We start from the raw sequence: 277,481 nt of genomic DNA on the forward strand, positions 1-277,481 counted from the left end.
TGGCGTGTTTACCCCCAGCTCAGATCTGGGGGTAAACACGAAGAGAAAATGCCAATTTGTGCCACAATTAACCCAGCGGGATTACCACACGGTAACTGTGCCAGAAATTCCCCATTGGGTCCAACTGACCCAATGGGGACTTACAGTTAGCGCCCAACCCGTGATCCGGCAGTAATATCACCGGACGGGTGGGCGCTAATACTAATAAAGTTGGGCGGTATCCAAGGCGGGATACCACCCAACCCGTGATCAGGCCCTTAATGTAGGTGAAATTAATGTGTATGAGAGTGAATTATGCATGGAATTAGTTGAATGAATTAAAGTGTGAGTATTTTTATATAGACATGCTATGTCAAAATTTTGATGTTTTTGTAAAGTGCTAAATTAACAATTGTATTCCAAATAATAAATGAACAAGCGATTAAAATTGATTTGCTTACCTGCAACACTAATTTAAGGGTGTGGTCTTCTGTCCTCTACAACTGGTCTTGATCAACAATCTGTATAAAAACATTATGGGAGCCGGCAAGATCAAGACCCAATCAGGTGCCTCTACTTATAATTTTTGGTAATATATACGGGGCATAAGCCACCATTCCCAATTTCCGACAGGGGGCAGTAGTGTGAAGCAGGTCAAATACCATAGGAATTGTTGTCAATGCTTATAGGCATTCTGAAAGTCCACATTAATGTCTTTAAAACATTTATGCATAATCTCTGTCCATTCATAGTTGACTTCCTTTAAGTAGGTATCTTCTGGACTGCGTCTTATATACACAGGGTTCTACAAACCTCAAATAAAACTCATGCAGCCCTAAAAAAGATGTCAGCTGGTGAACGTCCATTGACCAGGGTGCTTTGTCAATAGATTTTAGAAGTTTAATCTTCAGCTTGGTTCCCTCCATAGAAATGGGTTATCCCAGGTACTCAATCTCAGGCGCACCAAACCTCAATTTCTCCCGTTTTAGGATGATCTCACTCATGTAAAGAATCATCCTAACTCAGTCTAGGATGGCATCATGCTCAAATTTGTCCTTGTCATGTAAAGGTATATCATTTTGGAATGCAACAGTTCCCTCCATCCCTTAGCAGCTTGAACATTATTCAGGGAAACTCTGATGTAGCACCAAAAGATAGCTGCTTGAATCGGAAGAGACTATCAAGTGTAATAAAGGCAGTTAAACTCATAGACGTGCCATGTAGTCACACCTGGTTTTAGGCAGTGGTCTTATTCAACATTGTGTAGGCTATGACATCGCACACAAGCACAGCACTTCTTGTAAATAGGAAAGTGGATGGCAGTTAGTCCCCGGAAACCTCATTTACTCATCTGAGGTCAACACACAACCTCAACCTGCCATTCGATTTGTTCATGATTTCAATTGCCAAGACCCATTCTGAGCTTTCCATTGGAGAAATGATATCCTTCTCAACCATGTCTTCTGGCATGCTGCTTAGTTGTTTCCTTATTGTAATGGGCATGTACCTGGCGAAGGCCGCAGTCGGCACCCCTGTATGGAGGCAACAAAGGCAAGCTGATTGATGTCCAAAGGGGCACGATGGTCCAGTCCCTTTCTACCACCCCACGAGGGGCTGTCTGTCCTGGGGATGGTGGGCGGGTTGGACATGGCAGCCATGGTGGTGGGCCAGAAATTTTTAAAAAGAAAGAGGGGTCCAATGAAGGGTGAGCAGCTGGTGCATAAAATGAAGCATACCATGGCCAGGAGACAATTGCTTTTACCTGCTACGGTGCTGTGGGCATCAATCGCCACTGTCTTTTTACCCTCCTGTTACTTTGCGCAGGAGACAGTTTGGTGGTTAAACAAGCAACCAGACTGATTGATGTTATATGCAACATGCACATGGAAAAACAGGGGTAAGGGAGTTAATTACCCTTCCACAAATGGACAAGCACCCTTTGGATGCTGAATGGCAGGGTGTACTTTGGTTATAAAAATACAGGCCACTTCCCCTTTCATTAGCCCAGATCAGTGTTTACCCGAACAGACCTGCATGCGGCTGAGGGGAATGTAGCCTGAGCTAAGGCAAAGTAATGGAAGGGGAAACTGATCCAAAATAAAGATGATGGAGGAGCCACCCCACCCCATTTGGGGCTTGGAAGGGAAATTCTCAACAGCTGGTCGCTTGTGCATTCCTTTCCATAAAAAATGTAATAATTGGATGTTGATGTAATATTGTTGATTTGATATTATAATAAATCTTGCAGCCTTTTTAATTCCACAAATTAAAAAGTGGAGTCAATTTGTGTGTATGTAATTATGTGTAGAAGGAAATAGTCAAATGTCTGCATTACAATTGTATAAGGCACTGGGGTGGATGTGTGCTCAGGTTATAACTTTATGTTTAATGTGACGAATCATTAGATGTCATCACTTCTCCCCGAGTGCAAACCCCTTCCCATGTGGCCATGGAGGTGAGGCTGCTACCCGATAGTCCCCCTGTGGGTAGTACACAGCAGGGGGATCTCATGGGCAGAGACTCCCCCTCTGGGGACAAGGATGACCATCTAGGGAGAACACGGTATAACACCCCTCACCCAACACCCTACACACCTCCCTACTCTGTAGACCCCAATCCCTTTCCCAACACTTCCATGTGTCTCTGTGAATCTGAAGACTTAACAACTACTGAGATGAGGAAGAATATGGACTACCTAAGGGAGAACTATTATACAGGTACTGAGACGAGGAGGAGAAGTGGAACAATGAAGAGCACCAACAAGAACTTAAATGAGCAGTCTAGTCTTCTGTGCTCATTCACAACAACAAGGAACAAAGGACTTAAAATACTGTTGAACCCTCGCAGGAGGAACCAGAAGTTCAGCTGTCCCAAGAGGAGCAGAGAGCAGTGTGGCAAGTCAGCGCGGGAACAGAAAGCGGCCGTATACCAGGATGCTGTCAGGAGAATAAGGGCGTCCTTAGAAGGTCCAATGATAAAGGATCTAGCCAAAGGTGGGTGAAGTAGCAGAACGACCGGCGGCAAAGTGGAGACAGCGTGGTGCGAGGCAGATGCGGGGAGGGAACAGTGTCTGAAGCCACATAGCAGCCCAAAAGAGAGAACCAGACGCAGAAGCAAACAGGGCAAACTGAAACCCCAGAGCAGACCGGAGCCTGCCGACAAGATCCCGAAAGGGTCAGGGATATATGGGCCGGCTGATGGGGACTCAAGAGGGTCTTAGGACTCAGGTGGCAGTAACCCAATACCCTATATAAGTATCAGGGGCAGGACAAAAACCCCTGAGTGGAGATGAGAAAGAGGGGATACACGAGGGAAGGGTTTCCCGAAGTGGGACAGTAACATATACCCCAATCTTAAAAAGGAAATACAAGAAAGAGTTATCACTTACCTTACTTGGCAGTACTTGTCAGGCGAGTAAACCAAGTCTACCTGATGAGCCAAATAGAGAAATACGGGCCTGGGACCCGCACCCACGATAAAAAAATAATACAAGCCATCTTCTACGTGGCAGTACCTGGCAGGAGAGTGAACCAGGTATGCCAGATCTCAACAGTAGAGGAATACTGGTCTGGGGCCCGCACCCACATGAAAAGGCTAATACAAGTCATCTTCCTCGTGGCAGTGCTTGATAGGAGAGTGAATAAAGTCTACCCAAGTCTGGAGACAGGGAAGCCTGTGTCGGGGACTCTCAAAGTGAAAGACTGAAAGGGTTAAGTTGTGAACCCATGTGTGAAGTAAAGCCTGAGAAAGGCCAGGGGAAGGGAGACAGCCCTCAGGTGTTGTGAACTGTGAAATAAAGCCTGAGAAAGGGCGACATTCCCCTTGGTGTTGTGAATTGTGAAATAAAGCCTGAGAAAAGCCAGGGAGAATGCATACATTCCCCCAGGTGTTGTGAACTGTAAAATAAAGCCTGGAAAGGCCAGTGGAAGGGAGACATTCCCCCTGGTGTTGTGAACTGCGAAATAAAGCCTGAGAAAGGCCAGAGGAAGGGTGACATTCCCCCTGGTGTTGTGAATTGTGAAATAAAGCCTGAGAAAGGCCATAGGAAGGGTGACATTCCCCCTGGTGTTGTGAATTGTGAAATGAAGCCTGAGAAAGGCCAGAGGAAGGGTGATATTCCCCCTGGTATTGTGAATTGGGAAATAAAGCCTGAGAAAGGCCAGTGGAAGGGAGATATTGCCCCTGGTGTTGTGAACTGTTAAATAAAGCCTGAGAAAGGCCAGAGGAAGGGTGACATTCCCCCTGGTGTTGTGAATTGTGAAATAAAGCCTGCAAAAGGCCAGTGGAAGGGAGATATTCCCCCTGGTGTTGTGAACTGTGAAATAAAGTTTCAGAAAGGCCAGAAGAAGGGAGACATTCCCCCTGGTGTTGGGAACTGTGAGAGTTGAGCCAATGAAAGCAGGGAGAAGGTAGTCATGCTCCTAGTAGTTGAGCTCAAAGGAGGATCAAACCAGCAATCCAGAGGAAGGGAGTCATTCCACCTGGGGTAAAGAAATATTGAACTTTCTGACGCAAAGTATTAGAGGAACCAGAATCCTTCTTTTGTTTGTGAAGTACTAAAACCAGGGAAGGGAGTCATTCTACCCTGGTGAGGAACTTGCACCCAGAACTGTGCTACCCAGTCCAGGAGACGCGAGTCATTCTCCTGGACCAAGAACATTGATGCAACCTTCTGGTTTAGTTATAACTGTAAGGGAGAGAAATACAGTTTTGACACATGACGGTGGACTTTTCAGTTTTCAAAGACATTCTGACAGACCCATTAGAACTTTAGTTGAGGCATGGAATCCCCTCTTAGAGATAGGGAAAGTTAGGTTTTCTCTTTATTTTCTTGGCTAATAAAAGTCTATAGCAATCACCATGCCACTTGTGTGCCAGTCTCTTCCTTCTGCACCCTTAAACTAGATTTAATGGCCCAGTGCTGCAGGACTATCTTGTTCTCAAAACCCTTGAGTGTGCCCAGTTCTTGCTGGACAACTAGTGGATACTTTGCCAGAATGCTCTCTGATACAGTCTTAGCTACACTTTGCACTTCATCCTTTTCACCGGGGTGAAGCTTTTATTTTTACCAATTTCCCTTGGTGGATCCACACTAAAATTGGCACTCCCTTTACAGATGCATAGGTTTTGGCTAACATGGTGCACCCCTTGTACTCAAGGGTACATTCTATATACCCAATGATCTCTATTCTACTGCCACAATACACTCCTGGGGTTATGTCTGTATACTTCAACTTTTGATTCCCTATTACTTCACAGAAATCCCCAATACCTAAAATGGTGTACTTGGAGCCATTACTCTCTTGGGAATTCTATCAAATATGATCTCATGCCATGGCTTCTCGTGGTCTTCATTGCTCGCCCTTGTCCGATGTCTCCAAGACAAAATTGTCAGCTTCAATGGCATCTACTGCATCAATATTCACTAAACTAATCCTGCTCCTTTCCTTAACAGCCACTCGCTTGTTGTGCATTTTAACACTCCAAAAACCTGAAAGATCTTCTAGTTCACTCTCAGTTCAAACAGGAAGATGCAAGCTCACAAATGTGGGACCTACGCCCTGATGAAGGTCACTTTCCATGTTGCAGCTCCGCTTTATTCAAATTTACCAACAAAATGATAGTCTTTACGATAGACAATAAACAATGCGAGCTCCATAGCCTGACAAACTGTAAAACAAACAATGTTGTGTATTGCATAGAATGCCTGTGCGGCCTTGGATGTGTTTGCCAAACCATAAATTCTGTTCATACCCACATTTTAGAACATCGTTCACGCATCCAGTGCAAAAACATCACAGCACCACTTGTTTTGCACTACATGGAACTCAAACATAACCCTGATGATCTGCTAGGGTGGGTCCTGGAGTTAGTGAAGAATGTCCCCAACGGCCAATGCACCCTCTTAAATAAAACAACATAAGTTAACTAGACATGATTCACATTTAATATTTTTCTATTGTTGTTATAGGGCTATCTTAGTCAAAGCCTTTTTCAGTTTGATCTGCTCCCTAACCCATGCCAAGTAACCAACGCTGCCATCATTTTTGGTAAGCAATAGTTCACTAACTTCAATCTATAGATTATTGGCAACCCTTAATAGTGTGCTCAAGAAATATATATTTTCACTTTTAATGTAGGGTCTCAAGGTTTCCAGCCAAAATGTAAACCTCAAAAGCAGAGTCAGATCATGTTTCATACTATAAAAACGTCGACCACCAGATGACCCATCTGTTATCTATGAATGTTAGATGCCTTTAAACACGACCCTCTTGATTATTTGATTACCTCAAAAACCTGTTAAATCATCAGGTGTTTCTGAGGAAAATGCTTTTTGGACTAATGAACAATATGGGCAATATAGGTTTAGATTGAATGCTCCTAACTTGAACAAATGGTCATGGGTCTGTTAAATGTACCCTATTGAGGGTGTCTGAGTTTAACATTGTTGTTCCTATGTTATACTAGGTTTTATGAACTCAGGTCTCTCTATATGTATCCGTCCTCACTTTGGGCTCATTTCCTGTCCTTTTTCTCACCTCTGACTGTATTTAAAATGAACTTTAGAATTTTTGCACTTCTGAAATGGGATCAGTCATTTTGAGTTGCCTTGTGAATAATTTGATTTATATTGTGCATGACATACAACAAATCAACTTGGTGAAATAATTGTTTTTTTTCCAGTGGGAACTCTCTGTGTGTTTTCCTTTCCTTAACAGGGCAAACTTTTGGAAAGTGGCCACTTTTTCTGCAACACGAACAAACTTTATCTAAGGCCAGATACTGCTTGTAGTTTGCTAAGTGATTCCGGACAGCTGAAACAACCCTTCATAACCCTGTGAGTTGACTTCACCCTGCCATCTTGCACAGTGCAGAGCAAGTCCTTCCCATTGCATTCCAACATCTTAATATTGGCTTGAGAGGCCTTCATGCCCCATGCTATGTCAAGGCAGATCTTCATTGGCTATGGTCTGGTCTCTTTCCCAGATCGTATTGTTTCGCATGCAATGCAACAGTATCGGGTCACAACATGAAATCCTCCAAGATAATGCGAATCATTAGGAGTGTGGCGGTCCGGAAACAAGGGTGCTGGTAAGCTCAACAGCACCCTTGTTACCAGACCGCCACACTACAAGTTCGCCTGCCGGGGCCACTGCGCCAACAGGTCTGACTCTGCCAGGTGCTGCGGCCCCAGTAGCTAGACTCCTCACGGAAGCATCAGCACCTTTATGGGATTCCACGAGAACGGGGACTAACATTTTCCGGCAGCCAGCTTCCCGGTCCGCCATGTCCCAGTGGCACCATGAAACTAGGTGCTGGTATAATGTTACGAGTCCGGCAGCAACCCGCCGGAAGCACCTGCATGGTTACCGCCAGACTCGTAATGAGGCACAAGGAGTTACCTTCTGCCTATTTCCAGCAACAACCTAATACCATCTATATTATTTACAACATTTTTGTAAGCATGTGTCTTGCTATGGTTGTGTGCTGCTTTCACGGCTTTAAAGAGGAAGTTGCACCACAGCAGGAGAGAGTCTTCAGTCTGCAGATCCACTGTAGCAGTAAAAGGGCAAAGTAAAATGTAAATTTTCTCTTACCGTACACATATACATTTATTCACCAACTAATCCTCCTGCCAATTTTGCCCCAAAATAAGAAGAAGGTAAAACATTAACAGTTTGTGTATCATCAGGGCAGCTGGGAAATGTAGTCATGGGGAGGGCGGGCCTTCGAGAGCCGGGTGAGAATTGACGTGGAAGGAAACACAGTGAAAGTTCAGTTAGTGGAATGCTATGGTTAAAGGAGGTTGACCGGCATCCGCGTTTTCTATTTAAGGAAATGCTGTGAGGGTCAGCGAGTTACGGGCAGCCCCTGTGAACTTTACATTGGTGACAGAGGGGCAGCCTAGGCTGCAGATGATCGCAGATGATTGTGTCGCTGCTCTTTGTTCTGCTTGCCTGGGTACATCAGTGAGTGAGTGCGGCCTGCATGTAGCAGGCGTGCACAAATGGAACACGCCACAGAAGCGGACCGACAGCCCTGGTGCCGCAGCGGTGTGTTTCCTTGAATGAGAGCCCGGTGCTGCGGCAGTCATCCTATTTGAAAATAAATAAATAATAATGCTTTTAGCACAAAGGTACCATAAGAAAGTGTCTAGGAACGCAAGGTTACAACAGACCCAGCTATATGTGACCCATAGGGCGTACATGACCCCCCAAAAGATAGCCCGATTTAGGAGCACCACGATACAAACATGCCCCAAATGTGGAGAAGTGAATGCGGGGATGATACACATGTTTTGGGCATGTCCAGATGTTCGCAGATTCTGGGGAGAGGTCACCCACCGACTCGCTGAGAAAGGTATCACGCTAGATGTGGAATCAGTATGGGCGTGCATGGTGGGAGGATTCTCTAGACCACGTAAAATGAAACACGTGGGCAAACTTAAGGACTTGGCTTATATCTTGGCCAAACGCAGAATTGGTATGGGGTGGAAATCGAGTCAAAGACCCAAGATAGAGGTGTGGTGGCAGGACCTTCTGAAATGGGTAGAAGCGGAAACAGCAATATGGTATGAGACAGTCTACAGGGGGGAGGATGATGAAGTGGGAACACTAACGGCTTGGAGACAGCTAGTGACCACACTAAGCGAACGCACCCAAATAGATCCAAGTGACCATGAAACCTCTGAGGGTACGGAAGGATAGGCATCCCTGGAAGGGATCATGTAGAAGGCGAAGGAGTAAGCTCGAGATTTAAGGGGGTGGAGAGTATGGGAGGGAAGTGGTATACACACATTAATGCAAATGATGTTGAATATTGTAATGATCACTGTCGGGTGTGCTGTGGAGTTTGTAACAAAGAAAACAATAAAAAAGTTTTAAAAAAATAAAACAAATAATAATGCTTTTGTACTGTACAGACTGGCGGTGCTCGTGCCTACAAGGCAGCCACCATATTGGAAGGGGAGAAGGCTCCCTGGACAATCAGGTGAGCGTGGGGGACAAGGTACTGTTCTGCATATTGATTTATTGGCCCAGAGGAACTGGATATTACTTCATTAAGGGCCCAGCTTCATTGACATTCATAAACCTCAATTTTTTTCACAAAAGCACCAGCTTCATAGCAATCTCTTTGCTTTTCAACCCTGCGACCTCTACCCAGGGTGATATATTCCCTTCTAACATGTCTGATCAGGACATTCTGGCCACTGTCCCTGTCACACCGCGTTTGCAAGTGCAGCAGAGGGTCCAAGAATCCCTGGCAGTGCAGTTGCCTGGGGGTGCTCTCTCCAATCCTTTCCTTGTCCGTCATATCCTGAATCCTGTTCTCGTCGCCCCCCTACTCATGTTTTCTGTGTATTTGGGCCGCAATCTGGGATGACTCTGAGGCTGTGGTTGACGCCTTCTCTTTGTGCCTGGTCACGCTGCCACCTTCATATAACCTTTTCCCAGACCTCTAGACATCCGACACCGATTTGAAGTGGTCCCCCCCCACACGCTGACCATCTCTGTCCTATCGCTGGACACGTGCCGTCATGGGGAAATTCGTATCCACATCTGTAGCAAAACGGCTCACCTTGAGTCCTTTGTGCCCCCATCAGCTTTTGTATCATATTCAGGTGCACGTGCAAGCTCTTCAGGTTGCCCATTACTTCCACTTGTGACTCAACTGCCAGTTCTGCCCTTGCCAACATCAGTATCCTCCTCTAGTGTCCTGGACTTCTGCAGTAGCTTCCTCCTGAGGTTTTGTGATTCACACCCTGCAATTATGTGAGATCGCAAGGCCTCTGTATTAGAATCATTAATAAAGTCACAGGGCCTCATACCGGGTTCCAGCTCCTGGTTCTGTGAATGAGGAATTACCGGGTCATTCCAACCTTGGAGGACCCGGTATTTCCTCATTCACAAAACCAATCCCCATTCCCATTTGAGCCCACATAGGGCTCAATGGGAATGGGGAGGGAGCTAATAACGGGCCCGTTGATAACGGGCCCGTTATTAGCTCCCTCGTCCCCTTGCGGGACCCGCTAAGGACGCCTGGTTTTACCAGGCGTCCTTACCGGGCCCTGCAAGGGAACCTCGTAATAGGGTGTCCCGTAATGGACTGTGCCGGTCCCGTACCGGCAACCTTCATTACGGGAGCGCCTGCCTCGTAATGAGGCCCACAGTGTTTTCATTTGATGCAATGTCTCATCACAAAGATGTCCATAGTTTCACCCTTTTGTTGTTTGGTAGTGTGAAACATGTGTCTCTCATAGTCAACAATAGTATGTGGAGTGTATTATTTTCCAGCTTCCCCCTTCCTTGACTCTGGCAAATTAATTTAATGTCTTTTTTACAGGTAAAATTTATCAGATTAGGACACAAATCGATTCCCAGACTTCTATCCAGTAAGGCATTACGTCAAACAATAACAATTGTGAAGGAAGATTTGACCCAACCAACGTTTGTATTTACGCTTGTGGATCTGGAAACAGTTTCCGATCTAATGCTTAAATTAAAACCCACCAATCATAACTATGATTCTTGCAGTGGCCATAAGCAGGCCTTTTTTACCCATTATAAACGCCTCCTTAACACAAGGATATTTTCCAATGGATTGGGAAAAACATACCTTACGCCTGTTTTGAAGAAAAATACTTTGTATCACAAGGTTTCTCAAACTATCGTCCGATTGCAGGCCTGCCCTGGCCATCTAAAATCCTAGAAAAGATTGTTACAGTGCAATAGAAGAACTTTCTGGAAAATCAGGGGATACTGGACATGTATCAATCAGGATTCAGGCCAGGACATAGCACTGAGATGGCACTTGTGTCAGTTTGGGACAAAATTTTGAAGGCTGATGTTAGCAGGCTAGTCATGCTGAACCTATCGGCAGCCTTTTTTACGCAGTCAACTTTGAGATCCTCCTCTCAAGACTTTCCACGGAGGCTCGGGTGTACAAAGAATCTCTGACATGGTTTACTTCTTTTCTAACCATTCGAACACAGCAAGTCAAACTGGGCCCACATACCTCTGACTCTTTACCGGTTAAATGTGGAGAGCCTCAGGGGTCTTCCCTGTTTCCCTGTACCCTCTTCTATTTAATGTTTATATCCGCCCTTTGTTGGATATTTTCTCAGAATTTGCTCTGCATTACCATTCATATGCCGACGATACACAAATCTACGTCCGGCTAAAAGAACCTGCGGAAACAATGGACAGAGTGCTATCTTGTGCCAGTAAAATAAAAAGTTGGATGCTGGATAACAAACTCCAATTAAATCCATAATGAAATCAGATCATAATATTTGGTTCTATGAACAAACTGGCTAACATCTCACAGTGTGTCTCCTGTCCAGCATTTTTGAAGGTCCCAACATCGTTTTCATCTAAGGTAAAAAAAAACTGGATGTATTTGGCAGGCAAATTTAAACTGCAATTTGCAGGTAAGCAAAATTGTCAAAGCTGTCTATTTTCATCTTAAATTGTTCAAACCTTTGCTACCACTTATCTCAAATAAAGATCGCTCAATGGCAGTCGGTACATTAGTCAACTCTAGGTTAGCCAATTGCAACACTTTGATCAGGGGAATTCCAAAGGGCCAAATACAGCCGTTTGCAGGCTGCTCAAAACACAGCCGTTAGGCTTGTCTATTCACTGCCTAGATGCTCGGCTATCTCTCTGTTTCGGAGGAATCTCCACTGGCTACTGATACAGCACAGGGTCCTGTTTAAGACACTGTGCCTAAAATTCAAATGTATTCAAGGGTCTGCGCCTACATATCGCTCCTCAAAGATTGGCTTCTACCATCCAGACCATTGTCTTTGATCCCCTGGACAACATATTTTGGTGGTTCCAACCTCAAGATGTGTCTCATGGGGTGATAGACACTTTTCTTGTGCAGGGCCTCGAGCTTGGAACTCGTTGCCACATGATCTTAGGAAAATCGAATCCCTCTGTGAATTTAGAAAAAAGCTGAAGACCTTTCTCTTGGAGTAGTTGTTTGTCTGACTATCTGTTTTTTTTCTATTCGCATTACTATGCCACCTGCGCTCAGATGCAATTCTTTGCTTGGTTTTTATGGATCTGTGCGGGACAAATATAAAAATCAAATCAAAATCAAAGCAAGTAAGTGGCCAGAGCAGCCTTTAAGCCTTGAATAGTATCTAAAGAGGCAGCTGGCAGTTCATCAATGAGGTCCCTGGTGGCTGGGGTTGCTGCAAGCTTCAATAGTCACTGTTGTCTGTTGTCCTCCATGGGTCCCATAGTACCCACATAAAGGTCGAAATCCCTAATCCACCTGGCCACCTGGGCCCCATGTTGCTGGTGTCAGTAACATTGACCAGCTGTTTCCAACACTCTTCAAGGGCATAGGCAAGTTAAGCAACAGACAAATCAAGCTTCACATCAATAAGGACGTTCAGCCAGTGACACAACACTACAGAGGCATCCCTGTAAATATACAACGTGAAGTGGAGGAAGAACTCCATAAACTGCTGGAACAAGACATCATAGAACCAGCGATGGGCCCCACGCCTTGGGTGTCCCCTATTGGGCCCATTCTAAAGAACGGCTCTGAAGCCATTAGGCTGTGCGTGGACATGAGACAGGCTTATCAGGCCATCAAGAGACAACGGCATCTGTCCCCTCGCACCACAGACATGGTACACCTCCTGAATGGTGCCAAAGTATTTTCCAAGTTGGAGCTGAACAAGGGCCATCAGCAGCTGATCCTGAGTCCGGAGAGCCACCACATCACCACTTTTGTAATGCATCTTTGGTAATACAGGTACAAATGCCTGAGTTTTGGGGTCTCGTCGTCGGAGGAAATATTCCAAGCTGAGATACACAATGTAATAAAGCACATTCCGAATTGCATCAATTACAGTGATGACATTCGGATGTTTGGTATGGATGTGGAAAAACATGATGATACACTATCAAGAGTGTGCATGGCATTAGAAGCAGCCAATTTCACTTTGAATCGAGATAAGTGTGAGCTCTGGAAAGGAACCCTTCGGCTCTTCTGGCACATTTTCTCAGAGAAAGGGTTGACCCAAGATCCTGAGAAGGTTGGCGCACTCAGTAAGACGCCACCTCCAACAAATGTCTCAGAGCTTTGCTCTTTTCTGGGGCTTTGAGTTTTACGTGAGCTGTGCCTATCCTCTTTTTAGGGGCTGAGTGGGTGAGGATAATGAAACACCAATTACAAGAAATCCCACTTTTCTTTTCTGGGGCTGGCAAGTTATTGCACGAGATACATTAAAGATTTTGCCACAACCAATGAACCATGGAGGGCCCTCACAAAGCAGCAAATACCATTTCAGTGGTTGACAGCGTGACAAAGGGCATTTACAAGGAATCGTACAAAAATGTCACCCTCATTTGTGCGCCCCCACAGTTACTGCGACTTTGGGGGTGCACAAAATGAGGGTGACAATTACTGCGCCCAAGCACAGCGGGGGTGTCCCCCACTCTGCTTGGGTGCCATAACGGGAGTCGCGGGTGGCGAGGGTGTCCCCCACTTACCATTTTGGTAAGCGGGGACACGAAAGAAAAAAAAGAAAAGCACCCTGCGGCGTCAGCTCTGACCCACGCGGCAGTGATAGCAGGGTGCAGGTGGCACACACAGAAGTGTGCCGCCGTAAAAGGTAAATTGGGGTGAAGGAAAAAGCAGGCCAGAGAAGCAGGCACAGTGATCTATATGATCACTGCGCCACGCCGTAACTGGCGTCGGCATTTCAGCCGTCGCAGTTATGTGCGGCGCAGTGATCACATAGATCCATTTACAACCATTCGCAATGGGAAAGCTGAGGCTGAGAACATGGCATACTTTTACGCAGAGAGAGAAAATGAGCTGACCGTAGACGCAAGCCCTGTAGGACTGGGTCCCATTTTGGCCCAAAAGGCACCTGGACAATTCCCAACAGAGACATATTGTCTCATATGCCAGCAGAAGTCTGTAGAAATCAGAACAGGAATATTCAAAGGCTGAAAAAGAAAGTTTGGCTGTCGTCTGGGCCAGTGAACATTTTCATTTATTTTTCTACGAGAAGCCGTTTACAATAATCACACAACACCAGGCCCTATTGTTCCTCTATGGAAACCCCAGGCGAAAATCCCTCCTCACATTGCTCCTTGGGGTCTGCGGTTGCAAGACTATGCATTTAACTTCATTCATCGGCCAAGGAAGGAAGAAAATCTGGCCGATTTTCTATCCTGTCATCCAAGATCAGAGCATGTGCCTGAACTGTCAGTGGCTGATCGATAGATACCTAGTACGACAAGCAGTTCCGCAAGGAGTGGATCCGGTGAGGCTGACACAAGAAGCGCAAAGCGACGCAGTCATTCAAATCGTCATAGAATGTCTAAGATCGGGGAGGTGGATGCAGCCCAAGCAGAGGGGTCAGCTCGAGTTGGCAGAAGTGCAGAAAGATGTGGATAGCCTTCTGCAGGTGGAAGAAGAACTGGTTGTGTCTGATGAAGGATTACTGGTGAAAGGCAATAAGATGGTGGTGCCCACACAGCTGAAGAAGCAAGTGGTGGACTTGGCACATGAAGGACACCGGAGAATCGTTTCAATGAAACAGATGTTGAGGCAGAAGGTATGGTTCCCATGAATAGACTCAATGGTAGAAGATCTACTAAAAGAGTGGCCCACATGTTGTATGATCACATCCACAAGACACCCTGAACCCCTGAGGATGACTGACCTTTCCGAAAGGGGTATGTGAGGTAGTGGCCACCGACTTCTTCTGACCCATTGAAGGGGGGAAATATGTGCTAGTGGTTGTGGATGAATATTCACGGTTCCCTGAAGCACTGATGGTATCTTCCACGGCGGCCCATCATATCATTCCAGTACTGGACTGAATATTAATGGCGTATGGCATTCCTAGACAAATTAAGTCAGACAATGCTCCCCCATTTACAAGCCAAGACTTCAAGACGTTCACAGAGTGTATGGGGTTCAGCCACAGTAAGATAACGCCTCCATGGACTCAGACCAATGGGATGGTTAGCGTTTTATGGCCAATTTGAATAGAGCAGTACAGATATCCCACCTGACAGGACGGCCGTATGAACAGGTATTACATCAACTGCTGCAAGACTAGCGAAGCACACACCACAGCTCTACAGGAAAATGCGTTCCAAGTCACTGGCATCTGCAGCTTTATTTAACGAGACCCTCTGAGGTCAGCGAGTCACGGGCAGCCACCGTGAACTTTACAGTTTGGAACAGTATATTGTTAAGAATAAATGGTACAGGAGATGAGGGTGGTTAGAATGGATAGCAAAATAGGCTTTGGAAGCTGCCTTACCGATCCCCGACTAGGTGCCCTCTTTTTCTATCTCGATGACTTTACTTTTTGTTGCTTAGCCTGCAACCTTCTCTTTGGTCGATCTGCTCTGTTTTGATACTTGGACCGCGAGCGTTTCGCGAGCCAGTTCTGTTGTGGTGGCCAGTTCACACTATTCCATCGCTGTGTTGTTGGTTCTTGCATGGTCATGCAGTTCCTGTCCTGAATACTGTGTGTCTCTGTTGGATATTCTCTCAAACATGGCCACTCTTTCCATGTTCCATTTTTGACCATCTTGTGTGCACACATGGTTGGTACCTCTTTGGACTACCTTGATGGGTTGACTGAACTTGGACCCTGTTACTTGGTCTTTGTGCAGCAACCAGATTTTGACCCCATCACTTTCTTTGACTTCTTGGCTCTGGGTTGTTCTCCGTCCGTCATTCCATACCGTCATCTGATTCTTGCCATTTTTGATTCTCCACACTACATCCTCCATGTCTACATCATCATCCTCCCTTACCCTTGACATCCATGGAGGTACTAATGCAGACACTGCTCTTCATCCCCTTAATATATGGAACAGCAACACATTTGTGATGCCATTGGGGGTCAAGCAGCTTGCGGCAATGACGTCCTTGACAATCTTAAACGGGTCCATACCAGATGCTGTGGCCAGTTGTAGTGGCCCTTTGATAAACCAGTTAATACTTTCCACTAGCCCATTGGCCTGTGGGTGACACAACGCTGCTTTGATCTGTTGAATGTTGTTGCTTTTCATAAAGCTCTCCATTTCACGGGACACCAACTGAACTATGTGGTCAGTGACTATTTCTTTGGGCAACCCCTCTCTTTGTAACACAGCCGTTAGAACTTCAATTACTGTTGCTGTGGTGATATTCTGTACAAGCTCGGCCTCCACCCACTTTGATAGATAATCAACTATTACCACTCCTTACCAATGCTTCCGGTGGCATTGCTTCCAGCGGGCCTATAAAGTTCAAGCCTACTTTGTGCCACACTCCCTCCGGGACTTCTGGGAGTACAAGTGGTGCTTTCCTCGTTTTCAATCTTTTGACGCTGCGCATGCATTTGTGGCATATTTCTATCATCATGTGGATATCCTGGTCCATTGCAGGCCACCAGTATACTTCTCTCACACAACACCTTGTCATGGTGCCTCCTAGATGCCCCGAATGGGCCCTACACAATATTATACACAATATTATTTTTCTCATGCCTAGCAGTGGAATTACATGATTGCCCTTGATTAATAGGCCTCCTGCTTCAAAAATGTCCCCTGCCACCTTCCATTACGGCCTCATGCCTTCGGGATGGACCTTTCCTCCGACCACCCTTTCCTGACCCACTCGGTGAGCCTCACCAATGTGGGATCCTTGCTTGATTCTTCGTTCCAGTGGCCCTCACTCATTTCTAAGAAGTCCTTGCTCTTTAGATCCTGTAATGACGCCACCCCACACTCTTCCTTGAGGAAAGTGGTAGCCTTCTCTTTGTCCTCGGGTAGTCTTGACATGCAGTCCGCTTTGGCATTTTTCCACCCTGCTATGTGTGAAATCTTGTACAAATACTCTTGTAATTTAGCTGCGATGCGTGCCAGCCGGGCCGTTGAGGTTTTCGTCCCTCCAGGGCTCAAAATGCGGATCAATGGTTTGTGATCCATAACCGACTGAAAATTGGTACCCCATACATACGTTCTAAAGTATTACACTGCCCATGCACAGGGCAACATCTCTTTTTCCACTGTAGAGTAATTCTTCTCCGCATTGGACAATGCTTTGGATGCAAATGCCACTATATGTTTGTGACAATATACCCGTTGAGAGATAGTATTTGCGCTCAAACATCTGAAATCATTAACAGATTCTTTTAAGTACAATTGCAAATGACTTGTGACACAAATATTTGTGATATATGGTTTCTTGATCTCCAATATCAAAATCCGGTTTATTCTGTATAATTTCAAGAAGCAAAAGCCAGCCGACACGTGTTTCGACCAATTTGGTCGTTCTCAAGGCTGATAAATTAGTCTTGCCGTAAAGGCATTAAATTGAATGCTACTGTGCATTACTTTCACCTGTTTTTTTGTTTTTGTTGAATTCTGCACACTAGTGCGTCAACGAAAAATCAATCCAACCCTGTGCGTATATGAGTGCTCCCAAAATGGCATGAAAAAGTGACTTTTTAGGGGCACTCATATACGCACAGGGTTGGATTGATTTTTCGTTGACGCACTGGTGTGCAGAATTCAACAAAAATAAATAAAACGGGTGAAAGTAATGCACAGTAGCATTCAATTTAATGCCTTTACGGCAAGACTCCATAAGAATTTTTTGGCTAACCTTGATACATGACAAAATGTTAATATAACATTCTAAACACATGTAATTTGATTTCACCTATTGAAAATCTTTTGTTCCACGATGCAGGTCTCCTCCGTATGTAACACCTTATGTGGTATGTGAAAATAATTTTTCATTACATTATTTTTCATTTCTTTTGTGTATCATATTTAAAAAATGTGGGTTTTGTTCTGTCATTTTCAACCATATGCATTTTAATTCATTGCATTCTTCAAACTAATTTATCAGCCTTGAGAACGACCAAATTGGTCAAAACACGTGTCGACTGGCTTTTGCTTCTTGAAATTATACAGAATAAACCAGATTTTGATATTGGAGATCAAGAAACCATGTATCACAAAAATGTGTGTCACAAGTCATTTGCAATTGTACTTAAAAGAATCTATTAATGATTTCAGATGTTTGAGCGCGAATACTATCTCTCAACAGGTATATTGTCACATTCATGGTATATGAACTTTTTGGGTGGGTTCATTGTTTTGAGATTTTTCGCTGCCAGCATAGATTAATTTTGGACAATGGAGAATAGCGCACAGTAATTCAGTATCTCACCCCTTGTCTACAGTTTGCTGCCACTATATGTTTGGTATACCCTTTCTTTTGTGTCAACACAGCACCTAAGCCGTAGGCACTGGCATCCATGGTGATGACCGTGTTCCATAGCAGGTTGAATGGTTGCAGGCATGGGGCTCTCACAATTCTTTCCTTTGTGGACTCAAATGCTAGTTTCTGATCCATACGAACTCGACTCCGTTCTTGAGCAACTCTCAGCGTTGCTGTGGTTTCCAAGACGTTGGGCACAAATTCGGCATAATATTAAGCGGGCCCCAGGATTGATTGCAGTTCGTCCCTGTTGGAGGGTGCCAGAGCCTTTACAATGGCTTACAACAGGCTTGTTTTGGGACTAATCCCCTTGCTGGATATCTTGTACCCTAGATATTCTACTTCCTTGGCTCTCAGCACACATTTGTCATACCTACGCCACTTCTCTTTCTCTGAACTCGTGTGTCAGTTTCACTTTCCTACCTGTGAACATCATGGCCTGTGAGGCTATCGAAATTCTTGCAAACTCCTTGCATCTTCCCGCTGTTTCTTTGACTGCTCTCGTTATCTGAATAGCTTTGTCCTGTTGCAGCTCTTTCTCAAAGTAAACTTGTCCTGTAATTTCCTGCTGTTAGTGTGCACTGTAAACATTTGGCAGATCATGTTCTCTGCGTTGTCTCTGAAACCACATAGCGCCACCATTTCCCACTTTTTTGTCACATAGTCATCTATAGGTTCAGTAGGCTCCTGTTTCCGTTCATAGAACCTGATCCTGTGCAGTACTGTGTGATCCACAGAACCAGTTCCTGTGCAGCAGTGTGTGCTCCTTGTTGGAGAATCTCTTGACAATTCTCCTCACTGCTTCTTTATACACGTTTTCTGTGTCATCTGCAATCACTTCTGACATCAGGGTGGGGAATACCCCCTGGCTTTCTACCACCAATGCGTTGAGGAGCATAGCCCTCTTCCTCGCAGCTGTGAAGTCCACGCCGCCCACCGCCGCTACATACGTGATGAAAAGGGGCTACCACTGAGGCCATGGTACGTGGGCCTACCTGGAGATTGCAGGAACGGCGGGGTGGGATCACGCCTTGCATTGTGTCTGAGGTGGGTCCTTGTATACTTCTTTGTTGCCTTTTAGGTTATGAATAAATTGTATCAGGTAATAATATCGCCATATATATGGTCGCCGTAAATAATATCACCTGGAAAAAGTCGTGGCGATATTATTTGGCTGACCATATATATGGGGACAGGGGCAAAAAAAAAATTCAAAAAATTAAAATGGTGTCCCCCGCATGTTCCATGCAATAATGTCGCCACAAAAAACGGCCATTTTTCAGCGATATTTTTGCATGGCGAGATTTTTGTGGCGACATTATTACATGGAACCGAATAAATGCCACACTTCTTATGGGTAACCACTATCTTTTATTCTCAGCACAATGAAACTTTATACACTGGGCAGTGGGTACACTGCTGCTTCCAATTAAGGTGTCTCTTGATAAGAAACACAAGGTCTATTGTGCTGGCAGGCCTACGTTCTGTCTTTTAGGAGAAGCGCCGGGAGATGACTGCTTTCTTCGGTGCACGCTTTCATCTCCTTGTCGGCGCGTTCCTCTGATCACGGCGGCCTTGTGCCCTCGTGAGAGCTCGCCACTCGCGGTTATTGTGAGCTGTGGCTCTACACATATTTTATATTGTTAAAAACGATATGTTGCCTTTAAGAATTAATATGCATTTGGTACATAAATCCTTGCTTTATCAAGGTGTCTTACACCTGCCTGGGCGCTAAAACAGACAGAAGTATCACCAGAAAGATGCAATGAGCATAAGCCACTTTTTCAAAACAAGGAAGTGTTCCCTTTCACTTAAACCTACCATCACGCCCTGCAGTTGCATTGAGAGGGGCCTTTTTATGGGGCCTGCTATGGGCATCCAGCAGGCCACGGGGTGCTATGGGTCATTGGCACCCTAGAGGCCCAGTGCCTCTGGAGGTTGTTGGGGGACCCCCGGTCTTAAGTGTGGGCAGGGCGGGCCATACTCTTGACCATGCGGACCCTTGCCACCTTGCTGGCACGAGGGTCCCACAGTATCATGGCCTGTAGGCCCGTGCTCACACAGTGTGGGCCTGCAGGCCTAAATGAGAGACGGACCAAGTCATTCCTCTTTGGGAGTCTGCAGCCGTTCTGTTGTGTGTGCCTGCAGGGGCTCCTTTTGTTAGCTTTGGCCATGATAGAGTCATGGCCCATCTTAAAAGGGCAATACATGTGGGAGGGACACACATTGTTAAAGGGGCAATACACATGGGAGTGTCACACACCACACTCCTCCTTTTTCATAACAAACAAACAAATGTTACTGAAATAAAAACTGAATCCCCCGTTACAGAACAACACCACTTTGGAATTGTAGGATCGACAACAAATGGGATATGCTACTGCTACACACATGAGGCTTACATAGTTATGGACATACAACACACTCTAAACATAACCAGCGGGTGACAGTCGTGGTTGGCGAACCGCCGGTGGAATGTTGGCAGTTCGACCACATGTAAAAAAAACATTATTAACTTAGCGTCAGTGGTCGAAGTGAGCGGGAGCGGTGCTCCTCTACTTTTTTTATTAAGTTTTACTGTTCCTACACTTTTATTTTTAAAAGAAACATTTCCGGAAATGGTTTCTTTTTAAAATAAAAGTGTAGGAAGAAGTTGAAACTTGCACTTTCAGTGCACTGCACTGACTGTTCCCTTAAACAGCAGGTGCATGTGTTTGGAGGTTGGTATTGTGTGTTGGAGTGTGTGTGGTGATGGGGTTTGTGGGGAGTGGATGCAGGCCAGCAAGAAACATAGTTCCACTACTTCTTTTCATACACTTCGACCACTGCCTAGCGTAAGTGGAACTTCCAGCACTGACTGATGACATTGCTAACTGCTGGCACCATTTGGAGCATGCCTACAAACGTAGGGGAACACAGCTTCACATCCATTTAACGGGGACCAATTTAAGCACATGATCTACATGCGGCCCCCAGCATCTAAACACATGTACACATGTCCACTAAGTCCGAGCATTCGCAGGACTGCAGGAGACCAGTTCACTTGGTTTCAGTGTCCTTTCAGGATGGTCATTTCCACAGGTCCAGGTGGTTGATGTTACAGTTCAAAGGCTGGTAAAGCACAATGGACCACATCTGCTTATGTTGAGGCGGACAACAAGACGTGAGCCACGCGCTTTCATCTCCTCATCGGTGCGCTCCTCTGATCACGTCTACCCCATGCTCTCGCGAGTGCTCGGCGCACGCTGTTATCGCGAGCTTTTCTACGCATATTTTATATTGTTAAAAACGATATGTTACCTTTAAGGATTAATATGCATTTGGCACATAAATACTTATCAAGGTTAACCCTGCCTCTGCGCTAAAACAGACAGAAGTATCACCAGAAAGAGGCGATGAGCATAAACCACTTTGTCAATACAGGGAAGTGTTCCCTTTCACTTAAACCTATCATCCCGCCCTGCACAGAGAGGGGCCCAACACATCGGAAAGCCATAGACCCTCTCCAAGGTGCTGCTTGCTTGAGGGGGTTAGAATGGATAAGAAAATAGGCTTTGGGAGCGGCCTTACCGATTCCCGACTAGTCGCCCTCTTTATTCTGTCTCGATGACTTTACTTTTTGCTGCTTAGCCTGAAACCTCCTCTTCGCCTTCTCCTTCGCCTAAGACTGCTATTCAAATATGTCACGGCACACGTTCAGTAACGTGTAAAACTCTGTTTCGTTGAAGAAGAATGGGCTAAAGTGGCATAAAGAGTTCACGATGATACACATAGCATGGTACAAGACGCAGCCTGCCAGTCACTAGCACGGCCCTGCTTTTCGTATATCTTAGATAAACACGTGAAGTTGGATTTCCTTTTGAAAAATCCCACTAATTATAATGACATAAAAACAAGGCAGTTGACAGTTGAGACAGGGCTCGTCATTACGACGCTTACGAAAGTCAACCACACTTAGGTGTTGTCTGCGCATGTGCTCACGGGTAGTAGTGTTCATTTTTTTGAACATGCGCAGAATAGCACAAATGTTGTTGCCCTGTCTTCCCTGCTCTACTTCTTCAACGACTTTCTAGACGATTTTTTAGGGAGACGGTGTTTGAGTTTTGGTGGTTAATATTTAGCCTCTATTCCATTCTGTTTCAGGCCCTGGCCTTTCACCCGCAACATTCATCCTAATTCGGGAGGGACATGTATCAGCAGGATCTACTTAAGGTGAGTAATGAACCTGAGTGCATGTAGGTCAGGATGATTTTAAGAGACAGTGGGAGGACCGAATTTGCCCATTGACTTGCATTGAGGTTAGTGATGTTTTAGGAGGGAGAGAAAAACAGCCCCACTTTTGGGACACTTGCAGACCTGCAATGTCTTCTACTTGCCATGACACACAATAACTAGGGTAGGATCTGCACTATTTAGTAGGAGAGGGTAAAACGTATGCATTCGCGACTATTTACCATGACGCCATAGACATAGCCTTGAGAGAGTCTTAGAGGGATACCAGTTAGAAATTCTCATTTTCTTGGTGAATAGCAGTTTTCAATTTTCCGGAATAATGGGTACATCGTACTATTTGCAAATACTTCATGGAAGCAACAGGGAGAGAGAGAGTCGCAGGAGAGAGCTAGTCATCCTATCTATCGACCTGTTAAAATAGCGAAGCTTTGCTACAATTTGCCAGGAAGAAGAGTAGATGGTGTGTGTTGTCTATTATTTACCTGGATGCCAAAGCTGCAACCCAGGAAGAGTTGTAGAGAATATCCAGCCAGCAGTACACATTATCCGAGTAGAAAGTGAAATGTTGCTACCATTTACAAGAGTAAATAGTGCACCCTCTCTATTTACCCGCTACCAATGGAAGCTTTCTCAGGGGGACGGGGGGGAAGGGGTATTGTAAGGGGGAATCTAGTCAGGAGTGCAACTTACCGAGATGAAGGGTAAGTAGTGCATATTCTCTACTATTTACAAGGACACATTGGAAGCAGCACTGTGAAAGACCAGAATGGGACTCATTGTTCATGGGGATGGGCACTTTGGCACGCTCCCTGGCTAAATTGTATTTTACAAATACACCAAGTAACAACCACAGGAATCAGAATTAAGATTCGAGGAGCTGGAGCTTCACCCAGTAAGCAGAAGCTACTGTTGGAGAACTACTCACTGCAATTCCAACTTCTGCAGGAGATACAAACGTGAACGTTTTGCACATTATGGATGATCCATTGTTTAAATGTGCACTAGATGTGTCCCAATTCTTCTTTATAACCATTCTCAAATTCTACTGGTGCCGTACAAACATTACATATGTATGTTTGTAAGGCACCAGCTGTCCTGGGAGCCAGAAGTATCTCCTGGTAGCTGTTGGTTTCAACCTAACCGGCCTTTCTTAAACCAGAAGCAGGAGCTAAAGAGCTCCCAGCATTTTCAAACCCTGCAACTATGTTGGTAAGGGCATTTATTATCAGGCTTGTTTTACTTTTAATAGCATACCATCATTATTACGGTGGGTTTGAAGAAAAAGTGAGAAAAAAACCTTTCTAACCGTAAATGTGAGTAGAATAGGCCATTTCAGCTAATAAGACACACTAAACACAACACACCACTAAGTAACCATCATGGGAAGTTCGTCTTTAGATGAGATGCATTGCTGTGTGACTCTGTTATAGAGGTGAACTTTCAGTGATTGTTACTTGGTCGCACTGTTCTCTCCCTCTCACTGGCACTTTTCACCGGGACTTCTACAATTTTCGTAGAAACGTAGAATGTTTATTTTATTTTTCAATGACAGTGCCGGCACTTCTCAGCAGATCTCATTTACTGTATATGGGACAGCAGCCGCACTTTTCAGAGAGTGGGTATGGCTTACTAGCTCCCCTCTAAGACGACCCCTGGACTGCGTCCATGGCATTGCTGCAAATTTACAATGTGCATTATTTACTCTTCATCCTGGCAAATAGTAGAGACTATGAACTATCTAGCCTGCAACCTGTTCACATTAGAGGTTCTGCGCTATTTCCCCTTAATCCTATGAGTCAATAATACAAGACAGCATACAACAGTTATATAAAAGCCTGGAAATAATGTTCGTATTACAGGCTACTGACATCACAACTGATATGTAATAAGAAAAAGACATCACAACTGCTCTATAATCAGTTATTAAGCTTCAGTCGTGACATCACAATGCCTCCGGCTTGAGACAGCAGAGAGAATATCAGCTGCCACTGCAGCACTTAATTAAAGCTGTGAGTAGTTTTCTGTGACACATTGCAGCAGGAAATTGACAAGGAACTGTTTATGGTCAAATGTTTAATTTGTGCACTGCTTGAGTTGAACTCATGTGAGCAAGAATCTGCATGTTATTACTTATTTTAAAGTACAAAATGAAAGACTTTTTTTTCATTACATTTTATTAAACTGCTTGAACTATTTTTCTTCAATGCATTTTAAAACACAAGTTAACAATAATAACCAAAATGCAATCACCAACATTCCAATGGTAGCATTATTATACACCACAGTAAGTCAAAGCACCGTAGCAACTGCGGTTTGTGGGTCAGGTGCTCCATGCAATGCATTTCTAAATCCAAACAGATTCTCTCTATATATATATATATTTGTCAAAGTGTGTTTCGGGAGATTGACGATTCTGCGATTGTTCAAAAATAGGAAGTTATAACATAATAAAATATACACAAGGCTATAGTAGACCCCACCGTGCTTGTCAGCTACAGACCCGTGCAACGATGGGTGCTTCTGCTAGCATTGAATATATGGAACAGGAAAATGGAAGATCTCTTACATGATATTAAGGAAACAGGGTATTAAAGGGAATGACAGTGTGTGGCCTTGTATTATAAGGAATACCAATAATATTTTAATTTGGTCTTGTTCCTCTATTTGGTCACAAAGCTCCTCTGTGACTTACAATATCCTTGTAATGTATGGTAGAGAGTACATTACCCTATATGTATTGCCAAATATTATTCTATCCTACCAGCATGGAAGACTTCTGGCAAAGTAAGGTGCTTTTTAGTTAGTCAAAATGCCTGAAATGTTGCCAGCCTGAAGACAAAGGCCCTCATTAGAAGTATGGTGGTAGTTCGGCGGTAATTCTGCCAAACTACCACCAAAAAGAATTACCTTTACCGCCACTTGGTCTTGCGGATATACAGTGGGATTACAAGTGGTGGTAGGCAGTGTAAGTCCTCATTTTGTGGAGTTCATAGGACTCCATGGGGATTTCAGCGGAATTACTATCATCTGTAATTCTGCCAGTGGTAATTCTGCCGATTTTCCGGCGGTAAAGGGGAGGACTTACCTCCGGCATGGTACTGGAGATAAATTCTCCACTTCAAGGTTAAGCTTGGTATTTGGCAGAGTGGTGAAAGTGGTGTTAATTCTGTTACCACCACTTTTTTGCCACTCTGCAAAACTCAGAATGAGGCCCAAAAAGGGAATTTGGGGACCAGTGGTTCCGCCATGGTGTCCTGAAACAAGGCGGCGGGAGAGAGAATGCTTCAGTGCCAGCAACTCAAAAAAGGGTTAATTAATGCTGAGGCAAGGGAGGTGTCTGTGAAACCTTTCTCGATTCTGATAAAGCTTGGTGGTCGGGACAGCTCTGTGAAACGTTTGTTGATGCCAGGTCTACAGATTACATTTTGAAGTGGGAGTGCTTCACTGCATGTTTTTGGAATTTGTATGTAAAATGATACTTCAGGATTAAAAAAGTAACTCCCATTCCCAATGTTGTTTTGGGGATGGGGCAAGTAAAAATCTATTTTAACTCTTAAACCGTTTTTTGTGTAAGTTATTTAAGCACAGAAATGCAATTTGTACCATGTGCTTCCACTTCAAATTAACCAGTACTAGCACCCTGGTGGGGGGAGCCAGCCAATCAGGTGGCTAGGAATGCGTGCTTGAACTGCCAATGAATGCCCACATTCCATGCCGCCTGCATCTACCGACCACGCTGCGTCCCTTTTTTTCACCCTCCCCCACCCACTTACCTTATTTCTGCAGCAGCGAGTGCCACCGCCACACCCACTCTTCCTCCCTGGCTCCTGCTGGCTGCCATGCAAAGGAAAGAGGGTATCCGTATAGAGCCCCGTTTTCCGTTTCCATAGTGGCCATCTTGGAAAAGTATTTTCCTACGTTCGTGGCGTCCCGTTGAACAAAAGAAAATACTTTCTTTTTAGCACCCCGGTTTACCGCTTTTGCAACGCAGGGTGCTAATAGCTTAGCTCAGCCAGATAACCCGGCCTGTTGGGACTTTACACCCCGTTCCAGCCCTCGGAACAGGGGATTAACACCATAATATGTAAGAGCACCTTTGCAGGGCATTGCTTAGCTGGTAAGGCTGATCTGAAAAGATCAGAGTATCTGTGTGGCTGAAGGAGGCTCCTATATTTCTGAACTCCCAGGTTTTGTTGTTGGCAGTATTTGCTTCTTTTAATGGAGTAAATGCAGCTGGCACACTGCTTATCTTTAGGGCAGGTTGATGCTTATAAAGCCAAGAAGTGAGGATTGCCGAGTGGCGAAACACCAGTCCATGCTGATAAAGTTAGGAGGTGAAGGGAGAACCAGGAAAAGGTCTGCTGGTCCTGATAAAGAAAGGGTAGATTCTGTGAAACATTTGATGATGCAGAGAAAGCCCAAAAGCAAGGCAAGCATTTTGTATTATTTCAGTAGGCGGGTATTCTATATTTTATTTCTTCAATTATTTAAAATACTCGACAGAATTACAAAAGTGGCTCGCAATAAAGAAAAACATGATGGGTATATTCCAACTGTATTTATTTCACTGATTACCTACGTATGCTTTCTGCTTTATTATACCCGACTTCAATATATCATCAGATTCATTTCTGTGCTATGAGGTGGGCAGGTGTACTCTCCCATCCACACGTGAGTTGACCAGGGTAAAATCATTTGGGGAAGCTGAGATTTGAAATCCCAGCTTTTCTGATTCCACATTTTGCAATTTGTTAACAGATTACACATCTTCCCATCCCATCTTTAGTGAAACCAATGTACAAACAAGTGCTTTCTGCATGGTTGTCTTTCAAGGATTTACACAACACATGGTGAATCAACCTGGCAACATACAAGAAAGCTTTATGAAAGATTTTCAAAACAAAAAGTATGCATGTACTTTTGGAAGAGGAAAGAGCAAACCAGGGAATGCACATATGCAAAGTATAGTCCTCATACGTATCGTGCAGTACCACATAACCAAAGTTGCTGCCATCATATACCAAGCATAGACTCAGACGACCCAGTAATGCCATCCATTGCCAGTTTGTATTTACATTTATTTCAAGAACAGGAATGTCAATTTCGAACAGAAACGGCCTATTATAAGTTAATGTCTTATTTGCATGTACAAGCCTCCCTCCCTACATAATGTTCAATCCCACATGTCCAGTTGCCGCCATCATATGACGTCAACAGCTTCAACTGCCCCAGTATTGCCATCTAATGCCCGTTAATGCAAGACTCAGCTCGGCAAGACCACCATGGTAGTGGTTGGCACAGTGCACATTGTTATTAACATAACCAAACATATGGAGTGTATAGCCCAGGATGTCTAGCTGCTGCCATCATATGCAAATTCCATCCCCAGGTGCCCCGGCAATGCCACCAAATGCCTCATTTGCATGTTAGAAGTTATCATATGTGAAGTGCTATGTTAGGTGTGTCATGTGTAAGGCTGCAGAAGGAGGAGAATGACACAAAGTTGGCATGGTTGTTGGCATGAACCTTTAGTAGTAATGAAAATAAAGAGAAAACCTACCTATCCCTAACTCTAAGAGGGGTTTCACAACCTCAACTAAAAATGCTAAGGGAATTGTCAAGATGTCATGTAAATCAATAGTCCACCGTTCTGTGTCAAAAACCTACTTCTGTCCCTCACACTTATGACTAAACTAAAGAGGTAGTGGGTCTTCTTGGTTCAGAAAAATGGCTCCCTGAAGCACTGTTAAATTTCCCAGAGGGAGTCAGGAGTCAATAATTTCCAAGGCAAACATTATAAAAACAATTGTGGGAGATCTAATTAGCAACTAAGATGTGCGACAACAGAGTACATAGTACACATAATCACAGCAAAACTGGGCTATGTCTGGGTCCGTGGGTTACATTCGCTGACAATAGAATACATTTTCTGCGGCCATACAATAGTCATTTGCATCCAGATTAACTGCTGAGAAGGAAATGCTGAAGCTAGTTGTGTAACTGGACACACTACTGCCTGCCTTTCTCACCTTAAGTCATTCCTTGATGATTACCATTGATTTTGAAATAAAATGTAGAGCTCACAACCTGGCTCTTAATTCATGTCATTTTGAATACTCGTTACATGTAGTATTATTTTCCTGTTATAAATGCTACTGTTGTAAATGTTGAGCTACACGTATGACCCTGCACAGCCGTGTGAGCATTACAGCCAGGGTGGCTTCACAAGTTACACCTGACAAGGGACAATTTGTGACCTCTGTAAACTCTCCGACTACTTTTAAAGTTTTGAAGACACACTCGGAGGAAGCCTGTGCCATAGCCCCTGCTTTTAGTCCTTCTTTGTTACAGTTATGGAGCTTGCTGTTATGCATCATTATATGAAATCTGCACTTCAACAAAACAAAATATAGAGTGCTTTGAATGCAGGAAAATATTAAGCAGCCATTTTGGGAAATGTGAGGTTTTGCCCCTGAGATGCATGTACAGATAATAAAAACAAGCAGAGATAAGGTGGTTGCAGCATAGCACGAGACTCAGCTGGGTTGCTCTTCCCCACTGGTTCATCCCTAAAAGGGACACTGTCCCCTACTCCGTGAGCTTGCCAAAGAATTTAGGGCCTCATTACATGTACAGCGGTGCGGTAAAAAACAGTGGTAATGAAGTGGTAAAATGCTGGAGATTATTCTGTAACCTTGTCGCCAAAAAAGGGCCGAAATCCCCATGGAGTCCTCTGGACTACATAAATGGGGACTAACACTGCCTTACCAACACTTGTAATCCAGTGGTAGTTCCACTGGACAAAGAACCGGTAACGGAAATTCCGTTTGGCAGTAGTTACTGCTGGAATACCACCAAAATTGTAATGAGGCCTTTAGTTCTCCCTCCAAAAATAGTGGGTGGTCTCCATCCACCCATGTGTACCCTCGACTTCTCTTCCAAATACTCAGTGTAGGAGCAGTGGCTAACCAAAGTGAACGAGGGGCACATTGTGTGCTGGGAATTGTCGCTTCCTCAGTCATAGGATATAGTATATGTCTGCTGACCAGAGCAAGTGAATTAGAGGAAAATTGGGAACTGTAATTCTCCCATTACTTTAATTAGGCTTGGCATAGAAATGCTGACTGAATTTAGTGAACCCTACTAACATTATACATTTTGAATTGTGTGCTGATAAAAAAAATAATAATACAAAAATTAGGGAAACAGGCTCTGTTGAGAATTTTGATTCAATCACTCCAGAGGTCTAGGGTCACGATGGTGGCCAAGTTCAATGAAAATGAGGCAAAAAGAAGCATTCTACACCCTAATCCTAAAACCAGAAAGAATGTGTACAATTCTTTTAAATGTGTAAAACAATAAAACCTTTATTTTTTGGATCTCATCCTATGTAAAATGTTATGTATTTTTTATTTTTCAGGCCACGTTAAAGGCATGCATAGTAAAAATGTTTATTGTCCCTACAGGTCGGCCATGTTTTATTAAGCCTAAGTGGCTCGATTTTAGAAAACTTTCCTATGGACCTTACCCGAGTTTTCGTCCATTGAACGCACGCGAAAACAAGCACCCCGATCGCCCTGGCTGACCTGCTTTTGCGGTACTAAATCAATTCCCCCGCCCCTGAGCCTGACATTATCAAAACATTCATATTCCCCGCCTCTCCCCGTGACGTTACTGTGCTGCGTAGGCAAACGCGCCCAGTCGTCTTCTGCGCGACTCCACACAGAACCCGGAAACCAACACAGAACCAACTCACAACACAGCGCGCCACAATTCGGAATATGAAACTGTACTTTAAAATGAAACAGCAACACAGTACTTTTGGTAAAGTACATTTAATTGACATTAAATGTATAGAGAATATTCAGCAATTGACATATGAACTCCGGAAGCCATTTATTTTCTTTTATCTGTATCCGCAATAACTGTTCCGTTTCATCTTGAGTCACGCGCTGTTCCTTTATGGTACACAGGATGTTCATTTTCGTAAAAAGAATCACTTTGGAAGCACGGTGAACCGCAAGGCTGTTCCATCAATTAGGCACTAGGCCAGCGTAAAGGTTGATATGTTGCTTCTAGCCACTAGTACAACGTAAGGGCATGTGGGCCCTTGGCGATCGTCCCATAATATGGTGATCGTGCTCCAGTTGTTGACACGAAGCTGCAGGTGTCTGCTGAAGAATCCATCCGCCGGTGTCTCAAACAGGTGGCAGTGGCAGAAAGGGATCAAATACCTGTTATGAAAACAAAAAAATGATAATTAGTCTCGCTAGCCGAACTTCATTAATATTACTCATTTTATTCATTAGGGTCGATCAGAAACTATTTGCTTGCAAGGATAGTTCAATGGAGTATGTTCGGCTCTAAAATCAATGCGAAAAGTAACGAGATAAATCAAGGCAAACACACAATGATAAACGACAGTTAGTCTACATGCCTGAGGAATGATATGATATATGATATGGCATTTGTAACGTGCCTATACTCAAGTGTTTCTAGGCGTGACGAGGCAGGTGGGGAACAAGGGCAGACAGACAACGATCCTACTAGGCCAGGTGTCTTTTTGATCGCGCATGGGGAAGGGCTGTACATGGTACATGGTTAGTTGAATACAAATTAAATAATAGGGCCAGCTGGTGGCAAGTGCAAGGTAAATGCCGGGAGAAGGGGCTGAAGGACTCAGAGACAGTCCCATAGTGCAGGTAGGCAGTGCAGGGAAAAGTGGCTGGGCCAAGGACCGAGATCGGTGAGACCAGTGGACCTGCATGCCCATGTGCCCACTACGAACAGTTTTACTTGCTTTTCCTAGCTCTTCATTCATTCATTTATTCATGCATCCATTCATTAAATCTTCATTCCGGTATAAAAGCGTGTAAAGATTTACTTACATTATATTTGAAATTTCCATTGTGTCTCTTCGTAATGCAGTCTGTAAAACGGACCGTGCTCTTGACAATGATTTTGTGTATACTGAACTAAAATGAAACTCGGTCTAGTTTCTGAATTTTCTGCCTTATCGTCTCTTACGTTATTGCGCACTCCCTTCAAATGTAGTTCTTTCGGCATGGTCCCTGTCTCAAGGTCAAAAAACAATAGACCCTTATACTTCCAGTGCGACTTGTGGGCCTCATCTGGGCGCTGTCCTTCGCATTCTTTATTTGCAACATCACGTAGTATAGGCATCTGTGAGAACTTGAAGTTTAGAATCCGTCTATGTAGTGCGCCTCAATGTGCAAATGCGAACTGGCTTCTCTCCCAAATGCCACGGGCCGCTTGGCTGGCGCGTTCTAAGTGCCCCAATTTTGTCCCCGTTGTCTGCGAGCTTTGCAGCCCAAATTGAGACATTTAATTTTTGGCGGAAGGTCAGGGAAAGTATAAAGTACCACAGGAGTTGAGTTAAAAGTGAGATTTATTGTTTGTTTGTTTGTTTTATTATTTGCAATACGCAAGCCTCCACTCCGTTAACAGTGCGCAGCATTTACATTTATATGAGATGAGACATGAGAAAAATTCATACATACATATATATGAGGTGAATAGAAAGAATTCAAAGATGACACCCAGCTTGTTCGCCACCCATGATGGTGAAGGTAGGGGTTAGGGTTACAGGTACACTGTACAATAACATTTATTTACAAAAAGACAATCATATTGCAATTATTTAAACCGGGATTTGTACTTCACAATCAGCTGTGCTTCGGGTGGGCATGGCACAGTCGCAATGTTCGGTGGCAATGGATCACTGCTCTGCACAGAAACGTCCAAAATTCCATATCTGTGCTTCTCTAACACAGCAACAATAAAGCCTTTCACAAAGTCGAACTGCATTTCATCATAGACTGGTTTGATCACCCATTGCTTACTTCGTTTTGAAAACACCTTAGTGTAGCGAGGCATCCTTACTTTACCCCTAGTCCTAGATTGTTCACGTCCGACATTGCTGTTATGGGCCAAGACCGCTAGTAGAGTGCGATGTTTCATGCCCCGAAAGCTAAAATGCAAGCGCTTTGGCCTGTACTTTAGGCACATATTGTGGAACACCTCCAAATCTCCTGTGTGACAGAATTCTGTCAGTCCTCTCAAACCCCTTGATAGAGTTTTGTCGAAAACAATCTTCTCAATGGCTTTGTGTGTCGGTGAAGATGGAATCAACCACTTCTTCTTCCGTGCCTCCTCTGGGGATAAAGGGCCATGTTCACATTGGTGGAAATGTTCATTTGCTGTCCAGCAGTGAACGTTGGTACAGTGGTGCATCAGTGACCGCCATTTTTCAAGTAGTATTTCCACTGACCCCTCACAAGTTTTTGAGCTCAACCAAAGATGGTTGGTGATAGAATGTGACCACTGCAAAATACTTTCAAAACCTTTTTTTTACCTGCAGCCGAGATTTTCTTATTGATTGATTTAGCAAGATGCCATACGTCAAATTGATGTTTAATATGTGGGAACTGCTCTCTCATTGTCTTGGCGATTGAAACGTGTCTATCCGTGGCTATGAGGTCGATGTGCATTCCCCTCGATTGTAGATATTCCACTGATTTTATAAAACCTAGTTTCTCCATGGCCACTGAGGATGTACATTGTGTTACCTGCACGACCACCAAACTCACAATTTTCTTACTATCCATGTCCTGAAAGTGGTAGGTGCAGTACTTGGCAGAAAATCCAGGGCTGTCGCACTGTCCATCGCCGGCTAGCCTGAATCGTTTGCCTTCGAATATACTTGCTAGAGACAATTGTTCAATTTTCCAAGCATCACTAATGGCCGGAAACAGATAATCACGTTGGTATGTTTAGTACAGCGCTTTAGAAATGAAATGGAGTCCCACAAACTGAAAGAAAGCCTCTAACTTTCTAAAACTGGAGCCACTAAAAAGTGATGCAGCTGCACACAGTAGATTGCCTGCTGGCAGTTTCCCCAGCATCGGTTGTGCAGACCATGAGAACCTATGATTTAATCTACAGGCGGCATTTATTTTGACGTTACTGCCTTTTATTTGACGAGTCACATTAATCAATGGCTTCCCACATACTTTCCCTCTAATGGAATGCACACATTTCAGCATACTTATAATTTCCATCAAACAACTGTCGAATACAATGTATTTGCTCTCTTTCATTAGACTGTCATCCTGCGTCAACGTTGTTTCGGCCTTTGACGTTGTGGAGATTTCAACACATTGGTAAGTAATATCGCTGATATCAAGTTCTGATGCATCTATGGATGCTGCGGCTGGTTCATTCTCTGTCATTTCAACATCTATTACTTCGACATTGATGGGAGAACACAACAATGTCGACAGGTTTTTTGGTGGCAAATTTCTGGCGGGTGTAGATTGTGTAAATTGATCTGCAACTACTTCAGAGCTATCTTCAATACATTCAATAACATCTTCTTGTGGTGGTGCGGTCGCACTGTAGCTATGGTCCAATGCAACTTTGCTGTAGTCTCCAAACACAATTAATTCATGTTCTGGCCATTGGACATGAGCATCTCGAGCCTGAACACGCCTCGCCTCAATTAATAGTTCCTCCATAGTGTACACGGTCTGGCAAGCCACATCTCTCATTCGCTTCACTGTCTGTGTGTGTATAGTTCTGACACCCACGGGTAACTGGAGGAGAGATTGGAAAAGGGATGTTCAGTTTAAACACAAGATGGAGTGTAGTAGAATTGACTGGAAAAAAACATAAAATAGTCCCCAGCACAAACATTTTTTTTAAAGTTATGAACTGTTTGTAACTAACCTTTTTTTGTTTTTTTTTCTTTGCAACTTTTTTGACCGGACCTTCAACATCTGCATGCTGTAGCTCCAATTTGTTTCCGCATGTCCTCCCTTCCTCTTGCGCTGCAACGACTATATTTTCTGTATCCGCATAGACAGCAAGGACTGAGGCTCCATCGTCTCCCTGAAACATAGTACTTTCATTACTATGTATCAAAATATTGTTAGCATAAAACACACGTGAGGACGAACACACAGGTACATTTCAATAGCCAAATACGATTTAAACATTGTGTGCAACAATCAAACGACAAGTATTTGACCAGTGATGATCTATTTCGATGGAACTGTCAGTATCCATACCTCTGGCTCTGCATGGACTGCCATGAATGGTTGTATTGGAGAGGAGGCATCCGCATCTCCCTGAAACACAGTACTTGCATTAGTATGCTTTTCAATATTGGAAACACAACACACACTTGGGGTCGACGGCACAGGAACATATAAAGAGATAACCGCAAATTATGCATTGTCCAAAAGAATCAAGGAAAATCCAAATATGATCACATTTCATCGACTTATTTCAACGATTCCTTTACATCTGCATCATCTAAGTGAGATGTTCTGATTGTGGTGGAAACTCCGTCGTCTCCCTAAAACACAGTACTTGGATTAGTATGGTTTTCAATATTGGAAACATAACACACACTTGGGGTCGAACGCACAGGTACATATAAAGAGATAACCGCGAAAGATGCATTGTCCAAAAGAATCAAGGAAAATCCAAATATGATCACATGTCATCGACTTATTTCAACGATTCCTTTACATCTGCATAATCTAAATGAGATGTTGTGATTGTGGTGGAAGCTTTGTCGTCTCCCTGAAACACAGCACTTGCGTTAATAGGGAAGAAAGTATAGCAAATGGAATCACGTTATATGATCACGCATGATGGAGCTGTCATTATTCATACCTCGTGGTGCTGAAGAATATCTATGGATGTTGCAAATGTAGTGCGCACTTCCGAAAGCTGTTGCGCCGATTCGTATACTTGAATGTCAGGCTCTGCATCAAGTGCAGGGGTTGACCTCCATCAACTGCCTGAAACATAGTACTTGCATTAGTGAGGTTTACAATTGTGAAAACATAACACACAACTGGGGTCGACAGCACAGGTACATATCAACGGCTAACCATGAATGAAACATTGTGTAGAACAATCAAACGACAAGAATTCCAGCTCTGATGATGACGCTCGATGGAGCTGTCAGTATCCATACCCTCCTGATGTTGAAAAACATCTAGAAATGTTGTAGATGTGGCGGACGCTTCAGCATCTCCCTGAAAGACAGTACTTGCATTAGTATGGATAACACTAATTATAACTGAAAAAAAACACCAGTGGACGATAACTAAGGTGTATATCAATTGGAAAGCAGTAACCAAACATTCGGTAAAATAATTTCACGATAGAATAAAACTATTACTTGACATGCATAAAACAAGTATGTAGCGGATTAGCTTAGTAAGATTACCTGATACGCGCAAGAAGTGGTTGATAACTGCGACCACGTCAAGGATGTAGAAAGTTCTTGCTTCAGATTCAAGGTATAGTCAAGAAGTTGTAAAGGTCAATTAATGATTGATAATGAAATGCCAATATTAAAAATAGCCATGTAAGCCGACAGAATACTTGAAAAATGCTCAATACAGCACAGTTCCCTGTCCCCATATATATATATATATATACATTGCGTTTGTGGGTTATGAAATCGAAAAAGAATATATTGATAAATGTCATTATTCAAAAAACTATACACTCATATCAATATCGAAATTATTACAAGGGATAGAACACCTACAATATCTATTAATCCATTCGGCTACACACTACCGCAAGGCCGAAAGCTAAATCCGGACACTTGACTCACCGGTGGCGGAATGTGGACGAATAGAGTGGGAATAGCGTTTTAGCGCAATTTCCGTGTCGTTCGCCGTTTATTCTTCTTTGTTACCCAAGAAGTTGTGTACATGTCCAAGGAAAAGTGCCGGCTGCAGATGCGGTATCGATCACCCCTCTTGTCCTTTAAGACTTGTTGGACTCTACTTTCCAGCTCATCCAGTGGATATCCGCAATGTCTGACCCATTCTCTTATTCGATCAACAGTTTTCGGGAATACATGCATTGTAGTTCCTTCAGATTTCGCATGGGTCTTTGAAGGGCAACCGCTAATCGAACAGGCAGGCATTGTTGATAAATCTGAAAAGTAAATATCGACATTATTATACAATCTTCAAGAGTAAAGATTTGATACAAAAGTAAATGAATCATACAATGATCAATGCAAGGTTTGTTTTGGTCGCAGGAACTATACCAGTTCATTATGTGCTGCTTAGTATTTGCATACATTGCAGAAATGTATAATTGATGTGACTGAAATCTGAACATGTTACTCGTCCCTTGGATGTTCTGTCTTGCATGAGAAGGAAACATGCTAACATTATTGACTGGACCCCTGAAGGATGCAATTCAATCACAATAGTCACAGATGAAAATAAATAGATCTATTGATAGCATAGCAATGGAAACTCAAGTCAATACCAAAGAGACCAATGAACATAGCACTATTGTGTACTCTACTCGAAAATAGATAGACATTTAAAAATCTGCGAAATATGACCAGGATACATGGCCTTACCTTGACCAACAAACAGTTGGATTCAGCAAGCAGAGCAGTATGTTGCGGGAGAATAGGTGGATGGCCACAGGTAGCGCACTGATGGGTATGCTCGAAGCGGTCACAGAAGTTCACGGATAGCACGACGACGAGCATATTAGCATAGATCTCAGTGGTTCCCAGGTAGCACGTTCAAGAGTTGACTTGCAAAGCACAAAGATGTTCTCATGAGACATATCGAGTGGTTTTTAAAGTATTAAAAACTGGGGTGTGTTTGTGAATGAATGACGTATCTATGTCGTGGTATTAGAGGGGCGGTCTGCCTCAGGGGAGGCCTGCCTGGAGACACGGGGTCTGAGGAGGCCATGTGACCGATGGCCCCTTGGCGTGGGACACCTTTTGAAGTGTACATGTAGTTTGGCACCTTGGCCTTTCGCGCCCCTGACAGCGCGCATCCACTGGCGCAAACCGCCTTTGATACAGGGGGGTGGGATGGATGGGCCTGGGGCATGCAGATAAGGCACAGGAAGACTGCTGAATGGAGACACACTTATGTGGATTGCAGGGGGGTGGCCTGCCTCAGGGGAGGCCTGCCTGGAGACACGGGGTCTGAGGAAGCCATGTGACCGATGGCCCCTCGGCTTGGGACACCTTTTGAAGTGTACATGTAGTTTGGCACCTTGGCCTTTCGCGCCCCTGACAGCGCGCATCCACTGGCGCGAACCGCCTTTGATACAGGGGGGTGGGATGGATGGGCCTGGGGCGTGCAGATAAGGCACAGGAAGACTGCTGAATGGAGACACACTTATGTGGATTGCAGGGGGGTGGCCTACCTCAGGGGAGGCCTGCCTGGAGACACGGGTCTGAGGAGGCCATGTGACCGATGGCCCCTTGGCGTGGGACACCTTTTGAAGTGTACATGTAGTTTGGCACCTTGGCCTTTCGCGCCCCTGACAGCGCGCATCCACTGGCGCGAACCGCCTTTGATACAGGGGGGTGGGATGGATGGGCCTGGGGCGTGCAGATAAGGCACAGGAAGACTGCTGAATGGAGACACACTTATGTGGATTGCAGGGGGGCGGCCTGCCTCGGGGGAGGCCTGCCTGGAGACACGGGGTCTGAGGAGGCCATGTGACCGATGGCCCCTTGGCGTGGGACACCTTTTGAAGTGTACATGCAGTTTGGCACCTTGGCCTTTCGCGCCCCTGACAGCCCCCCATGCCAGCGCGCATCAGTATATTGTTGCTTATCATTAACAAATGCCACATAGCGGAGATTCTTGTGAGCACAGACCCACACTTCAACCGGTGTATTATAGTGGTCAAGACCGTATAATCCAATGGTAAATGTTAGTATAGATATATGTGTGTCTTTTATAGAGACATAACCTACTGAAAGACTTTGAACAAGTGTGTTTTAGTGCATGCATTATCGAGAATATGTTATGTTAGCTTAGATAGATAGTGATCACCCTGCTTCACAGCAACCAGACCTTCACCCATTCGGAGCACAGATGTCTGACGTCCATCCTTGAATGGAGACACACTTGATTCATTTAAAAAATCGAGACAACCGTTGTTAAAATATATGTGGTGTTTTATTTTGTATCTTATTTTCATGACACAAAAATACAAGACCTTAAAGATTATACAGGTCAGGTTGCAGCACAGCGAGAGAAAATCCCCTGTACTGACCGCTGTCACTCGGGAACGTTTCTCTAATGGCACGAACGGCACAGGCGGGTATCACTCTTCGAACGCGGTGTCCAAGCCTCCCGTGAAGCCACCATGTAAAGGAACGATAGGCCACCAGCCTGTACCACCTGTGAAAAGGAATGAAACAAACTGTTTTTAAATGACCAAGATAAGTTTAATAAACGTTTGTTGTCAATGACAATTCTTGTAACTAATGGCATTTTACACGGACAAATGCTATCTAGACAATGCACACTATTCAACGACTTACATGCGTTACAATGAAATGTAGATATAATTTTGGACATAGTAGAAAACCATGAAATAGGAGTGGCATGACAAGCAGAGTATACTTACTCGTTACTTGGATTACGAGGACGAACAGTTGCTCGAAGTTCGTGCATAAGCACCATCATTATTCTCAACACGGCCCGTGTGAGGCAGGCTGCCCTGAAGTCTGGCAGCTCGGTGATGCATTGCGGTCGTGGCTCGACCGAAATGTAGGCCAGGCATCCCGAGTTTTCTCGGCAGCAGCAGTTCTCGTCTTCGGTTGGCATTAGCTCGCACCGATTGCATGTGCACCAGGTGGAGACGCCGTCCATTCGACTAGGCCCAGGCTCTTCATCTGTTGATTCGTCCTGCCAACTGCCGTCCGAATCCCCATCGTTTTCGCGTGCTTCCCTTTCCAGAAGTTCCTCCTCGGTATACTCGGGCTCGTACATGTAGGGCATTATTGTAGCCATTGTGTGTTAAACAAACTAAAATAATTTATAGCGGTGGTACTGGTAGTACTGGTATCTGTTCACACGGGCTACAAGCGGCGAAGGTAGCTGACCAGAGCACTGAAACGAGTCACAGAATACTCAAAGTAACACACAGAGAGGAATGGAATTGAAAATCGGCTGCTGTGTGTTGTGAAACGGTCTGTTTATACTTATTGAGGAGAGAGGCGTCCTGCCATTTCCATGGCGACACGTCATTAGCTGAAGCGCAGCGAATGTTGACACAAGACGTGCTTTGGCGTTGGGAAATGGGCGGTACGAGTCTGCTGATGACAGGCTCAGGGGCGGGGGAATTGATTTAGTGCCGCAAAAGCAGGTCAGCCAGGGCGATCGGGGAAAAGATAGGATTATCAGAAAACGGCGGCTCCCTGGTGCTTGTTTTCGCGTGCGTTCAATGGACGAAAAACCCGGGTAAGGTCCATAGGAAAGTTTTCTAAAATCGAGCCACTTAGGCTTAAAAAAACATGGCCGACCCGTAGGGACAATAAAAACTTTTACTAGACCATGCCTTTAATCCCCGGCCACCAAAATGTCTCAAAATGTACACAGTTCTAACAGTAACACCAGAGCACAGATACAAATATTAGCCAGTAAAAGGATGAAATCTAATGTTTGAAACATTAAACCAAAATCATTGCCATCTTGAATGTAAAAAATGCAACCTCCTGTACTTATGCTCCTTAACAAAATGCAAGCAAATGAGACTGTTTTGGTCAAGATTTGGGCGGGAATGCAGATCATGGTATGGAATTGGAGCGTACTCGGTCAGGTTGCCAAAGGATGCCTGCTTGCCGTCTCCCCTTAACACACACGTTGATGCCAATAGTTTTGCCTCACTACACCTATAAGCAACATCTAACAAGCATTGGCAATACCAGCAGTTTGGGTAGGAATGGGAAAAGCACTTGCCGTGCACCACTACCATAGTGGTAATAACTGGCCATTGATGGTAGCAGGCGCAAAATGGTGCGAGTATCTGGGCATCTAATAGCAGTGCCTGGAAAATGCCTAAAACCTATACACTAGCCAAAACTGTTGGCTTTGGCAATGCTTGTTATTAATAGGACTTCAGTAAATGACACACATTGTGCTTAAAAAATGAAGTAGCTAAAGGCAGACCTGATTAAGAATTTACATTTTTTACAAAGTGGTGTGTTTACAACTCCAATTAAGTCACTAACTCTCAGAAGACTGCTTTGAGAAAACACTGGCAGGCACTTTGAGTGCACCATTTGATGGTAAGGCTTGATTAAAGCGAGCTCAAAGAGTTCCCATGAGGTGTTTTGGACGGGGAGTGGCAGGAACTGGGTCGGAATTGCCATATAGATTAGGATGGCTGTGGGCAATCAATGGGTGGGCAAATGACCAAACAACACCTACACACTTTGGGTCCCTTGTCATATGCCATTTTTCCCTACCTGAACTTTCAACGTATAGGTGGCACTTTAGCGCCACCCAATAGCCCAAACTAGAAACGACTCTTAATCAGGCAGTACAGGAATTGTCAATCGTGCCCAGTTGCAGTAGTGGTGTCAGGGTTTAATGAGCCACCTGAGCTGGTTTCCTTCACAGAGATGTCAATTGTGAGGAAGTTTGCACTTTTGCGATCTCTGGACAAAATAAAGCTAAATAAGTTTGGTTAAGCCCAGATTGTGTGTAACTAATGCTTAGACGCAACTGTTCTGTTAGAAGCATTTACAGTGCCATCTATGTAGGGGGCTATGCTATGGCTTCCAAGACTATGCTTCAAACGCAAGCAGCCTGGGCTAGGTGCCTGTGGCAACCTGGGTCCCGGGTTTGGGTCATCGTACTGCATATTTCATTTCATGGGAAATGTCTTAGCCTCCTAATTCCCTTCTCCTTCTGCCTTCAGCACTCTGCACAAATACGGCCCTGCTTGCATTGGGCCTCATTACGACCCTGACGCTAAGTGTTTAATGGCGCCGTAAAAGTGTGCGGCTCCGTTAAACACTTAGCGCCTTACTACGAGATCCCTTTGCGGGACCCGACCTTAACGGCTGGTCTACACCAGCCGTTAAAGTAGGGACCCGCAAAGGGACCTTGGTGCTAAGTACAGTACCGCAATTTGCGGTACCGTACTTGGCGCCTTCCCCATTCCGATAGAGCCATATGGGGCGAAAATGGGAATGGGAAAGGGCCATGGAGGAAGGGGGGAATTACCGCCCGCCAATCTTGGAATGGGGTGGTAATTCCCCATTGAACCATGGCGGACCTGTTACAACACCGGCACCAACCATGGTGCTAATAGTGCCATAGTTTAGCGCCGGTGTTGTAATGAGGGCCATTGTATTTTTGTTTTCTGTGTTATTAAGGATATGACACTACAGCTGGGCGGGGATGCACAAGGAGTCTGATACAAGGTTGAATTACAGTAACAGAAATTGATTTATTTTACAAGAAGAACTAACTTTGTTCAGGAAGCCAACAGAAAGTCTCTCAGAACTGTTCCAGGTGTGGTGTCCTTCCATCAGTACTGGTCCAGAACTGGTCAGTCCGCGTGATTGTCCTTGTTCTTCAGGTTTCCCAGACCCTGTCAGTTGAGTGTGTGGGCATGAGCCTTCTGTTGTCGGTGTTCCCTGGGCTTGGGCAAGTTTGCAGGTCTACTGCAGCAGGCCTTGAAATGACCAAGTTTCTTTTGAAGTACCTCATTTGCGCAGGTTTTGGGAATGTGGGCTGGGGTGCTCTCTGCCGGTTGACCACCTCCCTTTTTGAGCCTCTCTCACATATGCTCCAGTCAAGTTCTGCCCTGGACCGAATTGTACCACTAAAAAAAGATGCCTGATCTCCCTTCCTCTGGAAGCCTGGGCTTCTCCTCTCTTCTCTAGTCCACTGGTCGGTTGGTCGGTCTCTCTCTCTCTCTCTCTCTCTCTCTCTCGCTCTCTCACCTTCTCTTATTGACAACTTTCTTCTTCTCTGACTTCCTCCACTCCTCAAAATGTATTGCCTCCTCCAACGCTCTCCTGCTGCTTTCCTGAGTACTACTCTCTCTTGTCACTCTCCACCAAACTCTTTCCTCCAGCTCCTAGTAGAACTCTCCACATGACCAGACGGAGCTCACTGTATTATATGGTAATGTCATCCCACCACCTGGCATGCTGCTTTCTGTCATTGAGGATACCTGTGTACTGTATGCTGTGTGTGACTGTGATTGGGCCCTGGGTTAAGGGTCATGTGTTTTGGAAGAGTCTGGTCTGAAGTTGACACGAAGGCTTGCCACCATCCTTGTTTTCAGAAGAACTATGCGCAGTTCTGGAGTCCCCTTCCTTCCGTTCCCCTAGACACCCTGGTGTTATTGCCTTTAAGTGTCTGGTTCCATCTACTCTGCTAGTATGTATTGCCTGTAGAGCCGACTCGAGGCATGGGCACAGGGCCCTGCTGTCAGAAGCTGTCAGAGGGGCGCCCGCTCGGCACCAGTGTCTACCTCAAATGTTGTGCAGCTTCCATGTACGAAGCTCGCGTGAGGCCACCCTCCCAACCTTCTGTGACTCTTTAGAGAGAGACACCGGTTCCCAGCAGCCTATCAGATGCAGCAGGCCCTTTAATGACTGCTTATCACTGGGCCTCAGTAGAAGTTTAGCGGTAGCCTTGCCAGTAAAACCGGTAGGCTGCTGCCAAACTTCTGAAAATTTCCAGCGCCCGTGAATGGGCAATTATCGGGTCATTACGGCCCTGCCGGACCCGGTAATTGCCCATTCGCAGGCACCGGAACAGAATGCCCCCCATTCCCAATTGAGCCCTATGGGAATGGAGAGGTCGGATGCACCGGCACCGTTACAAACGGTGCCGGTGCATCCGACATGCTGTGCTCGCGGGTGCCGCTCTGCTAGCCAGGTCAGGCAAGCTTACCAGTACCGTAGTTCCCGGACCGGCAAACTTATAATGAGGCCCACCGTCTTTCTTCAAGCAGCGCATTAAAGTGGGGGCGGTTTACAAATGATAGCCCTTTTCGGAGACCATTGTTTTGGAGGAGATGTTGGTAACGTTTCTGTGTTAAGAAATGCAAATAGGCACTTTCATTCTGAAAGTACAAGTTAGATGCCTAAATCCCCCAGATCAGTTACAATATATGAAACAAAACAGTTTTAAATTAGTGACATTATTTTCAGATATTCATATTTAACGCAAAAAAGAGTTTCTTTTTGGTAGAATGTGATATTTTCATCACATAATATATGAACCCTTCATTTGTTAAAAACTGAAACACAATGAGCTAACCTTTTCACACTACATGTTGTACGTGTTGAAAGTACATTTTCAAAACCCAAAGGCCATTTCTTTTGCATTTTGCAGAATTACATTCTGGCATTTGTAGTCTCCCAGTCAAGATGGGGAAATAATGCCACAATTGTACACTTTTTGCTTATCATATTTCTGTAATGATTTTTATATTTGAGTGGGTACCTTACTATGGTATGTGTACTTTTCAACTCATCTTTATGAAGCATAGTATTGTTGAAAGCCAGACGTGGGGGTCGAGAGGGGGAATCATGTGGGGGCAAGCAAGTCCTGTATATTTGCCCAGGATGTGGCAAGAGAGGTTGCAATCCTGGAGACTGGCGCCGTTATTTTTCTCTGATTGTGGCCATGTGCTGCTTTTCAGGGCACAAGTAAAGGATACATGTGGGTGGACAGTATAACTTTCTTCAGTGTTTTTGAGGTCGGCAAGCTTGCTCAAGCATTTGCCTACCAGGTTGGCATGTTTTCAGTGCAGACACTTACCCACAAGGCACATCAAATGATCATCAAAGCACATGATCGTATTGTGATTTTGTTTTCAAGGGAATTTTTCACTACATATTTCTTTGTTAAAAAGGTAAGCACTTTTTATACTTGGCCACCTTATTTAATGAAAAATGTCCTCTCTCAGGTTATTTTTCAGTTGTATTATTTTTCAAAGGGCAATGCTCTTTTGTCTGGTGCACTCTCTTCTAAGAGGAAAGATCAAGTGAACTGAATTTGTATCTTTCACTTTAAGATATGTTCAATTACTGTGCCTACATTCTTGGGGGCCAGCTTTTGATTTTCGCTATGGGGGCCACATTTCCCACACAGAGTGAAGCGTGGGAGGCATACTCATCCCCAGGTAAAAACACCACATTTACAGCACGTTTATTTATTTTTACATTTGTAGAAAGCGCACAAAGCCCTGGGACATCTAGGCACTGTTGCTGCAGGAATAGGAAAGAAGACATATGATTTACAGGAAGGTCTAAACGTATAAAATCTTAGCAACAGTCTCCCAACCTGCTCATTTGTCTTTGCAACTTTCTGCTATATGATCCCCTGCTATTCTACACCCTGTGAACAGTTTTGGCCTGCTCACCCACCCCCGGCCTCCCATTCAAACCTAAGGGGTCACATTAATAAGGCTACCCTCTCATTTTGTAGCAAGAAGCAATTGAAAAAGGCGCAGGGCTGCAGAGTGTGTCTTGGTGAGGGGGGCACGTTACACAGACCAGAGTCTGTTTTCCATGTTCACTGGAGGCCGGGCTTGAAAACCCTTTCCATGAGGCGGAGCCGCTGGCGGAGTGCTGCAGAGTGTGTCTTGGTGCGGGAGACACGTTACACAGACCAGAGTCTGTTTTCCATGTTCACTGGAGGCTAGGCTTGAAAAACCTTTCCCCGAGGTGGAGCCGCAGGCGGAGTGCTGCAGAGTGTGTCTTGGTGTCTGGGTGCAATGGCGGACCGACGCAGAGAAAGCTTGCCTTTGGAAACAGGATTTCCCCACACCCTGCCTGGGAAGCTAAGGACCAGGAGGAGCGTGGGACTCGGAATTCTCCTGATCGTACTCTTCCCCTCTATACGATGGGTTTGAGTCATTTGCAAACCTTGGTCTGAGGCTGCAGCTAGAGGGACCGGATTGAGATTCTGATTGACTCCCTCCAGGTTGTTACATGTGTTACCCGGTTCTCCTGACCTGCTGTTTTTGAGGGAATGCAGCCTCTCCAACGCCTAAATCACTTCGTTTGATAAAGTAAAATGTAACTATGTGTGTCGAGGTTGGGTACTCGCCTGATTTGCTGAGAATGGCTGCTATTACTGACATTTGGACAACACCATGAAACTCAAGCTTGATCAGAGGTCGGGTCTACGTAGTGATACTCAGCTGAAAGGGAAGCAGACACGTAGCCAGGCCCAAGCTAAGAAAGCCCATAGAGAGGCTCCACGAAGAAAGATGGGGAAGAAGGACCGGGGATGTAACGAGGCAAACTCCTCTACTTGCCAACCCAGGATTTCTGGATTCATTTCTGGTGCCAGGTATATCTCTTCCCGGATTGGATGGCCCCCACAACATTGATTCAGAATCTGGGATTTTTACCCTCTCAAGTCCAAGGCCTGATTAAGACCCCTCTGGTTCCTGCACAGAGGCGCGAGAGTGAAACATGTGCCTTGCTCTCTTGCTCCCTGCAGTCGTTAGATAACAATGGGTCATTGCTTAATCTGTGTAGAACTTTACAGGGTAACATGAAGAGCAAACCTTGCACAGATAAGTCTGGAAACTCTACAAACCTGTCTGCTAGCCCCAATCTGGCTGACTTAGTTACAGAAATGAAGGAGGCAGAGGCTTCAAATTAAGAGCCTGCACTGTCAGGTTCAAGGCTGGAAAAGGCTTAGATGGCGAAAGTGCATAGAGTTTTACCAATTCTTAATGACCTATCTGCTAAACTAGACACTTTACTGGCCCTCTGTATTGTAATTGCCTCGGACCAATGTGAGGTGACAGCAAAAATGATGAACTTTTGGGACTTAAATTCAGCCCTTAAGTCTCCTAGCCTGCCAGCTCCACAGATAGATCTCTGTAGGGGGCTAACACCGAGGACACTGAGGAAAGAGCAACTAGCTGTACGAACTAGCCCTACTCTGCACGGGGCTGAGGGTGCACAGGGGATGTCGACGATAATCTCAGATTCCCCAGAGGCATCGGACATGTCTTGGATCTCCCAGAATTCAGTGAACATCGCGGCAGTGAACCAGGAGGACACACTGGAAGCTCTATGTGCGGAAATATCCATGATGGAGAAATCTATACCCTCCTCAGATAATTTGCCCACACTGGCCGAACCAAGGTTGGATACGCCGGCTAATTCTATCAGGCTACCCTCCTACCTGTTCTGCTCAGGCCCAACCGGACCTGTGGATGAGGACAATAGCAGGAACACATCAGTCAAAGGACGGACAGTGACCAGAAACCAGATGGATGGGACTAAGTGCACAGTGACATTTAAGGGTCCTTTGGACCGATGGACTACTCAGCTGCCCCTTTACACCTACCGCATGTATACACTAAATCTGTCTTGGGAAATGAAAACGTAAAGAAAACAGTCAAAGAAGTGGTGGGCTGTAAACTGGCCTTCTACCCCATCTCGGGTTGGCCCCGAATACCCATAGTCATATAAGGGATGTCAACGTGGTTCATGTACAAAACCCTCCAGGGGGCTACGTCCTTCTAGATAGTGGAAGTTCGGGGGGTGTCAAGCCCACTAATAACTTGAAGTCCTGGGGGTTGAGCACATCTTTAAGATGCAGGCCTTATAGTACGCCTACGGGAAACAGGGTGACTTGTCCCATTAGACTGGGAAATTCCGTAAAATCGGAAGAAATGAAGCCCACACATAGAAGCCCCTTCTTGAATAGATCACATCTTCGCCTTTGGGCTAGCACTTCATTGTTATCATCAATCCCTTCCTCGGATATGGTCCAGTTGGAACTACTTAAATGGGGGATTTTGATGAACTGGGTCCTGATACGATTTGTTTCTTCAATTATTGTGACATTGCTGTGTGCAAACACTGGGGTTCTACTGTGTATGGGGCTGAAATCGACCATTTGTAACAAATTAAGTACTTCCCCTAGGTATGTTGAACCCCTTAGGGAGGTATCCATACTGTAGGGAAAGTCAGTGATCAAAATGGCAGGCAAAAAAAATGATTTGGCAAAGGTTTGCTGCCGGGACATTTGTCTGCAGGTTTCAAAGCTGTTTAATGGGTTATGCTTCCACAAAAAACAGCTGGCAAGGGGGCAAACCAAATTGAGCCTCACTGACCCCTGAAGATTGCTAATTGGAACACTAGGGGGTTCAGTCACTTACTGGGTAAAGATGGGTCGGTTAAGATTCTGGCGGAGTACGACATCTTTATGTTGCAGGAAACCTGGTTAGACTGTGCCTTATTTGTGGATGGTTTCTCTATTTACCAAGTTCCTGCAAACAAAGGGCCTCGGGAAGACCATTCAAGGGGCTTATAATTGGAGTGAGACACAATATCTGCTCACATAGGGTAACTCTGTGGACCATATGGGCCAATGTGTTGGCTGTCGAACCATGGTCGGATATTCCGGACGGCAAATGTAAGATGCTCCACATAAACGTCTATGCCCCACCAGGTTTGGGTTCTATGAGCACGCTGTTTGAGCAGCTTGAGGACGCTTTCTCTGTGAATAAAAGAGTCTGTGGGGACTATTATGTACTCTTGGGAGAAGACCTTAATGCGAAATGCAAGGATGAAATATCTTGCGTCCCAAATGAAAATATGGTTAAGCAGAGTATAATGCTACAAGATGGGGGAAATGCCAGGGGCAATATGTGTGTGGTGTAAGTATGGTGGGCCCAATCACGTGAGCAAGGGGAAACCCGGGTCATGTGATGTGGGTGAAAAATAAAGAGCGGCCGGATGTTCGTCATTCCAGGACCGAGAACCAAGCAAGTGAATCCTGTGTTTCTGTGAGCGCTGAATGTGAGTGGCCTGAGTGGGCTTGCAAACGTGTCCTGACCGCCCCCCTCATAACGCGGGGTCAGGCTCTTTAACATAACAAGGTGGATTAAGTTCCTGAGATTATGGGATTTGATAATGTTGAATGGGCGGACAAAAAGTGATATCCCGAAGAAGTATACGTGGCAAGAGAACCACGGTCAATCGACAGTAGCCTACTACTTTGGAAATAATCAGTGTCTAACTGCTACCACAGAGTCAAGTTGATCTATAATGAACAAAGTGACCACAATATTTTGGCCATTACCCTTAATATCGAGAACCCCCATGTGAAGTGCCAGAAAGCTGGTGGTAAAACAACTAATCATAGTGGTAACCACATCGACTGGGCTACCAGACAAATCCAGAGTGTCGGTGAATACATTAAGGATCTCACGGATGAAACAATCGAAGGTTTATGCTCACGTGGTCATAATGAAATTGAGACATGGTTAAAGGACATAGCAGAAAAAACTGGCTCTTGAGATAGGGCACCAAACTCCAGCTGTACTTAACATGCACATAAGTTCGACAGAGCTATAAAAGAAGCAAAATGTGAGAGGCGGTGTAAGATTAGGTTGACTTGCTACGCTGAGATTTCTCCTAACGACCAACCAATTTAAAAGGACTATACTTGCTGGCTACGTAATTGTAAATGCTCAACTGTAAATTCACATTGGCAACACATGTTTTTGGTGCTCTGTAGGGGTGAACCTAGAAGTATATGGGCGGAATTATCTAAGGCCAGAGGTGGCCCTAGAGTTAAAATTCTGAATCCCATCTAAGAAGACAATTGGATGGATTACATGAAGGAGAGAGCAGGGGCACACATAGATGATGGCCCTCTTAGTCACCAACTGAAGGGGTGGCGCCTGGATATCGGGGACCAAGACATTGAAAAGGTAACACAGAGCCTTAAAGACTCAAGAGCACCCGGGCCAAATGGGCTTGGTAACGTGGTTCTGAAAGAAAACCCAGTTAGATGGGCACGCATGCTCAAACTTCTATTTGATAAAGTTTGTAGTTCACAAACTATCCCTCACTCATGGCAGCAGTCGATACTGGTCCCAGTCTACAAGAAAGGGGATTGACTTATGCCAGATAACTACTGCCTGCTGTCGATCATTGACGTTACCGGGAACATTTTTGCTATATTCACTCTGAGGGCTCTTGAAAGTTGGGCGGCAAGTATTGACCTCTTGCACTTTACCCAAACAGGGTTTCGGCCCGGTTGCAGTACAGTGCATAACTTCAGGGTCTTAGATGTGCTTATTCAGGAGCTTTGGTGGTTGGCGGGGATACCCTTTATGTCACTTTTGTAGATTTACGTGCTGCTTTTGACAGAGTCAACTGTGGGAAGCTATGGGCTAAAATGAGAACCGGGGGGTGCCCGGAATGGCTCCTTAACCTTCTCAGGGGCTTGCACCTACATACCCAAGCCTGAATTCGATTGGATGATCAGGGCAGTACGTCACATCTGGTGCAGATATGCAGAGGACTTAAGCAGGTGTGCCCCTTGGCCCCTTTTTTGTATAACTTATATATGGCAGATTTACCGAAGCATTTTGGGCTGGAACCTGGGTGCTTCCCAATGATTGGGAATTGCCCTATCCCGTGTATGTTGTACGCAGACGATTTGATCATGTTTAATTATACCCTACTGGGAGCGCGGGCTATGTTTGAAATCTTAGTAGGGTTTTCCAGAGATAATCATTTAACAATTAACCATGGGAAGGTCAAGGTCATGACCATTTCATCCAAAAGAATAAAGCATATGAGCTTTGATACCAGTATGGGTAGGATTGATTATGTGGACTCATACCCAGACCTGGGGCTTGAGGTGAGCGCCAATAGGGTCTACAAGGAAATCAAAGAGGCTAAGTGTATAAAGGCCTGGCAACTGACGGCTTTAATAAGATCCTTTTCGGCCAAAACTGAGGGAACCCTTGATGGAATTATAGCACTCTACTCGCAATGTTTTTGCCCAACTATATTGTACAGGTTGGAGTTGCTTTGAATGGGCGACTATAGGTGGCAGTTTTGAAAGGTGGATTCACAAAACCAGACAAATAAAAAAAAAAAAAAATAGGTGGCTGGACGTTCTAGAAGGCCACTTTTGGAAATGATTACTAAAATGTAGCCCCTCTATCCTGATGGAGTATCCCCGATTAGAGCTGGGGCTGTTATCCCTGAAAGGGCAATTGATTACGAGACAGGCTTTATTGCACATTAAACCCAACTCGCGCCCACAATGAAAATTACTTGCCACTCTTAGTGAGATAGAAGGTTGCTGGATGTTGCCCAGACTTCAAACGAGGGACGAGGATACAGTCTTTGAACCAATTGTTCAAAAATAAAGTGAGGAAGTGGGAATGGATAAATAATTACTTGCATTTGTCCACCTTTAAGAATTACAAGCATGCTGTAAATGTGACTCACACTTACTTTCAAACTCAAAGATACCTGAGGCAATGTCCGTGCCCAGCAATGCAGTCCTTTTATCTAAAATGACACATAAATCAACTATCGTTGTTTATGTTTTCTGGAGCCAGGCACAAAATCCCAGAAGTGGATAGGATATGCCGTATTTGCAAGGTTCCTGGGGCGCTTGAAAATGTTCTCACCCAGTGCAAAAAAAACCCTGTTACCATTAAACAGCAAACATAGCAACCTTGTCCAGCTCGGTCAATCAAGTTTTAGCCTTATGCTCCAGGGACCACCAGTCCCGGCCAGTCGCTGCCTGACTCTGATGTCCCCCCTTCTGTTTTTCACTATCCTGAGCTCCGGTTCCCGGGTGTCTGATACCCAGAATTTCCATCCCTTCTTCCATGATGGATAGGACCTTCTCCTCATTCCTCGATTTGACTTGTAATTTGGTTGGGAAGAGCCACCAGTATTTCACATTCCTCTTAGTGAGTTCCTCCTTGGCAGACTTAAAGGCCCTCCTTTAGCAAGAGTCCCCTGGGCCAAATCATCAAACAGCTGGACCTCACTGCCTCTATGCTGCACTTTCCCCTTTCTTCTGGCACCAACCATGATCTTCGTTTTATCCTTAAAATTGTGCATCTTCACTAATATGTCACTTGGGGAAGTGCCCCTGGGTCTGGTCTCTGTTTGCCCATGCAGTGCACCCTCTCTGTCTTTAGTTTTGTATCTTGTGCATTCTTTATCAGTCCAGCAAAGAGCTTGCTCATACACTCTTCTATGTCCGTCCCTTCCACTCCTTCTTTCAAGTCCTTTTATACTGATGTTATCTCTCCGTGATCGGTTTTCCAAATCCTCACATTTTTCTTCTAGCATGGTTATCCTCTCCTCCGTCCCGTATGCCTGCTGCGAGAGTTCAGGGACCTTCTCCACTACCTCTCTGAGCTTCCCTTCCATGTCAGCCATTCTGTTTCCCAAGTCATCTATATCTCTCTTGTTGGCCGCTATGGCTTGAGAGAGCTCCTCCTTAATGATCGTTGCCTCCACCTTCACTGTTTCTTTGATTTCCCCCTTAAACTTACTCAGCGCTGCGTCCAGATCCTCTTGTGAGCAACATTGTTGATTCTCCTCTACCAATGGGCACCCGGAATCGGATCGTCGGCTGCTTTGTGCCACTGTTCTGCTCCACCGGCTTATGTGCCTTCCCTTCAGTGACATGCCCTTTTCTCTTCTGTCCCATCTAGATCTGTCCTCCTCCTGTGGCCCCAATGAGTAAACCAAGTGGATCCCAATGCGCTCCCTGCCAATGCTGTGTTCTTCCCAAGGTGCCCCCTCCTCTCTTTTACAGCCCTGCGGCAAACTCCACTTCTGCCTCTGCAAGAGATGCCCCCCATGCCTCCTCAAGCACCTGGTTAGCACACTCACTCTTTCTCAATTTGCACTCCGGCGTGTATGCTGACCTTCCAGGAGGTCTCTCCCGTCTTGCTGCCAACCTGCAGTGATGCTCTTCTTATCTGGTGCCTTCTCCCTCCTCTTACCGTGCCCCACTCCGTTCCACGTGCCCCCTGCACATTTGCTATCACTCCCTCCGGCCACCTTTAGAAGTGCCTTCTGGTCTTCCCTCAACTCCTGCCTTGCCCGCTCACGGACTCACTGTGCTCCCAGCTCTCGGCTTTTCGCACCACAGCCACAGCTCCACACACCTGTCAGCTCAGCCCTCTCCATCATTACCACTCACCCAGCCTCCAGTTCAGCGCACCCTATCGTATGCTCCGCTCCGGAGTACAGCTCGCCAAGTTGGTCCTTCTTCCTCACCAATTCACTTGCCGGTTCCCTCACTGCATGATCGAGATGCCTTTACCTTCTTCCCTGCCACGCCATTAGTGGGCCACCATAACTGCCTCTCTGCTCCTCCTATGACAGTTGCTTGCCACCTTCTTGCCGAGCCTGCACTCACAAAATTAGTTTCCACTGCTCCGCTCACACTTCCTTGACTTGCGCTCCTCTCCTCCACCGATTTTCAGCTCCTGCATGGGGTTATTACATTAGTTTCACCAATTTAGGGTCGGGAGCCTTTGCCAAGCCTGTCTGCTCAGCCCGCTATCTTGGCCACGCCACCATGCAAGCATTTCTAAGCTGGTAACGCACCACAACAGTGACCACCAGCCTCAAAACGGAAACATCTGGCTCAGCTACCTGACAGACTTGCTTCTGACTGTATTTGCATAGCTGGAGCGGATGGGAAGATATCACTTCTGTTTCAAGTCCCCAGATTGTTCAACTACTGCCAAATATCTTCCATTGAATCATCTGAAAGCTGGACCGAGTCCTAGTATGCTAGCCCTCTTCGTAGAGCTTCTGTATTTAATCTTTGAAGGGACCTGTAATGTAATGAGGAACGAAAAAGCTGCTTTGATTGTGGATGACAGAAGTCCTATGATTCGGGCAAAATATGTAATGGACATAACCGGAAAACAAAGGGCCTTATTCAATTTGTGCCTTAATCAGAGCAATCTTTGATCTGGGGAGAATTAAAGTCATAAATTCCCTTGAATCTTCCCTATGATCCTCTCTACCCTCCCTTTTCCCCTTTTCCTCCCTCTTTTTCGCCCTTTTACCCCTTCCGCTTCCCTCCTCCTTCCATTCCTCACCCCTTTCCTATTCCCCCACAGATTAATTGCTCTACCTACTGTTTTATTGGTTCGATTCATGATTGTTTATTGCTTCTACTGTTATAATGTTCTATGTATTCTGTTGTTATAATGTTGAGCACTTTGGATGAAAGCGCTATATAAACAAATAAATACAAATACAAATAAAGTGGACAATTAGTAGACATCACAAATCCCAGAAATTCCAGTCTCTGGCATGGAAGAATCTCTGATTTCTTGCAGGTGAGCCCCCGTTACTAAAGCTGGGTGATTGTAAAACACAGATGGTGCATTACCAACTATTTTGAGGATGCCATTTAAAGGATAATGTCCAGATGGTGGTCGGTCAAAAGACCGAAAAAAAAATCTCGAAATACAATAATCTCGAATCCAAAATCCCGAAAAAAAAAAGTCGAATTTTTTATTTATTTAATTATATGCTTTTTTGGGGTCAGGTAAGTAAAAAAAATGGGTTAAAATAAAAAAAAAAATAGAAAAAAGGGGGGTTGGGGGGGGAACCCCCCCATTTCGAACAAAAAACGTCATTAAAAAAAAATTCGACTTTTTTTTTTTCGAGATTTTGGATTCGAGATTATTGTATTCGGGATTTTTGTTTTCGGTTTTATGACTATAAACCTGTCCAGATATATCACCTTCCGAACCCCTGGGCCTCGGGTAAGCTACCACTGGCCTCAATAATTGTAATGAAGAGCTATGGTGATGAAAGGGAGCTGTAAGAGAGGAATAAGACCTGGTACAGCCAGCCTTTGAAACTGCAAAAATCTCCTGTGAGGAGGAAAAACTGGAACCATTAGATATGCATATTTAAATCCAACATGACCAACCAACCCCATGGCCTCAATATGTCTTGTAACACTGAGATAATCTCCATCTTGAAATGTCTGTAAATCAGAAACCTCTTGAGGTTGATAACTGGCCAATAACCCATGTCCTCCTTCGGAACTGGAAAAAGATTACTGACAAACCCATGAAGTAACCTGAGAGCCAAATATATTGCTTTCTTTTTCAGCATTCCATTAATTTCCTGGTCTAGAAGAATACTCTTGTCTTCGCTGGACAAGATAGGTTTCTTTGGAATTTTCTGTACAAGTTAGGAAACAAAATTGACCTTGAAACCCTCTCCTGTCTTGAGAAACACAGGTCTTGAGAAAAGTGTAAATGCAGAACAGGCAGCTGGCATGCGGCAAGGACCCACAGGTAAGTAAGAATTAGGAGGAAAAAAGGATCTGTTTCAAGGAAGCACCGGTAAGGAGCAGCTGGAGTGGGTCTGTAGCATGGTGAAGAGCTCTGTAGACTGGAGCCAGCGCATCTTGTAAAAAGTGAAAAAAGTGAGTGCTCTCTCTTGCAGGCCCTATGAGTCCACCTGGACAGAAGAATGTAAGTGGCACTACGGTCTTGGCGTCGCTCTTTGGCCTGCTCACCAGAGTGTGCGCATGACACACACCTCACACATTGTTCAATTAAAATCCTTGACTCTACTTTTGTGCTCAGCAAACCAAACTACTGCACAAGCCTACTTCTTGGTCTACCCCCCTAGTTTTTGCTCCTCTCAACAAAGTCCCCAACTTTACAACATACACCCTCTTCAACATCCCCAGGTCCTCCCCAACCTCTACTACTGTCACCATGCTGGATGTCTCTGCATGCAAAATCAATCTTTGAATTCCTGCTACTCATCTATAAATCCATCAATGGTCTTGGTCCCTACTACTTCACTGAAGGCATCTCACTGTACTCTTCGTCTCAAATGCTCTGCTCCTCGACTATCCCCCACCCCTTGTGCCTTCTCCCGATTTCTCTTCTTTTGCCTACTTGCCTCACGCCACTTGAATCTCCCCTACTCCGGCCACAGAGCTATTCAATCTCCTCCAACCTTCTATACAAACGAACCGCCCGATACATCTTTCCTGAATTCTGTCCTCCGGTTACTCTATGTAATTTGTAAATACTGCCCTCATAGTTTTCATGTTAAAAATATTGTAATGCTCTCCAGTCCTTGTCACTGTTTTATGTTCATATTTCTACCCCTTCACCACCCGGTATACGTCAATCAGTACAACAGTGCTGTAGGTAAAGGCACCCTACCCTAGTATTGCTTTTGCTCTATGCTATTTCCGACTCTGTAAGTAATTTCTGTTCGAAATGACAACCTGTTCTTAAATAAATACACATTCAACATAGTGACCAAGATCCTTGACAAGGTGTCTCCAAATAAGAACGCCCCCAAGACACCCTTGATCTCGGGCTATGCCAGACCAGACAACCTGGGACTTATCTTGTGCAAAACTCCCTTGCGTCACTCATGTGCAATGGATACACTGACATCAGCTGAAAAAACAAATGGCTATCTGCCCAGTTACTGATACTCTTTACCCAATTACTTGGCCTCTTGTGTGAGGTCTAAAATTTGACTGGGGCCTTGAAACATTAAGGGGTCTGTCCTGAAATGAGGTCCAATACATGTTCATCCATTTAGAGAGATCCCTACCATATAGATTAACAGGTATTTATTTTAGGAACCAAAATCTATTTGCTGTCGCTTTCAAGGTAATGTTGTTGTGAGGACATTCGGTCTTCAACTTTCTATGACCCGTTGGATCTAACATTTGCTTCAAAAAGGTATTTGCATACTTAGCTACCTTCCCCAAAGGCCCCCATTCTTTAGAGTTAGGGTGAGAGATGGGCGACAGATAAGACATAGAATTTCCTCTGAAATACTGGAGAGCCTATTGTCCTGACGCTTCCACTTTTAAAGCCCTATGATGAATCTGGACAAATTCGTTCCTTCAACCCAGACGGGAGCCACCCCCTTTGAGGTTAGGGAGGTGAGCCTGCTAAGCAAGACCTTCCCTCTGGGTCTGGGGTAATGGGACTTCACTGGGAGTGACTGCCCTCATGGGGACAAGGACTCTCATTCAAATAAGGAACTCCCAGTCCATACCACATTATCTGGAAAAGACTTTGGTATCTCCTGTTGTGACTATAATCAACAAAGTTCCTTCTTTCACTCTATTGGCTTCAGGTAATGCTGAATGCCGCCTGAATGCCATGATCAAGGAAGACGGACACAATTATATTTATTCACATGACGTGCATAAGAAGAGAGACTCCTGCAAAGAGAGGAGAGTAACCGCGACGCAGAGGCGAGCCTTTGAAGCAACGACGTCCTGGAGGGGTGGAGCCACATTGAGCCGTGAAATGAGATTTTGCTTGAGTGAGGTGAGACCCGCTAGCTAGTGTCTAAACAGCGGGTGCGTTGACCGAGCAAGAAGCTCTGATCAGGGGAAGACATATGGCGTGAAGACAACCGTTTTCAGTGGTGTGGCGACCACTGAATAGCAATGGTGGGCTTGGTGACCATCAACCAACGGCGAGACCAGAGACAGGAAATGGAACTGGGTCAGCGAGCTCCACCAGGCAATCACCTTTTCCGTCGAGAGAAGTACCAATGGGGAAGCAAGGCCAATGGTTGTGCTGAAAACAACGCCTGTACAAGAAAAGGAGAGACTGGAACGGGCCCACGGACCAGCTGAGGCACCGTGGGAGAGATCCAAATGATGAATATGAAGGCTGGAATAGCTGCCAAGAGCATGAGAAATTAAGAGAAGTTAACAGGGAGGCGGCCCCCCTGAAACAGAGTGAAAGAGATGTGGGTGCTGTATGCCAAGACTGGGAAAGCCAACAAAGCTACTAAAGACGGACGGAAATACTGTGATTGAAAACCAAGACACCTAGCAAAGAGACACAGGACTTTGGGGAGCCCCAGTACCATGGAGGTGGGAGAAAGAGAAAAGGCCTCATGGCAAGTTTGCCGGTCCGAAAATAAGGGTGCGGAAAGCGCGCTGGCACCTTTGTTTCTGGACCGGAAAACTATGGGTTTGCTTTCTGAAGTAGCTGTGTCCGACAGGTCTGACCGTGCCGGGCGCAGCGGTCACTGTAAGCAAAGCTGGCATGGAAGTACCGGCCCGTTAACAAGGGTGCCGGTGCTTCACTGTCCCCATTCCTATTGAGTCCTTTGATTTACAAATTTACCGGTGCATGAGTTCCCCGCCACCCGACTCGTAATGAGCCGGTGGCACTGAGAAGTCAGGCACCAGTAAATAATTACCGGTACGGCAGCAACACGCCGGTAGCACCGGCAGGGTCACCGCCAGGCCCGTAATGAGGCCCCAAGTGTCTTTTAAGTAATCTTGGAGGAAATTGGACATTTGAAGGAAAACCTGAGAAAAGAAAAGTAAGAAACAATTTTCTTTGTCAAGTGGAAAGCGAAGCACATACAGCAGATTATTGTAATTTTAACCAAGAAACTCTGTACGAAGATTGTGAAGACTATACCATTATATTCTAAAGGAACTTTTACACTGAGAACAAGTCAATTACGAGCTGGGACAGGCAGACGTCCATGCTGAGGCTAAGGTGTAAGCCTCCCCTTTTCCTTTTATTTAGGTGTTTCATTAAGTGGTAGGGCCAGTTAGTTGGTTAGGATTCGGACAGAAGACTTTTCACATTGCACCTACACCCTTAGCTTTAGTCTTGCTACGTATGGATTTTCCCTCATAGCGATAATGCTAGTTAGGTATTATTATTTTTATTTAAATAAACATTTTTAACCATAACCCATTGTAGTCTGAGTCCTTCTTCTGGTTCACTATAGCCCCTTAACCCAAACCTGCCAAAGCAGTCTCTATATCATTGTGCTCATGAATATCCTTGCCATCATTATCTGGAAAAAGTGTCAAGAAAGAAAAAAGGTCCTTGTCATCATAATCATCATTAGTATTACAAGTTAACTCTCCGGGTGGTGAAAGTATGGCCATGTATCTAGCCTTCTTGGCCTTTTTCTGATCCTCCCCCTGGCAAGAGGGTCAGATTAGTGTATGTTGCACATCACCTTATGTCTGTCTTGGCACCTTCATGGTTCAAGGGTGTTAGGATCTAGGAACGGCAAAAAAGACGCCTATTTGCGTAAGTTGCTTCCTTTATCATGGAGGTTTTTAGTTATAGGAGCAGAGCCCACGCTGCCTTTACAACACTTTCTACTCTCTGAGTAACAGTCTGGTCTCTAGGAGGAATATGCCTTCTGGTCTAAGCTCTCTTTATGGTAGAAACCACAGCTTTAATTAACAAGGTTATGGCAGATGAAAGATATTTGTTCATAGACTGAACATCAGAGGAATCCATAAAGGTCAAGAGCTTTCTCTTGTTGGCCCTCTTGAACCTCCCCATCCTCCACGGTAGGGTTGTTGTTCTGGTGGAGCCTGCATTTTTAAAGGTTCTCTTCTCTAATGCATGCGTTGTCCATGTTGTGCATCAGAAGGTGTTTACAATTCATGGAAAGCCTACTCCCCAATGCTGCACTGTACTCTCAATGTAACAATAAGAGATTTGAAGAAAATCAATTGCCCAATGTCTTCTGCACTTCGGCTATTCAAGTTCCTCCAATAAGTGACTAAAAGCACCACCATCAATCCTTGATTAAGAGATTGTTCAATAAAGCTAATATTCAAATATAAATCCAAATCTTTTCAAATGAAACCAAGAGGCTAAAATAATGAACTAATGATCTGGAGAAGCCAGTAGTAAGAAAGGAGGAAGTAGACTGTGTGAAAATCAACTTAAGGAGGAAAGACTTAATTATGGGGAGAGTCATGTCGTGCAACAGGGAATTATGAGATGGTGATTTATAAAGCCACTCAAGGAATTCTTAATCATATTTTTATTGCTGTTTAAAAATAATAGAAGAGCTTTGTGCATAATAGGAAGCCTCCATGCGATGACCTAGAAAATACAGTTTTTGCTGTCTGGTTGCCATGTACTAATGTTATATTTGCCATGTACACCTTTCTGTTCCAGGGACCAGTTACGTTTCTTGATGTTGCGGCTTCTTTCTCTGAAGAGGAGTGGAAGCTTTTACATGAGTGGCAGAAGGAACTTTATGAGAATGTGATGAAGGCAATTCACCAAGCCTTGGCCTCGCTGGGTAAGATTATGTTGCACATAATTTCGAATTGTTGAATGTTTAGCATGTTATCATTCCAAGGCTAACATAATATGCATATAATTAATTAGGTTGTAGCACAGGCCATAGCCGTCTCTACTGGGAAGGAGAGACCCACCGTCTGAGTTAATAGATAGGAACGAAACCGAGGCCTGTAACAAGGGCAAGTGGAGCCTTTACCACCAGGTACAGCACATCAATGCAGGCGTTATTGGCATTAGCACCTGTGTGCTTGTTAGGTAGATTTTTCATTTTTTATGCCAAATCTCCTTCACCTGTGAGACCCACAGCAGACTGGTGTTTTTTATGTCTATGTTCCTGGGTGAGTCTGAACCTTTTCCCCCCACTATCCCCCTTCTTTTACTCTGACTATGGGAGTCATTTTTGTGTCTCTCCATACTTTATTGTGTGGAGTCATGCTTTCCTCCAACTCTTAGGGAATCTAGGGCATCTGCAAAACACTATTGCAGTGCACCGAAGGTGCAGTGTTGCTGGGGAGCCCCTTGGGCTTCCCTTTTTATTTTATTTGTATTTCCCTTTTAAGAACATATGTTCCCAAGGGTAGGGGGATACTTTTCATCCTTTCAATATTTTCTATTGTGAGATCAGCCCATGCCACCTCATGTAAAGTGCTGAGGGGTTACAATGTATCCCCTTTCTCGCAGCTTCTGTAACATTTCTATACAGTGACAAGCATGCCTGAATGACTGGTGGCAGTGGACATGTCCTACCGACTTTTGTGTAATTTTTACTCGCAGCTGCGGTCACAGCTGCGGTAATGCACAGAAGGGTCGCCATTGGCCCAAAATGGTGACTTATCTTTATTTGCCATTTCTTAGTGGCTTGTCCTTTCTTTGTCCTTCGTCAGCCTTGCAAGGTGGGGGAGGTCCCTCTCATACTTGTGTCTTCGGTGGGAATCCTTAGGAAAGCCTGTGAAGTTGCCAGTGTGTCTTTGAGTGAAGTATAATCTGGGTGCTTCGCATTTTTTTGTTACCAGGGGCCCTGTCTCTTAAGGGAAGAGACAATCCAACTAATATACAGTGGAGAGGGGCTACCCCGCCCTTCCTCAGGTAAGTAGATGGACTCAAGCTACGGAAATTACTGATATTTACCACTTATCAGCACACATGGGCAGAAAAAGAAAAACTATTTATTAATACAAAACAATGTTTCTCCATATCAAAACATGTATACATAATTCATCACAAAAAATTAATCACAAAAAAAGACATGCACATCAATCAATGTTTGTACATAAACAGCCACTGGAGACGGCTGTATAAAACATTCACCTATTACATGAGCAAACCAATTACTGCACATGATTCCCACATCTAAGTGAGGTCTATACAAGTGTGACACATATTCCACCATCAATGTTGATATGTTGTGTTTCTGGCTAGAGGCAGGGCTGTGTCTTTCATCAGCTCACAAATTTATTGATCCCGACAAGCCTTCCTCAGGACACCCAACTCAAAATCGATGCAGATAGGATTCCCCACTTTTGAAGAACACCTCCAGTTAATTACTGAAACATAAACATAACCCATTGTTTTAAAACCCTGACCATAGGAGGTTAAACTATATTTGAAACCCACTCCCATAACTGTAGCTAGCCAACAACCTTCTATTTCTTCTATCTGTCTTGGGCAAGTCACTTCTTAACACAACACCAATTTTGTGTATTCATTCGTTCCTTTCTAAAAATGAAAAATGAGCTATTATTCTCTCACTAATATGGTTATTACTAAACCAGCAGCGTGGTGTAAATTCTGAATAATGACCTTGCTATTGGTGGTATCTAGTAGCGAGATCCACTACTATCCAGATTCTTTCCAACCGGCAATAGAACTGTTCCATTGAAACCTAACCGAAGAGCCCACCCCAAGGCAGCCAAAACATTGGGGTCAGGCAGAATGCTAACAAATGGTGATGGTGAGTCGGGCTCTCCTAATTTCCAAATCGGTTACATTAATTCTATTGATGTGATGTTGTAAACTTGGGGTGCAAACCCACTGAAAAAGGTGCCTCCGCGATGCGGCGCCTAAAAAACCATACAAAAACAGACCTTGGCCGGGTGGCCAGCGGTGTGGGCTGCACACCCTTAACCCACTATACAGTGGTATAATTCAAAAATAATGGTAAAGAATATTCTCGAATTGCGTCTTTCTTTCCGAATGCTCTTTAATTCATCAACCTTCATACGTTTTCTTCAAATCAAATTTTCATGACAGAATTCATCACATAAATGGCCTATGCATTTCGGGTATGAACCCTTCCTCAGGGCCTGTGATTACACCTTTTCCTAAGGTATTAAATTTCAACTATCATAGCATAATTAACATTGCATCACAAAATCAAACAGAAAAATCATCAGTTCCCAAAACATCAATGAAACATTCACATATCAATGTATTCATACATATATTGACCAGATCGTCAAAAGAAATAAATTAAAACACAATAGCGTTAGTACATTACCCCATTTTCATATTGGTGATGTAGGTTCCATGAATCATGTCGAGATTACCTAGATTGAGACACCATAAAAAACAAATAATGAAAACTAACAAAAGAACAATAATCAGTGTGATGGTCATGGTGTAAACCTCCTTATCCATAACAAAACCTTCCTTTCAGACAGGTTTGCCACGCCGAATCCACTAACCTTAAAAAAATGCGAGTGTTCAAAAATGACTTGCACGTCACCCGCGGATTCGTCCGTGGGGGGGATATCTATTCTGCAGTGGTCTCTGTAACGAGATCGACCGCATATTTATGAGTAAATCCACACTCCCAACTTAATTCAGAAAAACAAGCATCTGGTTGCATAAATATAAACTTACATCAGTCATAGCAACGCTATATTTCACTAGACCAGAAACGGTCTGACTGTGTGCCTTCCACTTCCACCAGCGGTCATATCCGCGGGATACCAACACGTACAACAACGGTCTCTGCAAAGAGATCGAACGTGTGTCACTAGGTACAATTCACTCTATCTTTCAAAAGCCTTAATTACTAATAGCATGCGCTTACTTACTGGAAATCAAAAATCGCCATTATCCGCCGGAGCTCTACGCTCGCACACGCTCACTCTGCATTATCTTGTGAGAAAATGTTGTGGCTGCAACCTGTCGCCTAGGCAACCGTTGCTTTATATGTAGCGGCCATCTTGGAATGGGATTACTCACTAGCTCAATTCATGCCTGTTTAGCAACCATATTGAAATGGTGCATTGCTAAATAGAACCTTATACTTTCACAAACAGAAATCCTCTGTGATGTTTACATCAATCGTTACCAATTACTTCAAATTATGCCTAATCATAACCAGAAAAAGTAATGATCAGTATAAAAAATAGAAATGATAATAATAATAAAAAAATTAAAAAATTAAAAAAGTGTGAAAATGTAAAAAAGTAATAAAAAAATAAAACAAACATAACATTGTGAAAATTAGAGAGGCAACATCAAACAACAAATTCAAAGTAAATGAAACGTAATAAATAAATAAATAAATAAACTAAAAAACCTGACAAAATTGGTTAAAAGTAAAAAAATAGATGCAAATCAAATTCAATATGCATCTAATACGCATCAGATCAAAATATATGTGTTTCACATTATCATGTCATTCCATATTAAAGCACAAATTCACAGAAAACAACTCAGATCCAACTCCTCGTTCATTCCATCTGGAGTAATAGACCCCATTTTTTTCTATCCATTGTGCCTCTTTTTGGGCTCTCAGTTTCTTCATGTTCATGTTTTGGCCTTTGGTTGGTATCACTTCCAAAACTGAAAATTTCAGTTGAGCGACAGTGTGTCCATTATCATGAAAATGTCTCGCTACTGATGATGTTCTGTTATTGAGTCTAATACATGATTTGTGTTCATTAATACAAACTCGTACTTTGCGTGCGGTCTCCCCCACATAATACTGGGCACAAGGACACTTAATAGCATATATGACATTCTCCGACAAGCATGTTGCATGACTTCTCAACTTGATCTGCTCTCCTGTTCGAGGGTGGGATAAAAATGGTCCTTTCATTACGTTGTTGCAGTTCCCACAACTCATGCAAGGGTAGGTACCCGGATGCTTATCCGGCGTTCTCTGTTTATCTCTTTGCTTCCCATGTGTGTCTACTAGCAGATTCCTTAGGTTATTGCTTTTCTGGTATGCGAAAACAGGAGGATTCACAAACAACTCTTTGGTTCTATTGTCATTGTGTAACACACTCCATCTTTTAAGGATGCTATCCTTAATTTGTCTACTCTGTGTAGAATACTTCGTGACAAATACCAAGCCTGGACCCTCCATTTTATGTTTGGTAATTAACAATTGTGCTCGGTCACGTATGTCTGTTTTTTCTTTCGCTCTTTGAAGATCCTCATCTGGATACCCTCTTTCCTTAAGTTTCTTATGTAACTTATTCAGCTCAATTTCACATTCCACTGGATCACTTACGATTCTTTTAATGCGCAACATTTGCCCTAAGGGTAAATTCTGCAGGATGCTCGGTGGGTGGAAACTCATCCTGTGAAGCAAATTATTTCTGTCTGTGGGTTTGGTGTATACTGTCGTAGAAATCTTCAAATCTGTGATGATGATCTGTACGTCCAAATAATGGACATTCGGATTGCCTACTTCCATTGTAAACTGCAATCGATTGTCAATGTTGTTAAAAAATATTAGAAAAAGATCAAGCTCTTCCCTGCTCCCTGACCATACTCCAAAAACGTCATCTATGTAACGTATCCACTTCTTCAGTTTGTTACTCCATTGTGGGTTACTGATGATGTGAGTAGTTTTGAAATCAAACATAAAGCTATTAGCATACACTGGTGCCATGGTAGCTCCCATGGCAGTGCCAGAGAATTGATTGTAATATGTCCATATACAATATTACAGTGCCAGAGAATTGATTGTAATATGTCCATATACAATATGGAATAGCTGTCTGCTTACTCTCAAAGTCATTCTTCTGCATCGTACCACACAATGTCCATCGGTTCTTCTTGTTAATTCTTTGGGCATACCTAGGCAAATTCCCCCTTTTCTCCACAAGAAAAACAGGTTGGTGGGGCGGATGAAAGGGTCTTTCCTCGACTGCCGCTAGCTTCACCTATCCCAGAAGGTATTACACTGGGAAATAGGTTTTCTGAGTGCCTCTTCTCTCAGCTTCATCAGTACGGTGGGTGGGGTCTCTAGCTTTGAATGGAAGGACCACATGAACTAGCGATTCAGTCTCCCTGCTATGGTCTTGAGCCTTCAGCGCGTGGTGTTTAAGGGACTGAGAGGCTTTAGAGGGCACTTGGCAACCTGGCTAGAGCCTGGGTGCCCCTATAGGAACACACGTCTGTGCTTTGTAAATAAAAAGAATCTTTCTGGAGGGTTCTTGTACATTCTCATTTTGTACTAGCATTGCCCTATTCAGAAGTGGCATAACTATAGTGTTAGAAATACAACAGCCTTACTGAAATGCTCTAGTACAACCAATTAGAAATATAGCATTGTATTTATTTTTTATTATATTTGTTTATAAAATGTGCCCATACTTTCTATGTACATATCAGAACTGCCTTCTTAAAAGTATAGCATCCCTATTGAAAGGTGCCCATACTGTGTAATTGAAAGTATCACGATCCTAATGAGATGTCCAGGTACTTACACATGGCAAGTATGACAGCTGCATCGTGAAAGCACACACAATCCCATCTATTCCGTGCCCTGTAAGCCGCAACTACAAAAATGTCTACTTACTGTGTTTACAGCACCGCAACATATCATTCTCAGTTTCACACTACATCAGCGTGAAATCTGTTAGTAGGTGTGCTTGGGGGTATGCTAGATATCCCTGGCCACATGTTGTCAAGACCTTCCATGTGGTTATGGTACTCACGTATATGGTGAAACCTGGTTACATGGTGGCATGTGGTGGGAGCACCTGAATATAACAAGCGGTCACTGAGCCTGTACTGGCCCTAGCTGATCTCTGAGCCAGTGCCAGGACATGCCATTTCTCATCCTGCACCTGTGTCCACACTTCTGTTCTCAAGGCCGCAGTGCCATTTATGATGTATCCTACAGACTACTCACTAATTCTCTGCCTAAACTCTCCTCCCCGGTGGCCAGGGATAGGCATACGCTTTCTGATCCTGACCTTGTAGGTGGTGTTCTTTGGGAGGATCACCTGGGATGAAATAAGGCCCTGGGGAATGAGATGATTCCCTGGGATGAGACACAGTATTTGTCTTCCTCTAGGGAAGATGACTCTGCAATGCCAGAGTATGGGCCTCATTACGACCCTGGCGCTAATCGCCCGTCATTACCGCCATGGCGTAATGAGCGTTTACGCCGTGAGTCGATGGCGTAAAGAGCGCCACATTACGACCCATCGCGCACGAGCATTACGCCATGGCGGTAATGCAATTAACGCCATGGCGTAAAAGGCCCCTACCGCCATCGTTGAGTGAGCAAGGTGCCCTTCCGCCAGCGTAAGTAGCGTCCACCGCAGTTTGCGGCCACCGTAATCAGCGGCGGCCGTAAATTACGTTGGCCGTAAAAGGCCAAACCGGAAATAGCGTCATCGCGCCGGAACGGGAAGCATCCCGTCGGCCATCTTTAAAAACACAATCCATTGCCATCCTACCAAACAACACCAGACCCAACCCTGACACCTGTCCCAACCAAACAACCACCCATCCAACTCCCTGAAAATGCCGAAATGCGTCAAAAAAGCATGTGACCGCCAGCGCCAGGAGCGATTCAGCCGGGAGGAACTCTGCATGCTTGCAGAGACCCTGCAGGACAACGCAGGTGTTGTGTTCTCCCCTGAAATGACCAGGACAGCAATCGGGAGGAAGAAGGCCATCTGGGCCCTGGTGGCTGAGCGCGTCAGCGCGGTGGGGACCGTACCCCGCACCCCACAGCAGTGCCGGAAGCGCTGGGATGACCTGCGCATACGGGTCAGAGCGGTCATCTCAGCAAACCGCAACCTTGCCCAGGGAACCGGTGGAGGGTCGGAATCCCCCCTGAAACTCCAACCGTGGGAGGAGATCTGTGCTACCACCATCGGCATGGAGTCCATCGAAGGTGTTGGAGGGATGGAAAGGGGAGCCCCGACATCAGGCGATGAAGGTAGGTGCCTCTGACAAGACATGCCACAGTCACAGCAGTCCAATCATGTGTAGCACAAGGTTGCCCTAGAGTGTAAATGCAACACATATCAATACTGGCCATAGCCACATGCGAGCACCACCCTGCATACACTGCTGGCACCCGCATACCTGCGTCCACACACCACACTAGAAGGAGACACCCTGCATGGCACTGCCTGTAATCTGCCTCATCCACTGGCCAAAATAATGTCAACCATTGTCATTCCAAAGTCCGTAGACCCATCATTAACGGCCTCCCACCTTTGCTCCACCACAGGCACTGAATCACACCCAGAGGACCAGGACACCCCTGCGCCGAAGAGGGCGAAGTCCAACATCAACGTCCCTGCACCCTCAACCTCAGCTGCAGTGAGGCAGACCCCACGACAAGCAGGTCCCACTGCAGGCATACTGGAGGTCCCACCGGCAAGCACCCCTGTCGGCAGCAGGCCAGCAGCAGCTGCTCCACCTCCACCGACATTGCCTGCCACAGAAGGCAGGGGGTCAGCGGCCAGCAGCAACATCGGGGAGACAGCTGCAACAGCTGCATGTTCTGACTCGGACATGGAGCAGGAGGTCAGAAGCCCCACTGACCAACTACATTCCCCCTGTTTCTCTGACGCCAGCCCCCATGAGGGTGACACACAGGGGCACACTGAGGCAGAGGAGTGGCCTTCCACCCCATGCCCTGTCCACACTCCACAGGAGGGGAGCAGCCCCTCCATCACTCCACCTGCACTGGCCATGGGCCAGCACGGCCAGCACTCCCTAGAGGAGATCACTCAACGGCAGCATCAGCTGTCGGCAAAGCTGGATGTGCATGCCGCAGAATGTGTGGGGGCTGGGCCCAGCATTGAACAGGCCACGGAGACCCTAAGGGCCGAAGTGGCGCAGAGCACTGCCACCCTGAGAGATGCCATGCAGGCCATGTCAAGGGACATCTGTGCCGAACTTGCGGGCTTGCGTCGTGCGGTCACTGACCTCAACCACACACTACAGGAGCAGCATGCACAGGGGCAGCCAGGGACATCCTCCACTGCCAGTTCTGTGCAGAGCAGCCCCGTGCGACGGTCCGGACGCAACCTGCGCTCCACAGCCAGGGGTGCCCCGGGGGCCGGGAGAGGGGCCTTGTGAGGGACTGTGGACACTGTCACAGGCATCTGTAGACACCTACATGGGGTGTGTTGGGGTGTGCAGGGGGGAGGTGGGAGGGGGTGTGTTGGGGTGTGCAGGGGGGAGGTGGGAGGGGGTGTGTTGGGGTGTGCAGGGGGGAGGTGGGAGGGGGTGTGTTGGGGTGTGCAGGGGGGAGGTGGGAGGGGGAGTGACACGACAGTTTGTTTTACCAATACACTTTTTTCTTTCCTAAAAATAAATGTGTGGACATTTTCATTGCATATGTGTGCTTTATTGGTGTACAGTCCACAGTGTCCATGTACCAGAGTGCCCCAAGTGCAGTCTCCATGCGATGAACACCAGCCGTGTGTGCTAGAAGCAGTGGTCGATGATACTTTGGCGCATGGCACGCCCCTCCTGTGCATCGCCTCCTCCATGTGGTGGCGCCCCATCTGCACCCTCCTCATCCTCATCGTCAGGTGGTTGCAGTTCTGCGTCAGGGGGCAGGGGCACATTCCGTCTGACGCACATGTTGTGCAGCATGACACATGCCATGACGATCTTTGCCACCTTCTCATGGCCATACAGGAGTGCCCCACCAGACCTGCTGAGGCTTCGGAACCGTGCCTTCAGGAGGCCGAATGTCTGCTCTATGGCCACACGAGTACGTGTATGTGCATGTTTGGAGTCCTCCTCGTGCTGGTTCTGCGGGTTCCGGACTGGTGTGAGGAGCCACCTCTTCAGGGGATAGGCTGCATCACCTGTATGTAGGCGAGAATGATTGTGTCAGTCATGTTGTCTGATCAGGAACATGGTGTTCAACCCTGGCTGGCATCGAACTGTTACCTTGGCTAACTTCTACATGCACTAATTGATTCACACAATGCAACCAGTATATGCTCATTGCTGCCATGGCCTGTTTTGCATGCCATCACCCTATGCATGCAGTGGGGTTGTGTGCATTGTGGGTGCCCTTCCTCTGTCTCCGTTCTCTGTGTTACTCACAGCCAGGTGGAGTATGCATCATCCCCCCCCCCCTTTCTGCCAGGTGGAGTATGCACTGGTACGTCATTCCCATGCCCACTTCCATGACATTGCACTCACCGAGTAGCCAGGATCTTGGGCCTGCATGTCGCTCCATGTAGCGTGGTATTGTGGAGTTCCTCAGGACCATAGAATCATGGGTTGATCCGGGGAATCTGGCACAACAATGTGTGATGATCATGTTGGAGTCACAGACCATTTGCACGTTGATTGAGTGGAACTGTTTCCGGTTGCGGTACGGTACCTCCATGGCACGTGGAACCACCAATTCCACATGGGTGCAGTCGATGGCACCAATGCATCCAGGTATGCCGGCTAGTGCATGGAAACCCACTTTGGTGTTTGCTATCTCCTGGGCAGTCCGTGGTTATGAGATGTGGTCGCCTGTGTGCTTGAGGAGGGCATCGAGCGCTTGGATGAGTGTTCGTGAGAATAATGGTTGTGAAATGCCATGCAGGTGCCCCACTGTGTGCTGGTAGGTGCCTGTGGCCAGGAAGTGGAGTACAGCCACTACCTTCAGTAGGGGGGGGATGGCGGTTGGACTTGCTATCATGCTGACGGTGTCGTCGTGCGTCATGTCTACGATGGCAGTGATGGTGTCCCGGTCCAAACGGTACAGGGTGTGGATCTGCTCAGCAGTGAGGTTGTTTGGATTGGCTCTGATGCGTGGGATTGGGGGCTGCCTGCGTGGTGGCACTGGCTGTGCTGGTGGGGCTTGCTGGGCCTGCCTTGCCCTCCTTCTCCTCCTGCGTCTCCTCTGTGCTGCCTGTTGTTGTTGTTGCTGTTGTAGTAGCACATGCATTGCTACCAGGTCCTCCAGCCCCAACATTGCTAGTCGTATTGGCATCATTGTGGAGTGTGACTGGGTGTGGTTAGGGGTGGGGTGTGCTCTTTTTGTACTCCCCTGAGTCTGTATTGCCTTCACCTGTGCTGTTTCTGTGCACCTGTGGCAGCTGCATACACTTGACATGGCCCTTTACGGTTGGTTCGCGATGGCGTTATTTGCACCATGGCGGTAAGGTACTTAGCGGCCTCGGTGATGGCGCTAGGTGCATGTCCGCTTGGGTCGGCATTCGCGTTCCTTTCCGCCATGGCGCTAAGTACGGTGTGGGCGGTCGCGTGCGCGCACCCTTGGCGCAGTTAGCGGCAGCGTTAACTACGATGCCGCTATTGGCATCGTAGTTTACGGTCACGAGTCATGATCGGACCTGGCGGAAAACGATGGCGGTAACCAGTTACCGCCATCGTTTTTCACTTAGCGCCAGGGTCGTAATGAGGCCCTATGTCATGGCTTGTTATAATAACCATCTTGCTGTTCCTCAAAATACACATATAAATAGATTAAATAGATGTGAAAACAATCACAAACTCCTAGGCCTTGGGAGAAATCAAAACCCTTCTAAAATGCGGGAGATCTGTAAAGTTGAAGACCTCCCTAGCACCCAAAGGTACAATGAAAGGAAATTTGTGAATAACACTTGCTTAAAATAATTGCCTTTCCCTTCTCAATCAAGGATAATGACATATTCTTATGCTGTTCCTTTAAAGAATGTTATAAAGAACAAACTAGGGTTTGAAAGTAAAACATCAGAAATAAGAAAACCTAATTTTGCCATTAAGGACTTCAAGTCCCATAATTCCTTAAGTACCGGGACAAAGAAGAGGGCTGAAAAGGTACAATGTTGCAGGAGTAGTCAGCTCATTAATGCAGATGACCCACACCTGAGGGAGACAGAGAGGCTTAAAAAGCCCCCACAGGGGCAGGCCATAGAGTTGGCATTGTTGGTGAAGAGCAGAGGAAGCCAGAAGCAGCGTGGCTCGTGCTGGCAGCCCAGGCAGAAGCTGGAGGAGAGAGAAGACACCAGAACCACTGCTTGGCAGAATCAGCTGCCGGTCCTTAGAGGGTCTGTGTCTCCAGAAGTCTGAAGTGCAAAGGTTGTGTAGCGGGAATCATGCAGGAGGAAAGCTTACCTCCTGGTCTGCAGAGGCTGCGCCGCTGGAAGCGTGCAGGAGGCCGTCTCAGGTGGCTGGCGTGCACCTGAGTGCCTTGAGGCTGTCTCCGGTGGCTGGCATACACCTCAGTGCCTTGAGGCTGTCTCTGGTGGCTGGCGTACACCAGAGAACCTCAGGAGCAAGAGGAGCTCTAATTGTAAGTGTTGTGGGCAAAGGCGGACTAACAGAAGCAGTTTGCTGGGTTGCAAGGACCCTCAGCAGCAGAAGTCCTATGAGCGGCAAGGGAAAGGGAGGCGCACATCTTACCTGGTGAGTTCACAAGCTGTCAGTGACCCCCGAGCACTCTTTCCCCGCTCGCGTGTAGAAAGCGGGCATTCGGCAAGTGAGCAACGCTTGCGTAGAAGTAAACATAGTTCACAGAATGGTTTTGAATATCAAACTATTGCAAAGCAGCAGAAGCAGCACTCGCGTCTGAGTGAAAGTGATTCCCAAGTTAATTTTGAATACCGAACTAGGGACAATGCAGCAAAAACATATTACAACAAAGCCACATGACTGTAACCTTGAGTCTGTGGAAAACACAGCAACCCAAGGGGGCGACTGTGTTACAAGTTAATGTCTTTAAGAATTACCCAAGCCAGGAGAGACTGGAACCAAAGCAAATACAATCTAGCCAATATCGCCAACAGCTGAAGGGGGCTAATGCAAGGCCTATATGCCTGGAAACATGTTGCCCATACTGGGTACAACATATGGTACACGCTGGGATAAACCCACAATGCCAAAACCAAGGAAGAAGCAGGAAGAGACACTATTCCTATCAGCAGCCCTCCAGATAAGGTGTGTATCTGGCCTTTTTACACACTTAATTACTGTGAATACAGCACCATTCTTTTTCCTATTCTTATCCATTACAAGGCTATTTTTGGCAGCACCCCATAAATCACAGAGTTCACTGCTGACATCCAACTGGTTTGAGTCATGATCTGTTTATTTAAAACTTTCCTGTGTTGGTTATTTCATGTAGCGAATACAGAGTCTGTAAAGTGTAACACTTAGAAATAAATTAGTGTGTGTTTTTCACTTTGTTCAAATGCTTTGATTTTCTGTGTAACTATTTAAGAATTTTGCATCACTAATTGCAAATTGTTTTGACACTTTAGGAAGTTCCATTAGAATTGGCATTCTTATTGAGTCTGATTTTGAAGATTGGTGTAGCACAGTGTAAAAGTGTGTTCTAGCATGGGCTGCATTTTTGTGGTGTTTATCACTGCTGTTTTCATTTGTTTTAATAGAGGCCACTGTGCTGAAGTATAAGTTTGTCAAGTTTACTAGTGATTTGCATAGGCATTTCATACCAGGTTTTCTCTTTATCTCCCAAGCACATCAATGGCATTTAATACTTGCAATTCAGTGCATGTAAAGCATTTGCTGTCATGTCGCCGTCTTTTGATGGTCGCTGGCCGTTATGGAAGGCTTGGCGTTGGCGGCGCCATTAGATTGTTCTGTGTTTTTTCCTTTCACTTCCTGGTTTGACGGTCTAGTCTTTTTCTCTTGTTTCTGTATTTAACCACGCCCTCCCCTGGGTTCTGTGCGTTGCAACTTTGTTTCCTTTTCCTGGTTGCTGTGCTACTTTGTTTTCCGTGCCTTTTCCTGTTGTCATTTTCCGCGGAGTATATCGCGGTTTCCTTTCACTCAGCTTCGCCCCCTTCCTTCCCTTTTTCTGCCTTTCCGTTCCCTCGGTCCTCTTACCTTTCGGGGTTTCTCCTCTCCTTCCTTTCACCCGGATCTCCTTCCTGGTTCCTGGCGGTACTTCCATTCCAGTCCCTCGCACTGCTCCTAGTTCAGTATCAGCATCTCCGGACTTTCCAGCCTACGGCCGCACCGAGAGACTTACCTTGATTCGCCTGCTCCGGTATTTTCCTGCATTTCCGGGCTCTCCAGTCATCGCTTCCTGCACAGCATCCGGACCAACTACATCGTAGAGAGGTTTTTTTTAGCTGCTGCTTTTTTCCTCTCGCTTTGGTTTCTGCGGTACGGGGGCCGGTTGCTTCCCTGTTTATCAGGGGATCAGGGTGGCTTCTTCCCGCGGACGGCCGTACCTCTTCTCAAAGAAGAAGAAGCCCAAGAACAAAGCCTCCAGACGAGAAACCGTTTCGAAAGAGACAGGTAAGGAGAAAGGGGAGTTGGACGTTGAATTATCAGATTTGGAGGATAATCCGCTGGTTCCCATCATTCGTGACAGTTTGCAACGCCAGAAAGAGATTACAATGTCTATTCCGGAACAGGTCCAAGAGCTGCTCACCGCAATGCAGAATGTAACATTAGAATTACAGGCTGTGAAGGCCGAAAACGCTGCTTTGAGACAGCGAGTCGACCACTTCGAACAGTCCCGGAGTGATCTGCCTCCCATGCCCTTAGCCTGCGGTAAATATGATGGCTCACCTACTAGATTTAAGGAATTCATGGAGGCTTGCATTATCTATTTCACCTTCAGACCTCAGACATATGCCTCGGATACAGCCCGCATAGGGTTTCTGATTTCTAACCTTACGGGTAACGCTCTTTCCTGGGCTACTCCGCTTGTGACCGGTGTCAGCCCGTTGCTACACGATTACGCCGGTTTCACCGCCCAGTTCAAATTGGCCTTCAAGAGGCAAGAGACAGCGGTAGTCGCCAGTGAACAGTTACTGGACATTCGACAGGGAAGCTCAGATCTTCTGTCCTACATCTCCCGCTTTAAAAGGCTGGCTGCAGACGCAGGCTGGCAAGAGAACGCTCAGTATACCATTTTTCGCCGAGGATTAAGGGAAGACCTTAAAGATGAATTAGCAAGGGTAACCAGACCAGCCACTTTAACCGACTTGTGGTCTACAGTGGTTCAGCTGGATTTCCGTCTCTCAGAACGGCGGTCTGAACGTCGAAGACAGCGTGGATTTCCTGCTACGCCTGATCCTGGGATTACCTCTCCTTCTCCTACCTGTATGTGGAAAGAAGAGCCAATGCAAATCGGAACTACTCGAGGGCCACTCACCTCGGAAGAAAGAAGAAGACGCAGAGAGAACAACCTGTGTATGTATTGTGGGTCTAACCAGCATATTCTTAGAGACTGCCCTAATGTACCACCAAGACGTTCGGGAAACGCCAGTCCTCGGAGATAGTAGGGACAAGTTACCGAGGGGGATTTCCTGGTCCCTTCGTTTCTTTATCAGTCACACCCATGCCTACTACAGAAGACAACCGTCTTATGGTAGTCGGAGTAGAGTTATGCATCTCTCAGCAGTCCTATGAGGTTCTGGCTCTACTGGATTGCGGTGCTGCTGGCTGCTTTATGGACTTGGTTTGGGCGGAAAAGGTCGGTATTCGCCGTTTGCAGAAAGACGAGGACCAAAAGGTGGAAGGTGTGGATGGTAGACCACTCAGCTCGGGTCTTATCACCCATACCACTTCTCCTATGCAGATGAAGATCCTACATCACAACGAAACCATTCAATTCGACCTTATCCGAGCAGCACATTTTCCAGTAATCCTGGGAATCTCTTGGCTTCGGAAGCATAACCCGACCATTGACTGGACAAAGAATCAACTGTCATTTACTTCAACATTTTGTCGTCGGTCATGTTCTTCGCAGACCACGCATACCTCTGTCCACATTTTTCCAGATATAACCTCCAGTTCAGATATATTGAAGGTAAACAGCATCCCTAAAGAATATCTCCGCTATCAGGAGGTGTTTACAGACGATGGCCCACAGGAGTTACCTCCTCATAGACCAGAGGATTGTCAGATTATTCTCCAGCCCAATGCTGTTGTTCCTTTTGGACGAATGTTTTCTCTTTCTCTCAAGGAAAAGAAGGCTCTCAAGGAATATCTGGATTCTAATTCACATCATGGCCTGATCCGACCTTCATTCTCTCCCGCTGGGGCTTCACTTTTTTTTGTTCCAAAGAAAGGTTCCAGTGAACTTCGTCCTTGCATTGATTATAGGGGCCTAAACCAAGTCACGCTTAGGGATAGGTATCCCATGCCACTTATCGGAGACATTCTGGAAGCAGTCCAAGGGGCGACCGTTTTTTCCAAAATCGATTTAAGAAGAGCCTACCACCTTTTGCGGATACGAGCAGGTGATGAATGGAAGACGGCCTTTCGCACTCCCTTCGGACACTACGAATATTGTGTCATGCCCTTTGGCCTGGTCAACGCTCCATCGATATTCCAAAGATTCATGGATCGCATCTTTTCTGATCTACTTTTCCATTGTACCGTCGTTTATCTTGACGACATTCTGGTTTATTCTAAAGACGCCCAGCTCCATTCTGATCACCTCCACCAAGTTCTTCAAAGACTGCGAGACAATCTACTTAAGGCCAATGCTGATAAATGCATTTTTCAAGCCTCGGAGGTCAACTATCTTGGCTTTATCCTGTCTTCGGAAGGAATCCGCAAGGACCCCACTAAGATTGACGCCATATTGCAATGGCCTACACCCCATTCCATCAAAGACGTCCAAAGGTTTCTAGGGCTAGCCAATTTTTATCGCAAATTCATCCAAGGTTTCTCGGATCGTGTTCTTCCCATTACGAGGCTGTTAAAAAAGTCTTCAATGCCCTTTATCTGGTCATCTGAGGCAAACCGAGCTTTCCAACGACTTAAGGAGGAATTCTGTTCTGCCCCGGTACTTCGTCAACCAGATCAGAATCTAAGATTCATTGTGGAGACTGACGCCTCCTCTGCGGCGATTGGTGCAGCTCTTCTACAGGAACATGAAGGTTTGGAGTATCCTGTTGCCTACATGTCCAAGACACTGAATGACAGCCAGACACACTATTCGGTGATAGAAAAAGAACTCCTGGCCATGAAATCCGCATGCGAAGAATGGAGACATCTCCTACAAAGAGCAAACCATCCCTTTGAGATAAGAACTTACCACAAGAATCTTAAAATCCTACAAAAGATGGAATGTGTCAACTCCCGTCAGGCTCGCTGGGCGCATTTTTTCTCCCAATATGATTTCACATTGACTTACTTACCAGGTTCCAAGAACATACTAGCCGATGCCCTTTCTAGAAAGCCGTATCCAGATGTGTCTCAGAAGGAATCTCCCGGTCTCATGCTTCCTGAGGTCAAGGTAATCTGTTCGGTGGAGTCTTTCTTAGAAAGGGTCCGCAAGGCCACGCGGTCCACCTCTCCTCTCTCAAAGGACCTATCCATTCAAGATGGTTTATGTTTCAAGCAACAGCGATTGTTTCTGCCTGACAGATTCAACCGTCAGTCGGTTTTAAAGTGGTGCCACGACGATCCAGCGGCAGGACACAGAGGTGTTAAGAACACTTTGGAATTGCTTCATCGCAGGTTCTGGTGGCCCGGTATGGCCAAAGATGTCTCAACCTACGTCAAATCATGTCCGGTATGCTGTCGATCCAAACATTGCACTCAAAAGTCGATTGGTTTTCTCCAACAACAGGACCTTCCCAAGAGACCCTGGAGCCTTATATCCACAGATTTTATTGTGGATCTGCCACCCTCGGAAGGTTGTTCATGCATCATGGTAACAGTCGACTGCTTCACTAAGATGGCACATTTCACTCCCTTGGCTGGTCTTCCCACTGCCGCAGAGATGGCGGCTGTATTTGCCAGAGAAATATTTCGCCTACATGGTACTCCAGACAAGATTATTTCTGACAGAGGTTCTCAGTATACTTCAAAGTTCTGGAAGGAGCTTTGTGTGAGACTGGGAATGGAACGAGCTTTGTCATCTGGTTTTCACCCACTGACTAACAGGCAGACTGAAAGAACCAATGCTACGCTGGAGCAGTATCTTCGATGCTTCACGAATGCCCAACAGGATAATTGGGTTAGTCTGTTGGTCACGGCGGAATTTGCCTATAACAATGCCAAACACAGTGCCACTGGTCTCAGTCCTTTCTTTTGTTCCTATGGTTTCCATCCCAGCTTTATTCCTTCTCTCTCCTTTCCTCCTTCTACCACTCCGTCTGTGGATGCCCTGCTTACCAGTATCTCGGAGGCTCACAAGTCTGCTACAGGATGTTTGCGGGCAAGCAGTCTTCGGTATCGATCATACTGCAATCTTAAGCGCCAGCCTGTTCCGGCATGGCGGAGGGGCACCAAGGTCTGGTTATCTACTAGGTTTCTGCCTCGCTGGCTTCACCCCTCTAAACTGTCTCCCCGGTACCTGGGTCCTTTCCCTATCCTTCGCTAGATTAACCCCGTGGCTTTCCGCCTCCGGTTGCCCAAACACATGCACCGTCTCCATCCTGTGTTTCATTCCTCTCTCCTGAGGGAATGTAGGGGTGATCCCTACCATCGTCCTTTGCCACGGGACCCGGTCCCCAAGGTGGTTCCTTCCGATGAGTATGAGGTGGCCTCCGTTCGTGACTCCTGCTATCGGCGGGGTCGCTTGGAGTATCTCATCCACTGGAAAGGGTACCCCCGCTCGGAGGATTCCTGGGAACCGGTGTCTCATGTGCACGCTCCGGCGTTAATTCAGCGGTTTCACCGTCTGTTCCCGGGTAAACCGGGGGGGGTGCCCCTTGGGGGGGGCATACTGTCATGCCGCCGTCTTTTGGTGGTCGCTGGCGGTTATGGAAGGCTTGGCGTTGGCGGCGCCATTAGATTGTTCTGTGTTTTTTCCTTTCACTTCCTGGTTTGACGGTCTAGTCTTTTTCTCTTGTTTCTGTATTTAACCACGCCCTCCCCTGGGTTCTGTGCGTTGCAACTTTGTTTCCTTTTCCTGGTTGCTGTGCTACTTTGTTTTCCGTGCCTTTTCCTGTTGTCATTTTCCGCGGAGTATATCGCGGTTTCCTTTCACTCAGCTTCGCCCCCTTCCTTCCCTTTTTCTGCCTTTCCGTTCCCTCGGTCCTCTTACCTTTCAGGGTTTCTCCTCTCCTTCCTTTCACCCGGATCTCCTTCCTGGTTCCTGGCGGTACTTCCATTCCAGTCCCTCGCACTGCTCCTAGTTCAGTATCAGCATCTCCGGACTTTCCAGCCTACGGCCGCACCGAGAGACTTACCTTGATTCACCTGCTCTGGTATTTTCCTGCATTTCCGGGCTCTCCAGTCATCGCTTCCTGCACAGCATCCGGACCAACTACATCGTAGAGAGGTTTTCTTTAGCTGCTGCTTTTTTCCTCTCGCTTTGGTTTCTGCGGGACGGGGGCCGGTTGCTTCCCTGTTTATCAGGGGATCAGGGTGGCTTCTTCCCGCGGACGGCCGTACCTCTTCTCAAAGAAGAAGAAGCCCAAGAACAAAGCCTCCGGACGAGAAACCGTTTCGAAAGAGACAGGTAAGGAGAAAGGGGAGGTGGACGTTGAATTATCAGATTTGGAGGATAATCCGCTGGTTCCCATCATTCGTGACATTTGCATTGAAACACATTCAGCACCTGCTCATAGGAAACCCTAAATCTGCACTTTCCACCCTATCTTCCAAAATCAGGTTTGCATACATTTAAAAGGAACCATACCCTCATTTTTAAACTAAACTATATTTATTGATGGAAAATGTATTTCCAGCCTGTATCGCTTATTATTGATATGACAAATTCCAAATAAAAAGGAGAGGAAGAGCAGTTACGAACCTAGGAGACACAGGATAACAAAGGGCTGAAGTTGGGGCAGACAGAACATAGAACGCAATGGAAAGGAGGCAGAGCCAGAGTAATACAATGTGAGAGAAAACAGAGGAATTAATACGAGCGAGACGCCTTGGAGTTACAGCAATGGAGACAGCCAGACAGAGAAGAGAAACAGCAATAATAGTATTCCAAGACAGGATATGCAGAGCGATACAAAGCAAGAGACCACAACATCAAGCATGGAAACACACAATAGTGAGAGGTAGAGCAACCAAGTGGGAGACAGGGAAAAAAAGTAGCAACAGGAAGGGTACAGCCAAAACATGAGGAAGAAGCCATGAAACATAGGTAAAGAGGCAGCAACAGTCAGAGGGGAAAGACATAGTAGTGATGATGGTAGAGAAAGGGACTTTATTTATGAATACTCGACTAGTTGCTATATGGTTCTGTAGCTATAATACATTCTTAAGATGTCCTGTGTCCTAATGTCATGAAGATGCATCTGGATAGCACACCCCTACAAGTTATTGCGTGAGAGCATTTTCAACAAGTGTAATACATTATTTGAAGCCAGATAACTTGAAATACGACTTTATGCACACATTGGATGGATGTCCAACACCTTTTAATCTCTTGCAATGGTGAATACTCATTTTTACTCTCTTGAATACCCAGAAGGAGAGGAGCATCATTTGCAGAAGAGTGTTGAAAAGCACCAATGTGAATCTTGTTTTCCCTGAAAAGTTGTTGAAAGTTTTGAAGCTGCAATTTGTTGAATGCAGTGAAGCTGTTGCAAATCTTTTGTCTGTTGTTCTTAACCCCAAAAACTCTAGTTGTGAAACACTGTTCGGGTGGGGGAGTATACCTGTATGGCAAACCTTTGGAGATTGTAGGCCTGGCATGGAAGTAGGCCAGGTGGTCCTTACAGAGTCATTTTACGTTGTTGGTGGTGCTAAAGGAGCAGCCGTGCACGGCTGTTGCAGAGAAGTTGTTTTTCTTTGAGTTATCAGAGTGGCAAATCATCCTGACCACAACAATCGGTGTTGCTATTGAGTAACTGAGAAACTGTTTAAGGAAGAAGAAGAGCTGTATATCTTCTGTGTTGGAACTTTCTGTTGACAAGTTGAAGTTGCATCGACTGCATCGAACTGTACAGCACCAAATGAAACATCACATCACCTACTACTGCAACGCGAAGCGCTTAAAGACCAACGCTTAATATTTTATAAGAAATACATATGGTAGCAACACAGGCCCGAGAGTCTGGAATATGTGCTGGTCTAGAATTCCTTACCACTTAAGTAAATGCCTGTTTCAGTTTTTTATGTTAATTGGGCTGAAGGAACAGAAAGAATGGTAGGAATAGCTAGCAAACTGATGTAATGGTATTTTTAATATATTTAACATAATATAGTTAACTTGTGATTTAGAGCGAAAAATAACTTTTCTCTTTTGCAAGAACTGTAAAAAATGATAATGTCTATTTTGTATCCATGTACTGTTAAATTTTATTTTATTTGTGAATTTTACTGTGAATTAATGAGTTAATGAATTTGTGTAAAGCTTTAACGGATTTAAAAGCGGAAAGCACAATAAAAGTATTTAAAAAAATTGAACTTTATTCTTTGTTGCAAACTAGGATTTCCTTGTGTTCCTTTCTTAGAATGCGAAGCAGAATTACGTTTAAACTTGGGCAAGGGGAGCTTGCCAAGGTTGTGAAGAGAGACTGTGATTACATTGTGAATTCAATCATTATTGTTTTGAACTGCTATGCATTTCCTTATTTGTTATATGTATAAGTGAGAGGGACAGATATCCTTTGTTAAAGTGTTTCCTTCATTTTATTTTAGGCAGGGAAATCCTTGTCCGGATAGGGATAGTGAGGCGTTCATCGAACCTTTGAATATAATAAAATGGCATTTGTTGAGAGATCTTCAGAACGTGGTCTGCCTCACATTTCAGACCCCTCATACATTGATTTGCACTTGGTATTTCTTGAAACTGGGAAGTAGAATATGCCCCTTTCACACCTGGGCTTCGACTATTGCTCTCCTTCGGCACCTGCCTCTCCTTCTCTCTGTGCATCTAGCACTGGAGGTCCACTGTCCTCTCACATCTGCTTCTCCCTTCTTCTTGCTTTATCTGGGGTTGCCTTGCTCCACTCCTTCCTCACAACTTCCCCCTGCATCCGACTTTGCAAAAGCACACTACCCTCTACCCAGGGTTAACCTTCTTGACTCACTGCCCCCTCATTACTTTGTACCCCATATTTCCTCTGCACCTTCTGGCTCCTCTCTCTGCATGCCCGCTACTTCACTTATGAGTCCCTGGTGGAATGCTTGTTATTATGAAACCTTGTTCTTCAGGGGACTTTATTGCAGTCTTTCATAATTTCGCATTATTAACAACTTGTTTCCTTCTCAAACAAGGCCCTGCTGTTGCCACGTCTGTCTTTTCATTAAAATCCAAAGAAAATGATAATCCAAGTGTAGTGAAAAAGAAAGACTCTGATGGAAAAAAGAGTGTTAATCATCCTACAGGTGAGTGAAAAGCAAAGGCATGTTTGTGTTTCCAAAGCTCTTGCACTGTGTGTGCACTAGTTCATGCATTAACAGGAAAGCAGGAAAGATGGCATATACCACATACATATACCTACTCCAGCTACTTTCGGAGCAGTATGCAATACATCTTGATTGAATACTCCTTTTCTCTCCAGACTAGCAAGGTTTGACCTAAAACATTATTACCACACAAGCAAACATTTTGGCTAATTTGCATACCCTTGATGAATTTTTATATGGTTGAATTGATTGATTTGGTTTGATTGATTGATTTTGGTTATTTGTAATGCGCATGAGACAGACTTAACCGTATAAAGGCACAGGTGTTAAACTGGTTAGCAACTAGAGCAGGTGCACAAACATCAGCACTCCCCTCAGCTCCTCACAGGCCACTCCACGACCCCTAGCATCTTTATCTAAAAAGAAAAGTCTTAAGGGCCTTTCGGAATTGGTAGAGCGTTTTAGAGTCTCAGATCTCTTTAGGGATGCTATTACACAGCCGAGGGCCAAAGACTGCAAACCTTCTGTCTCCCCTGGAGACACAGGCTGATGGAGGGACAGTCAACAACAGCTTGTCTTTGGATCGTAACGTACTGGTTGGCTGGTAGTAGGAGATTCTATTTCTCAAATACTCCGGGGCCAATCCATTTAAGCATTTGAAAATCAGGCATGTTACATTAAACTTAATATGGTGTTCCACCGTCAACCAATGAAGTGATTGGCACAGGTGGGACACATGGGCGTAACGACCTAAGCGGCCAAACAGATTCTTTGGACGCCGTAATGAGGTGTTTGGGCCCAAACAAGGCCAGCTCTGTTTTGGATGCGTTCAATTGTAGTTGGTTTTTGGACATCCATTGACTAATATCCTCCAGACACTGCTTGACATTATAGAAGGTGTCCTCTATGTCATCGATTTTAATAAAGATCTGCGTATCGTCAGCATAGGAATGCTAATTGACACTGTGCCTCTTCAAAATCTCTATCAGTGGTCGCAGGTACAAATTAAAAAGAATGGGTGACAGCGAAGACGCTTGTTGGACTCCGCACCCCATCCCAGTGGGCTCTGAAATATATTGCCCAAATTTTACCTTTGACGATTGGCCAAAAATGAGTCAAACCACATAATGGTGTGTTCTGAAACCTTACCTATTAGGCGGTTAAGCAGGATGTGGTGATTGACCGCGGACAGGTCCAACATCATCAACAGTGAAAGTCCTCCCTGATGCCTCTGATCTGCAAAAGAACTTCCAGTGATTAAACTTTTTTGTGTGTCGTATTAGCTGAAATGTCCTATTCCTATGGATTGTTTCCTCCCACAGATTCCTCATTTTAGATATATATATATCCATATCCTGCTTTGCAGTCTCTGACATTTCTTCCACAGAAGAGGCCACTCTGTGGCATCGAGTCGATGTCCCTCGTTGGTTAAGCTTCCGGTGTTCGGACGTGGCATCAATGATAGTATAAATAGCGTGCACTGCGCCCATTGCCTCATTTCCTTTTTTCATGCACAGCACACTTTCGAAGCGGTTCATCTCGCCTCAGGAAATCTCTTGATTAACATCTTTACCCTTTTTTGAGTAAAATCTTCATCATGCCTATGGCAAATATGGCCTTCAAGAGATGTGCAGACTGTGACTGGTCCACCAGGATTTGTCTATGGTGCCTCAGCGAAGAACATGAAGTCATTGAGTGCGGCTTCTGCCGATCGATGACCAGCAAGGCCTTGAAGAGGGAAGACATTGGAAACGGTCAAGATCCACGAGCGATTCTGTCATTCTTCGTCATCATGGAAGAAGTCGAAGAAACCACTGTTCCTTGTCCTCTGACCCATCACCTGACAAGCGTCAGGTACATTTTCCTGATAAGACCATTTCTGCAGCTGAGTGTGAAAAGTTCATAGAAAAGTTGATGGACGTGGCCCCTCCTGGTCCCTCGGAAGAGCTGAAAAAGACCATTGAACTCACCACCTCTTCCAAGACCAGCAGGGAATCCAGCAAAGCTTTGACCCGTGCTCCAAAAAGCCACAGTGAACACCTCAGGGATGTCGTCTCCTGTAGCATCAACCACAGAGACTTACTCGAAGCAAAATGCATCTGTGAGTACCTCCTCAAAGGAGTCAAGGTCGACCTTCGACGTCGACCTTGGAGACAAGTTTTAAACCCAAATCTAACACAGATTTCTTCAGATCTTTTGCGTCCATTTTCGAGGAAGATGAGGAGGAAGATGACATCGTACCCTTCGGGTATGGACATTTTGGAACTCCGAGTGTTCCATAAGAGTTGGTCTCGGACCGATCCCGGCTTGATGACCTAGCCACTCTTCTGAGAGAAGCCAGTGGTCTGGATACCTCTGCGGAGGTGGAATTTGACAATCAAGACATACACTCTCACCCTAATGTGGCCCATAGAGCAGTCATGAATAGGGTGATTGAGTATTTTGGTCTAGGGCGTACGGCACTAAAAAAAGATCCAGAAAACTGGCAAAAACCAGAACCACTCCTGCTGTAAACAAGGAGTTGGTGAAGAAGCACAGGCCTTTGTCTGTTTACCCGACTTCCTCTTCAGGCACCATTCACCAGAGAGTTTGGTGGTGCAGGCGGCTACTTCCACCTCCAGGACCGCAGTTTATCTGACCATCTCCTGGATAGCGAAGATAAGAAATACGATGCATTCGCTAAGAGGGTATTCTCTGCTGGAAGCATGGCACTCAAAGCCATTAATGCACCGTTGCTCTGGCCAAATACACTTATACATTATGGAATGGAATTTCCCAGGCAGCAGAGAACATTCCCCTAGGGGAGATAAGAGATGGCTTCAACAACCTCATCAATGATGGTAAGGAAGCTTCTTGCCAGTCCCTTCAGTCACGCCTTTATGCGTCAGACTGCATCAGCCGGTGTATGGGCTCAAGTGCAGTTATCAGGAGATTTTAGTGGTTACGCAATTCTGGGTTTGCCACCAAAATCCAATCAAGGCTCCTGGACATGCCATTCGTTGGGTCCAACCTTTTTTAACCAAAGGCTGATGACAGCCTAGAAAAGCTGCAAGCTTCTAAAGCTGCTGTAAAATCATTAGGAGCAACCATTCGTCACTCGCAACGACAACACCAGCCGCTTACGCAGGCTTGGAGAGGATGTCCTTTTCGCTACTACTCCTCTTTAAGCCAAAGGGTAAGAGATCAGACTACCCTGAGAGGACAACGGAGGTTCTCATGTGTCCTCAGAGGCCATGGAGTAAAAACTGCTCAGGCAGTCACTGCCTTATTGCCCTGCGCCACAGCCCCAAAACCTCTCTAAGCACTTTGCTCACAGGACCCCGGTGAGAGGCAGGTTGACCAAACATTTGCAAGAATGGTATTTCATTAATTTGGATACATGAGAACTACAGACTGTGGCCCAAGGGTACTGTCTCCTATTTTTACAAAGAGCCCCAGATTGTGCCCCGAGCATGCAGTCTCTTCAGGAACCAGATAAACTCCTACAGGAGATGATTTCCCTGTTGGAGAAAGGTGCAGTGGAGAAGGTACCTGTAGTGGAACAATACCATGGTTGGTACTCAATCCTTTTTTCTGGTTCTCAAAAATGACAGAGGACTGCTACCCATCTTGGACCTGAGACACTTATTTCAAGATGGTCACTCTTTCGAAGCACCTCATCCCAAGCACAGAAGATTCCAGATGTTCGCCATTGGCAGCTCCCAATATCAGTTTTGAGTACTGCCATACAGGCTCGCCTCCACCCGAGTGCTTTCACCACGTTGATGGCAATGTTGGCAGTGAATCTAAGGAAGGGAGGGATTCACATCTTTCCCTAACCAGATGATTGGCTGATCAGAGCTCATTGTCCCGAACAGGCTCTGGAACATTTCAACAGTACCTGCCACTCACTCCATAAACTGGGCTTCCCCCTCAATTTCAAGAAGTCCCAGGTGACAGCTTCTCAAAAGCTGCAATTCATTGCAGTGGCCCTGGACATTTCCCAAGGAAGGCTTCCCCTCCCGAGTTGAGGGTTCCACATATCTTGCAGATGCTAGCAGAATTTCAAAATGCAGATATTGGTTGCTGGGCCTCATGGCATCCTGTATTTCCCTGCTGCCAGAAGCCCACCTAAGGATGAGGTCCCTCCAGTGGGCCCTCACATCCCAGTGGTCATAATTCTCCTGTGGTGGGCCTGCGAGGAGAATGTGAAGATGAGGGAATCTTTTTGGCAGCCCTGGCTGGAGATAACTGGAGTCACGGATCCTTCCCTCATGGGATGGGGAGCTCCCATGAGAGATCTCATGATCAGCCGGCTTTGGTCCCCATCAGAATCAAGACTGCACATAAACCGATTAGAGCTGAGTGCGATCAGACTGCTGCTGATGGCCTTTTTGCTGTCCGTACAGGGGAAGAATGTCCTGATAATGATGGATAACACAGTGGCCATGCATTACCTCAATAAAAGAGGAAGTGTAGGGTCACTACTACTGTGCATGGAGGCAATGCAGCTATGGTTTTGGACACAAAAAATCAGGGTCTTTCTGTTGGCTGTTTACCAAGCCGGAGAACAGAATACGATGGCAGAGGTTCACGGCAGGCAGAGCACGATCTTCCATGCGTGGGAGTTGGCTCGGGAAGTCCTTGTAGAGATCTTGACCCTTTGAGGAACCCCTCAAGTAGATCTGTTCGCGTCTAGTATCAACAGGAAATGTGACCCATTTTGCTCCAGGGAATTTCCTCAGAGAGGAACTCTGGGGGATGCGTTCGTAGTAGATTGGGAATTTCCAATCCTGTACGTGTTCCTATCGGTCCCCATAATTCCTCGTGTCATCAGGAAGTTTGGGAAATACATGATCCTAATTGCCCTGGATTCATGTAGGAGGATGTGGTACCCGAACCTTCTAGACTTGTCCATCTGCTCTCCATTCCATCTTCCCCAGAGAGTGGACGTCTTCTTCACCCTGGAACTCTGAACCTTCACGTCTGGTTTCTGAGAGGTTAAGATCTAAAGATTGGGACCTCCCGGAAGATGTGATGGAGGTGTTTCTCTTGGCCAGAGGACCAGCAACAAAAGCACTATACCACTGCCGTTGGAACAAGTTTTGCAGCTGGTGTAGGGCTAAAATATTGATCCTTTTACTTGCAATACACATGCAGTGCTTTCTCTTTTGCTGCACCTAACCATCAGGGGCTGCAGGTGGCTACCGTCAAAGGATACCTGGTGGCGTTCTCTTTTTTTAAATGCCCACCAGAACAAGGCTCTTACTTTAAGATGCCTATTGTCATACAATTCCTCAAAGTACTGACAAATACGTTCCCAATAGTCCCTTTTCTGGTTCCGTCCTGGGATTTAAAGCTTGTTGGAGCTCCATTCATGTCCTCTCAGGTTATTAACCCTGAAAACCAGCTTTTTGGTAGCCATCACTTCTGCTCACTGAGTGAGTGAGCTACAAGCTTTGTCATGCAAACCACCATTTACTATACTCTCCAAGGAGAATTTAGTTTTGAGGGTTTGTCCCTCCTTCCTTCCCAAGGTGGCGTCTGAATTACATCTGACACAGAAAATAACTTTACCAGCTTTCTATCCACCTCCTCACAATTCTAAGGATAAAGAGAGGTTACATAGGCTTGACCGAAAAATTAGCATTTGTCAAGCATAGCTGTGCTAAGTATTATGCAACAGTGGAGCTATCAGCGTTCGCGACAGTATATTCATAACAACAATATACACCAAAAAAGAAAACAACTTTCTTCGCTTAGCAAGTCTTGAGTCTACTTCAGTTCTCAGGTGTGCATACCACAGGGCCTGGATTTTCCCTTTTTACTATCATTGCCAATAGCTTCAGGGTGGTCAGGGAGGTTTTGTTTTGGCTGTAAAATAATATAGTACAAATATTGGGTAATGCAGTGTTACATCTCAGGGGGTGTTTATCGTCCGACGGGTAGAAAATAGCGCTGACTAATGCATGCATCACATTTATCACTCCCATCTGGACCTGCTCTGCTCACTCCTTCCATCCATACTGTTGTCTCTGCTGCAGTCCAGCGCTTGAACTCATTATGCCATTTTATGTATTGTGGGCCCCCAGCCGATTTCCAGGCCATTGCTATACCCCTCTTGGCCAGTATGCATGCCATGTCCATGAACTTGAGTACATGTTTTTATTTGCCAATTCTGGGGTATGCACCTAGTAGATATTCCTAGGGTGACCACTCATACCTGGCGATATCGGCTTTTCTACAAGATTGTTCAATTCTCATTCAAAACCTCTGCACATGACCACACTTCCAAAACATATGGATTAAGTCAGCTTCCCCATCCCGAACCACAGGCACAATGATTGCATACTCTTGTTGAACGCGGCTATGCTGCATGGGGTCATATAGGTGCGGTATCGCACATTCAGTTATATCAGCTTAAAGCAGGGATTCCTGGATACTTCTCTAGGTTACTGCAGTATTCTTCCCCATTCTTTTTCTTATATGGGCGCGCCCAGGTCTTTTTCCCATAGTTCTTTTAACGCTGTGCTCTTGGGGTTTGGGATATCTATGAGTGTACCTTATAACCTGGAGATCGGGTGCCACCCATCACTCAGATTATACATTAAGGTTAACAAAGGGTTTGTTTCCGGTTCCTCAGGCCAGCTCACCCATTTCACCTTGGCTATTTGTCGCGTATTTTGATACCAGAGGAACTGCCCACCCGGCACCCCATCCTTCTCCTGCAGCGAACTAAGCTCCCGGAAGGCCTCTTCTTCGTATATATCAACCCAAGTGTATATTCCTCAATCTTCCCATCGTCTCACTGTTGCAAGGTCCACCTTGATCTTGCACACATCCGTCGCTATTGTCAACTCAGGTGAGTAGGGGTTACTGAGCTTCAGTATCGATGCTACTCTTCTCCATACCTTTCTCCCCAGCGTCACCACCATGAGGATGTGTTTCAAGCAATCTAGCAGTATCCATAGAATTTCTTTCAGTTTTGCAGGGGCCACTAGCTGTTGTATTAAGTCTGTCTCAGAGGTGGGTTTGTCCACTAGCCATTTCACTACATGACTAAGCTGGGCTGCCAGATAGTATTTCTCTATATTGGGCACTTGTACCACGCCCACTATATAAGGAAGGCATAGTGTGGCAAGTGAAAACCTATGGCGAGCCACCCCCCACAGGAAGTCAGAGTAGTTTTTCCAGCAGGCGGAAGAACGACGCCATGATGAAGCAGTGTGCATTGTTAAAGTAATGCAAAAATATCGGGAGTAAAATCATTTTAGTGATAGCCACCCTACCCATCAGAGACAGTGGGAGTTTGGACCAGAATTTCATGGAGCCCCTCAGACCCTTCACAACTGTTGCAGTGTTGCTTTCATCATTTGCTCCGGTGTGTGTCGTATATTTACTCCCAGGTATCTAAACGACTTCCGCTCCCATGGAATCCCAACTTCCGGGAGCTCCTCCACTTCCTTCCCTCTTAACCCAGCAATCGGGAACATACAAGATTTGGTTTTGCTAAAGCTAATCCCAGATACTCTTGCGTCCAATATGTCCAAGACGACTGGGACGTTCAAGTGTGGGTCCTTCAAGTGCAATAGCACATCGTCTGCATATTAAATGCCCTGCCCCACCTATCCAAATGCCCTTTTACGGGTGCTGTGTTCTGAAATAGATTGCTATTGGTTCGAGTCCCAGCACATAGAGCATCGGGGACGGCGGACAACCTTGTCTGGTACCCCTCTGTATTTCCCCGATTGGTGACACCAGCCAACCCGTCTTCACTCTAGCCGCTGGGATGTATATAGTATTTGCACCCATTTTATGAATTGCTCCCTGAAACCAAACTCCCTCAGTGTAGCCACCAGCCATTCCCAGTATATCGAATCGAATGCTTTAATCGCATCTATGGAGAGTATAGCATATTTTGCCTGGGAATTTGCTGTTTGTGCCAGCACATGCTGCAGTCTGCATAGATTCAACGCAGTGCTGCTCCCCAGAACTAAGCCATTTTGGTCGTTGTGGATCAATCCCCCTTTTACTTTGCTTAGCCGCTTAGCTAATATCGTGGCCAGGATCTTGATGTCATAATTCAACATCGCCAATTGGCGGTACGAGTCGCACTCATCCGTTGGTTTCCCTTGCTTGGGGATCAGAATCACCAGGGTCTCCCTCATAGACTTGGGTAATATCCCTCTGTCGTTTGCCTCTTTGAAGACTTCCAACAGTATCAGGGTCAAGATAGTCTCATATGTTTTGTAAAATCCGGGTGAGAACCCGTCGCTCCCGGGTGTCTTACTCGTGGCAAGTGATCTTATTACTTCAGTTATGTCCTCGGCTGATATTTGCAGTTCCAATGCTTCCCTTTGTGTTGTTCCCAGTGTGGGGAGACCTATTTCCTCTAGTGTGCCTAGCAGGTCTTCCCCAGGTACCTGGCGATTGTGCCTGTATAGTTGGGAATAGAATTCCCCAAAAGTGTCATTGATCGCCTGTTAGGACCTGTGGGTTGTGCCCATTTCGTCTTTGAGCTCAGTTTTTGGATGTTTTGGGAACAACACAAAGGGAAATATTGTGCTGCCTCTACTTGCGCTAAATGTGTTTTGGCCATAAATATATAATCAATTCTAGTGTATAGGTGGTGTGGTGAGGAGTAGTATGAGTAATTCCTGTCAGCCGAATGTAGCTCTCTACACACATCCACCAAATCTAGAGCCCCCAGCAGTGCATTTAACACCCCTGTAGATGCCTCGTTCCGGGTAACCGGTTAGCTAGATCGGTCAAGCTCCCAGTCCCGCACACAATTAAAGTCGCCTCCCCATATGAAAAAACATTCCCTATATGAGGCTATCGTGGCGCTTTGCATGTTTGGGTGCGACGGAATCCTATGATTGGGCAGGGAGGAGTTTACTATACATACATCTCTCTGTTCTATACAGCCTCTCAGTATCAGGTACCTACCCTCCAGGTCCGTCACCTTCTCCGTTAGTTTGAAGGGGAGTGGCGGGTTTATCCAAGTGAATACACCCTGGGCATATTGGGAGTAAGCAGCCCCGTAACATTGCCCCCCCCAGTGTTTCGTGATCGTGTCCACTGCAGTTTGTGTTAGATGTGTCTCTTGCAGTAATGCAATACACACTTTTTTCCTATTAAGAAAGGACTTTACCCGGTTCCTGCGCATATATGTACTCAGTCCCCTGACCTTCCACATCAGTACCTTGATGTCTTTCGCCATAGCAGTATTGCACCTTCCCTCCAATGCGCCGCTCGTCCATACATTCGGCCACCAACACTCTCACACCCAGTTCCATCTATGTGTCTGACAACCACTACCCCTGTCCACCCATCCCGCATCCCTGTTGCGCACCTACTTGTGCAGGTTATTTTGAGTGAAGAAAGTAGAACTTTAATAACAACAGCGTGGCTACAGGGCCATGTGAACGGATGTGTCTCCAGAGGAGCTCCTGCTAATCCTTAATTGATCCGGACAGAAGATATGCACGCAACTGCTTAGAAGGAGAAAAAATAACGTGTGCAGACTAATGAAGCTAGACGGCATAAATGGAGTGCTTTTTCAACCCTGCTAACATCAGGATTAGTCTATATTGAGCCTACGGAGGACCGCCGTTGTCCGTCCGTGAAGAAATAAAAATGGCGGGCCGCCACGAACAAAGAGGTGAAATATGGAGATGAGCATCTGCCAGCTGACTGCTGTGCGAGGGCAAGTTCGGATCGCACTGGAACCGACAAGAGCGCTCAACACATTGAGAAACATTGGGGGCTCTCCGTCACTACAGGAAGGGGGTCTAACACGAGCCTGAGTGAATAAAAGAACGAACCGACGGGCCAGGCAGCTGCTGAAAAGCGCTCACAAAGAGCTATGAGGGGCGGACCTGTGTGGCGAATAACCTGCTCGACCTGAACAGAGGGAGCCTTGGAACACATTCCCCGCCCCGTGGAGCTGGAGGGATAATAAAGCTGAGCATCAGAAGAAGTAATCGCACCGTCAACGGCATGCTGGAGCACCAGGGGCGATGCGGATACAATGTAACACCAGCATACTGAGATGCACAGGACACGCACCCGATACTGACGCCGGAATGAGCCCTGACGGTGTGCTCGGAGACTAACAACAGTGTAACAAGGTCTTACTCCTGTTAGATCGGAGATACAGTAGCACAAGGACACCTATGGTACACATGGAACAAAGAGGCGTTTAAACACTGCCTGCATGTAGGCGAACTCCGTGCAGTGCAAACAAACAACAAAAGGAACGGAAAACAAATGGATGGGCAGAGGGGCAGCCCAGCATAGTGTGCAGCTTCATGAATGGCGACTAGCCTCACAACAGGGCTGCAGAGACCCGAAATATACGGCAGCATACTGAAGGAGCTGCAACACTGAACTGTGATAGGACAGGTCCCGGTGGGGCCCCTGGTGCACAGACCCATGATAGTGCACTGCATGGCCTGAGTGGACTTTAATTGAGACAGGGCTGTGACCCGCGTGTTGCAAGCCCGGGGAGATAACTGTGACTCTCAGACAGAGGAATCAAGATGGCTGTCCGCCGAGAAGAACACAGAGATGCGGAGCAAAGCTGAGCATCAGGGTAAGCGTGGCGGAGTTCGGATGTGCTGGGACCCCAAGTGAAAGACACACCCAAGAACCCCACTAGAAGAAAGGCAGTGTTCCCCACGAGCACAAAAGCGTGCATTAATGTGGTTGTGGAAAGGCGCAATTAAATCACGAGCAGGGCACTGAAGCGAATAGCTGGAGAGACTCCCTGGGTGTGGATGCAGGTGCCAGGCCTGCAACAAAGCGTGAGAGACTCACATCAGGCAAGGCCTGGTGGCAAAGGACCGGAAGCACGCCAACCACAGTGGACAAAACCCGCACAGCAGAACCCGATTCAGGGTAGTGAAACTAAGGTGCGAACGGCGGAGGAGCATACATCTGGCAGTCGGGAGGACACGTAATAGCCCCCAACAAAGAGCAGGCACCCCACGGACTGCAGCAGAGAAGGAGGATAGAGAATATAGCCCGGGGACGGCGAGCAGAACTGGAGAGGCACCAAGGTGACGCCCAAAGCACTCAAGACAACGAGCGGAGAGACAAGCGCACGTCTGGTTTGCTGAGGGTGGCTCGTGACCACGCAGACATTTGTGTGGGGGGAAGGACGACAGGCTTCCGCCCAGTCGACATAGCAGGATGTCCTCCAAAGTGGTTAGACCTAGGATCAAGGTTGGACGATCGCGGAGCGCACTGGGGCCTTGGAGAAGGAGATGGCCCCGACCACGGAGGCGTGCGCCGCGCATGCAAAGGAGCTCCACGCCCTCGTGAAACGGGTGGGCAATCTGGAGGACAGAGCAAGCAGAAGGTCGTGCCAGGCGCAATAACATCCGTATAGTGTGTCTACCGGAAGGAATGGAAGGGTCAAACCCCACAGAATACGTGGAAATCTTGCTCCTACAGGAGATAACAGGCGGGGTGCTGACCCAGGGGTTCGCGGTTGAAAGAGCGCACAGGGCCCTGACAAGGAGACCGGCCCCAGGAGTCCCCCCGCGGCCGATGATCGCAAAGATCCTAAACTATCGGGATCGGGAGAAGATTCTCAAATTTTTCCAGAGGGGAGGAACGATTGAGAGGGGGTCAGCAAAGATCACGGCGTACCCGGACTATACGCTGCTTGTACAGCGTAGCAGAATGAACTTTGGGTCGGTAAAAAGAAGGCTAAGAGAAGCAGGCCTTCACTACATGTTGCTTTATCCTGCCAACTTGAAAGTGTTTTATAAGAACAGATCCCTTTTCTTCGAGACGCCGTCAGAGGCGATGGACTGGCTGGACATGCAGGGCCGACCTCAGGAACCGGATGTCCAGATGGAAGCTGCGGGAGATAAGTAGCATGTTGCTGCGGCACCCGGGGTGACATAGCTAGGACACTGGGACTTGAATATAGAGTTGTACTATGCTTGTGGGGAGTGAGTCATGGTGTCAGCCGGTTGGATCAGTTGGATGCACTTCTCCTAAAACCGATAATAGGGAGCTCCTGAGAGGCACCCCTTGATCCCAATAGTTGTATATTTAGTTAGGTCACTGTTAGATTGGTGACGCCCTGCGGGGTCCTATTTATTTATTTATTTATTTATTCGCATTTGTTAAGCGCACAGAATCAGCCCTGAGGCATCGTGGCGCTGGTTACAGAATAGCGCTGGTTACAGGGAAAGCGCGTCTTAGTTACAGCATACAGAGGCATACATGCATACAGTTTGGGCAGTAGCAATAGTTAGCAGTGTGTGCCTGAATGGCAGTAGGTAGAGGAATTTTAGTTAAAGAGAGAGGTTTTGAGTTTTTTTCTAAACGCTGTGAGGGAGCCTTCTGCTCTTAGAGCGTGGGGGAGATTATTCCAAAGTTTTGGTGCTATGTAGGGGAAACCCAGCCCCCCGGCTGTAATCTTGTGGATGCGTGGTACAGTGAGTTGGTTAGTGTAGCAGAGTCTGGTAGGTCTGGATGAGGTCTGTCTGAGAATGGTGTCTGAGAGATATGATGGTGCAGTGTGGTGGATACATTTGTGGGTAGTAGTCAGTACCTTGAAGGTGATGCGTTCTTTGACAGGGAGCCAGTGAACTGATTGCCTTGCCAGTGAGATGTGGTCCCTTTTGGAGATGTTTAATGCTGCTCTTAGAGCGTTATTTTGGGTGACCTGGAGTTTGTTTAGGTTTTTTTCAGAGGTGCCGGCTAGAAGTGCATTGCAATAGTCAAGTTTAGCGCCTATGGTAGCTCTTGCTATTGAAAGGCAGTTTTCTTTGGAAAGGAATGGTTATTTCCTAGTCCTCGGATACGAGACAGGACCAGACGCGGGTGGGCCTGAGATCCAGGGATGGAGCTGGGCATTTGTTGGTGTAGGGTAGGATGGGGGGAGGGGTTGGTTGTGTGCTGTGGTGTGTAGTTGGGGAACAGGGAGGGGGGGAATTGTTGAAAGAGGGAAGGGGGAGAGTCGGTAAACAAACTAACGAAGCGAGCATTAAAGGGAGTGGTGGGTTGGGAACTGACCTAGTAGATGGCATCGGGTAATCTCCGAATTGTGACCTGGAATGTACGGGGCCTCAATAGTTATCTGAAACGAAATAAAGTGATGCTGTATCTAAAGAGGATGCGCATTGACATAGCCCTGCTGCAGGAGACTCATCTCACTCGGGAAAAGCTGGACGTGGTCAGGAGAAAATGGAGGGGTAATGTTGTGGGGGCTACGTATTCAGTGTACGCTACAGGAGTTATCACCTGGGTGGCGCCGCATGTGCCGTTTCAGGTGCTTAGCTCAACGACAGACCCTCCTGGAAAACAGGCAAGTGCATATCATAAATCTGTACGCCCCCAACCATGACACGGCGGCTTATTTTAGGTGCCTTTAGGGTAAACTTGGCCCCCCGGCTGGGGGAGCGATGGTGTGGGGAGGGGACTTTAATTGCACCTTGAATCCAAAAATGGACAGGTCAGTTGACAAGGCGGGGAAAATGGCGCTGGCAGCCAAAGCGCTCGGGACATTGTTGGATGACCTAGGCCTGGAGGATGTGTGGAGAAGGCTGCATCCTACGGACAGGCAGTACTCGCGCTATGCAGCGCCACATGACTTGTACATGAGGCTAGATTATGTGTTCGTAGCGGCTGAGATAGCGGGAGAAATGGTAGGAGCGGAATACAAGGCCTGGGTATTATCTGACCGCTCGCCTTTGGTGGTAGAGTGGCGACACCAGCCCCCCAGATCGCGGATCCCAACATGGAGACTTAGGGCAGAGGCACTGCAAGATGAGGGGTTCCGGGAGGATCTGAGGGATGCCATCGAGGAATATTTTGATATAAACACGGGCAGCGTACGCTCTGTGGGGACGCTGTGGGAGGCGTTTCAGGTGGTGGTGCAAGGAGTAGCCATTTCCAAATCTAAAGGGCTCCAAGGGGGTATCGAAAGGGAACTTCAGGAAACGGAGAGGGAGCTGGACGGCCTCACACGACATGAGGATACTGCCTGTGATAATAGAACAAAGATAAAGGATCTACAGTTAACCTGCAGTGCACTCTGGGACAGGCTGTGTAGATTAAATTACAAGAAATACACGGCGAGGCTACACGCAGGGGGCGACAAGCCTGGTAGATTGCTGGCCTGGCTGTATAAAAGTGAGACCCCCTGCTCAGTGATCAGGGAGATTAGGGATGAGGGAGGTCGCATCTGCAACACCCAAGAGGGAGTAAACGAGGAGTTCCTCAAGTTTTATAGACATTTGTATGAGGATACAGGGGAGGATATGGATCAAGACATACTGGACACATTAGAGGACATAAAGCTGCCCACCCTGGATGACCTAAAACGCGCAGAGTTAGACGCTCCTGTCACCTCGGATGAGCTGGAGGTGGTGATTCAGAGTCTGCCCACGTGCAAGGCGCCCGGGTCGGATGGGTTGCCTAGCGAGTTTTACAAGACATACAAGCAGGAGCTGCTTCAGCCACTGCTTGCCATGTTCAACGAGGCCTATGAGCAGGGGGAACTTCCATTGTCCCTTCGCGAGGCTGTGATCATCCCACTCCTGAAACCGGGAAAGCGGGCCGTGGAGTGCGGGTCCTACAGACCTTTGTCCATGCTCAATCAGGACAGCAAAATACTTACGGCAGTGCTGGCTAATAGGTTTAAGAGGGTGATCGGCAAGCTGATACACCCAGATCAGACGGGCTACGTCCCAGGCAGGAACATCACTGATAACTATAGGAGGCTACATCACATCATTGACCAAACTGAGGAAGATACGGGCGAGCTGGCTATTGTGTCGCTAGACGCGGTCAAAGCCTTTGATTCGGTACGGTGGCCTTGGCTGAAAGCGGCCCTGAGGGAAAACGGAATGGGACCTGGATACATTAGGTGGGTCCAGTTGTTGTACAGCACCCCGATGGCGAGAGTCAAGACAGGATCCATAGTCTCAGATATTTGGCAACTTAGCAGGGGGGCCAGGCAGGGATGCCCCTGGTCACCCATGCTATACATACTAGCACTAGAGCCGCTGGCAATATGCCTGCGGCAAAAATATGGGGAGGTGGGTATTAGCACAGTAAGTGGTAGACACCTGGTATCACTGTATGCGGATGACATGCTCCTCTATCTGCGTTATCCGGAAGAGAACCTGCAGTATGTGCTGGAGGTGATGGACCGTTACGCCACCCTCTCGGGCATATCAGTGAACCCGAGAAAGTCTAGTCTGTTTCCCTTGGGCAGATACAGGGACGTCCCGTTACAGAGGCTGCCTATCCTGCCAATACCATGGCAGACTGAGACATTTAGGTATTCGGGAGTAAATATTTACCACAAGATTGAGGCGGAGCACAGATATAATACAGAGAAAGCAATAGAGGGCGTCAAGAACAGCATGGTGTTTTGGTCTAGATTGCCCCTGACTATGATGGGTAGGGCAGCCTTGCTCAAGATGGTGGTCCTGCCTAGGCTCTTGCATTTTTTTGTGAATGTCCTGTTTTTGATTCCCAGGAGCCTATTTGTCAGACTTCACAGTGTGTGTAGGGGTTTCTTGTGGGGCAACTCCAGAAACAGGGTGGCCCTGTGGAATCTCCAGAACCCGTGCGATATGGGGGGCATAGGCCTGCCGAATTTTGAATTCTATTATCTGGCGGGGCAGCTGCTGTATGTGGCCAGGTGGCTGTCGGCTGAAGATTCGGCGGAAGACAGGCTTTTGCGGGGAGACTCAGACCCATACTTTTTGAGGGAAGTGGTGTGGTTGCGAAAGGACAAACTGGTGGGAAGGGGGCGGCTATTGAGGCTGGGCTGGGAGGTCTGGCACAGAACATGGAGAATGATGGGTGATTCGGAGCCGCTCTCCCATCAGGCCCCACTGGTGGCGCTGTGCGGGAACGACTCTCAACTATTTGAGCCGGTCCGTAGATACTGGGAACCGGTAGGCTTGGCCACCCTTGGAGACATATGGCAGGAAGGGGAGACATTGGACTTTCAGAGGTTGCAAGAAGAGACAGGGGTGCATAGAGCCCAATATATAACCTACGCTAGGCTTATGAAACGGGTTAGAGAGAGATGGCCCGAGACGGTGCTAGCTGGTGACCCTGATGCCTCCCTGGAAACTATGTATGATATTTCAGAGGGTGGGCACGAAATATCAAGGATATACGAGCTCCTGAGAGCGAAGGCTGGGAAGGAGCAGCTCCAATTGAGACAGGATTGGAAAGAAGAGGTAGGTGAACCCATGACGGACAGGCAATGGGAGAGAGCCCAGAGGTACCATAAAAAGGTGTCCCAGAACGCGAGACTCCAACAACTTCAACTGTATGTTACCCATAGGGCTTATCTGACTCCTGGGAAAATTGCAAGGTTTGGAGGCTCGGTTACGCAGAAATGCCCCAGGTGTGGGGAGGTGGAAGCGGGGCTGCTACACATGTTTTGGGCTTGCCCGGAGGTGCACAGATTTTGGGATGAGGTTAAAACTAAACTGGCTGGCGGGGGTGTGGTGTTGGACGTGGGATCAGCTTGGTCATGCATGCTCGGGATTTTTTCCAGACCCCGGGACTTAAAGCACATAAGCAAAATGAAGGATTTAGCCTATGTCCTGGCCAAGCACAGGATTGCTATGGGCTATAAAGAGGCCCACAGAACCAGGGTGGAGCTATGGTGGGCGGACCTCCTAAAATGGGCGGAAGCGGAATCCGTAGTTTGGTTTGAAGCGGTCACTAGGGGGGGTGAGGAGGAAGTAGGGCCTCGGCTGGCCTGGCGGCAATTGGTGACCTCCAAGGCAAACCCTCACCAGGGTAATAACGAATCAGAGGATGATGAGCGCATAGGCACTGCGCTACCCGATAATGCTCCTGCAGATGACACGAGAGAGCCGGCTCTAGTTTGAGGGGGGAAGGGGGAGGTTGGGGAATTACACTGTGAAATGTGATGGTTTAATGATGCTTCTATGTACTGAAACAGTTGTATTGTGTGGTGTTTTTGTTGGTTTTTAAAATAAAAATTAATTAAAAAAAAAAACTTTAATAACAACAAGCCAAAACCAAACTATAGGATTGCCCAAGGCTGCCTCAACCAAATAGCCATGAGCATCCAACCATACAAAAACCAAATAACTGCACTCAGCAACCACGTGCCAACTGCCGTACGCGAGTGCCCCCGCATTTTCATGACCTATCCCAGCCTTCCTGTGCAGGATTTACGGTGTTGGCAAAAGGCCAACAAGCAACTGTTCGTAGGTGGACCTGTTGTCCTAGGACAGGAATTCCGGTTCTGCTCCCGTCGTTCATAAACCACTTGAGTGCAGTGACAGCAACTAAATAATGTTCAGTCATAGTGACCCTGCTGATTCCCTAAATGTCTCGTTAGCCCCTCTCCCATCTCCTTCCCTTAGCCAGCCAGCGTTCAAGTGACCGTCTCTTCACCGCAATCTAGATTGTTGTGCTCCAGCCACATTCTGGCCGCTGCTGGTGTCTCCAGGAACACTGGACGGCCCTTATAGATCACCTTGAGCCTGGACGGATACACCAACATGTATTTGAGGTTTAGTTGTCTAAGCCTCGCCTTAATTGGTACAAAGGAGTTTCTCAGTTGTTGCACTGCCGGTGTGTAGTCTGGGTATATGGCAATGGTAGAGTTATCTCACTGGATCTCCCCGCCTTCTCTCGAGAACTTCAGGTTGATTTCTCTATCCCAGAAGTTTAGGATCTTAGCTATCATGGGGCGGGGGTGCGAGCCCGGTGGCGGCCGCTTTTGCAAAGATCTGTGGGCTCTCTCCACCACAAAGCCCTACGAGAGGTTGCCCGCCCACACTTCCTGCAATAGTAAGTTCTCGACAAAGTTTGTGGGGTTCGAGCCTTCCAACCCTTCCGGTATCCCCACGAGGCATACATTAATCCGTCCGGCTCTTCCTTCAGCATCCTCCGCCTGGGCTTCTAGTGCTGCGTTCTTCTTCTCCAGCTCCGACAGTCTTTTCTCGAGATCTTTAGTGGTGCTCATCGTCTCTTTCAGCTCTGTTTCGGTGATTGTTTCCCTTTCCCTAAGGTTGCGGACATCTTGGCGGACCAGCTGCATGTCACACTTTACTTTTATTTTAGGGTAAATAAATGTTCTCAGGGCAGCAATTACCTCCAGGACTTGGTTCTTATTGGCTACGGTTTCCGTAAGGGTCTGGCTCTTTTGAGGCTCTGTGTCGCTCGGTACCTGCCCTTTGGGTTTGGATGCATTGAAGGAGTCCATTATGGTGGGGTCCTTTTTGCCCTTGGTCGCGGACATTGTGGTCCTGGTGCGTGGTGCTGAAGATGTGTGTTGATGCGTGTGGCTATGGCCACTTGAGTGGGTGGCAGCCTCCTGCCGATCGCCCAATGCTGTGTGGGGTTATTGAGGTCTGGAACCTGGGATTTGTGTTGTAGCTGGCTGCAGCCGACCCACGTGGGTGGTATGGGGTTGCACTACAGGCGCCACTCCGCAAAGTACATGTGTGTCTCAGCCGTTGTCTATTTCACTGTGCCATGTGCTATAGTGCACATAGCTGCTTCTTAGTGCGTATCTCAATTGACCCAGTACACGTAGGGTCAATTCACTCAGGACCATGGGCAAACTGTCAGCCTTGGTTCAGTTTGTGTTCAGCAGCTCTGTTCTCACTCGGCTGCAGCGCTTCAGCAATCAGCAATCAGCCACATTGCACCAGTTTTAGTTGTCTCTTAGGAGTGTCAACAGCGTTGGACCACCCTACTTGCAAGTGCTTACACTGCGGATCAGCTGTTCGCTGCGTCTCCCCACATGATTTTCCAGTGTTCCAGGTGCGTTTGTGGCACAGTTATGGGGGCACCACCGGGTCGCGGAGCTTGGACCCAGTTGCTCTGCTTATGTGGTAGGTGTCAGTTAATGCCTCAGCAGAGTGCCTATTGCTCGTTTCCTCTTGGCAATGGACACGTTACACCATGTAGCTACCTCTCACGTTCAAGTTAGGGGTTAGGAATCTCCTTATTCGTTAGGTCACGCAGTGGGCCTGTTCAGCGATCGCTGGCTACAGTATTACGTGGCCGCTTTCTGTATCAGTCTCCAGTGGCTGCGCGGGCCAGCTGAGAAATCGCCAGGGCCAGCAGGGTTCTCCCAGCGCCAGGGCCTTCGAGGCACCACTCACCCACGTGTCAGGGCCTCTGGCCGCAACCGGTAGCGGTCACACCCAGGTACCAAGACGCTCCTGCAATCACTCACCGCGTCTGGCTTCCAGTCTCGATCTTCGCCCCATGTCTTCCCGGATTCGCTCCGTCCACTGCTGCGTATGTGTGCTCCAGAGTCGTGGCCTTTGCGTCTCCCCCAGAGCTCTGTCTGGGGTGGTGCCACCATCAGCGGCTGCTGCACCGCCCAGTCGGAAAGCAATCCAGGTTTTCGCCCCCAATCTCGGCTTTCCTCGATCTGTCTTACAGTTGGGTCACCGCAATTCAAGCGGATCAGATGCAGTGTTGCCTGTGGGACCCAGCGTTCTCCGGCAGGTCAGGTCCCCGCAAGCTGCCCCTAGTGTGCGGCGTGTCAACCCGCCAACTCCCATGGGCCACCAGAGTAAAATATGAGTGCAGCCCGATGGTCCCTTCACTCCATAAATCCAGGCAAGCAGGGCAAAGCAGCAACATCTCACTCCAGGGCAGCCCATCGCGGGCAGCACGTCGCTCCTTCCCCGACCTGCTGTGTGCTAATCAAGCGGCCGCCATCTTGCGCGCAGAGGTGGGCTCCTTCTCCCGGCCCGTACACATGTTACAGAACTCCGATTTTCTCCAGGCACACTTCGTTTGTCTGGCACATTGGTTCTTGTGTCCAGCAGTGCATAAAGTTCAATGTGTAGTCACCACAATCAGCATTTGTAGGATTATAGATAGGATCTCGACGGGAGCTCACAGCAGATGCTTCCTCACTCCATGGGCTCAAGCCACGTTCCCCCAAACAAACGTTATTGCATTGGATCATCCGATCCATTTCGGAGTGCTACTCCATTGCAGTAAAAGATATCCCGGAGCACCAGAGGAGTGGCAACCACTTTGACTCTCCAAAGAGGTGTTCCAGTGCAGGACATTTGCAATGCCGCAACTTGGTCCCCACTCCACACTTTCTCAAATCATTACTACTTGGACACTCTGTCGGACTAGGATGCCCGAGTTGGAAGAGTGGTTCGGCACCATTACAATTAATAATCAGAACATTTTTTTTTTTTTTTATTTATTTTTATTATTTCAACAAACAACACTACAAACATTACAACTGTTCAGGACGTTCATAATCAATTTTCAGACATCACATTATTGTTCTCCTCTGTCCTCCCCCTCCCACCCCACAAACTTGAGCCGTCATATCTGTGCCATCTCCTTGGGCATCTACAGGTGATTCGGTTATTGCCAACACCTCCCGATTTTCCGCATCATGATCCACCTGGTGGGTATTTGCCATTGAGGCCACCAGCTGTCTCCAGGCTATCAGGGGGCCAACCTCTTCCTCTCCCCCCACTCGTGACTGCTTCATACCAGACCGTGGGTTCTGCTTCACCCCATTTCAGGAGGTCCGCCCACCACATCTCCACTCTAGGTCTGTGGGCAGCTTTCCAGCTCATCGCAATTCTGCATTTGGCCAGGATATAGGCCAGGTCTTTCATTTTACTGATATGTTTTAAATTACGTGGCCTAGGTAAACTCCCCAGCATGCATGCCCAAGCGGACCCCACGTCCAGCATCACCCCCTGGCTGGCCAATCTCGTTTGCAATTCCGCCCAGAATGTCCCCACCTCTGGGCAAGCCCAGAACATGTGTAGCAACCCAGCCTCTTCCTCCCCACACATAGGGCATTTCTGTATGGTCGAGCCACCAAATCTGGCTATCCTGCCGGGGGTCAAGTAGGCTCTGTGGGTGACATACAGCTGGATCTGCTGAAGTCTTGCGTTCCGGGACACTTTCTTATGGTACCTTTGGGCCCTGTCCCACTGTCCCTCTGTCATAGGTACTCCCACCTCCTCCTCCCAGTCCAGCCTCAATTGGAGCAACTCCTTCCCCACTTTTGTACTCAAGAGCTCATACATCCGAGATATGTCATGCCCGCCCTCCGAGACATCATACATAATTTCTACAGAGGCATCAGGTTCTTCAGCCAGCACTGTCTCAGGCCACCTCCCCCTCACCCGTTTCATGATCCTGGTATAGGTGATGTATAGGTCTCTATGTACCCCTGTCTCCTCCAGTAACCTTTCGAATTCCACCGCCTCCCCCTCCTGCCATATGTCCCCCAGAGTGGCCAAGCCTACCAGTTCCCAGTATCTGCGGACCCCTTTGATCAGCTGGGAGTCTTCCCCACATAATGCCACCAACGTGACCTGCTGAGAGAGCGGGTCCGAGTCATCCACCGTTCTCCATGCTCTGCGCCAAACCTCCCAGCCCAGCACCAGCAATCTCCCCATCTCCGACACTTTCGTTTTATACAACCACACCGTTTCTTTTAAGAGGTATGGGGCGGGGACGCCCCGTAGGAGCCTGGTCTCCGCCGATTCCTCTTCCGACAACCATCTCGCTACATATGATAGCTGACCCGCCAAGTAATATAGTTCAAAATTCGGTAGGTTTATGCCCCCCTTGTTACACGAGTTTTGTAATTTCCACAGGGCCACCCTATTTCTAGAGTTGTGCCATATGAAGCCCCTGCACAGGCTGTGGAGCTTAGCAAAAAAGCGTTTGGGGAGCAGATATGGTATGTTTACGAAGAAGTGCAGTAGTCTGGGCAAGACTATAATTTTGAGCAGCGCTGCCCTTCCCATCATGGCCAGGGGTAATCTGGCCCAAAATACCATGCTATTTCTTATACCTGCAACAGCTTCCTCTATTGTGTTTGTGTTCCGCTTCTAACTTGTGGTATATATTTATGCCTAAGTATCTGAACGTCTCTGTCTGCCAGGTTATTTGTAAAATGGGCAAGTTTTTTAGTGGAACGTTCTTGTACCTTCCTAGGGGGAATACACTGGACTTCCCAGGGTTCACTCGTATGCCCGAAAGGGCAGCATAGTGGTCCATCACCTCCAACACATATTGCAAGTTCTCCTCTGGGAAGCGCAGATAGAGGAGCATGTCATCTGCGTACAGTGATATTAGATGTGTGTTTCCTATAGTGCGCACCCCCACTTCCCCATATTGTTGCCTGAGGCTAATAGCTAACGGCTCCAGTGCAAGTATATATAACATGGGCGACCAGGGACATCCCTGTCTGGTCCCTCTACTGAGTTGCCATTTATCCGAAATTATAGCGCCCGTCCTGACACTTTCAGTCGGGGAACTATATAACATCTTGGCCTATCTAATACATCCTGGTCCTATCCCGTATCCTTTCAGGGTCGCTATCAGCAATGGCCACCTCACCGAATCAAACGCCTTGACCGCATCCAATGACACTATGGCCAATTTGCCTGGGTCATTCTCTGTTTGGTCCATGATATGGTGCAGCCTCCTGTGGTTGTCAGTGATATTCCTACCCGGAACATAACCTGTCTGATCTGGGTGTATTAGTTTGCCAATCACTCGTTTTAGCCTATTTGCCAGCACCGCCGTGAGTATTTTGCTATCTTGGTTAAGCATTGATAGCGGCCTATATGACCCACAATCCACATCCGGCTTTCCCGGTTTCAAAAGTGGGATGATCACTGCCTCTCGGAGAGACTCCGGCAGCTCCCCCTGTTCGTAGGCCTCATTGAACGTGGCAAGGAGCGGCTGAAGTAACTCCTGCTTATACGCTTTGTAGAATTCACTAGGTAATCCATCCGACCCAGGCGCTTTGCGCGTAGGCAAGTGTTGGATCACCGCATCCAGTTTGTCTAAGGTAATTGGGGCTTCTAGGTCTGCCCTCTCTGAGTCGTCTAAGGTGGGTAGCTCTATATCTTCGATTGTTTCCAGAATCTCCTGGCCCATATCTTCTCCCACGTCCTCATACAAACCTTTGTAATATTTGTGAAACTCCTCATTTACCCCCTCCTGGCCATCCACATCCCTTCTCTAATCACCTGCCGGGGTGTCTCATTTTTGTATAACCAGGCTAGTAGTCTGCCAGGTTTATCTCCTCCCGCATGTTGCCTCGCGATATATTTCTTATAATTCAGCTTACATAATCTATCCCAGAGTTCGCTACTAGCCTCTTGCAGGTCTCTCATCTTGACTCCATCCTCTCAGGTGGTTTCCCCCTTTCGCATCAGGTCCTCCAACTCCCTTTCAGTGTCTCGTAATTTTTGTTCTATTCCCCCTTGGAGCCCTTTAGATTTCGATATGGCTACTCCTCGCTCCACCACCTTAAATGCTTCCCATACCGTTCCCATAGATCGTACGCCTCCTGTATTTATATCAAAGTATTCCTCTATAGCCTCCCTCAGGTCTTCCCGGAATCCCATATCCTGCAGGGCCTCAGCTCTAAGCCTCCACGTCGGGACACGCGCTCTTGGGGGGGTGGTGTCGCCACTCCGGAACCAAGGGTGAATGGTCCGACAGTACTCTAGCTTTATATTCTGCACCCACCATTTCTCCCGCTATCTCAGCGGAGGCGAACACGTAATCTAGCCTAGTGTGTAGGTCATGTGGCGTGGCATAGTGCGAGTATTGCCTGTCCTTTGGGTGCAGCCGCCCCCACACATCCTCCAGACCAAGCTCTGCCAACAGTGTCCCCAACGCTTTGGCCGCTGGCACTGGTTTCAGTGTCTTGCTGTCCGACCTGTCCATCCTGGGGTACAGGGTGCAGTTGAAATTACCTCCACACAGTATTGCGCCACCCAGCAGGGGGCTGACTCTACTATACAGGAACCTAAAATAGGCTGCAGTATCATGATTAGGGGCATACAAATGTATGATGTTCACTTCTCTGTTTTCTAGGAGTCCCACCACCACCACCACCATTCTGCCCTCCCGGTCCGTTGTAGAACAAAGTAACTGAAACGGCACATGCGGTGCCACCCATGTCACCACCCCCCTCGCGTATGACGAGTATGTAGCTCCTGTAACGCTACCCTTCCATTTCCTCTTCACCACCTCCAGTTTCTCTTTTGTGAGGTGGGTTTCCTGCAGCAAGGCTACATCCACCCTCATCCTCTTCAGATACATCATTATTTTATTGTGCTTCAGATAACTGTTAAGGCCTCGCACATTCCAGGTCACTACTCTGAGGTTACCCAACGCCATTGTTGCACTGTCCACTCTCATCCCTCCCCTTCCTGTGTCCTCTTTGGTGGCTCATAATCCGACTCATTCCGCTCCCTCCCCCCCAACTTCCCCAACCCTGCCCCACTGAACACAACTCCCCCCCACCCCTCTCCCTACCCAACCCCAACATATGCCCAGCTCCATCCCTGTATCTCAGGCCCACCTGCGTCTCGTCCTGTCTCGTGACTCTGAGTACAAGGACCCCGCAGGGCATCACCAAACTAGTAGTGACCTAACTAAGCGTGAAGCTATGCGGGTACAAGGGTCGCTTCCCCGGAGCTCCCGCTCATATGATTGGAATTATTCAGTGTAACCGGATCTCCCAAACAGACAAAATAAAAATAAAAATAAAAAAGGGGGGGGTTTACTGTCTAAGCAGCACCATCCTATTGTCTCATTCAGTGCTATATTCTAGTCCCAGTGTCTAATGCTCTGTCACCGAGGGTGCCACAGCCTCATGTTACTTATCTCCTTCAGCCGCCGTCTGGATATCCGACTCCTGGGGGCGACTCTGCATGTCTAGCCAGTCCATAGCATCCTCTGGCGTTTCGAAAAACAAACTTTTGTTCTTGTGGAACACTTTCAGCTTGGCTGGGTAAAGCAGCATGTATCTCTGGCCTGATTCTCTCAGTCTCCTTTTCACCGCTCCGAAGTTCATTCTGCTATGCTGTACCTGCAAGGTGTAGTCTGGGTATGCAGTGATTTTGTCGGGCCCCCTCTCAATCGTTCCACCCTTCCGGAAGAATTCGAGTATCTTTTCCCCGATCTCGGTAATTCAGAATTGTTGCAATCACTGGCCTGGGAGGAGCCCCTGGGGGTGGTCTTCTTGTCAGGGCCCTGTGCGCTCTTTCCACAGCAAACCCCTGGGTCAGGGTTCCCCAGTTATCTCCTGCAATAACATGGTTTCCACATATTCTGTTGGGTTCGGCCCTTCTATTCCTTCTGGCAGACCAACTATGCGGATGTTGTTGCGTCTAGCCCGTCCTTCCGCTTCCTCCTCTCTATTCTCCAGGTTGCCTACCCGCTGTACCAAAGCGTGTATTTCCGATCTGTGGGTGGCACAGTCTGTGATGTTTGGGGCCAAATCATTCTCCATATTTCCAGTGCGCTCCGCAAGCGATCTCACATCTTGTCTAAGCAAATTCACGTCCTCGTGGACCGCTCCGACCTTAAGATCCAAAGCCACTGTCAGTTGATTCATAGCTAGACCAAGTTTGGTCTCCCAGGCAACTTTCAGGTCCGCAATTGCCGCCAGCACCTCCTGGATGGTACCCGGGGCCTCCTCCGTCACAGTAGTGGTTTTGTCCTTGCTCCGGGCTTCCTCCGCCCCAGCGTGGGCTGCTTGCTCTTCGGTCTTACTACTTTATTCGACATTATGCCGTACCGCCTGCGTATGTTTTGGCACAGCCGCCTCTCTTGCGAGGGTCCACTTGGTATGATGCTGTTCCTGAGGCTAGGGTTTGGCAACCCTGTTGGGGGGCCTCCTCTGCTTCCTGCTGCACTCTAGGAATGGGCTGTGTCCTCCCACGTATGTGCGTCCACTTGTCACCATTCAGCTGGCCCTCTGGTGGTCGTAAGCATCTGCTCTTTCTGCCCCCTTCTCCGCTGAAATCTGTCCAGGTCCCACAGTATTTAAGCTCACAGCCGTGTCTCTAGCTTCAATGTACGGCCCAGTAACAGTATAAGCTCATGGGTGGTGGGGTATCTCGGGGCTCATACTGATGCATGCAGCTTATGTGTGTTGTGCCTTGGCACCTCGTGCATGGCTCCCGAGATCCGATGTCATTGTTATCACTATTGTTGTTTTATTTATTTTGAATTGTTAATTGTTATTTGTTTTAATATATTTTTTTTTCCCCCTTTCCCAGTGGGTTTTCTAAGGAGTCATGCCATCCAAGATCCAGCCACAGCCCCGAGCGGGGGGAATCCCATGCAGCACTCTCCTGAGCTACCTCCGGCTCTTCTCCTCGCTGTCGTGCGCCTCCGAGGGGCCCGGCTGGGCACCACCCTTAGGGCGCACCCCCATCCGGCTGGGTTGCCGCTTTCAGGGAGGCTATCCCCTTTATAATTTTATAATTTTTGCACCTAATGCAGGTGCACTCACGTCGGGCACCGCTCAGCAGGATCCCCACAGGGGGGCCCTACTGTCTGTGTCTGCCCTCACAGGGGTCGGCACCCCCACCGTGCGCAGCCCGCCTGGCTCACACACTCACAGACGCGTCTGGGCGTCCCGCCGGCGGATGTCCATGCCCGGCAGGCACCGCTACTGCCGGCGGTTCCTCGGGGCATACGCCGCCCGCAACACTGTCAGGCGAGCGCCGCTCCAGGACACCGGTCTCCCACAGCCTGCCAAGCGTCAGCCAGGGCCAGCGCTCCACTCCTCTTGCGGACCCCTCCGCTTTATCCTAGCAGGGACTCTGCGATCACTAGGCCGGTTAGTTTCAGGCCACTTCCAGCCCCGCTCGCGGTGTAGGCTATGCAACCCAGACTGATCCTCTTGGAGCTGTTAGAGCAGTGCCCTAGTTCCTTCCCTTCGCTCACTGTTCGCTTTTGTCCAGGGCTCACCATGATTATTGTCCGTGCCGGCAGTACATCTCTCCCCTGGCTCCTCTTTCGTCTCTGGTATTTTAGCCTGCCATCGCCCCTTCTTGTGCAGCCATATCTTGTGTTGTGATAATATTTGTGGCACTCTCGACGTCCGTTGCTAGGGTGCCCGCCCTGCTGCAGTTTCCACCGTAGCCCTGATTATTTTCTGTTATCGGCCGTTTCATTGTATCCCAGAGTGCCCGAACGATGCAGGACGGGCTTCCTCAGCACAGCCTTCGTGCTCCCTCTTCCAGCTCACTGCAAAGGGGGACACGCCGCTCCTCTGTCCGTGTATGCGTTTCACACGCCGAGGCTTATTGCTGGCACATTGTATCTCCCTGGGAAGTCACCGCTTTGATATTCCGCATTCGAACTCGCTCATGATGCCTTTCTCCGCGCCTCCAACCGCAGCGGTACAGACACTGGCGTTTCTCTCTATGCTCCGTCCTTTTGTCTTCAGTGGAACGCCATTTTGGATCCTTTGTCCCCGATCCTCGGCCTCCTCCTGCAGGCTCCGTATCCACAAGCCACGTTACCACTCGATATTGTGATACTCTCCAGCTGTGCCCTGCAGTCTCACGAGCCTGCACCTTTGTTTTTGGTCTGTTTCAGGTATCCGAATGCATAGATTCAATCGGATCTTTGCAGGATCAGCGGGAGCTCCTCTGAAAATACGTCCTGTTGCATGGCCTTGTAGCCACGCCCCCCCATTAATAATCAGAACAATGTACAGAAATCCATTCCTACCTCCATCTACAAAATGTTATGGGACTCTATCTAAGATGAGGAATCCGTGGGAGGACATAATGCAATAGAAGAACAAGTTATTTACCCCTGGTAATGTTCTTTATCCTGGATGTTCCTCCCACGCATTCCTTATTGTGCTCCCAGCCTACTCCTCTGACTGTGGGTTCATTTTTGGTTTTGGCGCTTTTTGGTGGTGTAACCAAAACATTGGTACTGTACAAGAAAAAGGAGAAAGGGGAGTTTGGGAGCAGTGGATGGTGTTGGCATGGCAACTTGCCAATGCTTGGAGATGAAATGCTTGAAGCACCAGCTGGGTCTTGTTTTTTTTCTCCATGTGCTTCTGCCATTCCACATGCTTTAATGAGTTTCTCAAGATTGAATCCAATGATTGTTTGGCAGGGAGTGTGGCAGAGGAGCTTGCACATGTGTATTTTAAGTTCATCTTGCTATTTTACAAGGAGTGCAACTGTGTCGTCTTCAGTTCTGACGTTTACTGCTCATCAATTAATCTTTCGTTGCAGTGAAATGAAGCGCCGGCTTTCTATGTCTCCCTTTTACTTCCCGGTAGCAGAAACACCCAGCAGAGGCCAGTGCCAGGCAAGAGCCGAGCGAACATAGAGTCTTTTCTGCATGGCTCCATACGATCCTACGCAAGCCCCAGTATATCAACATGTCACTGGAGGGGTTTGAAGCCGCCTCTAAAAAGAACTCTGAAAAGATCCCCATGCTGTGAAGTCACTCCAATTACAGAGGGGAAAATTAAATGTGTGTGCATTGCATGCTGGGCAGGGATGATCAACTAGGCAGCCTGCTGTTTTCAAGAACTGTGATTGGATTCACATTTATATTGAGATACTAGGCTGCGCTGTGGGTTGTGCGCTGGGATGCATGAATGATGCACTGCTGTGGCCAAGTGAGATTTTAGCGGAGTTTGTCCTATTTGCAGCTGCAGATCTGGAACAGTTCAAGTCTTATTAATCATTGATCGAGCACAGCGAGTCGAAGCCCGCAGGGATTTAAACTTTGCGTAGGGTGCAGTCGAGGGATTTCGCAAGAAATAGTTTAAAACATTGCACCAAGCTTTGTCTTTTAGTTGAGTTATATAAAGCAAATTAGAAAATACAAATATATGTATTAGAGGTCTACGCAGGAATTAATTAAATCGCCCAGATAATTGCTGTGCACCTGTTAGGGAGATTTATAATTTTTATGCTGCATCCCCTCTCCTAGTGAGACCCCCAGCACTTTTTGCTGGACTTTTGGACCTTTTTTATTTCAATCCTGAATGATTGGAGCCTTTTTGCTCTCATTCATTCTTGTGGGCTCTGCCTTTTGGAACTCTATTCTTTGTATTCTACCTGTACTATGGAGTCTATCTGTGGCATAGCTCTTGAAGGCACCTGTGTTTTTACTGCTGCAGCACACAGCTCCTTATGGTCAGTGTTGCTGGGGGCATTTAGGGTCCTCCTTTAAGATTCTTTTTCTGTATCCTCTAGTAACTACAGTTCCTGATGGTAGAACGTGCAGGTGACCATGCCACAGCCAATGGGGGGAGGAGGGATTAGGTAGAGGTTGTGGATGGGAAGGGGGAGTTAGGAACACCAGAAAGAGGGTGAGGGTAACCAGATTGGATATGTAGCGGCAATTTAGGAACAAGATATATCTTAATGCACATGAAACATTGTACACATCCTAGAATACCTGACCCTACAAGCTCCTACACTGCTTGATGCCTCCTATTCCTTCCTATAGTACCCCTTCGCCACCTGTCCCCATTAAACCCCTGTCTCAGAACACTAACACACAGTACCTTAAAAGGACATGTCAATACCACCAAAGACTGTTAAAACAAATAAATCCCCACCTGAGTCAACAAAATAGCTCCAATATCGTTAGAGCCATCATATTATCCAGACTATACTACGGAAACTCCCTAATGTTAGCTGCCAACAAAAAGTGCCTTAAGCAATGCCAAGTCATCCAAAATAATACTATAAGAACAATCACTGGCAAATCTAAAATAGACCACATCACTGAAGAAAGAAAAGCTCTCCACTGGCAGTCTATCGCGGACCGAATCTCTTTCAAGTCCGTGGGCCTCATTACGACCCTGGCGCTCCCGGAATGAAGGGGGCCGGTACGGGACCGGCCCCCTTCATTTCGGGAGCGCCAATTACGAGTTTCCCTTTGCGGGACCTGGATCAGACGTCTGGTAAAACCAGACGTCTTTTCCGGGTCCGCGAGGGGAAGAGGGAGGTAACAACGGGACCCTTGTAATGTGCCCATTGTTACCTCCCTCCCCATTCCCATTGAGCCCTATGGGGGCTAAAATGGGAATGGGGAATGCTTCCTGCAAGGAGGAATTACTGGGTCCTCCAATGTCGAAATGACCCGGTTATTCCTCATTGCAGGAACCCGGTAAAGGAGCCCGGTTTGGAGGCAGCCATGGAGCTAATAGCTCTATGCACATACCTCACCGCGACCACCCGTGCCGTAACTTCATCAATAAGCTGCACCTGGCACGGGTGGCTGGCAAGCTTTATTCTCGACCGCAGCTGTGTGCTGTGCGCTCTGTGCCACCCTTGCCAGGGAACCTGGCAAATGTAGTCCTGCCTTGGTCCGGCCCCCTCCTGCACCGCCTGCTTGCACTGCTCTGGCCCCAACCTCTATTCCTGACACTTGGTATCTCTCCCAAAACTCTATAGTGTGAGAGATTGGCACAGCATGCACCACCTTCAGTGGAGTGCCAAAGGGATACATAGTATCCCCCTCTCTCTGCTCCTGTGACTTTTTAGTCACATAGACAATCACCTAGTTATGGCTGGTGGCAGTGGACGTGTTCTGCCAACAATTGTGCATTTTTTATACCGCAGGCTATGCCCATAGCCTCAGTAGTGCACAATAGGGGCACCCAAGTACCAGCTTGGGGCCTCCCTTCTTTTTTTGCCATTAATAGTGTGGTTGTTCTTTGTTAGCCTTTCTTCTACCATTCTGGGAATGGGAGGTCAGTGTGTGTGTTTTGCAGTTTGGTGGGAACCTGTAATTTTCCCTGCCTAGGCTCCAGAATGTCTCGGCAGGCAGGAAGTAGGGGAGGAGGTTTTTATCCCCCTGTCCTTTGTCTACCAGAGTGCCTGAATAGGTTAGCTCCCACAGGGGGTCTGGCTGTCCTAATTGGACAGCCAAACGCCCCTTTCTGTAAAATGCAGAGAGAGATTGATGAGGAGTGTGTGCTGGAACAGTATAAAAGGTGAGGCTTCTGGAGTGGAAAGCAAGTTGACCACTGGAAACAGATGTAACCGAAGAAGACGACCAGAGAGGCCTGCAGACCCTTTGCAACACTGTGAAGTGACCACTGCTGTCCTGACCCTGTTTTCTATGCGACAGAGGAACTCCGAAGAGGACGACTCCTTCCCTTTGGTTGGTGGGAACAACTAGTCCCAAGACAAACAATCCATCTCCCGAAGGTCCTAGGAGCTTCCAGAGCTGCAGAACCCCAATACCAGGAGACCTGCTGCCCATTTCGACCCTGCTGTGCATCGTCATGGAAAGGCTGAATCCGTCCAGATCCGTAAGGACACTCCAGAGATTGAATCCAACTCGCCCAGACCCACTCAACCAGAGTGTGGGACTGCAGGAAGCGAAGAAGATTGACCGGGCGATCCATGTCCTTTGTTGGTGCTGCAGAAAAGGTGCCAAAACCGCAGGGTGAACCAAGAAGTTGCTCAAAGGCGTGCCACAGGTTCTCCCTCGAGACTGCTGCTGTGTGATCCCGTCCATTGTCTTGCTTGCAGTCACCAGATCAAGGAATACAGAGGTCGGGTCTAGAGCTGCAACATCGCAGAGCATCCAGCACAAACATGTTCTTCTAACCTAAGGTACAGTGGGGTAAAGGGTATTGTTTCCCTGATTCCAAGAAGTCACTCCAGAGCGTTGAGTGCATGTAGTGGTGTCCAGGGGGCTTGTGTCCCCTTCTCAAGTCGGTTTGTTAGTTGTTAACTTGCTGCTTCATTAACTCTAGACACTGGAACAAATCCACAGGAGCTTTTCGTAAGTCATTGCTTGTCAAGACTTCAATTCCTCTTCGAACTGCCTTTAGCTAGGGTTGTTTCTTTGGACTTAAAGGACTTACTAGGCGAAGAAACCATCTCTAAAACCTTGAACTATGATTATGTTGCACTAACTAACCCTTTTCCTCCCTTTAAGTGCCTTTACAATATGTGTTTGCAGAGTAAACCTACTACTGTATAAACCGTTGAAAACCGCAATAACCGATAATACGATAACATTGCCTTTTACCTTTCTAACGTTGCTACAAATGTAACCGTGAACAAACACAAAAGTGAAAGTGCCCTTTGAAGTGTATTATCAAGTAATCCGAAGTGTTCTAGTATAAACGTCTGAAGTATTTAAGGTGATTCTGGTGTAAATATAATAAATGTATACTTTTTATATAACTATATGTGTAAGTTCTTCTTTGTTGTGCCTTACCTAGTCAAGAGTCAGTCTACTTACCTACAGCTCACATCTTCCTCTTAAGATAAGCCTGACTGCTCTGCCACTCTACCAAGGCCTGAGCGAGTACAGACTGATACTAAGAGTTGGGATCTACAAACCACTGGGATAGCTTACTAAAGTCTTACTGCCATTAGGACCTTAGGAAAACTCTCTTAACAGCACCAGCTCAGGAGTTCCCCATACAGAACAAGAAACATGGCATGTTCTTGCATGAGCTCAGACTTCTTCCTCCAGATGGTATCAGATTTATTAGCACACTACACTAGCACACTTGTGGTAAAGAATGTTATCTATGCTATGGCACGTCACACTCCTTGTACTGTTGCCTGTATATTCTCTGCCTGCTGTCATCAAAGCGCTTATCTATCTGCTCTGTTTACGCTGCAGTCACTGCTTTCTGTGCACTGTGCTTTCAATAGCATTTCTATTAAAATGTGCCCTTTGTGCGAATTGCACATTTTGCCATTTGCCCAGCAGCGGGTGCATATTGGCTTTACAGAATGAGGCTGCACTCGTTATCTCGATGGTGTGTTTTCTCATTTACAAGGGGGTTGCTCCAGGCAAATGAGGGAATCCTATTGCCTGTGCGCATACTTTGTAATAACCAAGCCTGGCACGATAAACAGTTAAAACCTGTTCCCATGGCTACCTCTCATTCATAACTGTGATTGCATTATAAACCCTTGGTAATCAGGTTTAAATGAAAGGAAGATGATAAGGGTGCCATTTCAAGTTTTCAGCACTGATTTTTATTAGCTCTCAATCAGACCGGGCCGGCTTTGCCTAGCAGCATATTTGGGCCAGCGTCTGCATAGTGTGAGAAACCTGAAGGTTTCTCACTCGCTAGTCCCCGGGGTTCTTTCATCCAGATGGCAAGGACACGGCAATCGCTATTGGATCCAATTCCGGTGGGTGAACCAATGTGAGAGGAACACCTGGATTGGGGGGTCTTCGGGGAGTGGAAGTGGGACACCGAAGGGTGAGACTAGATATCCCCTTCCTTATAATTCCTTTTGCCCATCCTCCAGCTAGGATACCTAGAAACTCAACCGCCCCCTTTTCTGACACAAACACTTTCTCACGGACAATTCATTGTGAGCGACAACAGACTAACATCTGAGCCGTATACCTGACATGTCCCAACACAAAGGTCAAGCAGAGTCAGGCAATTACTGATAACTACACACACCTGACTTTCATTACACTTCGTCACACGGATAAAAGGCGGCCACGAAAGCACACTCTGAGCAAGGCAAAATGCCTGAGGAAGCAGCAATCTGGAGATGGCAGTTTAAACCGTGGAGAAAGGTGGGGAGATCAGAGAGGACGATAAGGAGGGAATTACCCTTACCCGTTTCAACACAAAACAGTGACTTTCAAGAAGCCTCAAGGAAAAGAAACATAAGACCCGGGATTGCAGATTGCAGCTGACGAACAGTGTATCGTGTGTCACAGGTACACAGGGCCCTCCCGCATTGATAGCCAAGGCAGAGAGAACCGATTGCCACCGTGGTACTGTCCTTGACTCTGACTGTAAAGTAACTCCAACGAGTTCAGCACAGCCTGTGAGTTGGAGAAACTGATAGCAGACCGAACTGTGTTATGCTCAAGGTTGCAAGCAGCAACATTGTATGAAGAAAGACAACTTGTATACAATTGAACTTTGTGAAACCAAGATAGGTACCAGATACAGAGTGGTCTAGCACCACATGGGTTCTCACTCAAAGATCTCTGTTTGGTGCCCCTCCCTCCACCCCCTGAACAGGGAAGAATTATTGAACTGTGAAATCGAAGAGGTCCTGCAGCGGGTTATGTTGAATCCTGTGCACATTTGAAAGTCTTCGATTGTCTGTAAACTTAAATTGGTCTGAACCCGGCTGAGGGTGACTAATTGTAGAAAAGGGGTCTGAGCCCAGAAGAGGGGATCCTTGGTGAACAGTAACGCACCTGACAAGATTGGTGTGGCAAATATGAACCCAACTTAGGGATGCCTAAAAAGTGAAGTTGGTCTGAAACTGGCTGAGAGGGACTAATTGTCGAAAAGGGGCCAGACCGTGGAAGAGGGGGATCCTGGGTGAACAGTAACGCATCCGAGAAGATTGTTGTAGCAAATGTGAACCTGATTGAGGGATGGCTAAAAATTGAAGTTGGTCTGAACCTGCTCTAGCTCCCTGTAGCCCTGGTGATTAGTAATGTTGGTGCGCAGATTGCTGCAATGCTCTGGATACAACGTGGACGGTGGTATTGGAGCACACTGTCACCGTGCTGACTGCCATTCAATATCCAGGAGGTCTGTGTTGGTGAACTGCCGCTCAATTATCGGGCCACAGTGCAGGTACACTGCTTGGATCACTCGGGTGCTTACCAGACATCAGTGATTAGTGTTCTGGGTTTGGTGGCATTCCCCCACAGGTTGTGAATTACAGGACTGCTGGCCGGGAATATGATTGCTGGCTTCTACTTGCAAAGATAAGGTGTATGGGGTGAGTGGTGATTGCTGGGGGAGAGTACATTGCCAGCTTCAGCGGCCACAGAGGAGTGTGAACTTTCTTGTGGTCCTAATTGGAGCAAGGACTGGTGCAGCTGGGCACCTGATTGGTCGCTGAGTGTGTGGGAAACGGCAGGCACTGGACATATTGAATTGATTCACTAGGATTAGTGCAGCAGCAGAGCGTCAGTGTAATCATAGTTGTCCTATAGAGCTTGTGTCTTATATTGGGCAAAATATCCAAGATGGGTAAAACAGGGAAACAATAATCCAAGTTGCAGTTCGAGACGCCCTCTTATGTAATGGAGGACCTTCCATGTGTGAGTTCTCCTTCTTTAACTCCGGATTCAAATGGGGCATTCAATGATATCAAGGTGATGTTTAATTAGATGGTAAAATTGACACATTGATGTGTAAAGTGCACCATAGTAGGTTCGACTGGATAAACATGGAGAAAGGTTAGATGAAGCTGAAGTACGTGTATTGGCGGGGGAGTATGAATCTTCTGCAACATCACGAGAACTTGTCCAGGTCAAGGTTCTTAATCTCAAATTGAGGTCCAGCAGAAATAACCTGAGGATAGTAGGAGTGCCTGAATCGGCAGATCAGCATTCAATGGAAACATTGGTGGAATCGATCCTGTGTGAAGCACTGGGACATGGGGTCTTCGCCACAGTGTTTATCGTTGAGATGGCACATCAGATCCCTAGTGGTAAGAAACCTGTTCCGGTTGCCCCAGACCCACCGATCATTTCCAGATTGCTGATTTATCAAAATAGAGATCTCGATCTCCGTAGGGCCAGGGAGAGAGGTTCATTGACGTATAAAGGCAATCCTATTAAACCTTTTCTGGACTTCAACAGAGTCCAGGTATTAAAAAAAGGCCCAGAGAAAGGGTCATGAAGTATGCAATGTTCTTTCCCACGAAACTCAGGGTAGAGCACGATGGACGGGTGTTGTTTTTTCAATCTCCGGAGGGAGGCAACACTTTTCTTGAGTCACTGCCAAGTGTCCCCAGGCAAAGCAGGAACAATGAGTGTGGGGTAGGTTCCCCGTCATGAGATGCTGCATGATGTTGGGTGATGGCAATTATTGGGATTCATGAGTGGGGAGTGGCGGAGAAGCAGCATTTTTGTTGGTGAAGTTCTACTGGGTTGGCTGTTGGCACTGGAGTTGCCCTCTAGCGTAAGCCTATGTAACACTATGTTTATGGGAGGGTTGGATTTTACTGCCATTTTGGGTTTGCTGTTGGGGTTGTGATTGTTGTTGTGGGGATGCAATGGTTTGGGGATTCATCTTCAGAAGGTTTCTAATTTCCCCTCTTTGTGTGGTCAGGCTGAGAGGGACGAGTTCTGATGAGATGTGAGTGTGTCTTCTGGAGCCCCCTGTGGCCAAGCGCAGGGGTGCGCTGACTGGAAATCGCGGGAAACTGTTATGCTGTTGTACAATAGTATGGCTAAGGGGCTGCAATGTATGGTGTGGAATGTCAGAGGCCTGAACTGCCTGTCCAAGACCCGTAAGGTACTGCTATTTCTGAACTGGCACCATACGGATATAGCCTTTCTACAGGTGACGTATCTTACCACCTCGGGGGAATTGCATGGATGGGATTGTCATTGATATGTTTCATCTTATTCCACTTATTCTAGAGTGGTTTGTACACTGATAAACAATTCTGTAGTGTTTTGCCTTACCGATATAGAGATCAACAAGGGAGAGTGTTTTCAGATACAGGGATTGTATACGGCCAGATGATAACATTGGTCAGTTATTATGGCCCCAATACTGACACAGTGCGTACTACAGTGGAACGGATAGACCAACAACTTGCTAAGTATGATTCTAATATTATTGTGTGGCAGGTGATGTCAATGCAGTGTTGGAGCCTGAAAAGGATAGGACTGGAGCGTTTGTAGGCCTCTTTCAAAATCAACATTAAGGGATATATGTTGGGCCTGGGAACTGAGTGACGGTTGGCGGGTAAGACATGAGAGAGACAGGGGATACACATTTAGCTAAACAGTACATCAGCTGGCACACGACTGCATTATTTTTTGATTTTGGATACGTTATGGGGTGGGTAACTGAGGTTACAATCTTGGATCTCACTCTTTCGGACCATGCGCCTTTGGTGATGGTGCTTGAAATTCCTGGGAAGATCAATAGGAGAACGACCTGGGTGTTTAGGCATGAATGTTTGTCAGATGTGGTGTTTAGAACAGCCATCACGCAGGCTATAGAGAATTTCGTTGAGGAAAATGTTTTGTGTGACACATTTAAATGCGTGGTAAGTGGGGAGTGTATATCGAAAGAATCTGGGATATTGAAATTAATTAGGAAAGAACTGGCAGATGGTGAGGCACAGGAGATTGGCTATATGGGTGATCTCTTTAAACAGAAAGGGTTTGTGATGAATTGGAAACGTTTCGTATAGCAGCAGCACAGAGGGAGGTGAAGTTCCTGATGAGGAAAGCGACAGTATGGTAATATGGAGAAGGTCAGCGCACTGGTAGGTTGTTGGCAGGGGCAGCTAAGGCTGATACTTTCAGCATGCACATTATGGTAATTAGTGGTAGGCAAGGGAGTCCGTAATATACGGATAGGGACATTGTTCAGGAGTTTTGGGAATTTTACACACGCCTTTATTCCTCTCAGATTCGAGTGTCACCACCTGAAATAGACATATTTCTTGACCAAGAAGCGTGGTGCTGGTGTAGCGCGGAGGAGAGAGAATAGTTTGTCAACCCATTATGGTGCAGGAGATCATGCAGGCGATTAAAGCATTGTCGCCGGGAAAGGTTCCTGGGCCTGATAGCCTTACGGCTGATTTCTATAAGCATTGTGCTCCAATTTTGGCCCCACATCTGTTTGCAGTGTATCAGCAGGCTTTGTTGGATAGTAAGTTTGCTGAATCTATGCGGGAAGCAGGAGTTGCCATATTGTTGAAACTGGGGAAAGCCGCAGATGAGTGTTCTTCATAGCGTCCTATCTTGCTCATTAACCTAGATAATAAGATCCTGGATAAGTTGTTAGCTACAAGACTGGCACAGCTGATGTATAAATGTGTTAAGTCGGATCAATCTGACTTCATACCAGGGCGCTCTACCTCTTATGGGCTGCAGCGTTTATTTGGATTGATGTCAGTGGTGCATAAGGAAGCTTCTATAGTAGCCGTGTTGTTGGATACCGAAATGGCGTTTGATTCAGCGGAATGGCATTTTCTTTTTGAAGTATTGCGGAGGATGGGGGTGAGGGAGGGGTTCATATCTTTGGTTTCCTTGATCTACACTTCACCGAATGTCAAGATTAGGGTAAATGTTCCACTGACTCTGTCGGTTTCTGCTGGGTAGAGGCAAAAGACAATGGTGTCCTCTTTCACCCTTGTTGTTCGATTTGGTGTTTGAGAAGCTGGCTGAATTGATTAAAGATAAACATCTACACAGGGGCATATAGCTGTATAGTCATACATTGGTGGTGTCCTTATATGCAGATGACATGGTGATGTATGTTAAGGACCAGAAGATTAATCTGTTGCCTATCATGACTGATGTATTAGAATTTGGGGAGTTTTCGGGATTGAAAATAAATACCTCAAAATCTGTGCTCTTTCCATTTAATATCCTCACAGATCAATATGATGAGGACTTCCAGTGGCACATGGATTGCACCCGATACCTAGGAATAGACATAGCTCGCTCCCTGGAGATTGTATATCAGCGAAACTACGGGAAAGTGTTGACGCAGGGTAGGGTGGTATTTGAGAGGTGGATGGGGCTGCCCCTTAACCTCTACGGGAGGATTTCAATGGTTAAAATGGTCTTGCGACTCTGTTTTTTTGTACGTATTCTTTAATGTACCGTTGGTGCTGCGCAGATCCTATTTTAGGAAGGTGCAATCAGTTGTGTCCAATTTTATATGGGCAGGTAAACAACTGTGTATGGCGTGGGGAAGGTTAATTGAACAACTACATAGAGGTGGGTTGCGGCCCCATCTCTATTAAGGGCAGTTATACTTAAGACTTCTGGTAACTCGTCTAAGCCGAAAACATGGTCGAGTTGACATGTAGAATTTGGGTTCTCATCGAAGGTAAAGGAAGGCGGGATATTCTCTATTCTCTGAGATTGCCGATTATACATATTCCAAAAGTGCCATTGACCAGTTGGCTTGGTTTTATACAATGTATGGGGAAGATGAGTTTCTCTCAATTTGAGGACTTATTTCCTGGAGGGCAGTTCCTATCCATGGAAGCGTTTAGATAGAATGGGAATGTTACGTCCTTGGATTTGTTTTTGTGTTTCAGATTAAAGGAGTCATTGAAGACATTGTTTCTGTCATTTCTGAAAACACCTGTGGTGGCCACTATTTTGGACAGAGTGATAGGGATAGTCGATACGGGCAGGCTTGTGTCAGGTCTGTATAGTAAAAAGATAGACATTAATGTAAGGTGGGCCGAGGCATCTCGAGGAGTGGGGGAGACTTCCCTGGGCTACACTATTACTGAAGAGGTCTGGTGATATTGCTGCACGCAGACTTGGACTGTTGCTATTGATAGAAGGTTTAAGCTAATACATTTAAAATATCTCCACCAGTTCTACTATACACCTGCAATTTTACATACATTCTTTCCGGACACGTCGGATGAGTGTGCCCGATGTACAACTTTACCTGTGCATTTTTTGCATATGGCATGGAGCTGTTCCCCTGCGCTGCAATTTTTGGGAAGACGTTTTTGCCATAATTAGTGTCATTATTGGAGAGAGGGTAGATCCCATGCCCACAGGGCCTTGCTGGGATATGCCAAACAAATGGCTGGTCGTGTATAGAGGATGGTGGGGTGCTACTTCTGTTGGCTAAAAGGAGAGTAGCAATGGTTTGGGATAGGAAAAAGCGACCTACGATAGAATAATGAAAAGAGGACATCCTTTATTGCAATGAAATGGAGATGGAGTATGGGACTGTGGTACATCCGAGTACTAAACCCAAGGATTTTTGGGATCCCTATAAACTAGATCTAATTTCACTGGCACAGAAGACCGTGCCAGGATCGGAGAATGGAATAACCTGAGATGTAACCTGATTGGGGGTCTGTTCAGATCATTGGGTGGGTGCGTTTAGGGATATTTATGTTACATATACAATTGTTGGTGTTACGATTATTGCTGAAGGGGAATCTGGATATAACTGGAGAATGTAATGAAGGTTCATTAGTGTACAAGAGAGGGGATAACATGCTGTAATATGCATGGGAGGAGGTGGAATGGTGAATTATTGTCTTGTTGTTGGTTGTTTTGAAAATAATAAAAATAAGTTTAAAAAAAATGTATTTGTTTTTTATAATACCAATCGAATACAAAACAGTAACTTTCACAAAACAGTTCAGAAGGTCTCACCATTTGGGCAACTCGCTTTTCGTTCCTCCCATTAATATACAGTCAAAGTCCCATGTACGGCACCCACCCCCCACCACGACAACATGAACAACACAGCTATGTAGGTGAGGTGAGTTCCCATCAACCTGCCTATGGTTACCCATATCTTACCAAATGTATGCATGCACCCCGTGATCTGTATTTCTGTTTTTCTATAGCCATACAATGATCCATGTACAATACCTACTTTCATAGTTTGGGCACCTCCTTCGAGCCCCATAACATAGTAATATTCCTTTTCGCCACAATCAGGGCATTGGATATGAACAGGATTTCGTAGCGTGAGTATGCAGTCTGGCCCCCCAGCCCTTATAACCAGTTGTGGGTCAGCTGGAACCTGCAGTGAGACCGCTGCTGACACTTTACGTACCATTTTGTACCAGAAAATCTGCATCTTGCGGCACATCTATACTGTGTGCTAAAAGGTCCCGCAGCATTATAACATAGCATGCAATTGGGGTCCGCCGTCTTGTTACATCTAAACAGCAGTTCTCTTGTATAATATGTCCTATATAGAATCTTCAATTGATAAGTCTGAAGCAGGCTGGAATAGAAACCTGTCTCTGGGCCAGGAAGGCCTCCTGCCCTTCTTCTGCCTGTAAGGGTTCAACATCAGCCCACCATTTCAGTTGGAGGTTCACCAGTGGCCGCAAAGTAAAACTACCAAGTATCTGGTATAGCGTAGATATTGCCTTTTTAGTTAGGAGCTCCTTATATATGTTGGCTTCCAGAGGGTCTGTTCCGGGCACTCATAGTTCCTGTAGAACTGCGACCACATGACGTTCCGGAATTGGATGTATTGGTAGTTGTCTGAGCATGTTAGTTGTGAGTTTTGTTGTAGTTCAAGAAATCTTCGCAACTGGTCTCCGACGAGTAAATCTCCCACCACCACTTTTTTTGCAATATCAGTGAGTCGCAAAGGGCAATTTCATCAGTTTTCGAATATCTCGATTGTGCCATAGTGGGGCTCTCCGAGTCCCCACCCTGTCCCATCCAAATCCTTTTTGTTGCTCTCTTGCAACTCCTGACCACCGGTTGCAATACCGGGGGTAGTCCGGTCGCCTTTATTCTCCCGTGAAATGCATGTAATGGGTGACTACCTCCCAGCGCGGCCCTTTCCTGGTGAATATGTAGGGGTCTGGTCCCCCAACAGCCATTCATTTGCCACGGCTAACTGTGAAGCCCAATAGTATTTTCGAAGGTCTGGGATCCCTAACCCCCCATCCACACTGAACCATATAATTAATGCGGTGCTATTCTAAGTTCAGAGTCCCTCCATAGCAATTTTCTCAATGCCTTTTCAATTACCCTCTTTCTCATCAACATTCTTAATGCATATATTTGCATTTTTACCAGATAGAATCCTTCCTTTGAAGCTGTGATCAACTAGTCTCACACTCTTAAATACTCTGGTTATTAAGTTCTAAATAAATATGCCCTTTCTCATAAACCTCTTCAATTGCCTGTCTCGGGAGGATAGCTCAGGGGAAACATGCTCGTCTTGGAAGCAAGACGACACTGAGCACCACAGGTTCGGTCCTCGGGTCCGCGCTTAGAAACCTCTGGGTATAAGCGCATTATAAATAACCAATCACATCATCATATCATAAGCATCAAGCTTTTCTGAATCCTCAAAATATGTACAGTGCCTTTCTCCAAGCAATTAAAAACCCATCTGATTAGTAGATATAATTAATACATTGATGGCAAACGGTAGTACAATTCCATGGATTATGAGTGATTCTAGTGATTCCATTGAATCAGTAAGCAAAGTCCAAAAAGTCCAACCACTGTACACGCTGTCTCTAGGTAGTATATCTGCAGATTTCCTATGTGTGTGATTATATCTGTAAGATTATCTGCCTATTTAGGAATGCATGTACAGCATTGACTAGAATTACATTTCTCCCATTGAGACCAAGATGGTGTCCAATTTTAGCTTGTTTCAGTCTGAAATCTTCTTAATACAGGATGCCTGTGCAGTTAAAATTTTCAATATTCCTTTATAGACTTTTGATTAGTTGATATGCCTCATACTCAACTCCACTGGTTTGGAAATGATAGGCACAATGAAAATGCTTGGAAATATTCAACACCTTGCAAATATCTCTGACCAGTTGCTCGGCAAAGTATGTGCCTCTGTCACTTTCTGTAATTGCAGGGAGACCAAATCTAGGAATAAACTAATTTTTAAAAGTGACAGCCTTTCAGCAAGTGTAAGCTACCAACCACCAAAATAACACATCTAATACAATCAAACAGAACTCATAGGACAAACATTTAGGCAACTTAATAAAGTCAACATTTATGTTAAAAAGTGCCTTCTTAAGAAGGATGTTCTAAAGTTGAGGTCTTTACAGCTTGTCCCATATTGTGGGCCAGACAAACCGAGCAGATATTACAATAGCTTTGAGCAGCAGTAGGAACATAAGGAGCAAACCAGTTGCAGTTTTTATTTTACCATTTTCATGGAATTTTATTCCAGAATGGGCCACTGAATGACCCAGTCAAGATAAGGTAAACTCGATCTCGGCACTACCAGGTGGCCACCTGGACAGAGGCACATTGTATCAGCACATAACCTACAGTTCATCCGTGCCAGTATGCCTTCTCTTGTTCAGGAGTTAGATTGTGGGACACTGACAGGCTAAAGAGGGTGGTATTCAGAGACTGATCTGCTACAACACAGATAAGGGCACCATTAGAATCTAGGTGGGCCTTTAGGACCAACATTTGAGCTGATGTATCAGAAAAATAGTTGCCACTTGCTACCACTGATCCAGAACGCATGTGGGCACTACAATTTATGATTGCTAGAGCAGAAGACAATAACAATGGAAGTGTATAACAAAGCAACAACATAAGAACCATTACATATAGGCATTAACAGGTCCTACTAGATTTTAAAAAATATCTTGTATGCTTCTATGGCCCATGAAAGGAGCTCAGGTGTTGAATAAAAGGTAGGGTTTTCACAAACGAAGTATAGCCCATTACCTACTATTGACCTGCTATTCTAAGAAACCGCCTTGCTTGCTTTCAGGTTTGGGGTTTGGGTACCTGGGATATCACATTAATTTGGGCTTTAGAGAAACGTCTCTCCCAGCAAGATACTTTTCCAAGATACTTTTAACATAACAGAAGCTTTTCTTTTGAGGCTCTCAACATTAACCTCTTGAAGCCTTCCAAATTTGAATTGGAGATATTTACAAGTTAAAGCATACAAATATGGACTAGCAGTGGATCCAGTGTGTCCAGAGGGTACAGGCGTCTTTCTGTCTATGGGCCGCGGCTGTGGAACGTCCTCCCATTATCACTGCGCAAGTTGACATCTCTTCTGGCTTTTAGGAAACCCTGGAAAACATTCCTTTTCCAGTAATAGGGGATTTTTGTCCTTGCAACATATCAATTTGATCAGAGGGTGGAACAAGGTACAACCTGCGTGACATGCCCGTTAAGTGAGCAATATAAATAAATCAGATCAAATCAAAATCAGGATGCACAGGTATAGTGATCAATGCGGAGCCCAAATCCATTACTGTAAAATGTGCCACAGTTGCAGGAATGCAAGACAAAATAGTTGTTGGATTAGGAAACGACAGGGAAAGTGGGCAAAATGTCTGCATTCACAGCAAGTTGGTACTGTACAAATTCAGAAGCTCCAGTGCCAGGTTTTTCCGCAGGTCAAATGGGTGCATTGCAAGGACTATGAGTAGAGACAATAATTCCTTGCTAAAGTAAAAACACAATGATGAACTTTATTCCCTTTCATGCTTGGTTTGAAATGGGATACTGTGGAATAAACAAAAGTGGTTTGGCTGGGTTCAGAGCAATACGCACAGGTTCCACATTCAATATGCAACCAGCTTTATTTGCATGCATGGACCATAACTGGGAAGACATTTGGACAGTGCCACTTGAAAAAGGGAGTTAGAGCCCATGATTTGATCGTCCTGTGATTTGTCCATCAGATTTGGGGACTCTCGTAATACGGAAAAAGTGGAGTTCTATTGTGCATGCACTCTTATTATCATTTTACTGCTTCCTGGAAATCGTCTTAAAGGATACGGCATCTTGGGGAGGTGTTTTAGGAATTCCTTTGAAAGTCGAAGATGCTCTAGCTGTGGGTGAGGCACCAAAATGATTAGAGGTTGGTCAACTATCAAGTAGATCATCCATAGCTGAAAGCGATCACGAGGAACATCTTCTAGTGATGATATAGTGTAGATTGAATATATCACCCTAAAATCAACACAACAGACTTTAAGATCTAGTGCTATCACCTCGCTTGATATTCCTTGTTACAAGAGCAAAAGAGCGGGAGGCTCCAGCTTCACAGTTGCAGCTCCCTCTCCATGGAACACTGTACCTGCACACCTTAGAGATGAACAATCTTACCTCAGATTCAAAAAATTGATCAAAACATGGCTGTTTGACAAATTTGATTAATACCAATTGGTCCTGTTAAACTCTACTGTAAATGTAACTGAATATATGTTGTAACTAACGCTGTGATACCCCTGGATTTGGGTGTTTAACAAATGTCATAAATAAATAAAATGCTGACTGTTTACTGAGGGATTGATCTGTGCTCTGGAGCTGGATCTGCTCACCTGATGGAGATGGTAGAGCACATGCTGATGATTGAAGTTGATTGGGTGCCTGATCAGATATAGGGTTCAACATCGCATGGTAGTACAAATCAAGGATGTGTGTCAGGATTGTTGTAGTGGGAGTACCCCTTGGAGTGACAGATAAAGTCAATGATAGCCTTTTCTCTTTTTAGGGACTGCTAAATGTGTTTGTTCTTGTGATGCTGGAAATGCATCGGAGGGACAGGGCCTCCGTATCCTTGTCCTTTACTGCTTTTTATCGTGTGTTCTGTCGTGTTTTCCGTGCAGGAGTTCATGTGGGACTCCTGGCGGTGCAGCTCTCTCTCTCTTTTGGTTTGGTGAACGGAACCGTGGGATACTCTTATGGCACCCATGGGTGGGGGGTACAACCTTGTGCCCCTAGTGTATGTTTTTGGGCACATGTGGGTGGCCCACAGAGCAGGGTATGGGCTGGTGGCAGCTCCATGCTGAAATTGACAGGTGCGCGGAGTATCCTCCATTTTGGGATACCCCGGCCCTACCATTGGGATCAGTTGATTCCTGATGGAAAACAAGATGGCCCCTGTGGCCTCTTGCTTTCTATTACCCATTACCTTGTTTTCCCAAAGTCCTGGGAAGCCCTTCCCCTTCCCCCTGACTGGCTGTTGGATAGAAGTGCCATATATGGTGTTGTTGTGAAGGCCCGGCCAGACTAGCTGGAGCCTTCCCAGTGATGGATGTTGTGGGTACCTCCTGTGGGTGGGACCCGGGTGAATAGAGTGTGTGACGAATATGCATTCTGTGTTGTGGATGTCTAGTATCTGGTGGTTGACACAATGACTGAGACAGCCCTGCCCGAAACCGGTATGAATGCAGCTTGGAGTGTTGAATGGCTCGGTACTTGTCCCAATACACATAACTTGTTGTGAGTGTCTGGAGAGAAGTGAATGGCCTGAATACCTCGTGTGCCTGATTGGCTGCCTGACTGCATGAATGCCCTTAGTCGTGATTGGATGCTTGAGTGTGACCCAGCGGAATGAATGGGAGATCAACAGTATATCTGGGGACCTCTCACTGCTAGGAATCGTGTTCAGAAGCTGAAGTCCACTACGACGAGTAACTGGAGTAACTGAAGCTTGACCTTGAAGCCCTGCTGGACGAGAAGAATTGCTGTTGCTCTCCTTCGCAATCTGAAAGCTGCTGTGCCTCCAAGGACTGACCAGAGAGGACCTGGTGAGGAGCCCTCTTCCCGAGCTACGAGGGATCATGGTGCACAGCTGATCTTTGCCAACACTCCCTGGTAGACAGACCTTCGACAGGCTGCCGATCCGATACGGGGACTGCTGCGGAACTCCAAAGAGAAGCACTCGGACTGTTGTCCGCCACTGTCGACGACCGCCGTTGCCGACCGGAGCCGCCATGCTCCCGTTTGCCTAAGAACTTCAATTGATCATCGGACGCTCTCGTCTGCATCGTCATCCGCTTGTCTCCCGCTGGAGAAGGCCCGACCGTCGACGCGCCGAGGAGCATCCATCGGTGGGTTTCCCGCCACCTAAAGACCACAGAGACGCCGATGACTCGACACCCTTGCTGGGCCACAGTTCTTCATCATCTCTTTGCGGTCCAGAACTATCGTCACCGAGGTGCCCCGCACGCCTCTTCCTTGCAGGATGCCAACGCTCTCTTGTTGACGAGCACCGCTAGGAACGAAGCTGCCACTTCACTGCCGTAGTTCAACCTGTTCACCGTCAGACGTTCGACGACCCATGACTCCTGCTTTAAAGGGAGGGCACTCAAGAAGGGCCGTCGATTCCCCGACACCGAACGCCGAGTTCCTCGACACCTCTCGACGATCCGTGGCTCCTGCCTTAAAGGGAGTCACTCAAGAAGGATTGGTCGATGCATCGTCGGATAACTCTACTCCACCAGGTACATTGGGGGGGTAAAACCTTAATAGGAGGAAGTAAGACTACTGAACATTATATGGACTGGGCTTGTGCTATATATATTTATTTGCAGGTTTCCCAGGAGGGGGGATCTCCACACAGAACTGTGCCCCGTGGTAGGGGTCAGCATTCTGCCTACTGTTTCAACCATCTTGCGTTCCTTCCTATCTCTATTGCTGGTTCCCTCGTTATTGATCTGTGTGACATTTTAACCGTACAGTTGATGCACTTTAATGAGATTCGATAACATTGGTGTACTACTTTAGAATTGTATATATGTATCATTATTGACTTCCGAGTACAAAGTGCGTTATTGTGATCGTGTACATACCTTTGAATATTAACTAAATAAAGACTCTGTTTTCAGTAATACAGTGTGTGGACATTCCTTTGTGGGGGTTCGGGGACTACACTGTACTTAAGAACCAGCCTGCATCACCCCCTGAGAAGCTAGGCCTTGATTGCTCGACCACGTACCAATAATAGAGAATCTTGGCTGGGGTCATCTGTTCCTCTCCTCTACCATATAGAGAACGGAAGTACAGACACCCCCTACCAGTCTTTACACTGGTGGCAGCGGTGGGATGCTTATGGTTTTAAGACTCAGTGTATAACCGTGCCACTTACAAAATATCTGTACTTTATTAGATTAATGTTTGGGTGTGTACAAAATAACTGCATTACAAGCAATGGAGTCTATTGCGAATGGTAAATTGACTCGGATGAGCTTAGAGGCTCTCCAGAGTGCTTGTGAAGCCACGGAGTTAGACTTTGTGGATAAGTCTAGGGCTGAGCTGATAGCTGCCCTGGTGGACTACCAGACCGATGGTGAAACTCTTGATGAGGGGGGGAATGCAACCAATGAGGACTCTGCCCCTGGGGTTTCTACTGAATCTGTTTCTGGGAATGCCGCCATTCCTGCTGCCTCTGTTCCGAACCCCAGCAATACCTTGGAGCTTGAGTTATTAAGGATGAAATTGGCCTTTGAATATCGCAATTTGGAAATAGATGCTGAGTTTAAGAAAGAGGAGCTGGCTCAACAAGTTGAACTCAAGAATAGGGATCTTGAACTCAAAGACAAGGGGCCTCATTACGACCCAGGCGCTGGAACATGGTGCTATTAGCACCATGGTCCATGCCGGTCTACGGCATGGTGGATGGCGGAATTACCGCCCCCATCAAAAGTTGGCGGGGGCGGTAATTCCCCATTCACCATTTGCCCTTCCCCATTCCCATTTTGCCCCATAGGACATAATGGGGATGGGGAAGGCGCTAATTACGGCACCGTAAATTACGGTTACCGTAATTAGCTCCAAGGTCCCTTAGCGGGTTGGATTTTAACGCCTGCAAAAAGCAGGCGTTAAAGCCTCCAACCCGCTAAGGGAGCTTGTAATCAGGCGCTAATGGTTTAACGGCGCCGACGCTGTTTACGGCGCCGTTAAACCATTAGCGCCAGGTTCGTAATGAGGCCCAAGGACACTGAATGTCAGAGAATCCAGCTAGAGAAAGCTCGAGTGGAGACTTCAGCGAAACCCAGTGAGAGTGTCAGGTCCCCAGCAACTAAATTTATGAAGGATTTGGTTGGTGTGTTTAGGAGGGTTATGATATCCTCCAATGGATTGAAGCATTTGAAATGGTTTGTGCAATTCATGATGTTGACAAAAGAGATTGGGCTAAGTGTTTGCTAAGCAGAGTGCCTCAAACTGAATATGATTGTATTCTGAAGCTGAGTGTGGAAGAAAGGGGTCAGTATGAGTGTATGAAATCTGCTTTGATTGCCAAGTTTGGCAAGACACCTACCCAATACCTTAAAAGGTTCAGGGATTTTAAGAAAAGAGAGAATGTGTCTTGGGTTGACTGTGTGAGTGCTGCGCACATGAATATGATGGGGTGGATTGATGGTTACAAGGTGAAAACTTTTGTTGAATTGTCCCACCTGTTGTTTTTTGAGCATTTTTCTGAAGCCTGTTCACCGGAGCTGCGTCAGTATGTTGCTGACCAGAACATTTTGGATCCCTTTAAGCTGGCTAGGTTGGCTGACAAGTGGGTCTCCCACTGGGTGTCCCCTAAGGACTCCAGTGGGAAGGACAAGGACAAAGAAAAGGGGGCCTCTCAGAAAGCTGAGGAGTCCCAACAGCAGTCACAGTTGAATAAACCTAAACCCTCCTCTCCTAAGACCCAAAAATCTAGTGGGGATAAGTCATCTGTGGGTGGGAATAAGAGTAGTGGTCCACCTGCTGCAAAGCAGGCTCCCGGTGGTTCCAGTACCCTACCCCGCACTCCCGGCACCTGTTGGGACTGTGGGGCTCTGGATCACAAAAGGGGTGACTCCAAGTGTAAAGGTAAGGCACTCGGAGTACAGGCTGTCAGCCTGACCTACCCTTACCCCATGTCTGAGGTGGAGGCCACTGTCCTCCCCTCCTCTACCGGAATCACCTTTGGTGCTCCCGTAGAGATTTCCTTAGTGTCCCTTGGGGCATGGGACCAGTACGCGGAAGTACTGGCGACTATCCCACAGAACACCCGTAGGTTTTTGAGAAGTGTCCTCCTGAATGGCCAGCCTTCTACTGGTTTGAGAGACACTGGGGCAAGCATGACAGTGGTGGACAGGACCCTGCTCAAGCCAGAGGACTATGTAGATGCTCCTCTGAGAACCACCAGGTTAGCTGGTGGGCCTCCCAAATTATCGCCTGTAGCCCGAGTCACACTCGTAATTGGGGACAAGACAGCAAAGCTTCCTGTCCTGGTTCAGGACAATGTCCCTGCTAACATTCTGTTAGGTAACGATCTAGTAGAGTTGGGGTTGATCACGGATGGTCTTCCCATGACTGCTGCTGCGGTCACTAGATCTCAGGTGACCCCGGGTCTGGCTGTGAGTCAGGTACTTGAGCCGAAGGCGCGGCCTAAGGCACGACAAAGGAAGAGCAAGAAGGCCACCTCTTTGGAGGGAGCTCCTTCTCTTCCTGCTGTTCCTACAGCGCCCATTGGGATCCATGCTCCGGACGGGCTGGGTCCAGTGGTAAACCCTGTCTCAACTCCTGTGGGAGAAGAGCCAGAAGACTCTCCTGTGGGAGAGGTTCTCAACCTGGAGGATCATCCCGTTCTTCAATGCTTGTTAGCTGAAGGGGGACCCTCCCGGGCAGACTTCTGTAAAGGACAGAGAGAGTGTCCCTCTCTTGAGGGTCTGAGGAAACAGGCCCTGTCCCAGGCACAAGGAGAAGTGCCTAGGACATTCCGGATTTATTGGGAGGGTGAGCTCCTTGTTAGTGAGCCCACTAAGCCTGAACCTGGTGCCCTCAAGAGGTTGGTGGTACCCCAGGTTTACAGGCCCTTCCTACTGCAGTTGGCGCATGAGGTGCCCTTGGCTGGTCATCTTGGTACCAAGAAGACTAAGCAGAGGCTCTCTGCCCATTTCTACTGGCCTCGGATGGGAGTAGAAGTGGAGTCCCACTGCAGGATCTGCCCAACTTGTCAGTTGTCTGGCAAGACTGGAGGCAGTGTCATTGCCCCACTGCAGCCATTGCCAGTGGTTGGCACACCGTTTGAGAGGGTGGGCATCGACATTGTCGGTCCCCTTGACCCTCCCACGTCAGGTGGACATCGATTCATCCTGGTTTTGGTAGATCATGCCACCAGGTACCCTGAGGCTATACCCCTTCGGACTGTTACTGCCAAGGTGGTTGCCAGGGCTCTCCTGGGCATTTTCACCCGGGTTGGATTCCCCAAGGAGGTTGTCTCTGACAGAGGATCCAACTTCATGCCTAGTTACATGAAAACCATGTGGAAAGAGTGCGGGGTAACCTACAAGTTCTCCACCTCTTACCACCCCAGACCAATGGTCTGGTTGAGAGATTTAATAAAACTCTCAAGGGCATGCTAGGTGCTTTAGAAGAGCCCCTAAGGAGGAAATGGGATCTCCTCCTGTCATGCCTGCTGTTTGCTTACAGAGAGGTACCTCAAGTGGGTGTTGGTTTCAGTCCCTTTGAGTTACTCTTTGGACATTCCGTGAGGCCAGCCAGGAATTGAACAAATACTGGCATGACCTTAAAGCATCGCAAGTGGATTGGACTCCGGGACAGGAGGTCCTCGTGATGGAGCCTACCAAGCCTCGGGCATTGGCAGATAAGTGGACTGGACCCTTCAGGATAATCTCCAAGATGGGAAAGGTCAATTATCTGGTTGACATGGGAATCCCAGGGGTAGCCCCTCAGGTATTCTATGTTAATAGGCTCAAGCCTTTCCACAGGCGAGCCGAAGTCTCATGTCTCTTGCTGGCTTCAGAGCAAGAAGATGATGAGAGTGAGCCCCTTCCTGATTTGCTGCATAGCAACCCTCAGGATGGCTCAGTGGAGGGAGTGCATCTCTCTCCAGATTTGACAACCGAGCAGCAGAGGGCCTGCATGACTTTGCTCCAGCAGTATGCCTCTCTGTTTTCGCTGACGCCAGGCCTTACACCGTGGTGCAAGCACGAGATTGACACTGGTGACAGCGTGCCTGTCAAGAGCAGGAGCTACCGAATGTCAGATACGGTTAAGAACCACATCCAGGCTGAGGTCGCCAAGATGTTGAATCTGGGTGTTATTGAACACTCAACCAGTCCCTGGTCCAGTACCGTGGTCCCTGTCCCGAAGGCAAGTTCTCAGGCAGGTACCAAGGATTGGAGGTTCTGTGCGGACTACCGAGGAGTCAATGCCGTCACCAAAACTGACGCGCACCCATTGCCCAGGGCTGATGAGCTCGTGGACACCATAGGTGCTGCCAAATTTGTGAGCACCTTTGACCTCACCTCAGGCTATTGGCAAATAGCTCTGACGGACCATGCCAAGGAAAAGACGGCGTTCTCAACACCAGAGGGACTCTACCAGTTTAGGGTCATGCCTTTTGGGTTGAAGAATGCCCCTGCCACCTTCCAGAGATTGGTCAATCATGCTCTCAGTGGGCTGGAAGCCTTTTGTGTGGCTTATTTAGACAACATTGTCGTCTACAGTTCCACCTGGGAAGAGAGCTTGACACATCTGGGTAGAGTGTTGCAGGCCTTGAAAAGGGCTAACCTCACTATCAAGGCCACCAAGTGCCAGATAGCTCAGGGGAAAGTCACGTATCTTGGTCATGAGGTAGGGGGGGGTCAAATCCAACCTCTCCCCAGTAAGGTACAGGATGTACAGGACTGGGAGACTCCCACTACTCAAACCCAGGTGAGAGCCTTTTTGGGCCTCACTGGGTACTATCGCAATTTCATGGCGGACTATGGAACCATGGCTGCACCACTGACAGCTCTGACTTCACCCAAACAGCCTAGGAAGGTTAATTGGACTGAAGACTGTCAGAGGGCCTTTGATGGCTCGAAAGGAAGTCTGTGTAGGGCACCCGTGTTGTGTGCGCCTGACTACAGCCGACCCTTTATTGTCCAGACGGATGCCTGCGACACCGGAATTGGAGCTGTCTTGTCCCAGTTAGATGACAAAGGGCGAGAACATCCTATCATATTCATCAGTAGACAACTCAAGGGTAGAGAACTTAGGTGGGCTACTGTTGAAAAGGAATGTTTTAGTGTAGTTTGGAGCCTTAGGCGTTTTAGGCCTTACCTTACGGGGTCTACCTTCAAGGTCCAATCAGATCATAATCCCCTGAAGTGGCTTATGCAGATGAAGGGTGAGAACCCAAAACTGCTCAGGTGGTCTATTAGCCTGCAAGGGCTAGACTTCACCATAGAGCACAGACCAGGGAAGAGTCACGATAATGCAGATGGCCTTTCCAGAAGGTATGTTGACCGTCTGGATGAGGGTGTCTATCCCGTGGGAGATTAGGCACCCTCCACCTCAGTCTGGGGGGGGCGACTGTGATGCTGGAAATGCATCGGAGGGACAGGGCCTCCGTATCCTTGTCCTTTACTGCTTTTTATCGTGTGTTCTGTCGTGTTTTCCGTGCAGGAGTTCATGTGGGACTCCTGGCGGTGCAGCTCTCTCTCTTTTGGTTTGGTGAACGGACCCGTGGGATACCCTTATGGCACCCATGGGTGGGGGTACAACCCTGTGCCCCTAGTGTATGTTTTTGGGCACCTGTGGGTGGCCCACAGAGCAGGGTATGGGCTGGTGGCAGCTCCATGCTGAAATTGACAGGTGCGCAGAGTATCCTCCAATTTGGGATACCCCGGCCCTGCCATTGGGATCAGTTGATTCCTGATGGAAAACAAGATGGCCCCTGTGGCCTCTTGCTTTCTATTACCCATTACCTTGTTTTCCCAAAGTCCTGGGAAGCCCTGTCTCTGTCCCTTCCCCCTGACTGGATGTTGGATGGAAGTGCCATATATGGTGTTGTTGTGAAGGCCCGGCCAGACTAGCTGGAGCCTTCCCAGTGATGTATGTTGTGGGTACCTCCTGTGGGTGGGACCTGTGTGAATAGAGTGTGTGACGAATATGCATTCTGTGTTGTGGATGTCTAGTATCTGGTGGTTGACACAATGACTGAGAGTGCCCTGCCCGAAACCGGTATGAATGCAGCTTGGAATGTTGAATGGCTCGGTACTTGTCCCAATACACATAACTTGTTGTGAGTGTCTGGAGAGAAGTGAATGGCCTGAATACCTTGTGTGCCTGATTGGCTGCCTGAGTGCATGAATGCCCTTAGTCGTGATTGGATGCTTGAGTGTGACCCAGCGGAATGAATGGGAGATCAACAGTATATCTGGGGACCTCTCACTGCTAGGAATCGTGTTCAGAAGCTGAAGTCCACTACGACGAGTAACTGGAGTAACTGAAGCTTGACCTTGAAGCCCTGCTGGACATGAAGAATTGCTGTTGCTCTCCTTCACAATCTGAAAGCTGCTGCACCTCCAAGGACTGACCCACAGAGGACCTGGTAAGGCGCCCTCTTCCCGAGCTACGAGGGACCATCGTGCACAGCTGATCTTTGCCAACGTTCCCTGGTAGACAGACCTTCGACAGGCTGCTGACCCGATATGGGGACTGCTGGGGAACTCCAAAGAGAAGCAATCGGACTGTTGTCCGCCACTGTCGACGACTGCCGTCGCCGACCGGAGCCGCTGTGCTCCTGTTTGCCTAAGAACTTCAATTGATCATCGGACGCTCTCGTCTGCATCGTCACCCGCTTGTCTCCCGCTGGAGAAGGCCTGACCTTCGATGCGCCGAGGAGCATCCACCGGTGGGTTTCCCGCCACCTAAAGACCACAGAGATGCCGACGACTCGACGCCCTTGCTGGCCACAGTTCTTCATCATCTCTTTGCGTTCCAGAACTATCGTCACCGAGGTGCCCCGCACGCCTCTTCATTTCAGGACACCAACGCTCTGTCGTCGACAAGCACCGCTAGGAACGAAGCTGCCACTTCACTGCCGTAGTTCAACCTGTTCACCGTCGGACGTTCGACGACCCTTGACTCCTGCTTTAAAGGGAGCACACTCAAGAAGGGCCGTCGATTCCCCGACACCGAACGCCGAGTTCCTCGACACCTCTCGACGATCCGTGCCTTAAAGGGAGTCACTCAAGAAGGATCGGTCGACGCATCGTCGGAGAACTCTACTCCACCAGGTACATTGGGGGGGTAAAACCTTAATACAAGGAAGTAAGACTATTGAACATTATATGGACTGGGCTTGTGCTATATATCTTTATTTCTGAGGCTTGTGGAATCTGCTTAGATCACATGCTGTGCATAGCCCAGGTGGGGGGATCTCCACACAGAACTGTGCCTCGTGATAGGGGTCAGCATTCTGCCTACTGTTTCAACCATCTTGCATTCCTTCCTATCTCTATTGCTGGTTTCCTCGTTATTGATCTGTGTGACATTTTAACCGTACAGTTGATGCACTTTAATGAGATTCGATAACATTGGTGGTACCACTTTAGAATTGTATATATTTATCATTATTGACTTCCGAGTACAAAGTGCGTTATTGTGATCGTGTACATACCTTTGAATATTAACTATATAAAGACTGTGTTTTCAGTAATACAGTGTGTGGACATTCCTTTGTGGGGGTTCAGGGAGTACACTGTACTTAAGAACCAGCCTGCATCACCTCCCGAGAAGCTAGGCCTTGATTGCTCGACCACGTACCAATAATAGAGAATCTTGGCTGGGGTCCTCTGTGCCTCTCCTCTACCATATAGAGAGCGGAAGTACAGACACCCCCTACCAGTCTTTACAGTTCTTTCTTTGTCATTTGTTTTTCCTGAATGTTCCCCATGGCATCTTTCAAGGCTTGTGTCTTAGATTCAGAGAGCCTTTTGGTAGCCAATGCATACCAGCTGAAGAATGCATACCAATGTCTTTGATGGACCTTCGACCCAAGGAATATTAAAGCTCCTCCTATGTATACCACAATCCTGTCTAAATCAAATGTGCCTACCTCGGGAAATTGCTTTGTGACGTCACCTTGTACAAAATAGTGCCATTATTGAACTTGAAACTTGCAAGTCTTGGGTGAATAATTGTTGTACACAAAGTAAGCTGGATCCCCTTTTAGGAGGGAGTGGTACTTGCTTTGACTGACCTTTTCCCATTCTCACTGGGGTAAGACAAGGTTTGGTTTACGCCGCTCAGCGTTAAGCAGCACACTTTAGTGGTGAGTTACCACCAGACCTGGCAATGACACATCTCTGCTGTTCAGTTTCCATGCCCCATGTTATTGCATCAAGGCACAATCTATATTCAGATAGTGTCCAAGGATTAGATTATGAAGGAGACATGGTTTGTATATATATATTTCTGAGGCTTGTGGAATCTGCTTAGATCACATGCTGTGCATAGGCCGACATCTAGTGGAAGCTGCGGAGTATTACAGTTTGTTTTTCGAAGTCGAAAAATGGGCGTCGACACAGGGCGTGCCAGTAATACTATCCCTAGTGTGACGTCCCCTGTACCCATGATCCCTCACGCGTCTAGGATCCCCAGATTGTTTTTTTCCGCCATTCTGGTCGGAAGCACTTCATCGGAGTTCCCTGGCTTTGCCATATTTTCACTCTAAACTAATTCTAATTTGCCCCGTTTGGCCAACCTTTCGTCGATCAACATCTCGACGCCGAACCGGGGAGGAGATCAACGTCGAATACCCGACGGATTGGGCCTTGAGGCTTCCGCCTCGGCTCGGGCCTGGGCCGCTGGCCTCGGCCCTACAAGTAGGGAGAGTGGGGGTGGTACACTTCCACACTCGACACCTTATTACCTTTATTACCTACACACACTTGCCCGCTGCCCACAGGCGCGTATGGAGGGTACGCCCTTTCAGTTTTGCCCCAAGTGTAATAAGAAATACCCTTGGGTAGATAAGCACGCTACGTGCAACCTTTGCCTACCCAGAGACCACCCCGAGACGGGTTGCAGGGCCTGTAGCAGGTTTAAGGCAAAAACTCTTAAGGACCGCTCCACCAAGCGTTGGGCCCACCACGCCAAGCTAGCAGCTATGGAGGCGGAGGGTACCTTCAGCGACGGCAGCGACGCCGAACTTTCGGACGGCGAGGGCACCAAGGCGTCGAAGGACAGCCGAACGCACGTCCCCGGCCTCGGAAGGTCGTCCGTCCCGGCGACTATGGGGAAGTCCCCCGGCGACAAAAGCGTTACACATACACACGCTAAACACAAAAAATCCACCCGAGATTCGACGTCGTCGAAACCTCGGAAAGAGGCACAGAAGGAGCGGTCCGAAAGGACGTCCTCTGGGCGGTCCCGGTCGAGGTCGCCGCACGACGTCAGGCAAGCCTCCACACTTGCACAGAGTGCCTCGACCATTAATATCCCGGAAGATCAATCGTCCGGAGACGAACACGACTTCCACCCCCAGACTGCACCCCAGGAAAAGGGTACATTACTTGGGAGTAAAGAGGGGCCAGTTTCGAAGGCTAGTTCGAAAGACAGGGATTCCACCTCCGATCCTCGACGCCAGGCGTCGAAAGATAAGGGAAAGGGGAAACACACTTCCACCCACGGGGAAGGGGGTAAACAGCAAAGGAAACAACCCTTGCAGTCCTCCACTACAAAAGAACTGACCAAGTCTTCTCAGGGCCAATCCATAGAAAGTCCCAGCAAGGTCACCCCAAGCTCAAAACTCTGGTCATGCGAGGACATTGACAGAGTAATGTCAAGGATGTCTTCCTTGGCGAATTTTTTCGAAAGACACCCTGAACAACTCCTAGCTTTAAACCCTCAGGAACATTCTCCCTCAGGGTCAAGGGACCCTATCCCCTCAAATAAAAGACCCCGGGTCGAGACACCATTTAGGCCTTTAGACCCCATCGAGGTCCAACCCTATTCTTACCTCTTCCCTACAGACCAAGGAAACTCTTCCCTTATAGAAGGTCAGGAAATTGACACGCCAGAAGATCCTGCAGGATCAGATTATTACGGCGAAGACGAAGACGAGGATGAGCCAGAAAATAGCCCAGATATTTTCAGAATGGACTCACCAGTCGAAAGGGAAGCCCCAGTGTCTGACTCCCCAATAGATAATCAGCCCCTCCTGAATGAACTGCTCTTTCGGGCAGCTAACCACTTCCACATAGACACACAAGGTGTCCAGGAAGAAAGGGACTTTGCGGAAGAACTAATAGGGGAAAGGAAGCCAGTAGCCCAGACCATTCCCATCCTAAAATCTGTTCAACGCAGAATAGCACCATCCCTTGTCAACCCAAACCTGACAAGACCTGTAAATCCGAGAGTGGAGAAGCTGTTTAAAGCAGCCCAGTCGGACCCCCTATATATTAGAGGTCAACTTAAGCCAGACTCTCTAGTAGTAACCAACACCCGCAAAAGAGCTGGTACACCATTATCTTCCTCTGAGGCTCCCCCCGACAAAGAAAGTAAAAAACTTTATGGTTTTGGCAGGAAAGTAGCTTCCACGGCAGCCTACCAAGCCAGAATCGCGAATTCCACCACACTGTTGGCTAGCTACAACTGTCACCAGTGGGAAGAAGTGGCAGCACTAATAGACTCTGCTCCCGAACCCCTTAAAAGCCAGCTAGCTCGCATTTGTGCGGAAGGAAGGAACGTGTCAGGCTGCACTGTAAAAGCAACTCTGGACGCCGCTGACAATGCGGGTAGACTTATAGCAGAGGGGACTGTCATCAAAAGGCATGCTTGGTTGAGGCAGTCGGGATTCAAAGCAGAAACACAAGCTGCGCTCTTAGACAAACCAGTGGAAAGTGATCTCCTGTTTGGGAAGGCAGTCGAGGACGCTCTAAAAAACGCTAAGGAAGAATTCGACACCCTCAAATCCCTTGGCCAGTTAACTACCAAACCACCTAACCAAAGAGGGAATGGCAATTTTCGTCGCCCCCGCGGCCAAAATTCCAATAGAGGAAATAGCTACTCCCACACCCAGGGTACACAGTGGAACACCAGCTCACAACAGTCTACCCAGGCGTATGGTAGGGGTAGTAAAAGAGGACGTGGTAGAGGCAGAGGCAGCCCCAGTAAAGGAGGAGGCACGCCTCCACCAAAGCAGTGACGCTCAGTTCAGGGTCCCTTCCCATGCAACCCCAGTAGGGGGACGAATATCAAGTTTCACCCAGGCATGGGAAGGGATAACATCCGACAGATGGGTGCTGTCAACAGTATCCAATGGGTACTGCATAGAACTACTGCAACGTCCCCTAAACCATCCTCCAAGACAAAAAGTCCACTCTTTACAACATCAGAAGATCCTCCTCGAGGAGATCGCCATTCTGCTAGAAAAGGACGCGATAGAACTCGTCCCGGGACACCAGGTAAACAAGGGTATCTATTCAACTTACTTCCTTGTGCCAAAGAAAGATTTAACAATGCGCCCAGTTTTAGACTTACGGCCTGCCAACAAGTATGTCAAGCCACAAAAATTCCGTATGACCACACTACAAGAGGTAATCCCACTCCTAAAAAAGGGGGATTACATGGCAACCTTGGATATGAAAGATGCCTATTTTCATATTTCCATGCTCCCGGCGCACAGAAAATACTTGCGCTTCAAGGTGGACAGTCGCCACTACCAATTCAAGGTACTGCCCTTCGGGATAGCTTCTGCACCAAGGGTATTCACCAAGGTACTGGCGGTGGCAGCTGCACACCTACGCAGGGAGGCAATCCCAGTGTACCCTTATCTGGACGACTGGCTCATAACGGGGGAAACCCCAGGAATCTGCAGGTCAAACATTCAGAGGACCATCGACCTCCTCCACGAATTAGGCTTCTCCATCAACGAGAAAAAGTCAAGTCTGGTGCCAAGCACCTCAAAACAGTTTCTAGGAGCTATCCTAGATACTCAGAAAGGATTGACCTTCCCTTCGGAAGAGAGAATTCGGAACATACTTCTGCAAATTCCGCATTATCAGTCAGGTCAACAGATAACAGTACGCAAAGCTATGCGGTTACTCGGCATGATGGCGTCATGCATTTACCTGGTCCCCCACGCGCGTCTGCGCATGCGTCCCATGCAGGAATGGTTGGCGAAACAGTGGTCTCAGGCAAGTGGTCAGTGGGACGATCTAGTGGTCGTTTCGCCAACACTTGTACAGAACCTACACTGGTGGACAAGAGAGAATCTCGCAAAGGGGAAACCCTTTTACGATCCCGAAGTACAGGCAGTGGTAACTACAGATGCATGCCTGACGGGGTGGGGAGCTCACCATCTCCACCACACAGCTCAGGGTCTCTGGTCTCACTCAGTAGCCAAGAACCACATCAATCTGCTAGAGCTTCTGGCAGTATTCCGAGCGCTGCAGGCGTTCGAGCCCCATCTACTAAACTTGTCGGTGCAGATCAGGACGGACAGCACGACAGCCATGTTCTATCTGAACAAGCAAGGAGGGACTCGTTCGCCAAATCTGTCCAAGCTTGCCCAGAAAATATGGAGATGGGCACTCAGACGGAACATCTTCCTGTCATCGCAACATGTTCCAGGGGAGCTCAATTCCCTAGCGGATGCTCTAAGCAGAGACTCACTCCCAGAAGAACACGAATGGGTCCTTCACAGAGACGTAGTAGAAGATCTCTTCTCTCAGTGGGGTTTCCCCACTATAGACCTATTCGCCACAAGCGAAAACAAACAATGCCCAGGATTTGCATCCAGGTTCCCACAACCGGACTCCCAGGGGAATGCCCTGTGGATGAACTGGTCAGGGATGTTTGCGTACGCTTTCCCACCAACTCCTCTCATCAGGAAGGTGGTGTACAAGATGAACAAGGAATCGATGACGCTCATCCTAGTTGCTCCCATGTGGGCGAGACAACCATGGTTTCCACACCTACGCAGGATGGCGGTATGCGAGCCCATCAGACTCCCAGCCTGGTACAACCTTCTGTCCCAGCAACAAGGTCAAACAGTGCATCAGGAACCCAACTCTATGAACCTAGCAGCATGGCTCCTGAAGTCATAGAGTTTGGACATCTCAAATTACCACAGAGGTGTATGGACATTCTAAAAGAGTCTAGGAAACCAAATACAAGGCACTGTTACTTTGACAAGTGGAAAAGATTCGTTATCTGGTGCCAGTGTAAACAAATCAACCCGGTTGATTGCACTCCTTCCAACGTTGTAACATACATGCTCCACCTGCTGGATGCAGGGTTGGTTTTTAACTCTCTGAAAGTACACCTGGCAGCCCTCTCAGCCTACACCACATCCCATAACAAGGTTTCGTGGTGGAAAGTACCAGTGGTTAAAGCCTTCATGGAAGGAGTAAAGAGACTTCACCCTCCTATCTCGAACCCACCGCCAGGATGGGATCTCAATGTGGTGCTATCTAAGCTCATGGGGCCCCCCTTCGAACCCATGCATAAAAGTAGTCTCAAACACCTGACTTATAAAACGGCCTTCTTAGTAGCCATTACCTCCATAAGAAGGGTCAGTGAAATTCAGGCTCTGTCAGTGCAAGATCCTTTCTTTACTATCCACAAGGACAAACTGGTTTTACGCACACACCCTAGATTCTCACCAAAATTCATATCCAAGTTCCATGTAAACCAGTCCATCGAGCTTCCGGCTTTCTTCCAAAACCCACAAAGCTCAGCTGAGGTGAAACTACACACCCTAGATGTGCGTAGGGCGGTCTTATACTATGTAAATAAAACCAGACCGCTAAGGAAAACAGATCAACTGTTTGTCTCCGTAGCTACAGGCAGAGAGGGGGATCGCGTCTCTAAGGGCGCTATCTCAAAGTGGATTATCAACTGTATACAGCTGTGTTACTTTCTTTCCGAAAAAACTCTGCCTTTTACGCCAAGGGCCCACTTTACCAGAGGCATTGGGGCCACTCTGGCTTTCATTGCAAATGTTCCCCTTGACACCATTTGCAAAGCAGCTACTTGGAGCTCTATTCACACTTTTACTCAGCATTACTGCATTGACACTCATTCCAAGGCAGATACACAAGTGGGACAAGCGGTTCTAAGACACCTGTTTGCTCATGACCCTTCTCACATCCCACCTCCTTCTTCTGGTACTGCTCGCTAATCTATGCACAGCATGTGATCTAAGCAGATTCCACAAGCCTCAGAAGGGATACATTACTCACCGTAATCGTATTTCTGATGCTTGTATCTGCTTAGATTCACATGCGACCCACCCTTCCTCCCCTCCGAGAGAAGGCGCATGGTTGCTTGTAGTCTTACCTTTCTGTCTATCTGCTTGGACTATCTGTACTCACGCTACTCCTCATGCTACCTCATGTCAGGAAAAACACAATCTGGGGATCCTAGACGCGTGAGGGATCATGGGTACAGGGGACGTCACACTAGGGATAGTATTACTGGCACGCCCTGTGTCGACGCCCATTTTTCGACTTCGAAAAACAAACTGTAATACTCCGCAGCTTCCACTAGATGTCGGCCTATGCACAGCATGTGAATCTAAGCAGATACAAGCATCAGAAATACGATTACGGTGAGTAATGTATCCCATATATATATATATATATATATATATATATATATATATATATATATATATATATATATATATATATATATATATTTATATTTATATACACACACACACACACACACAAATTCTCAGTTACAGTGTCTGCTCGGGTCATGGAGTAGATGAAAGGCTGACCAATTGACCAATGGTTTTGAAATGTGCACAAACCAGATATGTTTAAAAAAAAAAGATGTACAAGAAATATTCATTCAAGAAGACTGACTCGCAACACTACGCAAGCCCCCATTAAACGTACGTGAAGGATGCTAACGCTTGAGGTGACAGTGGACTGTTCCATGGCCACAGTATGTTTTAGAGTGCTGTTACTGACAGACACATACTAGCAGTTTCCAAAAACAGATACATTAAAACAAATATAGACAATCTAAAATATATACTGGACCAACCTCTGAATAAAATGGCTTGTTTTTCAGTTGACCAAAAGCTTCTCGACCCATGGTTGCTTCCTTAAGCGAGATCTGTGAGAAACCTGTGGTTATTCTCCCAAGCCAGCCCCGAGAGTCCCTTATTCAGTTGGCTTGGGAAGGACCAATGCTCTCAGACCCCAACTCCAGGGCTGGATGGAAGAGAGAGCAGCATCTGGAAAGGGGAATCCGAGGTTGTTTTCAGGAAGAGACGACAGACGAAGCACGGTATTATACTGAGGAAGAGAGAGAGGAAGACGAGACCTCGGAAGCCTTTATAGGCTATATGAGATCTGCCTCCCTTCCTCCCAGTCCCAGTGAATCCCTCCCACTGAGAGCCAACAATCCCTCCGTATATAGCCAAGCCACTAGGATTGTAAACCTCGGGCACCCCAACTCAGAGAATCCTCCTTTTTTTGTTATTCCTCACTCTAATGATCCCTCTATATCCAACAAATTCCCCAGGAACCAAAAGCCAATTGCACCTCTCCAGGAATCCCTGTTTTTCTGTTCCCTACCCGCATACTCCCGGTCATTCTTTTACATGCCCCTCTAGTCGCTATTTCCCATACTCCTGGTCTACTAAGATGAAACACTACCAATCCCACAATCCCCTTGTTTATTTCTTGATATTAATTCCAATCATTCCATTTGCTTCCCAAACCCTATAAATCTCACCATTCTGACTATACCAACACCCCTAGGACAAAGAATATAATTTCCTCTGACAAATCCTTTTTATTTGACACAAACACTTTCTTATGCCACAGAAGATGGCAGACTAACATCAGAGCCGTTCACCTAACATGTCACAATACAGGTCAGGCAAAGTCAGGCAATTGTTCAGAATCACACACACCTGATGGCCCTTTCCCTTCCCCACAGGGATAAAAGGTGGAGCAAAAGAGCACAGTACGAGCAAGGCAGACCGCACGAGACAGCTATCCAAACCCGGCAGTTCAAAAGGAGGAGAAAGGCAGCGAATATCGAGAGGCTGACAAGGAGGGACACAACATTGCCCTTTTTGATGCAGACCCGCGAATGTCTCTGCAGAGCGAATCGTAAGACCGAGGACCATAGCCAAAGTGTGTTGCAGCAGATGTCAACGGTACATAAGCCGGAGCGCGGGAGACTCCTGCTTCCGTGGTACCGCCCTTGACTCCAGTAAAGAGGAACATCAAGCAGTTCACCACAGCCGGTGAGTTGAGGGGAAAGCCAATAAGAGCTGGGCCATGGTGAATGAAAGATGCGAATTGGCAAGTTGAACCAGGTTCAAAGAAGTGTGAAAGTGTTGAGGGGAGACCAGCTGCAGAGCGAACCGGCACCACGTGGGTGTTAACTCGAGAGACTCTGGTCGATCCCTGTCTGAATAAAACCTAAGAACTGTGCGAAAGAAAGGGAAGTGAATCCTTCAAGTATCTGTGAATGTGAAGTTGGCAAGGGTGAACCCGGAAGAGGGATGCTGAAGAGAAACGGGCAAGTCTAAAGTCCCATGAAACAGTGTGTTGACAAGATTGAACCCGGCTGAGAGATGTCCACTGAAGCTGTTTAAAAAGACATTAAGAATTAAGAAGTGGTACGCCCCAGGAAGAGGGGAGACCCAGGGTGAGCCAGTATCACCCTGATCAAGTTAACCCGAGGAAGGGAGGTTGACAGCAAACTGTTGAAAAGTCTTTATACGAGAACAAGAAAGGAAGATTGTTGAAAGCCATAGTGAACCCGGTGGAGGGAGGCCAAAAGTCGAAAGGGATCCGAGCCCGAACGAGGGGGATCCAGGGGTGAATCCATCACCCGAGAAAAGCCATAGTGAACCCGGTGGAGGGAGGCTGAAAGCAAAAAGGGGGCTGTGCCCAGAAGAGGGGGGACTCAGGGGTGAATTCATCACCCAAGAATTACGTAGACAGAACTTTGTGTTTTTTTGTTCTTTTGTTATTCCAAAACCATATCAGGCCCTCGGAACCAGGAGACACAACCACTGAGGCCCTGTTATCAATAGAAATAGGGGTCAGCGCCCGGAAGAGGGGGACCAAGGGGTGAAGAACTATCACCCTGAGTAACAACAGGAAACGAACATTCATTTTGTTGAAGGAACTTTTGTTTTGTTATTTGAGCATGTCAGGCCCTCAGAGGCAAGAGACTTTCAAGGGAAACAAGACTTGGCCATCGAGGCTTCTGATAGGCTGGATCAGATCTGTCATATCGTGCTGGGGAAGCTCGAGACTTTACTGTGCTCCAAGATCCCACCGTACCCGTGCTCAAAACCTGGGGAAGGGTGAACCTTCAACTGCATCCTGACATAGTATTTGTGAACACTTCTTTATTTTCTTGAAAACCATCCCACACCCTTTTTGTATTTGTTGTAAGGTTTGGCAATACGTTTCTTAGTATAGACCCTTTTTATTTGACACAACGCCACTAGGACTGCCTTATTTTCATTTGATGGCTGACGCTTTCTCCCATCTTAGATTAGGTTTAGATTAGGCGTTTTTCCAACCTGCATACAGTTTAATAAACACCCTTGAACTGTGATCACTTGTGTCTGTCTTTACTGTTGCCACCATGAGTTCCTTATAGATCCCATTAAGACAAATCCTTTTACCTTCTTTTGAGCCACGGAATATCACAGAAGGGCCTGTCCCCAACTCTCCTCGAGTGCTGCTTAACCAATGAATCTGAGGCCAGATGCACCTGATTGTCGCACACATCAATGCAGGACTCGGGTGATGTTAGTTTGTCAGCTGTTTAGTAGCAGCACTGCAGAAGACGTGCTCGCCTTGGAAGCAAGATGACATGGAGCAACAAAGGTTCGATCCCCAGGTCCGCGCTTAGAAACCTCTGGGTATTGAGCATGTTATAAATAACCAATCATATATCATTTATAAGACAAAGACCAGAAGCAGAAAGCAGCAAGAAAACAGACAAGAAAGTTATGCAGGCCCACAACACATCTCAGACTGTGTTCTTCCACCCCTTAAATCAACATGTCTTTATAACTTTTCAGCCAAATTGGTCCCAGTTCAATGAGTGGAATATTATATGACCGCGTACAGGGCTTCAATGTACCCTAATTAACACAGTTGGAGACTCTGTGACTCTGACTCAGTGACTCTCTGAGACTCTGTGAAACTAGGCCAGTTCAGACACTCAAACTACTGTGAAATCTACACAAGATAACTTTTACAGATGCATGCAACAAGACCATTGAGTATTCAAATTCTCTTAACAGTGTTAGTGTGAACACAACCTTTTGTGACTGTCTTAATATAATTTTGGCAATGAAAGCATTATTCTAAATAATTGTGCTGCTACAGCAGTTTCAATGTATGTGAGCAAATACATAGTTCATTGAAAAACTATTTGTTTCTATTCATCATGCATTCACATTATTCAAGTTGGATTCTCTTTGTTAGTGAGGCTTAGTTCTCAAATAAACATATTTCTTAATATTACGTCATATCGATTTACAGTTATATTTCTCATCAACATTCTTAATGCATATATTTTCATTTTTCGCTGACACAATGTATGTGGTTTTGGAATGCATGATGGCAATGATACATATTCTCAATTGTATTTACTTGATGGGTGTTTTTTTGAATTTACATTGTGGCTTAGTACACCTGTTTTTAGCCTTTATTTTGGGTTGCATCATGCATGCCCTCATATGCTCTCTTCATATTGACATGGTGACCACTAATGCCACATGTGGTTTTCCCAAGGCATAATGTGGACAGCACATCTTGTGGCAGGATAGCCGACTGGAATGCACAAAGAAGCTGATGCAAGGTTAGATTGCAGCAAAAGAGGCATTATTCTACTCAGCAAACAAATAGATAACAAAATGAAAGTCTCTTACTACAATTCTGAAATGGAGGCCTTCCACCTCTTTTGTTCAGTCTGTTGGAGAAACCTTGTCTTTGTTTTCGAGTTGCAGTTTTTCCGTGGGGTTACTGAACCCTGATCGATTGAGTACGTGGGACTGGGTCATCCGCCTGTCGCGCTCTCTGGACTAGGGCAAGCTTGCAGGTCTTCTTGAATAAGGCCAGGCCCTGGGCAAGTATTTCCAGCAGCACCGTTCTCCCTCAGGTTTTGGAATGTGGCATGAGGAGATCTCTGCTGGGGAACCACTTCTCTGCTCTAGGGTTCTAGTCTCCAGGACACTTCCTTACCAGCCCTCGCTACTATAAACCTCTTGACCCTTGGTGAGATTGCCCCGCCTTATACCTTTTCTCACCGTAGCTAGGTTTTGACCTGGACTGATTTGACCTTCTGGAATGCCCTTGGTATGACTTTCTAGGGATGCATGGGCCCCTCTTGTAGTTCAGTGGGATGATCTCACCCTTTAGCCCCTCTTTCTCTTGTTCTCTTTTCCTCTGTCTCCCTTTCTCTTGTTTGATCTCTGATGATTCAACTCCTCCTGACAACACCCCTAGCTATCCTTTTCAAACCTCCTTCCCTGTACAACAACACTCCTCTGCTTGATAACATGCCCTTCCACCGGCAACCTAATACAGACTCTCCTTCCACCCTCCTGCTTTTTCGTCCTGCTCACCTCTTTATACCCTTCTCTCTTGCCACTCTCCACCAAACTTCTTCCACCAACTCCTATTTGAACCTGGGAGTATGCATGAGAATCCCTCTATCCTGCCAGTGTCTGAATTCAGAACATTTCACGCTAAGCAAGGGAGGCTTTTCACTACATGTAATGGTCCTTTGCTGCAGAGAACTTGCAAGACTGTAACCCCTGCAATGCAGAGAGAAGACTTTCTGTCTATTTCCTTGCTCATGCTTTCCCCTGAAATCACTGTGGCAGGTTTCAGATGCAACAATACAACCACAGAGCTTCCATAGACTGCGCAAGCATGACTCTCCGTCACCGCTGGAGAAAATGTCTTTTATAATTCATCAGGGATTGTAAAGGATGGTAATGCTGGGCCTGATTCATGGATTATTTGCACCGAAAAAAACGGCATTTGTGCGCCATTCTGCCCGCAAATTCCCATTTGTTAAACAGGGATTTGCGGGCAGAATGGCGCACAAATCCCGTTTTTTTGGCGCAAATAATCCATGAATCAGTTTCTTTCATATGAGCGGCTTTCCTTCCTACATTTTAGTAGAGAACAACAACCGGCAGTATAGCTCATTGGCAACGCCCTCCTCTTGGAAACAAGACAACGCAGAGCAGGTTTGATTCCTGTGTCCGCGACTTAGAAACCTCTTCGGTATTATGCGCGTTATAAAATAAAAACAATTATAATTATAACGTCACTTTCTTACTTTATATCAATGCATCCTACTTAGCATTGGAATATGTACAAAGTTGGTATTTAAGTTTTCATGAGGAATACCAGCTCATATAACATACATTTTTTATGTGGACTTCTTCCACTTTCAGTCTAATTGACGGTTGCTTTTAACTGTGTTGCTATAATTTTTTGTAGTGAGAACAATTAACTTCCTGCAAACACTACTCGTTATTGATTTATTATCCATAAAGCTTTCTATGCAGTTAGGAATAAGTGTGCACCCTCAGTAAGCGCCTCCCTACAGGTTGGCTCATTTCCTTTAGGGTTATTACTCACAATGTCTGAAATTTAAGCATAATTACTATGTGCTAATGACTTATATTATCTTCTCTAACTTCGCATCTTGGCATGTGTAATTGATCTTGCTGATGCAGGGTGGGACATTTCAGAATTTTCTGGTGTAAATTGAGACGTCTTCTTCACCTAGGCATTGTCTTTCAAGTTAGCAATCCCAAATGATAGAACTCTATTATTAAGTTACTTACTGACATTCATGTCAATACTGGGTTAGGTGCGCTCTATAAATAAATAAACTAAACTAAACTGATGTTCACTTCTACATACATTTTAGTAGAGAACGTCAGTTTCTTACTTTATATTTGTGCATCATACTTACGCTGATTATTGTTCGAATTCAAATAGCCTTTTACTATCGTGTGATGGGCTCCTCTCTTAATTGAAGGATGTAAGTGACCTCACACTATAGTCACGCACATCACAAACACGTTTAATGGTGATAGCTTTCATGAGGATTTCGAGAGTTGTGATAATTCATGATCATAACAGCCTCTGATATTACTGTTTTGCTTTTTCGTTACTGAAGTGAAAGTTGAAATTTGGATAGATAACTTAAGACTGACTGTCTTTGGTCTGGGGGCAACAAGCAAAGTAGAGGATCTTTCATTACTATGGTAAAAAAGGGTTAAAAGATTACATACAGCACAAGTATGTGATAGCTTTTATGGGGGTTTCCAGAGCAACAACTAACGTTGCTTGATGTGCATTTACACTGTTAAAGTGCTGTATGATGCATCACCTCATTAATGAGGGTTACATTCTGGCATTTCCCTCCTCTTTGCTACTGTGGATTTTCTTTACAATTGCTGGGCATTTCTTGCTATTTTCTGTGTTTTGCCACTCACATTATGTTCTTCATAACTGTTGATTCACATGTGTTCTGAACAGTACTTTTGTGGGATGGGACGCCTCCTGCATTACAGTGTTGAAACTTGTTGGTGTAGGACTGCAATTTCTCTATAAGTGCTTATATAATACTGTTTAACGTATATAAGTACATGAAACTGACTAATGTGGGTTGGGACGCCTCCTGCTGTACAGTTTAAAATCGGGTATGCGTCGGGACGCCTTCCTCACCCGTAGTTACGTAACAATGATTCCATTTCACATTGTTGCATGCCTTCTTTTCACTATATCGTGGTGATGTCTCATAACTTATTTTCCAAAATCATCTGTTTGGAATTTGTAAGTGATTAAGTGCATTAATTAAGAACAGTTTAATATCTGGAAGTATTACAACCCTTACGAAACATTACCATTAAAGAATCATTATTCTGTTTGGGTCATCACACATGACTTACTTTCATGTTATTGCTACAAATCGCTGCAGTTAAAAAAAAATATTATATTACATACATTACGAACATCTGACAATCATTAAGGTTAATAATGGGGTCCAAATACTCATGTATTGGTGCTCAATTGACTGGTTTAGATTGCTACAAATGATGTGTAACTCAGCAAACTGCAACACACATATCCTGCCTGTCTATATGTCTGATGTAGCTCCCTACCAATCTGTATATGTGCACCCACCATGTCCTTTTTATATATGCATGCCTGATGTAGTCCCCTGTAACATGAGGTGAGGCTTTTCCAGTCTGTATATTTGCACCTGCCATGTCCTTTTTTTTATTTTAAAAATGTTTTATTGGCATTTATTCATAGGCATTAACATATGCAAATAGGCATCATCATTTTTTGCAATACAACTTATCCATATGCATATTCCTGCGTTATAAACAACAGTTTAACAAAACAACACTTTGGGCCTCATTACGACCCAGGCGCTAAGGGTTTTACGGCGGCGTTAACAGCGCCGACCCTTACCGCCTGAGTACGAGGTCCCTTAGCGCCATGGCGGACGTAACACCTGCTTTTAGCAGGTGTTAAAATCCATGGCGCTAAGGGACCATGGAGTTAATTACGCCACCGTAATTTACGGTGGCGTAATTAACGCCTTCCCCACTCCCATTATGCCCTATGGGGCAAAAATGGGAATGGGGAAGGGTAAATGGGGATTGGGGACTTACCGCCCCGCCAAGGTCGGAATGGGGCGGTAAGTCCGCCAACCACCATGGCGTAAACGTAGTTTACGCCATGGTGGTAAAGTCACGGCCCAGGCGGTAACTTACCGCCTGGGTCGTAATGAGGCCCTTTATCTTACTTCACTTGTCAGGTACCATTATGTACCTATCATATCACTTCCCTTTGTAGCTAGTGGGGGGTATCGGTTTTAGAAGTTAACTACGCCTGTCTAATCATTAAACCATGGGTAGCAGCGATGACCCTTCAGTTTACGACATACCATGTCCTTTTTATATATGCATGCCTGGTGTAGCCCCCCGTAACATGAGGTGAGGCTTTACCAGTCCTTTTTAATGCATGCCCGATGTAGCTCCTGTAACATGAGGTGAGGCTTTAGGAGTCCGCATATTCGCTCTTACCTTGTCCTGTATCAAGCACTTACTGTAACTATTGCCTAGATGCCTCAGGGCTTTGCACGCTGAATTAAATGCAAAATAAAATAAAATAAAAATAAAATATCTTCTTTGGGAAGGTACATTTCCAACGAGTGCCAGGTACTGTTCATAACTAATAGAGATGATAGTCTTATGTCAAGTAGTGATATATATATATATATATAAGTATATGTTTAACAGAAGCAACATTTATATTTTTCTTTATCTGTAAATGGTACTATATGTTTCATAAAAAGTATCATATACTAGCAGTACCCCCCGGCGTAGCTTGGGTCTGTAGCTGACATGCACGTAGGTGTCTGCTGTAGCTTTGTGCTTTGGTATGTTGTGTCCTAACAAATTGCAAAATCGGCAATCTCCCCGATAGCACAGGGCCTAACCCCGCTCCACTCCTGTGCAGGGTGAATGGGTGGGGTTGGTCAAATTTCACTATCGCCAGTACACCCTAGACTGGTATGCCGGCCAAGTGTCCTAACTTCCTATTTTTGAAAAAGAAGTCTCAAAATCAGCAATCTCCCGAAATCGCCTATACTGCTAGCACAGGGCCGAACCCCGCTCCACCCCTGTGCAGGGCGAATGGGTTGGGTTGGTGAGATTTCACTTTCGCCAGTGCACCGCAGACTGGTGTGCCGACTGTGGGCCAACATTTCAGCCCACTAACTGTTATGGAGTTGGAGCCAACCGCGAACATACAAACACACTTTAACATATATATATATATATATATATATATATATATATATATATATATAAACTGATTATTCACCAGTCAGTGAGGAGCACTCTCCAACATAGATTTTAATAATCCTCAGGAAATCGTTAGTGTAATACTTCCTTTATTTTTCAATAGTGTGCAACATCACATCACAGCAATCCATCAAAGCCAACAGACTGTGTCTCCCATCGTGTATAGCCCGGAATTAGCAGCGTTTACACGTTTCGCAGTAACCTTGCTGCTTGATCACAAAATATATTTATATGTATATAAATGAAACAAGTTTTCTTACAAAAATATCGTTGTTATGATACTGTTTTGGCTATGTACCTTGTAAATAGGTAGTACTTTATTGTAAATAAAATCATGAAGTGTTTTCAAAAAGTGTTTTCAAAACAGAAAATGGTATGTCCCTTTAATGATGTTTTTAAACAAGCTTTATGTATTTAGAAAACGTGCATGCATGATCATAAATAATCTGGAATGTTATTGTTGGCTTATTATTGAGAGAATTACTTGAAATTTAGAGGAGATAGCTTACTGCTGGTAAGACATGTTGAACTAATACCTGTAAGGTATTGAAGTGAATTATTTCAAACTGCCCTCCAGTTTACCTCAGTATGTGGTACAATACTAAGGATGCTGTTCTATTTTTTTTTTAAACTAGTTTTGTATCAATACAATGAGAAGATGTGTTTACTGTGTAATTTGTATTAGTTTGTTTGCAATTAACAGTTAGTTTGTTTCAAAAAACGATAGTAAACTCTCCTTTCCATTTTGGTACCATTGATGTTCCTGCCCAGATGGATGTCCACGAACTTCTCCTACATAAAATAGGGGGAGTCTAGAGTGATTGTTACAGGGGCATTATGGTTAAGCTGTTCTTATGAAAACCTTTGAAATTCAGTGAGAACATTTTGTTAAAGGGACTTTGTAGTTAGGTTAGTCTAATAAAAACTGAAATTGAACGAACAAAAATGTGTTAAAGGTGCATTAAGGTTACGTTGCTGTAATAAATACCTTTGAAATTCAGTGTAAATCTTTAAGGGGGCTTTATGGTTGAAGCACATAATCTACAAACCAAAGAATGTACCAGTTATAGGAAGCTATGTAACCATAACTCGTGCCCCTGCCAAGCACTGCTCACACATGGCATTAGGACATCAAGGGGGGACGCACTTTAATAAAAGATTTAGATCCAATAGACACCTGGCAGTGTAGACATGCAAAAAAAAGGAAACATTCTTTCTTTGTTTCTTAAACTCAAACCTTCTTCCATGATCGTGCAGGCATCTGCCAGGTATTTGGTGGTAAGGGATGCCACCAACTGCTATCCACCACTTTGTTGGGCCACTTTCACCCCTGTTTGAGATCCAGTCCTTCCATTGGCCCAGTGTTGGCCATGTGACACACCCACATACCACTAATTAATAGTGTCCACCCTGTTGAGCGATCAGGTGTAGTGTAAAACCTCTTTGCCACACTTGCTTCTGCCTTGTGCGTCCATCTCCCTGCCTCTATCAGCCCAAACACTACTGAATGTCCTTGAATGTATGGCCACTTACTGACAAAATGTACTGTATGGGCATCTATAGACCCCACTGATTGTTTTGGTTACCTACTGAATACATGGACTGCATGTATTGCCTAGTGACCCCATTAAATGTTTTAGTTATCCAAAAGACCATGTTTCCTGACCCACCCCACAAATCTGCTCTTGCTGTTTTAAACCTTAGCGAACACAACATTCAATGACCCTCACCATATGCTTATACAACCACACTCTACTACTCCTAGCCCTCTTCCTACCTTTCCTACCTTTCTTTGCTCCATCCCTTACCCATCCTATCCCATCCCTCTACTGTCCACAACTGGCACCCTGAATGTCTCTCTTACTCCAAGCTAATCTACCACTCTTGGTTTCCCTTCTGAAACTCTCCCACCTATTTTCCTCCTTTCTGTGTCTCCCATTGTTTGGAGAGCCTTACCTTGATGTTCAGCAGAGGCGCTCTCACTACCCACGCTGGATTCCCTTGTGTTCGGGTTGGTATGGCCCACAAAGGAATACAATGGGAGGAATAGGATATGCGATGCCGGCCAATATTTTCCCAGTAACTGTCAGTCTTCTTGTGGACCCCACATGCTTACACACTTTTGTATTTGCTGTGTTGTACCCCCCAATCTATAAAAAACTAAATGAACATTAAGTATTTTCCAGTGATCTCTCTGTCTTGACCACACCATCCCCAAAATGCTTTAAATTGTTAATGAAGATGGAGGAGGATGAAAAGAGATCCTTAAGTCGGTTAATATCAATTGCTGAACAGTGTAATCCAGGTAGTGTTGGCATCTGTGGCTAGCTTTTGGAATGGTGTTAGTAAAGTTCTGCTTGCAAAGTTCTGTGCATAGTGGTTCATGGATCTGCATGCTGATTGTTATTAGAGCACTACCAGCTTCATTTCCTCAGAGGTATTCTTCCCTTCATATCCTTCCCCCAGAAGCTCACCATTTCTAGAGCACTGGTTCTCTCTAGGCTGGACTATTGCGACAGCCTCTTTCCAAATATGCCTTCCTCTACTCTCTGCTCTCTGCTAATCATCCAAAACAGAACTGAGAGACTTGTCCTTGGCCTCAAGCCCAAGGATCGTATCTCTCCAGGACTGAAATCTCTGCACTGGCTCACAGTGGCAGCGAGGATTAAGTTCAAAACCCAGCTGCATTGTCCACAAGGCCTTCTGGGGCTTCAATACCTTCAACTCTCTCTACCTAAATATCTTCCTTCTTGAGCTCTTCGTTCATCCGCCTCCAACTCCCTCAGGTTCAGTCGCTTCTCCAAGCAATACGTTGGTGGTAGATCGCTTTCCTCTGCTGGGGCTGCCCTCAGGAACAGCCTCCCTGCCTCTCTGAAACATGAGGAGAACCATCTCTGGTTCCGGAAGCACCTCAAGACCTTCCTCTTTGCTTCTGCTTGCGCTCCTCCTCTCCCCTGCTAATCTCCTGGCTGAAACTGAAACTACACTGGTTACCTGACTACCCGCTGATCTCGGGCCCGGGTCCCTCCTCACCAGTTGCACACCTGCACAGCCCCCCTGACAACCCTTACACCCAGGGACTGTTTCTGTATTCCTACACCGCCCTACCTGCACTTGCCACCAGCTGGCCGCACTTTTATTTATTGTCTTTATTTATTTTATTGTTATCGTATGTACTAAACTGCCCCTCCCCCTTTCCACTTGTACTTTTCCCTTCCCCCCCTCCCCTGCACTTGCACAATCTCAATGTCACCAAGGACACAGATGCAACACCCCCAAGTAGTGGGTGCCACGGGTCGCTGCCAAAGAATGCCCCATTTATGTCCCTTCGGGACACACACACACAGGGGGCCCAGCTGGACTCAGGCGCCAGGCTCATGTGAAGAATTAACATGGAACTACTTTTATTCTATTCAGGCCACTTTATTCCAGGCCTTTTTCACATTCATGCTGCTGGTTGTGACTTCCCAGGTCCCGCTTCATGTGTAAGCTGCTGGGTGTGGCTGGGTGTGGCAGACAGGCCAGGCTAATGGGCATGGCCCAAAAGCCCAGCTATATAAGCTGCTCCGTCCTCGAGGCCCGTGCTTCACGTTACCTTGCACTCAGATGCAACGTGACACTCACCGCCGCGTGAACCTGCAGATACTCACCTTCTGGAATCCGACGATCCTGATTCTGACATCGCTACACGGCAATCTTCTTACTGCAATTCTTCTCCTGGAATCCGACGATCCTGACTCTGACATTGCTCTACGGCAGTCTTCTTTCACGAACTCGCCAGCTGCAAAGGAAGACAAAAGACAAGGTTAGAACATTTCACCATCGGAGAACCGCGCTGCATTTAAAACACGCGCGCATCCATACGAGTCAGCATACCTGTTTCCGGCAGTCACTGGTCCTGTTCCTCATCACTACGGCTGCCGCCATCGAACTCAGCAGCTACAGGTCCGTACCGTCACCTGCACTGGAAGAAAACAAAAGAACAGGGTTACGGAAAGAACAGACAATAACACACAGAATGAACACCATAACAAGGAAACAAACGGTAACAGGAAAACAAATAGTACGGAATGCAAACAAGAAAGGGCTGAAAACGAACACGCAAGGAAAGACAAAAAAGAACATTACTTACCTAAAGAGGAGTGGTTAGTCGCAGCAGGACTGGACTACCGTCCGCATACGACCAGGGAAGGAACTCGGTCCTCGACGATCAAGCGCCCCTGCCAGAAGTAGCAGGACAGAGAACCCACATACATTAAGAACCAGGTGAGACTTCCCAAGCAGCGCATCTACAGGGAAGCACGCCTCGGGAAGGGTCGGGAAGTGGGGGCAAGGGCCTTAAACTAGCATACTCACGCTCATTAAATCCATGCAAGAGCGGCCCTAAGAAGTACCTTACCGGGAAGGGGAATGCAATGCTAGGACAAAACACATCCCTGGGAGGGCTGCAACCATGCCCCAATGCCTTCCCAGAGACCAGGTGAGGGTAACAACGCAAAGCTTCCCAAGAACCTCTGCCTGGGCATAATGGAAACATCGGAAACTGACCAGTTGGCCAAATTGCTTGGGGAGCTGCAGGCTGAAGTACATGCTTTAAGACAAGAAACCAGTGCGCTGAGGCAGGAATTAATCGTGAAGCGTACAGATGATCTAGCAAGACAGGTGCCCCAGACACAGGCTGGCCAGGCCCCGCTGCCCGGGGCCGCACCTCTTGTTGCAGCCTCACAATCCGCACCGGTACAGGTTGTCCTTCCAGGGGCGGTTCCTCTGGCCCCTCCAGAATGCTTTACAGGCGATCCCAATAAGTATGCCATTTTTATGAACCAATGTCACCTACATTTCTTGTGCAGATCTGGGGCATTCCCCAACGAACAATCAAGAGTGGCGTTTGTGCTCTCGTATCTGGGAGGTAGTGCAACGGACTGGTCAATACCCTTGGTGAACCGGGATGATCCATTGCTTCGAGACTTAGGGGGTTTTCCGCACAAAATGGAGAAGCTTTTCACTCGACACACTCGAGGTCAGGCCCTGGACAACGAGATGTTGTCACTCCGGCAGGGCAATCAAAACTTAATGACATATATCGCCTCCTTCAATCTCCTCATAGCCAAAACAAACTGGCTAGAGGGGAAGAGAGCTACGCTATTCTATTGGGGTTTGCGAATGGAACTAAAGGATGTGTTAGCCCAAGTTGTGAATCCTCCCAAAGGATGTGCAGAATACATCGACTTAACAGTGCAACTCGACCATAGGGTGCAGGACCGGAAAACTGACTGAGTGAAGTCGGAGAGACGATTTGTCTACATACGGCCCTGTGAAGCTCAAACTAAACCAAACGAGCAGCCTGAACCAATGCAAATTGGAGGCTTACCAAGCCCTCTCACCAAGGGAGAAAAGGAGAGAGCAGCAGCTTTGTTTGTACTGTGGTAAGGCTGGTCACATTCTCCGGGATTGCCCGGTAAAACCACCTAGAAAGATGGTCGGGGCAACTGACAAAGCTGAAGAAGAACATGACTCGGAAAACGTCAGTGCTCTGCAAGCGTAGGGGTCCACTTGTCGAGCGGTGAGAAGGAACCTTTACAGACCTCACACCTAGTCATTCCTGTGCTCTTGATCGACCATAAGCAACCGTCAAAGATACATGCCTTGGAGGCGTATATAGACAGTGGAGCTGTGGGCAATTACATCGACCAAGATCTGGCCATTCGGATAGGTCTCCCTCTCCGACAGAAGCGGATATCGGAAAACGTCACAGCAGTAGATGGATCTCAGCTGTCTTCCTGCCCGTGATGCACCACACCAAGAAAGTCATCCTTCTGTGTCAGGACGGCCACCGGGAGGACCTCACCTTTAATCTCATCAGCGCCCCTCAGTTCCAGATGATCCTGGGGATGCCTTGGCTAGAGACCCACAACCCTAAGACTGACTGGCGTAAACAAGTTCTGACCTTCCCTCAAGACTGTGCAGGCACCTTTTATGGTAAAGAATCCACTTAAAAAGGCTTAATGGAACCAGGACCGAAGGAGGGAACCATACTGGCCTTAACCGGATCACTAGCACCTGAATACATGGACTACCTAGATGTTTTCCAGAAGGAGCAGGCGAACACTCTACCCCCACACAGGCCATACGACTGCCAGATAGATCTAGTATGGGGTGCACAAGTTGCCTGCAGTCGGATCTATGCCCTAACTGAATAGGAGAATCAGCACTTAAAATGGGGATGAATGCAAGACGGCTTTTCGCACAAAATATGGCCTCTATGAATACCAGGTTATGCCCTTTGGGCTCTGTAACACCCCTTCAGTGTTTCAATTCTTCATGAACGATGTGCTCCGCAAGCTGCTGGACGTCTGCGCACTAGTATACATTGATGACATTCTGATTTACTCGGCGACAAAAAACGACCATGTCAACCACATCCGAGCAGTCCTGGAAAAACTCTGGCACCATCGGCTATACGCCAAATTGGATTTTTTCTTTCTCCATGTAACAGAAGTAGAATTCCTCGGATTAGTTCTCACCCCGCGAGGCTGTAAGGTTTCTCAGAATCCGTAGAGATGGAACCAGACTTGGACCCGTAATGTAGCCGGAGAATTCTTTCCACAAATATAACCCGCTGAACACCCAAGGTAAATACAGAGTGATCTATTAGTTGAAAGATAAGGAACACCACACAAACGACCGGGCACTGCAGAAAAACAAGATGGACAAATTAGATCACGGCGTTTATAACCAACACACAAGACAAGAGAGAACAGTCAATAATAACTTACCAGACTAGGAAGTAAACCAGGGTGCTCTGGTCAAAGAAACTAACAAAGCTGGGTCAGGATGTGGACTAAGAGAAAACAGAAGAAAGAAGGTGATGTTTTTACTTTTTAGAATCGATTGAAAAACCATAGGTGACAAATGAAATTGAAGGCTTACCACTGGTCCTGGTGTGAAAGAGGCAGTCTCTAGTCCCAAACCTATCCCACCGGCACGAGGACGCCTAACGACTGAGTGCTAGATGGCAGTCTTAAGTTCAGCGCTTTCTTCTAAATACACTGGGGTGTAATTGGTAAGTTTTCAGAACCAAGATGGGGTGTCGCTTGAAGAGGTAAACCCAATGGACAAGAGATGGTAAGTGAGTGTTCCAATTGCTGTCCGGTCATTTGGTCGACAGAAAATTGGTCGACAGACAAATGGTCGACGCAATTTGGTCGAAAGACAAATGGTCGAATTTTTTATTTTATTTTTATATATATTTTTCAGGTTTTCGTTTAGGAAAAAAAAGGGTTTTTAAGCAAAAAAAGGGGGTTGGGGAACCCCCCCAAAAAAAATAAAAAAAGTGAAAATACAAAAAAAAAAATTCGACCATTTGTCTTTCGACCAAATTGCGTAGACCATTTGTCCTGTCGACCTTTTTTTTCGACCAAATGACCGGTAACCTTCCAATTTCAGCACAGGCGTAGATAAACAAATCCAATTCGGCAGGCAGAGGCTTGTAAGTGATCGTTCCGGGTCAGGTACACGTGGAGGCAAGCAGATTCAAAGCGGCAGGCAGATACTTGTAAATGAGCGTTCCGGGTTCGGTGCACTAGGGGGAAGCAGATTCAAAGTGGCAGGCAGAGACTTGTAAGTGAGCGTTCTAGGTTTGGTGCACGTGGAGGCAAGCAAATTCAGAGCGGCAGGCAGAGACTTGTAAGTAGTAGTCCGAGTCAGTAGGAAATCAAGGAAAGGGAAGGGAGCAAGGGCAAGACAAAAAGGCAAGGAAGACAGGAATATACAAGGCACAAGACGTATGCGCGGCTGATTACAAATCAGAAGCGAAGAGCGGGCAACCCGTAAGTCTTTATATAGGTTGTCAAGGAAACATGTTCCTAACATCATCCGTAGTGCGGAGGACGCGAGGGACGACAAAGTCGCCATGGAAACCCATATCCATGGATCCTACGGATTCGGGTATGGCGAGAATGTTACTCCACGCTCTGTTTATTCTTGTGAGGGGAAGAACGAAGAGACGAGTGACCAGGTCCCCTCCTCAAAGATGCCCTCCTCCGAGCCGACTAGAAACGAGAAATCAATAAGGGGGCATGGATGTTCCCAACTGGCTCCCAGGTCCTATCAGCAGGACCATACCCCTTCCAATCCACGAAATAAAGACGTACACCCCGGGTCACTTTAGTATCTAGGATACGCTGAACCTCGTATTCCTCTGAACCTTGTCCCGTAAGAGGAGGAGGACGATCAGGCAACCGAGTACCGGGATGGAAGGGTTTTAACAACGAGACGTGGAAGACAGGATGTATACGCCAGGATGTAGGTAAGGCTAACCGTACCGTGATGCGATTCACAAGAGCAGTGATTGGATATAGCCCCACAAATCAAGGAAGAAGAGACCGACGGCCTGGGAGACGTAGATTCTGTGTGGCCAAGCATACTTTCGAACCCACCTTATAGCAAGGGGCCGGAGATCTGTGTAGATCGGCATGTTTCTTTTGTTGTGCTCTGGCTGAATGCAGATGTGCAGAGATAGAATTCCGGATCTTGGTCAGATCGCGAACACAAGCCACAGCAGCCGGGCTGTTAGATGAGACTCTGGGTTCCAAAGGAAGAGTACAAGGATGTCGACCATATATAGCAAAGAAAGGTGTAGTAACGGTAGAGGTATGCAAGGAATTGTTGAATGCAAATTCTGCCATAACCAAGACAGACAATCAGGTATCCTGATGCTGTAGAATAAGGCAAGGTAGATAATGTTCAAGAGTGGCATTCAGACGTTCTGTCTGACCATCCGTCTGTGGATGATAGGCCGTAGAAAAACAATCCTCGATACCGAGAGAAGTAGTGAGAACTTTCCAGAATTTCTAAGTGAACTGGGTACCGTGATCGGATATAATGACTTGCGGTAAACAAAGCCATTTTGGAAAATGAGTCAATCACCACCCAGATTGAATCATAACCTTGATCATCTGGTAGCTCAACGATAAAGTCCATGGACAACATCTCCCAAGGATGATTCGGAACCGGCAAAGGATGTAATAGCCCTATGGATTTGGAAGGTACGTTTTTGCACTGACGGCAAACAGCGCAGGATTTAAGGTACTCCTTGACGACCACCAACACCAGCGCTGTAATAATTCAAGTGTTTTCTTTATTCCCGGGTGCGCAGAAAACCTGGAATCATGGCACCATCGGAGCACGGTTTCCTGTGTCTCATGGTCAGGAAGGTATATAAAACCCATGTGATAAGGTAAGACATTGCAAACGGTCAATCCTAATTCTTGACGGACTGCTGGGTTATTACGTACCCAGTTCAAGTGAGAAGTGCGTAGAGGGGTTTGTACCACACACGCACAAACAACTTGTTGGGAGGACAGGATAGGTTTTCCTTCATGTTCCCTTGTTGGAACACCATGTATACGTGACAGTGCATTGGCTTTAGAATGTTTGGAGCCAGGTCCGTACATGGAGAAAAACTCATGCCACCTAGCATGTCGCGTGGTGGTGCATTTAACGGATTGCAGGGCAAGGAGGTTACGATGATCACTGAATACCCGCATCGGGACTGATGTACCCAAAAGATGATGCCGCCAGACTAAAAAGGCATCTCTAACTGCTAGCAGCTCTTTTTCGGTAATGGTGTAACTTGCTTCATACAAGGTTAATTTCCTAGAATAAAAAGCAACTGGATGTAGTTTCCCCGAATCCTGACATTCCTGTGAAAGGATGGCCCCAACAGCTACATCAGATGCATCAGCCTCAACTATAAATGGCAAAGCAGAGTTAGGGTGAAGTAGTACAGGGGCCATAGTGAAAGCCGACTTGAGTCGATCAAAAGCTTCTTGAGCTGCATCGTTCCAGACAAAAGCATTCTTGGAACTGGTAAGAGAAGTCAAAGGAGAGGCCATAGAAGAAAAGGACTTCATAAAGCGCTGATAAAAATGTGCAAAACCAAGGAATGACTGAAGTTGTTTCAAGGTAGCAGGAACGGGCCATTCTAGAATCGCTTTAACCTTGGTATTGCTAATTTTAATACCCTGGTCAGTTATATCATAGCCCAGAAACTCAACTGAAGAGACATGAAAAATGCACTTTTCTAACTTGGCATACAATTGATTTTCTCTAAGCCGTTGTAGAACGGATGAAACATGTGATACATGAGAATCATAGTCGGATGAATATATCAAAATGTCATCCAGGTACACCACTACGAATCTGTCCAACATATCTTTGAATACATCATTGATAAAGTGTTGGAACGTGGCAGGGGCATTACAAAGGCCGAAAGGCATAACACAATATTCAAATAAACCATACTTGGTTTTATACGCAGTTTTCCACTCATCACCAGATCTCATTCGAACTAAATTATAGGCCCCCCTTAAATCGAGCTTGGTGAAGACCTTGGAAGTACCTAACTGGTCAAGTAAGACCGAGATGAGAGGAATGGGGTATTGGTTTCTTATGGTGATAGCATTGAGTCCCCGATAATCAATACAAGGGCGTAGGTCTCCTTCTTTTTAGGGTACAAAAAACATGGGTGAAGCTGCAGGAGAACGCAAGGGCCGAATAAACCCTGTGCTTAGAGATTTCTCTATGTATTGCTTCAAGATTTCGTCCTCTTTCTGGGTCAAGGAATAGATTCTGCCATTTGGTATCTTAGCCCCTGGTATTATATCAATGGAACAGTCATAGGGTCTATGGGGAGGAAGCACTTCAGCACCTTTAGGGTCGAACACATCTTTATACAGTGAATACTCACGGGGTAATGATACCACGTAAACAGCGCCCACAACGGGAGCAACTCCCAACAGGGATTGACAAGGACTCCCACAGATAGTTGGTGACAAGAAACAATGCTCTGTGCAGTAGGAAGACAAAGGCTCAATTTCCCCCTTAACCCAATCAATGGTTGGGTTGTGCAATTTTAACCATGGTATTCCCAAATCATTTTGAACTGGGGGGCTGAAATGACATTGAAAGAAATAGTTTCCGAATGTCCTGAGTCGGAAGTCATGATTAGAGGTACCGTCTGTTGGGTGACTAAACCAGACGACAAGGTGCTACCGTCTACAGCATTGACTAGCTCGGGGTGGTCTTTATTCACAAGAAGCACCTTGTTTTCCTGGGCATACACAACATCTATATGATTCCCCGTGGCTCCTGAATCAACCACAGGATCTCCGGACCAGCATGACCCTGTCAATTGTTTGAAAGAAGCCGAGAACGTAACAGGCACAAGCATAGTGGAGTCCACAGATACAGAACTCAGCAGCTGGACCCCTTCCACTACCGAGTTTTCACGTTTCCTGACTTCTTAGGTTTTTTCGGTCAGGCTTTTAGTAGGTGCTCGTTAGAACCACAATAAAAATATAGGTTTTCAGTGCATCTCCTCTCTCTCTCATGAGCGGTCAATGGCCCTCGTAGAGCACCAATCTGCATTGGCTCAGGTTGGTTAGAGACCATGGGAATCGGGGAAACTAAAACTGGGATTTGGGGTCTTTTTTCCCCTTTTCTTTCTGCTCTGCGAGCATCAACTTGAAGAACCAAATCTAGTAACTCATGGAAGGCAGTAGGAACCACTGGGACTGTCGCCAGGGTATCTTTAAGCGTGCCCGAAATACCCTTATAGAAAAATTAGGCTTTCTTATCCTCGGGCCAACCCGTTTCAGCTATAAGCTGATAAACCTAGTGACATAGGAAAGGAGAGGTTTGCTTGTTTGTTTGTTTATTTATTTATAGAGCGTGCCAGACCCGAAGGTATCTGGGCGTGTGTGCAAGAATACTTTAAGCTTACAGGTTACAGTTACACATTCCAAGTAGATATAGGATACATTGACAACAGGATAATGATTACCCTACAAGTTTGTACAAATAGTTATATACAGAGTTATATGGACAGGTATTTGTACACAGAGGTGTATACACAGTATACATTGACAGTCAAAAAGCAAGGTGGAGTAAGTGGGGGAGATGAGCATGTAAGTATGCGTTCAGCTACAGATTAACAGATGGGTGAGACGTAGGTAGTCCTGGTGTCGGTCAGTTATAGGTTGTTTTCTTTGAGCCATTTAATACAGTTAAGTCTGAAGTGTGGCTAGGATTGGTCAGACCTTAAAGAGGATGGGAGGGAGTTCCACAACTGGGCTGCTTTGACAGGGAAGCTGTTGCCTCTGGCAGTGCTCAGTTTCAATGGGGGCACAACTAGCTGGTTGGTATATGCTTCTCTGGTAGGTCTATTGGAAGTTCTTCTTTTGAACCCATCTGTTAGGTATTTGGGGGCTAAATCATTAATACTTTTAAATGTTAGTGATACTGTTTTTTTTAGGTGTATCTCCTTGTTGTAAGCTCAATAGTTCTAACTCAGTGGCTTGGGTCTTATATCATGTGTCAAAAACCTGACTCATAGCCTCTAATAGGGCATCACAGTCAAATAACAGAGGGCTACCGGCTTCCAACAAAGGGTTAGCCCAACCTGCAGCAGTACCGGTTAGATGAGAAAAAACAAAAGCCACCTTAGTAGCGGAATCAGGAAAGGCATTAGGACGACATAGAAAGTGTAAACGACACTGATTCAAAAATGTTCTATAAACCCTAGGATCACCATGAAACCGTTCAGGTGGAGCTAATGGGTGCGGTCGGTGTGGGCATATAGACCGAGGCAGTCGGTGCCGCTTGGGGAGCTGGTACCCCGGGATCAGCAACTGGTACCTGGACAGGAGGCTGCTCTGTTGCCGGTATCATTGCCTGGAGCCCATCAATGCATGCCTGCGTGGTAGCATGAGCCGTCTGCATATCAGTACGCAATTCGGCTACTAATTGCATTAATGTACCCAAGGTCTCGTTGCGGTCCATTTTTAAGGCTTCTGATTATGTAAGGTTTCTCAGAATCCGTAGAGATGGAACCAGACTTGGACCCGTAGTGTAGCCGGTGTCATGATCACAGCACGGAGCCTTAGAGTTACCCCTAAAAATAATTGGACATCAGCCTATCACTGCTGGATGAGGGGACAGCAACACAGTGTAGTGGGTAGGTTACAATAGTGACTTCCTGACTCCACAACATGGCTGCTCTAATTGTTCTCCTGTAGTTCAGAACAGGTCTAGTGTTTAGCACTCCAGGGATATACAAGCCACTCCCAGCGTGTGTTCCGAGCTTCGCGTCGTGTCTTCCATGCTAACGCTTACCGTTGCCCAGTTACTTCTGTCAACTAGAATTTAACTATAGTTTCCCTCACAGACCACAGTTACTTTGTTGCCGTTCACATTTCATAATTGCCCTAGTCCGCCGATGGAGATTCTTTTGTAACATTTATCTCTGTCACAGCAAGTTAGTCGCAGTCCGCGCTCCTTCGTTCCTGTCAGGCAGTCGGGCTGTGAGCCGTAGCTGTGTGAAGCCTTCCGCTCTCAGGAATAGCTGCGGCCAGTTCAGTCACTGCAAGTATTCCCACAAATGTTAGCTTGTCAGCTGTTCTTGGTTAGTTTGTTTCATGCTTTTGGCGTGTAGAATCTCCACACGCATTTCGTAATGAATAGTTTTCCATGCTTTCTTTTTGTATACTTTATAAGGCTAAATAATCGAAAGCTCCTTTTCCAATGCATTACATTTTAGGTTCCTTAATCTTTTCCTAGTCACTTCGTGCATTGGGTTGGAACTCCATCAGTCATTTGTATAATGTAACCACTCTTTAGCTGCACTTTTTTTCCCCACCACCAGGCATTGCCCCATGAAAACATTTTAGGAAGGATCCTTAGGTTCCTTTCTTGTTCCCATCTGTCACGGAGGAATTAAGTCTGGGTTAATAGTAATTCCCTTTCAGGTTTAGGGCTATTGGTTTTCCATTCCTCAATTTGTTGTTAGAGCTACACCCTAACCCAATTACTCAGTGCAGCATTAACTCTCCACTCCAGTAACACCTCAGCCTCGTGACTCTTCAGAACTAGAGCCCCTGCACTGATGCAGGATGGAGAGCTAACTACAAAAGCACATTAGGTAAGATACAGAGTAAGAGAGTTTTAGGAGATAATAGAAATTAAGACTGTGCTATAATTAAAGTCTGTTTGCACTCACACTAGGAAATGTTTGTGTATTAATAGGTTAACGTTTTCACTGAAGAAGTGTAGATTGATGAGCATCGCTAGCTGAGAAGAAAATGTTTGTGTATTAATAGGTTAACGTTCCCGCATAGTTTAAGGTAAGTGTTACAGAACACAAAGCCGTGCTGAAACATACTCTGCCTGGACACCATGGGTGACGAGAGTTTAAGGTAAGCGTTACAGCTGGAGAATTCTTTCCACAAATATAACCCTCTGAACACCCAAGGTAAATACAGAGGGATCTATTAGTTGAAAGATAAGGAACACCACACGAACCACCAGGCGCTGCAGAAAAACAAGATGGACAAATTAGATCACAGCGTTTATAACCAACACACAAGACAAGAGAGAACAGTCAATAATAACTGACCAGACTAGGAAGTAAGCCAGGGTGCTCTGGTCGAAGAAACTAACAAGGCTGGGTCAAGATGTGGACTAAGAGAAAACAGAAGAAATAAGGTGATGTTTTTACTCTTTAGAATCGATTGAAAAACCATAGGTGACAAAGGAAATTGAAGGCTTACCACTGGTTCTGGTGTAGGCGGCTTATCGAATTAACACCGAGTGTACTAATACCTGAACCGACGACACGAGGACGCCTACGCGGAAAGAGGCAGTCTCCAGTCCCAATCCTATACCGCCGGCACGAGGATGCCTAACGACTGAGCGGTAGATGGCAGTCTCAAGTTCAGCGATTTCTTCTAAATACACTGGGGTGTAATTGGTAAGTTTTCACAACCAAGATGGGGTGTCGCTTGAAGAGGTAAACCCAATGGACAAGAGATGGTAAGTGAGTGTTCCAATTTCAGCACACGCGTAGATAAAACAAATCCAATTCGGCAGGCAGAGGCTTGTAAGTAGTAGTCTGGGTCAGTAGGAAATCAAGGAAAGGGAAGGGAGCAAGGGCAAGGCAAAAAGGCAAGGAAGACAGGAATATACAAGGCACAAGACGTAGGTGCGGCTGATTACAAATCAGAAGCGAAGAGCGAGCAACCCAGAGGTATTTATATAGGTTGTCAAGGAAACAAGTTCCTGACGTCATCCGTAGTGCGGAGGACGCAAGGGACGCCAAAGTCGCCATGGCAACCCGTATCCATGGATCCTACGGATTTGGGTATGGCAAGAATGTTCCTCCACGCTCTGTTGTTTATTCTTGTGAGGGGAAGAACGAATAGACGAGTGACCAGGTCAGAACCTGACAGAGGCGTACGCATGGATACACACAAGGTAGACGCTATCCTCAACTGGCCCTCACCAATATCCACAAAAGGGGTCCAGAGTGTGCTCGGGTTCGCCAATTTTTACCGCTGTTTTACCCCAGGGTTTTACCACATCGTCCACCCAATCACCTCCCTGTTGAGGAAGAATAAACTGTTCAACTGGTCTGCAGAGGCAGAAGAAGCCTTCCAGAAATTGAAACAGGCATTCACTACAGTGCCGATTCTGCAACACCCTCAACCAGAACTACCATACCTGGTCGAAACCGATGCCTCCAATATAACGATGGGAGCAGTTCTGTCACAACGGGATCCCGACACCGGGCAACTGCATCCAGTGGCGTTCTGGTCACGGAAGTTCTCCCCCCCTCGGAGTTAAACTATGCGATCGCAGACAAGGAATTACTGGCGATCAAGGCGGCATTTAAGGCCTGGAGGCATTACCTTTTAGGAGCAAGACACACAGTCACCGTAACCACAGATCACCGCAATCTACAATACCTGAAAACTGCCAAGGCGCAGTCCTCACGCCAACTCCGCTGGGCTCTTTTCTTTGCCGAATATGACTTCATTATCACCTACAGACCCGGAGTAAGCAATGGGAAAGCAGATGCCCTCTCCCGAATGAGTGAGGATGAAAATGCATTTGCCTCACCAGACCCACTGGCCATCATCCCAGAAGGACAGATCTTAGGTTCAATTGCTGCAACCGCCACTCTAGATAACTTGAAATCTGACCTGCAACACCTTATGGATCAATCAACACAACAAAAATGGGTGGCAAAAGAGAACAAACATACCATTGTGGACAATCTGCCATACTATCAAGGACAACTCTACATGCCAGATAAGGAACAACAGAATCAGATCATCGCAAGTTATCACAAAGCATTAGTGGAACGACATCCGGGAATAGCTAAGACCTTGCCCAAAATAAAGAAAAACTACTGGTGGCCAACCTGGCGGAGGGACGTTGCACAGTTTATTGCAACCTGTGGTGTCTGTGCACAAAACAAATCTCAAAAACAAAGTCCTGCAGGTCTTCTACCTCCTCTAGTCGTACCACCCGCACCATTGCACGCTCTGTCAATGGACTTTATTAGACACCTTCCTTCCCACCCGCACCATGGCACGCTCTGTCAATGGACTTTATTACAGACCTTCCTTCCTGCAACGGGTACAACACCATCTTTGTTATCGTAGATCTCTTCTCAAAAATTGCCCATTTCATTCCTCTGAAAGGCCTTCCCACTGCATCCACTCTGGCTACCGTGTTTCTGGAACAGATCGTCCGGCTACATGGGTTCCCATCAGTGTTGATATCAGACCGAGGAACTCAGTTTGTCAGTTTGTCTCTGCATTTTGGAAGAGGTGTTGTAAAATCGCTAAAATCGGCCTTCGTTTATCCACAAGCCATCATCCCCAGACCAACGGCCAGACGGAAAGGACACACCAGACACTGTAGCAATACGTGAGATGTATGCTGCAACAAAATGAGGACACTTGGAAGGACGTACTTTGGATAGCGAAGTATGCATACAACAACTCCACTCACACCAGTACTGGTCAAAGCCTGTTGTATATTATGTATGGACGGCAACAGTAAAACATTATACAAGACCATCAGCTGGGTCTTCAAAGAAGCGACAGAACACCTAACCACGGCCAAAGAAAAACAAAAGCGAATCACGGATCAACATCAGAGAAAAGCCCCAAACTACCAAGTCGGGGACAAGGTTTGGTTGGCATGCAAATACATTCCTCTGAAAGGCCACCGGCATTCCGCCCCAGATACCTGGGTGTGGCAGGCAGGCCAGGCTAATTGGTGTGGCCCAAAAGCCCAGATATATAAGCTGCTCCATCCTCGAGCCCCGTGCTTTGCATTACCTTGCACTCAGATGCAACGTGACGCTCACCACCACGTGAACCTGCAGATACTCACCTCCTGGAATCCGACGATCATGATTCTGACATCGCTCCACGGCAGTCTTCGTTCACGAACTCGCCAGCTGCAAAGGAAGACAAAAGACAAGGTTAGAACATTTCACCATCGGAGAACCGCGCTGCATTTAAAACACGCACGCATCCCTACGAGTCAGCCTACCTGTTACCGGCAGTCGCAGGTCCCATTCCTCATCCCTCCGGCTGCCGCCATTGAACTCAGCAGCTAAAGGTCCATACCGTCACCAGCACGGGAAGAGAACAAAAGAACAGGGGTACGGAAAGAACAGACAATAACACACAGAACGAACACCATAACAAGGAAATAAAACGGTAACAGGAAAACGAATAGTACGGAATCCAAACAAAAAAGGGCTGAAAACAAACACACAAGAGAAGACAAACAAGAACATTACTTACCTAAAGACGAGTGGTTAGTTGCAGCAGGACTGGACTACCGCCCGCATAGGACCAGTGAAGGAACTTGGTCCTCGACGATCAAGCGCCCCTGCCAGAAGTAGCAGGATGGAGAGCCACAGACATTAAGAACCAGGTGAGCCTTCCCAAGCAGCGCATCTACGGGGACCCACGCCTCGGGAGGGGACGGGAAGTGGGGGCAAGGGCCTTAAACTAGCATACTCACGCTCATTAAATCCATGCAGGAACGGCCCTAAGAAGTACCTTCTCGCCATCGCAGCCATCATTACAGAAGGGGAATGCAATTCCAGGACAAAACACATCCCTGGGAGGGCTGCCAACGCCCCCACAGAGACCAGGTGAGCGTTACAGGCGTAGTAAGATCGTTGTCTGTGTCTTCCCTTTGTTCCCCTTCCCTTGCCTCGTCGCGCCTTGAAACACTTGTGTACAGGTGCGTTATAAATGCCATATCATATCATATCATTGTACATGTGTGGTACTTAAATAATGCATACATAGCTAAGAAGTAACGTGTGTCAACTCTGGACACCTCCTCTTAAGGTTTCAATAAAAGGAGACGATGTCACAATGGCCACATGACAGAGCATGCAGATGGCAGATGAACTTAGTGAGAGGGTTTATGAGTTTATAAATTGTGCTTTCCCCAGTGGATGGCTTTACCACGCCTGCATGTCACTGGACCAATTGTTTATTATTTTTCATAATGGGCCTTGTCAAGGGTTCCCCCATACACTATTGGCATGTGACAATGCTTGTGGTTCACTCTTTGCACTGGGCATGCACCATAAGAGGTGCTGAGCCTAGCATTTCTGAGGCGCACAGGGTTAGTGTGTGAAAGCCATTAGGCTGCCGTGTTTGGAATATACTACTTCTAGCCAGCTAAAACAGTAAGCCTCTCATATAGAATAGGAAGCACGTCAATGGTCGGTGGACCTACACCACTCACCTGAGGAGGAGGGGACTGGAAGTCATTGTGTGTGCTGAGCCAAACCACACGTGCTTCATCATGTGGCGACTGAAGGCTATGAAGATGGACAACAGACTTCTATGTTATGATAACAGTGTTCTTTGTTCTGGGGGATGCAGGGAAGCATGCTGGAAGGCCTATGTAAGACATTTTGAAGATATGGGATTGAGCGCCTTGAGGAGTATAAGGGCAGCCGACCCGGAGGGCAGAGCAGGTTAGGTGGGTTTTCAGGGCTACGATGAGAAGCAGTACATTTTCTTGCAAGAAGATGATACTAGTAACCCTTCAACTATTCACTCCCTGAGAGCAAATCTGGCTGATTTTCCATTACGATATTATGTGGTTCATGCACATTTTTTTTTCTTTTTATTGTGTTACAACTGAAAAATCAGTTTTTCACAAATACGAAATCAATAAGACATGTCCATACATATAATCATAAAAACATCTATAAAAAGGAAAAGTAAGTCCGTTATTCCTATGTATGTAAATATTTCAGAAACAAAAAAAGAGATAAACAGAAGAACAAAAAAACAACATATCCTTAATTCAAAAGAAGATACATTATTAAACACAAAATGAAATGAAACAAGGACTCACCATATTTTTAGTATTTACAATGCGCATTATCAATGAATCCAGGCTCTTTCAAGACGCTTATTACATTTAATGTCAAAGAAGTGTTATGGCCTGCTATCAGCCTGTCCCAGAACATATCAGAGATCATACCCCGTCTGTCACTTCAAACTGCCGAAAGTACTTCATTCTTACATCCACAGTTCCCCCACATTCCAACAGTATGTGTTTTGTGGACTGTCTGCGCAGATCCTCACATCCAGGACACAAGGAATTTGTTTCCCCACCTCGCCCCCATCCGGTCAACACCTCCCCAGTGGGAACCAGATTTAAGCGAAATCTTAGAAAGTTTTGACTCACACTTCGATCTGGAAACTTTCGCAGATATTTTGTGTCAAAGCCGATTTGCTTATCATACAGTGACAGTGAGGCAGTTGTTAAGGACTCTCTCATGTGCTTTATCGTATGGATCCAGTCCATACGCATTAGGGACTGCTTGACCTTCATGGGATTGCATATGAGTGTTTCTACGTCGCTTTCACAGTCTGTCAGTACGCTTAATACCAAGTTCTGTAAGTTGGTCAAAACCACAGAACAGGATTTCCCCAGATGTTCCCGTAAATCCTATAAGGAGTTAACTTGAGCAAACATGATATTGTGATATAGTGAAATCATCTTCCACTCTATCTGAACTTTAAGTAATCTTAGGCCTAGCTTGTATCTAAAGCTAGCCATGGATAGGCTTTGGGGAATGCCTAATACGTTCTTCCAAATTCCTCCCTCAATTCTTTGCCAATCCAGCTTCCAGGCTGTGAGTTTAGCTTCTATCCCGTAGGTGATTTTTGGGATCACTTTAGCTGTGTAAAACTTTATCAAGGGCATGATGGAAAACTTACAATATTTCCCCAATATGTTTTTCATTTGTGCGGTTAATGGTGCAGCTTTTCCCACAAAGTCTTGTTTTATTTGCCCCACCCTAGAGGAAGCGTACACTGTAAAACCAAGATAAACCACCTCCTCTACCACTGGAATCTTTTGGTCGCCCAAAGCCCAGACAAATGTGCACCCTTTCGTTCCACCTCTTCTAAAGGCTACTATTTTAGACTTTGCTGGGTTGATAGAAAGATCATTCGATTGTATGTATCGTTCTAATGCATTTAGCAGACGCTGCAAACCTACTTCTGTGCTGTCCAGGAGGACGATATCAACCGCATATGCCAGCCATTTAATCAGATTACGTCTGACTTTTGGGCTAGCTAAGGCTGCGGTTTCTATCTCCCTCCCAATGACGCACATATAAAGATAAAATTAGAAAGGTGCCACCATGCAAACCTGCCTGACTCCCCTCTCAACTCTTACATAGTCCAAGAGTGAGCCTTCGGCATCCAATCTAATTCTTACTGTGTTGTTCTCATGTAACATGGCTAACATGGACAGAAGAGATTTAGGAATTCCCCAGCTTTCTAATTTGTTCCATAGCCGATCCCTGTTGACCAGGTCAAAAGCAATTGATAGATCTATTGATGCCTCGAAAGGTACCGGTCTCCCTTTTACTCCTGATTCATCATTTAAGGTCGCCAAGATTAGACCGTTTAATGTTGTCGAGAGGCCCTTACGAATGCATGTTTGCTGTTTTGCTAGGATTTTACTGCGTTAATCCCAATCTTCCAACTCCTTTAGCAAAAGGCCTGCAAAGAGTTTGCTCTCGACATCCAAGAGGGTGATCGGTTGGTAGTTTGCTCATTATAATGTTTTTTAAAATCATGCAAGGTGTTCTACTGCGTGATTAGTTGTAAAGACAGATGGAAGCCTTTTCTCTTCTGAGGATCATGTAGTTTCTTGGATTGTAGATTCTAATGATTCGCGTACAGTCCAGAGGGTTATTTATTTATTTATTTATATAGTGCACCAAGCCCGTAGGCATCTAAGCGCTTATACTTAAGAGAATGGTTGCAGTGCTTCAGGTTACAGATAGGAAGTGCAGAAATTGATTACATAATAGAAGATCGTACAGTGGTAATCCAACACACGCAAAGTGCAATAGAGAATTCAGGGTGAGCAATGTATGTAGCCTACCCCATGTTGCAGGGCAGCTGCGGCACACAAAAGTATATGGGCAAATACATGGAGCCTACCCCATGTTGCAAGGCGGCTGCGGCACACAAATGCAAAAGTCAAGTATATGGGCAAAAACATGGAGCCTACCACATGTTGCAAGGCGGCACACAAATGCAAAAGTCAAGTATATGGGCAAAAACATGGAGCCTACCACATTTTGCAAGGCGGCACACAAATGCAAAAGTCAAGTATCTGGGTAAGTACATGGAGCCTACCCCATGTTGCAGGGCGGCTGCGGCACACAAATGCAAATGTCAAGTATATGGGGGCAATCAAGATTACAGCAGGGAACCGCGTCTCACCCTTGGGTGCCCTGGTAGCGGACAGAGAGCAGACAGGGTCCTTAGTCGTGGCCATTTGAAGCAGTGGGCCGGCTCCTGCCTCCCGGTCCCGCCAATTGGGTGATAAATGCAAGGCAGCCAATGAAGTGTGTTAGGTCCAGGCTACCAAGGTAGCAGCACAATGCAGGCAGCCATCTTGGAAGGGGGCGAGGGCTGATAATGCAACAATAGGCCTCAGATATGCAACGAAATTCACACCAAATGCACCATACTGTCCAGAAAAAAACACGTGCTTCAGCACACATGCTTCTTCAAATGTATGGCCATGCTTGTAAACGCAGTGCGTGAAAAATGCTCTGGGAACAAACATCAAGACAAATGCACTTCAGGATCGTGATAGGAGCCTGTGACAATCGCGGGGAGGGACCACAAGGCTTACCTACATCAATGGTGAGCAGCTGTAGATCGTTGCCGGTGATCCTAGAACAGCTGTGATGAAAGAAAGGTGCGTGTGCAGAGCGCAAGAACAGCTGATTGCAAGAGGCAAGGAGGAAATGATAGTCGAGGTTAAAGGCACTGTGATGAGCCAGAAGGTCTCGTGCCTTTGAGCACTGAATGAAATGTCCCTCCCATATCGAAAACATGAGGACTCCTAAAGATTCCCAGAGCAACCCCGGACCCCAATTCTCAAGTACCATATGTATTTCGCTAATGTCACACTAATGGCATGAGAATCAATCTGTTTTTGTAAATCTGAGTCAGTAATAAACTCACAAAATACTGAGATGAGGAGGCCCTGAATAGATGCAAGAAAGCAAGGAGAAATGCACAACCAACGCTCTAGTCTTTCTTTTGGCACTTAAAATGTGCAACCAATAAAAAGGGAAGAAATAAGAAACCCATGTTGGAGTAGTAGCAATAGCAGAAGCAGTGGTTGTAGTACAAGTGTCAGTGGAACACGAGAAAAGCAGAGGAGTCATAAAAGCAGCTGGGACGAGAGAAACTTGTGCTGGGACATCAGCAGTGGCAGTGACAGGAGTGCTTTGGATGCACAAAGTAATAATGACCGAGCGAGTGAGAAGTGAAACTGTGCATCCAAGAACAAAACGAGGAATTACCCGTTTGGCCTACGACCACTGTACCAACTGGGAGGGTAGAGGTGGGCTCCTTGTGGCGACGTTTCCCTCGAGTCGCAGAGGAAGCAGACCTCCAAACAGCAGACAGGAAACCTCTATCCTGCACCAGGGATGGAGGACGGTGAAGGACATAGGCCAGGGAATATCGCAGGGTAAGTCAGCGAATAGCAATCAAACTCGCTGGAGGAAGGATTCTGCGGACCTCCGTTCTCTCCCGTACAACAGTTGGCGGATCCCGAGACGATGTCCAGGAGTGAGAGAACCCCTGGAAATACGTCCATGTGACAGTCTGACAGACCTCCCGGGTAACCAAAAGTACAGGTACTGTAGGGACGGGAACAGCCTTGTGAAACCCTAAATGTGTAATAAGCAGGGGGAGAAGGGTGAAGAATTACCCCATGGCTCCTCACAGTGCGCACAAATAAATAATGTATGAATAAAGTGGAAAAGAAACGCAGACTTTGGCAAGATAATTTTCTTTTAAAAAGAATGTGTGGTTAAATAACCTTTTACAAAATTTCAAATTGTTAAACAAACTAAATCAAATTAACCAAATTAGCAAATAAAAAAAAATAAACATATATATTTCAATAAAACTACTCAATAAAAATATTTTAAAAATCATCAAAACCTTACATGATGAAATGATCACACACTCATACATCAATTGATAAAACTTACTTTGGTTAAAGAAGAATAAAAGAAAAACACAGGAAGTGTTATTTCATCTTATAAAGTTGTCATCGCCAATGAAGTATTATTGGTGGAGTAACCGTCTTGTAGGTTCAAAGATTTAGAAAACAAGGCTACAGCAAGAATTTCTGAAATATTACACCCACTCAAACACAGATTCCAAATTTGTTGTTTATTAGGCCATTGGTGGTTAGGATACATTTTTGACAAATAACGTTCTCGCTTTGTATTGAATTCCTTACAAAAGGAAAATAAATGTCTTGTTGACGCAATAGATTTATCTAAGTGGCAAAATCGACAAACTAAATCCCCAGGATCAATTTACGCCGCATTGTGCAAGAATTTCTTTTGTGTGGAGTAAGTTCCAACGGACCTGCATAAAGGTTCGCCTGTGCTGTTTGTCAGGAAACTTAGCAAGATATGGAACAGTCACCCCTCGTTTCTTACATTCTTTACTTCGATGTAACATTGAGGGGTATCCATGGAGTTTCTCCAAATTTTTAATCCAATCAAAATCCAATAATTTCTTTATTTTGTCTTACTTTATTTGGATTTGATGTTAAAGTCTCAATATTCGCATTGATTTCATTAAGAATTTGTGCACAATGCATCTCAATTGTTTTCACAACATTGGGTTTTTTCCTAACACAAATTATCTGCATACTTTCAAGCAGATTATACACCAAGGTTGTGTGTCACTGTGGCAACCAGCAAGGAAAAGGGGCTGACATAGGAACCTATGTAAATAACAGGTTCCCACAAGTACTGGGCATGACAAGGGAATCCAGTCTAGTACAACGAATGAAGAGTCATAAGAGAAGAGTCACACTCTTCCTTGTCCCAGTAATTCTGGGAATTGAAATAGACAGTACTTGGCAGGAGAGTAAACCAAGTCTGTCAGAGACTGGGGGAACGTTGTTTTTCAATTGCTCTCAATAATCCAACAAGTGGAAAGACCAGAGGAAGAGGATTGTCCCCCTTGACTTTACAGTACCCTGTTCAGGGGAAGGAAGTCACTTCCCCCAACAGTAAGCGGAGGAGCAATACGTAAGAAATGATTTCTTTTGAGTTGGTGGGACTTTCTTTATTGGAACTTTGTACCAAAGAACACCAGAAAGCTGCAGAGGAGCACCCGAGACACTTTATGTTCCCCTAGTTGCAACTTTTAGTAGAATTCAGGGTGAGGGTCCAAATAGGTTTTTGACACAGGATGGAGAATATTATTTTTGGCCATTCTGACAACAACTGTTCAATAGTTAGTTTTGTTGAGCAGGGAAACCCCTCTTAGTGTTAGGGCTAGAGAGGCATTTTTTTCAGTCCCATTTTGTGTGTTAAATAAAAGTATTTGGCAAAAAGCTTATTACCTGTGCCAGTCTCCTATGTCCGATGCCTCAGAGCACTCTCTAACTTTGTTGTTTCTTCTTCTTTTTCAGGTTCGGCATTGGTTCAGAAACGGACGGTTGAAACCAGCACTTCGGATGGAGGTAATAGTGTGTCTCCTACAAAATGCTGAGCAATGTGCTCCGAAGGGGAAGTGCTTAAATAGGTTTTGAAGGTCAAATGGCTGTGATTTGAAGAAGGAAGGTGTTTCATGCAAGTAGTCCCACTCTTCTTGTTTGCCAGTTTCAGGCCATTCCTGCTCCCTCCACCTCCAGCAAGATATCAGTCTGCTATCTTGCCTTTTTTGGATGTTCGTATATGGCATACTTTCAGGGCACAATACAAATGGTTACTACACTGTTGACTACAGCATAATGTTAATCTTGCCAATGTCATCAATGTTATGGGTATTTTCTATAATGTACCTCCAGTCCCAACAGCAACCTGAATGGAGCTTCCTTAGTGTTTTGTGAGAATGATCCCTGTTGTTATAACGTTGATCTCTGGTCAGGGCCGGTCTTTGCATCAGGCAGCCCAGGCCGCTGCCTGACGTCAGTCAGCCTCTAGGGGGCGCTGCACCAGCAGTCCACAGTGCCAGTGGTAGAATACACGTGTAACATGTTCGTTTCCTAACATTATAAAAACAAATGTGCCTGTTCATTTTTTTTTTATTTTTTTTATTTTTTATTTGTATGAATCAAAATAAAAAGATTGATTTTTACAAAGAGCTTGTCACTGTCCATGTCTGTTAAATGTCTTTTTGTTGATTTTGTTTACATGAGAAGCAAAGTTGCTAGGGTTTTCAGCCTTCTACGGCCTCTTCAAACTGGTATTAGTGAGTCGAAGATATGATTAATCATGATCTCTATTCACTCGCAGCTGCTACCTCTAGGTTTCGCGAAGTTGAGAAGGCAAACGTCGCGTCCTGACTTTCTGCTGTCATTTCTGGAGAGGTCAAAGTGTCCAGTTTTGCCATGATTTGGTGAACTATTTGCGTGGTAGCCGTTAGCCAGGTCGGTCTATCTCCACTAGTCATTTTTGACCACCAACAAAGTTCACTGTCTAAAGAAGGGTCCAATGAGAAGTGTCGCATGTAGGCGGTCCTAATTGGTTTGGTTTCTGGGCAACCCAGTAGGAGATGTCGAACTGTCTCTTTTTCGTTTTTATTGTGACATAATCTGCAGTGTGATAGAGTTGACATTCCCCTAATGGCTCTAATTTCATTTGTAGGCAACAAATTCAATCTCACTCTTAGAATACAGTTTCTTGCTTTTCTGTTGGGAAATTGTTTGATGTATCCCTGTAATTCATTCAGTTTCTTTGTATTCGGTGGCAAGTGTTGAGTTAGCTTGTTTTCTGAAGCTTTTGCCAACGTCTTAATCCAGTCTAGCTCTTTAGTTTTTTTCAGAATTTTTCCCGGATTTGTGATCAAGTCATTCTCGTCACATTCAATTTCTTTTAGCAGCCTTGAGATGTAGGTCTTCCAGGATTGTAGAATTTTGTTAGACTCGGCTGCTAGTTCGATTTTGATCAGTCTGTATAACAGTGGACTTTCAGGAAGTAAGATTTTTCTGTAAAGCCTTAGTGAATTACAGTTCAACGTCCTTTGCAGGGACAGAAGACTCAGTTCCCTTCGAATTGATGCTACCTTTGTAGACGTAGGAAGGCCGAGAACAGTTCGCCAGTAATAGGCTTCAAGTTTTGTCCAAATTTCACGCGGGAGCAATATTATTGCTTCTGTACCGTAGGTTAGAGCAGGAACCACCATCATTTTGTAAAAATCAATTGCCGGGATCGTAGAAAAGTGACCCAGTTTATGATCGATAGCTTTTCCTTGTGAGGCAAGTTTCCTGGTTTTTGTTCTCAGATGATCTTGCATGGTTGTTTCTTTTTTGGTGTTGTCCAGCACAATACCCAGGTACTTGAAGTTTTGAACTTTTTCGATCTCCTCTGATTGAAAAAAAACACTTTAGTTTTTCAGTTTTCTTCGTTGATTTTCCCAAGGTAAGTATTTTTGTTTTGGTTTTGTTTACTTCCAGGTTATTTGCTGTAGTATACTCGTACAGGTTGTCCAGTTGACGCTGTAGACCTATAGGTGTTTGATCGATCAGTATAAGGTCATCGGCGTAGAAAATTCTGCTAATGGTGTGTTGACCCACCCGGGGTGGGAAGGCTCTCACAGAGGCTTCTGAAATTTGAAAATCACCGAGGTAGGCCAAAAAGAGGGAGGGAGCCAAGGGGCATCCCTGTTTGACACCTCTCTGGGTTGCTATTGGTTTTGATAGCAGGCCTTGGTAGTTCAGTTTAACACGGACTGTGGTGTTCATATATAGTGCTTTAATGAGGTTCAGTATGGACTCAGGGCAAGACCAGGTTTTCAGTTTCCTCCAAAGCGCAGACCTGTCGACTCTGTCAAATGCTTGGGAAAAGTCTATGAAGGCCAGATGTAACCTAGGCCCTCCTTCGAGCATTTTGATTTTCAGTACACTTATCAGATGAATATTGGCTGTAGTTCCCAAGTTCTTTTTAAATCCAGATTGAAATGGATCATTACATGCGGCGTTCAAGGCCCATTGTTGGAATCTTTTCAGTAGCAAGGCGCCGAATAGCTTTCCTATTGGATCAAGAAGCGCTATGGGGTGATAGTTCACTGGATCGTTGATGTCTCCCTTCTTGTATATGGGTACAATTGTGGCTGTGGTCCAAGAAGCAGGAATTGATTTTGATTCCGCACATCTTGAGAAGACTTGACAGATAAAAGAGGACCAAGCTTCTGGGTTGGATTTCAGGTCTATATTTGTAATACCTTCGGGGTTAGGAGCCCTTGAATTTTTCAGGTTGACGATTAGGTCAAAAATTTCTTCTTGATCGCTGATTATTACCCAGGGTAGTTCTTGACTCTCTAGTGTAGCGGGTTTCTGGCCCCAAGGTAGACCAAAAGTTTTCTTTATGTATTTGTCCCAAGTTGCTTCTCCAATACCGTTTTCAATGCTTGCACTACTGGTAGATGATTTGGAGTTTATTAATGTCCAGAAATCTTTCGAATGTTTTGTGCAGATGGCTCTCAAAATAACTTCGGAGTCTTGTTGATATAGAGTTCTGCGATGAGATTTTAGCCAGGAGCGGTAAGTGGACTTCACTTTCCTTTTCTCCCCCTTTGCTTGGTTAACTTCAAGTTTTCCGGCAATTCTAATTGCTTTGCGGTATTCTCTTCGTTTTTCCACTAGCCGTATGTCATACGAATGCTTTGATTCTAGGGGGAGAGATCTCGTAGTACCAGGCTTCCTATATGTTGTTAACAAGGGGCCGTAATCGGTCTCAAACTCCAGGTTACTTGTTTTGGCCTTACTGTACTTATTGGATAGTTCTATATCTTTCGCTGTAAGGCGTAATCTGTTTTCCTGAGGATTTAGTTCCACCTGGTAGTTCAACGATTCAACTGCTTTGTTGGAGCTTTGCCACGTTGTAATTAGAGGGTTGTGATCACTTGCCGTTGTTTGTTTCACCTTGAAGTCTAAGATCAAGTTCAAGAAAGGGCGTGATACGAATATGTGGTCAATTGATGACTCGGACACACCATTTGACCAGGTCGGTGGACGTGACTTGTCTGGAAAGACCGTGTCTAAATTCTGGAACTGTCTAGACTTCATAAGGTCGAGCCACTGACTTCCTCTTAAGACGGCAAGGGTTATGGCTTTTTTTGGTTTTTGTTGGGGACATGCTGCATTTAGATCACCGAAAATTAGTATATGCGTCACTTGGTGGACTGTCAGAATCTCGTCTATTTCTAGTTCCATTTCTCTAAGGAAAGTAGTCACTTCTGTTTTTGCTGGATTCCAGTATATATTTAAAATAGCTAAAGATGTGTTTTGGTCTTTCTTGTCGTGATTGCTTTGTTGGGACCACTTTAGAAGAACTACTAGAAGGTGTTGGTTGGCTCTTAAGACTTTTTCCAGTTGTAAACCGTGCCCCATGCGGATGGCTGTCAAAAGGCCAGAAGGTGGCCGGCCTTTCATGCTTTTTAAAGCTGGCGCCAAGACAAGTTTGTAGCCATCTAAAGTCGGTAGTTTTGTTAGCCACGTTTCTTGTAGACATAGTATATCATAATCCCCTAGATGGATTTCGCCTGGGTTGGTCAAATGGTAGAAACCCCTTGTGTTCCAAGAACATAGACGGATTTCATGTCTACCCACGTCTGTTGTCTGGTGGTCTATGTGGCTGTTTTTCGAGGACTTGAGTTGCTATTGAATTTTCTTTGATGTTAGTGCTTTTGGAAGCCAAGCCCATAGGCTTGTTGCTGTAGACTTGGTTAAAGTTCCAGTTTTGTCCAACGTTGATGGTTGTTCCGGTTGGCTGAAGGTCTTGCGTAAGTTTTCCCTAGATGGAGTGTTTGTAGAGGACATTCGAATATTCAGGTTCGTTTTTGGTCCTGTTGCATCGTACTTCGAGATAGATTTGACTCGCCCCTTTAGACTGGGTAAAGCGTGGGTTTTAGTGTCGCTGTTCTCACTCTGCTCTATTCTGGCCGTCGACCGTTCCCCATTTCTTTGCCATGTTTGGGTAATTGAATTAGTTTTTGAATAGTCGCCTTGGGATTTTCCGTTGCTTCTCTTTTTAGCAGGTCTTTGATTGTTGTTGAAGAAATGTGCAAATATGTTTGCGCCTTACCTTTCCTGTGGCTTGGATCAACTATCCTTAGGTCATTCGTATTAATTATCCTCAGCTTGGACACATGATTGAATAGTATTAGTACTGAGCTTCTATTCAAAATCACGTCGTCATGGTTTCCTGGAATTTGTTCCAGTTTGAGGACCCACAGTCATTCTTGAGGGGCTTTGGAGATCTTTTGGTATTTTTCTGTTTTGGATCTGTAATGCAGAACCGTGATTTTTTGTTTTCGGTTACTTTGTTCAGGTCTTTCATCGCTAGACTTTTTTCCTTGTGATTGCACCTCTTTCAAGGCTTCATGGCTCCGAGCGTGATATCTTTGTGAGTCAAACCTTGAACTAGCGTCCCTCACCTTGTAGGAGCTCGTTGTTAGTTTTTGTTGGGTTGTTGGCTGAAGTTCCGTTGCTTTCGGTTCCAGCTTCTTTAAATTTTGAATTGTTTTGTTACGACGTTCTTCTAATGTGAGGAAGGGTACAAGTTGGTTTAGGCGCACTTCTTCTAAGGTGGCATCTAAGCTGGAATGATGGCCCACTAGGATTTCTGTTTTTCCTTGCGATTTAACTATTTCCTCGATGGTATCTGATGGATAGCCTTCCTCTAAGTGCAGGCTAATATTCATCAACGATTCCTGGATCATGAAGTCTTCAGTCGTTTTGGGAGAATAAGTGGCTGTGTTCTGGGGGGTGGGAGTGCTCTGGGTTGCCGAGGGAATAGTCTCCACTCTAACACATTCTGGGTCGACTCTGTTCGGTTTAGTTCTGGGTTTAATTGAGAGTTCCTGTTGTTTCTTGGGGTTGGAAGGTTGGACATCGCTCCTTTTGCTTTGTCCTTATCCGTTTTCTTTTTGATAAAGATCTTGTAGGCTTGTTCAGTGCTTTTGCTCTGGAAGGAGTATCCAGTGTCTGGGGTGAAGGTGTTGTCTACTACCAGCACCACTTCCTTTTTCTCATCTTGGCCTCTAGGTTTTGTTATAGAATTCGTTTGGCTTGTGTCGGTTTGGGTTTGACAGTTTTTGATGGTAGTTTTCACTGTCAAATCTATGAACGCGGAGGTTTGTTCTCCCACCTCTCTCGTGGTTTTATTTTGCAGTGAATCGGCAAGTGTTGGATTTTCTTTTCTCGCTTTCTGTTGTGATGGAGTAAAATAAAAATTTTGGTCTTTTGCTTGTTCCAGACGCTCTTCGTGGGCCATCACATAGCCCTCCAGGAAAATGAGTTTAGTATACATCATCGCTTGAATTGAAGTGTGGTCTTTGAGAGTCTCATTTAAGGATTCATAAAGTTTGGTGAATGGGGTGAGGCCTATTGAAATTGCAGACATGATGGAAAAAATGTCTGTTTTTTTCGCTGATGGAGTTTTTGAAGGCGATTTGGCTTGGTTGCTAGGACTTCTTTGAGGCGAAAAAACAGTAGAGGCCGTCTTGTAAGATTTATGATAATGTCTTGTGGAAGGATGGTCGAGAGAGTGTCTTCTGTGAGAAGGCCTGGCCGGTACTGTAGAAATTGATTTTGGGCTTTCCGTCTCACAACCAGTGCTTCTAAAATGTTCTTTGTCCACTGTAAGGGCGCTATTTGGCGTTAGAGGTTGGGCCAACTCCGCCCTCGGAATAGAATCATGCTTTTCCTGGTCTGGAGGAGGTCCAGAGTCTGACCAAAAGATTTGGGGATCGGGCTGAAGATCTTCCGATCTGGGAATTGTTAAAACTTGCTCTTTTGTGGTCACCGGTGTTGAGTTCTTGACTGGTTCATTTGTATTGATTGGTAGGCCAACGTCGTGCTCCTTGTCATTGCTTTTGTTGGAAATTTCCCCGGTTGGTGCTTTTGGTTGTACGGGGTGGTTTTTTAGAGCTCTCTCCCCTTCTCCGTCTGGGGCTGAGGATTCTGTTTTAACGGTGGTGGCGTAGCCTCTGAGGTGTCGGAAAGTTGCTTCTCCTTTTGGTGTAAAATAGCAGTAGCTAAAGTCGCCAATGTTTGTGGGTGGTGAGTCAGTTGCACAGTCTTCCTGTATTTTGACGGTGGGGGGTTTTCTTCTAGTGCTTCCAAAATTTCAGTGTCCGTAAGCTCTAGAGTGCGATGAGAGTATTGAGAATATTGAGAAGTTTTTGGATTGAAAAATCTGGTGAGCAGGTTTTGTGAGGCAGTGTTTTGCATTGCCTTACCTGACCTTTTCGAGTAGGGTGTTAGGCCGTTGTTATTAGTTATCTTTGTGACAAAGCCCTTATTTAAAAGCAGCCTTCTTTTTTTGTTGTCTTTTTTACCGCCTTTAAGGCGTTTCTTTTCTGTTGTTTTATGAGCTGCCGGTGAGTGTCTAGGGCGTTTACTTTGTTTTGACCTGGCCGGCGTTGAAGTAGTGCACAACTTATCTGGATTTTCCTGGTCATTGCAAGCGAGTTCCTCATCCTGGTGGAGAGACTCGGGGGGAGTCCTCAGGCAGATGACGGTGGGTCGCGCCCCAGCGGGGCGGAGTCTTCTTTTTCAGCGGCGCGTTGCTGTGTATGAAGGCTACAACTGTGACGCGGTTGCAGGGTTCGACCACTCCGGACTCGGCAATTACTGGGCCTTCTTCGTGCGGCTGACTTCGGTTTTTGCCGGTCCTCAAGGCTGCATCGGAGGCTGAGGCCTTGGACGACGGCAACGTACATCCTCGTGGACCTGGATCCTCTCCCCTGGACGACATGGACCTAATATCTCCTCCGGGACCAATAGGTGAGGGCGCCAGAGGGACAGTGATCGCAGGGTCCACGAGGTACCCGGTGAGTCGGGCCTCAAGATGTAAATTCTCTATGATTGATGTTGCAGAAGCTCCTGGCTCTGGTTCCGGCATCGTTTCTCGTTGTTTTTCTTCCGTCGAGAGCGCCGAGGGGACCGTAAGAACGGCTGCTTTCCTCCGTTGCTGTTTATAGTTGAGCAGGTTCGTTGCCGGCTTATCAGTTTTTCCTGTTTTTCCATATGAGCTACAAGCTGTGGAAAAGCAGTAGACTTGATTTTGTTTAGTGTTTGTCAGTTCTTCTAAAATAGAGGGAGGACGCGAACTGCGCATCCAGCGTTTTGCTTCCAAGTCAGTAAATGGTGAGGTTGGGGAGGTGGCAGTCCTCGCAGCCTCGCCTGCCATGACTGCAGGACTGCCACTCGCCGCCACTCCGCGTCCGCTCCGCGGACTGTAGAGGTAGTTATAGAGTAGTTGAGAATTGGCTCCACCTCCTATGAAGACAGGGAAAGCAGACTCTTCAGGCAAGGGATACTGCAGGACTGCCACTCGCCGCCAATCCGCGTCCGCTCTGCGGACTGTAGAGGTAGTTATAGAGTAGTTGAGAATTGGCTCCACCTCCCTTTTCCCGCCACAGACTAACAGTTAGGAAACAAACGTGTTACACGTGTATTCTACCACTGGCACTGCTGCAGGCTGTGGCCTCGGCCAGGGCAGTTTCTAGTCCATTTGGTGCCCAGGGCGAAACACTAGGAATGCACCCCCCCTCATCCCATCCCATGAGCCACTCCCAATACACCCCACGCTCCGCTCCCGCCGCACCCCGTGCACCACTCCCACTGCACCCTGCGCGCCATTCCCAAACTACACCGTTAAGGAACTCCTACCCAAAGTCAAACAGTCCGTCACACAAGGAATGAATTGCCATTTGCAATGGTGGGCCACTTTTTCACTGGTGCCCAAGACAATTTTATGCACCAGTCCCACTTAGACTGCAGATAATGAGGACTGGGCACACCAAGACACCATGAATATGGCATAGGATGCAGTATATACAACCAACAAAGAACACAAGATGCTGAAGGGGGTTTGGAGGCAACCTAAACCAAAAGGGCAATGACAAGGAGACACCTGAACCCAATAAACAATCACTTTAACATTCTTTGAAGGGGAATCAAGTGTATGCTTTGATACAGTAAAGTCTTGACTGTTGTAAGGATACATGGACCAGGATTATTTATTTATTCATGCAATGTTTGTCGGGTACCTGCATATTTATTTATTTATGCAATGTGTGTCGGATACAGGTATCCGACAAGCATTGCATAAATAAATTATCGGTCTCCATGTACCCGACAAACATTGCATAAATAAATAAATAAACCGGTTCGTGGCTTAAAGAATATTTACTCTGCAACACTGGTCAAAACTATTATCCACATAGTGAAGTATCTCATCACCAGTGCCATGGAAGTGGTTTAAAGTGTAATTGATATATAGTTTGGAAAAGAAGCGGCATGAAAGAAATAGCGTTACTTTAAACTATTATTTTGGCCATTTTCTGAGTTTGCAGGGACGCACCATGGGCCCAAACGGGTCTCCGTTTGTACCGTGTCAGGGCCCACGGTGCGTCCCTGTAAGGCACGTCCACTCCCCACAGCCCACTGAACCTCCCCTCCCATCTCAATGCCAGCACAAAACCATTTAGTGACTAATGGGGCACCATTAGCAGTTTCTTACTGGCATTGTGATGGAAGGGGCTGGTTGTAGCTGCAGGGGGACCTATTTATTTTAAAATGGTATTGCGGAGATGACTGGGCCAACCAAGAAAGGCCTCTGGAGGCCACAAAGCTAGACACTTTTGTCAAGGCTCAGGTAGTCATGAAAAAGGAAGCGAGCACTGGTGGTAGACTCTCCTCAGGAGATCAAAAGGCCGGTTCTTGGAAGACCTGGGCAGAGTGCCACTGTCAGCAGATCTTAGACAGTTGCAAGTTCCAGCGGGGTTGGATTGGTCCGTCCGTCGGCCATTCAGCCCGTGGCCAGGCCAAAATCACTTTGAGAGCGAGGATGTGGGGGCCAGTACCATGCGTGAGCCGGTTTGGAGGTTACTAGGCCCCTCTAGTTCCCGCTCCCGAGCATATTGTTCGTCGTTCCCTCTTTCCTGGGCATGCACTGCTGACTTTATTTTAGTGCAAGAGTTTCATACATTTCACTGTTTGCCCAGACTTGTTTTATACTCTTTGTCGTTGTGCTTCTTTTGTTTGGAATAGCAATCACGCTAGTCTAACGAGATAAACAAACACCTACACGAACGCACCTTGTGAATGATGGTGTGATGGATGGATGCAGGCACTGGACCAAAAGCTGAGCGAAGTCTGCACCAATGTTCCCTCTAATTTCTTTGGGCTGTGTGCGCCAAAGAATAGTTGTGTGTGGGCTGTTTTTCAGTCATGTGCGCAACTGAGTGATACGCTGCCAGACCGAGGGTGGTCGACGGCGGCACGGCGGCGGTGGTGGTGCAGCGCCTTACCAGTGAGCAAGGCTTAGTGATCAGATTCCACAGTGTGCAAGCGAGGAATGCGAATTTGCGGCACAACAAGTTCTACTTCAAGCGACATTTGGGTGCTCTATTCTCAAGACTTTAGCTTATCTGAAATTGTGTCCTTTTACATCTCTAAACATTAGCAAGATCATTCGTTTTATGATGGGTTGGTACAAGAACAGTGTGGTTCTTGTAGTGGAACACAGATTCTGCCTCACAAATGAATATTAGCACAGCATTAGCTTCTCCATTCTCAGTTCACTAAATGTATGGAATATAAAGGAAATGCTTTCTATTGGTTTAATGAAATAAACAGTACATGAACATGATTAATGACAAAGATGACTAGAAGGGGGGGGGGTATGAATGGACATTGGACTATTATCATATCATGTCATAGTCCCCATTCCCAAAATGGGAAATGGGGATTTACCATTTACTGGCGCCTGACTTCCCGGAACCGCAGGGGCTATAATGCCATGGTGTTTCCGGCAAGCTAGCCGCCAGTAAAATTCCCAGATCCGGCATGGTTACCACCAGACTTGTAATGAGGCCCTATGTCTCTCATTTATATTGTTTATTTTCGCTCTGCATTTAAAATGAGAGTGGTAGTCTGACAACAAGTATTTTAAAACAGAAAGAAATCAGTATCAGCATATTTCAAGGTCATGTGGTGGCACATGAGTAAATGCAGCACCCTAAAATGCAGCGGGTGCCCTAACTTTCAAATGAAGCCCAATAGCCACCTATAAGTGGAAGCCCTAGGGTCCCATTCTGGATGGATGCACGAAGGAACGGAGTGGGCTTGAGGTTTCACCATCTATTTCACTTATATGGAATCGAACGCTTTCCACTGTGCCAGTAGAGAGCTGGTTCTAGCAGGGTTGGACCGGGAACAAAAAGAGGCTCTAGAAAAATGTTATAAGTGGCCCCATTTCCCCAAATTACACATTTTCAGCAAGCCCAAGCACTTTCCTATGAGAAACTGTGGAAATAAAATACCAGTTACCTTACCACACAAAAGACGACCATGGCGCAGAGGCCTGCCAGGAAATCTACGGAGTTCCCTATAGTCGGACCGCCCCTGAGTTCTAGTCATTTACTGGGGGTCGGCGGATAGTGACTTTTCAAGGATGACACAGACTACTTGATGAAACGGAGGTGCTTAGACTCAAACTCGGGACTCAACTCAAACAACAGAAAGTAAACCAGTCATCATTACAACAGTCCTTACATTGCTTGCTAGCGTCTCCCACTATCAGCATATTTCAAGGTCAAGTGTGGCACATAGGTAAATGCAGCAGCACCCTAAAATGCAGCGCCGTGGATGCCCTAACTTTCGAATGAAGCCCAATAGCCAGGGGTCAAGTCCTAAGAATTAAAGTGGGGGGACTCATCCACAAATGCAATCAGATGTGACACTACCAGAAGTTAGCATATCAAGGTGAAATATGCGCATTTCATTAAATTGCCTTTGCATAACCACCAAAATTGCACAGGACCAATGGCATTTGCCTTTCATAAAATCAACACACACAAAACTAAGAGAGGATATTTTCTTCTAATAGTGTATTTGAAATCGTTAAAACGTTAAAAGGTGTGCATGTTTTACTCCAAGAACCAATACAAATGTTTTCCCTGGGACTTTCAGCATCGAAATGAGACATTTCACCGTTAGTTGTTTGTTATTTGTCATCAGGTTATATAGTGCATTGGTGAAGGGTCCAGCCTGGAAACCGGACAACTGCTTTTCGCAAAATTAATCACATAGATCCATCCTAAGAATATTCATTAGTCTATAGCACCCTATTTCCCCTGGACATCCTTTGTGGTGCATACAGCACAGTGTCAATGTCACTATTGTGTCAATTTTAGACCCAGTATAGGTAAGGCAGAGATGACCAGTGTGTGCTGCTGCTCAAAATGCAGACTCATTAGCTCATGTTTGAAATGTGCATAAATTACACAGAAGGGCCCTGTTACGTTTGCACTTTGGTGTAAACAGGTCTCCTCTGTGGACTGTTCAACATTAGCACATCAGAGTTGAAAGTGGAGTGTAAAATGGTGGCATGCTCGCCTTTACGCCGCTCTGCCTGCCATTTACGCATGACAGGCAGCATTTGCAATGGATTACTATGGCACCCACAGCATTTACAGCAGCATGTACATGTCATGCTGTCATAAATGCGGGAGTATTTGTATGGCGGAGAGGAAGAGGGAGGCAGAGTCATAATTTAGGATCCATGCCTCCCCTCTGCCATAGAAATGGATGAAAATGAGGTGTAACGTGAATTCAATGCCTTACATTGACATATGCCTCCACAAAGATGAGCTCCTATGTGTTCAACATCAGGAGGACATAGAAAGCGGACCCACCACCCATCGAGATTATGCAGAATGAAATGCAGACGGTTCAACAACAGGGTTTCTTCTGTCGCAGGCTTGGACTGGCCTATAGGTCAATAGAGCAATGCCCGAGCCAAAAACGCAAAATGCTAGTGTGGGGCAGTTTTTTGGGTCAAAGTGGGTCACTATTTTGGCCCATGTGGGCCAGTTTGATGAATTACTTCACCATGTTGCTAGTCGTTTTGACCAGTGTTTCTGAATAAATATTCTTGAAATTGCACAATTTGCATCGCATTTTATCAGAAACCTCTCCCTTGGTTACTACTCAAACTGTCCGCCACAAAAGGAATGAATTGCCATTTGCAACTGTGAGCCACTTTTTCATTGGTGCCCGAGACAATGTTATGACCCAGTCTGTCCCTGCTTTTATGTCGCATGAGACGTCCATTAGATGTTTAGACTTTTGCAGTGCACTTGTGTTGATTTTCAACCCATAAGAAGACAATGTGGATTATTGAAGCGGAGGCCAGGCTTTGAAAGGAAGAAAACATTGCAACCCCTGTCCCTTCCCATGCGCACATGTTAATTAATCCCCATGGGAGCAATGAACGATGTGAGGGTTCAGATCTGTCGGAGAGGTTGCTCTGTTCGTAATTGCTTTGTGAGCTATTTGTTGTTGTTGTGGTGTTTTTTTGCTTAGACTCTCCAAGGTTGCCACAGCAAAGGCTGGGGCTTTGAGGATGCTTTCTCATGGCAACTCGTGAAAGCGCTTGCCGCCAACTGGAAGGGAAGCGTCATTGCTTGCTAGCGTCTCCCACTATCAGCATTTTAAAAGTAATGTCTTTTTGCACAGCCCGTCATGTTGGAATTATCCAGGTTACAGGTCCTAGAACCTGGAGAATTCCAACATGACGGGCTGTGCAAAAAGACATTACTTTTAAAACGCTGAGTAGTGCGTCTTGATCCTCCTGAATTCGGAGGGTGCAATGTTCGGGTACAGGCCACACATACGCCTGGACATTATTAAGAAGGCTCTTCAGTCCTCAGCGCGGCCCGCAGCGTGATTTTAAGGCTGGCCTGGGATCCCCCCGGAAACTTAAAATGCAATAAAATAGAGCATTCCTTAGGTGCGGTCTGGTGGAAGGCGGGGGTGGGGATAAGGTGTAGAATGCCGTCGTGAGCGCCGAGTCCACGGGGGTACAGGCAGGTTGGGCCTGCTGTCATGGTGGCGATAAGAGACGGTCCCCTGCTGATGAAATCCGACAGATAGTTGGTCTCATCTTAAATGGACTTCCAAATCCAAACTTAGGCTGCCCGCCCTGCCACCCACCCATATAACTATTTTTGTACCTACCTTAGGCTAGGTGGCACGTGGCTGTGCGCAGCTCTCTTCACAGGGGTGGGGTCACACAAGCTGCAGTAGGTGCCTGTGGCGTCGTCCGTCGTGGCACTGGCAGCTCGAGTTCCTCAGGCTCAGCCAGTGTCTGCATGCAGGCTTGGGGTCTCTCGCACTTGCTACTGGCAGACAGTGCCTAGTGCGCAAGGCAAGGAGAGACCCAGCAGCAGGTCACGTGCATTCCCGCGACAGGGCGGTGGCTAGGCTGCCTGCGCAAGCGCAGAGTGCAGCCCTGAGCCAAGCACAGTCAGCACGAGTAGCAGCCCAGGAGGCCGCAGCAAAGTTCGTGTCACCGCACGAAGGTGTGTTTTCTAGCAATCACGAACGTTGCTGCTGCCTCCTGGCCTGCATCTAGGCTGGCTGCCAACCCGCCAGTATTTATATTTGGTGGCCAGCCTTAAAAAATGTTTAAAAAAAAAAAAAAAATTTCATGAAATGATGATTGGAGCACAAGTGCGCGGCAAAAAAAGCACTATGCGCGGCTCAGAATCAAAAGGTGCGCGGCCGCACAGGCGCGCACCTTACAGGGAACATTGGTCTGCACAGCAGCTGGCTTGGGAAAGCGACTCAGCAACTATAGTAGAAACCGTCTCCGTGGACGGTTGGCCCATCTTCCGTATAATGCAAATAGCCAGACTTGCAGGATGCATGCTTCACTTTCTTTGTTCAATTGGGGGCGACATGCTGTAGCATCAATTCATGGCCTTTAAAATACCCTTCACGGTGCAGCTTCCGATCTCATTTAACACAAACGCTGGGACATGGCCATATCTAGCTAACGCCACATTAATCAAAGCCAGGTCTCTAAATAATGGTTCAAGTGTTGGGGAATCACCTGCTCACACTTTCTGTCGTGTGACCAACCAGTGCGCAAAAGGTGTTTCAGAGCGTGGGGCTCTTGATGCCACCCATTTCTGCATTTGATACACCAGCAGCTAAACACACCTTGGGGAGGCAGCTCCTTCTGCATAGTCCATTTCTCTCCCAAGCTCGGGACAATGTTCTTTACCATAATGGAGAATGTGAAAAAGCGCAGGGCTGCAAGGCTGGGGATGAGGGTGGAGGGCAAAGTGCACTACGCTTGGGGTACACTGGAGATGCTTCCCCTGATACCCGTAGTACTCCAAGTCCCTTGAAATGAAATTGAAATGAAATTCGTCAAAACAATGTGCAAGGGCCGCTGTTAATCAAGCAGCACGCGACTAGTAATTTGCAAAAAGTAACCTTAACGAGTCCCAAGAAAAGGTTGCCTTCCACCCTTTAAGAATTTGATTGTTTTTGTTTTTATGTTGGGATGGTAGACATCGTTTTTCTTTGCGATCTTACAGTTTCATGGTGCTTTCGGGAGCTAAAATGAGTGATCACGAAGGAAACATTTAAGAATTTTGAGAGTTCACGAGCGTGAGCTAAACAAACCCCAATACTCGAACTGCCATTTCTCTGCCACGGTAATGCACTGCAATGTGTTTCAATGTAAAGTCCACATTGTAATGCCATAATTTTAGAACGCCACCTCTCCAACATTAACATTGGGAGCTATGTTGAATTGTGCATGCATGTCAAATATCTGCATATGTTTAAAGTAGATTTTACCACTCACATGGAGTAGTGATATTGTTTACGTGTGTCCCTCCTAAATATATTTCCCGTGAAATATTTGATGCAATACATATTGCATAAATGCATGTATTTTAATGCTGAGATAGACAGGCTTGTACAGCTATCGGTGGGTATGTTGCTGGTGCTTGTTTTTGGAGGTTCGAGTAACACTGTTCAAGACCAGTTCATCACCTTTTAAGAGTGGATAAATGTTTGAGGTCATACGAATGACATTAGTGTAGATCTGACATTGTCGATTCTCTGACCTGAGTCACAGCAGCAAACTGGTTATTGTTACTAAAAATGAAGAGCAAAAGCAGACTAACATAACCAGGCCTGTTCGGGTTTGACCCTCTTATTGCTGTTTTCTGAGGTTCATGAAATTCAGCAGATGCCAGCATTGACAATTTTGTTAACTCATAGGGCCTCATTACACGTTGTGCGCTAAAAACCGCACATTAGCGGCATGGCGCTATTAACGTGTCCGCCCTCGTAAGAGGGCGCTAATTACGTACCATTACGAGTACGCGGACACGAGCATAGCGCCATGCCGGTAATGACCCTACCGCCATGCCGCAAAAGTCCCAAAAAAGTCCCTTACCGGCTTTGACGAAAGTGCAGATAGCACCTCCGCCCTCACGCTACATGCAAATTGCGGTGACCGCCATTAGCGGTCACCGCTATTAGCGGTGACCGTAAAATTGCGGAACCGGAAATAGCGTCATCGCGCCGGAACGGGAAAGAGCCCGGCGGCCATCTTTAAAAACACAATCCATTGCCATCATCTGCCCCCTGGACCTGTATTGATTCGTGAGCCGTGCCAAACAATTGTGGACACCTGCATCATGCCTAAGGCACTCAAGAAATCAACTGACAGGCAGCGCAAAGAAAAATACACCAATGAGGAATTGGTGATGTTGTCACAGACCCTTGCGGAGAATGCTGAGGTGGTCTTCGCGAATGACATGCGCCGGCCAACCCTGTTGAGGAAGAAAGCCATCTGGGAGGAGGTCGCTGCCAAAGTCAGTGCAGTGGGCACCAGCACGCGCACTGTGCGCGAATGCAGGAAGAGGTGGGACGACCTCAGGCTGTGGGTGAGGGGCATCCTGGCTGAGAACCACCGCCTTGCCAGTGCTGGTGGAGATGGATCCCCAATCCGGATGAAGGAATGGGAGGAGACGTGCGCTAACATGATTGCCGTCGAGTCAATACAGGGAGTAGGCAGCATGGAGCTCGGCGTGGGTACCACTTCTGATGGAGGTGAGTGTACACATGACAGGATGCGATGTGAATGTACTGTACCCCCCATATGTGAGCACAGACTCCTCTCATGCATGGACACACATCCACACATGCATCCATCCCTCACCATGCCTGTGTCAGACCCACACACACACACATGCACACAACACCACAGACAAGTCCCAAACACAACCATGCATGGATGAGGCACTGAACTGGCACATCACCTGCATCCACAACCACTAAGTCCCAATTGCCACAACTGCATCATTTATGTAATCTGCATCAAGTATATTGAAACGCAACCAATGCCATCCCCCGTCTCGTCCCTGACAGGCTCACATACAGATGGGGAGGATGCCGCTGATGCAACACAGGCAACAGCTACATGCAAGAGGCCAAGGGCACAGGACCCGGCGGATACCCCAACAACATCAAGGGGCAAGGGGGGCAGGCCGCACCAGACGAGTGCCAAACTTCGTCGGAGTGCCACTTCCACGGCAGTACTAGCTGCACCACCAACTGCGGCCCCACCACCGGTGGTGAACCCACCCGCACCAATGCCAGCCACCGAGGGCCCACCATCAGCTGCGGCAAGCTCCACTGGTGAGGCAGCCGCCACTGCCCCCCTATCCGATCTGGAGGACACCCTAGACCAGGCCATGGAGATGCACACCCCAAGCCCCCCTGGATCACCAGAGCCAGTGCCAATCCAGACCCCTGCGTCTTGATTCCACAGTTGAGGACACCAACCCTGCAATCATGTCCCCCATGTTGGCATCACCTGCTGTAGTGGATGCATCCGAGGGCACAGCCTCAAGTGCACAGTCACCCAGCACAGCCCTCCAATTGACCACCATCCTGCAGCGCCAACAAGAGCTGTCTGTGCTGGTTGGCCAGCATGTTGAGGAGGCTGCCAATCGCAGTGAGAACATCGTGGAGGCGTTGAGGCACTCCACAGAGCGGATGGACGCCAACACCAACAGGCTGTGCGATGAAATAGGGAGGCTCAGGGAGGTCCTGGTACGCATGGCTGACACTATGGACCGCCACATTCCCCAACAAGGCCAGTCTGCCCCATCCTCATCTTCTGGGTCGAGACAAACAAGCGCCCTCCGTCGCTCAACGCGCACCACCAGGCGCACATCTGCCAACCCTCTGAATCCCCCCGAGGACTATTGAAAATAGGGGGTCGATAGAGATCCCTATGTGTGCATAGGCCAGGGCAAACTTGGCAAACACATGAGGGACTGTTGTGGGGGGGGGTGGGAAGGGTGTTATGGGTCTGTTGTGGGGGTGGGGGGAAGGGTGTTATGGGTCTGTTGTGGGGGTGGGGGGAAGGGTGTTATGGGTCTGTTGTGGGGGTGGGGGGAAGGGTGTTATGGGTCTGTTGTGGGGGTGGGGGGAAGGGTGTTATGGGTCTGTTGTGGGGGTGGGGGGAAGGGTGGTGGGTAATTTGGGACTTGCACTTTCACACCTTAATGTTACTCAATACACTGGTTTCTGATCTAAACACTGGCTTGGACAACTTCATTGTGTGTGTGTACTTTATTGGGGACAGGGTCCATTGTGTGCTCGAAAACATACACCAGTGCATTACTCCCCATTACCATGTGACAGTACGAAAACATGTTCCTCAGAATATTTGGTTGATCAGATGCTGTCTCACAGCACGTCCCTCCTGCCCATCCCCTCTTGCAAGACCTGCATCCCCTTCACCTCCGTCCTCATCACCATCATCATCCTCATCAGGTGCTTCTATTTCAATGTCAGGGGGCAGTGGCACATTCCGTCTGATACACATATTGTGCAGCATGACACATGCCATGGTGATCTTGGCCACCTTCTCATGTCCATACAGGAGAGCACCACCAGACCTGCTAATGCACCTAAAACGTGACTTCAAAAGTCCAAAAGTCTGCTCGATCACGATGCGGGTACGGGTATGTGCACGATTGTATTCCTCCTCGTGCCTGTTCTGTGGGTTCCGTACAGGTGTGAGGAGCCAGGTCTTCAGGGGATAGCCCGCATCACCTGTATGGGGGAATGAACAGGGTCCTGTTACGGTTCACCTCAAGAGCGGCCTGTTCACATCACACTAATTGACATTGCATTGTGATTCAAGTACTGAATTGACAGCATACATGCAGATGGTCTGTGTGGCAGCAACGTGCAAGGGGGAGGTTGACCCTGCAAGTAGTAATGCAACATTAATGCCTCCAACAGTATTTGACATGTCCTGGGTGAGGCCAGGTCTTAGGTGTCCCTGTCCCAGGCAAATTTGGTACCACACTGCGAGTGTACTGACATTCTGACACCAATGTGGCCATGCTGTGAGGCATCACTTCAGTGGTGCTATAGGTGTGTGGTTCAGTGCTATGTCTAGGGGTGATCCCTTTGCATGCATTCAAGTGCGCATTGCTGGATTGATGTTGTGCTGCGCTGATTGTGTATTACTATCTTGACGCCATGTTGCAGATTCGTGTGAGATGTGGCGTGGTAGGATGTTCAATGTGGATGGATGTGTGATATTTTGCAACCTGCATTGTTGTCGATGTTGTGCAGCTTCAAATTGCATGTGGGTTCTTCTCAAGTACATCGTGGCCTTCCCGGATGCACATTGGTGTACATCTGTATGTCCATTTCTCCTACGGACGACAGTCAACACCCAGTTGCAGTATGTATCTCCCCCCCCAATCACTCCCAGTTGCAGTATGTATCTCTCCCCCCCCCAATCACTCCCAGTTGCAGTATGTATCTCCCCCCCAATCAGTCCCAGTTGCAGTATGTATCTCCCCCCCAATCACTCCCAGTTGCAGTATGTATCTCTCCCCCCCCAATCACTCCCAGTTGCAGTATGTATCTCCCCCCCCAATCACTCCCAGTTGCAGTATGTATCTCCCCCCCCCAATCACTCCCAGTTGCAGTATGTATCTCCCCCCCCCAATCACGTTGCCATGTGCTTGCCCTGCTACTCACCGAGTAGCCACAAACGTTGTCCGGGGTGTTGCTCCATGTAGCGTGGGATAGTTGAGTTCCGCAGGACCATGGAATCATGTGTTGATCCTGGAAATCTGGCACAGCAATGTGTGATTATCTTGTTGGCGTCACATACCATTTGGACTTTGATAGAGTGGAATTGCTTCCTGTTTCGGTACACTACTTCATTGTGATGTGGGACCACCAATTCCACATGTGTACAGTCGATGGCCCCAATGCAACTTGGGATGCCTGCCAGTGAATAGAAGCCAACTTTTGTGTTTGCAATCTCCTGGGCAGTCCGTGGTATGGATATGTGTTCAGGTGCATGCTTCAGGAGTGCATCGAGTACCTGGTTCAGCGTGCGTGAGAATAATGGTTGTGAGATGCCATGCATGTGTCCCACTGTATGCTGGTAGGTGCCTGTGGCCAGAAAGTGGAGCACACTCACCACCTTCAGTAGCGGGGGGATGGCAGTTCTGATGTCTATGAGGCTCACAATGTTGTCGTGGATCATGTCCACGATGCTGGTGATGGTAACCCTGTCCAGACGGTACAGGGTGTGTATCTGCTCAGGGGTTAGGTTGAATGGACTGGCTCTGATCCTGGGGATTGGTGGGTGCCTCTGTGGTATGAATAGGTGCTGTTGTGGTGCTTGCTGTGCCTGTCTTGCCCTCCTCCTCCTCCTCCTCCTCCTGCGTCTCCTTTGTGCTGCCTGTTGTAGTAGCAGCTGCGCTGCAATGAGGTCCCCCAGGCCATGTACTGCTGCCAGTATTGGAACCATCTTTGTGTGGGAAGGGGTGTGGGAAGGGGTGTGGTGTGCTCCTTTTGAGCTGCCACAGTCTCCATTGCCTCCACCTGTGCTGATTGTGTCCACCTGTGGCAGGTGGGAACACTGCTCATTCCTCTTAACGGGTGGTCCGCGATGCCGGTATTAGCACCATGGCGGTAAGGGGTTTGGGTGGATTTACCATGCCGCTATTAGCATGTCCACTGGCCTTGTGATGCTGTGCTAATAGCGGCATGGCGTAATTTACGGGATGGAGGGTCGCGCGCACACGGCCTGCCCGCTATTAGTGGCACCGTAATTTGCGATGCCGCTAATAGCGGTGTGCCGGGTCATGATCCGCATGGGGATTTAACGTTGCCGGTATTCCATTACCGGTAACGGTAAATCCCTACCGCCATCCGTGTAATGAGGCTCATAGTCCCCACTCCCGCTGCTCAGCCCATGACACATGAGATCACAGGTCGGGTGAGGGGGGGGGCGGCACCAACGATGCTTCCTGCCTGGGGTGCAATCTGTTGTAAAACTGGCCCTGTCTCTGGTTGCAGGTCAGGACAGCACTCCCATCGCCCCCAGAATTGGGTTTCTCAGAATGACAATGACAATGATGGAGCTGTTTGAACAAGCATGCAACAAGCGCCCCAGTGGCTGGTTCCCACATTCGATCTTAACCTTTCCAGTCTATTAGATAGTATAGCCTCCCTCTAACCTTCTTAGAGTCCAGGGTACAATGCGCTTTGTGTTCTAATTCTCAGTCTGTCTCTTCTGGTAAAGGGGGCTTCATGCCTGAGCGTGTTTCAGGGTGTGTTGCTTTGACTAATGACACATAGAATATGGGATTTGCTCTGGGGCAGGGCTTGTCTGATTGCTTAAGATCCTGCTAATGCTGTAATGGTATAAGGTACCAGGCATCAGGTACCTAGGGAGGAACCTATGTGGGTATTTCGGGGCAAGGATTTTGTAAAGAGCCAAACCTGGTCCCCAATCTAATAATCTGGTGCTGCCCTAAATGAGTGATCTGCAAACTTTGTGTACTAATACTAGCTCATTGTAGATTGTGCTTAACTATTTCTAAAACCAATGTCGTTTGGCATGGTGTTCCTGGATCTCCTGCACTGGAGTATTAGTGGAGCTATTATAAGCTGAGAAATGTGGGTGCCATCCGTTCAGTAGAAATAATGGGGAGTGCCATATTGAGGAGTGCCGGGGATTGTTGTTTGTGAATTCTGCTGCCCACTGAATGTCCATCCATTCTTGCTCTACCTGTGCTAGGGTGCATTAGAGGTGTTGTTCAAGCACCTGGTTTACCTCCTCGGTTTGACCGTGACTGGGAGCTAAGTTGACAGCTAAGAGACAACAAATTTCATCTTAGCAAAAGGTTGTTCAGAAGTATGAACGGAAGTGGCTACATTTGTCTGAAATGATATCTGTGGCAACCTTGAGTCTTACTGTTTGCTGCACAAAAATAGTAGCAGGTTCCCCAGCTGAAGGTAACTTTTTCGGTGGGATAAACCGTGCCGTTTTGGAAAGATGGTTGATCACAGCAAATATAATGGTGGTAATGCCTTGTTCATGGATAAACAGTCTGGGTTTTAATTTCACAAATTGTATTCTTCGTTTTCACAAATGATTGTATACATATATCAACAAAACACAAACTAGCCTCTCAACTTGTGGAGGTTGAACATTACAGTTCTTCCGCCCTCTTATTCTCAGCATAACAAAACATAGAAAAAAGTCCTTCTGTGACCAGTTCTTAGGGATTCCCTTCACAGTTCATGAGACTTTAACTATTCAAAGTAAAGCAGTTTTTATCAGTCTTTCCCTCCAAATATATTTCACAAATGTCCCTGACAGTTCAATAGGTTCAATTTGACAAAAGAACTTTGTGTTTTTCTTTTCATTTTTTATTTTTTGGGGGTTCCCCCAAACTTCACTGTTCACCCTCCCACCCCTGCCCTCTGCCATTCCTACCCCCAAAACCCGTTACCCCTCAATAAATATATATATATTTTGGCTTCCCCCACAAAGGTTTTTTGTCAAAGTGAATTACCACAAAGTAATTCACTTCGATAAAACAATGGTATACGTTCATAAGGAATTTGACAACTTCAACAAAGCAGAGTGTTCGTGCAGCCTTTCTTTCCTCAATGGTATTGGTTCAAAATGTCTCGCTCTAAATTTTACAATGGCAAGGGATCATTCCCCGGTGCTCTGTCCCTTCCTTGGTGAATCCAAAAGGTATCCTCTTCTGGCTTTATCTTTTGTTGACTTTGGGATAAGATCACCTCCTGCTTCCTCTCTCAGATCTTTAGTAATCGTTTGGTCTCAGCCACAAGGCTTAAAAGCTGCTCTGGTTTGAGTGTGAGGAGTAGGTAGTGCTTACTGGCCTACATTTGGCATAGGTGCCCTTGAGTGTTGTATCAACTCCCTCACCAGGGTCTGATTTCTACCCTTTACACCCCCTTGGCAACTTTCTTTTGGTCCTGATCTTCCTCAAAACCATTCCACATGCTTGTTTTTTTCTCCCACTGGGCTCAAACCCTTAAGATTGATTTTTCACCCCTATCCCCTCTGTTTTGCGATGCTTGACCTCTCCTGCCTTCCTATTTATACTGGCCCTGAACTCCCTATTCCTGGATAGCTCTTTCCTCTTCCTAGCCTCCTCCTATTGGCTTCTGCCACCACCTGATACTGTTTTCCGGCAACCACCTGATCTTTATCTCAATCAATACTGTAGGTTCTCCTCCTACTGTCCCCTTATCCTCTCATAATCCCCTTATCATAATCATGACCCTTTCAGGGGCACAGGGCCCCCTCTCGACCTGGGGAAGGAGACTAACCAGAGCATATGGCAGAGCTAGTCCTGCCCCAGAGGTGCAGTGATGCAGTTGGGGGGCAGGGAGGCCTGTTCCTACTGCTCCTGAGTATGTTTAATGTAGATCTGCTGGTACCCGTGTCCCTTTCACAATGCCTATCAGTGTCTCTTATGGACAGAGTTCTTTGTTGTCTTTTTCAGGGCCGCAACTTTCAGAATGCATCTGGGTGCAACCAACGAAACCCAGACTGGAAACGAATCGAGACCAGGAATGGAATAGACTGTGATTTTCCCTGCCCAAAAGGGATAAGTCCCCCAACCTGCCAACCTCAGATAGACAGATAGGGTAATGGTGGGACAATAGAAAACAAACTGAGAGTGAGAAGGGACTGCAGGGGAGCAGGAGAAATTCTACCCAAACCTATTTAGAAACTAAATGTACCAGTGCATAGAGAAAGGTACAAGGAAAAACAAGAGGCAGGAGCACACGGCTGCCACACCGCAAATGGAGATTGAAAAGGGAGCGGCTAAAATTCTTCTGAAAGACTTCCAGGTGCTACAAACCCCGAGCCAGCACAGAGGAGATTGAAAGGTGTTTGTGTGTGGTCAGATGGAACGCTGGACCAAAAGACCAGGTGGAGGACAGACGGTTATGTAGGGTGCAGAGGAGACTGTGGCAGTGTTTCGTGAGAGTGCAAGTAGGGAGAGTGAGAAGTACTAGTTCTGAGGGAGATGGCGAGAAAGAGGGGCAGAGAAATTTAGAGCGATTAAGAGAGGCAGTGAGAATAATTGTAAGTGATAGCGTGTATGTTAGGAAAGTGGTGAGGGAGTACCAGACGACAATTGGAGTAGTGGTGAGGGCAGAATGAAGCTGCAAGGAGGTAGTTGGGAGAGATCAGTAGAGAGAGAGCGTGATAAGATCAGGGCACAAAGGTGTAAAGAAAGGGAGAGGGCAGAAGAAACAGCGTGTGGAGCATAGAGCGAGTGAGAAGAAGAGATGGGGAGAGGAACAAAGGCAGGGGGAGAAGAGGGAAGTACTGCTGCAAGAGTCAGGGGTGAGGGAGTAGGAAGATCACAGAGAGAGGAGAGCAGGGACAAATACAGAGGGAGAAACAGGTGGAGAGGGAGAGAAAGAGAGTGTGAGGGGGTACTTAAAGAAACCCTGGTGAAATCTGTCTGATGATAAAAGGAGGAGATAATTTAGAAATTCCATCAGGGATTTAGAAAGAGAAGGCCATGGCGTTTAGGTTTCCCTTCCAGGTTAGAAAGTCTTAGACAGTAGGGGTTACCGTGCTTTTCACTACGTTGCAGACATTCTGGGGACTAGCAATGCCAAGACCAAGGTGGAGGGAGCCTACAGGGAGATTGAGTGAGCCGTTGGGACCCCCTTAGTTTCAACCTTTGTAATATTTTCCAAACCAGTTGTGTACAATTTTAACAAAGCACCATAAAACTACTCTCTTTGTGGAATTTTTAGGCCATCTGTGACAACACCTATGTTCTTCTCCCACCACCAGATGTTCTTCTCTTGCTACCACCTTGCATTCTCCCCCTACCATCACCTGATGTTTTTCTTCTTCTGCCACCACCTCAAAGCCTCCTTCTAGAGCCTGTTCCCTTGATACCAGCAACCTCGACTCTCCTTTTCATACCACCTGATGTTTCTTAAAATGTGTCTTCAATGGCTATTATAACTTTGTCTCATTATTGAGTAATTTAGTTCAGTTAGAATTATAGGGGTCTACTTTCTTAACCAAAAGGCTGTTGGCTATAGATAGCCAGTCTTATAACCACGCTGTAATATCACTGCTCCGATGGCTAGGTGTGAGGTGTCGGTTTCACCCACAAACAGTAATTCTGTTTGTGGGTGAAAAAAAACCCTCTTTCTCTGACCTCCCTCTGTAGGCAGTTCTGGCTTCCCTCGATAGGGCGCAAGCCTTCAAACCGCTAGCATCACACTTGTTACTTTGCAATCTTTCACGCTTTCACTTCAAAGTACTTGCCAGTTCAATACAGAGACTTCTGATAGGCGATCGTGTCTTGCTGGGTCACTCTTTTATATTGTAGCTAGTGTGTTTACTTTCAACAATCATGCTTCTCTTTCTCTCAGCTGCCATCCTACGCGCAACCCACAATACTGGATACAGTTCATAGTTTATACCGGCCTCCTCTCCCGAGGCCTTCTGGTACCTGCAGTTCTTAGTTAGCATCACAGGGCTAATAATTCCTTAGGTTAGCTTTATGCTTCGTTTCACTTTTTGTCAAAGACTTTCGACTGTACGATGGGGGCTTGTACCCTTGACTTTACCCTCGTATGACCACTCTGACTATTCACCTCCTTTCTCGGTTATTTTCTTTCACGCTTTTCTCACACGTACAATCTCTGCGTTCTTCCTTCTTGCTACAATGTGTTTTCACTCCCGGTTTCTCAACAACCCAACGAGTACTTCAAACTTTAATGTCCTTTTCATTTATCAACACAAGCCGGTCTCCCATTTCACTAACCGGCAGTGGCTGACACAGTTTATCAAGACCTTCCGTCAAGTCAAGGCTTCTGGCCCAGCGCGGATAGCCTCCTGTCAAGTCCTCATACTGCACATGAAGGAGGTACAGCTGTGACCTTCTGCAGTAGCAGGGAGTTGCTCCTTTGGGATTCTGCAGTGACCTTCACCTTGCAGCTGGTCGGACCTTGACCTTTCATTCGTCTCCTGGTCCTGTCTGTCCATGCTTCCATGGTTGTGTCGCCTTCCCTGGATTACCTGCCCTTACTTTCTGCTGGTCTTGATCGCCTCGCTCTCTGGGTGCTCTCGTACTCCGCCTTTGATCCCAGTGGGGAAAGGTAACAGGATTCAGGTGCAAGTCATTAAGGTTAAGTGCCCTACTCTGCCTGACCCCGATGTTGGGACATGACAATGTCAAGCGGACTAGTCGTGTGTGAGTCTGTCTTTCCCTGAAGCGATTTGTCTGTGCAGAAGAGTGTGTAAAGGAAAGGGGGGGTGGTAAAGTTCCTAGATAGTACATGGAATGAGGGTGTTGTACAGGAAAATGGGAACAGGGATACCACGTCTCTCTTCCGGGTGCCCCACTCCCACTCCCCAGGGATACCTCATCCATGTGATCCACCCGCACTGGCCCACCCCCGGGGTCTGGATCCAATAGCGATGGCCGTTCCTCGGCCACCTGGATGACAGATCCCAAGGGATTGGTCGGTGGGACACCATTTGGTTTCTCACAGAATGTATCCACTCAGAGTCTGCAGCCACATGTCTTAGCTCACTGTACCTTTCACAAAGAAGGAATATACATTTGCATATCAGTCTTTGTCCCGCCCACTTGAGCAATCCAGCACTGAAATGCTAGGCAATCCTCCTTTGAACAAGAGCAACCCCAGACATGTGTTCTGGCCTAGTCGGGCCTCATCAGTGAGGTGGAGCTGTGCCTCTCTGAAAAAAGTCTTTCTCTTTTTTTCTCTCTTAATGTTTATTGGAAAATTCATTATGTGGCGATTTTAATTATTTTCTAATTCCATTTGTTTTGATTCAGTCTTTATAAGAAAACAAAATGTATATGTAAAAGTATATGATATTGTATATATTTGTAAAAACATTGTTCAAATTTATATTGAAAAGTTTATTGTATATTGAAAAGTTGATGATTTCAACTAAATCAATAAAAAACATTTTTTTTAAAAAAAGAACAGTGAGCAATGTGTCCACGTCTGGATAACCCTAGGTAACTAAGGGTGACCAACCCCAGGTTCCTTTTACATTCAAAAAGAGGTCAGGGCGCCCCTCGGCAAGAAAGAACACGGCATGATAACCTGTTCTGTGGGAATGCACCCACTCAGACTCTGCAGCCACATGTTTTGGCTCACTGTACCTTTCACAAAGGAGGAATATCCATTTGCAGATCAGTCATTGTCCTGCCCACTTATTTTATTTTTATTTTATTTTGGATTTGTAGAGCACACTGCAGCCCACAGGCATCGAGGCGCTATAACGGATACTTAAGAAGGCTTGCTTGAGGGTTACAATAAGCGTCCCAAGAATAAAGCTTCAAGACAGTTGCTTACAAGGTTATATTACATTATACATTATTCTGCATAGCATAGTGTGTCATATTCAGTGGTTGATGAGAAGTATGCACATATGCACAATATAGCGCATAGGGATAAGCCCTTTAGACAAAGAGCCTAGTTTTTAAAGCCTTGCGGAAGGCAGCATGAGAGTCGATTGATCTGATTTGGTCTGGGAGGTTGTTCCAGAGGGTAGCAGCCATCGTTGGGAAACTCGAGCCCCCATCACTCACTCTACGCATGTGAGGAACCATGATGCGGTTGGCATAGGTGGACCTGGACGGTCTGGATGCTGTTTGTTTGGAGATGCTTTGCGCTAGATACCTGGGTGCGAGTCCATGAAGACATTTGTGGGTTAGGGCCAGTCTTTTGAAGACAACCCTTTCCTTGATAGTTAGCCAATGTACCTTCCTCCTGACCGCTGAAATGTGCTCCCTGCGTGAGAGCCTGTTGCGGCCCTTATGGCATTATTCTGGGCTATCTGGAGTTTAGCCAGGTTTCTTTGGGAGGTTCCAATAAAGAGGGAATTGCAGTAGTCCAGTCTGGAGCCAATGATGGCTCTGGCTATGGTAATACAGTTATGTTGGGACAGGAATGGCCTGACAGCATTGATCAGTTTAGAGTGATACGCTGCAGAGGAGGCATTGACCTGCCTGCTGCCTGTCCATGGTAAGGCTAGGCTCAAGGTACACGGCCAGTGTCTTAATCGCTTGGGAGACTGTGATGGGGATGTTGTCAATAGTGAAAGCATCATACTCCTTGGCAAGTTTGCTCAATGTGAATGGAGACCCAATCAGCAGGAGTTTGGTTTTCTCACTACTTAAACAGAGCCAATTGTCTGCCATCCAAGATTGAATGGTGGAGTAAATGAAGTTGAGGGTGTTCTTATCAGTTAGATAATCCCCCGAGAGAGATGTGAGCACCTGGGTGTCATCTGCATAGTTAGTATATGAGATGCCCAGTGCATCCAGGATTCTGAACATGGGTCTGGTGAAGAGGTTATACAGGGTGGGGGCTATGCAGGAGCCCTGAGGGACACTTGGGGTGTCCAGCACCAAAATGCTAGGCAATCCCCCTTTGAACAAGAGTACCGATCACCGGATGTTTCAGCCGGTGCAGTCCAATTTTTATGTCCAGATCCGCAGTCCCTTTGACGGAAATATTCCCGTCGAAAATTTGGAGTTGTCCGGGAAGTGGTGTGAGTGGTATTTGGTGGCCCACCCGCCATGCTGAGTTTAGTTGGTCAAAGGCCCTTTTTGACAGGAGGCTGGCTTGGGATCCAGTATCCACCAGAGCTGATCATTCACGCTGACCCTGCACCTTAACCGGTGCATAAAATCAGTATTCTTTCTCCTCCTAGGTGCAAAGAAAGTGTGAGTTATTTGACAGCCCGGTGGTCATTTTCTTAATATTGAACTCCGAAATTCTGTGATCTTGGGCAGTTTTCTGTGTCGGAGTTTGGGAATCTGTGATAAAAACTTTTCAACTCGCAATAGGTGTTGTTGGGGGATCCTCGTTTCTCCCGGCTCATTGACTGTACATCGTTACCTGGCAACAGTTCTCAGAACCTGTTTGGAGAAAGGACACCCTCTCTGTCTAACTTCTGTGTGGCTCACATGTTTGGAGTTGAATAGTTTCTGGTTCCGGGTCGGTCTCCATACTTACCCTGTCCCACTCACTGTCTTTTGGGACCCATTGTCCTTTGAGAGGGATCCCCCATTTTTGAAAGAGAAGGTCTGCTTACCTGAATCCTCCAGGGATTCTTCTCTTTCAAAGGGGATAATCCGGAGTTCCTCCACAAAGTGGGTCTTCTTTGGCCTCTGCTATTTTATATGATATGATATGATATGATAGGTTATTTATAACGCGCTTAATACCCAGAGGTTTCTAAGCATGGACCCGGAGATCGAATCTGTGTTGCTCCGTGTCGCCTTGCTTCCAAGGCGAGCACGTCGACGCTGAGCTATCCTCCTGAGACATAGACTTACCCTTTGCTCTTTGGGTTCTAACATTTTGGGAGTAGAAAAGACTCTTTCAGGCTGAGAGGTTTTTAGGGGTTCTGTTTGGGTGAGAATGGAAGCTTCCTCAAGGTCTTGCCATCTCCCCTCCACCTGGTCCCCCTCCTCCGGAACCTGTCGTTTGTCAGAGGTGTCCTCCCGTCATTTCCCCCCTGGGGCTTCAGACCTGGGTGTTGGGGAATTCTGGGAAGCAGGGTTAGGTTGAGAGTTGGACTGAGCCCTCAGCATGCGACCCAGATCAGTGGTCAGTTGCTGGACTTTTCGCTCCAGTTGCGAGACCTTGTCTGGGTGGTAGGGAGGTCTCAAGTCATACCTCCGCTGCTCCAGAAAGGGGTAACTGTCCCTTATACCGGAGTAGCTCGGGTACTGGAAGTTCCTCCAATAATTTTCCATCCTGATTCTCCCTTCTCCCGGGTTCAGGGATCTATTGTCCTGGAAGCGGGGAGAGAGAGGAGGATTGTTTTGGAAGTTCTGGTTTTGGGGAAATCTGGGAACAAAGTTCAGATTGGGAGGTGGAGTGATACTTCTCTCCTGAGGGAAGTTTCCCGGGGCAGCACTTACCTGATTAGTTCCCCCCCATTGGGCCAGGCGGAATATACATACCCCAGGATTGGTTTAGTACCCTTTTACCTAGGACTTGTATAGGTGGCAGGGTCAGAGGGATCATTGTTCTGGGCCCCCAAATGACTGCCATTCTATTGGGTCGGGTTGGGGGGGGGGTCCCTTCTGCTTTCCAATTTGCTTGTTGACAGGATGGTTACTTTTAGGCATCCCCTATCTCCAGATCCAATGGAGGGGTCGTTTTTACCTCTGCCCCCTTTGCAGAAGCAGGGGTGTTAGATGGTTTGGGGGTTTTGGTGGTATTTTTACTCTCAGCACCCAATCCAGGGTCCAATGCTCGTGAAGATCACGCACAAACTGAGTCATTATGTATTTGGGGAGTGTGTGGAAATGTGTAGTTATGAACTCACTAATATTGGGGATCAACCCCCCCCCCCGGGAAGTCTGAGCAAATGCCCACTTTAACACATGCACAAACTTCCTTGGCGCCTGATCTTCCCCACACTGCAAGTTATATGCAGCCTTACAGTACTCTTCTGGGTTCCCCTGGGTGGAAAAATGTTTCAGTATAGCCCCTTATAAGTGTGCCATTTATGATGACCCTCGTCCTCTAGTCCTGCAAAGAAACTGGAGTACTCAAGTGAGAAGGTCCATTTAGCAAATTTAGCAAATGATGCCATCATCCGCTCATAAAGTTCCAGTTGCTCCCATAACGAATACTTGGCATTCTTGTGGTATGGGGTCAGGAAGCTCTTTATGGCTTTGATTTGTCTTATTGGGTCTCTTCACAAAACCCTTGCTCTGCTTCGCTGTCTTTTTCTTCCCATGCACCTGAGTCCATTCACCTTCTGACTCAGAGCTGCTACTGGTACACCCTTCCTGGTCTTCTAGGTGCTCCCTATCTCTATAAGACTGGGAATATCTCCCAGACCACAGTGCCTGGACCAAATGGAACTCTCAGGGTCATTCTCCCTGGAGTTCCTTTTAGGCTCAGGATAGAACCCAGTTTCCTCATCCCTCATACCAGGGAGTTTGGGGAATTCCCCGCTTTTCCTTAAATATACAAAGGTCCTTTTAATACCCTTCCTAGGCTAAGGGTGTGGCTTTTCTCCTTCAGCGAAGGTCGCTTTGCAGTCACATCCTCAGTCAATCTAACTCCCTGACTTTCTCCTCATAAGAGTTTTCATGGTCTGAAGTGCTTACCATATTATTCCTTACTTCCCAGGACACACTGGTCCGGCCACTTTCCCTTCTGTGTGGTAGAGATGAATACTCATCAATATCAGACAGGGACTGGCCTTCTTGATCAGTTGCACTAGGCCTGGCTAAGTCTAACGGCCTCATGTCACCCTGTTCTTGATCAGTGACATGCATGAGGTCAGTTCCCACTTGTGCATGAGAGGTTGTAAATGACTGGCATGAGGCCCCTCTTTGGAAGGGCACCTCAGCTTTATCAATGGGCCTTGTCCAATATCCTGATTGGTTAGGGTGCCTCAGGTTCTATTCATAATTTTCGATTTCCTTGGTGAGGCTCTTACACCTGTGCCTCTACTTATTTGCTGTTAGAGAGCTGGATTTTTAAATCTGACACTTAGGCCTGATTAATCTCATGCACCCTGCTCTAAGCTACCAACAGATCCTTTGTTTGCTGCACCTCATGCTGAAGTGATTCATTCTCCCTCTCTGAGCCTTGTATACTGCATGCATATTCAAGGCGCTTTTCCTTCAGGAGACTAATCTCTTTATCTTGCTCATCCCTACATTTTGCTGCCTCTAATAGGTCAGCTTCTATTTGCCTCACTCACTCCATCAACTCCTTCCTTTCTTCTCTCATTCTGGTCAGTTCCTGAGAACCTGACCGTTCCTTTTCGACCTCCATTTCCAACTGATTTATCCTCTGTAATAGGGCGCTGTTAACCTGGTTCAAGGGGTCTTTTTCCTGAGCCAGCTGCGTCCTCTGTTGTTTCAGAGTACTTACCTGATAATGTATCTGATCAAAGTCATTTTGGGAATCAACCCATTTGATAATTGACTATTTTCAGTTTTCAATTGTTTTATTTCTAATTGAAATGCGATAATGCCCACCAAAAAGACTCTATTATGAGCAGACTGGTCATTTAGCTTGTGTTGCAGTGCGCTCATATTTTCTACACACTCTTTGTGTGCATTTCTCAGTGCAAAACACTGTGTTTCATGCTCTGCACTCTCCTGCTGCAGTGTTTTTTAACTCAGCTTTGAGTTGTTGAACAAGATCCTTTGCCTGTGGCAGGTCTCCAGCCTGATTCATCCTACTAGCCCCACTATTTTGCCAACGCTCTTCTACTAACAGCAAATGAAAACATAACTGAGCAGTTAGCTGAGCCATTTGTATCTGTGCATCACGAGCAGTAGTGGTCATATAAAATGCCACAAGTACTTTGTGCAATATCCGACCTTCATACCAAATATTGCTTACTGAGGTAACCTCCTGCACAATTCTGGTTCGCCAGCTTCCAGCATCGCCCTCAGCCCATTCTCCTTTAAGAAATAATTTAGCTAGGAGATGCACCCTGGCTTTACCAATTTGTACAGAAGTCATTTTCACAATTGGCTTTTTACACCTTAGTAAAATATTTCTTTATGCAGGGGCAAAATCACCCTGTTTGATTTCCTCACACAAATACATTCCTACATAATCTTAATTTTTCACCTATACTCCTCCCTGGAATTCAGGGATCAAGTCATCAAGGCATTTTTGCAAAACAAAAGATGACTTCCCCTCCACCTTAATGCAATTGCATCAAAAATGAATAGACTGTCACAATGTACTTGTCATGGTTCAGGCATAGGAAGCTAAATCCAGGCCTGAGCCCCCAATTTGTAACAGTTTTTTGAGAAGCCACCCTCAACACAGGGAGCTCCTTCCCTCCCCACTCAAGTGGTTATGCAACAAACTGTTTAACAGATTCTTTTTTAGTCCTGTCTCAGACACATATCTTGCCCCTTGGATCCCTCTCCCCTGAGCTAACACTGAGCCAAGAACCAGGCCAGTGTACAGGAAATATATTGATATTTATTTAAATTAAAAGTAATAGAAATTAGCACGAAAATGTCAAACACCACTTTTTCCATGGCACAACACAATCAACTTCTCTCAGCATAAATAAATCACAAATGTGAAATGAAAAAGAACAGAATCACAATTCTTCACTTTCCGCTAATTTCAAATCACAAAAAAATTACACTGATCAATCATGAAGGCAATTATCGTGTAATGTGCAATTTTTATTTTCCTGCTGGCTTAAAAGGCTAATAGTAGGATTTCAAGATTGGTAATTATGATTTTGCTCACACTTTTGGTTTAAAATAAACACAGGGGGATTTAGCGGTTTGTTTTTCAGACTTCCCTTGCTTTGGTCTATGCTAGGAAGTCAGACAGAAAAATTGTAATGATTTGGGGCATTTGGGATTTCAGACCCACCTTACTGAAAGGCCTGTGTTGGGGAAGCTGGATACAAAGTTTGGACTGATTTAAGAACAAAGGCATCCCTCTTCCTTAAAGAAGTCGCGGTCAGTTGGACAACAAGGTTTACCCAATTAATTTATAGGCTATAGTTTTCAGCACACACTGGGAAGTGAGCTTTGTTAATTTCGAATTTTTACAAAATTCACCTGTACTGTTCTGCCAAATGGGGAATTCATTACATTAATATTTTGGTTTAAATAGGCTAAGGATCTACACGTTTTTGCCCCCCGCCCTCTATAAAGGGAAAGGATTCAAGGTAAGCAGACTCCCCCCACCTTTTGGTTTCCCTGGGGTCAGTTCTACTTACATATTAAGCCTCCGTTTAAGGTTCAGGAAAGCCAGCTGCATCTCAGGACACTCTGGAAAGATAAAGCAGGTGTCTGGTCACTCCACTCTCAAATATGGCCTCCCGCTCTCCACCATAGGACCCAGTCAGCTTTGAGACCTTCCTAGAAATAGACAGCTCCACCCAGATGTACTCTCAGCCATCTCCTCTGGTGTCTCCTTGCAGCTGTCAGATGGTAAGTTTCAGCAGCCTTCCTGATGATCTGTCTCTTCTCTCTGTCCTTTTTTCTCCATGTCCTAGTGCAGTCCCCCTTATATAGCAGTGATGACACCACCAATTTTACAATCTTGGGGAAGTACCCTGCAATAATTCCTGACACTAGAATTGGACAGTTACCCTTCTCTCTCCTCCCAAACCCAGCCTCCAAGTCAGGATTGGTTTAGGGGCCTGGAGCAACATATGGCAATTCCCATTTCAAACGGGGTTAACAGAGCCGGTAGAGCTGCCGGCCCTGTTAACCCCCTACCGCCTCATTACGAGGTCCGCTCACGGGACCCGCTAAGGACACCTGGTTTTACCAGACGTCCTTAGCGGGTCCCGTGAGTGGTGCAGCATGCTAACAACGGGCCTGTCATTAATGGGCCTGTTGTTAGCATGCTCCCCATTCACATTGAGCCCTATAGGGGCTCAGATGGAAATGGAGATGGACCGGGTCCTGGTTCCCATTCAGGCTTTCTACTTTTCTGAAATGTTTGTTGATTCTGGGCCTCATCACAAGTTTGGCAGTAACCCTTAAATGCGGTGTTAACGCTATTACCGCCATATCACGGGATTGGCAGATTTTCCCCCAGCTCTGAGCTGGTGGCAAATCCGCTGCGATTTTGCTGATTTTCGGTGCTATTACCGCCGGCGGTAATAGTGCCGAACATTCCCCATTGGACCCAGTGGGGAATGGGAAATTCCCGAATGGGCCCAATGGGGATTGGGGACTTACCGTTCCGCCAAACCCATGATCCGGCTCTAATAGCACCTGGGGGGTTTGGCAGTAGACTAATAGCCCCAGCGGTAATACCACCGGGGTTAGCGCCCAACTCGTGATGATGCCCTCTGTGTTTCACTGGGTGGTGGTTCTGCAGGTTAACAACTGAGAGCAAGTCTTTCATTGAATGTGGCTCATACTTGGTGGGATAAATGGCTGCCTTTCCAGCATTCTTCTACCCAGTAACCTATTTGGAGGTACACGGTTGTTGTCATGCCAGATTGCACCATGAGCAGAATTCTCACTTTGCAGATATGGCACACGCATTGGGGCACCAGTGCCATGGATATGCCACAGCTGGTATATCACACTATTTGCTTCAGTCTTTATTGACTGGCCATATTTGGCCAGGGAGGATAAGGGGAGCTATAAGAGAGCATGTTAGAGGTGGGGGCCAGAGGAGTAAGGAACCTTGTATGCCATTCGGACCCAGATCAGGACAAAGCCGCATCAGGGGAGACTACGCAAGCCGAGTGCCTCAACTAGGATAGAGACGCACACTAACCAACCCTACTAACAATTTCCCTTTCTACATCTCTCAAACTCCAAACCAAACACACTCAAAACCTACAGCACAACAAACTTCACAAACGTCACTACATTGCAATAACAAAACAAAAAACACACATAGTCTTGCACAACAGTACACAACGACTACCGGCCGCAAACACCCCAGGCCCAGCCAATGGACCTACCGGGCTGAGGCCGCCAACAGCACATCACTGCTCTCTTTGCACTTTTCCTGCTTCATCCCACTACCTCAACCTCCCCTCCTCTTTCAGAGCCGCCAGAGCGCCAGGGGACCACTCCGGTGGTGATAGTGTGCGGTACAAATGTCCTTTAACATTAACATTAACGTTTGCAGAGATCTCACCTCCCTCATCAGGTTGATGGTGGAGAATAGGTGGCTGGCAGAATACATCTCCCTTCTGACCTCTTAGGCAATTCAGAGAGAGGCTGGATCTATTGACAGGTATACATACACCCGACTAGAGAACTAGGCCCAATGAGTACAGGTGGAGGGGGCTGGATGAGAGAGTGAACAATATCCCTTTTATGAAGTGACAGTCCAGCAAATCTCAAAGCTATGCAGAGCGTCTGTACTAAAATGTTGGTGTGTAATTCTATCCAGAACATGCAGACATTACATCAGCTGTTTTCCTCCATATCAAAGAAGAGGGTGATACTACTTGGATGGAGCATGAGGACTCTGGCAGAATACAAACAATCGATGATGCTCCAGGTAAGTAAATACTGGTTATTTGACTTATTAAAAAAGGCAACACTTGTACTGTGCACCCTCTGCACTACTCTCGAAAAAAATAAACAAGAACCTGTTTATAATCTCACACAATCAAGTCCAACATCAGTTTACTGGGGGCATCTGTATTTTCACAAGAGCAAATGCTGGAAAATGTGTATTTGTGCACCACACAGGGCATTTTTTACAATGTCCACCTGTTCTTTGAAGGAAGGATTATAGGGTCTCATTATAAGTTGACCGGTCAGGAAATAAAGTGCTGGTAATAACTTGTCACAGCACTTTTATGGACAGGCCAACTATAATTTTGCCGGTAGGGTAAAGCATGTACCTCCAGCTATCAGCTGGAGATGTATCCACCACCCTACTGGCACAAATCAGCTGGTATTACCGGCATTACCGGGTCGGTAATACCGGCAGTTTTTTGCTGGTAGGGGGGGCAGATATACATCCAGCTATTAGCTGGCGGTAAATCCTTCACCCTACCGGCAAACATATAGTTGTAATACAGGTAAATCCCCTCCCTTGAAGTTCTATGGGCACTCCATGGAATGCATATTTACTGCCATTACTGCCACTTGGAATCTGCCGGTAATTCCGGCAAATTTATAATGAGGGCCATTTGAAACAGCACTGTCAATATTGGATTTTTTAAAGTTAAATGCCAATCAAAGGGCTTATCACGAGTTAGGTGGCGTTATAAAAATAAATTGGTGGAACTTTGGAGGCAAAGATTAAAGTTGCCTCCAGAACAAATCTGGGGATGGATCCTCCACTTTACTTCTAAAAATCTGCATATTTACCGCGCTGTATAACCGCTAACAGTAAATTGCCAAAAATCCACATGGAGTCCTGTGGACTCCAGAAATCGGGTTTTACACTGCCCAACCGCCACTCGTAATCTCGTGGTAATGCCCTGGGACCAAGTGGCGAGAACAGTGAGTTTGGTGGTAAAACATCGGATTTACTGCCGATTTACTGTCACTCGTAATGAGGCCCAAAGAGTTGAAAAAGATAATGGGAAGAGCGAACAGGAAATGTAATATAACAAATATAAGAAAAAACACATTTCAAAAATAAAAGGCCAATACAGACCTTAATATGGGAATTGTATGCATAGCAATAATATTTTATTATTTGCTCATTATGTTAAGCAAACAATAAATAACAAACTGTGAATATGTGCATTACTAACAGTTTACACAGGCTTGGAAAACTCATATGAGCCCATGCTCTAAAGTTGCGTATAGCTGAATGAAAAGCATAACAGCCTTGACTAGGGCTTTTACGCCTTTCATTCACGCCACTCCACATATACACTCATTTGTATGGGCAGAGAGGTGGGGCGTAACGCAACTTGGAGCTCATGCTCCTTCTAATTGTATTTTGATGGCAGGGACCTGGTACATTTGCACTCAGGCGTAGCCATTTCCCCACCACCAAATTTGTATCATGTGCACAGCGGAGTCTAATGTGCAGGGCAAAAGGTGGCGTACACGCATGTAGACCGTCTTTTGCCCTGCACTTTTGCACTCCGCCATGCAAAGTGAGTAAATGCTGCCCGACATGCTGGCATGTCGTGTAGTGTTTACATTTGCTTGTGAACGCTTCACGGTAAGCATCATTCACAGTTACAAGTAAACACTGCCCGGCATGTGAGCGTGACGGGCAGCGTCTAATTGTAACTGTACACACTGCTTGCCATGTGAGCCTAGCCGGCAGTACAATGGATCCCTATGGGGTCTACCTGCTTTTGTGCTGGTGCATAAAGCCAGCGGACCCCAAAGGGCTCTACATCATTTGTGCGCCGACATGAAAATTCATGCCGGTGCAAATGCTGGAGCATTTGTATAGCGGAGAGGTAGTAAGGCAGCGGAAAGACAAGTTGTGCTCCGTGCCACCTCTCTGCCATACAAATGATTGAAAATGTGGCATGGCGTGAAGGAAAGTGTAAAAGCCTTACTCAGTGCTTTTACGCCTTTTGTTCACGTTCCGCTTCTTTAGGACATAAGCTCCCTTGGGTTTCTGACGCCTTCCATCCTCTCTTTCATTCAAATGGTCCCAGCATTTGCCCGGCGTGTATTTTCATGCTTGTGCAAATGCTGGAGATCCCTATGCAGTCCGCCGGCTTTATGCGCCAGCCAAAAGCAGGCGAACCAAATAGGGATCCGTGGTAAACACTGCCTGCCATGCGTACATTGCAGGTAGCGTTTAATGAATTTGCACGGCGGAGTGCAAAAATGCAGGGCAAAAGGCTGTGTACATGTTTTTACTCCACCTTTTGCCCTGCACTTTTGCACTCCACCATGCAAGTGACCACAATTCGGCTGCAGGGACCCCACCTAAGGGCATGTCTACACGTACTGGGTCCCCGTCACCGAATTACGCGGCTCACTAGTATGAGTCCCTATGCGTCCCTCTATATAGTAAGACAACACTCTTCTTTGAATATCTTTTTCTTTCCACCGAGTACACTGGTGTGACCCGCTCCCTAGTGTATCAAATGTTTCCCTTACCTAGCATCTGTATCGTGTGTTTTTAATTGTGCTCCTCTTCCCTCCAAGTGCAGTAGGAAAAGGAAGCATTGAGGAAGAAGTCACCAAACCCTAGACATCATTACTCAGTTTCTCTTATTTCCAGAAATATTTGTTGTTTTGTGTTGGACTGGGTGGGGGCCCTTGAGCAAGTCCTTTTTTAATGTGGCTTAGCCTTTTTTGGCCTATGTGGCTGCATTTCCAGCATTCTTCTATCCATTGATATCTGCATAGGCACACCTTGGCAGCATTGTCATGTCGGGCCGCCTCATGGTCGGATTTCTCATTGCGCAGTGCCTAGGAGCTGCCACAGCTGTCACATCTCACTATCTGCTGCAGACACTGCTGACCGATAGGCCCTGGACTGGTGATGTTTCCAGGGTCCTTACCTCCCTTTGCAGGTTGCAGAAGAGGAGGAGGTAACACAAGAGACCTCCCTTCCATAAGCTCTGGCAATATGACTGATTTGACAGATTTGCAAGTAGGCCCAATTCATACAGGTGAAAGGGACAGGCTGAGGACGTGGGAAATACAATGTCTAGGAAATGTTAAGTTAGCTGACTTCAAAGCCATGGCAAGCTCTGCTAACTGTTTAATTCATTTCAGAACACGACACTATACCAGTTGTTTCCCACCCCACTAAAGAAGAGGGAGATATGAGTTGGATGGCACATCAGGACTCCAGCCGAATAGAAAGCATCAGTGATCCTCCAGGTAAATGAATACATCACAATAAACATGGACTGAACGGACATACATTTTATATTTTCGTAGCATGACTGACTGTTTATGCGCATACAAGTAATTACAATTAACCTCATGGTGGAAGGTGGAAAGAATGTGTCCTTTTTCCTTTTCTACAAATAGGTGCATTGCATTTGATGAAGTTAAATGTCATATTGTACAAAGGGGTCTGTGCTCAAAGGTTTTTTGGCACAAGTGATGGCATGCGCTATCACCGGGGGAAGGGAGAAGCCACACCTGTCCATGGCCCTCGTGGTATCCAAGATGGCCGCAGGCCTTATCTCAATCTGAGCCGCCCCCTTTCAAATCACATGACCACCAATCCATGACCCAGTTAGCTCACTGTACAACTCTCAGTACACAGGTGCTCTCCATAGCATTAGGCATCAACCAAGGGGGAGAGACTCTTTTGTATAAGACATCCAGTACAGGTGGGTTGGTTAAGTAGGAGTTGAAAGAAGGATTTTGGCGGAGAGTGGCAAGAGAGAAGAGTACTGAGAGGTAAGCCTAGTAAGAGAAATAGGGGTTAAGGGGAATCGGGAGGAGGGTGAAAGAAATGAGAGGTGGCATCACATGGAGTAGAGGTTTTGGGGAGTGGTGGAGGTGGGCCGCCAAAAGAAAAAGTAAAGAGTTTTTTTAAAAAAAAATTTATTTATTGAGTATAGTTGAAATTACATCAACTTTTTCAATTTATAAGAAATAGCAAAATCCATAAACATCAAATCCAAATAACAAAAAATATTCATAAAAGATTACAAAATGCTAAAATATCATCATTCATATTCAAGGCTTTTAAAAATTGATGGTTGCAATTCTTATACTCATGCATTCAGTGGCTGCCATGGCAATCCATCTATTTCTAGGATCAATTTGTGCAAAATACGCAAAGTGGTTAACAAAGTGCAATTTTCTTAAAGTAGATAGCGCAGGACAGTTCAATAATAAGTGTTGTAAAGTTTCGACAATCGTTATATTTTTGCAAAACCTACACCAGTTAAGGTCAGAGGGAATTTGCTTTCTTTTTGTTTTAACCTCACGGGTGGGCCAGATGTTAAACCGCAACCGAAGAATGGCCGTTCTTATCGCAGCAGATGGTGCCAACCGTAAATAAGCAGCTATGTCTTTATAACGCTTGGGACCAAAGATTGCAGAGTCAAAGTCTTTGTAGGTTAAGCACTGAGTTCTAGTATCAATCCAGTCCATCATGTACACCTTCTTCTTGGCTTGCTCCGGATGAAGTACAAGAAGCTCAAGTGATATGTCAGCGTTCACCATAATTGATAAGATTTTTGAAGACCAATCTCTCGGAAATTTTTCTGTGGAGCAAAGCAAATAGCTAGAAATGGAAGATAGTGTGGAGTTATCACATGGGGATAACAAACATTTGCGAAATAGGGCACATAGACGCCAGTTATATATGGCAGTTAGAGAGGTTAATCCCAATTCATAGCATATCAGCACACCAGGAATACACTGTGGAAGATGTAAAGTTACACGCCAAAACTTGGCTTCTAATAAATTGAGAAAACCTGGGGGAACAATTAATGTTTCTAAACCATAAAGGATAGTTGCTACAACATTCTGATTCCAATATGTGATGGCAGCTTTGATAGAAAATTTGCCATATTTAGAAACAATTACTCAAGTTTGACAGATTGCCGTGACTAGCTTATGTTTAATTTTATTCAAGTGCGAGTCTAGCGTTGGACAACCATCAAAAGTTAGGCCCAAGTAAACGTAATTTGGTACCATCATTATTGGTATTCCCTCAATTTGCCATTCTAACAAGTGTTTACGTAACCCTTTCGGGACATACGTGACAATTTGTATTTTCCCAGTGTTTACTACTAGTTCATTTTCTTTAAAATATGAGCATAGTGCTGACAAAAGATTACGTAAACCACTGGGAGTTTTAGATACTAAAACAAGATCATCCGCATACCACAAGGCACAAATTTTTACACCGTTCAGTTTGGGAGCATCAGTTGTTATTTTGCTAAAGATCCAGCGTACATCATTGATAAAAAAAATTAAACAGGGCGGATGCTAAAATGCACCCGTTTGAACCCTCTAGATGTTGGAACTGGGGATGAGAGAAGACCCTCAGAATTCAATCTCACATATACCTTAGTGTATGAATGGTGGGCAAAAATAATATCAATAAGAGTTGGAGGACACTCCGCTTTGAGTAGCTTATATATGAGTTTTGGTCTTGAGACCGAGTCAAAAGCGGAGTGGAGGTCTATAAATGCAAAATATCTGGCTTGTCTCTTGTTAACTGCTTGTTGTCTTATAGCATTTAAAGTAATTAAATTGATGCCAGTACCTAAACCTGCAACAAAACCAGTTTGTGCTGGGTCACGTTGATTTGCTTTATTTGACCAAACATTAAAATCTCTTAACACCAACCTAGAGAATATTTTGCCTGGAACATCCAGTAACGTTATTGGACGATAGCTTTTCGGGTCCATTCGATCACCTTTTTTATAGATCGGAATGATCACAGAAGACCGCCATGAATCAGGAATATTTTTGGTTTGTATGATGTGGTGGAAAGCATTGTTCAAAATTAGTGCCCATTCTGTTATATTGTGTTTGGGCATTAAATTAGTAAGACCATCCAGGCCTGCTGCTCTGGATGAAGAAGATGATTTGATGAAATCTTGAATAATAGATCTTGTACAGTACAAAACCCACCCATTTATAGCGCTGCTGTTGTACTTATAGCCAGTCATCTTGGAGTCATCATATAGAGTAGCAAAATGTGTGACCCACACCAATTCAGAAACTCCATTGAGTTGAGTATGACCTTGGGGTGATGTATTACATTTGTTCAACAAATCCCAAACCAATGCAGAGTTTTTGCTACGACAAGCTACCAAAAAGTGTTCGCTATCTATTTGATACATAGTTGCTCGCCTCATGCGAACCCAATTTCGATATCTTGATGCAGCAACCTTAACTGCCTTAATTTGATCGATCATGGGGAGTTTACGATGATTTCTGATCTCTCTTCTGTAAGCCTTTTTTCTTTCACAGAGAGCTAGATCAAACCCATGCACATGTCTTTTAGGTAATTTACTATGAGTGGGATAAAGATTCGCAAAAGTGCTTAACACGTCTATATACAAACCAGTCTTATGTAACCGTTGGTTGTCTAAAATAGCACCATTCAAGGCTAGTAATTTATTAACAGACCATTTGAAGCGGTTTTTACCATTATTAACAGATGCAGATTGATTATAGTAAGATGCAGTTTTCGAATGGTTTTCAATTTCGACCGCCCAAGATAGTGCTAAAAGATGGTGATCACTAGATGACTGTTTTACTATGGTAAATTTGGTGGCATTCGTGAAGATACTATTGGACATACAGATGTAATCAATTGTAGATTTTGAGTTGCCTCTCTCCCAGGTGTTCATTGGGGGAATGCCACCTATAATTGCACCATTTGCCATCTTTAAATCGTGATCTTCCATATAGGAGATCCATTTTGCACCCTCACGATTCAACTTTCTAGTGTGCGAATCAAAGCAAGAAAGGTTCAAAACACCCATAAGTAGGATTCCAGAGATATTTTTTTGTGCAGCAATGTACTCGAAGAAAAGAGAAAGCGTATCATAAAAGCAGTCATCATTGATTCCTACCGGATTTCTGTAAAGATTAATAAGTGCGTATATGTGTGAGTTAAAGGAGATTTTAACCAATTGCATAAATTTATTTGGTGCTTTCCAGGGAGATATCTTTAAACCCCTACTCACTTTCACTGCAACTAACAGTCCAGCTGTAGGTCTACCTTTATCAGCTTGAACTGCTGGTAACAGACTAATCTCATGGTCATCCCATATAGGGGGATTTACTAGCCACGTTTCTTGCAAGGCCACTATGTCATAAGTGTTCAACTCATTGTTAATAGTCCACTGCAGGTGAGAATAGCCTCTGGTATTCCAGCTGGCAAGTGAAAGATCAGTAGTGGGCATAACTGCTCGTGGTTATAAGTGAGAATAACAAGATGCTCTAGGGTCTGATGAAGAGTCTTTAGTGCAAAAATTGCAGGCACAAGATGATGCAAGAGTGGTACCTATGACAGATTTATTACCATCAATCTCCTTAGATTGCTGACTTGCTGGATCTTGGGCTAGTAAAAAGCCAAGGTTGAAAAGATCCATTCTGGCGTTCCACAAAGTATTACGAAAGATTCCAGACTTTATCCAGAGTCTAACGATGGAAAGATTTTTGTTGCAAAGAAACTCAACTTGATCCAAATCAGTGGAGGAGATGGCAGCTAGTCCCTCAATATCTCCAAATATATTTAGAACACTAGCACGACATAAGTCGTATTTTGGAAAGGACCCCTCGCGACACTTCAAAATTAAAGTATGGAATTGATTAAGTTTCTTTGAAAATGCAATGTTATCATCATTTATGTAAGGTTTGGAGCCATCATTACGTAAATCAGAATATCTCTTATTATTTTGTTTTGAAAGATCTTGAGGACAAGTCCTTTTACAATAAGAAGGTTTGGAATTCATACAATTATCTGATCTGCTTGCAAGAAGTGAAGCTTCATTTTGGGTATTATGAGAGGGGTTATGTGTTTGTGTTTGAAGGGGTTGATCAATGGCATGTGAAGCTTCGGGCAACACTTCAGAAATTTCTTTTAGTAGATAGGAGTCTACAGCAGCTCTTAAGGAGCTTAAACGGTCTTCAACTCCCACTGTAGGAGCGGCAGAGAGAGATAACTTACTAGCACCTGTGTTAATGACATCACTTTGAGTAGGTACTGATGTTTGTACAACAGGAAGGGAATGTTTTATTTGTATATTGTCAGGCTTGAATGTTAACAAGTGTGCCAACTCATTCAAGGGATCATACATAGGAGGCGACCTTGAGACTTCCTTTAAAGCAATTTGAGAAGATGGAAAGATGGATGGCGTAGCTTTAACAACAGGAGAATTGTCGGCTATAGCGGCTGATTCGCTATTCGTAACCAGATCATGACTATCTAAGGGGGCAGTAGCACTGTGAACAGCAATTTCCATCACCGCCAGAGTTTTTTTATTTCTTTGTGTAGCTTTGGATGACACAGATTTTGTTTTTTTGTTGTTCACTAATAAAGATCCAATTTTTCGTAGGTTTTGGTTGACACCCCCCTTTTGTTTACTGGCGGCAGATTGAACATCACTCTTCACAGGAGAAGCCACACTGATCAAGGACTCATTATTTTTTGAAGTCACAATTTCCTCCACACATTCAATCGGAGGGATAATTTTAGGAAATTTTGGCAATACTGAGGTAACAGTCAGAGGGTTTCGAGTCAAATTTTCTAGATGTAAGAGACGTTGTGTAATAGGTACCCCGGAGTATTCATTTGAACCTTGATGGGATAATAAATGAGATTCTAGATGAACTACTCTTTGTTCCAGGTTTCCTAATGAAAGACTTTTAGCACATTTAAGTGAGGTGTCCTTCATCCAATCACTTATATGGTTTAGTTTAACAGTTTGAACAGCTATCTTCTGGTCTAAAGAGTTGAAAAGCTTAAATAGAGTGGACATAGTAGTGTTAATGGCCCCCAAAGTAATTTCTAATAAGGTAGGATTAGCCGAGATAGCAAAAGATTGTTGTTTCCTGTCAGTAGATTGACAGCGGCGGGGGGTCGGATGCAAGAAAGACACCTCCTCGTCGAGTCTTATTGAGTCCATGGAGCACGGTTGTGCATAGTCAGTCATTATTGAAGCTCTAGAGCTTTCTAAGTCCCTGCAGTCAGGAGAATTTTGACAGGGAGGAGATGTTGATTTATTTGGACTGGCATATCCCACGCCTTCAATAATTACTGAGGCCAGCAAGACGTTCTTGATCTGAATATCACGTGCTACATTATGGTTTTCGATTGTCGTGTCTTCAATATGAAGAGTCGACCCTTCTAAAACAGTAGCAAAGGTTTGAACGGATCTGATAGGTTTAATAGGAAAATGAGGTACAGTTAATAAAGTTTGATCCGAAATAGTAGAACTCAAAGGGCAAGTAGAAGCCTCGTTGTTAATGGTAGGATATTGATTTAAAGGTTCACTACCTGGACAACAATTAGGAAGCTGTGGAATCGAAGAAACCTTAACAAGAGATGCCAAGTTAATCGGATGAGACATTGCTATACCACCTGACTTTATCTCATAAAACTTACGAATGTCAGGTTGAGTGGGAGTTTTATTAATTGGGGTTAAAATAATATTTTTCTTAGAAATACGAGTTCGACTTTTGGTCTTTTCCTGTGATTTTGGGATATTTTGGTTCACAGGTGTCTTTGAAAGCAAGGCTAGATCCGTTGAACTAGGCATAGAACTTGGAGAAATAACCATGGGGTCTCTAGTGATCTCCGATGGCATGCCTGTTTTCAGGGTATACATGAAATGATTTATATCAAAACGTTAAAAGGCAATATAATTTTCTCCTTTGATAAAAATGCAGGGCACCAAACTCAATTAGCAATAAGAGCTGATAAAATTTCAACCACACATCAATTCGGAGTTTAAGCGATTAATATTAGTAGGTGCAGCGGCAATAAACAGTACCTGATGGTATAATGCCACCATCCGCCAAACAGCCGCTCAACAGCCGGTGGGCTTGACGCCACAGGGCTTATCGCCGCAAGGGTCCCTTCAGCCGGTTCAAATGGTGTTCCAAAGTCACGTGATTGAACACGTGGCCAACACGGGTCCTGCCTCCTCCTGCAATCACGTGACCAGTAGCAAGAGCGCGACTCGCTCGCAGTGCCACTGGGAGATGAAAAGTGCTTGTGCAGCTTGTGCACAGTTCAGGGAACCTGATTTAAAAACACATGTTCTTCCTGGACAGAACGCAATGCACCGCTCGGGCGCCTTCAGCCGGTTCAAATGGTGTTCCAAAGTCACGTGATTGAACACGTGAGCAACACGGGTCCTGCCTCCTCCTGCAATCACGTGACCAGTAGCAAGAGCGCGACTCGCTCGCAGTGCCACTGGGAGATGAAAAGTACTTTTGCAGCTTGTGCACAGTTCAGGGAACCCGATTTAAAAACACATGTTCTTCCTGGACAGAACGCAATGCACCGCTCGGGCGCCTTCAGCCGGTTCAAATGGTGTTCCAAAGTCACGTGATTGAACACGTGAGCAACACAGGTCCTGCCTCCTCCTGCAACCACGTGACCAGTAGCAAGAGCGCGACTCGCTCGCAGTGCCACTGGGAGATGAAAAGTACTTGTGCAGCTTGTGCACAGTTCAGGGAACCCGATTGAAAAACGCACGTTCTTCCTGGACAGAACGCAATGCAAGTAAAGAGTTAAAAGGGGACCAACCACCCAAGAGGGGGAAGGAGGTTGAAGTCCTTAACAACGGTGGCAAAGAGGAACAAGCTAGTGTGGGAGTTATCACTGCCATGCCTGAAGAGGTTGGAGGCAAACAGGTACCCCTTTTAGAGAGAGAGAACACAGAGGCTCCAGTGGAGCAGATCAGTCCAAGGCAGAATCGGTGGAGGGGGAGGAGGTTTTGAGATAGTACAATCTTCACCAGGGGCCAGGTAGCTTTCGCTAGGGGATGTCAGCTGGGAGGTGTCTCAGGGGTCATGAACCTAGAGCAGGTAGCTGGCCAACTGACAAAGAGCGCATTGGCCCCAACCCAGGAGCCTGGGGGAGTGATGGAACAGTTGTACAAGACTTTCGTTATGGTTTCTCACAAACATAATTCCCATTTCTTTACGGTTGTGGTGATTGGAATAAACCCTCTTCCGAGACTGAATCTTACCCATGTGTCAGCCTCTTTGCTCATCACACATAGCAACACTGTCACACAGCGTTTCACATTGTCGGGCCTTTTAAGGGAATGTCGTTTTGAAATGTGTACCTGGCGCCCATTTGGTTGCTGGGAACATTCATATTTTAGTGTGAAATGGAGCACCCTCCGGACACAAATGTGTGTGTGTAAGGGGGCCACCAGCTCATGAAATGCGCTGCCACAGAGCCCCTGTGCTAATCTTCTTCATAAAAAAGTAAACCTGCGCACTTGCCATAGTAACACAAAAAAGGCCATCCTCTCTGCGTTTTTTATTTGCGGAACATTTTGAGAATTGACTTAAAAAAACAGGAAATACAATATAACTAATAAAGAAACTACGATGAATTTCATACTAAAAGATGAATTGCTAAATTATATAAGAATAAATATTGACAACCTACACTGTTACCAATAAGATAAAACATCTAAACCCAAGCATAGGTGCTTTATAAATATTTACAGAACTGGAGATGTGGTAACAATGCTGATTTGATAATGAAGCAGGTACTGTCATGAAGGTATCCGGGAACCAATGGCCGGGCCAAGACAGAAGTGTAGTACAAACTATTTTATTTTGGGGATATGGGGCAGTGTGATTAAATCAACAAAATGGATGAAACTGAATGTGACTTCTTGTGCCATGGGGCCCCCTCCCAGTTGTCCCGCAGGACAACAGAAGTTCAGGCTTACTCTTCAACCTCTTCTCTGAAGGTGTCTCTCTTTGGTATCAAACTCAGTCTTTAGATAGTTTCCCCACACCCTTCTTATCTGTTTTTCCAGTGAATCTTCTCCTTGTGTGAACCTCAGTCTCGGGTTTAGAAGATACTGAATGTTCCCTCTCCTGATCCTCAGTCTCTGGTTTAAGGGGTTTCTGCACCCTTCTTCCCTGGTTGTCTCCTCTCTTTGGTTTTCAGCATCTGGTTTTAAAGGGTTCCAGCAGTCCTCCCCCCCCCACCAACCCCCAAACCTTCACCACACTCTCTCTCTCTCGCTCTCTCTCTCCCTCTCTCTCTTTCTCTCTCTCTCTCTCTCTCTCTCTCTCTCTTTCCCTCTCGCCCTCTGTCCCGCTTCCCGGCCTTCTGTGCGAGAGCGTCCTTAGAAACCATGGAATACGTCCATCAGCAGAGGACGACTGTTGAATTCACTACATGCCTGCAGCTTGTAATTAGATTACACTATGTCAGAAGCCAAGTGCATGCTTCAAACGCGGCACAGGAGAAAATGCAGTCAGGTGCCTAAAAGGGGAGGGTTGGGGGAGCCCTGGCAGCTCCTTGGCTCGCTCCAGCCCACTTAAAACCCCGGGCATAAGATATAAGATACGCTAGGGCATCTCATCACTTGCACCAAAAAAAGGTGCGCCCCAATTCACAAAGGGCATCTGAATGTGCGCACCTTAAATGCACTCATTCTGATGCCCTTGTTTACTCTCTTTGTGCATTTGTTCATTCCAGTGGTCAGCCTGAATTCACAAATGGGAGGTGCTTTGAAATGCCCCAAAATCAAAGATGTCCCACAGCGCCTGTTTGGACTACGCGCAGGGGAAGGCGCAACACATGAGCAGTTCATTTCTGAAGCTTGCATGCATTTTCTTGAAAGCATTTTCATCCTTTAAACAAAAATAGAAATGCATTTTCTTTTTATAGCATTCCACCTTGACACGGCCTTAAAATGCCTCTCACTGTTAAATATGCTTCTGAGTACTGGAAGCCAGTACTACATTAGTGTCTGGAGCACAGTCTCGACACTAACATATGCAAGGGAACTAGCCAGCACATCTTTTGCACATAGTTTGCACTGCTGTCCAGCCATCTCCCCTCCTCCCCACCGAAATGACAAGTCACCTCTGAAAATAGTACTTTTCTGAAATAAGCACAAACAGGGTAGTTGTTAGGTCTGGAAAAGACCCGGGGCTGAGCTGATGTTGGAATTGTTGGGACTGGGGGCTAGCTAGTCTTTTGGCTGTAGCTCCTGAGATTCTATCCGGGGCTACAACCAAAAGATCAGGGGCTACAGCCCCCTTAGCCCCCCCTAGAAACGCCCCTGAGCACAAATGAAAAAAACGCATCCTCTGTGCTTTGTCCATGTGCATTCATTTTTGAGAATCTGACCCATTTTGTTTTTCCTTTTATGTATATAACATTGATTTAAAATCAGCCCTTATGATGCGCTGCACTTGAAGTACTAAAGGCAAGTTGGATAAACATGTAAATGACAACTGTGAATTAACACATATCCTATCTTGAATTGTATAAACTTCATTTTCGTTCCAAGCAGCAGACGCGAACCTGAAGATCCTCCTTACGTAGACCGTCTCTCCATTCTTAGCACATGATGCTCCAGCTGCATCTCGTCTTCTTTGATGATCAGTGAAAAAGATTGACAATTTTCAGAGTCTTCTACTGTTGCTCCTCCTCTGTTATTCACCTAATGCAATGTTCTGCACTTCCACAGGCGAGACATTGTCTCCTTATACTCAGTTGGGCAACACATTATTTCCAAAGTTTTTTCAGGTTCTGTCCACGCGGAGACTCAAACAATGCTCTCCTTCTGTAAAGTGAAAAAACATTACTACACCTCTGTTCCTAAAGTACTCTCAACATCATGCACACTTTCACATGTAAAAAACAAATAATATTTATTTCATTTTAACCCAACAGATGATGGAATGAAGACCGTGAAAGTGAGTGTTGGACATTCTGTGAATTGCAATGATAAACATTCAGCAAGTAAATGTTCAGCGCAAGAAGCCAAAGCAAAGGGGGTCCGGAGCTTTGGTGAGACAAGTTCCTCTGTAAACCAGATGCCCCCAAAATATGACCTCGGACCGAGAGAAGAAGAAAGAGGCCCACCATGGCAAAGTGTCTTCCAGCATACAACATATTCCAATGTATGTGAAAGAATACCAAATCCACTGAAATCAGACACATTGAGCCAATGTGAGGTGGTTTTGAAAACTCTAAACATTACTCCATCAGATTCAAACCTAGAGCAGAGTCAGAGATCACATACATGTCCTGAAAGTGAGAAATCATTTTGTCCAAATGGCAGTCCCATTGAGCATCCGAAAACGCATTCAGAAAAAGGGCACTTTACGTCTATTGATCCTGTACGCAACTTTTCTACCAAATCCAATCTTTTAGAACATCAAAGAAAAGGTTTATGGAATAGACCTTATGCTTGTCATTTATGTGGAAAGATTTTCAGTAGCAAGGCAGGTATAATAAGGCACCAACCAATACATACAGGAGAGAGACCGCATCCATGTACGGTATGTGGAAAACGCTTCAGACATAAGGACGTTCTTAGTAGACACCTAACCATCCATACTGGAGAAAAACCTTACGCGTGCCCTTCATGTGGAAAATCCTTCAGTCGAAAAGGGACTCTTGTTCGACACCAGACAATACATATACAAAGAGAGGACAACTTTAGAATTGTAAATTACTCCACAATTAACCAAACCATGAATATTTAACATAGAATGCCCATCATGTCCAGTTACTCTATGGAAAACAAAGCATATCTTAATTATTTAACTCAAAAGGAGAAGGTGGGATGGGTCTTCTATCATAGATGCAGTCATATATTTAATAAACTCTGAGTACTCTTGTACTTATATCACAATGAAAGAAATGCCCATCATTACTTCCACATACAAAAGTAGACAAACCTTCCACAAGATGGCGCATATTACTTAACCCAAACAATAACATTTTGATAGAGGTAAAAAAACTTGTGATAATGTGCATATAGAAAATAACTATTCTTAATAACCCTTAAACAATTCCATGAGAAATTTACACAGTAAAATGTAGAGTCTGCCGCCCCTACATGAAGAATTTCAGAATTGTCCATGTTCTTTTGATCGTGTTTTGAACAGCTATTAACATGGTGTTTTCCCACATGGAAAAGAACGTATTTTGCAGAATTGTCCTCTTCGATGTTCGAGATTTTTGCCATGCAGCTAAAATTGATTGCAAGTTTTACGATTTATCTATCTATCACGCATGTGCAGAATGAATGTGCATGTTTATACAAACTGTACATGTGTGTGTAGGAGAGGTACATTTCGTACATGCACACTATACATATGAAAGTCACATCAAAGTCAGTAATGACTTTGACATGAGTTTTCTTATGTATATGAGCCATATAGGAGATGTAATTTGCATATATGTACGAAATGTAAAACTCCTATACTCCTCCTACACGCACAGAATGGATGTACACCTTTTATATGAATTCTAACTGTACGCAGGAGTTGTACATTCCGTACATGTAGACTAATATACATATGAAAACTCCCATTGAAGTCAGAACCGACTTTGAAGTCACTTTCCATATGTATATTAGCAGTACAAGAAATGTAAATTGTGTGTGTATGTACGAAATATAAAACTCCTTTACGCCTTCTACTTTATACATCGTACATGTACAAAAACTCACAGCAAAGTTAAACCTCACTTTAATTTGAGCTTTAATACATATAGAAGGTGTGTAAGACATGCACACAATATATGTATTTTTATACGATCCCTACAGGTATGTTTAGGAAATTTACCTTTCAGAAATGCATGTTTGAAAACTCACATCAAAGTCAGGACTGACTGTCAGTTTTCATATGTATGTGAGATATATAGGTGATGTAAATTTGCACATGTAATAATGATAAAACTCTTAAATGCCTCCTCTACACATAAAAACTCATATCAATATCAAACCTCACTTTAATGTGAGTTTTCACATGTATAGGAGACGTATAGGACACGTGAATTTCATATGACTTTACACCAGACACTCATACGCCACTCATATGCCATACACTTACATGCCAGACAGTTGCTCTCGAAACACTCATATGCCTCGCACTACACACACACACTTATGACACGCATTCTTATGATGCACACTTTTACAACACACAGTCTTATGCCACATACTGTTATGCCACATGCTCCTATGCCACACTCACTTAATCCACGTACACTTAGGGCACACTGACACTTAAGGCACACCCTGTTTACACTGCACGCTCTTTTGCCACATGTTCTTAGGCCACATGCTTTTACAACAGATGCTTTTGTGCCACACATTCTTATGTCACACACACTCAAACCCTGTGCTTGTATGCCACATGCTCTTATGCCATGCACTCATAGGCTATGTTTTTTGCCAACACTTTTATGCCACACTGTTATGCAACACGCTCGTAGGCCAAGCTCTCTTAAGCCTCACACTCTTACCGTACACATACATGCAAAAGCTATACATTTCATACATGTTCACTACTATACGTATGAAGACTAACATCAACAAGACTGACTTTCATGTGAGTTTCATATTTATCTGAGCACGTGGGAGATGTAAATTGAATACATGTACAAAATGTACAACTCCTAGATGCCTCGTACACGTATAAAAACTCACATCAAAGTAAAACCCCATTTTTATTTGAGCTTTCAAACACATATGAGGAATGTCAGACATGCGCAGAATAATTGTACACCTTTTATCCATACTCTTCACTTGCTTATAGAAGTACATTCTGTACATTAAAACTAATCAACGTTTGAAAACTCAAGTCACTGATGTCAGTTTTCATATGTATAGACGATGTAAATTGCATCCATGTATGAAATGTAAAACTCTCCTATGCATATAAAAACGTGCAGAAAAGTCAAACCTCACTTTAATGCGAGGTATCATATGTATAAAAGGTGTATCGGACATGTGCATTTCATATAACTTTAACCCAGACACTCATACACTACTTACATGCCAGAGAGACACATAAAACACTTGTAGGCCTTACACCACAGACTCTTATGACACACACTCTTACAACGCACACTCATTTGACACACTTATGCCACATATTCTTATATCACACTTTCGCCACATGATCTTACTGAACACACGTGTAGAAGTTGTACATTTTGTACATGTACACTACGAAATGCATGAAAAATAATATCAGTCAAGACTGACTTTCATGTGTGTTTTCACATGCATATGAGACGTATAGATATAAATTGCATATGTGAACGATAGATACAACTCCTATATCCCTACTACACGTATAAAATAATACATCAAAGTTAAACCTCACTTTAATTTGAGCTTCCATAAGTGCAGGAGGCCCATAACACAGGCACATGATCTAACGAAACACACATGTGTAGAAGTTGTACATTTTGTACGTGTACACTACGAAATGCATGAAAAATAATATCAAAGTCAAGACTGACTTTCATGTGTGTTTTCACATGCATATGAGAGGTATAGATATAAATTGCATATGTGCATGATAGGTACAACTCATATATGCCTACTACATGTTTAAAAGCACACATCAAAATTAAAACTCACTTTAATTTGAGCTTCCATAAGTGCAGGAGGCACATAACACAGGCACAGAATTAATGTGCATCTTCCAGGGGTAACAATTTCAAGTTGCAAGCTACTAGCCAGCCATAAAATGTCACTCACCAACTCAATTCTAGACATAAACACAGCACACTACTTTGTACTCGCCAAGCATCAATTATCATTAGCCAATGGCTAGCGACGAGTGAAGATTTTGAGCCGTGCATCTTCTATCCAAACTATACACGTATGTGTAGGACATGTACATTTCATACACAAACACTCATATATGTATGAAAACTCACATGAAAGTCAGGACTAACTTTCATGTCAGTTTTCATATATATATATATATATATATGTGGCGTATAGGAGCTGTAAATTGTGCACATGTATGACATGTAAAACTTGTATGTGCCTCCTATCCATATCAAAACTCACATCAAATTCTAAAGTCACTTTAATGTTAGTTTCCATACGTATAGGAGGCATATAAGATGTGCATAACATATGACTTTACACCAAACACTCAGACACTACTGTTATGCCATACCCACACATGCCACACAGTCATAAGCCATACACACATATAACATATGCCGTAACCTCTACATGTATATGTGACACACTCATATGCAAGACGCTCACATGCCAAACACTCATGTGCCACTCATACAAAATTCACTCATATGCCACAGGCCAAATGCCATATGCTGATACACCATACACACACATGACATAAACTCATACAACATAACACATGTGTCATACACCCATGTACCTATGCGCCATCCCACAAAAAACACTGACATTAAGAATAGGAAAACCCTTTTAAATAAAGATTTAACGTTAATCTAGCAAAAGTAAATTTTACAAAGAGTAGGGATAACGTTATAGTACAAACACTCACTCAATACCACTACAAATTCAACCTTAGCACTCACTTCAAATATTAGGCAGGTTGCATCAGTGTAATAATTAATGTAAGTGGTGAGTGTTAATGCTCGATTTGTAGTGGTAGGGTGTCAGTGTTTATACTTCAAGTTTTATGGTTGACTTTGAAGTGGTGTAAAGTAAGTGTTTGTATCTTAATGTTGTTATTCATACTATTCCCACTCTTTGTAAATTTTACTTTTTTGTTATATTAACCTTAACTCTTTAATTGAAATATGTATATCAATATTCTCTTAAGAGGAGAGGATGGCTCTCGACATTTACATGTGATCATAGAGTTAGGGAAGGGATGTAGAATGAAAACAAGCATATTGGGACGAAGAACCTGGCAGTCAAAGAGTTTTCAGAATTATGAAGTGATTTTTTTTTCCTTTCTTATTGGAGGAGACTCTATGTGCAAATTATCCACTGTAGAGTAAGCACACCAAGCAGTTTTGTAAGAGGTATTGTTGCCCCTATTTAGACAAAATATGTAAATAAAACTAAGAAGAGCAAAATAAGTGCAAAATATTGTGGAATGTGCTCCAGAATATACTACGCCCTGCCCCTCCTTTACCTTTACCATTACACTTAAAAGAGAGAGGGAACTCTCTGTGTTCCCGTTCCCACCAATGGCACACTCTTCTGTCTGTATTGAACAGTTAGAGAAAACCCTCCTGGCACACCTTTCTGCACAATAACTCCTCCATTCCCCTGTCAAACTACCTTAAATCAGCAACTCTGGGTAAACCTCCACATTGCATTTCACTGTAGATTACCTGTCCCACCGCTTTCCATCATACCACCTCAAGTATCAAAGATCTTCAAATGCTGTCAAGCTTCAAGCTGCTGCTTTTGTCTCCTGGCAGGAAAATGGCCAAAAGTGCAAAGCAAAGAGCATGGTATTTCTGTGTGCTTTTATTTTAATACATTTCAGATCCTCTTTTTACTGTCTAAACTATTTTAGATAGTCCTATGCACTTTTGGGTGGGATGCAATTTGCATTTTTGGTTACCTCTGATTTGTCATGCAGCAGCCTGTAGAACTGCTTTCAGCAGATTTAGTGGTTTCAGTTAGACTGTTAAAAGGGTATCGTTAGGGCAATACATTCTTCAGTCGTTTGCAAAAATGTAGTGTTTAAGCATTGCTTTTCTTGACGAAAATGTTAATGTATTGGTCTGAATATTTTTGGAAATCAAATCTTTTTTTATTTTTTACACATCATTCTTCAGTTCAACAACCATATTTTATTCTTACAGAATACTGTTAAGTGCTTCCCTTTACACTCTGCTGTACAAATATTTACTTATTAAAATGCTGTAATCTTTATCTATAAAAATAGGGAAAGGAAAAGTATAATAATATAATAGAATGCTTTACAATGCAATTAATTGTCTTAAAATGTTACAATATAATTAATTCAGTTTCAGTCTAATAAAGTTACTATGCAAAAAGTATTTTTCTAGAATGCCATTTTAATTAGCTTGCATTTTTCTTCTATCATACCATGGTAATTAATCAACAGACTAGGCCAAAGCCTGATGTAAGGGTTGATAAAGGGTTTTATTCTTATTTCTGATGATTTCTGTACAGAAAAATCAAATACTTCCGAACTCCAACCTAAATTCCAGTCTCTTCTTTCGCTGTTCCTTTCTGCCTTCAAAGCTAACTTATTCTAAGTGATTAACAGCCTTCAACAAAAAAGTCCTCTGTTTCTGTTGTAATTATTGCTGTTGTTGTTAGGGTTTGGCAGGGATTCCACATTCCGGGTTAGAAATGTGGAAGTACCTGGGGAGGAGGGTTGTAGAAGAAAAGGAGACGGGCTGGAAGAAGCAGAGGCGAAGGTGTAAACATGTACTTCCGGAGTTATAATAAATACAGTTGAACCGTACCTGTGTGGCGGTCGTGATTGAGAACAGCTAAAACCTTTTTGGCGATGAGCAGAGCACACCTGTAGATGAACCGCGGGTTCTAGAGAATCCTCTGAATCAGCCCTAACAGAGGTTGTGTTGAAGAAACCAGCTACTTCCATGATCATTGCGTGAAGAAACTGAGTGAAAAAAACATTGCAAGGAAAGTCAGTTTAATGTTCTTCATAAGCACAGAGAGCAGTGCTCGTGAGTACAAAGATAAAAGAAACGAACCCTATGACGGCTTAAACGTTTGTGGGAAAATTAGAGGAAAGAACCTCACAATCTTTTAAACGTGCACATGAACTATAACATGTTTGTGCCTTTACCTTTGTAATCATTATATACAATACAGCGAAGGAGGACAAGCACACGAGAAACATTTAATTGCAACATATTAGCAAGAAGGTAATAGAGTGAAAATAATGCTAACTTATTTTTTAAGATATTGGGCCTCATTCGAGTTTGGCGGTGCAGGAAAAAAGTGGAGGTCATTCTGTTGAACTACTTTTTCTTAGCATAACAGAATTGCCTCAATTTTTCCGACAACACCAAATTACATGTTTTGGCAGAGTTTTCCTCTGGCATTATGCTGGAGGTAAATCCTCCACTTTTCCTGCCAAAATTGTCAGAATTACCACTTGGTAATTCCGTTGATGGTCCTTGCACTAAGAATCCAAGGGCTCCATTAATGGGGACTAACACCGCCACACCACCATTTGTAATCCCATGCTGAGCCCACAGGATCAAGTGGCAGCACGGTATCCGGTTTTGATGGTCATTACCGGAATTTCCAGCAAACTCGGAATGAGGCCCATTGAATGTTGGAAGAAAATTTCATTGAGCAACTATATTAGGACTTAAACTATTATATAAAACATGCTGGCGATAACGGTACATCCACCTGAACGTTTCTTGCCCAACCCTGGCAAACCTGCTATTAAATGTCAGCAACTACTTCTCTTTCACTTGTCATGCTAACCATTCATCTATTCTTATTCTTCTCAACCTCTTTTCTGCCTTTGATACTGTCAGCCATTCTGACCTTCTCTCAACACTACCTCTCCCAGGTATCAGGGACAAGTCCAACGCTTGGTTTACTTCATATCACACCCCTGACACTTCCAGGTGTACTACATCCTTACCTCCGCACTCACCCCCCATTGCTGTTGGCATTCCTCAAGGGTCAGTCATGGGTCCACTTCTCTTCATTATCTATACCTCTGCGCTTGGCATATTGATCTCCTCCTATGACTTCTCCTATCAACTCTATGGTGATAACACTCATATCTATGTCTCCTTTTCCTTTTTATATGACAAGCTACAGTCAAAACCTCTAACTGTCTCTCCGCCATCAAATACTGGATGGGATCTCACTCGCTCATGCTCAACACCACTAAGACTGAAGTTCTCTACTTCCACTCCAAAAAGGCTAACTCTTCGTCTCCCCCTCTTCCTGATTATCTTCTCTCCTCGGGTTCTGCTTGCAACCTTGACGTTGTTTTCAACCCATCTCACAACATGTCGCTCTTTATCTCCAAATCTGCCACTGACGCCTGACTTAATCTCCTCAACATCAGAAAAATAAGACATCTTCTTCACTTAAACACTGCTAAACACCTGATGTCCTCTTTAGTACTGTCTCGATATGACTATTGTGGCAGTCTATCTATGGCCTTCCCAAATATGCTTTTTCAACTCTCGACAAAGTCCTCAACTTTGCTGTCCTGACACTTTTCAACCTTCTCCGCTTCACCTCCACATCCCAAGCCCATCATCAGTTTGGCTGGTTATTCTTGAGACAAAGGGCAAAGTTTAAACTTATTCTAATCATCTTCACAGCTATACACAGACTTGCCATTCCCTACTCCCCCCCTCACTACCTACGGTCATCCTTGGCTCACCTCCATTGCTATATTGTGTGCCCCTAGCGCTCCCTCTCATTTCCGCTCTCTTCCTCGCCACGCTCCCTTACTCTGGAATGCTCTTCCTCTCCCTCTCTGGAGTACGCCCACTTAATCTGTATTAAAATTCAACCTCCTAGCTCTCCTCCTTTCTGAATAACCACTTGCATTGCATTCTGTGCCACCACATCTTCCTGTTCTCCTCACACTTTCAACCTAAAACCTAGCACTTCCTCCACTATCCCATTCCTATGTAATGCTCTACTGTCTGTGTCCATGGTTCATGTTTCTACCTCCCCTGCATCATCTGGTCTTATATCCACATCCTCTCACACATTGGTAAGGGCACAGGTCCTCTGCTATGTAAATCAACGTTTAAAGGTTTTTTATGAATTTTTGTGCCAAAAATGCATTGTTTTCCCTGTTATTTTTATTAAATAAATAAATAAAACAAAATGGCCGGAATGGAAGGAATACTGGAAAAATTCCATCATTGCTGCATAACATGATCATTTAAATGCCGAAAAGAACCGGTAATTATTACTGCATGCTTTGCACCCTGAGGTACAACTGGAATATATAGAGTTGCCACAACTGCCAAAAGCAGAAAATTGGGCAGGTGATATGAATGCATACGAAAGAACCTTTAAGCAGTTGGTTTTATATCACAGTCCTGAAATACATGTGGTGATGAACAGATTTACATTTTATTCCAGTGTGCAGTAAAATTATGAAACAAGAAGAATATTTATCTGCATTAATGGCAATTTTATTAACATATAAATTGTGCACAGGAATAATAACCGAGGAATTTATAGGAGATCAGATTATTATGCTCACAAATAAAATAATTTTGCAGGAATGTCTTTGGATGGGAGGGGAGTCTATCATTATCGGGGATAATTGCCATTGCAAAAAAAAATGTGCACACTCAGTTATGCTCAAATGAGAAAAAAGAAAGAAAAAAAGAAGCTGAACTGAGCAGAGGTGAAAAAGAGAATGAGCAAGGAGCTCTCATCGAATCAACCACACAAATAAACAGAGACTATGTCAGAAATAGATAATGAGAAGTCAAGAAACTGTACAATAATATTGAATCAGAAAAGGACAGGTGGAAGAGCACAACACAAGCAGATTTTGAAAGGAACACGTGTTTTCAGTGTGGTAGGAAAGGCCATTATCATAGTTCAATTGTCCAGCAATGAATCAAAGATGTTTTATTCGTGGCACAAGAGGGCATTATGCTATTCTATTTCATCACAATTGTAATTGTTTATTTATACAGTGTTTATACACAAGTGGGGTGCACATGAAAACGCTGGCCTATGTAGAGGACGACGATAGGTCAGAAGAGGCACAAGTAATGATGGTGAGGAGCACAGCATCAAATGCCAATCTAAAATGCCTATCCTTCTTTATTCAGATTGAAAATTGCAAAGTAAATATGATGGTAGATAGTTGTTCACCTTATACTATAATTGGCAGTCCAAAATGGAGAGAATTGGAAGAGCAAGGTGTGAGAGCTAAACTCCATAGGTCGGATGTAAGAAACCTAGGAGGATTTGATGGCACGCAAATTGGAATATTAGGATGGTTCGATGCAGTGGTCGAATTTAAAAACAGGATGGCGACTATAAAGATTTATACAGCAAAGATGGGTGTGGATGTACGTGATTGGAGAGATCAAGCAGGCTTGAAAATAAGATTGGATCCAAACTTGAATTAACCTGTTTTAAGTACACAAGAACATAATCAACCAGTACAAGAGGTTTTTCCTGAAGTATTTATCTTGAAAATTGGATCTTTAAAGGGGTATGCACATAAGATTATCAGACCTGACACCACACCAGTGATCCATAAATCAAGAGCGCTGCCTTTTGCATTACGGGGTGAAGTTGAAAAGAATTACAAGGAGAAGGAAATATTGAACAGATTGAGTCAGCAGAATGGATCAGTCGGATGGTGGTGGCACTAAAAAGAATGGGAAGATTAGAGAATGTGTTGACTTACGGGATGTGAACAAAGATATACAAGTAGATACATTTCCTTTGCCAATCATATTGGATACGTTAAATTGTTTACAGAGGACTGATGTATTTACCACATTTTACTCATCTGCTGCTTGCCATTAGGCACCACTAACCAAGGTGTATCACATCATTTATAATGCCATATGGCCTTTACTGTTATCGTAGGATGCCATTTGGATTAGCGTCAGCATCAGCAGAGATCCAAAGAATGATGACACCACGTATGATATGGTTTTATGATGTCAAACCCTACTTTTTCCAAGCCTCCATAGGAGATGGTACAGGATGCAACTCCTGCCTCATCATCTTGATGCCCTTATCACAATTCCTGCAAGGCCTGAAATCTCTAACCATGCGTTCCAGTTGCAAATCAACTCCAGGCCACCACATATTTTTCTCCCGCCTTCCTTTTTTGTGCCAGTGATTCCTGGGAGTTCCTCATCAGCCAACCGTACAATTTCTTCTCTTATTAAAATTGGTGGAACCAATTGTTGCCCCATGTGGAGAGGATGAAAAAAAGAATAAAGTAGTAGATAGAGAAGAAGGTACGACAGGTGATAGCAGTGCGGTGAGAGTGGAAAAAGCAAGTTCTTGATATGGTGTACAGGAGGTCACCTGTGACAGCATCAACATTTTCTAGAAACCACAACTGATATGGAAGGGTCCAGAGACCACAGGCATGAACCCAAGACTATAAATTTAAAGGAATCACATCATGAATATTTGCTTATATATCGTATATAATACTAGGCTAATAAATGTAACCACAATGTAGAGGAGCAGCCGAATGCCTCTGCAGGAAGTCCCGCCTCCCCCCGCTAACTGTATGTTGGAAGACTAAACCTGCACCATGTTTGACCCCAGTAATTGTAACCATACCATGACAAATGTTCGAGAAAAAGTATCCATTAAGAAAGTCATACCAGATGTATGCCAGAAGAGATGATAATCTCTCAGAAAAGGTCCCAGAAGGAATATGAAAACAAGAAGATTAGAAGCTGGTGACGTCACGAAGATAAGCATGACGCACTGAGAAAAGTGGTTGAAGAAGATGTATGGACCCTATGGAATCTTATGATGAAATAAGGAACCGAGTAAATGTTCCCGTGCAGGAAAGAAGATTGCATGTCTATATGTGACTGTTAAGTTGTGTGTCCCGAGGACGAGGCGTACCTGTATCTCCAGGAGTCTTGCGTGCCGAGGTAGCCAGGTCGTGGTAGATGTAGACTAGTAGCTGATGAAGTAAGTGACGCAAAGAACCGACCCCGGACCCATCCTGCAATACAGGATTGAACTGGGGCCAGCTCCTGACGCCACGGATGACACTTCCCAATATTAACGTGGCGCCAGAACAGTGCGAGCACTGATCGGGAAGGTCGTAGATGTTACTGGCAAATACTGGCAAAGGATCCCAAACAGCTTTCCAGGATGGTGTAGGTTCGAGGTAGCCAGTACAGGTAAGCAGAATGTTCAAGGTACCAAAATGTGATTAGCAGCAAGTCCAAGGTACCAAGGTAGGAGGAAGAACAGGGATCCAACGAAGCCGGAGAAGCGGGCCAGGACCACAGGAACCCCAGCACAGGCGGGCAACTCAGGCAATAGAAGGAGCAGGAGGGAACCAGGAGGAAGGGACCAGAGAAACACAGGAGAACAGGAAAGGGGAGGGAAGAAGGCAGCCTGATCAGAAGAGGAAAAGGAAAGGACCCAGGACCAGGATCAAGACCCAGAACCCCAGAATCAGGAAGCGTAGCGGAAGGGAACCAACCGCGTTGAGACGCGATGAAGAACTGAATCGGATCGCTTAAGTAGCGGTCCTGTGTGAAACCGAGGCTTGGACCGCGCTGCAATGCGCATGCGCGAATGGATGCCGCTGCGCGAACGAGTCTTGGATCGCAAACTCGCTCAAACAGTTACGCGAACGGCACCCGTGCCCTACACGGGTCAGGACAGAGTAACTCCGCCGGGGAAATGTGCCCAGAGCGGTGCGACGTCTCCACAGCCTGAGACATGGGTACAACTGCCAGGAACCAGCACGCCCCCTAGAGCCTCGTCGCCCCGCACAAGTAGGTGTTCTAACACTATGCTCCCCACCAGAAAGACCCGGGGCACCCGGTTTCCAGGGATTCCTACGAAAAAATTCCCGCAGTAATCGGGGGGCATGAACGTTATCACAAGGCTCCCAAGTACGATCACAAGCAGGGTAACCCTTCCAGTCCACCAAAAATTGAAGCCTACCCCGGGAGAAACGGGAGTCACAAATCTCCTGCACCTCAAACTCCTGAGTTCCCCCAACATCTATAGCCGTAGGTCGGGAATGTGAACGACCGTACGGATCAGACCGGAATGGCTTAAAGAGGGACACGTGAAAGACGGGGTGAATCCGCCAGGACTGCGGCAGATCCAACTTGAATGCCACAGAGGAAATCCGTCTGATCACCCGGAAGGGCCCCAGAAAACGGGGTGCTAATTTAGTCGGGAGATTGTGCACTGGTAAATTCTTAGAAGAGAGCCACACCATGTCTCCAACCTGGAATGCTGGCTCACAACTCCTTCTCCTGTCCGCCTGTGCCTTCATACTCTCACATGCCTTAGCGAGGGCTCCCGTGACCTGGATCTGATTCTTCTGTATGTCTGCAACCATCTGATCCGCAGAAGGAACCGTACTGGAAGGGACAGGATGAAATGGAATCAACTTGGGATGAAGACCTGAGGAACAATAAAAAGGACTCATTCCAGTGGCAGAGTGTTTAGAGTTGTTATAAGCCACCTCCGCGAGGTCCAGATGTTTTGCCCAGTTGGATTGAGAAGCATTAGAAAAACAGCGTAAGTATTGCTCCAAAGTCTGATTAGTTCACTCCGTCTGGCCATTGGATTGGGGATGATAGCCGGAACTGAGAGCACGCTGGATTCCCAAGTGACGACAAAGTTGCTTCCAAAAGGCAGAAATGAACTGAGATCCACGATCTGAAATAATCTTCCCTGGAAGTCCATGCAAGCGATAAATGGAATGAAAAAAGGCCTGGGCCATACTACCGGCTGAAGGCACCCTTAGGAATGGAATGAAATGGGCTAACTTAGAAAAACAATCGATGACCACCATAATGCAAGTATATCCTTCCGAGGGAGGAAGGTCCACAATAAAATCGGTGGCAATAGTATGCCAAGGATATGGTGCTCTCTCGGTGGGTTGTAGAAGTCCAATAGGTTTCTTTCGTGGAATCTTGACCTGAGCACACACTGGGCAACATTCCACATACTCTCTCGTCTGCCTAGCCCATCCTGGCCTCCAAAATTGACGAGAAATCAGTTCCTGAGTGGATCGAATGCCGCGATGCCCCCCAATCCTAGAATCGTGTAAAGCTTGCAGGACGGCAGTCCGAAGTACCTCCGTGGGAAGATATAACCGTTTGTGAAAGAAGAGTAGACCACCGTTCTCCCTTACGAGAGGGTGTTGTAGAAGTGAGGAATAATTGGGATCCTTTAAAGTGTCCTGTAGGATGGTATCCAAGCATTGAGATGTAACCAACAAGAAGTGTTTAGAAGGAAGTATTTGTTGAGCTCAATGATCTAGTTCAACGTCGTTCTCTAGAGAGCGAGAGAGGGCGTCAGCCTTCAGGTTGCGTGACTGAGGAATGTAAGAAATCGTGAAATCAAATTGGGAAAAGAACAAGGCCCAACGAGCCAAACGAGAAGTATGACACTGTAGGGAGCGTAGGTACTGTAGGTTCCGGTGATCAGTGCGTACTTCTACTGAGAATCTTCCCCCCAGAAGATGGTGACGCCATTCCTCAAAAGCAACCTTTATGGCCAAAAGCTCCTTTTCAATGATTGCATAATTTCGTTCACTGGATGTCAACTTCCGGGAATAATAGGCAACAGGAACCTCCAACCCTGTCCGTGGATCGTCCTGAAGTAGGACAGCCCCAACAGCAAAATCGGAAGCATCTGCCTCCACAATGAATGGCCTGTTCTCATCAGGATGATGTAAAATCGGAGAAGTACTGTATGCCTCCTTAAGTTTCTTGAAAGCACTGGTCGCTACTGACTTCCATATGAATGGAGTCTTGTTGCTAGTCAAATCTGACAAGGGAGCGGTTACTTCAGAATAGGCAGGTATGAAGCGCCGGTAGAAGTTGGCGAATCCTAAGAAACGCTGAAGAGATTTCAAATCATAAGGCTGTCTCCATTCCTGAATCGCCCGTACCTTAGCAGGATCCATGTGTATTCCGGTTTCACTAATGACATATCCAAGAAATTCGATACTACTCTGATGAAAGTGACATTTCTCGGCCTTGGCATATAAGTGATTCTGGTGTAACCGACCAAGGACCTCCTTCACATGACGTAGATGTTCCTCCTTCTCTTTGGAGAATATCAATATATCATCGAGATATACCCATACGGATACTCCAATCAAATCCGAGAATATGTCGTCCATAAGGCGTTGAAAAACGGCCGGAGCGTTGCACAAACCAAACGGCATTACACGATACTCAAAATGCCCTGCTGGGGTCTTAAAGGCCGTCTTCCATTCATCGCCGGGTTTGATACGTACTAAATGGTATGCCCCTCGGAGATCTAGTTTGGAAAATATTCGGGCATTCCGTAAAGATTCCATAATGTTGCGTATCAAAGGCAACAGATATCGATCCTTTCGTGTGATGTCATTTAACTGTCTATAATCCACACAAGGCTGTAAAGTGCCCTCCTTCTTTTTCACTAAGAACAAAGGGAATCCCGCAGGTGACTTAGAAGGTGTTATATAACCCTTCTGAAGGCAGTCATCCAAGTATTCTTGCAGAACCTCCTTTTCGTGGGGTGATAAGGAATACAATTTGCCATGGGGAATTACTGCATTGGGCAGTAGTTCTATGGCACAATCAAAGACTCTGTGAGGTGGCAAAGGAATGGTACCGGGTTCAGAAAAGACCTCATGATACTCATTGTAGTCGGAAGGTACCGAAGACAAGGTACACACTTGGAGCAGTCCTGATCCTTCCGTCTGAGTGGCAATGGTGGAAGATCTGGTACTAGGTCCGAAGGTACAACACTCCCGACCACATCGATTGGAAGCGAAGGTCAAGGTACGGGAAGCCCAATCAATAATGGGGTTATGATGTAATAGCCACGGTAACCCCAGAATTATCGGGTATGAGGGTGACTTAATCACATCAAGAGAAATCAATTCACGGTGTTCCGCAATCTGTAGCTGTAGAATTCCGGTATGTTGGCGAACCGGACCTGAGGCTAAAGGGGTTCCATCAATTACCTCCACCAGAGTAACACAACCCTTATCAAGCAGGGGAATCCCATTCTTCTTGGAAAATTCAAAGTCCACATAATTACCTGAGGCTCCGCAATCCAGAAGACCCAATACGGTCACTGATTTATTCTGCCAAGTAACCCTGATCTGAAGAGCCATAAGGGCCACCGGAGTCATGGGTGGATGGGTCATCACAGGAATAGGAAGGACTGAAGAGATCGAAGGGCCTGTCACTGCCTTCCTCCATCGCGACAGGCCTATTAGTTTTCCGACTTCTTGATTGGTCGTAATGAACAAGTACTGAGAAAATGTCCGGCAGTCCCACAATACAAACAAAGGCGGAGATCTCTCCTGCGTTTCTTCTCGGCCTCCGATAATGGTCCTCTTAGTGCCCCTAGCTGCATTGGTTCTAGGCCCATCTCCGGACTGGCAGTTATGCCTCCAGCCTGAGGAAGAGGTCTGGGAAGGAACCTCTCTAGCCGACGTCTCTCACCTCTTCGTTCAGCCAGGCGATGGTCAATTCGTAGGACCTGCTCCTGGAGTAACTGCAGAGTCTCAGGTTCGGGTATGTGAAGTAACTCGTCCTTGTATTCTTCTCTTAGCCCACGTCTGAACAGAGTCTTTTGCGTTACTTCGGGCCATTGAGAGTCCGTAGCCAATTGGCGGAACCGGCTTATATAAGTGATCATATCGCTGGATCCCTGTCTTAAATCCATCAACTGGTTCTGTGCCGTAGCCGCCAAATTGGGAGACTGAAAAACCTCCAAAAATGCTTTCTCGAATGCCACAAAATCATTAAGAATGGGGCTGTTAGCAGACACCAAGGGAGAAGCCCAAGCCAAGGCACTTCCCGTTAGATTTCCCAAGATGTAGCCAATCTTAGCCCTTTCTTGTGTGAAATGTGATGCCCGGAACAAAAAATGTATCCTGCAATGGTTGCAGAATTCTGCCACACGCCTAGGATCACCATCGAACTTCATGGGTGCAGTTGTAGCCATTGGTGTCTCCACTTGTGGATTAGCAGGGGTGCCTTGCATGACCATCTGGCGGAGATTGAGATTCTCCTGACGTAATGCCGCCATTTCAGCTCTTAAGGCTCTGACCTCGTCATGGATATCCTGGGATTCCTCCATCTCTGTCTCAGAACTGAGGGTAAGGCGTCTCAATCTGTTAAGTTGTGTGTCCCGAGGACGAGGCGTACCTGTATCTCCAGGAGTCTTGCGTGCCGAGGTAGCCAGGTCGTGGTAGATGTAGACTAGTAGCTGATGAAGTAAGTGACGCAAAGAACCGACCCCGGACCCATCCTGCAATACAGGATTGAACTGGGGCCAGCTCCTGACGCCACGGATGACACTTCCCAATATTAACGTGGCGCCAGAACAGTGCGAGCACTGATCGGGAAGGTCGTAGATGTTACTGGCAAATACTGGCAAAGGATCCCAAACAGCTTTCCAGGATGGTGTAGGTTCGAGGTAGCCAGTACAGGTAAGCAGAATGTTCAAGGTACCAAAATGTGATTAGCAGCAAGTCCAAGGTACCAAGGTAGGAGGAAGAACAGGGATCCAACGAAGCCGGAGAAGCGGGCCAGGACCACAGGAACCCCAGCACAGGCGGGCAACTCAGGCAATAGAAGGAGCAGGAGGGAACCAGGAGGAAGGGACCAGAGAAACACAGGAGAACAGGAAAGGGGAGGGAAGAAGGCAGCCTGATCAGAAGAGGAAAAGGAAAGGACCCAGGACCAGGATCAAGACCCAGAACCCCAGAATCAGGAAGCGTAGCGGAAGGGAACCAACCGCGTTGAGACGCGATGAAGAACTGAATCGGATCGCTTAAGTAGCGGTCCTGTGTGAAACCGAGGCTTGGACCGCGCTGCAATGCGCATGCGCGAATGGATGCCGCTGCGCGAACGAGTCTTGGACCGCAAACTCGCTCAAACAGTTACGCGAACGGCACCCGTGCCCTACACGGGTCAGGACAGAGTAACTCCGCCGGGGAAATGTGCCCAGAGCGGTGCGACGTCTCCACAGCCTGAGACATGGGTACAACTGCCAGGAACCAGCACGCCCCCTAGAGCCTCGTCGCCCCGCACAAGTAGGTGTTCTAACACTATGCTCCCCACCAGAAAGACCCGGGGCACCCGGTTTCCAGGGATTCCTACGAAAAAATTCCCGCAGTAATCGGGGGGCATGAACGTTATCACAAGGCTCCCAAGTACGATCACAAGCAGGGTAACCCTTCCAGTCCACCAAAAATTGAAGCCTACCCCGGGAGAAACGGGAGTCACAAATCTCCTGCACCTCAAACTCCTGAGTTCCCCCAACATCTATAGCCGTAGGTCGGGAATGTGAACGACCGTACGGATCAGACCGGAATGGCTTAAAGAGGGACACGTGAAAGACGGGGTGAATCCGCCAGGACTGCGGCAGATCCAACTTGAATGCCACAGAGGAAATCCGTCTGATCACCCGGAAGGGCCCCAGAAAACGGGGTGCTAATTTAGTCGGGAGATTGTGCACTGGTAAATTCTTAGAAGAGAGCCACACCATGTCTCCAACCTGGAATGCTGGCTCACAACTCCTTCTCCTGTCCGCCTGTGCCTTCATACTCTCACATGCCTTAGCGAGGGCTCCCGTGACCTGGATCTGATTCTTCTGTATGTCTGCAACCATCTGATCCGCAGAAGGAACCGTACTGGAAGGGACAGGATGAAATGGAATCAACTTGGGATGAAGACCTGAGGAACAATAAAAAGGACTCATTCCAGTGGCAGAGTGTTTAGAGTTGTTATAAGCCACCTCCGCGAGGTCCAGATGTTTTGCCCAGTTGGATTGAGAAGCATTAGAAAAACAGCGTAAGTATTGCTCCAAAGTCTGATTAGTTCGCTCCGTCTGGCCATTGGATTGGGGATGATAGCCGGAACTGAGAGCACGCTGGATTCCCAAGTGACGACAAAGTTGCTTCCAAAAGGCAGAAATGAACTGAGATCCACGATCTGAAATAATCTTCCCTGGAAGTCCATGCAAGCGATAAATGGAATGAAAAAAGGCCTGGGCCATACTACCGGCTGAAGGCACCCTTAGGAATGGAATGAAATGGGCTAACTTAGAAAAACAATCGATGACCACCATAATGCAAGTATATCCTTCCGAGGGAGGAAGGTCCACAATAAAATCGGTGGCAATAGTATGCCAAGGATATGGTGCTCTCTCGGTGGGTTGTAGAAGTCCAATAGGTTTCTTTCGTGGAATCTTGACCTGAGCACACACTGGGCAACATTCCACATACTCTCTCGTCTGCCTAGCCCATCCTGGCCACCAAAATTGACGAGAAATCAGTTCCTGAGTGGATCGAATGCCGCGATGCCCCCCAATCCTAGAATCGTGTAAAGCTTGCAGGACGGCAGTCCGAAGTACCTCCGTGGGAAGATATAACCGTTTGTGAAAGAAGAGTAGACCACCGTTCTCCCTTACGAGAGGGTGTTGTAGAAGTGAGGAATAATTGGGATCCTTTAAAGTGTCCTGTAGGATGGTATCCAAGCATTGAGATGTAACCAACAAGAAGTGTTTAGAAGGAAGTATTTGTTGAGCTCAATGATCTAGTTCAACGTCGTTCTCTAGAGAGCGAGAGAGGGCGTCAGCCTTCAGGTTGCGTGACTGAGGAATGTAAGAAATCGTGAAATCAAATTGGGAAAAGAACAAGGCCCAACGAGCCAAACCAGAAGTATGACACTGTAGGGAGCGTAGGTACTGTAGGTTCCGGTGATCAGTGCGTACTTCTACTGAGAATCTTCCCCCCAGAAGATGGTGACGCCATTCCTCAAAAGCAACCTTTATGGCCAAAAGCTCCTTTTCAATGATTGCATAATTTCGTTCACTGGATGTCAACTTCCGGGAATAATAGGCAACAGGAACCTCCAACCCTGTCCGTGGATCGTCCTGAAGTAGGACAGCCCCAACAGCAAAATCGGAAGCATCTGCCTCCACAATGAATGGCCTGTTCTCATCAGGATGATGTAAAATCGGAGAAGTACTGTATGCCTCCTTAAGTTTCTTGAAAGCACTGGTTGCTACTGACTTCCATATGAATGGAGTCTTGTTGCTAGTCAAATCTGACAAGGGAGCGGTTACTTCAGAATAGGCAGGTATGAAGCGCCGGTAGAAGTTGGCGAATCCTAAGAAACGCTGAAGAGATTTCAAATCATAAGGCTGTCTCCATTCCTGAATCGCCCGTACCTTAGCAGGATCCATGTGTATTCCGGTTTCACTAATGACATATCCAAGAAATTCGATACTACTCTGATGAAAGTGACATTTCTCGGCCTTGGCATATAAGTGATTCTGGTGTAACCGACCAAGGACCTCCTTCACATGACGTAGATGTTCCTCCTTCTCTTTGGAGAAGATCAATATATCATCGAGATATACCCATACGGATACTCCAATCAAATCCGAGAATATGTCGTCCATAAGGCGTTGAAAAACGGCCGGAGCGTTGCACAAACCAAACGGCATTACACGATACTCAAAATGCCCTGCTGGGGTCTTAAAGGCCGTCTTCCATTCATCGCCGGGTTTGATACGTACTAAATGGTATGCCCCTCGGAGATCTAGTTTGGAAAATATTCGGGCATTCCGTAAAGATTCCATAATGTTGCGTATCAAAGGCAACAGATATCGATCCTTTCGTGTGATGTCATTTAACTGTCTATAATCCACACAAGGCTGTAAAGTGCCCTCCTTCTTTTTCACAAAGAACAAAGGGAATCCCGCAGGTGACTTAGAAGGTGTTATATAACCCTTCTGAAGGCAGTCATCCAAGTATTCTTGCAGAACCTCCTTTTCGTGGGGTGATAAGGAATACAATTTGCCATGGGGAATTACTGCATTGGGCAGTAGTTCTATGGCACAATCAAAGACTCTGTGAGGTGGCAAAGGAATGGTACCGGGTTCAGAAAAGACCTCATGATACTCATTGTAGTCGGAAGGTACCGAAGACAAGGTACACACTTGGAGCAGTCCTGATCCTTCCGTCTGAGTGGCAATGGTGGAAGATCTGGTACTAGGTCCGAAGGTACAACACTCCCGACCACATCGATTGGAAGCGAAGGTCAAGGTACGGGAAGCCCAATCAATAATGGGGTTATGATGTAATAGCCACGGTAACCCCAGAATTATCGGGTATGAGGGTGACTTAATCACATCAAGAGAAATCAATTCACGGTGTTCCGCAATCTGTAGCTGTAGAATTCCGGTATGTTGGCGAACCGGACCTGAGGCTAAAGGGGTTCCATCAATTACCTCCACCAGAGTAACACAACCCTTATCAAGCAGGGGAATCCCATTCTTCTTGGAAAATTCAAAGTCCACATAATTACCTGAGGCTCCGCAATCCAGAAGACCCAATACGGTCACTGATTTATTCTGCCAAGTAACCCTGATCTGAAGAGCCATAAGGGCCACCGGAGTCATGGGTGGATGGGTCATCACAGGAATAGGAAGGACTGAAGAGATCGAAGGGCCTGTCACTGCCTTCCTCCATCGCGACAGGCCTATTAGTTTTCCGACTTCTTGATTGGTCGTAATGAACAAGTACTGAGAAAATGTCCGGCAGTCCCACAATACAAACAAAGGCGGAGATCTCTCCTGCGTTTCTTCTCGGCCTCCGATAATGGTCCTCTTAGTGCCCCTAGCTGCATTGGTTCTAGGCCCATCTCCGGACTGGCAGTTATGCCTCCAGCCTGAGGAAGAGGTCTGGGAAGGAACCTCTCTAGCCGACGTCTCTCACCTCTTCGTTCAGCCAGGCGATGGTCAATTCGTAGGACCTGCTCCTGGAGTAACTGCAGAGTCTCAGGTTCGGGTATGTGAAGTAACTCGTCCTTGGATTCTTCTCTTAGCCCACGTCTGAACAGAGTCTTTTGCGTTACTTCGGGCCATTGAGAGTCCGTAGCCAATTGGCGGAACCGGCTTATATAAGTGATCATATCGCTGGATCCCTGTCTTAAATCCATCAACTGGTTCTGTGCCGTAGCCGCCAAATTGGGAGACTGAAAAACCTCCAAAAATGCTTTCTCGAATGCCACAAAATCATTAAGAATGGGGCTGTTAGCAGACACCAAGGGAGAAGCCCAAGCCAAGGCACTTCCCGTTAGATTTCCCAAGATGTAGCCAATCTTAGCCCTTTCTTGTGTGAAATGTGATGCCCGGAACAAAAAATGTATCCTGCAATGGTTGCAGAATTCTGCCACACGCCTAGGATCACCATCGAACTTCATGGGTGCAGTTGTAGCCATTGGTGTCTCCACTTGTGGATTAGCAGGGGTGTCTTGCATGACCATCTGGCGGAGATTGAGATTCTCCTGACGTAATGCCGCCATTTCAGCTCTTAAGGCTCTGACCTCGTCATGGATATTCTGGGATTCCTCCATCTCTGTCTCAGAACTGAGGGTAAGGCGTCTCAATCTGTTAAGTTGTGTGTCCCGAGGACGAGGCGTACCTGTATCTCCAGGAGTCTTGCGTGCCGAGGTAGCCAGGTCGTGGTAGATGTAGACTAGTAGCTGATGAAGTAAGTGACGCAAAGAACCGACCCCGGACCCATCCTGCAATACAGGATTGAACTGGGGCCAGCTCCTGACGCCACGGATGACACTTCCCAATATTAACGTGGCGCCAGAACAGTGCGAGCACTGATCGGGAAGGTCGTAGATGTTACTGGCAAATACTGGCAAAGGATCCCAAACAGCTTTCCAGGATGGTGTAGGTTCGAGGTAGCCAGTACAGGTAAGCAGAATGTTCAAGGTACCAAAATGTGATTAGCAGCAAGTCCAAGGTACCAAGGTAGGAGGAAGAACAGGGATCCAACGAAGCCGGAGAAGCGGGCCAGGACCACAGGAACCCCAGCACAGGCGGGCAACTCAGGCAATAGAAGGAGCAGGAGGGAACCAGGAGGAAGGGACCAGAGAAACACAGGAGAACAGGAAAGGGGAGGGAAGAAGGCAGCCTGATCAGAAGAGGAAAAGGAAAGGACCCAACCCAGGACCAGGATCAAGACCCAGAACCCCAGAATCAGGAAGCGTAGCGGAAGGGAACCAACCGCGTTGAGACGCGATGAAGAACTGAATCGGATCGCTTAAGTAGCGGTCCTGTGTGAAACCGAGGCTTGGACCGCGCTGCAATGCGCATGCGCGAATGGATGCCGCTGCGCGAACGAGTCTTGGACCGCAAACTCGCTCAAACAGTTACGCGAACGGCACCCGTGCCCTACACGGGTCAGGACAGAGTAACTCCGCCGGGGAAATGTGCCCAGAGCGGTGCGACGTCTCCACAGCCTGAGACGTGGGTACAACTGCCAGGAACCAGCACGCCCCCTAGAGCCTCGTCGCCCCGCACAAGTAGGTGTTCTAACACTATGCTCCCCACCAGAAAGACCCGGGGCACCCGGTTTCCAGGGATTCCTACGAAAAAATTCCCGCAGTAATCGGGGGGCATGAACGTTATCACAAGGCTCCCAAGTACGATCACAAGCAGGGTAACCCTTCCAGTCCACCAAAAATTGAAGCCTACCCCGGGAGAAACGGGAGTCACAAATCTCCTGCACCTCAAACTCCTGAGTTCCCCCAACATCTATAGCCGTAGGTCGGGAATGTGAACGACCGTACGGATCAGACCGGAATGGCTTAAAGAGGGACACGTGAAAGACGGGGTGAATCCGCCAGGACTGCGGCAGATCCAACTTGAATGCCACAGAGGAAATCCGTCTGATCACCCGGAAGGGCCCCAGAAAACGGGGTGCTAATTTAGTCGGGAGATTGTGCACTGGTAAATTCTTAGAAGAGAGCCACACCATGTCTCCAACCTGGAATGCTGGCTCACAACTCCTTCTCCTGTCCGCCTGTGCCTTCATACTCTCACATGCCTTAGCGAGGGCTCCCGTGACCTGGATCTGATTCTTCTGTATGTCTGCAACCATCTGATCCGCAGAAGGAACCGTACTGGAAGGGACAGGATGAAATGGAATCAACTTGGGATGAAGACCTGAGGAACAATAAAAAGGACTCATTCCAGTGGCAGAGTGTTTAGAGTTGTTATAAGCCACCTCCGCGAGGTCCAGATGTTTTGCCCAGTTGGATTGAGAAGCATTAGAAAAACAGCGTAAGTATTGCTCCAAAGTCTGATTAGTTCGCTCCGTCTGGCCATTGGATTGGGGATGATAGCCGGAACTGAGAGCACGCTGGATTCCCAAGTGACGACAAAGTTGCTTCCAAAAGGCAGAAATGAACTGAGATCCACGATCTGAAATAATCTTCCCTGGAAGTCCATGCAAGCGATAAATGGAATGAAAAAAGGCCTGGGCCATACTACCGGCTGAAGGCACCCTTAGGAATGGAATGAAATGGGCTAACTTAGAAAAACAATCGATGACCACCATAATGCAAGTATATCCTTCCGAGGGAGGAAGGTCCACAATAAAATCGGTGGCAATAGTATGCCAAGGATATGGTGCTCTCTCGGTGGGTTGTAGAAGTCCAATAGGTTTCTTTCGTGGAATCTTGACCTGAGCACACACTGGGCAACATTCCACATACTCTCTCGTCTGCCTAGCCCATCCTGGCCACCAAAATTGACGAGAAATCAGTTCCTGAGTGGATCGAATGCCGCGATGCCCCCCAATCCTAGAATCGTGTAAAGCTTGCAGGACGGCAGTCCGAAGTACCTCCGTGGGAAGATATAACCGTTTGTGAAAGAAGAGTAGACCACCGTTCTCCCTTACGAGAGGGTGTTGTAGAAGTGAGGAATAATTGGGATCCTTTAAAGTGTCCTGTAGGATGGTATCCAAGCATTGAGATGTAACCAACAAGAAGTGTTTAGAAGGAAGTATTTGTTGAGCTCGATGATCTAGTTCAACGTCGTTCTCTAGAGAGCGAGAGAGGGCGTCAGCCTTCAGGTTGCGTGACTGAGGAATGTAAGAAATCGTGAAATCAAATTGGGAAAAGAACAAGGCCCAACGAGCCAAACGAGAAGTACGACACTGTAGGGAGCGTAGGTACTGTAGGTTCCGGTGATCAGTGCGTACTTCTACTGAGAATCTTCCCCCCAGAAGATGGTGACGCCATTCCTCAAAAGCAACCTTTATGGCCAAAAGCTCCTTTTCAATGATTGCATAATTTCGTTCACTGGATGTCAACTTCCGGGAATAATAGGCAACAGGAACCTCCAACCCTGTCCGTGGATCGTCCTGAAGTAGGACAGCCCCAACAGCAAAATCGGAAGCATCTGCCTCCACAATGAATGGCCTGTTCTCATCAGGATGATGTAAAATCGGGGAAGTACTGTATGCCTCCTTAAGTTTCTTGAAAGCACTGGTCGCTACTGACTTCCATATGAATGGAGTCTTGTTGCTAGTCAAATCTGACAAGGGAGCGGTTACTTCAGAATAGGCAGGTATGAAGCGCGGGTAGAAGTTGGCGAATCCTAAGAAACGCTGAAGAGATTTCAAATCATAAGGCTGTCTCCATTCCTGAATCGCCTGTACCTTAGCAGGATCCCTGTGTATTCCGGTTTCACTAATGACATATCCAAGAAATTCGATACTACTCTGATGAAAGTGACATTTCTCGGCCTTGGCATATAAGTGATTCTGGTGTAACCGACCAAGGACCTCCTTCACATGACGTAGATGTTCCTCCTTCTCTTTGGAGAATATCAATATATCATCGAGATATACCCATACGGATACTCCAATCAAATCCGAGAATATGTCGTCCATAAGGCGTAGGAAAACGGCCGGAGTGTTGCACAAACCAAACGGCATTACACGATACTCAAAATGCCCTGCTGGGGTCTTAAAGGCTGTCTTCCATTCATCGCCGGGTTTGATACGTACTAAATGGTATGCCCCTCGGAGATCTAGTTTGGAAAATATTCGGGCATTCCGTAAAGATTCCATAATGTTGCGTTTCAAAGGCAACAGATATCGATCCTTTCGTGTGATGTCATTTAACTGTCTATAATCCACACAAGGCTGTAAAGTGCCCTCCTTCTTTTTCACAAAGAACAAAGGGAATCCCGCAGGTGACTTAGAATGTGTTATATAACCCTTCTGAAGGCAGTCATCCAAGTATTCTTGCAGAACCTCCTTTTCGTGGGGTGATAAGGAATACAATTTGCCATGGGGAATTACTGCATTGGGCAGTAGTTCTATGGCACAATCAAATACTCTGTGAGGTGGCAAAGGAATGGTACCGGGTTCAGAAAAGACCTCATGATACTCATTGTAGTCGGAAGGTACCGAAGACAAGGTACACACTTGGAGCAGTCCTGATCCTTCCGTCTGAGTGGCAATGGTGGAAGATCTGGTACTAGGTCCGAAGGTACAACACTCCCGACCACATCGATTGGAAGCGAAGGTCAAGGTACGGGAAGCCCAATCAATAATGGGGTTATGATGTAATAGCCACGGTAACCCCAGAATTATCGGGTATGAGGGTGACTTAATCACATCAAGAGAAATCAATTCACGGTGTTCCGCAATCTGTAGCTGTAGAATTCCGGTATGTTGGCGAACCGGACCGGAGGCTAAAGGGGTTCCATCAATTACCTCCACCAGAGTAACACAACCCTTATCAAGCAGGGGAATCCCATTCTTCTTGGAAAATTCAAAGTCCACATAATTACCTGAGGCTCCGCAATCCAGAAGACCCAATACGGTCACTGATTTATTCTGCCAAGTAACCCTGATCTGAAGAGCCATAAGGGCCACCGGAGTCATGGGTGGATGGGTCATCACAGGAATAGGAAGGACTGAAGAGATCGAAGGGCCTGTCACTGCCTTCCTCCATCGCGACAGGCCTATTAGTTTTCCGACTTCTTGATTGGGCGTAATGAACAAGTACTGAGAAAATGTCCGGCAGTCCCACAATACAAACAAAGGCGGAGATCTCTCCTGCGTTTCTTCTCGGCCTCCGATAATGGTCCTCTTAGTGCCCCTAGCTGCATTGGTTCTAGGCCCATCTCCGGACTGGCAGTTATGCCTCCAGCCTGAGGAAGAGGTCTGGGAAGGAACCTCTCTAGCCGACGTCTCTCACCTCTTCGTTCAGCCAGGCGATGGTCAATTCGTAGGACCTGCTCCTGGAGTAACTGCAGAGTCTCAGGTTCGGGTATGTGAAGTAACTCGTCCTTGTATTCTTCTCTTAGCCCACGTCTGAACAGAGTCTTTTGCGTTACTTCGGGCCATTGAGAGTCCGTAGCCAATTGGCGGAACCGGCTTATATAAGTGATCATATCGCTGGATCCCTGTCTTAAATCCATCAACTGGTTCTGTGCCGTAGCCGCCAAATTGGGAGACTGAAAAACCTCCAAAAATGCTTTCTCGAATGCCACAAAATCATTAAGAATGGGGCTGTTAGCAGACACCAAGGGAGAAGCCCAAGCCAAGGCACTTCCCGTTAGATTTCCCAAGATGTAGCCAATCTTAGCCCTTTCTTGTGTGAAATGTGATGCCCGGAACAAAAAATGTATCCTGCAATGGTTGCAGAATTCTGCCACACGCCTAGGATCACCATCGAACTTCATGGGTGCAGTTGTAGCCATTGGTGTCTCCACTTGTGGATTAGCAGGGGTGCCTTGCATGACCATCTGGCGGAGATTGAGATTCTCCTGACGTAATGCCGCCATTTCAGCTCTTAAGGCTCTGACCTCGTCATGGATATCCTGGGATTCCTCCATCTCTGTCTCAGAACTGAGGGTAAGGCGTCTCAATCTGTTAAGTTGTGTGTCCCGAGGACGAGGCGTACCTGTATCTCCAGGAGTCTTGCGTGCCGAGGTAGCCAGGTCGTGGTAGATGTAGACTAGTAGCTGATGAAGTAAGTGACGCAAAGAACCGACCCCGGACCCGTCCTGCAATACAGGATTGAACTGGGGCCAGCTCCTGACGCCACGGATGACACTTCCCAATATTAACGTGGCGCCAGAACAGTGCGAGCACTGATCGGGAAGGTCGTAGATGTTACTGGCAAATACTGGCAAAGGATCCCAAACAGCTTTCCAGGATGGTGTAGGTTCGAGGTAGCCAGTACAGGTAAGCAGAATGTTCAAGGTACCAAAATGTGATTAGCAGCAAGTCCAAGGTACCAAGGTAGGAGGAAGAACAGGGATCCAACGAAGCCGGAGAAGCGGGCCAGGACCACAGGAACCCCAGCACAGGCGGGCAACTCAGGCAATAGAAGGAGCAGGAGGGAACCAGGAGGAAGGGACCAGAGAAACACAGGAGAACAGGAAAGGGGAGGGAAGAAGGCAGCCTGATCAGAAGAGGAAAAGGAAAGGACCCAACCCAGGACCAGGATCAAGACCCAGAACCCCAGAATCAGGAAGCGTAGCGGAAGGGAACCAACCGCGTTGAGACGCGATGAAGAACTGAATCGGATCGCTTAAGTAGCGGTCCTGTGTGAAACCGAGGCTTGGACCGCGCTGCAATGTGCATGCGCGAATGGATGCCGCTGCGCGAACGAGTCTTGGACCGCAAACTCGCTCAAACAGTTACGCGAACGGCACCCGTGCCCTACACGGGTCAGGACAGAGTAACTCCGCCGGGGAAATGTGCCCAGAGCGGTGCGACGTCTCCACAGCCTGAGACGTGGGTACAACTGCCAGGAACCAGCACGCCCCCTAGAGCCTCGTCGCCCCGCACAAGTAGGTGTTCTAACACTATGCTCCCCACCAGAAAGACCCGGGGCACCCGGTTTCCAGGGATTCCTACGAAAAAATTCCCGCAGTAATCGGGGGGCATGAACGTTATCACAAGGCTCCCAAGTACGATCACAAGCAGGGTAACCCTTCTAGTCCACCAAAAATTGAAGCCTACCCCGGGAGAAACGGGAGTCACAAATCTCCTGCACCTCAAACTCCTGAGTTCCCCCAACATCTATAGCCGTAGGTCGGGAATGTGAACGACCGTACGGATCAGACCGGAATGGCTTAAAGAGGGACACGTGAAAGACGGGGTGAATCCGCCAGGACTGCGGCAGATCCAACTTGAATGCCACAGAGGAAATCCGTCTGATCACCCGGAAGGGCCCCAGAAAACGGGGTGCTAATTTAGTCGGGAGATTGTGCACCGGTAAATTCTTAGAAGAGAGCCACACCATGTCTCCAACCTGGAATGCTGGCTCACAACTCCTTCTCCTGTCCGCCTGTGCCTTCATACTCTCACATGCCTTAGCGAGGGCTCCCGTGACCTGGATCTGATTCTTCTGTATGTCTGCAACCATCTGATCCGCAGAAGGAACCGTACTGGAAGGGACAGGATGAAATGGAATCAACTTGGGATGAAGACCTGAGGAACAATAAAAAGGACTCATTCCAGTGGCAGAGTGTTTAGAGTTGTTATAAGCCACCTCCGCGAGGTCCAGATGTTTTGCCCAGTTGGATTGAGAAGCATTAGAAAAACAGCGTAAGTATTGCTCCAAAGTCTGATTAGTTCGCTCCGTCTGGCCATTGGATTGGGGATGATAGCCGGAACTGAGAGCACGCTGGATTCCCAAGTGACGACAAAGTTGCTTCCAAAAGGCAGAAATGAACTGAGATCCACGATCTGAAATAATCTTCCCTGGAAGTCCATGCAAGCGATAAATGGAATGAAAAAAGGCCTGGGCCATACTACCGGCTGAAGGCACCCTTAGGAATGGAATGAAATGGGCTAACTTAGAAAAACAATCGATGACCACCATAATGCAAGTATATCCTTCCGAGGGAGGAAGGTCCACAATAAAATCGGTGGCAATAGTATGCCAAGGATATGGTGCTCTCTCGGTGGGTTGTAGAAGTCCAATAGGTTTCTTTCGTGGAATCTTGACCTGAGCACACACTGGGCAACATTCCACATACTCTCTCGTCTGCCTAGCCCATCCTGGCCACCAAAATTGACGAGAAATCAGTTCCTGAGTGGATCGAATGCCGCGATGCCCCCCAATCCTAGAATCGTGTAAAGCTTGCAGGACGGCAGTCCGAAGTACCTCCGTGGGAAGATATAACCGTTTGTGAAAGAAGAGTAGACCACCGTTCTCCCTTACGAGAGGGTGTTGTAGAAGTGAGGAATAATTGGGATCCTTTAAAGTGTCCTGTAGGATGGTATCCAAGCATTGAGATGTAACCAACAAGAAGTGTTTAGAAGGAAGTATTTGTTGAGCTCGATGATCTAGTTCAACGTCGTTCTCTAGAGAGCGAGAGAGGGCGTCAGCCTTCAGGTTGCGTGACTGAGGAATGTAAGAAATCGTGAAATCAAATTGGGAAAAGAACAAGGCCCAACGAGCCAAACGAGAAGTACGACACTGTAGGGAGCGTAGGTACTGTAGGTTCCGGTGATCAGTGCGTACTTCTACTGAGAATCTTCCCCCCAGAAGATGGTGACGCCATTCCTCAAAAGCAACCTTTATGGCCAAAAGCTCCTTTTCAATGATTGCATAATTTCGTTCACTGGATGTCAACTTCCGGGAATAATAGGCAACAGGAACCTCCAACCCTGTCCGTGGATCGTCCTGAAGTAGGACAGCCCCAACAGCAAAATCGGAAGCATCTGCCTCCACAATGAATGGCCTGTTCTCATCAGGATGATGTAAAATCGGGGAAGTACTGTATGCCTCCTTAAGTTTCTTGAAAGCACTGGTCGCTACTGACTTCCATATGAATGGAGTCTTGTTGCTAGTCAAATCTGACAAGGGAGCGGTTACTTCAGAATAGGCAGGTATGAAGCGCGGGTAGAAGTTGGCGAATCCTAAGAAACGCTGAAGAGATTTCAAATCATAAGGCTGTCTCCATTCCTGAATCGCCTGTACCTTAGCAGGATCCCTGTGTATTCCGGTTTCACTAATGACATATCCAAGAAATTCGATACTACTCTGATGAAAGTGACATTTCTCGGCCTTGGCATATAAGTGATTCTGGTGTAACCGACCAAGGACCTCCTTCACATGACGTAGATGTTCCTCCTTCTCTTTGGAGAATATCAATATATCATCGAGATATACCCATACGGATACTCCAATCAAATCCGAGAATATGTCGTCCATAAGGCGTAGGAAAACGGCCGGAGTGTTGCACAAACCAAACGGCATTACACGATACTCAAAATGCCCTGCTGGGGTCTTAAAGGCCGTCTTCCATTCATCGCCGGGTTTGATACGTACTAAATGGTATGCCCCTCGGAGATCTAGTTTGGAAAATATTCGGGCATTCCGTAAAGATTCCATAATGTTGCGTTTCAAAGGCAACAGATATCGATCCTTTCGTGTGATGTCATTTAACTGTCTATAATCCACACAAGGCTGTAAAGTGCCCTCCTTCTTTTTCACAAAGAACAAAGGGAATCCCGCAGGTGACTTAGAATGTGTTATATAACCCTTCTGAAGGCAGTCATCCAAGTATTCTTGCAGAACCTCCTTTTCGTGGGGTGATAAGGAATACAATTTGCCATGGGGAATTACTGCATTGGGCAGTAGTTCTATGGCACAATCAAATACTCTGTGAGGTGGCAAAGGAATGGTACCGGGTTCAGAAAAGACCTCATGATACTCATTGTAGTCGGAAGGTACCGAAGACAAGGTACACACTTGGAGCAGTCCTGATCCTTCCGTCTGAGTGGCAATGGTGGAAGATCTGGTACTAGGTCCGAAGGTACAACACTCCCGACCACATCGATTGGAAGCGAAGGTCAAGGTACGGGAAGCCCAATCAATAATGGGGTTATGATGTAATAGCCACGGTAACCCCAGAATTATCGGGTATGAGGGTGACTTAATCACATCAAGAGAAATCAATTCACGGTGTTCCGCAATCTGTAGCTGTAGAATTCCGGTATGTTGGCGAACCGGACCGGAGGCTAAAGGGGTTCCATCAATTACCTCCACCAGAGTAACACAACCCTTATCAAGCAGGGGAATCCCATTCTTCTTGGAAAATTCAAAGTCCACATAATTACCTGAGGCTCCGCAATCCAGAAGACCCAATACGGTCACTGATTTATTCTGCCAAGTAACCCTGATCTGAAGAGCCATAAGGGCCACCGGAGTCATGGGTGGATGGGTCATCACAGGAATAGGAAGGACTGAAGAGATCGAAGGGCCTGTCACTGCCTTCCTCCATCGCGACAGGCCTATTAGTTTTCCGACTTCTTGATTGGGCGTAATGAACAAGTACTGAGAAAATGTCCGGCAGTCCCACAATACAAACAAAGGCGGAGATCTCTCCTGCGTTTCTTCTCGGCCTCCGATAATGGTCCTCTTAGTGCCCCTAGCTGCATTGGTTCTAGGCCCATCTCCGGACTGGCAGTTATGCCTCCAGCCTGAGGAAGAGGTCTGGGAAGGAACCTCTCTAGCCGACGTCTCTCACCTCTTCGTGCAGCCAGGCGATGGTCAATTCGTAGGACCTGCTCCTGGAGTAACTGCAGAGTCTCAGGTTCGGGAATGTGAAGTAACTCGTCCTTGTATTCTTCTCTTAGCCCACGTCTGAACAGAGTCTTTTGCGTTACTTCGGGCCATTGAGAGTCCGTAGCCAATTGGCGGAACCGGCTTATATAAGTGATCATATCGCTGGATCCCTGTCTTAAATCCATCAACTGGTTCTGTGCCGTAGCCGCCAAATTGGGAGACTGAAAAACCTCCAAAAATGCTTTCTCGAATGCCACAAAATCATTAAGAATGGGGCTGTTAGCAGACACCAAGGGAGAAGCCCAAGCCAAGGCACTTCCCGTTAGATTTCCCAAGATGTAGCCAATCTTAGCCCTTTCTTGTGTGAAATGTGATGCCCGGAACAAAAAATGTATCCTGCAATGGTTGCAGAATTCTGCCACACGCCTAGGATCACCATCGAACTTCATGGGTGCAGTTGTAGCCATTGGTGTCTCCACTTGTGGATTAGCAGGGGTGCCTTGCATGACCATCTGGCGGAGATTGAGATTCTCCTGACGTAATGCCGCCATTTCAGCTCTTAAGGCTCTGACCTCGTCATGGATATCCTGGGATTCCTCCATCTCTGTCTCAGAACTGAGGGTAAGGCGTCTCAATCTGTTAAGTTGTGTGTCCCGAGGACGAGGCGTACCTGTATCTCCAGGAGTCTTGCGTGCCGAGGTAGCCAGGTCGTGGTAGATGTAGACTAGTAGCTGATGAAGTAAGTGACGCAAAGAACCGACCCCGGACCCGTCCTGCAATACAGGATTGAACTGGGGCCAGCTCCTGACGCCACGGATGACACTTCCCAATATTAACGTGGCGCCAGAACAGTGCGAGCACTGATCGGGAAGGTCGTAGATGTTACTGGCAAATACTGGCAAAGGATCCCAAACAGCTTTCCAGGATGGTGTAGGTTCGAGGTAGCCAGTACAGGTAAGCAGAATGTTCAAGGTACCAAAATGTGATTAGCAGCAAGTCCAAGGTACCAAGGTAGGAGGAAGAACAGGGATCCAACGAAGCCGGAGAAGCGGGCCAGGACCACAGGAACCCCAGCACAGGCGGGCAACTCAGGCAATAGAAGGAGCAGGAGGGAACCAGGAGGAAGGGACCAGAGAAACACAGGAGAACAGGAAAGGGGAGGGAAGAAGGCAGCCTGATCAGAAGAGGAAAAGGAAAGGACCCAACCCAGGACCAGGATCAAGACCCAGAACCCCAGAATCAGGAAGCGTAGCGGAAGGGAACCAACCGCGTTGAGACGCGATGAAGAACTGAATCGGATCGCTTAAGTAGCGGTCCTGTGTGAAACCGAGGCTTGGACCACGCTGCAATGCGCATGCGCGAATGGATGCCGCTGCGCGAACGAGTCTTGGACCGCAAACTCGCTCGAACAGTTACGCGAACGGCACCCGTGCCCTAGACGGGTCAGGACAGAGTAACTCCGCCGGGGAAATGTGCCCAGAGCGGTGCGACGTCTCCACAGCCTGAGACGTGGGTACAACTGCCAGGAACCAGCACGCCCCCTAGAGCCTCGTCGCCCTGCACAAGTAGGTGTTCTAACAGTGACACACTGAAGACAATGCAAGCCATTTAATAACTGTACAGAGGCCGTAACGCAAATAGATTAAGTGATCATAGAAGCTGGCTGTGTATAGTGAATAGACTGCAGGCGAAGCCGCCATTATATATATAAAGGAACTGGACATCAGTGTCACAATTTTAGTAAGCTGAAACCCACAGAGAAAATGGATCGAAAACGGTGTCACAGCGAAGAATTAGCTGAGAGCATGAAGGAAGCAAGAAAGACTGCTTGGCCTGATGTCAAGACTGGAAGCAGCCAATAACTGGTCATCTGTTCTCAAAGGCAGCAAACGTGAGAAGCCGGATCATCCTTGATTAAGGCATGAGGAAAGACCACCATGAGTGCCAAGTTTATTAATTCAAGACTATGAAATGGCCCGAATTGCGGTCTCCTGTCACGTGAGTCGAGGATAAAAATAGGAGGTGTTTATGCAGACCAGAACTGTGATAAGCATGTACCCATACTCACTTATATTCCCAGAGAAGAGAAACTACTACAATGCCGAATTCAAAGACAAGTCTGCATGGCAGAAGACATGGGTGATGAAAGATGCAAGGCAATTGGATGGGGAGGTGAAGTCAAGTTCACCCCCTGGCACCTGGGTCTGAGCTTACGTGCTGCTAGTGTGCCAGATGTTCCAGACATGGTTTGAGAGTGTCAACCAATTATAGAGGGCTGTATAACGAAGAGCCTTATAGGTTAAAAACCAATAGTATTCTGTGTACTTAATAAGTGTTGAGGATGACTTGCACTAGAGGCAGGCTTATGTTGTCCACCTGATAGATATCCTACCACAACTCGTTTCCATATAGAAAGTATTTTCCTTAAGCCAACCACAACCCTTTGTAGGTTTTTCTTATTTGCCACGTAGTATGATGTCACGTATGACGAATATTTAGTATAAAACATTGTGTTTATGTGATTTTTGCTGCGAGAACACTACCGAACATCTGTTGATGTCCATTGTAACTCCCTTTTTTAGACAATTGATAATAAAACAGTTGAACGCAATTTTGCCAACTTCCTGAGTCGGTCTTATTATTTGGTGTAGGAGTTATTCTGCATCCCATCCATTGCATGACGTGTTACTGTAAGGACCTTATGTCCAACAACATTTTTTTATTTTGTTTTTTTATAGGAGGAAGATGTGTTGCAATTAATGTTGTTGTCAGTGTCTGGGAGGGATTTCATAATCAGGATTCGGAATGTGGAAGTCCCTGGGTGGAAGATGGTTGGAAACTTTTTTTTTAAAAAAAAGGGTTAGAAGAAGTAGGGGCAAAGGTGTAGACCTCTACCGCAGGTGTCGTAAATACAGTTGAACCTCAACTTTGTGACGGGCGTGATTGAGAACAGCTACAACAGTTTCTCTTCCCCTGCACTATGGGAATCTAGCTAAACATGTATTTAATGCAAAAGAAACCCTCTTTGATGTCAAACTCAAGCAAATCAGGACACTCATTTTTCAACAGTTCCATCAGTTCAAGGGTCCTCCGCTATAGTTCACATAATTTCAGGGTACCTCCTTTCATGTCTTTTTGGTTCATTCCCCAAAAGTCCTCTGGATTGTCTCTGTTTGGTGATGGGATACGACCCCCTTCAATCTCCTTGCAGGTTCTTGTTGTATTCATAAATGCTGGTAGTCTTAGTTTGCATGCAGAGAGGACACGTAGAGGTTGTGTCCTTGTGTTCAGGATAAGACAACATGTAAAAGAACACCATATGTAACCATAGTATCTGAGCAGAAGCCAATGGTCATCCATCTCCTGCTCTTGCTCTCTAATCTCTCCTGAAGCACTTCCTGGGGGACATAATAATGGTTCCAGGAGGTCACGAGCTTGCTTCAGCCAAGATGAGAGATACATTATATAGCTCAATCTTCCCTCTTATATAATGAAAGCAAAAAACATTAACAGAACGCACATGACCTGGTGAGAATGTGTCCTGGAGGATTGAGTTTCCAAGCCCACTCGTCACCCTCAATGTTTGAAAGCATATAATCATGACATTTATTTCAAAGCATAAAATCATAATCATGCAAATATGTCATCTTTCCATCATGAAAGCAGTGCTACATTGCTTTGCCTGTGCTCTGTCCAGCATGCCATTTACACTGGGTAGATCAGGCCTGTGTATGGTTATTGTATCCTGTGTATTGTAACCGTGGCACCTGGTGGATTTGCACTTAATGTGCTGTAATTATGCAGCGTGCCATGTCTACAGCTCCTGGACTGGGGCACCTTGTGCATAGTATTGCACAACAGGCTTTACCTATAGCAACTGAAGGATTGTCCTTAGTGCCCTGCAGTTACCCAGCATGATCAAAGCACCTGGTAGACATGTCCAAACTATGCCTTTTTTGTTCAGCATGTCATATGTGTAAAAACTGGATGGGTCCAGCGTGTCAAATGTGCAACACCTGCATTGGTACAACTCGTGCCCTGTATGTACTCTTTCAGCATGCATCCGATAGAATCATGTTTAATGCAGACTGAGTTGTAATGTGCAGAATTAGTAAAACTATTTGTAACCCTCTCCTTGTGGAAATGCGCATGTGCGCTGTAGTCCCTAGCGTGCTGTATCCCTAGCACCTGGTAGTGGTGGGCCACTGTACTGTAATAACATAATAGTCCAGTGTGGGACACAGGGTTGGACTATACTCCCATAGTTTATGCTTATTTTATGTCTGTTCACTCCACCTCACAGATATATCGGTATCATTAAAGAAATATTTGAGAATTTACAGTGTCATTGATTCAATTTCAATCCAGTGCCGAACATCATCGCATTTGTCACAATTCAGTTACATCAGAATGAACTCTAGTGCAGGACTACCATATAGTATGTGGCTGCGGTATCATCATCATTGCATATTTGAATGCAAGATCCCCCTTTTCCCTTTTTATTTAATTATCAGTGTTATGGTAATTTATGGTGCCGGCAGAGCCGTGCCAAAGGACTGCGGACTGCCAGCTCACGAAAGGCCCTAACTCCTTCCCTGGTCCCAAGGAAGTCGAGGTCCACACAAGGAGAGAGAGTTACTGTGGTTTATTATGCAAAACACACAGGGCACATATGCGCGGAGCGATCCAGGCACATCTCATCGCAATCTGGCTCGCAGGCCATTTTTGTACATTTGTGACGACATAACCTTCGTCACTCAACAGGTTCCTTCCCCAAAACCTAACAAGGTTCAGGATTGGCCCCTGAGTAGTAGCTCCAGCATAGGAACCTATAGAAGAGAATTGTATTGGACGTTACTGTGTCAGGTGGTAGGCTTGGATCATCCCTAGAAGTTGTTACTTCAGAATTGTTACATTAGGTGAGCCCTGTGATTGATCAATAGCCCCCCCCAAATGCCCCTAACCCCAGCACCCTGAATGGTCAGGCTGCAGGCCCCCAAACCTGTTCCCAGCCCGCGAGGCACCTTTTCTCGTTACATGTATACTTTGTGTCAACTAGGTGCAACTATGTGTCTGTGGTTATACAATAGTGTGTAATAGACTAATGCCATGAGAGCGTTCCATTGCCATCGTACACGGTAGCCGGAGAGGAGCAAGCATTGTTGCAAAAGCCGCTGTCTAGCCGTGAGACGTCTGCTTGTTCCCTGCCTCGAAAAGATACAAGTTCGTCCAAGTCACGTGGTAGGACATCAGCTCTTGTATTTTGCAAGGAATATTCTTTGCAGCAGCCGGTATCACCTTGGTTCTTGTGTCTGGAGTGTCACTCGCAACAACGTAGCCTTGGCTGCCGTTGCTCTTACCGTGGCGATTCTGCTTGCACAGCGTCTTGCGGTTTGGGATCGCCTTGAGACGATTATGGCCTACTATATTTTCCTAAGGCCTGCACGGCCCTCTAGCAAGTCTTTTCCATAAGTGTCCATAGGTTAGTGCATGTCATGATTGACCAGGTCCCGTGGGTGTTCCTGTTCTTCCACAGTGTTAGTTGCATGAGAACATCTGCAAGCAGGCATATGAATTCTTCTTCCTTCTTGCATTTCTGCATTGCTGTAGTGAGCCTAAGTGGCAAAATAATAAACGTGTGGACGGTATGTATATGTCACCGTCCTCTAACTCATAGGACTGTACGCGTGTATCCTTCATATAGGTTGGTGTGTGGGTGTCCCGAATGTGCGGATTGCACATGTGCTTCCTGTCTAACGCAGCTATGTCGTTGTGATGTCTCTAACGACTTGAGGCATTGCTTCATAGTGTATTTAGTCCAGTCGGTCCATACAGTTGTTTCCAGCTCTGTCTAGTACCTCTTCGTCCACTCTAGGCAGAGTTCGTGTTGCAGCAGGTACATATGGGTGGCTGGTAGGGTACCTTTCGCGGTAGTTGTCGTGGCTGGAGCAATAGAGATTGGCATCAGTTCACAGGATCGGCGACCATGTTGTTGCTGGCGCTTCTTCCGGTTAGGGGATCATCAGGGGACTGAGGATCTGTTCGGATTTTCCCCTCTTCAGTCTCCCCTCTGGTCGACTTGTCGACCACAACATTATGATTTCTTTTGTCATCCATCAAATGCCATACTTTGGTTATGCCGCCCAGGTGTGCATAGTGGTTGACATGATCTTCGAATGACCAATACATGTAGACACATCCACATTCAAGTTTGCAATAAACCCACTTCCCTACATATGTTCTTGGATTGCGCGGGTTTTCTAATTTCATCGTAGAGGGATGCACATCTGACTCCGTTATCTGTTGTCTTAGCCGTTCTCTTTCTTTCATTACTTCGTCCATATGTGGATCGTTGTCCATAGCCATCGGTAGCTTCATACCCATCACTTCTTCAGTAGTCGATTTGCATCTTGCCATGCAGAACTTTATACCAAATAGAGAAGCCACTCCCATAACTAGTCCTCCAGCTAACACCTTTAGGCCATCAGACAACCAGGAAAGCAACCAAGACCAGATGTACGAAAACCAGCTCCTATCTTTCTTTGTGCCCTTTGACTCTTCTTCCATCTTAGCGTGCATTCGTGCCAGCTGTGCCACTGCATTGGACAGAGTTCTGTTGTCCTCGTCGTTTGCTGGTATGAACGTGCAGCAAGAACTTCCAATGTTGGCAAAATCCCCTCCTTCTATAGCCGTGGGAAGGTCCAGGACGTATCTGTTCTGTAGTATCACCAGATGAATCGCTCGGAGCGCCTCCTTTATTGCGTTGAAACCGTTCACAGTTGAATTCGCAGGATGTTATTTGAAGCCACTTTGCGTTGGGATACGTTTGAAATCCAGGGTGCATTAATGCTGAAAAGAACATTGCAGTCCTGCTAAATAGTCTGTGTGCTGGTGGTACCTCGTTGAGTGCCACTTCAGACCGTCCCCAGAGGTAGTTTCCTCTTTTCATCCTCTGGAGTGTCCTCTTCCTGGTTGTGGCAGTATCTTCAGTGCCTGGTGTGGGTGACAGCAACCTCTTTTTCCTGCTGTCGCCTTCATCCATTTTGGGGACGTTGTCTGTGTTCACATGCGTTTTGGGTACCACCAATGAAGGTATGTTGACATGTGCCAGGGAACATAGTTTGGTGGGAGTTTCTCATATGCCTTAGAACCACAGGCCCAATTGTGGTCCATAAGCACTGCCATTCCTGTGCCCATTTGTGGGATCATCTCTTTTCTTTTGCACCCTTCATTTTTTTCCCACTTCATCGGTGCCATCATGCTGATAGCATAATGCAGGTTTTGTCAGCGGAATTATTGTGAGTGGCCCGTCTTCTTTGTCCACCCAAGTTAGCAAACTTGCACTTTTGGCCCGTTCCTTGAGGCACTTGTCATTTCCTTCCTGGACCTTGGTCACTGCAGCTTTTGTTAGCAGCAATACTTTACTCCCTACCACTCCATCCTCCCATCCATCCTTTGTATATTCCTTCCTGTACACCAGCACCTTCGGTCGTTCCCAGCAGCCGGGCTCTCCACCTATCTACTTCACTCCCCACTTGCATGATAGGTACTGCAATGTCACCGCCTTTGTTTCTCCTTCTCTGGTCCTTCAGTGATGTAACGCAGGGCTTCTGCGTGTTGCCAGTAATTGTCCGTCATTGGTTTTTCCTAATAGGGAAAGGTTTCCTTCGACCTCCATCTTAATGTTGCCATCTTTCCTTGGAACCTTCCCCGCGTTTGGATCATTGCGAGGTACAAGAGCCATTGCACTGTTGCAACTGGCACTTCGGTTGCCACGAAGGTCCTGGAGGCATCCATGGCATAAGGGATCAGTGAGCAGACATAGCAACTCTCCCTTGTTCTATCCTTACCAATGTTTAGCTATGTGTGCAGTACTAGTGAGGTAAGTGGCTACTCCCTTTACATCTGTGCCCACGCTATGCTTACCTCTCCTTACCTTATGAGCGGTGTCATCTGTACCACCTGACACAGTTGTCCTTGCTATTGGGGTTGGGGAAAAGTTAGTATTCGATGCAGTGGAGACATGCACAGCTAGGTACATTTGCCAGAGCGCAGTAGCTAAGAGACTCATCGACACTAATGACCACATAATAATAAAGTTGCCCGCCTGAAAATCGCGATAAAAAGCGTTATTGTGTTAGTAGTGGTAAGATTTGTTTTCAAGCTCTGTGCACTAGATAATCATTTAATGCCCATGCCAACATTTCTTCCCATATTTTACGTATGGATTGGTGCCTAAGTGTTAGTATAAGATGGTGAAATTGTGGGTATGTTTGTGCTAGGTACTCAAGGAATGCGTAATAGTAAATTCGGGGGCATCCTTGGTCTAGTGTGGGCGGCCCTTTGTATAGCGTGAATGTATTGATGAGACAACGCTGCGGGTAGTCAGTAGAAGGCAGCATCTAGTTATCCTGCAATCCCTATATCCTATACTACTTATACATCAACAATCACAGTCACAACAACCTGCATGTGCAAGAGAAAAGAGAGAGAGAGAGCATCAAAACTGTTAACACAATGTATGCACTAATGAGATTGTGCGTGCAGTATGGTCAATTCTGTTTTAGCATTTAGATGACTTCCAATAGAGGCACTCGATGCAATGGGAAGATGTTGTACAATTTCCAATACTCGTAGTTTCTTTTTAGTACTGGGGACAGTGTTCGTCTTATTGGGCAATTTGTACCAAAATTGCTGTGGGGATATCAGGGGCTTGTGAGCGTCTGACCATTGGATGGCCGGCACGTTCTTGTTCGCCTGCTTTTAGGGAATCATCAGTGTCTATAGTGTTTGGAAATGGGGCATTACAGCTATCTGGGGCTTTGTTTATTTCCATAACGTTGGCCCTGTTGATTTCCCTGGAAGTGTTTTGGGGCAGGGTCTTGGCCTTGTAGGCTTTATGTCCTGCGCGTGGTGCCAGACTGGCCGGCCTTCAAGCTTGATTGCCCTCTCTTGTTACTGCTTTTACCATATGGGGGCCTGTGAAGCGGGGGGCGTTCCAGCGCTGTGAGAAATTCTTCAGGAAAACCTGGTCTCCTACTTTTATAGGTAACTCCCTTGTTGGTTCTTGGATGCTGTCATCTTCTTGTGCGTCGTCATCCACTCTCACTCGTGTTTGTTGACTCTGTCGAGAGATAAATGAGGCGCTAGAAACAAGTGAATTCACATATTCAATCATTTCATTTCCAAAAATCTCTGAAGCTGCCTCACAATCCTTCACAGCCCTTGTGGGTGGGGCTTGTGGGAGGCGCATGTGGCGTCCTGTCACCACCTCGTGGGGTGTGAGGTGGTGATCAGTGTCGGGTTTATTTCGTAATTGAAATAGGGCCAGGGGTAGGCAATGTAGCCAGTTTCCTGTCCTCGCTTTCCTCCTCCTCTCTCCCTCCCTCCACCTCTCTCAGACCCCCTATGGCAGCCTCTCCCTCTCCTCCTTCTCTCTGACTACACCTGACGATGTTTCCAGTCAAGTCCGGCCTATGAAAGTGTTGTCCAAACAAGTGCTCCCCTGTTCCTCCAGAACTATTAAGGACCACGTTTACACCCTCGTAGCAGCCTTGGCTGATTTCTGTAATCATTCTGTCACCGCTGGATCTTTCCCTCTCTCCTCAACCACCCCCTTGTGCACACCCTCCTAAAAAAGCCTTCTGCTGATCCTACCTGCCCGGCAAACTATCACCCGATTTCTATCACTCCTTTGCTGGGCAAACTCCTGGAAAAGCTGGCCATCTCCCAGCTTACACACTGAATCTGTTGGTAGTCTCTATGACCATCAGTCTGGCTTCAGATCAGCCAAAGGCATGGAAACTGCTCTCCTGAACACTCGTGAAGATCAGCTCTCTAATCTTGATCCCAGCTCTCAGACTCCCTATGGCCGCCTCTCCCTCTCCTCCTTCTCTCTGACTACACCCGACGATGTTTCCAGACAAGCCCGGTCTATGAAAGTGTCATCCAAACAAGTGCTCCCCTGTTCCTCCAGAACTATTAAGGACCATGTTTACACCCTCGTAGCAGCCTTGGCTGATTTCTGTAATCATTCTTTCACCGCTGGATCTTTCCCTCTCTCCTCAAGCACCCCCTTGTGCACACCCTCCTAAAAAAGCCTTCTGCCGATCCTACCTGCCCGGCAAACTATCACCCGATTTCTATCACTCTTTTCCTGGGCAAACTCCTGGAAAAGCTGGCCATCTCCCAGCTTACACACTGAATCTGTTGGTAGTCCCTATGACCATCAGTCTGCCTTCAGAGCAACCACAGGCATGGAAACTGCTCTACTGAACACCTGTGAAGATCAGCTTTCTAATCTTGATCCCAGCTCTCCCTCTGTCCTCATCCTCCTTGACATTTCCTCTGCTTTCAATACGGTCAATCACCCCACCCTCATTAATCAACTCTGTGAGATCCTGGGCATCACGGATCTGGCCATGGCTGACCTCCTTCCTCCTAGATTGACCCTCTAAGGTCCATCTCTGGTCCTTTCTCTCCACCATCTCCCTCTCCACATGTCGTGTCCCCCAGTGCTCTATCCTCTCACCTTGGCTCTTCAATGTCTATCTGGCCCCTTTGGCCCACCTGATCTTCACCTTCTATTAGAACCTTAAGTGTTATGCTGATGAAACTCAGCTCTCTTCCAGGCTTCCCTCAGCCTCCTTCCTCGCTCATTCTTGTTTGTCTATCTGTGATTCAGGATTGATGCACCTCAAACGATTTCTGCCTTAATGCCAGTAAGACTGAGATCCTTCCTGTTGGCACCCCTGCACCTGCCATCACTCTGGCCGCCCTCCTTGTGCCCTCTTCCTTCGCCGTCCTGTGAGGCATAAAACCTTGGTGTCCTCTTCGACTTCTCTCAGTCCTTCTCCCCTCACATCACAGACTTTGCCAAGAAGGCCCACTTCCAGCTGCACCTCCTCAGAGGTATTGTACCTTTTCTCACCTTCCCCCAGAAGCTCACTGTCTCCAGAGCCCTGGTTCGCTCCAGGCTGAGCTAATGCAACAGCATCTTTCCCAATCTTCCTCATTCTACTCTTCGCCCCCTGTAACTAATTCAGAACAGGACTGTAAGACTTATCCTTGGCTTCAAGCCCTGAGACCGCATCTCTCCTGACCTGAAATCACTCCACCGGCTCCCGCTGGTGGTAATGAACAAGTTCAAGATCCTCTTCATCGTACACAAGGCTTTCTGGGGCGGGGCCCTCAATATATCCAACTCTCTCTGCCTAAATACATTCCTTCTAGAGCTCAGCTACCTCAAACTCTCTGAGGGTCAGACACTTCTCCAAGCAGAGAGTGGACGGTAGATCTCTCTTCTCTGCAGGTGCCTCCCCGTGGAACGGCCTCTCTGATCCTCTCAAATTTGAGCCGGACCACCTCAAGTTCCGGAAGTGGCTTAAGACCTTTCTTTTCTCCTTTGCATTCTCTCTCTCGCTTCCCTGCTAACGTACCTGTGTGCAGCACCGATTGGTTGCTTGGTACCCTCAGAGTCCCACTGGGTATCAGGCTCCTCCATGACCAGACTTCCTTGCACTGCTTCCTGGCCTACTGTGCACTTAGGGGCTGTAACTGTAACCCCTACAGCCCCCCTTGCCTCCTTGCACTTACCCAAAGCCGCGCTCCCCTGGCTGCACTTACTAAGAGCCATGCTGCCCTGATCACACTTCCCCCTACCTCTCCCCTTCACTTCCCCCTCTCGCTTCCCCCTGCACTTCTTATTCCCATTGTCACAAGGCCTAGTAGGATTGCTTGTCTTGTCTACCCCCGGTCTCTCCTACCTTGTTTTGTGGCGCCTAGAAAAACCTGTGTACAATCATGTTATAAATACTATATCATATCATCTACTAGCCTGTGAATACTGATTAAACATAAGGCAACTTCTTGTATCTCGCCAAAAGCAAGGGCTGCAAATCAGCTAAACTAATGACATCCATAAACAATGCCAACTTGCTAATAAACGAAATTGAGGTTCTACTTAGCAACCTCAGGGAGGATGAACCAAATACACCTTCACCTCAAGGAGATAGCAGCAGTAAGCCGAAAGCGAGCAGTGGGACCCCCTGCAGTGAATATGATTACACATTCACCTCTCTCTACCTGGCCAGATCCTTGCAGTACCTCCGACACACACCAAGATTAACCCAGCCACTCCCTGTGATATTAAGTTTGAGGCTTTAGCCTCCCCTAGAGAGCAAAGAATACATTTGTTCTGTCAGCATATTCCTGTGGCTGTTTCTAAGCAATGTGACAATGATCAGGTCCCCTGTCTAGTGTGAAGCTCTTTTTTCCTTTGAGTCACTCATCTGAAATCTGAGGTATCTTCACTCTGCGAGTTGGTCGGATCTTTACACAAGAAAGTCACAACTTTGGCAAAGAAGATGAATGATAACATGGATGACCTTTTGGCCAAATGCAGCATGTTTTCATATGCATCCGTTTCACCTTTATCACAGTCCAATAATCTAGTGACTCACAATTATGTAATAAGGGAGAAGACCAATACTGCTCACCTTAAAATCAACCCTAACTACGCACCTAAAGCAAACACTAGTGAGAGCAGAGTCTACTCAAAGAAGTAATCCTTTGACTCCCTACTGTCAGTAATTTCACAACAAGCTGCTAAGGATCATCAGACGAGACCTGTTCTGGGGGCAGATTTGGTGCAACGAACGATCATAAGCAATATCATTGTTCAATGCATAGAAGGAATATATTACGCCGGCCAGAAATACAGTTTATATGAGTGGTGTTCCAAAGAGAAACAAAAATAGTCTTTAAAAATGGCAATTCGCTGATAAACAAGTGTATCCATTGGTTAAAAGATGTTCGAGGATGTGTGTTGGTCATCTGCAGCAACATCATCTTTGCAAGAAGGATAACCTACTAGGATGACCCTACATTTGACATGATCAAGCTGGGTTTGCAGGACAACAGTGTTTGTGAGGAACTACTTTCTTTAGACTTCAGAACATCCCCTTCGGCACATCTAGAATTCAATTTCGCACCCCCTTATTTGTAAACGCAAGCTACTTGATTGAATTTGCAAGGATGGGACCTCCATCTGCGACAAGAAAAGGAACTAAACCACTGAAACCCATTGTGGTGATATGACTCTAGATTGATGTGACATAGCTCCCTATCCCTTATTTGCTTAAATAACCAATCTCAATGTCAAGTCTAAACGGAGTTGCACGGACTGGCAGTCCTTAGTTTGTGAAAACCATATAATATTATTACAAGAGATCTGGGCTCTGACTATCCCACAAAAATCTGCATATGAAAGCTTTGCTATTTTCATTCATCCACGTTGCGCGGGTGTGACCAAAGTGGTGGGAGGTTACTTTGACTTGGATAAAATTGGACCTTAACACTACAACCAAAGTTATTAACAATAACAATCCAGACATTCAATTAAGACAGGCTTAAAAAAAAAAATGGTTGTTGTTCATTTTTACATCAATCCTCACCAAAGCCCGTCTTTGAAAAGAGCCATACATTCTTTGGAAGAGTGGATTAAGGATATTAACGAAAGAGAGAGCAACCATGCACCATGCAAAAAGATCATTGGCGAGCACCTTAAGGCCAATATGACCCCACTGGCTCATTGAGTGGACTCTTAGATGAAGAGGACGAAGCATGGGCAATTGAGTCTCTTGCACTGTCTCGTGAACTGAGATCTCCCTTCTCGGACCAATCTTACAAATGTCCAACAGTTTATGACTGTCCAACATGGTGACAGCTCATGGATCTCTTCCATTACTTAAGTAAGATGCACATCCTCAGAGATGTTAGTGCTTTCCCACAGCAGAAGGCATGTGCTCTTGCAGTACAGATGTGGCCAAGGCACATCATGAAGACTTTTTATGGGTCAGCCACAGAGAAATGTATGCTGCAACCAATGAGTCTATTGAAGCCGGTCCTATAGGACTTGTGACGATAGTATTTGTGTGACCTGCCAAGGAAATATCCAATTGCAAAAAAGAAGTTGAAAGACATTCCTCCGTGAGGTGATCCGAGGAGGTGACACCTACACTAGAAAAAGGGGAGACACAAGCCAAGATGCACTTTGTTGACCTCTGGATGGAAAAAATGAAATAAGGTGTGGTGGTTGTTGATTCTCCATTTATGGGAGTGGGGCCTCTGCTGGAGGCTGAAACCCAAGGAGTTCCATTCTAAATGCTGTAACATGACAGCATTCCTTTTAGAGATACTTTATGGGTCTGACTGCACTGCAGCTGAGAAGGATGGAGAGCGGGAAGTGTGATTAGTCCCTAATCCTGGCCTCTGCATGTGAGATGACTAATGCCCCCCAGCAAGACTTAGAAATGCTTCATTGTTCATGGGTTCATAAGCAGGCCAGCAGATCCATCACCCAGACCTCACCAGCACATTTGCGGCATGCAAAGCGGTCAATGAACCAGCACTCACTACAGCTGGCAGGCACCACCATCGCCACTCCGATCATGAACACACACCGTTCCAGATTGCAAAGCGGCGACTCAAGAGCCTTTAAAGGAACCATTCAGGAAATTGGTAACCAGGCAGCTGCCATGACCGCTTGCATTTTTATGTGTATAGAGCAGTCACAATGAGTTTCTTACATTGGAGAAGGGAGCAGGGCCATTACAAAAACTGTCAAAATGCCCAGACAATTGGTCTCTGCAAGTGTACCCACCCACCCATAATGAGAATAATAAAGCAAAGGCTGGAATATAAAAGGACACTCCATGCCATCAGTAGCGTGGAGTTTGGAGGCAGATGGAAAGGAGCAAGAGCGAACAAAGAGAGCAAAAAGCAGGGAGAGCTAGAAGCACAAGGAGGGAGCGAGGAGGATGGAGGGAGGACGTGGAAATCGGACTAAGGAATACCAGAGAAAGGGAAACATTGTGGATGTAGGATGGGCAAAATAGACTGAAAGATGGCAGGGAAAGGAGAACAGCAAGGAGGAAGGAAGATGAGTTTAAACCCAGAGGGGAATCAGAATAACCAGACTGGGGAAGAGGGCAAGGAGTGAAAGTGGAAAGGGAAACAGGAGGTGGTATGCGGAATAAGTAGGGCACACAGTTGAGAAAGTCCAGTATAGCTATGCCGAGACTACTGAATGCCCAGTTAATCCAGAGCTGGAGTTTGTAGGGCCAGAGTCTAAACCCCGTAAAGAAGTATATTTTAGTCAGGCTAGCCGGACAAAATGTGATGGAGATTCCAAGGACACTAAAGAAGAATTGGTAAACAACAGAAGAATATAAAAGGAGAGACTGAACTCAACAGACAGCATCACGCTACGTGGTGGCTATAAAACCAGCTGTGGTGGAAATAGCAAGTACATCAATTATACAAAGCAAAGTTTCCCAAAAGTTCCCAGCCAATGACTATTGACCAGGAAACTCCTTGGGATAGCTGAGGTCAGGATGGATCCCTATCGATGAGCCCAGGTACAGGAGACCAGAAGAAGAGCTGAGCCTGTGCCCTACTCCTAAGGAAATAGCACAAGGGCAATAATTATGTCATCCTGAACATTGACAGTCAATGTCATATATTCAGATCAGTTTCAGGAGGATCGGGCTTGCTGAGAAGCTTGAGCGTGCCCAAGGAAACAGGGCCTGAGATTTTAAACAAACTGGTGACATTGGGCCTCATTACACGGTAGGCGCTAAAAAATGTGATTTACCGTCATGGCGCTATTAGCGTGTCCGCCATCGTAGGAGACCGCTAATAGCGTTCCATTACGAGTTAGCGGACACGCGCATAGGGCCATGCCGGTAAATGACCCTACCGCCATGGCGCAAAAGCACCTTACCGGCTCCGACCAAAGTGCTGATAGCACCTCCGCCCTCATGCTGCACGCTATTAGCGGTCACCGCTGTTAGCGGTCACTGCTATTAGCGGTCACCGTAAAACACCGGAAACCGGAAATAGCGTCATCGCACCGGAACGGGAAAGAGCCCGGCGGCCATCTTTAAAAACACAATCCATTGCCATCCCCTGCACTCAGGACCTGCAGCAACACCACGACTGGCAAAACCACATCCCACAAGAACAAACAATGCCCAAGGCCCTAAAGAAAGCCGATGCGCGCCAGCGTAAAGAACGCTTCTCAAACGAGGAATTGAAAATGCTGGCAGACACCCTGGCTGCAAATGCAGACGTAGTGTTCGCTAGCGACATGCGGCGCCCGGCACTCCTGAGAAAAAAGGAAATCTGGGCTGAGGTGGCGCAGAAAGTCAGTGCGGTGGGCTCCACCGCCCGCACCGTAAAGGACGTGCGCAAGCGGTGGGATGATCTGCGCCTCCGTGTACGCAGCATTTTATCGGCCAACAGGAATCTGGCCATGGGCACAGGAGGCGGAGGTGGATCCCCGATGAAGATGCAGGAGTGGGAGGAGACATGTGCCAGCACCATTGGCATAGAATCCATCGAGGGAGTGGGCCGAATGGAGTGTGGTGTGGCAACAACGTCAGACGGAGGTGAGTGACCACGCAAAACACAGCAATGCCAAGCATGAGTCCCTCCCCCAAATGTGAATTGGGAATCAGCTAATGGATGGGGTCATCACACACACATGTACACAACCCTGCATATATGCCCTGCACATCCCCACACAACCACATGCATGCAGCACCTCACACACATGTCACCCTGACACATGTCCGGATGACCCACCCATCTTCCCAACAACCTGCAGGCCCAAACCAGATGTCCAAATCCAAAGAACTGCAGCAACAACAACATATGCATGATGCACGTTGACCCATCACTGATGTTATCCCTGTCTTGCTCCCCCACAGGGTCACAATCTGACAGTGAGGAGCTGGACTCTGCAACGCAGGCCCCACCACCCAAAAAGCAGGCCAAGGGAAAGGATGCAGGCACCAGGCCCAGTACATCGAGGGGCACTGGGATATCTGGAGTGGCCCAGCGTTCAAAAGCCACCCACGCAACGACCACACCAAGGGTCGAAATGCCATCCGACACTGTGGCAGCACCCCCACCACCCACCCCCACCACTCAGGAGCCAGTGCCAGAAGGCACGCCGTCCGCAGCCAATAGCTCCGTCGGGGAAGCAGCAGCCACGGCACCTATGAGTGATGTGGATGACCCATGTACGACACCGGAAGGGCAGCGTACACCCAGCACCCAGCTGTCCCCACTCCACAGACCATGCAACACATCTAATGGCAGCATCCATGAGGTGCATGCCGGAGATGCAATGGATGGGTCATTCAGTCCTGTGGCGAGCTCACCTGATGTCGGCCACATGCAGCAAGCTGCGCCGAGGAGTAACAGGGGCAGGGCCGCAGACGACACCATGAGCCTGATACGCCAGCGCCAGGAGGAGCTCAATGCCCTGGTTGCCCGGCAAGTGAGCGAGGCTGCCTCGACCAGGGAGGAGATCCGGGTGTTGTCAAGGGACATGAAAGCTGCCATGGACAGCAACACGACGCGCCTATGTGACGAGATGGCCGCTGTGAGGCAGGTCCTAACGCGCATTGCTGAGGCGATGGAGAGCATGCGTCACTCACAGGGAGCAGATCAACCAGCCACCCCCTCGTCTACTAGCTCAGACAGGCAACCATCCTGCGCAGGTCCAGCCGGTCCTTGCGGCGGTCAGACTCACAACCCCCCAATGGTGGTAGTGGAGGAGGGAAGTAGGGCCAGCCTGTCCCTGTTGACACTTGGGAACTAATGCAGCACTGATGTGCACACCATGTTCGGAGGAGTTGTGGGGGGAGGGGGGTGTGGGTGTTCGGTGGAGTTGTGGGGGGAGGGGAGGGAGGGTGTTCGGTGGAGTTGTGGGGGGAGGGGGGGAGGGTTGTTGGGGTGGAGGGTACATGCACGTTTGAATGTCATAATGCTCAATACACACGTAATGGCATGGATAATCACATGACTGGACATTGATCATTGTGTATGTGTGCTTTATTGTTGAAGGGTGCACTGTGTTTATGTCCTCCATACACCCCGTGCCCTGAGCTGAACACCAAGTGCACCCTCCTAATCCATGTGCATCAGAAACAATGGTCTATCAGGTGCTGCCGCACAGCACGTCCCTCATGGGCATCCCCACCTGCATGACCTGCAGCCCCCTCTCCTCCATCCTCATCCCCGTCATCATCCTCAGACGGTGGTCGCAGTTCTATGTCAGGGGGCATTGGCACATTCCGTCTGATACACATATTGTGAAGCATGACACATGCCATGGTGATCTTGGCCACCTTCTCATGCCCGTACAGGAGTGCCCCGCCCGACCTGCTGAGGCACCGGAAGCGTTCCTTCAATAGGCCGAATGTCTGCTCGATCACCACGCGGGTACGGGTGTGTGCATGATTGTAGTCCTCTTCGTGCCTGTTCTGTGGGTTCCGCACAGGGGTAAGGAGCCACCTCTTCAGGGGATAACCTGCATCACCTGCATGGGTGCAACAATGGGTATGTGTAAGTGTCTACATAATGTGGAGCGTGCACATATCACACAAACAAACATTGCATATTCAACGACATCCACTGATCCAAGCACGCATGGCAATCAGGGTAACTGCAATGTGGGAAGGTGAGGTGGTCCTTGCAAGTGGACATGCACCATGCATGCATACAGCAGGGATTGCCATGTCCCGCCAGAGTTTAAGTGATTTGTGTTTCCTGGCCCTGGCAACGTTAGGGCCACACTGCTAGTACACTGCCATTCCTTAGTTGATGTCCCCATGCTGTTTGATGGCAATTCTCTGGTGGGGTACGGGTGTGCCTCACCACAATGGCTACAGGGGATCCATTTGTATGCACTCATGTGCGCGGACCATTTCTGATGTTGTTCAGCGTACATTTCAGTTGTGATTTTGATATGCATGTTGCTGATTTGTGTAATGGGGGAATGGTGTGTTGTGCGGTGTGCATGTTGTTTGGAATGGCCTGTTTGGCGTAATGGATTGATATGTTTGCCGTGGCACTCACTTCCAGCATGTGGTTTTGTCTCTGGTCCATTGTGGGCTGCCTCACTGTACAGTGATGCAAATATGTATGTCCATTCTTCTCATGACACCAGTTCACGCCCAGTTGGAGTATGCATCTCCCCCCCCCATTCACGCCCAGTTGGAGTATGCATCTGCCCCCCTCCCTCCCATTCATGCCCAGTTGGAGTATGCATCCCCCCCCCCACTCAGAATCCACATCACACTGACATGTGGTCGGCCTGCTACTCACCAAGTAGCCACGAACGTTGTCCAGCATGTCGCTCCATGTATCGTGGTATTGTCGAGTTCCGCAGGACCATTGCATCATGGGTTGAACCGGGATATCGGGCACAGCAATGTGTGATGATCTTATTGGAGTCACATACCATTTGGACGTTGATGGAGTGGTATTGCTTTCTGTTACGGTACACTACCTCATTTGGCATGTGGGACCACCAGTTCTACATGGGTACAGTCGATGGCCCCGATGCAACTTGGGATGCCTGCCAGTGAATGGAAGCCAACTTTGGTGTTGGAGATCTCCTGGGCAGTCCGTGGCATGTATATGTGTTGACTTGTGTGCTGCAGGAGGGCATCGAGCACCTGGTTCAGTGTGCGTGAGAATACTGGTTGTGATATGCCATGCATCTGACCTACCGTATGCTGGTAGG

The 277,481-nt window shown here is 46.3% G+C and overlaps 1 protein-coding gene across 1 annotated transcript; it reads left to right on the forward strand.

The window, feature by feature from the left end:
- Window positions 1-22,266: 22,266 nt before the first annotated feature.
- Window positions 22,267-232,251, forward strand: LOC138449053 (zinc finger protein interacting with ribonucleoprotein K-like). The gene is made up of 7 exons (XM_069604738.1): window positions 22,267-22,461; window positions 59,083-59,209; window positions 80,527-80,637; window positions 176,201-176,251; window positions 211,847-211,957; window positions 215,116-215,223; window positions 225,719-232,251. The coding sequence occupies exons 1-7, from the start codon at window positions 22,438-22,440 to the stop codon at window positions 226,534-226,536; spliced, it is 1,350 nt and encodes a 449-aa protein (XP_069460839.1). The 5' UTR covers window positions 22,267-22,437; the 3' UTR covers window positions 226,537-232,251.
- The last annotated feature ends 45,230 nt before the right edge of the window (window positions 232,252-277,481 follow it).

The sequence above is a fragment of the Ambystoma mexicanum genome, chromosome 1p (genome assembly GCF_040938575.1).
Source record: "Ambystoma mexicanum isolate Mex_15411 chromosome 1p, UKY_AmexF1_1, whole genome shotgun sequence".
In the NCBI taxonomy this organism is placed as follows: domain Eukaryota; kingdom Metazoa; phylum Chordata; class Amphibia; order Caudata; family Ambystomatidae; genus Ambystoma; species Ambystoma mexicanum.

What these genes read in the sequence shown, in the direction of transcription:
- LOC138449053 (XM_069604738.1), top strand. Translation starts at nt 22,438, where the DNA reads ATGTATCAGCAGGATCTACTTAAG. An exon ending in AACCAGCACTTCGGATGGAG is followed by an intron (nt 176,252 to 211,846) that starts GTAATAGTGTGT and finishes AATTCTATCCAG; the next exon opens with AACATGCAGACATTACATCA. An exon ending in AAGCATCAGTGATCCTCCAG is followed by an intron (nt 215,224 to 225,718) that starts GTAAATGAATAC and finishes TTAACCCAACAG; the next exon opens with ATGATGGAATGAAGACCGTG.